Source organism: Aythya ferina (assembly GCF_964211825.1).
Source record: "Aythya ferina genome assembly, chromosome: 3".
Taxonomy (NCBI): domain Eukaryota; kingdom Metazoa; phylum Chordata; class Aves; order Anseriformes; family Anatidae; genus Aythya; species Aythya ferina.
In genome coordinates this window covers 85,166,219-85,449,344 of record NC_140298.1, presented here as the reverse complement: position 1 = coordinate 85,449,344, position 283,126 = coordinate 85,166,219, and the positions used below count along the sequence as shown (strand labels likewise).

General features: G+C 40.2%; 4 protein-coding genes and 1 long non-coding RNA gene across 7 annotated transcripts; 2 read left to right on the top strand and 3 right to left on the bottom strand.

The window, feature by feature from the left end:
* The first annotated feature begins 70,069 nt into the window (after positions 1–70,069).
* On the top strand, positions 70,070–81,335 carry IRAK1BP1 (interleukin 1 receptor associated kinase 1 binding protein 1). The gene is made up of 4 exons (XM_084514404.1): positions 70,070–70,356; positions 76,113–76,178; positions 79,867–79,997; positions 81,024–81,335. The coding sequence occupies exons 1-4, from the start codon at positions 70,108–70,110 to the stop codon at positions 81,292–81,294; spliced, it is 717 nt and encodes a 238-aa protein (XP_084370530.1). The 5' UTR covers positions 70,070–70,107; the 3' UTR covers positions 81,295–81,335.
* Positions 81,336–81,781: 446 nt separating this feature from the next.
* LOC311434299 (F-box only protein 21-like) lies at positions 81,782–90,726 on the bottom strand. Its single transcript, XM_084514405.1, has 7 exons — positions 90,610–90,726; positions 89,301–89,471; positions 88,066–88,155; positions 86,539–86,609; positions 85,609–85,772; positions 83,623–83,733; positions 81,782–82,008 (listed from the first exon to the last, which is right to left on the bottom strand). The coding sequence occupies exons 2-7, from the start codon at positions 89,426–89,428 to the stop codon at positions 81,913–81,915; spliced, it is 660 nt and encodes a 219-aa protein (XP_084370531.1). The 5' UTR covers positions 89,429–89,471; positions 90,610–90,726; the 3' UTR covers positions 81,782–81,912.
* A 9,208-nt stretch (positions 90,727–99,934) lies between these two features.
* PHIP (PHIP subunit of CUL4-Ring ligase complex) lies at positions 99,935–212,157 on the bottom strand. Its single transcript, XM_084514881.1, has 40 exons — positions 211,775–212,157; positions 211,604–211,662; positions 211,369–211,398; positions 211,157–211,216; positions 201,814–201,964; positions 201,613–201,711; positions 189,853–190,013; positions 178,097–178,318; positions 177,341–177,441; positions 171,974–172,044; positions 171,080–171,180; positions 170,942–170,982; positions 169,724–169,822; positions 167,505–167,658; positions 166,475–166,609; positions 151,213–151,341; positions 146,490–146,715; positions 143,358–143,495; positions 142,124–142,307; positions 141,039–141,162; positions 134,471–134,611; positions 133,913–133,989; positions 132,969–133,200; positions 130,833–130,952; positions 127,119–127,226; positions 126,529–126,653; positions 126,274–126,356; positions 121,796–121,907; positions 121,521–121,582; positions 120,035–120,190; positions 118,359–118,479; positions 115,780–115,905; positions 114,352–114,424; positions 113,930–113,980; positions 113,468–113,617; positions 111,719–111,871; positions 109,370–109,533; positions 108,606–108,886; positions 108,112–108,279; positions 99,935–106,241 (listed from the first exon to the last, which is right to left on the bottom strand). Exons 1-40 carry the CDS (start codon positions 211,818–211,820, stop codon positions 105,598–105,600), a joined length of 5,478 nt encoding a protein of 1,825 aa, XP_084371007.1. The 5' UTR covers positions 211,821–212,157; the 3' UTR covers positions 99,935–105,597.
* A 573-nt stretch (positions 212,158–212,730) lies between these two features.
* On the top strand, positions 212,731–215,400 carry LOC311434626. The gene is made up of 2 exons (XR_014691607.1): positions 212,731–213,102; positions 214,406–215,400. It is a non-coding gene; the product is annotated as an uncharacterized lncRNA (long non-coding RNA).
* A 12,918-nt stretch (positions 215,401–228,318) lies between these two features.
* On the bottom strand, positions 228,319–253,043 carry HMGN3 (high mobility group nucleosomal binding domain 3). Of its 3 annotated transcripts, none has more exons than XM_084514894.1 (6): positions 252,895–253,043; positions 239,097–239,147; positions 233,239–233,268; positions 232,572–232,619; positions 230,160–230,273; positions 228,319–230,042 (listed from the first exon to the last, which is right to left on the bottom strand). In XM_084514894.1, exons 1-6 carry the CDS (start codon positions 252,907–252,909, stop codon positions 229,911–229,913), a joined length of 390 nt encoding a protein of 129 aa, XP_084371020.1. In that variant the 5' UTR covers positions 252,910–253,043; the 3' UTR covers positions 228,319–229,910. The 3 variants fall into 3 exon arrangements, with proteins under 3 accessions (XP_084371020.1, XP_084371021.1, XP_084371022.1); XM_084514895.1 differs by having other exon boundaries at positions 228,319–229,644; positions 252,895–253,042; XM_084514896.1 differs by having other exon boundaries at positions 228,319–229,644; positions 230,201–230,273; positions 252,895–253,042.
* Positions 253,044–283,126: the final 30,083 nt, after the last annotated feature.

Sequence of the window (283,126 nt, the reverse complement as noted above, 5' to 3'; positions counted from 1 at the left end):
CTGGTTCCCACTTTACTTTCCTTGATGGAACACATCTATACTAGGAAATTAAATCAGTTATACATTTCCAAGACATTCTCCTGGTGCAGAATGCCTTGTTACCATTCTATAAAATTCTCTTTCCCTTGTCAGCAATGTAGCCCCAAACTACTTACTGAGACCCAAACTACTTACTGAGACCCAAACTACTTACTGAGAATGGCTCAGGACAGAGATTCCTACATGGAATTCCTAGGGCTGATTCAGGAGACCAATACTTGTCTCAGGCCAAACCCATCTGAAGGACCATTCTTGCAGCTCAAGAACAGAGACGATAGCAAAGCCATAGAAATATTGCTTGAAGATTACCTAGTTTGACTTCCTACTTGAAACAAGACCAATGACATCAGGTCTGTCATGTCTTTGGCGAGACACATTTTGAAAAGATCCAAGGATGGAGATTGGACAGCCTGTCTGAGCTACTTGTTCCAGGGCCACCCTATACTTCTGGTGAAGCCCTTTTTCTGACATTCCAACCTCAACTTCCAAACCATAACCTAATAAATATTACCACCTGCTGTATTGTCTGGAACTACCAAGAGTTTATTGGCAACTGAACCAAATTACCACCTGCTGCATTGTCTGGAACTACCAAGAGTTTACTGGCAACCGAACCACCTTACTGAACCTCACTTACCAATCTATTTATTGCAAGCAACCCTGAGTCTGGGCTGCAGAAGATGGATGGGGAAGAGATGGAACCATGACAGAAATAAACTGCACAAATTGGAGAAGTAAATGCTTCGAAAAGGAGTCCAAAACACCTCACTTCCAAAATCCTCCCTCTGAAAACACCACCTGGAAGACACTGTTGACTTGTAAATCCAAACCACAGTAACCTCTCAGGACTCCTTTAGGAAGCAAAGTGTTTGCACAAAAACTTTATACAGGAGAATGTGGAAAACATATATAGAGTCCACAACAGTTCTACCTCAAGGCATGGACATATGTTGTCTGAACTACACTGAACAAAAGAGGCACATAACTGGCTCCCCTAATCATGCTTTTTGGTCCTTAGGTTTGCACCACTTTCATCTGTGGAGCAGTGCTATACCTTCTCCTACAACAAAAGATCCCAGCCTGTTCTGGGATCTTTTTTCAGCTGGAATTCATGAGCATGACAGAGAAGGGGTGAAGCTGTCATGCACCCTGTAGAGATTCGACCAGAGATGCCCCTCAATCTATGCTATGTTCCTTCCCATAGCACACCTCCCAGCCCACTGACTTATTCCTTGTCTTTCTCTCATCCTTGGTGCAGGAGGTCTTATGTCAAGAAAAATAAAAAATTGTGAAAAACTGTGTCAGGCTCAGAGCCAAGATATAGAACAACTCCAGACCAAAATACAAGTTAGTGTTTAGAAAAAAATACCTCTTCTTATTTTCAGGGTGAGAAAAAAGATAGTCAGATTTCACCAGTTAGACAAAGCTTTTGTTCTAATCTCAGTGAGATAGAGTAAAGGTAAGTTTGGTTTTGTGTACAAAACTGCAGGCCTCAGTACTTGTCAGTGCTGTGATTGCACCAAAAGATGAGTAAGGTGTCCCTTTTTCCACCTGGCAGTGACGGCTCTGGTAGTTGTGACCATATTGTCAGAGACTGTCTCACCAGACTGGTGAAGCTGTGCATTTGATATTGTCTGGTGTGTTTGACTGACAGATTATGACTAAGACTGACATGCAAATCACTGGTGGCAAAACCATTGCAATATAGGGCATAGTTTTATGGCAATTAAGCATGATGTCAGTAGGACACTGACTGCTGTCAAGAACAGGATCAATGATCCCCAAGGAGTCAGGATGTGTGTGTTTTCCAGGTTTGCAGTGTGGATGGTGCTCCCGGTTATTTCATCAGTCACAGGCTTCATCATTAACCCTCTTAGCTCAGGGTTTTTTTCATGTGCATGAACTATTGCATCAAATTGACAAGATTAAAAGAAAAGAGGTAGGACAGAGCACGCAGTGAGCAGCTTGCAACACACGCTTCTGCATAGTGTGCCAGAATCACCAGAAGGAAAGAATAAATCACCATACTAGCTGTCAGGGAGGTTGCTTTGGTAGAATGGCTCCTTTCCCATTGCGCTGAGAAGTATCAAGTGCTGTGGGACACCTTCAGATCTGGGTCTTTATTTTGGCTTCAAGCCATTGCAGATTCTCCATCTTCAGGCACAGAAGTCTGGCATTCATGTGCACCTCTCCTACATCCCACACAACCTGTGTTGAAGACAGGCAGTCACAATCTTCAGAGCCCACTGGTACCAGTGCCACCACCACCTCTCCTAACTGAGACATTGCCAAGAAAACCCAAAACACCTTAATCTGCAGCACTCCCCTCCATGCTCATCCACCACACATCATTTCAAACACGATTTTGGCACCTTAGGACAGAGGAGGGGGAGAAAGAGACAAAAAAAATACAAAATAAAAATAAAAGAGAAGAAAATAAAGGGTCAGTAAACTGATTTTTTTACAAGTACTGTTGAAATGTGCTGTTACTGGTCTTTTCTGTGGGATGTGCACACTACAAAATATTAGCCACTACTGTCCAGCCTTAGGTAAACATGTCAAATTCACCATGAGTATACACTCACTTACTATACGAATGCACTTCAAATTTGTGTGTATCCCTCTAAATCTAGCTTAACCTGGATATTTCCAATATATATAATTATACAGAAAAAAAAAATGCTCACATGAGCTTAAATTTATTTAAGAAAACAACAATGACGCCTTGTATCTGCAGATTACCATTGGAGAGTTCTTGCTGAAAGCTTGTCCCATGCACCATTATCAAGCATCAGAAATAATGCCAAGTGATTTGCAGACTTAAACTCAATAGCACAATAGAATATTTCATTTTGATACTTTTTAAACACACTTCAAATACTTCAGGTCCATTGGAGACTCACAAATAATCTTTGACAAATACAGCGGAGAGATTATTAGAATTTTGTTGTTGTTATTGTTGTCTTATTTATTTATCTATTTTTTCCCAGTCCCCTGGGAATATGAAGAACAGACTGGCACCAGCTATTAACATTATTTTTTTTATCCCATTCTGCCTCGCCTCATCAATAAGCTTCTTGATTTCAACCTCCTGCTGCAAGCCTCAAATCTTGGAATAATCATATTCACCCCTAGAAAGCTGAACTCAGTAGACAAAATACTCACAGCCTTAGTCCACTCTAACCAGAAAGAAAGAAAAAAAAAATAAAAATCTATTAGTTTGGTTTCCTATCCTCTCATTCACTTATTTCTGGGAAATCTGTCCATCAAATTTCAGATGTTGCTCAGTGTTGTCTTCACTACAAGATGAGCAGCTTGACATGGGAGCTGTCATTTGTCTTTCATTTCTAGACTGTATTACAGATATTATATGATTACAGGAGATCAAGTGGGTGAAATCCTGTTTCATTTCCCTGGAGGCTGCAGATCATCCTTATGTAAGCTGTCACAGTTTTTAAGTGCTCCTCCTGCTGTTGGCTTTCTTCCTGTGCTTCAAATGGACCTTTTTAGTCCCTGGGATGAGCACACCCAGGGGTGCCTGGTGTGAGGGCACTGTGCTGGTATATCTCCTTCACAGCCAGACCATGACAGGGGAAGATTTTGTGTTGGATTCACCAGATTGAGATTTTACACATCTTGCAAAATGTTTCCAATGCTGCACAAAATCATTGGAATTCTGGTGCTCAGCAGGCTGTCAGCCAGCTTTATTAAACCCATTCAAAAAACACCTGTGACTAACAAATCTGGGCCAAGGGAAAACAAAAGCCAAACAGAAAAACAGACTTAGTAAACTCTTATGGGGAGGAGCAGTGTAAGGTGTGTTCATAAAGTCTTCCTGCCAGGAAGACAGAGAAAAATAAGCTTTGGGACCTGGTCCAGCTCATCACCTGGAATGCAGATATGAGCATTGCCCATGGCCACTCCTCAGCTCCTGGCCCTGCTGCCCAGCTCACTTTCTTCTTCCAATTACATGGTACAAGCCAGCCAGCAACTTAAATTGGGGTAGATGCAGGTAGCAGGCTGTCTCCCCACAATGTATTCGTGTACAACTGCACCTGGTAAAATGCACATGTCCCACAGCGAACAGCAAAGATATGTCCCTCTTTGGGGACAGTTCTCACATTGCTGTATCTGTCCTTGGCCTGACCAGCTCTAGCAGTGGGACATAGGATCACTTCTGTCTCTTGGTCTGGATGTAAGTCATAGCCACCTAATAATACCAACCCAGCTTGAACTAACCAAGAACAATTATATCAGTGCAAAAATGGAAACAAGGAAAGAAATAACAGCCTGCCACAAAACGGTAAGTTTGAACTTGGTCAAAGTCTATGAAACAGTTTGTACTGAAGTTATCTGAGTTTGTATCTGAAGATAGTGAAGAACCTTTCCCTAACCCCCAGCCTGACCCTCCCCTGTCCCAGCTCCATGCCGTTCCCTCGGGTCCTGTCGCTGTCCCCAGAGAGCAGAGCTCAGCGCCTGCCCCTCCGCTCCCCTCGTGAGGGAGCTGCAAGCTGCCATGAGGCCTCTCCTCAGCCTGCTCTGCTCTGGGCTGAACAAACCAAGGGACCTCGTCCATTCCTCATATCTCTTGCCCTCCAGACCCTTCACCGTCTTTGCAGCCCTCCTTTGGACATACTCTAATAGTTTTATGTCTTTCTTATGTTGTGGCTCCCAAAACTGTACTTAGTACTCAAAGTGAGACCGCACCAGTGCAGAGCAGAGTAGGACAATCACTTCCCTTGACTGGTTAGCAATGCTGTGACTGATGTACTTCAGTATATGGTTGGTCCTTTTGGCTGCCAGGGCACACCGCTGACTCATATTCAAGTTGTCTTTGACCAGAACCCCAGATCATTTTCCACAGGTGCTGCTTTCTAGCCTCTCATCCCCCCAGTCAGTATGCATATCCAGGGTTGCCACATCTCAGGTGCAGAATCTGGCACTTGCTCTTGTTAAACTTCATGTAGTTGGTTTTTGACCAGCCCTATAATTTGTCTGTCTAGACATTTCTCAGCATTCAAGGGAATCAACAATTCCTCCTAGTTTAGTGTTATCAGCAAAAGTAGTGCACCTTCAAGTCCTGCATTCAATTTACTTATGAAAATATTGAAGAGAATTGGTCCTAAAATGGAGTCCAACAGAACCCCACTAGTGACTGGCCACCAGCCTGATGTAACCACATTTACTATAACCCTTTGAGTCCTACCCATCAGCCAACTGTTCACCCATTGCATTATGTATTTATCTAGCTGTATGCTGGACACTTTATCCAGAAGGATACTGTGAGAAATAGTATCAAAAACTGTGCTGAAATCCAAAAAGATTACATTGACTGATTTCCCTTGGTCAGCTAGGTGGGTGACCTTGTCTTAAAAGCAAATTAAGTACCTTAGGCTTTCCCCTCATGAACCTGTGTTGGCTACAACCAATGACTGCATTGTCTTTCAAGTGTTCTTCAATAACTCACAGAATAATCTTCTCCATAATTTTACCAGGCACTGAAGTGGGACTGACAGACCTGTAATTACCAGGGCCTTCTTTCTTGCCCTTCTTGAAAATTGAGAAAACATTTGCCACTTTCAGTTGACTGTGATCTCTCCAGATTTCCAAGACCATTGAAAAATAATTGAGAGAGGTCTCATAATGACATCAGTCAGCTCTTTGAGTACCCTAGGATGACCTCACTGATTCTAAACTCTGGAGCTGTGTCTATATCCTTTTTTACTCTGATCCCTTTTTGAAGCTGTTGATACCACCTGCCTCCATAAACTACCATGGAAATGGCTTCCAGGTCATGGCCCCCCACATAAAGATGTCATTTCTTTTGTGTACTTTAAACTAGCTTCTCACCAGTTTCAGTGACTTCTACAAGTTTTTGTATTGAAGGAGAATACCAGTTCTACATGAACCTCAAACACCACCTCCATGATTTTGTAAATGTCAGGTATATGCCACATCAGCCCTATCCTCCTGAACTGCTATCCTCCGAAGTCCCAGCTACTCTCCAGTTGCTACACCCCTTAATCATTTCAGTTACTTCTCCCTGTACTTTTTTTAAGACTATTTTGTCCTTTTTGAGATGTAAACACAAATCTGCACACAGTATTGAAGATATAGGTGCTCTAAGATTTTGTATAGCTGCAAAATTATGGTTTTTAATTTTGCACCTAGTACCTGATGATACACAGTGCTTTGGAGTAAGACAGGAAGGATCTTTATCCTACTTGCAGACTTACAACCAGAAGCTTGAACAGGACTGCATGTCTTAATTACTCATTCTATAATATTTTCTGTGTATGTGTTTCATGATCTGGAAGCACAAAGGGTGCAGTGTCTGCAGTAGTATCTGCTTGTTGCCACTTTACAGGAAGCTATGCTGCTCATGAGTTTTGTAGGAGTTTCCGAACCTTCATGGTCATGAATTGAACAGTGAGCTGAACTTTTGAAACTAAGACCCTCCTCTTCTCCTGTGCTTTTACCATGTTTGTGGTCATTTAGACAAATATGCTTGACTCTGCAAATGAAGTGAGCTGAGAGATGTGGCTCAGAAGACCAGGTGGTAACTCAGCATGCCTCAATAACTCAGTCCCTTTGGCTTCAAATTTTTAGAGAGCTTGTCAATGACAGAGGAAAGAATTAGCCTCTTGCTATGCTTTCTTTGTAACCCACTGGTCACAGAAGCAATCACCTTTTGTATTTTTGTCTCTTATTTGCTCAGATTTCTTTGATCTAAACCAGGGACCTACTGGGTAAGTATTTCTGGCTGATGCCTTTGTAGTATTTGTCTGTTGCATAGGAAGGTAAATTCAAGAAAAATAAACGTACATCAAAAAAGATACAAGGGTTCATTTGTATGAACCCTATGCATGTATATGCAAATTTGAGGGGGTGCAAAATTCTGAAAATGTGGATATTAAGAATATGTTTTCTTGGCACTAAAAATATTTTTGTTTACTGTCTTAAAGAACACATGCCACTGAAAGTCACAGTAGCAATAAGAAACCTATGACCAACAAAGGATTGGCCTTAAAGGAAAATAAAGTTATTTCCAAGAAAAAGAAATTAAGGTAGGAATTGATAACAAAAAATTGAAGTTTTCTTTCCTTCAGATTTCACCTCAATTGGAGAATGAGGAATTAAAATCCATAACACACATTTCTATTCTGGCCTGTTATTTATTTTAATTTTTTTTTCAAAATTATTTAAGCAATGATGGCTTTCTGTTTGAGACTGCTGCTTTAGTGCTACACTAATTATCAAAAGTATATAGGCATTGAACATTCCCCTCCATCAATATTGATATTGAATTTATGTTTTAAAAAAAAAGATGCCAGTTTATACCACGTGTTTCATAAGCAAATGCATTGGCACTTGCTTCAGGATTCTTGTTTTACATTCTGTGGCTGAAGGGAAGGTATAAATAAATTAATCAGGTTATTACCTTGGCCCACGCTATGAATTACAACTCTGCACACAGAGAGCAGAACATCCGACACTTGCCCTCCTGACCTGCAGAACGGTGGAAGAACTGGCACAGAAACATGGGTATGCTTTCCAAGAGATTTGAAAGTCAGCCAGCCTGGCACATGCTTGAATCAAGGCAAGCTAAAATATTTTAGCATAGACCTATCAATGAAGGTCTTCACTCTCTCCTCTGAACATGATGCCTTAGGTGAGAACTGTCTCCAGCCTTTCAATCCATAGGAAACATAACTGACCATGACTACTGTTGTATAAATACAGAAAATACCACCTGATGTGCTTACAATGCTTTTGGTGAAAGCAAATTCAAGGGGTGATATTTGAGAAAATCGGGGTGCATCAGGCACAGCATTGCTAACCAGTCAAGGGAAGTGATTGTTCTACTCCACTCTGCACTGGTGAGGCTTCTCTTTGAGTACTGAGTACAGTTTTGAGTGCCACTAAGGACATAAAACTATTAGAGAATGTCCAAAGGAGGGCTGCAAAGACGGTGAAGGGTCTGGAGGGCAAGAGATATGAGGAGTGGACGAGGTCCCTTGGTTTGTTCAGTGCAAAGCAGAGCAGGCTGAGGAGAGGCCTCATGGCAGCTTGCAGCTCCCTCACGAGGGGAGCGGAGGGGCAGGCGCTGAGCTCTGCTCTCTGGGGACAGCGACAGGACCCAAGGGGACAGCATGGAGCTGGGACAGGGGAGGGTCAGACTGGGGGTTAGGGAAAGGTTCTGCACCCAGAGGGTGGTCAGGCACTGGGACAGGTCCCCAGGGCAGTGGTCACAGCACTTACCCTGTCAGAGTTCATGAAGCATTTGGACAAAGCTCTAAGAAATATGACCTGATTTTTGGGTGGTCCTGTGTGGGTTCGGAAGTTGGACTCAATAATCCTTGTGGGTCCCTTCCAACTCAGGATATTCTAAGATTCTACGTTTTTATGCATTGTCAAAGCATAATAAACACATTTGAATAGTGCAGTTGAACATAAGCCATTCAAAACAAGCCTGTCAAAATAGCCAAAGGCTTAGTATGTATTAATCACTTTTGGCATGCCAATACCCTTCTGACATCACTAGAGAAAATACAACAATACATCAAAATGATGGCAATAAAGATAAAATATGGAGAAGACCCAAGGAGGTGCAGAGAGGTCTTCTCATTGGTGCTTGGTCACTGGCCATCATGACAGGGGACTTAGCCATACAATCTCCTGCACCCCTATCCTTCTTACTTTTCTGGGTGAGTAGTGGAAGCAGTCGTAGCACAACAGGGCCTACGAGCACAACTCACTGCTTTCTTTGCTGATGGAAAGTTTGGTCCATGCAATGAAAGTATTTATTTGCAAAGAGGAAAACACAGCTGGAATCTAGAAGTATCTCATGACATCCAGCCCTGCAGAGGACTTGGGGGTAATGGTGGACAAAAAGCTTGACATGAGCAAGCAGTGCATGTTTCCAGCCCAGAAGGCCGACTGCATCCTGAGCTGCATCAAAAGAGCAGTGGCCATCAGGTTGAGGGAGGTGACTGTCCCCCTCTGCTCTGCCCTCATGAGGCCCCACCTGGAGTGCTGCATCCGGGCCTGGGGCCTCCAGCACAGGAAGGATGTGGGGCTGTTAGAGTGGGTCCAGAGGAGGTCCACAAAGTTGATCAAAGGACCGGAGCACTTCTCCTATGAGGAAAGACTGAGAGAGCTAAGGCTATTCAGCCTGGAGAAGAGAAGGCTCTAGGGAGATCTCACTGTGGCCTTTCAGTACCTAAAGAGGGTTTATAAAAAAGCTAGAGAGTGACTTATTACAAGGGCAGATAGCGACAGGACAAGGGGAAACAGTTTTAAGCTAAAAGAGATTTAGATTAGATGTTAGGAGGAAATTCATCAGTCAGAAGGTGGTAAGGCACTGGCACAGGTTGCCCAGAGAAGGTGTGGATGCCCTATCTCTGAAGGTGTTCAAGGCCAGGTTGGATAAGGCCCCAAGAAACATGATCTACTGGGTGACATCCCTGCCCATGGCAGTGGGGTTGGAAATAAATTATCTTTAAAGTCCCTTCCAACTCAAGCCATTCTATGGTTCTATGATTTACTATGTATTGCTTTTATGATATAGCACAATAGTTGTGCATAGCATTTTGATACATTAAGTGAATAGTTCTTGTCTTATAATTTTATGATGTAAAATGAAATATATGCGCATATAAATAAATACATGTATGAGTATACTTTTAAACACATAGATCCCAGTGCTGACAGCACAGAAATAAGGAAGTCAGTTTCTCACTTGCTTAAAAGAGCTGTCAGTTTTCAGCCTGTCCAGCGGGGGGGGAAAAAAAAAAAAAAAAAAAAAAAAAAAAAAAAAAAAAGTTGCAGTTAATGATGACAAACTGAAGTCTGGTGGCAAATACACCATCTGTAAAAACAGTCTTTGAATTCTCATGAATGAGTTGCTGAAGACAACCTTAGTCAATTAACAAGACATTCTTCAGCTGCCTAACAGATAGCTCAGCATGGTCACAGCTTGCCTTGGCCCTCATATTACAGCTCAGTTGTTTCCCAAGACAGTGCACATACAAACACACATTCCACCAGCTGCCTTCACTGGATGAATACAAATAGACAAAGATGCTGAAAAAGCTGGAGGAACTTGATCAGAAATTAATAGCTTAGGTCAGGTTACCTTCAAGTTTTCCTTTCAACACAAAATACAGAAAATTCCCTCACAAAAGAAATTTGCCTCTGATGGATGAAATGCACTCTGTGGGGTCTGATTCTGGACCAGTTGTCATGTGTTGCAGGTTTGGTTGATTATCTCCTAGCTGGACTCATCAAGCTACACTGAAGGATGCTCCAGTCCTGGATTTCTAGGTGTCCCTCTGAACCAGAAGTGCGATGGGCTTTTTCTCTCCCATTAGTTTGTTTTGTACATTCAGTTGGGTACCTGCACCCCCTTTGCCACCACAAAACAGGCAGACCAACAATCTGTATTTAATCTGTGATGGAAGCAACTGCAGTGGTTTATGTCCTCCTTCTAACATACAAGCAGTCTTCACAATGACAATATCCCATATTCCATGATGTGACTGTGAACCCATCTTAAAGTATTCCCAAGGGATCAGGTTCCTAAGACCTCTGCAAAGGGGCCTTCAACACTTCTCCCAAGAGTCTTTTCAGAGTTTCCAGGGCTTTGGCCCTGAGGTAGGACAACTCTGCTGCTGTCTACAAGCTAGTAAAGCAAAGGAGAGGTCAAACTAAAGTGGATTTGACCTTGATCAGCTGTTAGACTTTTCAACATCTCCAAGCTGTGCAGAAACTGAACAAGTTTTTCAGAAAAAGAATGTGGGTGCAAGATGTAATGAAGATGAATATTAAGCATTTCAGCTCTCTGCCCTTAGAATGGGAATATCACTTTCTCACCTCAGAGAGGTGCATGTTTAAGTTTCATACCCAACAAACTGGTATGTCTAGCAGGAAAGTTTCTCTTAAAACTAAGAATTCACAGGGAAAGAAGGTCATTGCATAAATAATTCAGTATCAAAATAAAGGAAAAAAAAAAAAAAAAAAAGAGAGAGAATAAAAATTAAAAACTCTGTTAAAGATTCTTCTCATCCTTCTCCTTGAAACCTGTAGAAAAAATAGCAATAAACAAGCTAAATCAAAATTCATTGCAGACCTGTTGAAGGCCACCACAAGGGAAGTCCTTGGAAAGTGCCAGAGAAAATTTAGGCTTCTTAAAAGAAGACATCATCTCTCATCTAGCCCACCATTAATTGGTCTTCCCTAGTGAGAACATGCCCAACAGTCATACATTCCATCATGAATGTAGTTTAAATGTTCATTTGTATTTTAGTGCTGGAAATGCCACAGAACCTTTTGGGAGTCTCTTTTAACCCATACTTGTGAACACTGCTATGATATAGTAATGCTCCAATGTTGTTCAGAACATAATAGTAATATTTCTAAAACAAAATATGGAGTGCGTACAGTTTTGACATCCATAATATGTGGCTATGGAAGGAGCAATATGCAAGATCCAAACTTCTGTCTACTGGGTTTTGAAGAGATATGAAGATTTTTGAAGAGAGAAGTGCGGGAAGGAGATGAAAGCAAACAGATATGTATTTTAGGCTTTAAAAGGACCCAAGTACATAGACAAATCAGCAAGGAGTTCTTCATTGTAGAGGAAAAAAAAGTGTAAGTTCTGTAATATTTCCTTAATATAAGTTTAAAAGAAAAAAATATATCCTCTGAAAGACTAGGGGAGTCCTCTGTCCTAACTTAAGGAGTTTGATTAATCACTTTAATCACACTTCTTGCACTTTTCTAATCAACTGCATAATGATTTCTATGCTTATGCATGAAAATGCCATATTTGTATTGCTTACAACAGCACAAGTAGCATGCTCAAAAAAATACAGGACTGACTTCACTTAATTGTTATCATAGGTAAGGCTTAGGCTAAGTCATTCTTTTAGGTACTTCCAGATGGTGATTCAGAGAAGGTGGGTGAGGCTCCAGCTCTGAATTACCTTCAGAGGATATTTCTTTCTCCACAACCACAGCAGAAGTTTGAAGAGACTGTTCTCATAAATCTGGTACCTAGGCATGACTCCTAATTTTGGTAGTTGTAAACGCTTTCAGTAGTTTCAGATGCTCTTCATATGTGCTTTCCTTAGGACTGTGGCCAATGTGCAGAATGCTCTGTTGCTTAATGACAGGAAGGAAACTACTGTTTGGCTCAGTAATTTGGATCCATTTGTGTCAACATTGCCCATCATCTCTCTTGCCACTCAGGAAAGTGGAATTCCAAAGAAATCAGACTTCATTAATTAAGCCAGAATATTTTTTTCAGAACTATTACTGGATTACATTCAATAGGAATTGCAAATCATCTGTTACATGTCAGAGGATCTTGCCAAAATATTTTCAAAAATAATCATTTCATGGTGCCTGACTAAGTAACACAATTTGAACATCCCTTTCCAAACACATGCTGTGCCTTTTTAGATACAACTTTTCAGCCAACTGTTTCTCTGTGACAATCTCCTCAACTCTTCCAAGAAACTTCTCTACATAAAAATATCCAACCTCTCTTCACTGGGTGCATGTGCTTATTGGGCACTTGTTATCTCTACAAATATACCTGCTTGACACAATGCAGTGCTGCATAGAGAAACTTAAACGAGCTCTGAAGAAATCAGAGAGGCATCCACATCTGCATTAGACTTCTCTCTACCTAAGACTAAAGCATCTAGCCTTGAAAGTGTCCTCATCTGCTCTGCACTAGGGCTGCCACTCTGGCTCTGGTTCCTAAAATAGATCATTCATTAAATTGTGCTGTCTGCATACCCCTTCGCCTCGGTTTTCAAAGCAGTGTTTTTTCCTCCTATGGAGACAAAATAAGTGGGAGCTATCAGAAGCCTGAAAAAAAAAAAAAAAAAAAAAAAAAAAAAAATTAGGCTGAGTTTTATTAGAGAAATTAGTGAACACAAAACAACAAATCCCATAGAAACAGCCTCAAGGCTGTCTTCATGCCCTTGGGTGGTGAAGGCTTCTTCCCTTTCCACATTTACAGACATGGATGAGGGAGCCAAGCAGTGATACAATACTTGGAGCTGTGCTACAAGAAAGAAATGTGACTGTGAGGCATAAATTAACACTAGAGTGAATAACTTTAAATTATATTGAGAAACACTCATTTTAGCATGGTGGAAGTTTAAGGTTGACATTTAGTTTAAACTAGTTGTCTAAACTCCCTCTTCCACGAGGCTAGGTGGGTTCCTTACAGGTAACTATCTAGGGGGATGGAGTTACACAAGATGGACACATGGAGGAAGACAGGCTCTGTAGAACTCCTCCCTTATTCTTCCCTGCTAAGGGCTGCCACATCTTTCAGATCTGTCATGCGGGTTTTCCTCTAAGACCCACGACAGAAAAAAATCTGCCTACAGGTTCTCTTCAGCACTGAGAAGCTTCTCACACAAAGTCACTTCTTATGAAAAATCCATTCAGTGAAGCGTCCTTCAGCCTTCTCTCAAGATGTGGACTGAACAAAGAGGGGGGTTATTATTACTATTTGCTTTTGCCTGTTTTCTATTCCCCTCTGTTAAAATTTTACAAGAAGGCCACTAATCAAATCTAAATTTAAATAAAAATCCTATTGCATTATCTTTTATTGTTGGTACTGTTGTTCTCATAATGCTGAATAATGTTAATGGTGTACTGGTGTGCAACCAAAGGATAAAGTGTAAAAAAAAAAAAAAAAATCTCATTGTGGCATTTCTTGTTTCATATTGAACTTAGGACAGATTTTGCTAGATCAAGTATGGTCTGGTCTATTTTATTGCAAAATAATTCACATTTTCTTTTTCATTTTCTGCAAAGGCTACAGATAAGCAATGATTTTATGCAGAATACTAAACAAACTACAGCCATATACATGTCTACATAGCCCACTCATTAATACATTCATGAGATGGAACACTTATGCATTCCAAACATTTTTGCAAGTAATTTATACATTTTGAACAGGGATGTTGCACTTTCAATGCAAGGTCTAATTCTAAGGAATGCTACCCCCATATCAGTGCAGTCAGCATATTGCCAGCCACTCCTACATCTTTGCTTTCATCCATTTCTACGTGCCTTTTGTCTTTGCATTTCATTGTACTAGCATTGAGATCAATCACAAGATTCCTGCTGGGAGTAGAGGGAGATGTCTAAATCCAGTATTTATGATATCTAAATCCAATATTTGTCACCATTCCTCTCTAATACCAGCTGCAAACCAGTGTCTGCTCTTCTAACTCATCAGTTTTAGATATTTAACTATTTAGGTCTTCTCACTATTTAAAACAAAGATAAAAATATGAACATGAAAAAAATTTCAAATAATGCTGACACCCTAGGGTGTATTAACACCCTAGAATTTTTGCACAGTTCGTTTTCTAATTTAATTTCATATATTCACAGTTGTGAATATACTTGTTTAGCTACACAGTCCCCACAGGACAAAAGGTTAATTTCTCTCTGGTTTTCACAAGAGCTGAGCAAACAAAGCTCACATTCACTGGATGTTTATGAGTTTTCAGAGTGCACAAAATGCACCAACTTACAAAAACACACCACCTGCAGCCATTCAGATAAGGAAAACCAACCTGAAGGTCTGCAGATTGTAGAAAGGTCTACCCCAGAACTTTCTTTTTGTGAAACAGTTCCTTCATTACTTACTGTGGTGACTCTTCTTGAGAAATACACTTTGATAGTTTTCACACTGGGAAGAAAAAAGTAAGTATATTTTTTCCCTTTAATAGCAGCTCACTAGCAAAAGGAAAGTAATTAAAATTATATCTATTCTCATATCATTTTTATTTTCTGAGAATGTGTAGTACATGTAAGATTGCTCATCTTAGTAAGTATACTTGTAAAAACACTTTAATTATGAATACTTGCCACTGGATATCATTTTTAATCCAGTTAAGATTGATGATGGATGACAGACCAGCAAAGTAAATACCATTTTAATCAAAACAATTGTTGTAACTGATCTCTGTTGTTTCACTACTGCCATACTTGACATGGAAAATGAAAATTATTTCTCTGATATTTTCACACCTGGAATTTCAAGACTGTCACTACTATGAAATAAACATAAATCTTTTCATTTGCTTTTTTTTATGTGCTTTTCTTTTTTTTTTGAATCAATGTTTATTCTTGTTGTAAAACAAATGCCATGGGAAATACAAAATTTCAAACTGTCTTTTCTGTTAGACTGGTAAATTAGCACACAATTCACTGATGTTTTAAGTTCCCATGTTACCACAGAGTTCAAGATACTTCTGAACAACACATAACATTTGCATACAGCCCTATCTTCCAGGTTCCTAAATTAGTCCCAGGATTACCACAGATTTCATTAGGTGTTTAGACCAGGATTGTTATTTCCAAACAAATGATAGAGAATGAATCAGCAGTGAAGATGGTCTGTAGATATGAATTTGATATAATCTGGAAGGCTGGAGGACTTTCCAGAATACTGGAAAATTGCTACAAAAAACAGTGTGCTTCCCTAGAAGTGACAACCTGATATGAGGGTTAAAAAGAGGACCACAACCCACAGGGAGTGTGTGGCTATGTGCATCACTGCCTTATCAACATCACCTTTATTGATTATAAATATTCAAAACTTATAAAGCAGACAAGTGTTAGAATTTGGCTTTTAAAAACAATAAGCGTTGGATTGTTTTTACTTACCTTCTAATTTGTCTTTGGAGAAAATTTGTGTTGTGCTTTTGAGTTTTTCCACTGCAACCAGTAAGACTAATAGCTGTTTATGGACTTTTTTCTTTCTGAAATAAGGGATTTATCTCCTGTAACCACTTGTTTCCAGGAATGAAGGCTTTGACTGAAAAAAATAACCACTGCACAACTTGAGATCTATTGTTCCCCATAAAGAGCTGGCAACTCCAAAACGCAGTGCAGCTTTCCAGAAATAAGAGGGAAATTGGAACTACATAGGGGTTTTATCAGATAATATAAAAGAAAACAAAAGTGTTATCATACTTGTTAGTAGGCACAGAAAAAACAGGAGCTGCTTGGTAACCAAGCACCTCCTGTACTTTAGGGCTGTTAGGAACCTGGGATTGTTTCCAGTGTTACCTTTAGTCACCTCCAGTGCTGGACCTAATACACACTGGCCCTCAGAAATCTGGGGACAATGATGAAGACAAAGAAAGATGGTATCTGTGAAGCAAGGGGGTATGTTAAGCTTTCATCTCTATGCCTAGGCAACTCAGAAAGGGTTGAACTAAAAACATATGGGGACAGCTCAGGACCTCCTGATGAAATGCACAGAATATCAGAGCTAGTAAAAAGACATTCAGTCTCTACACCACCAGGTAAGTGTCCATTCACCCTTGAAAATGAATAGGATAGGATAGGATAGGATAGGATAGGATAGGATAGGATGTCAAAATATAGCCTAATGGTCTTTTTAGCATACATAATTTCTGATAAATTTTACATAGTTTTCTTCTACAACCTAAATAGAAAATGGGTTTTAAGCTCTGAATGGGGGTGCTGCATGTGGTGAAGGTGTTGTGTGATTATTACCTTCCAGCAGCTCCATAGCACTGACTTTCACACGTCACCACCACTTGGGATGCCTAGGAAGAGGACAGTCACCTACCTATTACACTGTCTGGATGCATGGTAGAGCCTAATTCAGTTTGACTGCCACATCAAAATGCAGCTTGTGCTAGATGCTAATGACAGGCTTCTGCAATTCAATGCTTTCAACAACAATTTATTGTCTTGGATAGAATCTAGCAGGGCACAAGGCATTTTATTCATGAGAATATACTGTAATAAAGGAGAAATACCATCAAAATTCAACTGCTGTGTTCATGACGAATCTGAGGGGGCTTCCACCTATTTAAAATTTTATTACTTTTTTAGAACTCCCAGCAGCACTAGTGACTAAAATGTAGGAAAATGGCTCCTAGAGCACACCAAGGGGCAAGGACATTCAGGCAAGGTGACAAAGCAGGAAGAAAACCAAGAAGTCTGTTGCTCCTCCAAGCAGAGCAGCACTCACTCCCATCACAGGATTCAGCTCACAAGTACAGGTCTACTACTTGCCAGCCTTCTCCACTACCATGTATTTATGTCAGGGTTTTATTCTGTTCAGTAAACAGAACATATTTAAAGATGAAGCATACTGGATATATATACAGAACACTGCATAGCAGTGGTTTTTGCCAGCTAGATACAGGCTCAAACTGATCTCTGGTACCTGTAGGAGACTCACACACAGCTACTTGGCAGCAGCATAGCTCACTCCCACACTGCGGACACCCAAACTGGGACCAATGGCATGGCCAAGATGGCTTAAGCATCACTCCATAGACTGCAGAGAAACACATCCATGAATAATATGACAGAAGGGTGGCAATTGCTGAGGAAAAAGTGGAGAAAATAACAGTGGGCAGTCACTTCCTCAGCCCCCATAGCATCACTGTTTGCTGTTTACAAGTCAGCTCCTGCCATGGGCCTGTGCAGTGCAAAGTACCTGGAAAGAACAGGAGAGATGTGAAATCAACATAATGAAATGTGGACTTCTAATCCTTGTATCTCCATACTTGTAAAACAGCCTGCCTCAGTGAAATTCAAATAAAAGGAATGGCCTCTTCTTTAAGCTTTTAATAGCTTCTTTTATAAGAAAAGAATAATATTAAAAAGAAAGAGGTAACATGAAATTGTCTAAATGGAGATACAATTTTGTCTTGCCTGATACACGAGTTGAACACTAATGACATCTCAAGAGTCCCATCTTAATTCCAGTCAAGCCAAAATCATAATTAATTACTTCAGGAGGCTACTAAATGCCCACAGCACTGAAAAGTCTGTGGAAATCACTTCAGTGCTTCTGTGCCGTAAGTACAAAATCTCAAACATGTAAATGATTAACCAGGTCTTGTCAGTTTTCCATGGAGAGACCGGCTTCTCCCAACATTTCCTGCAGAGCCTCATTCTCCCAGTGTGCAAACACACACACACACTGTTTGCATGAAGGGGTTGCCACAGCGTTGATTTTATGAAGCAACATGCAACAAAACCCATTAGAGAATATTGGGAGAAGTTGTTGGAGCAGGGGGATCCACCCCAGCTCAAACCACTAGGGTTAGTGAGTTCTTGATGCACTTTTGGTGAAACCATCCACAATCAATTACTGAGGTATAAATAAGAGTGTGGGAAGCAACCCCCTTTAAATAAACCAATGATGCACCTGGAGCAAGGTCCTTTGGGGAAAACTGTTCCTTACTTTCCTATCCATGAGAGAGAACTGGCTCCTATATACTTAAATTCCTGTACAGTCCTGGGGACTTAAGAACCAGCTTTGATCACTTTTCTCACTGTGGCAGCTCTCTGGTTAAATAAGAGGCCTTTAAAGTAAAGAAGGTATAGTATGAAATACAGCTAACATCTCCCCTTTAAGGAAAATACTGTTTGACTAAGAGTTGCTAGTGAAAGTGATGAGATACATTCAGATAATTCAGAGATGCGTTCAGATTGCTCAGACATTAACTCATGTTTGCTGCAGCCGCAGGCTCAGGTAGAAGCCCTTAAGATTTAGGAGCATTGCTGAGTTTTTCAGAAACGCCATGTTAACATTTTCCACCAGCTCGCCTCCCAGAGTCTCACATTTTACAGCTGAGGCAGGAGAGCCTGCAGACCTATTGGGACCACTAGCAGTGCTGCCTGCTGCCCAGTCCTGTCCCCATGCTGGGGGTGGCACTGGCCCAGCCCCACGTTTCAGCTGCTCACCAGAGCGCTGCCTTGGGACTGCCTTTGGCACGGAACACTGCACAAACTGGGCTGACACGACTCTTCTCTTTTCCATCACACAGCTTCTGTCACGCATCAGTTGAAAGCAGCACGCAAAACAAAGATCAACTATTATGTAAAAGAAAGGGGAAAAAAAAAATCTTAGGGCTTAGATTTAAATCTTTAAGCAATTACCAGGAAATCAGACTGACTGTACAGGAGTACAGGAGAGATAACCTTAGAAGCATGATGCCTGTGTTCATTTCTTTGAGTTGCATTTTGTTCTAATAACCTGGTAAAACAAAGTATGAAATAGATTCTGGCAAATGAGCAGGTTATTTCATATTAAATTAACCAGTATTTAATAACTGCTTGTTTCAGATACTGTCTCCTTTTATAAGCAAGGTTTTTGAATGTTCAGAGTATATGTATTACCAACCCTCAAAAGGTTTCTTTTGTCATTTGACAGAAATTCAACCTGCATTGGAGCACGAGAGCAGGAAACCAACACAACAGAATTCCCTCCCAGAAGATATTTAAATTTTATGTAATAAGCAAGGCCTATGACAAAAGTACGTGTAATGTAATGTAATTGTGTCATTTCTCAAAGTTTTACATAATGATTTTCTGTTTCTAAATTGTACTTCATTACTAGGAGCAGGAGAAGGTAATTGTTCTCTGGGTGCTGCTGATAGCTCCTAAGGGTACAATCAATCCTGCTGAGACACATAATTCATGCACTGTTTGCTTCTGATACAGCTACATTTACGAAAGCAGTGCTGTGATTAGATTCCTCTGGAATAAATGTGCCTATAAATCCTTGTGTTGCGAGTATTTCTAAAAACTACATCCACTAAAGGACTTGGGCCACTAACATAAGGCTGAGACACAGCTAACAGGTCTCCAACCAAATCGTAATTCTATAAACAAACAAATAAATCTCATCTATTGCTTAACCCTGGGCACAGTTTCACTCACGCAGCACCTTCCTGTCTAAGTCCAGTCCACTGGTGCCTGAGGCACTGCTCCAGCTCCTGTTCAGCACGGACTATCTGAGCTTTTCCTACAGAAGGGAAAACAGTCAGGGCATTGAGCCCTCTTCTGCTAAGCTTTTGGAAAGATTGAATCTGATAGGTATTTAACACAGCACAAGCAGAATCGGATGTCTTCACAAAATGCAACTAGGGACACTCATAAAAAATAGTTGCCACTTTAGCTGTCAGCAGGTGATCAAGAAGGGAGATTGCTCTCTGAAATATCTCAAGCCAGAGGAGAACAGGGCTCTTAGCTACCATGGGCTAAACACTGCCCTACATTATAATCCAGGTACACATAGAAATTACACAAATAGAGCAGAGGGTCAGGTTCATCTCTCCAAAATAAGACATCTGCATTGGAGCTAGCTGGAGAAAGATCAGTGTTTTAGGGAATAATTCATCTTACTTAAGGAAAGTACCTAAAACTCATGATGTGTTTCACTCCTTAGGGTTGTGATTCCCATACCAACTGTAATGGGAGCCCCCAAAGCTAAATCAGATGTAAATGTATGCGCTGCAGGCTGCTAAAGTTAGCTGAAATCAGTCTTGCACTAAGCATATATTAATAATTTAACTAACCAGAAACACAGACAAAAGTGAGTCGATGCATTGTTTTAATATTATTTATGTTACCATTGGGCTGAGCAGAGAGCAGAAAGATTAAATACTGAAAAGGCATAAATCTTTCCTAACCATGGAGAAAGTCATATTTAAAAATATATATCCTTGTATCATATTGATTTCCATCAATTCCACATAGGCCATTAATATAAAGAAACCAAATTCTGAAGTCAATAATTTAAAATAAATAAAAATAAAAAATAAAAGAATGGGAGCCTTGATAAGCCTATAGGACTCCTATGGGACTCATAAGAGTTTCACATGAGGCTGTGTAGCCACTAAAGTTCAAATTGGGTTCCATGGACACAAATATAATCAAATTGTTTCAGTCATTTCTGAATCAGCTTTGAAAAAGATGTATTTTTTTTCATCTTCCAGTATAGTCAGATTCTCAGAGCTTTCCTCCCATTTGCAACCAGGCTGTATAGTGCTCAGGTAGGTACATCTGTGCTGAGTTGTTCTTTCCACCACTGCATGTTTCCAACATGCACATAATTTAAGAAAAGACCACCAATGTGAAGGCATATTTCCATTGTTTTTACACCATCTGGTAGCATGAAACCTCAGTGCAGAACTTATTGAGTCTTTATGGACAGTATTATATTGAAAACTTTTAATAATTCCCTCTATTAGCCAGACATCGTGTATGCAGGCCATCCACATGAAGACAGACTGAAGAATATGTGATTTTTGCCTGGTGCAGTGATCTGTTCATATCTTTACATTTGCAAAATTGATACCAAGATTTCCAAAATGATGACATAGGAATTTTTTATCCTTTAAAGCAAATCAGAACTACACACCCTGTGCATCACCTCTTGTTGACACTAGTCTCTAATTTTGAATATGTCCTCCCCACCCCATGAATCTTGCCAGTAAACCTTTCACTCTCTTTGGTACATAGTCTGACTTCCAGGACAGCATCACTGACTGTTTTCCGAGTGTTCAATTAGCTGGTACTTCAGACAGGCACATAAAGTAGTTTTCCTGCAAATGAGCCATTTAAGAAGAGCCAAAGATGATAACCATCAAATGTCATAGAAAAAAAAAAAAAAAAAAAAAAAAAAACACAGAGAGAAAGAGAGAGAGAGAGAGAGAGAGAAGACAAATAATAAAACCGAAGGAAAATGATCAGGAAATCCCCACTAGAAGAAACAAAGATAAACAATCCTTAACTGAAAGAAAGCAGGACTCAAAGACCAGCACTCACATTTCTTCGTTTTGAGCTCTGTTTTCTTCCTGAGCACACACCAGCTGTGGCATAGCTAATGTTGGCTGTGGTCATCTTTCATGGTCTAATTGTTGCCCACATTTGTAGCTGCATAGGGCACAACCCTGGGCCACAAAACAGCCTAACTTGGTGTAGGTGGAATAGAGCATGAAGTATATAGTATATATACAGTAAGGTACAAGGCATCTGAGCACATCTGGCCATTTCACAGAAAGATGGGTTGCTTTTGTGCAGCCTCCATCTTTCAATGCTATCACAGCCTTGAGGCACATCAAGACTTTTTCCCCTTCCTTTTTTTGATGTCTCACAGTTGCTTTAGCTCTAAATCAGACTCCTCCACACCCAGACGTGTGTCTCCCAGCTTCAATCATCAGTGGCACATTCTCAAAAAAACTACCCAGAGAGGAGGAGGGCTTAATGTATTTGATTCTCAGTTTGACAGGTTGGGCCCTCTCAAAGCTCTCAGCAGTCTGCAGCAGTGATGCTGACAACAAGAAGCCAGGAGCACAAATATATATTAAAAAACAGCACTGGGTAATCAAATACAGGTAATAAATTCCCTCACCCAGCAAACACGAAAAATTAAAAACCTCAGAGGTACACCTGTGAGCCCCTGGATCATATTCAGTAACCTACTGTTATCTTCCTTGCAAATTCAGACTTATGAAGGCTGATTGTGCTCATCCCAGTTAATACATTGCAACCCCAAGCAGGACTAAGGAGGACTCTGAAATTTAGCTTCTGAGATCTCAGATGGTAATTGTCAGTCCCATGTAGGAAAAGGAAGGATAATGCCTATCTCTGCCATCTGTCCAGTATCAGCAGTGCACAGCAGCTCCAATACAATACCAGATCCAGTTGGGCTCCTTAATATGAACAGGACCACAAAGACATAAAACTTTATTAACTTATCCCACCCCTCTGTATTGTGCAACTGTAGACCAGAAGGGAGCTGAGGGCTGAAATGGTTTAATGAGAGATGACCTGGACTGGAAGGAAACAGACTGGGCATCCTCTTGAGGTCCCTGACATCTCTATCTCCTGTGACTGCTCACTGGTTCAAGTAGTGTAGCTCCTATCTGTACACCTAACTTTAGGCTTCAACCTATTAAAGGAGCTAATTTAAAATAGACAAGAAAACATGTCCCAGACTTCCATTCATCTGGAGGATGTCTCCCTCTTTAAAAAGAAGATCTATTCACTTAGCACTTAAGCGACATTCCTAAGCCATGCTCAGGCACTACCTTCCTTAGAAAAGTTACAGTACTGATTATTTTCACTAGAAGTTTGTAATATTTATCATTTTTATTTATTATTTTTATTATTTTTTTTTATTATTTTTTTTTTAATGTCAAGACCCTTAGCAAAGGTAAATAGCTGCAAAATAAACCTTTAAAGAACTGCAGTTCAGCATACAATGGTTTCAGTTCAAGGGACGTTAAAGTTCCAGCCCCACCAGACCAGGCTGCCCAAAGCCCCATCCAACCTGGCCTGGCCAGGGATGGGACATCCACAGCCTCTCTGCGCAACCTGTGCCAGTGCCTCACCACTATCAGAGTAAAGGATTTCTTCCAAATATCTAATCTAAATCCACACTTTTTAAGTTTAAAGCCTTTACTCCTTGTTCTGTCACTACATGTCTTATAAAGTCCCTTCACAGCTTTCCTGTAGGTGTCCTTTACATACTGAAGGCCACTGTAAGGTCTGCCTGAAGGCTTCTCTTCTCCAAGCTGAACAACCCCAGCTCCCCCAACCTGTCTTCGTAGGAGAGGTGCTCCAGCCCTCTGGTCATCCTTATGGAGAATCACCTTCCTTGACCTGCTGGTCACACTTCCCTTTATGCAGCCCAGGATCCAGTTGGCTTTCTGAGCTGCAAGCACACATTACTAGCTCTTGTTGAGCTTCTCATTTACCATCATCCCCAAGTCCTTCTCATCAGGGCTGCTCTCAATCCATTCTCTGTCCAGCCTATGTTTGTTCTTGGGATTGCCCCAACCTATGTGCAAGAACTTACACTTGGTGCAGTTCTAGTAACTATTTGTTGTACGAGAAATTGGTTATAAAGGTATAATTTAGGGCTTCAAGGAAAATGTTAAAGCCAGGTATAAATTAACAACCTAATGCTGCTGTCACTGAAGTCTGTTAGAACATGACTGGATTCTAAATGACCACTGGAAGTTACCATTTCCCCACAGAAATTCAGTGAGTCAAGCATTATGCTAATTCTTCTCAGTTATTAAGGGCAGACATCCTTAATATCAATAGCTGCAAAATACTCCCACATATGGCAAGCTGTGTGAGTGTGCTTGGGGCATGATGGGGTGTGGGGTTGTATTTGAGCATGTAAGCATAGAAAGGTGCTTGGAGAAAGATTTCTTGTTGCTTATTATTTGTTATAAATAGCTTTATTACCCCAGGACCTAGAAACCCAATATCTCATAGAATCACAGAATGGTTTGGGTTGGAAGGGACCTTAAAGACCATCCAGTTCCACCCCCATGCCATGAGCAGGGACACCTCCCACCAGACCAGGCTGCCCAAAGCCCCATCCAGCCTGGCCTTGGACACCTCCAGGAATGGGGCATCCACAGCTTCTCTGGGCAACCTGTGCCAGTGCCTCACCACCACCGAGCAAAGAATTTCCTCCCAACATCTAATCTAAATTTCCCCTCTTTCATTTTAAAATCATTCCCCCTTGTCCTGTCATTATCTGCCCAAGAAAAAAGTGGCTCTCCGTGTTTCTCTGTGTGATGTACTCTACAAAGCTGTAAGGCTGCTCTAACCACCCACAGCCTCAGCAAAGAGGCAACGGAGCATTAAAGGCATATAAGAACCGATCAGACAGTATTGATTGGCCTGATAGACAACAACATCTGCATGCCAGCAGCCTCATCATCACTATGTCCTGGCAGAAATTACAGGCACAGAGAGCTATTTTAAGGTGCCATCCAAGAGGAGATAACAAAGCTGTTCTGTACTTGTTTTCAGAAGCTATTCTGCAGCACGTTGGCAACATGAGCTATATCGGTGCACTTTTGAAAACTGGTGAGCAGGCAGTCTTGACTTTCTGGGATGACTGAGTGCAGCGACCAACATCTTTAGTATGAATGAGAGATGCTAGCCTGGCTAATATGACTGATTATCTCTGCTTGCACATTTTAGTTACTGTGGATACCTTGTATGACACCATGTGAGGAAGAGACACCTCAGAAGCTTTGGTACCAGAACACAGATAACAACCTTAACACACCACTTCACCTTAGAGCTTGTAAGAAGGTGGTCATTTTAGGACAGACATGGTATCATCCTCCTTTGGCTATATTACTTAAATTTTCAATTCATAGCTTGTTGTGTTTGTTTGTTTGTTTTTTAAAAAAAAAAAAAAAAAACACTTCTTCTGTACAGCACTGGAGAGCCTTAGGTTCCTACTGTAAATTGGGGATAATAATTGTCTTTTTTCTGTCTCACTTATTTGAAGACAAGATCTGGGAGGCAGGCACTGCCTTTTAATATTCATGTGTGCAACAGCTGTACAATAGAGCCCAGATACGGGCAAGGGCCCCTAGAAATTCCTTCAGTACAAGTAGTAAAAGCAATAATAAGGTAATCCTACCTCTCAAAATATCTTCAACAAGTAGACATGGACTACAGTATTATCAGTCATGTCAGGAAGAACCTAATGGCAGTTTACCCACAAGACCTGTTCTTCTCAATCACTACTGGCACTCAGGGGCGCCTAATGGCATGTTAGAGGCAGAGCAACAAGAGAAGATCAATGTGACACAGAAAGAAAAAAACATAACCCAGTGGTGTGTGGAGAAAGCATTCAATCAAGCACAGGGGAAGCAGCTGCTTTGTCATCTGCAAGGCTCTGTAAAATACCACAATCTAAAAAGAATAAAAGAATTTTAAAAATAGCACTCCATTTTCCCTTCTTTAAAGATTTTTCACCCCCATCATTTTCTCTTCTGCAAAGTTCTTCTCACCATCAAAGCATTTTAGCTTTAATATTAAAGTGACATATCACTTTCTTTGTCTTTCTTTTTATTTTAGGGGGAGGAGGGGATTTGAATACTTTCTTTCATTGTTGGATTTATTTTCTTCAATCTAAAAATGGTTTTGAAATTCTAAGCAGGTTGAGAAGCTCTGGTAGAAATTCAACAGCTTTCTATTTATTTTATAATTTAAAAAAAAAAATCTATTATATAAACCTCTATCATACTGTGCAAAGGACATTAACAAACCCTTTGCAGCTCTTGCACTGAAAGTCTTTCTGCAGGTAAAGCAGGACAATGGACAAAAGGAAGCTCACCTACCAAGATCCCAAGTCTGGTTGTCGTACAAACACCTTCCTTCTGGCACAGACAGGCATCCTCACTTTGGCCATAAGATATTCTTCTGCCATTTGTCACTCTGAACCTGGGTGAGTGTGGCAGTGGAGGGTTACCACTGCCTCTTAAACAGGCTCTGGAAAAACACAGCAGGCCAGACTACTCTTGGGGCAAGTCATTTGGTAATCCTTCTACTGGGACTTGAGTGGAAACAGCTGTAGGTAGGTTCACTTTTAAGGGTAAATCACTGCTAAAGCACCATTCAAGACCTTACTCAGAGACCAAGGGATATTATACTGATGCAATGAGCAACACAAATGACTCAGAGATCAAACCATCCCCACTGGCAACTGTAAAATGAATGGCTTAACAAGCAAATGTTTTTATTAAAGGGAGAAAAACAAAAATGCCTCTAGCAGGCAGATAAACAGGGTAACAATAAGTAATCCTCAAAGCATAACTGTAATGTATAGCCTTTTCTTCTGCGGAGGGAACAGCTATGACAGCTGGATGCCTTTCCACTTTTCTGCCAACCTTCACTCACAGGGCAAGACTTTGCAGCCTTTCAATGGCAAATTTCAGTTGGGCAAGCTGGTTTTGGGAAGCCCTTGCCTCTGCCCCAGCTGCTGCCCTTTGCCTGGGGCTGGGAGAGAGAGGAGCTTTGTGGTTCCTGTCCCTCTGCCACCACTCTGCCTGACCCCTGTGGTCTCTCTGATGGGTTCAGCTCTGGTGCCCTGGAGGCTATGGGCACAAACTGGAGCACAGGAGGTTCCCTCTGAACATCAGGCAGCACTTCTGTGCTGTGTGGATGATGGAGCACTGGCACAGGTTGTCCAGAGAGGCCGTGGGGTCTCCCTCCTTGGAGACCTTCAAAAGCCACCTGGACATGGTCCTGGGCAACCTGCTCTGGGTGGCCCTGCTTGAACATGGCTGCCAGATATGCACATGACATGAACATATTTCAACATATCTGTGCCATTAGACGTGGCACAGATATACCCCTACATCTGGATGTGGGGAATTTGTGGGCCTATTTGGGCCCACCTCCCAGAGACATTAAGGGTGGCTTCTTGCATGAGTCACATACACAGCACTGAAATATTCGTGGGTTGTATAAGGGACCCAGCTGGAAATTGCCAGCTCAGGCCCCTGCTTCCTGACTAGCCCATACAGAAAGCAGACATCCCTCTGATGAGAGCAAAGGCACCCAGCAAACAGCCCTCAGGGCAAGATGACATGATGATGGCTTTCCCGTGTCTCCAGAAAAGCATCTTCTGCGTGGCAGGCAAAGAGGAAACACGCGGGGGAGAAGGCAGGAACCACATGTGGGAGTCCCCTAGCAGAAGTGAGAATAAACACTCGCAGCCAGATGCCCAAACACAGTCACGATGCTGGGACTGGAAAGGAAACAAGAAAACTCAATTAGTGTCATACTTTTTCTTTCCTTTATTTTTTCACAGGTCCAGGAGCTCCCAGGGGGGTGAGAGTGTAGCGTCCACAAAGCCTAGACAATATTGTGTTTTATCAAGGGCAGAATAAAAAAGAATCTAAGGATTCCCAGTTTCCAATGGGAAAATCATCCCTGTCTTTTATTGCAAGTACGACTCAATGAAGAATGCTGCTACCGATAAAACCTCACGCAAAGCTCTGAAAGAATAGTACACAGGATCCTTAAATACTAACATTATAGGGCTCGGTTTATGTCTTCACTGCAGAAAAATATAAGGCACATATTATATAAGGCAGGACTGGTAAATTCTGAACCAGCTCCTTTAACGGTGCAGAGATCTCAAGTGCAAATAGCGTCATTATCAATAAAAATAACTTTTCATTTACTGCAGTTTTTGTAAGAATGCCTATTCTGTTCACAGAAATCTGCTGTTGATTGAAAAAGCCAGCAGTTTTCAAAGTAGTGACAGAAATTACCTGCCTTTCTCTGTATGTTTGCTTTCTCCCCTATGATTTAGCTGCCTTGATAGCAAAACTGTTTTGACTAAATTACTGCAGCCTGCTTAGGCAGACAGTTATATCAATATAAAGGAGGTAATATATTTATAGGCAGTACCAACAAATATTCACATTGACATAATGGTTATATAGATTTAAATACATTTGTACTTCTCCCACGGTCACTTCACAGAGCTAAGGCTTCTGAATAAACAATAGCTATATTAACCATGCACAATAGTCAGTAAACTTTTATATCAGCTTGATTTGATTACTAAAGTTGAGACGAAAACTGTCCTCCAGGCTTCAATGCATGAAAGTCTAGAAACAGCCACAAAAAAAAATAAGGTAAGAAATGGTATTTTGCTGATGGAGTTATTTTAACTCTGGAGTTAGATAAATTTCTGACTGCACAAACTGACAAAATGACACATTCGGTGGTTCCACTTTGACTGCAACCACTACTGCGTTGCTTGATCCTGTCTTTCTTCTTTTAAAGATTTTGTTTCCAGTGAAACAAAAAAAAAAAAAAAAAAAAAAAAATATGTGGAGCCTGTCTTTCTGTTCTACCTTTGAGCAGCACTAGGACAGCAGGAGGTTAGCTCACAATAAAGTGAAATAACCGATAAGCAGATATATTGCAGCATAGCTTGCAATTATCAGTTGATAATGAAACTGTCAAGGGTTATCTAAGAGGAAAACACATCTGGCTATGCAGAGCATCCCAAGTAATCCATAACTTTTTGTTACCTTGTCACTAAACAGTCTAACAAGTATTCAATAACATATTAAACCGAGCTCGTAATAGAGGCTATGTGTCAAAACATCCTTCAAAAATTTACTAATGAAATTTTTATAACATAAAAAATTCTTGATAAATCAGGCCATTAATTTGGTCATATTTTCTTAAAATCAGGAGCAGTAGTTGTTTGAAGCCAAGGGCATGCAATAGCCGTTCCAGTCAAGATGAAAGGAGGAGCAGGGACAATTTGCCCATTTCAGAGAATGCTCTTTCTAATCACGATCAAAGCCTTCTTTGTAGTGCAGGTGAGAAATTTTTCAATTAATGGCTCCCACCTACCCAGTGGGAAACATTGACTTGCTAAAACTTTTTGTAGAAAAGACTTAGATTTAATAGATTTCCTCATAGTGAAAAGAAAAGAAAAGAAAAGAAAAGAAAAGAAAAGAAAAGAAAAGAAAAGAAAAGAAAAGAAAAGAAAAGAAAAGAAAAGAAAAGAAAAGAAAAGAAAAGAAAAGAAAAGAAAAGAAAAGAAAAGAAAAGAAAAAAAAAAAGGAAAAAAAAGAGGAAATGTAAGTTTTCAAATTGTTGTATGGTTTTATCTGGGAAAAAAAAAGTTACAATTTGTTTATTCAAGCTACTTTGTTTTGAAATTTCAACTAAAACACTGTATACTTTCACCGAAACTGTGTGATCTAAAGATTTTTAATCGTTAACATTACTGAGATTTTAATTTTGCATTGCCACAAAAGAAAACATTTTTTTAACTTGAATATTCTCCCGCTAGCTTCTCTATTATTTATTGGTTTGTGTTTTTGTATTGTTTAGTTTTGTTTTGTTTTCCCCTGAGAATTAGGAGATTTTTAAATAAATTGAATACTTTGATTCAATAGACACTGAAGTTGCAGCTGGAGACAACTGTCAATGCAATGTTTCAACATGCTTTCATCTTTTTTCTCCAAAACAAGTTGTCAGCAAAATAAATAAAATTTCAAAAGATAGTACAACTAGTCTATGTATTTTTTCTTAGCAGATTTAACCATGTTATTTATCTTTTAATCCTCTAATGTACTAACATACTTCCTGCTTCTTATCTCTGTTTTGATCTCTTCAGGTTTTCTACAGAAGCTTGGCTTCAAAAAATGCTGCCAACACATGAGAGAGGTCAAATATCTGAGTGCAGAAAAATGGGACACCCAGCTCATAAATAAATTTCCGTGCAGGAGAGGTCACTGTGCTACTCTTGCTGAACCATTTCCATGTGCACGGTATTGCAAACTTACCATGAATGTCTTTAGGTGTAAGAAAGTAGTTATTGTAGCATTTCAAAACCACAAAACTTTATGAAAATTGTAGATATTAAATGTTATTGGTTCTACTAAATCTGAGATCATGCAGGCTGAAAGTTTGTCTAGAGAGAACCAGAGAGATATGTCCCCTGTAACTCTGAGAGAGTACAGCTTTACTGCCACCTTTTTCCAAAGCACAAGCTAGGGCCCTTATTAAAGAAAGCACATAAATTCATAGCTTACTTCACTTACTCATAAAGGAATAAAACAAGTTTGACTCTTTAACACATTCTTCCATTTGGAAGAACACTGACAGGTTTAATCTGGGTTTTCCAGAAAGAAGATATCTGCTTTATCTCTTTTGGTGCAGCTCTCAGTACAAATAGACTTTAAATGAACAAAATCACTTCTTTTTATCTTCCAATGATGTCTTGGAAAAGATGTGATGGTAGAGGGTTATTTCATAGCTGAAAGAAAAATAAAATAAAAAAGAATGGGACCACTATTCCATAATCCATCAGAGTCTTTCTAACCACTACCTTCTTCTCTGGATTATGACTTCCAGTTCTACTGCCAATAAATTTCAGGAGGTTTATTGTGGTTGCAGCTGGGAACCTCAGCCCTATTATGGCTGGTTATCAGTCGCACAATGCATTTGATGCAACCTAATCCATGAGTAGTAATTTCACCATTGGTTGGAACCATTATAGTCTCTCTAATACAGAAACAAACATAAAAATAGTGAAAACAAAACCCTCATGTGTCAGAGTCCACATTATAGAAGTCACAATCAGAAGTTTTCTATGCAATAAGCATTATCAGCAAAAAGTAAATTAACCATAACTGAGAGTGCAATACCATCAAAAAGAAATGGTTCAAATAGAACAATGACACCCTAGGAGTAAAGAACAGTTTGTTGTTACACTCTTTTCTCTGAGAGAGAAACTAATTTCCTAGCTCCATGAGCAGCAGAGGTGATACAAGTTGGTTTCCTACAGCTCCGTATCTCCAGACTGTGTTCTCCTCTGGATTCTGTGATGTCTGACACAAGCACTTCACACCAGCCTCTCCTCTGCTGGGGCATGAGCCTTTCACCTCTTCCACTTGACCAACTATTTTCACTAAAGTTGTAGGGGGTTTTTGATATCTTTACCTTTCTGACAAGTCTGCATGAAATCAGCTCACATGTCCAAAAGTTTGGGGCCAGTACAGGCAGGACTCTGGGCAACTGATCAACAACCAGTCAGACAAAAGCAACATTTTTTCATAAGTTTTGTTTTATTGTTTCTGCCTGCCATCTTCCAACTCATGCTGCTTTTGATTTATCTGTGGGATGGGGAATAAATTATATATCAGAGAAAGGGGTGAAGGAGGTAAATCATCGGCTTTCCTAAAAATTACAGAGAAGAAGTGTGCCTGTAAAGGCAGTGAGCAAGAGAGATGCTTAACTTCTGTGTCACGGATGTGCCATGGGAGGATACTGAGAGGCAGATGGCTAGGGAACAGCAAAAACATGTTAAAGAGAAGCCTCTGGGAAGACTTTATAGTGGCCTTCTAGTACATATGGGGGGCCTACAGGTAGAGACTCAATCAGGGAGTGTAGCAATAGGACAAGGGAGAACAGTTTAAAACTAAAAGATGGTAGATTTATATCAGATATTAGGGAGACATTCTTCACAGTGAGGGTGATGGAACAGGTTGCCCAGAGAAGCTGCGGATGCCCCATTCCTGGAAGTGTTCAGGGCCAGGCTGGATGGGGCTTTGAGCAACCTGGTCTAGTGGAAGGTGTCCCTGCCCATGGCAGAGGGTTAGAACTGAAATATCTTTAAGGTCCCTTCCAACCCATGCTGTTCTGCAATTCCATGGTTCTAAGGGAAACTCTTGTTCCACACCTGAGAGTTGGAAGAGAGTTAAAGCCTCTTGACATCTACATCTAATGAGAAACCCATTCTTTAGTGAAGACAGTGATAATTTACTTTCCAACAGCATGGAAGCAAAACTCTGCATTGTCCACATCAGAAATGGTCTGAATCACATAGCTGAGAATGACAAAAGGAGTCACAGACACAATAAGTGCTCCTTATCCCCAAGCACTTCCATGACTCATCTGCTGGTACATTTCATGTCTAAATGATTCTCAGAAAACTTCTGAAGCTCCCTAAGGAAGAGAAAGTGAGAGAAAGAGAGAAAGAGAGAGAGAAAGAGAGAGATTGGCAATAACATTTGCCATTTTAATAGCATCTGACTTCTTTGAGATATTCCATGCAAGACAAGGGGAGCTGTCTACTTTCACTTACCAACAAATATGAGTGTAGAAAGGAGCAGTTTTTATAAACATGGTTTCCTTTTGGGTGATGGATTCTCCATATGGGATATAATAGTGATTGAATGCCACTGCTGCTTAAAGTGAAGGCAGGAGCACTGCCTGCCCAGGCTGTGGTAGCTCCAGAGCTACCAGTTTCTCTCTGTCTCCAGCACTGTGTATGACCTTGCTTCTTGCACTTGTCTCAAAGCAAAGGGGAAGATTGTGGAGCACTGTTGACTGACCCAAGTTCAGCTTGTGTTACTGTCTTACTGCTGGCCTCTACAAAATGAATGTCTTTATAGCATTTCATTATTTCATTAACAATTAAACTCAATCTCGCCTAGCTGTATGCTTGAATAAGATGTAAATCAGAGGACCACTCTAGTTAGAGATGGGCCAAAATTAGTGTCAAACTCTATGTCACATTAGGTTTCCAGGGCGTTGAATTTTGAGGCGTGAATCCAGATTGGTCTCACCAATACTTTGCAGCAGAAGATGAGCAATTTGTCCAAATATAGAAGCCCCATCTCCACTCAGACAGAAATACTGAATTCAGCCTCTCCTCCAGCAGGGGAGATGTAAGAAAAAGCCCCCACTTTCTGTGTGTGATTGCTGTGGAGATCAAAAAGGCACCCATAAATCTTTCTTTCAGCAGCCTGAACAAACATGGGTGAAGGTATCAAAGGCTAGACATGAGCCCAAATGGATCTCCTGGCTTTGCCCACAGAAAGGCATAAATGTGCCGTTGGTATCTGTGCCCTCAATGATAGGTAAACATCTACCTTGAAATGGGCTCAGCAAAAGCTGTGCAGATATTTACCTTTAAGAATCTAAGACCTAAAGCTGCAGAGATGAGTTCCTGTATTGTCCAACAGTGAAAACTAAATTGATTTGGACTCAGGATTTAAAATAAAATAAAATATAAACCCTAGTTAAGTTAAAGAAAAAAAAATAGCTGTTCCATCTGTTTCTAACTAAAATTTACTACCTTGACCTTAAAGTCAAAACTTCAACAAAGATTTGAAGATCGAGCTAAATTAACTTTTCTTTCTGAGATATAATCAAGAAAGAACTGTGGCATGTGATTCTTTGGAGCATACTTGTGTTCTGGAAGGTTTTTTACAGAGCTGAGAAATCAGGCTTAGCAACACAGTGCTTTCCATCTTAAAGTACTTCAAAGACTTTGCCCTGGACTATGGCTCTGTGAGCTGCTGCAGGACTTGCCTCTTCTCAATCCTCTGCTTGCCAGGACTGGCAGCACTGAACTCCCCAGCACATTCCCCAGCTGCAGCCTGCCCCAATGCAATCCTGAAAAGCATTCCCAGGGAACACTGAGCTGCGAAATTACATTGCACAGCCATGTATCAATTAAACACAATAGCCCTCATGAAAACACGAGGCAACTTCTGGAAGAGTGAGCCTCTTTGTGGTCTGCTGTATAGCAAACCTCTCAACCTTTAATTTCATCCTGCTCCCAGTGCTGTGGGGCTCTGAACTTCGTCAGAAAAGATGCTTGTTAATGACTCAGCTCTGGGAACCCTGACTGGTTTAAAGAAAATGTACTCTTTGAAAAAGATCTAATGGGAATCTTCTCTTTCAAATCATTCCTCAAGATCTCTCTCTGCTGTGACATCCATCAGCCAGACTACAATTGTAAGATGTGATAGCAGACAGGGGCAACCTGCATCCCCTATCAAACATGTTTTCAGACGATTCAGAAACACCACGCTGGGTGTATAGTTTATGTAATCTCCGTTATAGTTTATGTAATCTTGTCATATCGTTCTCATCTTTTTCCCTTCCTTGTTACTTCTTTCCATTTTAAACATATTTGTTGCATTTTTTATGAGCCCCTGCCCTCCTCTTGTGTTGGGGCAGCATGAGATGCTGGCCAGATTGCACGAATCCTGCAGCTGAAGCTCTGCACAGATAGGCGGTTGGATGCCTATGTGTACATACTTAAATGCACTTAAAAAACACAGATGAGTTTGTATATATGCATATAAGTGCATGCACACACCTATACACCCCTCCCCACATACCCTATTGGTTCCCAGAAAACCTACCTGGAGCTCCCTACAGCAGAGCTCCCAAACATGAAATGATTCACATTGCTGACATGCCATTTAAAAATCTTAAAAATCAAAAGTAAACAAGCCAAATTCTCTTAGGTACATTTTTAATATCTGATGAGAAGAACATTTGTTTTTAAGGAATATGAATTAATTCCCCTAAATATACATAGCTACTTCACTGGAGAAATGGAATATACTTAGCAGGATCAAATAAGAGACTAAATCTGCCAGAAGAACTCTCTTTAAGGAAAATGTTCAAACACATAAAACTTTTAATACTTTTTTTCCCTTGGAAGCCACACAAGATAAAAGCAAATGTGTCACCATTCTAAGTGAATTTTAAAAGGTGAAGAATCACTGCATGTTTTACTACCTCTATATACATTGTAGAATTACTTACAGCATGAAAGATGTTTGCCAATAAAATGGTAAGTAAAGCATGAGAAAATAAACTGAAAATGCTTTGGGGCTGTTACGACCAGGATTATTTATTGCAATGGATGACAGCCATCCCCCTTTGGAATCGGTTAGAGCTTCACCACCCTGACTTCACCCAGGTGGCTGCGCTGGGACACGGGGCTAGGTCTCAGTCTGATTACCTGGCATGAGTACTTTGACCAGTAACACTGGGACATGGAAAAAATAAATGCAAACAATGATGAAATGTCCTTTCATTCCCACATTAGGAACATAAATCTCCCAATAAGTTCACATGGTTGGGTACAGCTGGATTCTGGCCCTGTTTGTACTGGTGACTCCAGTAAAGTTGCTGGTGCATCTGAGAGCTGCTTTACCAATTACCCAGCAAGCTCCCAGTTCACTCACTGTGCCTTGAGCCTGTGGCAGACTACCAGCTTCTCTGTTTGGATGCCCAAATTCACATGCTACCAGCAACTTTTCCCTAGCACTGAGTAACAGTGGCTGAGTTTTGAGCTTTGGCCATGAAGAGAAAGGGCAGAGCAGCACGGCCCCTGGCCCGTTAAGACACCAGGCAGCAGTTTGATAGATTCCTGAAACTGGCTTTGAACACATTACAGTTTTTTCTCCCCATTTGAAAGCTCTGTAACACTTTCACATCTGACTGAACGCTACATCAGTGGCAAATTATTTAGCAAAAGCAGCAGAGTGGAGCTGAGAAGAGCACAGCCAGGAGATTTAGGAAGTCTTTGGAGTCACCTGCTCACAGGCCAGCCCATGCCAGAGCAGCCCTACCCAGCACTGTGCCCCTCTGTAGGACTTACAGCTGCATACCAGCAACCAGGATAAAAGCCAAAGCAGTGGTTTCATACCACATGGAAGTTTTCTTGACAAAGCTGAAGTCCCTAAACTCAGGGAAAAAGTGAGTTTCACGCTGTCCACATAGCACAAAGCTACCTCCTAGGGGGAGACCTCTGCAATGAACATTCCCAAATAATTTTTCCTTTATCAGGTTAACTAGGAACATTCTCAAAATTTACTACTATTACAGTCTATATAAGAGAATATCAAGGTCAGACATAGCCAATTTGTAAAGCTGAGTTATGCTAAGCTGAATACTATGCTATAAAATAGCATACTAAAGCCTTTGCCACTGGAAGGCCTCCAGATACCTTACTCGTTATGTGCCAGAACCAATCTGGTCAGGATCACTTATCACCTGTAAATCAAGCTAACAAATCTGATGTACACAGTAAAATGCCTTTTTTGTGTGTGTTAGAGGCTCTTACTTGTCACACAGACGGAGCAGCTGCTAAGAGGACTGCAGTAGCTGCTGTGGCTGAGATGCTGTCAGCTCCTGTTTCAAGCCATTTGATGTATTCTGAAAAATCAGCATCAAAAGTACTTACCAGAAATTATGTAGCAATATACTCACCAAAGGTAAATAAAAAAATATATATATACCTGTCAAAGATATAAAAGAAGTGGAACAGCTGCATGAAGTTGATGATTTTAAAATATACAAAAGCTATAGAAATTGGGTGTTAGGGAGTTAAAGTCTGTTTGGGGAGAAGCTTGCAATGCTGCACAGAGAAAGGTCAAAGCTCACCTCCTTCCATCTGTCTTTATTCTGGTTTTCTACTCGCTTCTTGGACTACATGATGTGTTTGTGGCTGAATCTTCTGGCTAAACTGCAGATTTTCTCTAAAAAGTGTCTTACTTCCTTGAGACAAATCCAAGCTGGCACCTTGGACTTCCTGAGCCAGAAGGCATCCAAACACCTGGGTCAGTCTCTGGTGACACAGATATGAGAAGATGCCCAGCCAAGTACTTGCCACTGATGCTGAACAGCAGAGCTGCAGACCAACTCCAGGTTTTTATGCACATGATGAATATTTTGCCTAATAGAAGATAAAGTATTTTGCTATCATATATCAGAAAAGCTCTTGAGCAGAATTTAAACAAGCTTATTAAAACAAAACTTGACAAGCTTCCAGAACAACATAAGCCAAGTGATATTCCAAAATACATCCTCAAGATCACTACGACCAACAGAAATTACTTCAAAATTACCTTATCTGTGCATTTAGGTCATAACTCCATTCAGACTGAATTAGCTGCCATCAAATACAACCACAGCATAGAATCGCCACCTTCATCTGATATTTGCTGTCTCCTAGAGTTTGGGGTTTTCTTTATTTAATAATTTACAGAAAGGAACAGATGTTAGTGTCCTTGTAACTAGCAGGCTTTCCATAAATTCTTAAGCCCATATTTCAACTTCAGCACTGCTTAGGTATTGCTTTTACTGCCAACAAAAAACAAATAAACTTTCCCTGTTCTGAGAATAAATTCACTCGATGGTGTAGCAGCTTCCACCTCTTTACACCATCAGGAAGAGAAAGAATCAGCTGCTGATGGTTAAAATAAAATAAAATAAGTAAAATAAAATAAAATAAAATAAAATAAAATAAAATAAAATAAAATAAAATAAAATAAAATAAAATAAAATAAAATAAAATAAAATAAAGTGCTCCTCGGTTAGAGGGGAATCTGAGGTGTACTAGGCAATCACATGTCACACAGATTCCCGAAAAATTCTCTCTCTGCTATCCTGCAGTAAAGCCTACGTCCCCAAAGTGCATCTGCCTGCCAAATGAGGAAGCCATAGGAAAAGGATTTCTTTTATCCCTGTTTAAATACTCATATGCAGCTAAATGTGTGCCACACTCTGCTACATGGACACACATTGCTGCAGAGGTGGTGAACAGCAAGAGGAGGCTGGGCAGGGCTCACCACAGTCCCTTGAGGTGGGACAGGAATGAACCTGGAGTGTCCTCTGCAAGTCCCTGGTGGCCACCGGACACTGCTCTGGCTACTCTTTGTGCGGCTTATTTATGTGAGGAAAGATAAAATCTATCAACTTCCAATAATGATTAAATAAATCTAAAGGAAAGGAAAGTTTCTATGCATCTTAAAATTGCTATAGTCTCATGAAGTTTAAAAAAAAAAAAAAAGTATACCATTTGGTGCAATGCAGAGTATTCCAAGGGCAAGAACTTTTGTTCTTCAGAATTATTTTTATAATGTCACCTCTGCCAGGAATGATTTAGGAGTTTCTAGATAAAGGAATGAATTTCATCAGAATCAGAGAGATCACCTCAAGACTCTCTTCCAATTCTTGATGAATAAAATCCCCAGCCCTTTCCAGCAGCTTACTGTTCCACTCAGAAGCAGGACTTTAAAGCAAGGGAAATTATTTCTGAGTCTCAGTCTAAAGAACATCCGAAAAAAAATTAAGAAAGGACACACGAGTGTACTGAATAGAGTCAAGCTTCTTGACTAAGTTTTAGATGCCTTTAAAAGTGAAATTCTCTTAAATCAAGTGTGTTCAATGTACCTCTCTGAACCGTTATTACTGCATGGCACCACCATGCCCGCTGCAAGTGGGAGCAAATATCCGCTCACATTTTCAGAAAGTGTCATAGCACTTCAGGTGTCTTGCAAGCAGGAATCCTCTCTATAAAACTGACACTTCTTTCAGTGCTAGACACAGCAGAGTATCAGCTAAAAACTTAAATAAGGCCAGCTCCAAAAGGATTTAAATATAAATCAACCTCACATCATAGAGGAGGTTCCTACTGAGTCTTGCTCACCAGGCCTTGCTCACCAGGCATTTCCTTCTCAGTATCAGTTAGTTCCTCTTAGTAAGGAACTAATAAATGGGCAAAGAAGAACTAGAAATGGGAAATCGTTTGCAATTTGCTCCTTCAGCCAACAGAAGCAGCTGATAAAAGGGCTCTTCCTCCATTATAACCCTTCTGCATAGCTCCAGTAAGGAGAAAGAACCCTAAACATTGCATGCTCCCAGCCACAAATCACCACAAAAAGCACTACGCTGGGGTGCCACCAATCCTGGCCACATGTTCAGGGAATACTGCTTAGATGAATGAAGAAATGGAGAAGCTTATATTGTAAGGGGATGCTACTACAAATTGGCTTACTCAGCCTAAGAAAAAGCAAAGATTCCACATCCTGAGACAGGGTGTGGTTGTGTTACAAATATATTAGGGAGAAAATAAAATAGAGAAGAACCTTCCCAGCTCACCGACAGTGTTGGCATATGAAAAAGTGGTTATGAAGAAATCAGATTTCTAGACATCTAGAGACTGAGGTTCTGGAACAGATTTCCAGAAATATATATATATTAAGAAAATCAAACAAACAAGCAAGCAAAACTTTTTACAAGGTAGAGCTGACTGTGTTTGCACAAGGGGATTACTTGGCACAGTTTCTCGCAAGGAAATGCACCTCTGTACTTTATCTGTTGCTCAATGCTACTAATAACCTATAATCAATTCTAGGGAATCAGAACACCGAAAGGCTGTTCAAGCAGAGCATTGGTCACATCAGCCTCTACGTCAAAACACAGTGCCAGCATAAAAAAATTTTTTGCACACTTCTGCCCCTATGCCTTCACTGCTGTAAGTTCTGAGTGGCAACTTTATGAGGTATGGTAGAGCATTATATGCAAACAGCACAACATACTTAGGAAAAGTGTATCTGAAATATTTAAAGATGAGGAAACACACAAAATGAAAGTTTTAAATGTTCATTTAAGGAAAAGAGCTATCTACAATGCACAGTATACTGAAAGGCAATGAATTGAATTAGTATTTACTGCTGTATTTCAAGAGCCTTTGATCATTTCTTCTTAGCATGTAATTTACATATTAATAAGGGAAGTGCCATTTGTTTGTCCATTGCATTATCACTGTCTGATAAGCAAGTGTCATTAATACATACAAATAAGAAGCTCCCACCTGTCTGCTAGGACTCACAGCCCGAAGTTCTTTACAGAGGAGTCACACCCAGCCTGTTTCACACTGTCATGAATCAGCTGCCTCATTAGTGGACACCTCTCCTTCCTGCACATCAAGTCAGCAGAGAAATGTCTTAATGCATGCTGGGTAATAGCACAAGAAGACTTGAGATTTTAATCTCAAGATCTAAATGCTGTTTTGCTGTGAGACCAAAATAGAGACGTGCCGGAATTGTACCCATGTGCCTCTTCAAGCTGCACCCTGTACTTGTGCTTCTTAAAAAGGAAGGAAGCTAAAACCCAACTTTTAGGGAAATCAAGGCTTGAGAAAAAAAAAAGGAAAAGAAAAAAAAATCCTGGACAGTGACTGAAGCAGAAGCTTTCGGTAAGCCACAGTTTCCTTCTGGTAGAAGATGTCCCAGCAGCCACCTGAGTCCTTTGGCGTTTGGTCACTCAGTCAATAGCAAAGAACATGGTTAATGCTATGTAGCCAACAGAACAGACATGAGCAGAAATATTTTAAGACATTTTGGTCAGACTGAAGGTCCATTTGTTCCTGTAGCCAATCTCTGGCAAAGGCTATTAGCAGATGTTACTGCCAGGGAACATGGCCCATAGAAAGCCCCATTGACCACAGACAATCTTCCCAGCAAGCAGGTGTCTGAGTCTGCTGTGTGCCAATTTGTTCTTCATGGCCTTTCTTCTCCAAATCCATCCCATCCGCTTAACACATTCCTACTTTTACATCTGACACTTCATATGGTAATGAGTTCCTAAGCTGTATTACAGGCTGTGCAGAAAAAGTATGTGTAATACAGATGTCTAATAGCACCATTACACTGCCCATACTGCAAGGGTTGTGAGATACAGGGAACAATCATCCCTGACTTGCCTTCTCCACATATATCTCAGTAGTCTCTTTCCCAGGCTAAAGGGCATAACTCATTTAATTTCTCCATATCCAAAAGCCGTTTCAGATTCCTGGTTAACCTTACCGTACTCTCTGTACCTTTTCAATCTCTACAATATCTTTTGAGATAAAAGAATCAGAAATGAATGCCTTATTCAACACCCTGAATATGTAAGCAGAGAGAAAATGATATTTTATCCATTCCTTTCCTTGTCACTTCTAGCATTCAATTTTCCTTCCATTTTCATTGATCATTACAATGATTCAGAAAAGTATGTATAATATCTTCAAATTGATATAGCTAATAAGAAAATTATAATTTTGTACATATAGTTGAGATTGGTTTTCCCATGTACATTACTTAGATTTTATGGTCACAAGGTTTCATCTGCCATTTTTATCTTAGAGTCAAATAGTATAAAGCAATGATATTAGAATGAAGGAAAAAAAGAGTGTCCTTTAAGGAATGAAGAACATCCTTCTAATGCTCTTTACAGTTGGTTTGAATTTTGGCTTCTCAAAAATATCTTGTTTGATCAAGCAGCAGTTGTCACCACATCACCCACCCCTTTTCTCAGCTCATTTATGAGTATACTAAACAGCACAGAGCTGGGACTAAGGACTTTCCGCTCTATTGTGAAAATGGAGACCATTTACTCTTACCCTGTGTCTCCCTTCATTTAACCAATTGTTAATCCATGACAGCTTAACCACATCCAGAACCTCTGGTAAAAGGTGTTGTTGAAAGGTGTTTGTTTGTTGTGTTGTTTTTTTGTTGTTTTTTGTTTGTTTGTTTGTTTGTTTTGTTTTGTTTTTTAAATTTGTAATTAACTGCATCACCCTACATATTCTTCAAAGAACTAGACCAGATTTGTGAGGAATGACTTCAACCTAAAAAATCTGTTTTCACTATTTCCCAATATGTTGTATTTCAAATCTCTACTAACTCTATCATTTGTTACAGCTTCTACTGATTTTTCTGGTACAAAAACCAGACTTACTGTTCTGTAGTTCCTTAAATTCTCTTTGCAACACTTTGTTAAAGAATTGGTGCCATTTCTCATCCATCCAAAAGGGGGAAAACAAAGAAAAAAATAAAAACACAATAGGTTGGAAGACACAATTAATTGTTCATCAAATTCAGCCCTGAATTCCAAAGAAAGTACTGTGCTCATGTTACCTGCTGCTGCCACTTTGATAGTACTCTTTCCACTGATTTTTCTAAAACCTCTTCTGGTGACATTTCATATTGAGAGTGTTCCCCAGACTCATCCCTGAAAAAGGAAGGTGTTACAGTAGGGCATCTTCCACAGTGGCCGTCATTGAAAATAATTTGCTTTAACTTTTGTTCCTTACTTTCACTGGGGTCCTACAATTGGTCCCTACAATTTCCTTCTGCTGTTTGAGATGTCAGTAGCTTCACCTAAAACCAGTTATTCTAGTCCATACTTCATTTTTCATTTTCTAATGCTGGTAGAAAAGTACTCACATTCATATGATTTTTTCCAATACATATGCATTTTATCTAGCTGCCTATTTCTGTGTCTCAATCTTAACCAGATTTTATTTTTTTTAGCGTTGATTGATAAAAACAGGGACCTTACATGTATTTGTCCACACATGCTGTTATGCAGCCTCATGTTTCATAGCATCCTGTATTTCTGTGTAAAATCACTTTATTCCAGAACATTTAACAACTCCAACGATGACAGAGAAAAGCACAAAGAATAAATTCAAGACAGCTAGCACTTTCACTCTTCTGTTCATTAGCTGTTCACCCCTAAGCACCACCACCATGACCCCTCCCCCCCCCCCCAAAAAAAAAAAAAAAATACTGTATTTAAATGAGAAGATTAGACTATGTTACTTAAGCACAGTCTTAAATGTGAAAGGAAGATATATATTTCTGCTCTGGGTTTATCATTAGTTTTTGAACATAAAGCAAATGTTCAATGTCATGTTTATACTACCACCTGCTGTAAGAGGCTCCAGGGAATTTGCACTCTGCTCATCTGAAGTGGTAAAAGTATTTGAGCTATCATTTGTACAGCAAGCCAGTAGTAGGGAATGAAAGCATGAAACCATCCTTTTAAAATCATGTGCAATACCTTGGCTGAAATCAACACCAGCACTTCAGTGCTCACACACAAAAAGGAAACACCAAGTTCTCTCTCTCTAATGTTGCTTTTTCTTTCAGAAGCTATCAAAATTGGATATTGCTTTCATGATGAAGCTGACAAACGATTTCTACTCACAATTCAGCATCCCCAAATATTTGTCAGCAGCTTTTCTTCTCATTACTTCTAAATAAGTATTTTCTAACAGCACTGTGTTGAGACCTATGAATCATAATGGCATTCTTATCCAGGGCAAAAAAATATGATGATGAGCTTTTTCAGATACATTTATGAGTATCAATCGAAAAACAGTTCTGCGGGTACAAGCTCTGGAGAGCACCTTTTTTAGTGATTTACCTCTGTATAGAATTCCCGAGCAGCTAAAATCTATGATCCTTTCTGTCTACTAACCTCAGCAGGACTACTTGTACAATTAAGGATTAATTGTTTCAGAGGGATTGCTTACAATGCAAGCAAACATAATGAACATGTAAGATGTTCTTATATTCACATGGTTTGGGCCAAATCATCAACTGATGTACTTAGCACAGCTCCAAAGAATTCAGTTAATTGATGCTGAAGGTCTGGTTCCTACTGTTTGTATGATTTAGAGGGAATGTGATAGAGAGAAATATATTTTTGTCCAAAAAATAAAGAAAAAAAAATGCCTACTAACATATGAGAATTTTATTCAGCAGACTAATAAGAGAAATAGGCTGGCAATGTATGATTTATTTCATTTTTCATTAAGATCTTTTTGAGGCTATTAAAGACACTGATAAATCACAGGTTAAATGTCAATCCTCTGCCCTTGCTGGGATTTAAAACTTTTTAAAAAATAAGAAGGTAGAGAATTTAAAAGTAGCTGTAGACTGGCAGCTTTATGTATGATGTATGTCATTAGTAAATAATCAGAAGATGATTTGCTGGAAGTCTCTTTGGGTGACAAAAATGTTGAGGTGCATCGAGTCTGAAGGGGCTTGAGGGATTAAAAAATGTACTTACATTATATGTGTAAGTGCATAAGGTAGTTACCATTTCTAATACAAAGGGACCCTGGAACACTCTGCTCTTAATAAGAGAGAACACTGTCCTCATCTGCCCAGAGTTTAATATACTGCATTTATCCTGGGCAGTGTTGTAACAGTATTTTCAATTCCCCTCATTTTGCTTTGTCTTTTCCCTTTTTCCAGAAAACAAAACAAAACAAAACAAAACAAAACAAAACAAAAACAAACAAACAAACAAAAACCATCCTTCTCTTTTAGTGATCCATCTCTTTTAGTCTACTAGTGATAAGACACTCCCGGAAAAAAAGTACCTGGCTGAATTTGGTTTCTTGTGCTTTAAATGGTTTTATAAGAGAGACAGGAAGTTCTGTCCTCACCTACTGCCTGGTGTTAAAAAGAGTTTTCCTAACACTGCTCCAGCTCCTAAGAAATAAATAGATAAATAAATAAAACTATTGCTCCAGTACAAATATGTCATCAGAGCTAACTCAAATCCAACAGAAGGACACCTGCAAGTCTTTGAGACTGTAGTTAAGTCTTGCCAGTGTCATTCAGCAGAGGACTCGGCACTACTGGCCATGACTCTAGTGAAGAGTCATGTGGCCTGGGACAGGGGCAATAAGCAAAGCTATGAGCTAAGTGCTTGCTTCAAATCAGCTCTTGTGTAGGTGCTGCCAGAAGGGAAAATGGATCATAGCACATGATAGTACTGAAATGCAGTGAAGAGAATGGTATTTCTTGTACCCAGCACACAAGGACACTTGAGCTTTCCCTTCCTTTCTTCCTTCCTCCCACCTTTCCACCTCTCTTCCCCTTCTTTCTCTGCTTCCTTCTGCTATAAAATCTCCACGGGATGGACCACAACCATTGTGCCTCTGTTCAGAGATACCCCGTGCAGCTGCCAAGGGTTGACCTGGGAGGAGCAGCTGCCTGTAAAGGAAACAATATCTCTTTTAGCAATTTTTCTCACCATTATCTCACATTTCTATGGGCACAGCAACTTCAGAGGTGAAGAAGTCTTGCATACCAGCATATATAATGAAAAAAAAAATATATATATTCTCCACTGACCTTGTTCTTCTACATCTGTGGGAGGTGTATGGAACATAACAGCAGCGTGTGGAAAAGTTCAATTCAGTCAGTCACGGCTTTCACACGGTAAATGCATTTTATTAACTATAAGCTTTCATTTTCTCTCGTGGGTTCACAGGAGCCTCATGTGACACTTATCTAAGGAGAAAACAGAACAGAACAATCTTTCAAGAAAAGAACACCATAAAGCTCACAATTAATTCAGCTCTAAAATATGCAGAACACAGGCCCAAAAGCCAATTTAAAATCTTCAACATAAGATCAAAAACTACTACAAAAGGATATAAGTATTTTTAAACAGGAATGTTCTCTTTAGGAGTCAAACTATTTCACAAGTTGACAACTTTCTGTGTTCAAACCCAGTAGCTTTCCTTTGAAGCAACATTTCACATTGAGATCTGATGGAATCATTCAACATTACAAAACAGGAAAGTATTATTAATTATTCTTATTATTTTGAAAGTTCCAAAACTACAGTCACAGTTAAAGGTCTCAAGATGTACACAGCCTAAAAATAAGAATTAAAATTAAAATTAAAAAGAAAAAATTGACTAGACCCTTTCGTATAGAGAGTATAGCTGACACATTAGAGAGCAAGTAGACAAAATACGTAGGAAAACAATGTAATGATCAAGAAAAAAAGATCCATGAATTTGCATCCTGTTTCACAGGGTCATATATAAAGAAATAGTAGGTCAACCAAGTATTTGTATAAGTTCCCTCTTCAACCAAAGTATGGTTGTATTCCTGCAGCGACATTTGGAACAGAAGAAATGTACTGTCAGACCCTGCCAAACACAGCCTCATCATCTGAAAACAGCATGAGACAGAGAAGGAAGTGAAAATCAGTCATCTACAAAACTCAAAGCACTGGCAAGTCTATCAGCCAGATGATTGAACCATATGTGTATAAACACGCAGTCAATGAGGGGCATTAGCAGAATAATATTCTTGTCATTTTAGTGTTACTAGCACACGGTAGGGGTATTAACTTAGCAAAACTTAAAACTGCAAACACATAGCAAACCTAAAGCCCAAGTTCTCCTTAAGATCAGACACGAAGTGGTGTTTAGACTTCCCATTAGACTGCTACACAGAAGTGGACTTCATGCAATTTTTTTATTGGATCTTTTTAATTTTGCACTCCATTTCTCGAGCACATGTGTACCTGCTGCAGAGCACTGTGAGTGCCACAGCCTCACAGGTGCACAGGTGGATGCTCTGCAGCCAGCTCACAATATCTGCTCTGCACAATGTGTGATCACATCACAGTGTTGTTGTTATCTCTACAGCATCAGTTAACAGCTTGCTGGAGCAAAATACACGCTTTGGTTTGTTCATGACATCATTTATCGTTTTATACCACTAAGAACTTATCTGGAGATGTCAAAGGTATGAAGTCATCTAGAGGCCCATAGTATTTATATATTAAACAAGGAAAGGTTCATACCCGTCAGCTAAAAGTATAAAGGAAAAGTCACTTTTTTGAGAGATTAAAAAAAAAAAAAATGAAAGCAATGGCTGTAAACTTTACTTTTGTCTCCAGCACCTCCTCCATTTGTTCACTATTAGAATAGCAAAATGATTTTTTTTCTAAGGTTGTTGCTGTTTAAGAAAAATGAAATGATCTGTGGCTATTTCCATGGCTCCTGAAGGGGAATTTACCTATGGGATCAGCTCACCAGGCATGAGACTGGAAATAAGGGTGCTGCAAAGGATGATATACCATGCTGTCAGGATGGTGTGATGCATTCACTGTTTAAAAGTAAGAATTTATTTGGCAACACTATTGCTTTGTGATTACGTGACACCGCATGGTACCAGGGAAGAGCAGAAATCAAAGGGAACAACATGAATAGAAGAACAGTGCAGCTAAAAGCTTCAGCAGAAACACTCTGAAAAAAAAAATAGGGGCAGAAAGGATATGGGAGAGACCTAAACACCATGCATCTCCACGAGTAACGGTTGCCAGAAAAATGGAAGGCTTGTCAAAGGATGGGCTTAATTCTGGAAATCTCTGGCTGTGAAGCAGTGGATGTGCTTTACAAGTTTGAAGTAATTTGGGCAGAGGAAGCTAAATCTGCAGCAGCAGCACATATTTTGAAGGAACTCTTTCTTCTATGCAAACGAAGAAAGGGCACCCAGAGGGTGTGCAAGCAGTTTTGCTCATTCCCCTGTCCAACAGAAGTACCTTAATGATGATCACAGACCCATTCACTTTTAGGAAACCTTAGAACAGAGGTAAATAGCAGATGTTTTCCTTCTACCCTCTCCCTTCTCCTCCCTTTCATGTGCATGTCATGGTGTTGTATCTCCCAGAGAAACCCTGGGGCTGGCACTGACACCCTAGGAGCAGAGCGTACAGAAAGCTACACAGCTGCTGCCAGTGCCACGTGTGGGTTAAAGGGATTTCTGTCACCACTGGGGCCAGATGGTTTAACATTCTTTGTGAACACTGTGCTTGCTTTCTTAAAAAGTATTAGGACTCTGTCATTAAATGCTCCCTGATTTGCACAGAATTAAACTCTATTGTGCTGTAATTTTTGCTTTGTTTTCTTGCATATTTTTTCAACTGTTGGCACGGTCCTTTGAGATTTGTCATCTGTGCCCTGAGCATTAAAGAACTCACTGGGCCACCACTTATCTTAATCTTTTTTTTGACAATTTTCATATAAAAAGTCCCTTGCATAATAGCAGGTTCAATACTGTTAAAAAAAAAAAATGTAACTAGCAATTTTTCACAGAGTCAGGCACATATGCAATATGCTTGCTAGATTACTTGCTCTGTCCTTGCCTGTACAGGACATATCCAAAAGAAGATTTTCCCCGTTGGGCACAGCTTGCATACATATGTAATTAGTTAATTTTCACACATGCATGATTACAGGAGGAAGACTGGACAGACATTTATGTTCACAGGACATCCTGCACAGCCGTAGGAACATCTCCTCCTTTGAGACCCCATTTGCACTTCAAAATCAATCATATTAAGGAACTCTGGGCATGATTCACAGGGAACCCAAACTCTGATTTATAGCAGACCTGGAGTGCAATTTGTCTCCTGCCACCTCAGCTGTCCACAAGCTCAGCACCTAGGGTAAGCAAGTCTTCTCCATCCCCTCCATACTCCAGGGAGTATCTTTGGATACAGGTAACTTTCTGATCAGTGATTCATCAGCATCTCCTTTTTTTTTTTAGGACAAGCTGAGTCATTTCCTGGATGTCTCTGCCCACTGATTAAGAGCCTAGATCACTTTCTCAGACTAAATAGCTAACTTCAAAGCAATTAATGTTAGGACAGATTAATCCTGCCCTCAGTTAAACAGCTGTTCTTCAGTTCAGGTGCTGTTCTCACATTGGGAAAGAAACTACAACTTAAATCTCAGGGAATCCTGGCAAAGTAACACTCCTCTGAGAGTCAAGAGTCCCAGTGTCACAGGTGTTATTCTCTATTCCAACACTATGTATGCTCTAGAGACCAATTAGGAAAAAAAAAAAAAAAAAAAAAAAAAAAGCAAGAATAGTGATAGGAGGGACACCTGCCTCCCAAACCATGTCTTTTATCACTACACAAGTGTCAGGTCCCTTTCCTCACTGTGTCCTAAGTTCCCACTCCCAGGTCCCCACTGGTCCAGCCTCAATGGGACAACTGCAGTCACTTAGAGCAGTTACTGGCCCAGCACCAAAGGCACTTTAATTTGCAAGAAGCCTTGAATCATTCTCCCACAGCCTGTCTGAGAGCTAAATTATTACATACAGAAAAAGCATCTCTGTTGCTCCCACAACAAGAACATGAAGGCTCATCACCTGAGTCCATGAAACAGATTTAGGCTGCAGATTCCACTCTCATCTAAGTATCAAGAGGACATGGAGGTAGTGAGACAGTTCTGCTTTCACAGGCAGGTTTCAATATATCTCTGTAGACTGTCTAATGTTAACACCAATCCTAGGTGCCAAAGATCCCTATTAGATTCAGAAAAACAGAAAATTCATACTTAATGCAAGCTTACAAATTATATATCAAAAATAGGTGCTTAACATTGGGACCAGTGCAGTGAAAGAGAATTTGGGTGCCTGGCCTGCTCCTGACTTGCTGAATACACTTTTCTTGGAGTCTGGAGGCACCTGGTGTGGAGATCACAGATAGGTATCAATGATGCCTTTTGCAGACCATAAGCAAAATATCCATGAAAGAAGCTCTAGCAACCACATTTTCTATCGATTAACTTTGGTATTTGGACAGAATATTCCGTTAAATGCATTATTGTGTAGGCAACCTCCTGACCTTTGGATCTTTAAATAGGAATATTTTTTGCCCATGCTGAAGAAAAAGCATAAACATCCAAACTGAGAATTATTTGCTCACTGCACGGCAATAGCTTCATACCATGTAAGTGAATTTGTTTGCTTTTTGTCTTACACAAAATCACTATTAGGAGAGGTGTTCAGAGGGTCTGTTGGCTGGAGGTCTATTGGCAGAGAAAATAATTTTGATATTTTGCCAACAGGCAAAGATTTAAAGGAGAGACTTACGGAAGAGTGATAATAAACCCTCCCAACTCCCAGGTGTTAGACACCTCATTGCAGTGCAATCTGAGGGAGACTAGGGCTGGAGGAGATGAAGGTATAAAATAACTTTTAGCATGAATAACACTTCTAAGAATCCTGCTTTACAAGTTGCAAGGTTTTCTTCCATCCTGTCTGGTAGGTAAGTCTACAACATAATTCAGCACGGTGGTACCCAAATTATTCACCTATTCTTTTTGCTGGAAACAGTGCAATCATATTATTGTGATCATATCCTAGCTATTCTGGTCCTCAACAAGAATGGGTCCCACACTGTCCCAGCTCTCCTGCTCTGGAAAATGAAGCTCTTCAACACTGTTTTGTGCCCTGAGCAACAACCCTTAGTGACACTGGAAGTACCTGCAGGCATAAGGGAAGAAGAAGCAACACATTCAAACAGAAGCTGCTAGCCCACCACAGACTCTCTTAAACTAAATAAAAAAAATAAATAAAAGGGCAGAGAACAAGAGGAACTATAAAAGTTGTACAGAGAGGGGGAAAACTTCCTTAGGTAGTGGGAAGGACAGAACAAGCCAGGAGTGTTTGCTGTAAACGACACATTCTCTTACCAACTTCTTGCTTGAACTTTCTCTTGCTCCTGGAAACTTGATCTAGCATCACTCTTATTAACCCAGCACACAATTCAAGAATGATCAGTAAAACAGACCAAACAAATAAATCTTTATTTAAAGATCTAAATTTTAAGATTTACAAATGAATAGTGTAAAGAAGCTGACATCAGGCACCTACATTGGTAACTAGAAATCCCCACAGGATGGCATTCCTGAACTAGAATCTACAAAAGGTAAAATATATTCACCAAATAAAAAGGGATGCTTTTCATATTTTGTACTCAGAGAATTAGAATTACATTTCAAAGGACTGAATGTGCTTCTAGCACAGGGCAACAGAATTTCTTTCACCTTCACTAAGTAAAACATGCATTTATGCTGAAATCTTTCATCTGTGAAGCCACTGCTGGAGTCACATAAAGCATTTGACTAAGTACACAAAAGCTCATGAGCCCTCCATTCAGTATTTGGGTGATTATGTTTGTTCACACAAACTGTATCTTACTTTTGTAAACAGCTAGAAAAATTATGTCGTTTTGGGGGAAGTTTATACATCAATATTCAGGTATCTTGTTTTGCAACTCTTACTTCCAGTTATTAATTAAGTCCCAGTGATCCTAAACTGAGCCAGCAGAGTTGGTCTTACATCTACCTACCCAGAACATCACACCTGCATAAATAGTGGCTCAGCATAAGAGAGGGTCTAAAAACCTGCATGGAATAAATTTATATATATAATAGATTTTTATTTTTTCACTGATGTATTAGTTTTTAATAATTTAGCTCATCTATAGAGACTAATGAACAGCATACTTAATTTTAGAATGGTAGCTGAGTTACTGTAGCTTACAACACCATTTGAAATCAGTTGTTTCATGCATTCACATTAATAATAAACTTTTCGACTCTGTTTTTCTCTGTACCAGAGTTATGTGTCAGGTCTATGTCTGAATCCCGTGTTTACAGTTGTGGTCCAAGTCCATGAAGACACAGACAAAAGACAGACAAGCACAGTTGTTCTCCTGCAAAGTCCTTAAATCTTGTCACTGAGAAGGACATGAACTACTGGATCTAGCTATATTAAAGGTAAGGTATGGAAAATGAACCCAGGAATGGGTACAACTTCTATACAAATAAATTTCCGTCTTCCTCTTTAAGCCTAAAGAGAAAAAGGTGCACATAGTTTGCAGAGTTAAAACTCTGAAATATGTTCTTCTTTCATAATATGTTTGTTCAGTATTTCTCAATCTCAGAAACCACAAGAATTTTGGGGAACAGCCCGGTCACTGAAGATCGTTAACACTTCCTCTAGCACTAGCCTCAAAACCAACATACGAGAGATAAAGAGGAAAAAGGTTTTTCTCTGACATTCTTGGTTTTGGCTAATATTTTTTCGGCACACAGATATGTTTATAAGCAACTAATAACTATGTTAATTTTATTCAGAAGTTTACTAATCCATTTAATTCTAAGGCCTTTGTGGCTTTGGTGGAATTAGTGCAGGGATTCAGAAAGGATAACAAAAGATTATTTTGATGAGTACCAGTCAACATATTTCTAAAGACAAGAAATCTAGTTATTCTTTAAGGAAAACCAAACAGATAAAGTGAAATTTACCTTCACAAATTTTAATAATAATGCATTCCCACAGGTGCTTAAAATTCCAGTTAACTAGAGAATTTCATTAAAAATAAAATATTTATATTTGACACATTTTTTTTACTTACAAGCATTTAATTTTATTAATAAGAATCTGGTAAAACACAGAATGGACTATTTTATTATTTTATATATTTCACTTTCACGTTTTGCTGACAGTTCACATTGACTTCAGTAAGAAGTATGTCTCTATAATCAGACTAGATGGCTTATTGTATTTTTCTGAAATACCTATACATGCAGAATCAAATATTAAAAATCTAATTACAATCAAATTAATATATCTATTAGTCACAGAGCTGACTTTTTTAATATGTAATATAGGTAGAATTCAACACTACTTGCTACCCAAAAAGTGACTTTAATTTATGTATTTGACTTAGAGATGAATCTGGCTCCATATATATTTAAACAACTGTCAACTTCAACCTACATAATGTCCTATAATTAATGTTCACAGTATTTCATGAGCAGATTGACTTTATTTGCAGTTACTTCTCTTTTCTAGCCTTAGTGTAACAAACTGTTCTCCCTCAGTGAAAACAAAACAAAACAAAACAAAACAAAACAGAAAAGAGGTTGAAAATCCGAAGTTTGTATCTCAAGTGATGATCACCTCCAAAACAGGTCATGTGCGTATTAACACAGATACTTCCATTTCTACTCATTTTTTAAGAATTTCTGATGATAATGAAAATGTAGAATTCTAATGAAGAGATGCAGTCCACCAGGAATAATATTTCTATTCAAATCAAATAATTTTATTTCAAAACCAAGTACAAAACCCTAAGCAAACTCAATATAGTCTAAATTTCCAATATGGACCTTATTAGTCCATATATATTTTGATATATATCATAGATGCTTAAATCTCATTGACCATCAGTGAGATTGAGGGCTCCGTAGGAAGATTTTGGTCCTTCAAAATGCATTTGAATGGAAAATGGAAAATCCCACTATGCAACCACATATATTTTTAGTAGGTAAATACCTTTAAGAATCCAGTCAGTAAAAAAAAAAAAAAAAAAAAAAAAAAAAAAAAAACTTATTTGAAAATATGAGAAGAATTACTGAGACCAACTCAGTAATCCAGCTGTCTGAACAAATTAGGTGCCAGAGTTTTCACAAAATATGCATATTCTTCTCAGCAAATGTTGGGCCAGATTTCTAAAGATATGCATTAAGTCCAAGTCAACATTGCCAGTCATTGATTTCAACAAGAATGTTACCTCGACACTTTCTTTAATCCTGCTTTAAGTGCAGCTGCTGGCATATAGGAAAAACATATCTGAATTTATGCTAATTTAATGTTAGAGGAGGTGGAAAGAATAATAGGAGATATCTAAACTATTTGGGAGTATATCAGGTGCAGTTCTCTTCTCACTCTAAATAATCTGACTAAGCAGGTTGTTCAGCTTGGATTATTATTGACTCAGAAAATCCAGATTTTTCAGAGAAATTATAATTTATTTCAGGTAAAATTATTAGATACCTGTTTCCTAGCTTATATTTTTATAAGCATAGTGTAGACCTATCAGAGTATCAGAAGGGTGCCCTTTCAATCCAGCAGACCTCTTTGTCTTAATGGCTTGGAGAAGGAAATGGGAGAGATCAAGAGAGAGCAGCAGCAACAGAAACCTCTACAGATTCTCTTGATAGGGATTTTCTAACTTTGTCATTTAAAAGTCAACTGCCTAAATGTCAGCTAATCCCCTGGGCTCCTTTCTATCCAAAGAGAAGGAGGCACCTCCAGAAAGCTATTCATCTCATCCTAAAGTAGATATCTACAACAGGTTCGGTGAATCACTCTCTTTTCATTTTTATCCTATGGCTATGAAGGGAATGTGACGAGTAAGTTTTAGATGCCTGAATCTTGTAAATTGAATCCTGCCCAAGTGGGTTTTTTTTCACTCCACTTTGAAAATTTGCTTTTGGATTTTCTTCACCTTTGTTGTATTACTGACTTTGGGTCTTGGGTCTGTTTATTGCCACTGCTGCTGAGCTGTATCATACCTGACCCAACCTCACTCACTGACCCAAACCAAAGCCCACTGGAAGATTCTCCTTGATATGAATGATATTTGGACCAGATTTTAAGGGAAAAGCAGTAGAAAGGCAAAAGCATTTACCAAGATTATTCCAGAACAGCAAGCAAGTCACTTTACTCCAATCTCTGAAGGAAAAGTTCTCCCTTGACACTGCCAATGCATCAGTTAGCCCACTTTGGTCCAGAAGGTCAGCAGTTTTTTGATCTTGTATCTTATGCTGTCACAGATAATTTGACAAATGAATCAAAACTGATCCATATGGCTGCTGTTCACTTCTGGCCAGTAGAAAGGTCAATGAGAGGTGTATCAAAAATTTGTATTACAAGAGTCTTTCTGAATTCCAAAATTCCCTCTGTTATAGAGCTAGTTAAAAGTTTAGAATCATAGAATCATAAAACCACAGAATGGTTTGGATTGGAAGGGACATTAAAGACCACCCAGTCCTAACCCCCTTGCCATGGGCAGGGACACCTCCCACCAGACCAGGTTGCCCAAAGCCCCATCCAGCCTGGCCTTGAACACCTCCAGGGATGGGGCTTCCACAGCTTCTCTACTTCTCTGGGCAACCTGTGCCAGGGCCTCACCACCTTCTGAGTGAGGAATTTATTCCAAATATCTAATCTAAACCTACCCTCTTTTAGTTTAAATCCATTCCCATTTCTCCTATCCCTACACTCCCTGACAAAGAGTCCCTCCCCAACCTTTCTGTAGGCCCTCCTTAGGTACTGGATGGCCGCTGTAACAGCTCTCCGGAGCCTTCTTTTCTCCAGGGTGAACAACTCCAGGTCTTTCAGTCTGTCTTTGTAGGAGAAGTGCTCCAGAACTTTGATCATTGTTGTGGCCCTCCTCTGGACTCAATATAAAAGATCCACAATCATTTTATTAGATTTTAACAATACTTAAAATATTGCTTTTTAAATGTGTCCTGCTTGTCACTGAGGCAAAATCACATGATTAACTGACTTTTTTCCACTTCTGAAAACAGGATCAGTTTATTTAGCACATGAACAGTCAACTATTTCTAGTATCATACACCAGTACCATGAGAAAGCAATTATAGCGGAGGTTGCATTCAGTGACACTGTATGAAAATCTCTCAATTTTTCTACCCTAAGATTAGTGGAAAAGATTTCTTACTGAAATCAAAAATAGTTTGTTCAGTGCATCAAAATAGCTTGTATTCTTCAGAATTGTGGGTAAGGGAAGCCAGAAAATAAAACAATCTGTTAAATGTGTTATCAACAAATAGAAGCTGTCAGTCATGGTACTGCACTGTACATTACAAAAATGAAAAAAAAAAAAAAAAGAACCCGGACTCAAAAGCATCCATTTATTCTGCATATATGAGAAAAACAAAGCTGTTATACAGATATTTTACTGATTTCCTTATAATAACAGAATTCTTCTTGAGAGAGCTGTTGATAGAACAAGGATCTAGAATCTGGAAACTTGTTTGCAAGTTATAATCAGAAGTGGTCCATACCTGATGAAGTGGAAGGGTAAAGATGAAGAAAAGCAACAGTTAAATTCTCAAAAACTCTGGAAGCATATCTGAGAGCTTCCAACTCTGAAGATTAAGGAGGAAAAAAAATAGGAATAGAAAGCACCATTGCATTTAAATTTGCAAACAATTACCGTATAAATAATAAGTCTGTTTAGAAAACTCAACCACAGTTGAAAATCATTTCTAAGCAGACTGGAGGAAAACAATTTGCATTTTTAGTTCAGGTGTGTCTGCCTACATATTTACTCATATCTATCTTCCTATATGAATCTATGTGAATTAAACACAGAAGTAAGAACTTCATTAAATGAAACTTAGATGGTTTTTACATAATTTAATCAAAACCTAAGGTTCTTTATCATTTTCTCATCAGAATGAATAGGATATAGGCGCAGTAAAATGTCCCATTATTGGAATTTCATTATTATGCAGTGCCATGCATTCACTATTATAATGTAAAATAACATAAATATTCAAATCTCTCTGTCCAATGTGGAAATTAACAGAAATATATATTTATATATATTAGCAAAAAGAAGGGAAAATAATAAGTTCCAGAGCTACTTTATCTATCTTTCTCACAAATGCAAAGTAAATGGATAATTTAAAGTCTCAAATCAGATTCCATTTTTCCTACTAGTACTATCTTAATGAACATTTGGAGTTTAAATCTAGTTAAATAATGACATCTTATGACATGTGACCTTTGATCTCCTACATACATAACTGTTATACTACTCATTTTTATTTTCAGTATGAAAGTTAATCATGACAGTGCAATATCCTCCACTCCATGCCATGTAGTTGAATTACAAAAGTTTTTTCATGGCTTTTGTTAATAGAGCAGTCCATGTCCTTAATAACAGCTTTGGTCATCCTAGGACAGTTCATCTAGCTTAAATTCCTGTTTCCACATGTGGCCAATAGAAATTGTTTAGAGAAAACACAAACATACAGGACTTGAATCAAGTGATTTCTCTGAGCTATATTTCCGAAGTAACTAGCTGAATTCCTGAGACTACATCTTCAGAAAGCCTTACTTAGACCTTGTCTGGAGAAAGAGGGAGAAGGAAAACAAGAATGAGAATAAACAACACAATGAATTTTCAGCAAGGGGAGCCCACAACAAAGTAGAAAGACTGAGGGTGAGCCTATGTTAGGGTGTCAATGCAGCCAAGGAGAGTGGTTTTGAAGAAAATCATTTGTCACCATTTTGTGTGGTTTGGTTCATACTGCAGAATGGTCTCTGACCATATTAACTGGATCCTTTTTGGATGAAAATAAATCTGATGGTGACCTCCAGGACTATAACCTCAGCCCCGAAAGAGTATGCAGTCTGTAGGACAACACTAGGCTTAGTCTCAAGCATGTAGGCATAGTGTAGACACTGAGTCCTCAGTAGCAACCATTCTGCTCTACAAATATAGCTAGTGTCTCTTACTACTTCTCTATGAATATGGAGCCAGAAAAGCTCCCAAATGGAACACAGTCTGGTAGAGCCAACCCTCAAAGGTGACAGGGTGACCAGAAAGGACTGTAAAAATTGTGCTACAACCCACAATACCTCTAAGTTGACTGAAACTATGCTTGGGAGCAAGGACCTGAGTTCAACATTGAATTGGGCAGGGGAAGATGTTTTTCGAAAAAGACATCCAAGAAAATGCCCATTTGACCTTCCCAGAAGCATCATTGTTAAAAAAAATGCAGAAATATATATCGATTGACTTTTGCTTTTTATTTCCAGAAATGTTAAAACCTTGACTGGGAGGAATTGGGCACATATGAAATACAGTGAAACAAATCTTACACTTCAAAGATGAAAATACTCATAGCTCATCGCAATCCATCTCCTGGCTTGGAGACCAAGGCCTTCAGGGAGCATGACAAATTTCCATCACCTTTTAAATGCCAATTTTGTGTTTTGACCTATGGCTTTGATAACTGATTAAAATTACGTATAACCATGTAATTCCCCAGTGATTACATTAGTGCAGATGCTGAAAAGAATAAGTTACTTGAGTAAAAACCTTCATGAACTTAAGCAAACATAAAAATTTCTTCCAAATCTACCTTTCCCTGATAAAATAGAGGTTAGAAAATACATCACTAGGTACTTTAGAGAAAAGATTACTGCTCGCTGTTGTTTTATGCAAATTTTACTTCATTTAATCTCATAAATCCCTTTTTGGTAAGTGATAAGTACATTTATAAAGCTCTTTCAGTTGCAAGGATGAAAAGCACTAGCTAAAAATGCTATCACCATTTTCACTGCAGAGGATTCAGAAGACGTGACTCTAGTAGTCTGAGAGGAGCATGAAATAGATAGTCTGAGGCTACAGAACATAGCTTTCAATACAAACATAAAGTCATGACTAAATTTCAACACAGATCTAACAGAATCATTGGCACTGAGAAATTACACACCTACATGTTGCAAGTTACCTGTATTTTCTCTCTCTTAGCAAGGTATAAACTGGAAAAATCCTACCAGACTCTGTTATTCAGAAATACAGCCCTCTTCTCCTAACTTTGGCTAACTTTTTGCCAAGAAGGGGTCTACACCCACGGTGAGCTGCTCCCTGAACTGGGGGTTGTCATGGACCACCTTAATAGCCCCTCAGTATTAACAGGGATAGTGGTTTTACCAGTCCACGTTGCCCATGCCCCTCTAGGCAGGCTATAAAGTTCCGTGTGCATTACTGGCATGATTGTTTTGACCTACTTCATTCCTACCAGCATATGATGGCATATTTAATGTACCTCTAAATTTGGAGTAATTTTCATGCAGCACAGATTAAAAAAATATATGAGCAGTAAACTTCAGGCACTTTCACACAGATGGCAATGCAGTGTGAAATGTTATTCCATTTTCCCACACTAAGATAAGAAAGTATAAATGTCAAGTAAACTGGAGGTTTTCCTTTGGGGAAAAAAAATGCAAAAAGTTAGAAACTAGTGCCTAGATGGTGCTCAGCATCCCCCATTTTGTCACTTGTTATACAATCATGTTTTCTGCAAGGCAGTAGTTGATTCACTGGAATGTGTCACTCTAAACCACTATATTTTGCAATCTCTTACTGCCATCTTATGCCATTTTTTGTCACTGCACAACCCATGGCTTACTAAAAATTGTTAAAGAAATGTTTTCTCACATATACCATTCTTTTCGTAAGCATGTGTCGTCCTATCAGCTCATTATCATCTGGATCTCCTTTCTGCACCCCCAATTCTGCAAGAAAATATTGAACACTGAATTCTCTTTGAAGTTGATGAGAACTGAGAGACCCCAGCACCTTTAAGGATTGTGTTCGAAAGGGTAATAATAAGCTCTCCCCTTCAAAACTGTTTCTTCAGTTGCTCATTGCTTTTCAAACATTTGGCTTGATTCTCATTTGCACTCCATGTTTCTCATTCCAGTACTGCACCGGGACTACAAAGTAAATGGAGACAGGCCTGTAGTCTTCCCTCTGTAAAGAGATGGCTATAAGTGGTGAAAACAGACACACAGTATGCATTGTTCATGTAAAAAAATATTTGGAAAGGTTGTCAATTTAAACAGCTTTAGATGCTAGAACAAAATGAGTGAAACACAAGCAAAATTAGTGGTCTATAATGTGATCTTTTAAAACAGTGGGTTAGTTTTCTTTGTCTAAAAACTCATTTAATGACTTGGGACCTCTGTGCATGTTCTTTTTCTTGAATTCCACATTAAAATTCCAGTTTATATGTAAAGGAACACTCCTGGTGTTTCTCCAGTAAAGCATGAAAAATTGTCTTTAAGTATTAAAGTCTGTTTTCTTGTTTTCTTGTCCCATCCACTCTAACAGATTTTCCACCAACCAAGCACTATCCCCAGCACTATCCATAAAAAACAATAGATTTTAGTTCTGTTTGAGACGTTGATGATTAGAGTTTAGTAAAAAATATATCTTGTGGCTGATGTATTAGAGCAAATAGATTCATTTCTCTCCCATTCTTTTCTCTCATTCGGTTGTGGTTTTGTTCTGGTTGCTGCACTGATGAAAATTAAAATAGAGCTCAGCTTCTCAATACAGCTAATGCAAACTAACCTTCTAATTCACAGCAAACCCTGCAATCACATTTTATGCCACATAAAGTCAATTTTCTTCAAATGCATCGACTTTAACCATTCCCAGCTATCGTATTCCCAAAGCACAATGTTGCAAGACGACTAACATTTGTATTGATTTTTCAATATGCACTAGAATAACTTCTTTTAAGCACACTTCAGTGATCACTCTAAATGACAATGCAATCAAATGAGAGCTGCAAAGTATTTCTTTGTTTGCTTCTCCCTAACACTGGAGCAACTTCTGTATCTCACTTAATAACACATTCACAGGAGAATCAACTAATGCATTAGGGACCTTGCCATCTAAAAGCAAAATTATATTCTTCTGTACTAAGATTCCTGAGAGATATTAATGTAAACTAGTTTTACTAAAAAAGGACAAATTGATGTCATGTTCTCCACTCTTAGACATCATTTGGCGCTTGTCACTACTCTTGCTCTGTGGCATACTCCATTGTGGGGAAATCTAAATAGCTCAAAGTCCCAGTTTTTGGCTGACTTACAAGGAGGAGCGCAGAATCTAACCCTGAAAACTCTCCATACATGCCAGATTGATGTAAACAGAATCATACGATTAATCTTGCAACTACCTGTTTTCATAAGTATTTGTATAACTCCCTATGTTGTGTATTTTTAAACATGAGACCTAATTTGCCATTTCAGGTACAAAAGAGGGACCCATTGAAAATGGATATTAGAGTCATTAGGTCATTAAAAATAACAGTTTCTTTCTTTCTTTCTTTCTTTCTTTCTTTCTTTCTTTTTCTTTCTTTCTTTCTTTCTTTCTTTCTTTCTTTCTTTCTTTCTTTCTTTCTTTCTTTTCTTTTCTTTTCTTTCTTTCTTTCTTTCTTTCTCTCTCTCTTTCTCTCTTTCTCTCTCTCCTTCTCTCTTTCTTTAATCTAAGCCTAGTTAAAGAAGTTGTGATCTTACTTCTACAAAAAGACAAAGAACAAAAATTAAGAAAGGTGGTGTGTTAACAAGGCCAACCTCTTTCTCATTGAACACTGGTCTATTGAAAACTGGGGGAAGACAGCAGATATGAGGCTCTGCTAATATTAAAAAGGGGAATAAAAGTCATTTCTTTAACAAAATGTAATATGATACAATGTTTTGTGCTGAGGGAATAGAGATTATTTAGAGAATAATTCAACTCCCAGTAAGGTCCATAGATGTTACAGCACCAAGACCTAAAATAAAGTAATTTGCCATTTTGACTTCAACAGCAGGCAAAAACATACTCTAAACCAAAGATGATGCATTTATAAATGCTGAAGGGTATTCTACACATCCCTAGGTTTATGTAGAGCAAAATGGCCATGGACACTCTATATTAAAAAAAAAAAAAAAATGTTTCTTAGTACAGAAAATAATCCTTCCATTGCACTTTTTAGAGTATAATTTCTTGTTTGGAAAAAAGGAAAAAGAAGAAAAAAAAATCAGAAAAAAAGAGAGAGAAAGAGAGAGAGAAAATATAAAAACAAGTGATGCACAACGCAATTGCATACCACCTGCTAACCAATGCCCAGCCCAGCCCTGAGCAGCAGCGGCTCCTCCAGCCAATCCCCCCAGGTTTATTGCTGAGCAGGACACCTCCTGGTGTGGGCCATCCCTTTGGCCAGCCTGGGCCTCCCAGCTCCCGGTGTACCCCCAGTCTCCTCACTGGCAGGGCAGCACAAGGAGCAGGAAGGGCCTTGGCTCTGTGTAAGCACTGCTCTGCAACAACTAAAACATCAGTGTGTTAGCAGCATTATTCTAATCTTAAATTCAAAATACAGCATCGTACCCACTACTGGGAAGAAAATTAACTGTATCCCAGCTGAAAACAGAAAACTAAGTAATCTACTTTTTGTGTTGAGTTATTGATTCCCAAATCACATTATACTACTACTACTATTTCAAACCCTAGAAGAATCTTCTCTGCTAACCAAAAACAAGATGAGGAGAGACAGTTCCCTCTACTCCATCTGTTGGCAGTTGCATGGTTTGAGGACAGGTCAGGAGGCTGCCTGATCGAGGTGCCCCAGTGGCATGTAACTGCTGTGACAAGCATTTCTACCTGGGAACAACCATACTGCTGCACCGAGAGTCTGCTCTGGGACTCAGGAAGCCTTAAGGCACCTTCTGACAGCACAAACACCACCTGTGTCATGTAGGGTGATACTTGGGGCAGCTGCTCAGGATGGGCGCTGTGGTCCCTTGCAAGGGCTTATAGCTTCAGGGAGAAGAGCTCTTGCCAGCAGGCACCTGACCTCCCCCTGTATTACAAAGCACACTGAGCTTCTGCCAGAGACATTGCTTCTAACGGCACAGATAATCAGTCAAGAAGAGGAATGTTTGTGCACAAAGTATTATCACTTTGCATGGTTTCACTGCAAACCCCATCATTGGGTACAGTCTGATGCTAGTCTAGGTCTTTGACATCAGGCTTAACTTTTCAGAAGGAACAGGGTTAGAGTTTGCAGGAAAACCTTTTCTGAGAAAGGACTTGAAGAGTGTTAAGACTGTAAACTTCATCCTCCAAGAAATTCCAGGAATGTGGAAGAAATCTATAAAAGGTAGAGGAGAATTCAGTGGATAGGAATTAGGCTGAAGGCCGCACCCAGAGACCCAGGTCAATGGCTCTGTGTTCAGGTGGAGGCCGGTGATGAGTGGTGTCCATCCAGAGTCTGTCCTGGGACAGGTGCTGTTTACCAGTGAAATGGACAGTGGGATCAGATGCACCCTCGGCAAGTTTGCAGGTGACACCAAGTTGAGTGGTGCAGTTGGCACAACAGAAGGAAGAGATGCCATCCAGAAGGATCTGGACAAGATTGAGAAGTGGGCCCATGTGAACCTAACGAGGTTCAACAAGGCCAAGTGCAAGGTGCTGCACCTGGGTCGGGGCAATCCCAGACATGAGGACAGGGTGGATGAAGAGAGCAGCTCTGCAGAGAGGGACTTGAGGCTTCTGGTGGACAAAAAGCTTGACATGAGCCAGCTGTGTGTGCTTACAGCCCAGGAGGTCAACTGCATCCTGGGCTGCATTAACAGAGGACTGGCCAGCAGGGCAAGGGTGGGGATTGTCCCCCTCTGCTCTACCCTTGTGAGGCCCCACCTGGAGTGCTGCATCCAGGTCTGGGGACACCAGCACAAGAAGGATGTGGGGCTGTTAGAGCGGGTCCAGAGGGCTACAAGGGTGATCAGGGGGCTGGAGCACCTCTCCTATGAATAAAGGCTGAGAGAGCTCGGGCTGTTTAGCCTGGAGAAGGCTCAGAGAAGACTTCATTACAACTTTTCAATACTTAAAGTGGGCTTGTAAAAAAGATGAAAAGCAATTTCTTTTTTTTTTTTTTTTTCTGGAAGACAATGACAGGACAAGGGGAAATGATTTTAAACTGAAAGAGGGGAGATTCAGATTAGATATATGGAAGAAGCTCTTTACTCAGAGGTTGGTGAGGCCCTGGCACAGGTTGTCCAGAGAAGCTGTGGATGCCCCATCGCTGGAGGTGTTCAAGGCCAGGCTGGATGGGGCTTTGGGCAGCCTGGTCTGGTGGAAGGTGTCCCTGCCCTTGGCAGGGGGGTGGAATCGGATGATCTTTAAGGTCCCTTCCAACCTATGCTGCTCTATGGTTCTACAGTTCTATTAAGGTGAAAACCAAATCAACTGGATTGAGTAGATGGAGTCAAAAGGCATAGGATATAGCCAAACCCCAAGGTCATCAATGGCAAGAATTTGAACCCTAATCACAGAAAATCTGAGGGGCAAAAAATGAAAGTTTGACAAAAAAAAATGGAGAGAAAATACTGTGCCATTATCTGTTTCTAAAGACAACTATCTTTCTAGTTTTCATTCCCCTGGGTACAAGAAAGCACCGACAGTCTCTTGCTGTCAGCTACCCTGGTCTGAATCTCCCACTCCTGCTGCTTCTCATCCAAACTCATGCATGCAAAATCTCAGCTAATTTCTGAATTGTCACACCCTCTCGTAGCTATTCTTACATCTCTCATTCCCACCTTCTGCAACTTACCCTTTTAACATGCGTAATTTAAAGAAAGTATCTGTTACAAGCTGAACATGCACCTTTACCATTCATTAGTATATTCATCATTTCAGATCAACAGGCATCATTGAAAATAATCTTAAATACGTAATTTACAAGACTCCTAACAACACCAAACACCAGTTACACATTGCTGCAAATATTTTTAAAAAATGAGGTGCCATGTATTAAAAAAATAATAAAAGGTCAATGACTAGCAGATTCACAGAGTAGCAGAGTTTTTGCCTTGTCCTCCTCCTACTATGCAATAGTGAGATCTCATTTGAGTTGACAGCTTGGAAATGAAAAACTAAGGAAAGGAAATTTTCAGTCAGTATATAGTCAAATTATGGATTTCCTTGCTGCAGGAGATTCCTGCTACAAATTATAGGGTCAAGTCTAATGGCTGCCTGGGTAATTTTCTGAAAGCTAACATTTGTTGCATTGCATACCTAATTAATCTTACGCTTCAACACATTAAATTGTAACATGCCCCACTGAAAAAGAAGCTGTTTTTTGTCATGGTGCTGTGAGACTAAGATAGGTTCAGTATAGTTAAATAAATAAACGACATGTAACGGAAGGATCGTTTTTTATTTTAATTATATATTTTTTTCTAATCCAAGGCTTAGATGGACAATTTTTAAGTATTGATTTCTACAACATCTATTTTCCATTGTGTAGTTTCCATTACATTAACAGAACCGTGAGTGAGCAGACAAATTCCAGGAACAGGACTGATAAAAGCTGTTTGGGGGAAAAAATACAGCCTTGGGCTGACACAGTTAAAGATTGTTGGTAAATCAGACCATAGACGTGAGCAAAGAAGTGTGTCTCAGAACTGAGCCTCAGAAGGAAGTCCACCTGGAATAAAAAACAAATAAACAAATATATATATATACATATATATGTGTATATGTATATGTATACACATATATATGTATATGTATACACATATATATATATATACACATATATATATACACATATATATATGTGTATACATATACATATACATATATAAATATATATACATACATATATTTATTTTTTTTGCATTTTGAAGCTGAGACACAGGTCAGCAATCAGTCATGAGGAAGGGAAGTCAAAGAGATGGTGCATCTGAAATTTAGAGACTGCTTGTAGAAAGAGGGAGACTGAATCTCTCAAAATCCGTGTCTCTTCCTTGCTGCTGATTATAATAAAGTGTTGAGTCAGTGCATTACTAGCATCGCCTGACAAAAAGGATGTAAGCATGAAATAGACAGTTAGGACAGCTAAGGCACTGGGAAGTGAAAAAAATCTCTACCATCAGAGGGGATTTTGAGAACCAGGTAACCAACAACAAAAAAAAAAAATCAATGACTGCTTGGAAAAGAAGAGACTTGCTAACTTTGAGCCTCCTCTAACTTGTATTTTCTATTCATCTAGGTGGCATACTATTTCATCTAATTTTGAAAACAATCAGAATAATTAATCAATGAATATCTGACAAAGAAGAGTAAGAGGCCCTCCATACCATGAAATCTTTCCATCAAGATTACAAAGTTTTCTAAAAGTTCAGCCAGCACACTTTAAAACTTCTGAAAGTTGTGTGACTTTTTATGGAGGTCAGGACATGGGGATATCTTTTGACCTTAAACTACTGCATTTTGTAATTCTCCCCTGTTGTATGGCTGCCTCCACAAAGCTCCTTTAAAGTGTTTCTGCTGAACATGTAATTGCTGGAAGTGCCAGGTTCCCAGTGGTCAAATTACAGAGTCATATTGCCTTGTTAAAAAGGAGCATTTGTGGGCAGTTAGCATTAAGTTGGCTAGCAGTGCTTATATTTAAGAAGTATACATGTGCATTCATTCACGGCTGTTCTGGATGCCTAAGAAAATATAAAATTATAGACTGGGGAAAATATGGATCATTTCCTCCATAAGTCATGAAAGTTCTAATGACATTTTAAGTAACAACAAACTGAGAGGAATATTAAACTTATTAAGCATGTATGTTTTAATTAACAGTTGCTTATAATATTTTAAACTACACTTTAATCTTCAGATCCTAGAAAATTAATATTTTTAAGTTACCAATTTATATAAATATTGCTTCTTTTGACGCATAATTTTTGGTGCAGATTTATTGCCCACAACAAATAATTCCAGCCCATTTCCTCACAAATGCAATGCTGAAGACCACTGCAAGGAGTCATTTCATTTAGCCTTTCTGTAACGTTCATATCCTTGAACAGAGCCTGACTTTCTTCTCTTTTAGGTGCTGCTGAATACAGAACACGAGACATTTCAGTGAGATCTGCCACAGAAACTAGATTTAAACCTCATTTCTACTACTCTTAATTTAACTTTCTCTCTGACAGCTCTCTGCATGAGTAATACTGATACATCCCATGATTTAGGGCTTCATTCAGTCATGACCAAAGACAACCACTGCCTTTTAATTGATTTCAGGAGCAACAGTATTAAGCTCTTTACAGTTTTACAGAAACCGTCAATAATGATGTTATGAGGGCTTTTTGTGTGGAGGGCTTTTGACTAGCAGGCTAAATCTATCAGCTCATTTCATCAATAGCTAGCTACTGCCAGAGAACAGAAAACAATTTTGTTGTTCCCATTATACACTAAATTTGACTTCAGAAAATAAAGAGATCTCCACCTTTATTAACAGGACTGATTTAAAGCTAGAAGTCAGATCACATCTGAGCCCAGCCTGAATCCGTGGTTTTGCAGGGGCTACCTCTAAAATCAGTTCACCTTGTCAAATCAGTATTTAGGTGGAAGACAAGGAGGAAAAGAAATGACTGGTGTCTTTTCTGAACCTGTGAGGTGTTGAGCTGTTTAAAGGAAGGTAAGAAATGTGATGAATTCATTCTTACTTTCCAGCAGTGCTATCTCTTCTCATGCTTACGCAACAAATTCTGTTCATAAGAATGGTGTCTTCCAGTTGGTGACATCTAGAGCAGAAACAAATGGACTTAACCCTTTATGACCAACCTCCCTTGTTGCAGAAATTATTAATATCCCTTGGGAATTCTGTAGGCAAGCTCAGGAAGCTGCGAAGACTGCAGGCATTTCTCTTTCTCAGTGGGTTGTTAAAGGCAAAACCTTGGTTTTGCTTTAAAGTTCTGACTGGTCTCATCAACTGTGAGCCCTATCAGGTTCCCTTCAAGGCTCAGTATGCCTGTCAGTGATTCCCATTGGGAAGGAAAAAAAAAAATCTTTTTCATGGCAATTTAAAAATTCTCCTGAGGACTCACATTTCCTTAGGTAGGAGGTTTCAAAGAAATCATCTAAGTTCTATATTGGTGCCAGCTTATCCAGTAAATTTTGATCTTGGAAATAAAATGCCAGCAGGGGCAGCGCTACCAATTTTGCTCTCACTTCCACGCATGGTATATGGTTTTGAAAAGGCTGACAGTGGATATATATTTGCCCTACAGAGTGATTTTCAAGGTCATGGAGACAGTGGGTGACTGACTTTGCAAATAAATATTGTAAGGAATAACTAAGTAATACACACATAGAGCTTCCGTTCATTAAAATGTTTTACAGCACAGTTAGTTTAACAAACTTAAACAAAACAAACAGTCTTTTTTTCTAACAAAAAATCAAATCCCATGCACAATTAAGCACCACCTCCATCTCTTCATAATCTGTAGTCAAATTTTCAATTTTTTAGTTGAACGGCAAGTTCGCAGAATGCTCTTCTCAATTATGTTAGCTTTTCCAACACTGCTTTTCCAGCTGTTTAATCCATCATTTTCAAAAGTGCTTCCTACTCAAATTATAAGTCAAAAAAAAAAAAGCTTGTTATCTGTAGATTTGGCTTTATCTTCCGGTTCTGAGTGACAGCTTTTCGGTATACTTAGACCAGTGCTTTGTGAAGCACCCCTAAAACGACTGCAAAGTAAATGTGCTATAGCCATCCCATTATCCTTAGTGTACATTGTTCTTATAGTGCATACTGACTACTCAGTATAGATTAATTTGCATCTAAGGTAATTTTGTAACTGGCCTTGGAAAAGGTCTTCTAGGATACATCCAATTAAGCTGTTCACTTATAATACCTTTTTGTGGCAGTTACACAAGAAACACGATGTTCCCAAAAAGTTAAACATCGTACAGCATTGAATTAGGAAGTGCATAACGCTTCCTAATAACACATAATTTCGTTGCACATCTGCATATATGTGTGTAACTACCATAACAGATTTTTTTTTTTGGCTGTTACAGACTGTCTTTCATAAAAAGGTAAATCAATTTTAATCAACAGTTAAATCAGAATAGTTTTAAACACACAAAAACAACCTGGAGAGTACATCGTTTGGCTTCATTACATTATCTTTAAAAGCTTTATTGATTATTTCTTAATGAGTGGCATTCAATATTTAGAATGTGTCTATTTATACTGGTACATTTACAAGCAAATTTTCTGCAAACATCTCAGCGAAACACAAAGCACTGCTTCAACAGAATAATTTCAAAAGCATTTTAAACTCCCTCTGTAATGAAATAATTTATTTCAGAGGAATATACATTTACCTCATCTGCACAGATGATGAATACCTAACAGGTATTTCGTCTGAAGCTTTGAGTGTTCAGCATGTCTAGAGGGAAAAACAGACTCAAGGGCAGAAGACTCCTAAAGTCATGAGGCATGCAAGAGTCATTGATACATCTTAAGGTAGAGGTGATATTAATGATGGGAAAGGCAGCTGGTACAGATTCTCTCTAATGACAGGACATGAAGCACATGCTGCATGAAGATCAATGAGGGAAAAAAGACAGGACTTCAATTCCCTTAATAGTTCTCTTTCCTGCCACCTCCAGTGAATTTGCATCTGATTTGTAAAATCAGGTCTTGATGTCTTTACATGTCATGTTTTTATCTAGAAGGAGGGTATAGCAATATTTATCTGTACCTTTTCAGGCAGATATTCGTACAGAGATTCTGAAGGCTGTGAGACCTTATATACAGTACTGTTTGATTTCAGCCTCTGTGCAAGATTCCAGATTTCAATTAACCAAAACAAATGTACCACAAATATACACAATAACAACACACTGGAGACCTCTCAAGAAATTGTCATACAAATGAGGTCAGACATACAGGCCAATGCTAGCTGGATACACATAAGAAATTTAGGGTTTCGATTATTAAAATAATTTGTTGAATTTGAGAATTTCAACAAATATCTTAATTTATAGAGAATGGAGACTGGAGAGTCTGCTCATCCCCTCCCACAGCCTGCTGGATTTTCCTAATGCAGCCCAGGATGCTGCTGGTCATCTTTGCTGCGAGGGCACACTGCTGGCTCATGTTCAACTTGGTGTCCACCAGTTCTTCCAGATCCTTTTCTGCAAAGCTGCCTTCCAGCCAGCCAGCCTTCTGACTGCATTGGTTATTCCTCCTTACAGGACTTGCCATTTGCCCTTGTGGAACTTGATGAGGTTCCTGTCAGTCCATTTCTCCAGCCTGTTCAGGTCCCTCTAGATGGCAGCACAGCCCTCTGGTGTACCAGCCCGTCCTCCCAGGTTTTTATCCCCAGAAAACTTGTGAAGGGTGCACAAGTGGAGGGTCCACCCCATCACCCATCTCATAAAGAGAACTGTATTGGTTTCAGGCTCTGGGGTACCCCACTAATGACTGGTCTCCAGCTGGATTTTGTGCTGCTGATCACAAGTCTCTGAGTGTGGCAGCTCAGCTAGTTTTCAGTTCATCTACAGTCCACATACCTAGTTTGAACTTCATTTTTTTTGTGAGGGTGCTATGGGAGAGAGTTTTGAAAATCCTGTTAAAGACACAATGAACACATCCACTGCTCTCACTTCATCCAGAGAGTGAGTCATTTCATAGTCACTTGGACAGGCTGGAGAACTGGGCTGAGAGAAATCTCACGAAGTTGAGCAAGGGGAAAAGCCAAATTCTGCATCTGGACAAGAATAACCTCATGCACCAGTGCATGCTGACAGCTGGCTAGCAAAGAAAGCCCAACAGCCTTGTGGGCTGCATTAGGAAGAACAGTGCCAGCAGGTCAAGGGAGGTGATCCTCCTCTGCTCAGTATTAGTGAGGCCACACCAGGGTTCAGCTCTGGGCTCCCCAGTACAAGAAAAGTGCGGAGTTAACTGAATCTAGACCAGCACAGGGTCACAAACACGATGAAGGGATGGAGCATCTTCCACATGAGGAGAGGCTGAGGGAGCTGGGACTGCTCAGCCTGGAGAAGGGGAGGCTCAGGGGAGATCTCATCAATGTCTGTAAATGCCTGAAGGGCAGGTGCAAAGTGGAAAGAGCCAGGCTCTTCTCAGTGCTACCCAGTGACAAGACAGGAGACAAACAGCACAAACTTAACCACAGGAGGTTCCCTCTGAGGACCTGGCAACACCATGAGTATAGTTAAATGTTAGCACAGCCCAGAGAGGCTGCAGGGTCTCTCTCCTTCAAAATATTGAAGGAGACCCAACCCAACCCAACTGGACACGGTCTTGGGCAACCAGCTCCAGCTGAGCCAGCTTGAGCAGTGAGTTGCACTAAATCTCAAGAGGTCCCTTCCAGCCTCAAGAGTCCTGTGGTTGCACTCTTGGATCAGGGATTGCATCCCTGCGCAGGACCTGCATCCCTGCGCCCTTCCAAAGCAAGGGGCAGCACTTGGCCAGCAGACATGAGCAGAGCCAACACGTGTGCTACAAGACCTCACTGCGGAGAAAGGGCTGGTGTGTGAGGTGTGAGGAAGGGCAGCACCAAGCTGGGGCTGCTTTGTGACCCTCCTGCCTGGCAAGGCGAGGGGGGTCGCGAGAGTCGCGACATGGCGGAGCCTCCTTCCCAGCGTGCAGCGCTGCAGCGGTTACCATGGAGCCGGGCGGGCTCCGCCGCCATGGCGCTGCCCGCGCCGCTCCCCGCCCGCAGCATGGAGCTCGCCCCGGCCTCGGTGCCGTCCCCGGTGGCGGCGGCGGCCGGCCGGGAGCTGCATGTGAGCGGCAGCGCGGAGCTGAGCGCCGGCCCCGACCGGGCCCGGGTGTCGGTGCGGCTGGGCAGCAGGAAGGGGGCGGCCGGGGCGGCGCGGAGCAGCGTGTCCCGCCGGCTGGAGTACATCGCGCACAGCGCCCGGCACCGCGGCGTGCCGGTGAGGGGCTGAGGGGGGGGCGGGCACGGCGCTGGGAAGGTGCCGTGGGGGTGGGTGTCCCCCCGGCAGTGCTGTCTTTGGGATTTTGTGAAGGGGTTCTGGAGGGTTCCGCACTCAGGGCTCTTAAAAATAAAACGTGGCAACGCAGGGCTGCCGTGGGGAGGTGGCTGGGTTTGGGCGCCTCAAAACAAAACGGAACAAACCAGATCTGTGGTGGGGTGAGTGGGTGGGTTTGGACTCCTAAAAAACGCAGCAAACTCTATCTTTGGTGGGATAAGTGGCTGGGTTTGAAAGTTTCTTACTCCCGAAGGCCCCCAGGAAGTCTGTGCCGTCTCCGTGCGTTCACAGATGAGCTGAGGAAAAGGGAGATGACAGTTTACTCCCAAATTATTCAGTATGGTAATAAAAGCATTGCAGATTTGTCACAAAAAAAAAAAAAAAAAAAAAAAAAAAAAAAAAAAAAAAACGATTTTGTGATAGTGCATGACGTTACAGTGAAATTCGGTATCTGTACATACGAAGTAAGAGTGGGTCGGGAAGAAGGAAGGCGATAGGAAAGACCCCCTAACCCCCCTGTTTCGGGAAGGGTCACGTTGTAGCCGTGGGTTTAGATGGCGAGGAGGCACCGAGGCTGCTGCGGGCCAGAGCTGTCACCCGTGTTTTTCCCTACACGTGGCTGTGGGGCGTCTGTCACATCACAGGATCCCTGCTCATACTGATGACAACCAGGAGGAGGATTCATTCACCATCAGAGTAACTTGCTCAGTCAGAAATGGTGCGTTTTTTGGGGGGGATACAGGCTGAGAGCCTTCAGTTTGCATCGTGAGTTGGTGGGAGCTTAGTCATGGATTTTCAGAGGAAGACAAGGCGACTTATCATTCATTCACGTTTATTAGTAGACAGAAACGATAAGCTTTGTACCCACCACTGTGATAAACTATTAGGTCACGGGGTATTTTCATCCTGGATGCAATTAAATAGCACTTCAAACTGCAGAAAGGTGAGAAAAGATAGCTGCAGCTGCCCACCCTACAAGGAACCTGAAGAACTGACTTTGGGTTTTGACATGAGCCTGGCTGAAATGGAATTGCGGGGAGCATTGGACTTCATGGCAGGTGACACACAAAAGGAGTAAACGGGCTGTTAAGTCAGTGAGTGTGCTTTTGAGGTGTTGTGCACACGCAGGCTGGAAAAAATAAGTGCAAAATGAAGTGTGATCAGGACAAGCATATTGATATTTGGGTATAGTCAGAGAGAAATGTAATGGGGACATGTAAACAGTGGTGTAACATAGGTAGAAAGTGGACTGCTTTTGTGCTGTGAGAGCAGAGCATTCAGTGGGCTGTTTGTAGTTTCTTTTATAATGAAATGAAACTCATAGTTTCTTTTATAATGAAATGAAGCTTTTAATAGTTTCACAGCCCTCTCTCGCTGTTCCAGACACAGCACATATTGGAGACTGGACGTGTTCTGTCTGCAGGCCGGAGAGGCTGTGAAATGCTGCTTAAGTTCTTGGCTTCTCAGTGTTAGCGATGTGTTAGCTCTGGGGAACAACAAGGTGGTGTGTTTTTTTTCCAGAGTAGTTCTCTATGGTGTAATTTTTAGTGCTTTTTTTCCATCCAATTGTAAACCACTAGTGCTGGAGCTTTCGTTTGCCCTCTGGCTTTTCTCCTGACTAACAGATCTCACTGCTGGCAGTTTGCTCCTAACTGCATTCCCTAACACCGCTTGTAGCTAATGCCTTTCTAGACCACTGTAAAATTCATCTCTCTTCGCAATCTCCATATGGTTCTAGTTCTTGCAAGGCTGTCTACGGCCCCTTTAGAAATCAGCAGGTTGGACCGTATATTTATTTTTTAATTAACCTGTAGGACCATTTCCTTAGCCGTTCATGCTGCTGCTGTAGGAAGCCTGTGGGATCAGGAGTGCGTAACCTCTGCAGCAGCAGGAGTTTGCATTAGCAGCTTGTCAGGATGCCGGGGGCTGCTCCTAATTTCCATATATATTTACACAGGTTTTTAATCAGAAGTAGTTGCACATAGTAGCATTTATTTATAGAGTGCTCTAAGTATCTACTGCTCTTAGAGCACAGAATCTGTACTTTCCCTGCAGCCCTCAAAGCAATCAATGGGGAAACCAATCTCTTACTGAGCCCAGCTGTTCAAAAGCAGCATTTTTTTTCTTCCTTCTCTAGAAGCAAACTGATTTATATTTACAGCTTGTTATTTATCCGGGGGGCGGTGTGGAGATGACATTTGTTTTCTTTAATCACTGTATCCAAAAATTGTCATTGGCCATCTTGTTTAAAAATAGCAGTGATTGTACAGGTTAGCTGAGGAATTAGAGAGGGGGTGTTACTTAAGGAGAAAAAACAGTTCACAAACTGTATCCAGCAGGCTCTGTCAGCACTGGGCTGTGTCCTTGGATATACATGCACTGTTCTCTGTATTTGGAACCTGTTACTCAGGAGTCACAGCTGTGGATGCGCATCCATGCAGTCAGTGGAAAAAAGGATTTGAAGCTTTGCTCACCCAGTTAAGTTTTTTTTTCCAATTTCAATGCATCCTTGATTAAGAAATGCAGAAAGACCTGCATAAGACATCACCTTCCACATAGTTTAAGACATATCTCTGAAGTATCCTGACATTTGCTGAGTACAAACTTGCCTTTTACCTTTCTTAAAATAACTGTCACCTATGCGCCTGTTATTTTTTGAGCAGACGTAAAGCACCAGAAACTGCCTCACCATAGGTGTCATTCTGTCTGTGTAATGCCAAGGGGAAGGCACAGCGTGAAGGGCTGAGAGGCTGGGGAACAGACCCACCACCCAGAGTGTGTGATGCGTGCTGACTGTCAGGGCTTCCCGTCCTGAAATGCTGGGGTAGCCTTGCAGAGACACTCTGATGGACAGGCTGTTACAGGCAGTCTCTCATACATCACATCTCTCATTAAATGGTTCTTTAATACTAAGAGAAAAAAAAATGTATATTCAGGTGGAAGAAGCCAGCTCTTTTGGTTATTTCAATATCTTTTGGGTATTATTTTTGAGTCTAGAGTTACATTAGATGCATATTTGCAAACATACAAGTAAATTTTAAGAGGCATTTCCAGGTGTCTCCAGAGTTTTAAGCAATAGCTACACATACCAGTATAGCTCACTACAACTGTGTGCTAGTGTGCATTTCCAATCTATGGACATTTTTGCTTATTGAGGCTGGTCTTGTAAGAAGGACTCGTAATTTTGTTAACTCAGTAGTTAGGAACAGAGCATGTAATTTTACCTTCAGATAGGTTTTTTCGCATACTGTACTGTTACATAGCTGTCTCCTTGAAGCGTGCTTTCGCTGAATATCTATTTAGGTTTTTTCCTGTTCTCTTCTGGGGAAATCAGTAGTCGTTCCTACAACAGTGACGGTGTGATGAGGGTGGACACAACAGTTCTGTGACGAAGCAAGTGTCCCGAAGTAGCAGAGAGGCAGGAGGAAGGGCTATATACGGACTTTGGTGTGTTGAAATGGGGCAAAACATAAGGTGAGGAACAGTTCTAGACTTGATACTCTAAGCTCAATGGGATGTTGCCTGTCCTCTCATTTTTTCACCTGCAACAGTGATAGTTTATATCACTGCTGGATCAGAAAATACACTATATAGGCAGCATACAGGTGTGATTTTGTTAAGAATCATTCAATGGCTTCTAGGGGTAATTATCATATAAAAATAATGTTATATTCATTTATTTTGTATCCTGTGTCTCTTGGCCCACAGATTTAGAAAATTGAGAAAACTATTCCAGAAGTCCAGGACACCTGACACACTGGAAGTGTAGTTTTTCTTAAGGCACAGTGAAAACTACTTTTTTCCTGTGGTTATTGCTGTCAAATGAACAGTTCCTGAGCCAAAATATAAACAGCAGGCATAAGCAGTACGGGGAAATAAAGCCTTTTGCTTTTGATGTAGTCAAAGCCCTGATTTCAATTTAAAATTCTGCCGTCACCTCCTTGTCTTCTCCGTGTCCTTGTCTGAAGATGGAACAGGCTCCTGAAAAGGAACAAAGCACCTGGCGGAAGATGCATCAGAAGAGGCCACATCATTATGACTTCAGCAATTAGGTCTTCCCTTTATCTTCAGGAACACATACAGCTACTGTCAAATCTTGGGGGGATACAAATTAGCAACGAGGGAAATTGCCTGGTGGATGGCACAAGGTGGTTTTTCACTCCCAACTGCATCGGTTTTGCAGTAGTGCCTAGAACCACATGATGGCACTGCCCTTAAATATACAGCAAGCAGGCGAAGCGCAAAAACAAACAGAAAAAGATGCAAACAAAAGGTTTAGAAGAAGACTGACTTGTTCGGAGGAAAAATAATATTTTTAAAGGGATTAAGGAATGGGGACGTGGGGAAAAAAATGCACCTTTTCTATAGTTACTCTCAAGTTTTATTACAGTATTGTTATTTCTGTGAATAGGGGTTTTATGTGTGATTATTCTTATAAGACATGTATATGTATCTCTAGGGGGAAAAAAAGAGAAAAAAAATCCTGATAATTATTATAAAAAGTGTGGTTTGCTCCATGTTTCTCTAACAAACCACAGCCAGCCATGCTTCCCAAGTACCTTGAACCTATGACTGTAAAAAGGGGAAATATGGCTTTTAGGGACTAACTCCCCGTGGTCCTTGCCTTTGCTAGGAGAGATTTTCCAAAAATAAGGATGTTTTCTTGTATTTGAGAATTATTTGTCAATCATAAAATTGAAAACTCAATTTTTATTTTTCAAAAAACCCAAAAGCTTCTTGTAGGCACTGTGCGATGATAATTATAGGTCTGATTTCCATGTGATATTTTAGAAGGAAAATGCTTCTCGTGATTAATGTCATTTCTAAAAAAATATGCATTCTACACAATAAACTTGAAGATTGGAGTCCTCTGTAGAAAATATTCTGACACAAAGCATCCTTTGAAATGTGTCAACACTGAAAGCAAATATTATGTTCCTATGCAAATACATTTAGTAAGTAAAACTTTTTTAGTAATTTGGAAGGCTTGGTATCCACTTCTCTACAGCTCATGACTAAAAAATGCAAACTCATACTTACAATTAAACTGTAAACTGTGCTTTCTGTTATGGTGTAGTAATTTTACAATAACCTGTTTATCCAAACTCTTTACCAAAGAGGGCAGTGGGTGAAAGAAATGTTAGGCTGCTAGCAAGCTGGCCAAATGTTCAGAGGTAGCCAGAGTTGTTCCGTATCTTACTTGTAAATCTTAAAGTTTCTGCTAGTGCTCTGTACAGACCTTACACTGAAAATATAGCTGGTATTAACGCAGAAGGGTCAGAGTGGAATAACCTCTTTTAAGGGTTTCCTTCCTGCTGAATAACTATTGATTAATCATCGTTTAAATCATGAAAACGACTGAAATGTCTTGGGTTTAGTACCGGGTGAATTGACAGCTACACACGGATACACAGAGCCTCTAGCTCGCAGTTGCTTTTAAGAACTAATTCTTCTCTTCAAGTGAATAGCAGCAAAATTGCCGTATAGAGCTACTGTATAATTTACTTTAAGTGATGTCAAGAAATCTTTAATATCCAGTCTTAACTGACGAGATTTGCATGGAAAATTCCAAACTTGTGTTGCTAAGTTATAAGCAATAAGCCAAAACAGTTTAACTTTTACAGAACACAGTGTACGTACATTTCCAACAGGCCCTTCATTTCTGTCTTTTAAGATTATATTCTTGTATTTTGTTTTAGGAAGAAAATATGACTGTAACAGAGGATTTTAGTAGACTAGAGAACACCTACCAAATGGAAGCAGAGGTATGTATTCAACCCAAGAAAACAAAAAATGTAGCAAGAACCAAGGAAAATTTGCAGACTCTTTCCTTGTAGCTAGACATTCTCTGCAGTAAAGGCAGCATAGTCCAAAGAAGCTACTGAAGGACTGCAATTTAAAGCAGAATTCAATTGCAGTCTTCAGTTGTGTGCAGAGCTTGTTTTCTGCTCCTATAGCATGGAAAGGATTATTTTCTTGTCAGATGAATGTGTGCTGTGACTCTATGATGCCGCAGGAGGGACTCTTTTGTTCTGGGACTCCAAGGTTGTCATCCTGTGGTGGTGTAAGCAAACCTATGGTTCTGCTCTCTCAACCCCTAGATGTCCCTGCCCTCTGCTTTTTTGAAAGAATTTGTATGTAGGTGATGAGGTAATAGGCAGCTTTGGAAAGCTGCTCCAATTAAAACTAATCTGGAAAAAAAATGATTATTTTTTCCATTATTTTAGCTCCGCGAACTGGAGACAGTGAAAGGCAGAGGACAAGAGTGGACGGGGAACAACCGTGGCATGGCAGCCCTAAGCTATATCTGCTTAAGCCACAGTTGAACAGCACCTGGACTTTGGTCTATCCTACATTACTCTGCCATCAGCTTGCTGCAAGTAAAGCAAAGCTAATTGTTTCCTAGGTAATTCACTTTGAATTCTGTAGGTTAAAAGTGCTGAGTGAAAGTTAAATGTTATTAGAATAATGCCATTACTTCAGAATCAGCTCAGGGGAGTTTATTTTTGCACATCTGTATTATAGCAAGAAGTAAATGCACTGAAAATATTCATTAAGGGAAATAGCATGTTTTCAATCAATGAATCTTTCCAGATTTAATCACTTCAGTCACTACCCAGCAACTTCAGTGATTCATATGAAGATTCCTATAAAAGTCTGCAGTAAAACTCTAGCAGTATTATAGAGTTACTGTTTACAGTCCCCTAAATCAGAGTTCAGCGTCTTTAATTTGCGTGTTTGTTTTAAGGTATATTGTCATCTAAATAACAGCGATAAATATACAAATAAATGAGAATTTGGAGAACAAAATTAGATTTTAAAATGAGTCCTCAGATACTTAAATGATATCATCAGTGTCGTCTGCTGAATGGCTTTAACTTCATAATTTAGACACCTACTATCATGAGAGCTTCAATTATCAAGTCTTTTAGATAAGCTGTACTTAATTAATACAACTATATGCAGTTGTTATTTAGGCTACAAACAAGCTTAGGCCTACAGCTTCAGCCTTATGCAGTAACTAATCCAATCGTCAGCCTGCTTCTGCCATCAATTTTTATACAACAAAGATTGTAAGTAAGTGGAAAGCAAATGACATGGGCCAACTTTACACCAGTGGGCAGTTTGGACCGGCTGTAATTGTCGTTCAGAAGTTCTGTTAGGTCAGAGGTTGGACTCGATGATCTTGAGGTCTCTTCCAACCTAGAAATTCTGTGATTCTGAACTTGAAATTCTGGCCGCAGTACAGTGGCTGTGGTCTGCTTAAGTAGCAGTCTGGTAGCGCTTCATGCAGAGGTTAGTTTCACCTTGACTCCCCCCTTACGTGAGCACTAGTTTTGTTAGTGCAGCTTCATAAACCGGTGAAGTTCATTGTATGGGACAACTTTAGCAATACAAATGAATTTTAAATTAACTTACACTGGCTTCTGTACTAAGGAGTTTGCCATTGCATTTGTGTTATGTATCAAATCACAGAGGTCCTGCATTATTTCATTCTGTACACTCTTTTTCCCATTTGTTTAACAGTTTTTAGAAGACTTAAGAAATTCCCAGACAAATAGCTATTTTAAGGTGTAATTAAGAATTCAAGGCGTACATTCAACTGTAAGAAGATAAATTCTAATTCATGCTTTAACAAAGGAAAATATGCAGAAGAATGAAGTTTTGTAGGGGATCACAAAGCTCTGTAGTATCTTAACCGTAACAGTTCATTTGTTGCATGATGATCTCATGGGATGATTAGTTTGTTCTTGTGCATATCTTAACACACTTGCCTTTTTGTAAAACACAACTTCTTGTCCTTTACAGCCTTATCCAAACCTTACAATGTGGCCATAACGGTTTTGCATTCCTCATATTATTTTTTTCACAGTTTTTAACCTTAATCATAATTTTATTGAAGACACTGAAATACTGCTTTGCATATTAATGCTCAGGTATCCTCTGAAAAAAAAAAAAAAAAAAAAAAAAGTGGAATTTATTTTATTGGATCTAGCTCTAAGTAATCTATGTGAAAACTGTGTTTGGGGGTGGGGGAAACAAAATTCACAAGTGTTACTCAGTTGTTTTCTGCACCGAGGACGCCTGATCCCATGCTTTTTTACCCATAAAGTTCCTGAATGCCCAGAGCTGCCCCAGTCTGAGCAGTTTCCCTCTTGCTTAAGCCCCACCATTATTTTGTTTGACCAGTCCTCTGTTTCATCCCCTTGAGGGAACTGATCTTATAAACACTGGCAGCCATCTGGCAGACGCTGTGATGGTCCTCACAGTGACAGCGTGCAGTCAGCTTTCCACAAAACACAATCAGGAGTTTTCTTGCAAAGCAGCACGAGAGGCTGTATGGGTTTTATATACGGCAAGGGCTCTCACTGAAGAAAGAAATCCAGGTTTAGTCTCATCTTTGGTCTTAGTTCAGATTGGCACCACACCTTCCAGAAAGTGATCCAGCTGCCGAGTTACAGGTGAGGGGTGTGTAATTCAGAGGAAGCAGTAACCCCTTGCAGCTTTATTTCTGTGCAAAAAGAAGTGAAAGAGTCCGGGACAGGAGATGGTGACCCCGGCTTGGTGATGTATGGCAAGGTGAAGATGAAGACTCTTAAAAAAGAGTTTGGGAACTGGGATTTCTGCTTCCTGAACACTCTAGCAGCTGGGCATGACTACTTGACTGCTTAAAAGGGTGCTGTGCCACAGAGAAGGGCTTGCTCCTGCCTGGAAAGCTGCCACCTGGCTGGTGCTTCCCTGCCAGGAAGGCTGTAGGGCTCTGGATCCTGGGCTGATAGTGATGCCTGCTTTGTTGGGAAAACACCCAAATTCCTGCTGTATCATCTGTGTGTAATGCTTCTTCATGCCAAAGGCACAGAAGGCTGCATGTTTAAATTGTTTTTCATCCTAGACTGAAGTGACCAGTTCTCTGCAGGCACTGGGGTGAATCTGTTCACCCAGCACAGGGCTTTGAACAAGTGGGATGGGACTGGGCTAGGCTTCTTTTGGTCTCGTAGGTCAGGTTTCTTGAACCTAATGCGTGGAATTAAAATGTAATTTTCCTTCCTGCCCGATGTTTTCCACATCATTTTGCTTGGGCTTTTGCATAATTAACATCTGGTAATCTAAGTTTAAATTTAAAAGGGAAGAGCTAAGATGCATCTGAGGATGTGTCACACACAGTACGCATTCGTTCTTCAAATTGTCTACATACCAGGAATGCCAGACTTCCTCACAAAGAGAATTTTCTTAATCCTCAATTTTAAACCATTTCATAAGCTTCTTTCTGTTGGAAAACAACTGATAGTTTGTAGGGCTATATAAAAGTGTCTGACTCAATAAATGTATTATATACAGGACTAGTGTGTTTGGTTAGTTTGTACAAATCTGTCTTTACATTGATTTAATTACAGGTGTAGGAGAAGAGTTTAAAAAAGAAATGTACTTGTCTGATGTCTGTGTTCATTCCAGGTCTCTATTATATTCAGTGATTTTGGAAAAATGCAGAATGTTTGCAATTTACTTACTGAAAAACTAGGGACTTCTGTTACCATCAGTCCACCTCATTTCTACCACACTCCAGAAGCCATAGACGCCCTTCGGTAAGTTTTCTCTTATGCCACAGATTTTACAGCCTCAGATACCATTTAATATGAATACATAATTTATACTGTTTGTAATGGGAGCAAATAGTTTCCTTCATACCTATTAAAATTTATGTTCAGATCTCAGCATTTGTTCTAAATATAACTTAGAAATTAATGCTGTTCAGCCTAGGAAGAGGCATCTTGTTCTTTCTGCAGTGCCCCTGTGCAGAAGCAGACTGTAATAAATATTTTCTCACTGATTTCCATTGGAAGTATAATCTGCTGTGAATATTAGGTCAACATAATTTGACTTTGGTTACATCAGCATGTGTAGATTTAATTTGAATTTATTCATGGAGGTACAAATGCGTTACCAGATGTTGGTAATTCTAAGTACCCTTGCCAATTCCCATTACTTTTAGCTACTGACATGCTCTGAAGTGAGCCATGGATGGCGCTTGCTCAGCATCAAAATATGCTACCTTGATGCTCGTGGTCTTAAAATTTTAGGTGTTTACCAACTATTTGATTTTTTGCATATCCTGCTGATGTTGGAGGGGGTGGGAGAACCAGCGGGAAGTTTAATCTTGGTTTGGGGTTTGCCCCTTTAAAGAAACATGCCTGGGCTAAGGAGGGAGCTCAGCTCACTGCAGGTAACATTTCTGGAGATGTCAGAAGTGGATCCCAAAGTGTCGACGCAGGAGTCTGGAAATGAGGCCAGTGAGTTCAAGGGGGTGCAGGTTTGAGCTGGACACCCAGATGTTTGGAGCAGGGCTTGGACGCTTGCTCTGCACCACACGCCACCAGTGCCTGCAGCAGACAGGTGTTTGAAATGCCCGATCACAGCTGATGAGGACGCTCACGATTTCTCCTCAGTTTCCCCTCAAACTTTCAATCTACCACCCAGAAGGTGGGTAAAGGTGATGCTCCTTACTCCATGCAGTTATAAGAACTGAAATACAGGGGAAAAAAAAATGTTTGGCTTGAATATTTATGCAAGTTGACCCTGCTTGTTGTTGTGCTGCATTCTCTGCCTCTCAGCCGTCAAGTGTGCGTCGCTGCTGTTGGAAACACGCGGCAGAAAGCCCAAGAAGTATGTCGGCTGCTTGGCCAGTCACTGGGAAAACCTTTATTAATAAGAGAAGAAGAAACAAAAGAATGGGGAGGCCACACAGACAGTCAGCAACCTAACACCCCAGATTCACTGACTCTGCAGGAAAGAATCCTGAATGCTACTGCTTATGCTTCTTGTAGAGTGTTTGCTGTGTTTGAGATAAAGGGAAAGGAAAACAGAAGAAAGAAGTTGCTCTAAAACCTTACAAATTTTCTTAATAAATTTTTATACTTTCTTCATTTTTTTGTTTTCCTTTATTGATTTTTATTCTTACGATAGCAAGTATGGTTAAGACAGGATATTAAGAACATTGTTTAAGTACTGAGCAAAAATAGAAAGTTTCTTAATTTGCCTATCCAGGTGCAAGAAATGACATTTAATAGTTTTATGTCACTCAAAACTCTTCCTTTGCACGGGTCATTTGAAAACAGCACAATGCATGCTTTTTATAAAGAGAATAGTCAAACTACTGCAGGAATACTTTACTGTAGCTCTCACTAGAAATATTTAAATTCCAGCTGGCCTTTACTTAGCTCTCGCCTCTAAAATTAAGATAATTAGTTCTGCAGATACAGTATTTAACTGTTTCATTTATTCTGCTCCCCACCCCCCAGCTCACTTAATGATGGTAAACTGAACATGCCATTTGTCCACTTCTAACGAAATGAATCCTTCAACATAAAACTTGCTTAGGAACATTTTATTTCATCATAGGAAAAAAATATACATTAGCTTTATCCTGGTGTCTGTTTGCTCAAGTTTAAAAAGGAACCATGTTGTCCAGATGCACATCATATGTACAAATAGCTGAACATTTCAGTCATGAGGATAGATTTTTTTCAACCACGGCTGCATAATGTATTTTGAGCCATCATATCCGCTGAAATAGGCCTTCATATCAGGGTGATGCACCTGAGAAAAATCACATTTCGAGTCAAATTAGCAGTGAATATAAACTGATACTTTAACGATTTAAGTTACTAGAGTTAACTTCTTGAAGACTCATGATTACTTTAAATGCATTTTGTACATAGATACACTTTCAGTGGGGTTTTCCACACTTTACTGTAGCTTATGGCATAAGAACAGTGGCTTTCTCAGACTGTCAGTGCCCTGTATGCATTGAACACGTCTCCTGAGATGTTACTGGCTAGATCTATACCAGGGTTGATGTTTTAACCTCAGCGCTGTTTCTTATTGAAGTAGTTTCCACTCCTTTGTTGCTGGTACAGCTTCTTGTTATTTTTTTCAGCTGGATCAGGTATCTAATCCAACTAAGCAGGCAGCAGGAACACTAAAGTAGTCAAGGAAATTGTGAAGACACCGAGTTGATGGGCTTCTGTATGACGGTGTCTAAATTGAAGATCCATCTCCACAAAGGGCAACCTGAGTTGTGAGCTTTGTTATGATCCAGAAAGCCTAAAGTGAGTAGGTTAGAACTGGGAACTGGTTAGAGCAAGGTGAAACATTTTGTCATCCTCAACTCTTTAGGAAATCAGTGTCTATTAGGCTGGAGGAAAGGCTGTGGGAAGGCAATCCGCAGACCTTTTTGGAAGTGAGGTGTAGGCATGACTCATCATCTGTAATTAATCTCACCTAGACAGTTTTCAACTCTCTAAATTTGTGAGCTTGTTACCATCAGTCGCCCTAACCGTCTGTGGGAAGAGTAAGCTTCCCCTGTGGGTCAATAAAGCCATCTGATAACTTAAAGGCTGGCTTTCACAAGGTAAATGTTTGTGGTGAGGTATTTGTGTCTCCCCGTGGACTGTAAAGGTCACCAAAGGTAGGCAACTGACTGACATAATAAAAGGTGCATTTTTTAGACATGAGTCCGAGGGCTCAGAACCCAATTTTAAATCCTTATGTCACGTATCTGGGCTAGCATATTTCCTACTCCTTTGTTCCGGCCCGTTAGCACATTTTATGTTACAGTCACTGGCTAGAGCAGAAACATTTTAAGGAAGGCTGTCTTCTGGATCAGAGCCTCTGACTAGTTGAAGAATCAGGTGCACCTTGTGTAAGCTAGAAATCAAAGGCAACCGAGACCATGATACACAAACCAGAATTTTAGGCAGTTTTTGCAGTTAAAGAAGGGAGACGTTATTCAGCAAAAGCTTTTTGAAACACGGATTTTTCAGAGTGGAATTGTGAAAGCAGTGTGTTTTGCTAGATCCAGTCGAAAGGGATGAAAGGAGTTGCCCAACTTTGATTGGTCAGTGAAATCCTAAAACAAAAGTCCATGTCTGCAACAGCCTGTATGTAACAGAAGCCAAAAATGCTAAAGGACTTAAAGACAAAGAAAAAATTAGGCAGTTGGATACTTTTAAGTAGACAGCACATGGTTTGAGTCATTTATCACCTTCTAAAAACATATATTTGAAAGTACAGCTATAGTTTGTGCGTCTGCTTCCTCTATTAGTTTCACTACCTTTGTAAAATAAATAGTATCCATTAAGCCAAAGGTCAGCCAACTTTTAAACACAGAGGATAACAAGCAAGTTGCAACGGAATAAAAATAAATACTACCTCTAATCCCATAATAATCGTTATCTCTTCCTCAGGAATGTAAGTGGTAGATTTGCCAAATCCATTTGCTTTGTTAATTAGAATTCGATAGTGAGGAGTATCTCTTACATCCTGTAAAAATAGAAGGAAAATAAATAGCCTTGAGAGGAGCTGATGACTAAAGATTACATTATATAATCAGTTAACTCTCACTAGACTTACAGGGCCTAAAACCTCTCAATGTATACATACAGCAGGTTTATTTTTATGATCTTGCCAACGCCAGTTTGGAAAAATAAGTATAAAACCATCAACAATGCAATATGTGACGTTCTTCTTCTCAAATCTTTTTTGATTTTAAGAGCCAAGATATTTATTAAGTGACCTTTTTGTTTGTATATCTTGCAAGAAATATGACTTAGACTATCCCTGCTTTTTGTATATAGGTCCCACAACAGTTTGTTCGTCCCCCTTCTACCTTCACAAGTGGTGACGCCAGAGAGAAAGGAGCAAATTCAGAGCATAACACCACCTCTTACAGCCTCAATCCCAGTCCTGGATAAAGCTAAGGCAACTTCCACATATATCTAAAAGTCCTCCCGCCAAGAAAGCAGTGTAGCTTATGATTATTTTTGTATTGCCTATAAACCCCAGTCACAGGCCAGGGTCCCACTGTGCTGACTGCTGCCCATAAATATTCCCATCAAAAGTAACCCACAATCTAAACACGAAAAAGTGATGGATGAATACGGGCAGATAAATGGAGTTTGTGCAGCCGTTAGTATTGATCAACGTGACAGGCAGTGGCCTCTGCTCAGCAATGTGCTGATGAACTGCAAGGCAGAGAAAGGCCGGGCTGAAAGCCTGGCTAATAACGCCGGGGGGGTTGTAATGACCAAGCTTAGCAGTTGCCTCTTAAAGGTCAGAGGACATTTTGCATAGCTGATGCACAAAACGTAGAAAAACAAAGGCAAGTTTAATTAAAAAAAATACACTTCAACCACAGTATCAATAGTGAACTTAAAACCATAAAGATGAACACAAGATCTTTTAATGTTTTCCCAATTATATAAGATACATAAAAGGATTGAGAACGCCTGATGGGGAATGCATAGGTGTGCAGTTGGTGACAATGCCACTGAGAGGAGAAAAAAAGAGGGGAAAAAGCAAGGCCGCAGGTGTTTTCGAAGCCAAAGATGAGTAGCAGATGGATGAAATTGCAGTCGGGAAGGGGCAAAATGCACCCAACAGTACTGAACGTCTGCTCCCAGCTGAACACGGATTCTCATCTACAGGCAGAGCTTCTCATTTTTTCTCATTTTCAGTCCTCTTTGGCTTACTGATTAGTGCCTTCCGGCCACTTAAGCAGCATGTCAGCGGCCAACCCACAGGGTATGTAGCACTGTATTAGCAGCCCAGCACTGTCAACAAAGATTTAGCATCTGATTTCCAAATGCAACAAGGACTTTGGCTAGAGAATTTCAAAAGCTCTAAGAATCCAAGCAAAAACACATTGTTAAGTAGATTTATATTCCAACTGTCCAGATGCCCCAAAACACAGCTTTCTCTCTCGGAAATTGATTAAACACAGAGGCTTACTTGCATTTCTTAGGTGCAGTGAAGATGTTACCAATTGTGCCTACGCTGGAAGATCAGATCAGATATTTAAAAGCTTTTCAATTTCAGTAATACACCATGAGAAATTTGTTCTGTTAAAGGTTGACACTGCTGCTTTAAATGCAACACTGTGTATTAAAAGTAATTTTAATTCGAGAGACATCCAGAACAACCCTGACCAGTAAAGTTTAACCAATCCAAGCTGCAAAACCAAAGCTCTCCTGTGACAACAGTGCAGAAGAAGCAGAGCTTTCTCTCAGCTGCACAGGTGATCGGTGTATTAAGTATTCCCTATTAGGCTAGCAGGAAGTCCATAGCAGTGTTAGAGGTTTTTTTAACAGCATTGTTGTGTGTATGTTTTGATAAAATAAGAGTTTAATACAGTCAAACCTGTTTTGCTGGAGGATATTTGTGTTGTAGCCATTCTTCTGGAGCTTTAGCTTTTACATCCCATCCAACAATGACTCCCGAGTAACCAAGTCTTTTGTGAACTATCACCTGGCCCACACTGAACTGGATGGACTCAGGCTTTGGGCTGCGAACCTGAGTTGATTCTAATTTAACAGAGAAAGAGACTTGTAAAGAAATGTTTTATCAAGCATTTTAAACATTTAAACAGACACTCACATTCTTCTGGTTTCTACCAGAAGAGAAGTGACAGTTAGATTAATAGGCAAAGTAAACAAGGAAACATGTACTTTGTTTCTTTTCCCCCCAGAATATCACTACAATTTTTGACAAACCAGCATCCACTAAGGAAGGTATTTTTCTACTTGTGTGCCTTTGATATCACGTATGGGTCTTAACAGAAAGCATAAACACGTGTATGTATTGGCAATTGCTGTTTAACTGCACCTCTATATTCAATATTTCACAGTGCTACACACAATAACTAATTTTGCCATATTTTTTTCCAGTTTGGGTCATGGAATTTTTCTATTCAGTCTGACTGCAGGGATTTTTTTTGTAGGAGCAGACTAATCAATGGTTTCTTTTTCCTTTTATGAAGTTGTTCTAAATCATTCATTTGAATCAAGTGAAAGCTATACCATTGTTGCTCCATACACCAGTACAAAACAGGCACACTCAGATCTGCTCCACGAAACAGACAGATACACATAGTGCATCACACTGATACCCTTACACAACACAGGGCGGGAAGACTTCAGATTTGATGTGTCCTGTTTTGCCTACTGAATACGATCAGACAGGAGGAAAAAGACTAACATTTGCAAGACAAGTGTAGAAATACCCTACAGAAAGACCTTAGAACGCAATACCACCAGCAAAACACAAAAAGGATTGCAAAGACTTTGATACCTGCAAAATAGGAATGGTTTTCTGCTTCAGTGTTGGCACTTTTAATTTTCTTTTCTCCGAAGTACCAGTTCCTAAAATGTAAAATTAATAACCCAGCATTCAAACACATTCTTTTGCAGGTGAGTTTTAGGATAATCAGCCTTCAGGTTATTACTTTAAGCCTTTGTCTGAATAGAGGAATAGTGCAAAGCCTTTGATGCAAAATTCTTCACAACTAGAAGCCCAAACAGAATGAGAGTTTTACATTAACCCCACTTCTAGGGAACATACAAGACAAAGAAGCTTGTTCCAACAGGAGAAAAGAGTATATATATAGCTTCTTTGGATATGTAGCTCCACAGCTGCATTATAATTTTATGTCAAGGAAAAGCCATTTACTTTATATAGGTGAGCTTGATACTATTCTGACTTCTGAGAGAGATTCTTCAGTCTCTTCTGTAAATTCTACTTTGAAATCTTTAAAGATTGGTTAACTGTAGTACGGACAAGGTGCTTGGCCATGAGTCCCAGCTTAAGGCTACAGTAAAAGTGTCTTCCTCTGCAGTAGGCTGAATTTCACCTGAATTTCACAGGTGGGGAACTCAGTGTTGTGGGTTTTTTTGGTGGTTTTGTTGTTGTTTTAGGATAACCAATTCTTTATAGTAATATAAGATATTCAGAAGATGTAAGCTGCTCCAACAATGCACAAATAATCAAAGGATCTTTTGGTGTTTAGAGGCTTTATCTCTACACATGCCTGAAGCTTCCTGCAAAGTTGCAAAGCAATTTGTGGTGAACCTGAGAAAAGCACAGTTTCTGTTGCCTTTTGTACATCCCCTAGGCTTTCCTGGGGGCAAAAGTAATTCTGAAATTTCCGCAGTTCAGAGGTACTCCTTGACACCCCTGGTCATTGAACATGAATCAATAATAAAGGACCTTTGAAGGTCCAGACAAGGTAAAACCTTTGGAGTATTTCTACTGCACAAGAATTAAATCTCACAAACAAGCCCTTTTAACCTCCCTGAACAAGTCATCTTAAAACTAACCGGGTACATATGCAAATGGATACAACCTTACTTCTTCCAGACCAACCCACTGTCATTTATCCAATAATCGCATTTTCCCTCCATCCTAAACCCACAGATTTCCCAACTACGTTTTCTACAACCACCGTATACAGCATAAGATATCCATCCCATGTTGTAGGATCTGATCCTGTAAACATATCACAGCTTATAATCAGTAACGTGGTTAATCCTACAGACAATCAGATTGCACAAGCAGATGAATTTAAAGTAGAGGATAACACATACAGAATTACTGCCAGGATTTATGTTTAGTTTCACATGGAGCTCCAATTGCATGTTTGTGTAGAATACAAACAAAAGCTTTTCTTAAACTGGTAGAAAGTCCCAAATCAGTCTCAAAAGGAAAATGAGAAGCATTTCCCCTTCGTTACTTATTTCACCCGTGCAGCATGCCTTCCTGTTTAAAAATAGACCGTGTTTGAAAGATAGGCTTAAATGCAGACAGAATGCAACATCCTACCTTGTCTTCAACAGCCACAGCTTTAACCGATCTGCCCACGCATCCGCACTCAGGTAGGACTTGGTAAAGCTGCTCCCACAGGCAATTAGCCTTCAGCAGTAAAAACAATCACCATGTCATTTGAAAACTTTCTATCGTGTTTTTTTAATATATACTTATTTTCCTTTTTTAATGTTTAAACTTTAAGGTTTCACTTCTGTAGCAAACAGGAAAAAGAAGTCAGTGGCCAGGAACAAGTTCTCCCTAAAGATTACTACTTAACACTGCAAATAAATGTCCTTTCAATCATCACTTGTACCAGTAAACCATACGTGAATTTTGGAAAATGCCATTTGCCATGACAAAGTTGCTTTTTTTTCCTGTAGTCAGACCACAGGAGTTGCCAAATTGCATCAGATTCTGCTGTTTCAACTGTTACTTGAGGATACTGAGCACAAAACATTTCAAAAGTTGTGCACATAATCAAAGGACTATTCAAAAACAGCAAAGCAAATTCTGCATAAATCTAAATGGTTAGTAGTTGACTCATGCCATGAAACCCTGAAAGTGTTTTAAATCTGGGTCCTCGCCCACAAAGACAAACTTTGTTCTTTTTTAATCCAGCTTAATCTTTTGCTCTCATTACTTCATGGATTTGAGTTCTACAGATGAACCACACAACGAAGGCACTACACAGACCATATTAAAACTCTAAGTCATACACAACTCTCTTTCCATGGTACATCTTCAAGATGCTAACATTTGCCAGTGGTTACCACTATTAAATCCTTGGACCTGATGCGCTGTTCTTCACTTTACATTTAGAACAGACACATGGGACCCTGTCAGTACATAAATTCCTAATTCATATACAATATAAGTGTCAGAAGGTAATGGAAAGTTTGAAATAGTCTTACTAATAAAACATTTAATTTCTCCCATTTTAAAGGGTTTTAATCAATAGTCACATATATTGGAATGTCCAAAAGCAGAAGAGGTTAAGACACAGCCATGCAGTCTCGCAGATTATACACAGATTTTTACGGGAAGAAAACAATGGTTGTTATTCAAATGCTGAAGGACCTCTTTAAACTACTAAATACAGTCACGTTAAGCCACAAAAATGTCTGAGGTATGATTTGAATGTTGTTTTCATGCAGGAATGGGCAACGCATTCCCACTCGCCAGGACAAAGTGTATTGGGGATGAGAATGAGAACTCTTATAGATGAATACAGTAGGGAAGGACAGACTTACAACCTTTCAGTTATCTGGATGCGCTGAGCGGAGTCTGTTCCATACCACTGGGATAGGAAATACTGTGCAGGAAGCGCGGACAGCAGCATGCAGAACTGCAGAGCCGCAGCTGCATTGATGTGAGGCATTCCGACAGGAAGCTTCTTCAAAGACTCTTCCCTGCTCTCTAATCTGAAAAAGAGGGAAAAAAAAAAAAAAAAAAGGCAAAATGCAGCAGCCAGCTTTGCTGGCTGTGTGTACTTAAAAGTTTCCTTCAGATTGCTTTTGTTGCTTCACAAGATAATATACAGGCTGTCCACACACATTGCAGTTACATCCAGAGCATTCCTAAATTAGGTCTCACTACATTTATAGAAACTAAAAAAAGACTAACATTGACTAATTCAGTGTATTAAACACGTCTGACACATCAGATTGATGGCCTCAGAAAAGTCTGCTTCGTTACAGTGAGTAATGCATATTACAGAATTACATATTACATATTACAGAACCGAGGGATTTTTCTTTCAGATCAGAAGCGTGCACGGCGTTGTACCTGGACAACAACTGTGTGCCACAGTCACATCGCTAGAGCAGGAACCCGACATCACCCTTCACTCCAGTGGCACCTGCCGCACCTTGCCAATGCAGGAAAATACTCGTGACTCTTCTCCCCTTGCCCACCAAACTAAGACAATTACCTTCAGACGAGGAGAGCATTTTCTGTCCTTTTGTATCTATGAAAGTTCTTCACATCAGAGCCCGGACTGCTCAGATCTGTGCCTCTTACACACGCATTCACAGACCGTACAGGCTTACTGCGACCTTCCAAACACCACCTACATCATGAGCCCTCTGCATCCTCTTTTATTCGCTTCCAGCAGAGGCGAATTGTATCTCCTGCTCCCTAGCAGAGCATTCAGCTTGCAAGCAAACACAAATTGTTCAAGTTGCTTCTAGCTTTTGCTATCAAACTTACTTCAGTTACAAAATAATGCAGGTTACTGTAACATACGCCGTACAGGTGCCTGGGGGAAGTTAGATTTATGAAAACTGCCTAGAAAACACAGTCAAGATCACAAAATTACGCTGAAGGACACCTAAGGAATACCATAAGGAATACAAAAACACACACACCACGACAGACAGCTAGCAGAAATCGCGTTTTTCTCCTCGACATTCCCTCCTTTAGAACCTATGGGGAAAATAACGAAGCCTGGCCCCGGGGCGGATCCTCGGGCAGCCGGCGGGGCGCTGCAGCAGGTGCCCCGCTCCCCCCCTTCCCTCCCGGCCACCCACTCCCGTGCCAGGCGGCTCCGTCCCCGCTCACCCGGCGGTGTCGGCGGAGCTCCCCGCTCCCCTCGGCGGTGCCGGTGCCGGTGTCGGTGCCGGTGCCGACCTCAGCCCGGTGAGGGGCCGATCCCGCAGCGGGGCGGGCCGCGGGGCTCCCCCTCAGCGGCGGCGGCGCCGCCCTCGCGGCAGGTGGCGGCCGTTGTGGCCGGCGGACATCTTGTGCGGCTGAGGGGAGGCAGCCCGCCGTCGCGCGTTAGGAAGCGATGTGCATCAGTAAAAATGGTCTTAAACGTTCTCAATTCGACAGATAGGCGTCTTGCTTTGAGCCCTACCATACGTAAAAGAAGCGCTGAAATCCCGCGCTTCGTGTTGGGCGGATTATGGTACTTTAAAGCGTGGAAAAGCTGTCCAGAGTCTCCCACAAAGCATCGTTTCCACAAAACACTGCTTCCACAAAACATTGGGGGGAATTTTGTGGGTTCTGACAGGGGAAGAAACCCAAAGGTACAGCCACCCTGTTCTGATGCTGGGCTGCAGGCTGAGGGGGTCTCCTCAGCTCCCAGCACCTCACGGAGTTGCTTGGGCCCCGATTCCTCCTTTAATAAAAACACAACAAGACCAACACCTCAGCAGACTGTATGCTCTTACCCTTTTTAAGAGGAAGATAAAGAAAGGACAAAAAAGTTCCATTCTATTTTTGCAGCTTAGTTTTAAATAAATATGCACTACTCCCCTGAGCATTCATTTAAATAGCTTTTTTTCCAGGAAAGAGAAAACAGCCGGTGTACCCTGCTATGAATAGAAGCCAGAAGAAAGTCCCCTAGTATGAGTTTTATGCAAAAAGCATCACGGTTTTAACATAAACTTTTAACACAGCACCACAGCGCGTCTCAGACCACCCTCCTGGTGGTTCAGAGAGCACTTCGTGGTGGTCCACGGGCTGGGCTTTGTGGCAGATGGATGAATGTGTAACGAAACAAAAGTCTGCGGCGCGGTTTCGACAGTGCGCGTGTCAGACTTCAAACACAGCCTCCCCCTGGGCCCAGGACGGCTGCACCGGGGTCGAAGCCTCTGAGCGAGTCTCTTCTTTGTCAGGGATTTCTTTGGTGCAAATTCAACAGCGGTCAAATTTGTTGATGACACCGAAATCAGAACGGGAGCCAACAGAGGAGGACAGACTCAAACTGCAAATGACCCCAGGGAGATTAGAGCAACAGGGAAGTTATAGACAATGGGAGAATTCGGCAGCAGCAAATGCGAAGTCTTACTGGGGAGAGGAAATAAATGTTCATCTCTTCTTGTTTGCTGAACACATCTCTATAACATGCAGTACCATGAAAAAAATAAAAAAGGTTATCGTGCCACACCTAGTTCAATAATGTACCTTATTTCTCATTGTATCTTCAGTGAGTAACATGAACTACCTCTTGCTTTCCTTTGTGTATAAAATCAGCAATGTGTATACTATAACTACCGGCCCAATACAAAATATGTTAGACAGCTAACTAGAGGTATTGTGCCTCTTCTGTAGATACAGGAAAGTCATATAGGGTCTCCCATGCTGTGCTGGACAGAGCAGAGGAGTGGCATCATCTTATAAATAGAGTGCATTGCTGGCTGGAACAGTTTGACTTGTTGCTTGGGCTGAAGTGAGTTTTCTTGGACTATGGATTTGAGCCTGGAGCCCATGAAAGATAATTTAGAAAAACAAACATAATGTCCAGAGGCTTACATTCAGCATCCTGGGGCATGCAGTCAAACAAGGATAATCCATCTTTCTAGTGCAGAAAGTGCTTTGAATTCCTGTGCCTTGGCTATGCAGGAAGCTGAGGAAAAACATGTCAGGATTTGGCCCTGCTTTTTTCTCTTCTCCCTTGCTTGATGTTCTTCCCTTCTTCCACAGCCCCAGGGTCTCCTCAGAGACCTTCCTTGCTGTGGGGTCTGCTTGCATTTGTCAACTCTAAATTCATACAAAGATGATGAGGGGTTGGCAAAAATTACAATAGCAATTTCAAGACAGCATTGTTGGAAAATAGATTATTTGGGAACTAAGCGTCAGCTGCAGGTTTTTGTTTGCTGATAGATTTAAGCCTATGCAACGTGGCAGGTCTGCCCAGGTAAAAACTCATCTGAGTAATGACCCAGATTAGAAATACTAATTTAACATAAGAAAAATGTTTTTAAAACATAATTAATTGAGTTGTTTCTTTATAGATAAAATATAGTGTAAATAGCTTCAGTTGGATAATTTAGCTATCATTCTTCCACCCAATTAAAATTTCATTATAGGGAGAACACAACATTAACTTTTCTGAAGGTACTTAGGAGTAACTTATCATGACTGTATTCCAGAGCATGGCCAACTCAACAAAAGAGAAAAAGTACATTTATTCCCCAACTTGCCACCGCAGTAACAAGAGTGAGTTTAGGACCTATGCAAATAGGAAAAAATAAAAAAGTATATTTCTTCTAGGAGCCCCACTTTCCTTCCAGCCCTTCCAGCATCTTTTTTTTTTTTTTTTTTTTTTTTTCTTGGAAAGCCTCTTTCTCCAAGTGGATGTTTGGTGCTCAGACTGCCATGAATAACTATTTTAGCATTTAAATGGGCAAGCTGGATGGGAAGGTAGCAACTCTTTGAGGAAGAAGTGATAGAGAGGTTGAGGTGATACTTTTCCTGTTACTTGAAGAGAGACAATTTCCTGCAGGACAGCACATTCCTCCCTGGTGGTAGAAAGGTTATCAGTGCAGTGGCAAAGTTTCTCTGTATAGCAATGACATGAAAAAGGTTTAAGTTATCAGCGAACTACCGAGGAAGTTATTCAAAAAGGAGTATTTTACAATCCTTCAGCATTTCTCAGCTCACACCACTGTTCTCCGCAGTGATCTGGGCAATGAGGGTCTGCCCAGCAGGTAAAGAGCAAGGCTTCTAATATAAATATATTGTTATATATATACTTACATGCTTTTTCTTTTAAGGAATAGGCGCATCACCTCATGTAATGGGCTGAATTGTGTTTTATTGTCTTCTGGTAAAAAAAAAAAAAAAAAAAAAAAAGCCTGTGACTTGTAAGCATCAGTGGGGTGTCAGGTGGTTGGAAAGCAATCTACATCCACACTTTTTGTGTGAATGGTACATAATGTGGTGAAGCAGCACTGAACTCTTTTTTTTTTTTCTTTCTCTTTCTCTCAGCATCAAGTCTTTATGTATTCTGAGCATATTTGCTGAGGATTTGCAGCTAAGGTCACTAAAGTCAACCCTTTTCTAGTCCTGGATTGGATATGTACCTTTTCAAAAATGAGAAGATACTTTCTCCCTCTCATTTTTTTATTTTTTTTTTCCAGCCTGGGAACAAAATGCATCCTGTACTGCCATGAAGAGCAGGTACTGTTTTGTAGGTTTCTTTTATGTAGACAATAGAAAGACTGGGGAAAACAAAATGAGAACAATTTGCCATGATAGCAAGCAGGTCAAAAAAAAAAATAGAATAAAAATCAACCAAATTTGTAACTGAGTGACAGCAATACCAGCCTTAGCGTTTTAAGGGCACTGGAAGCCAAACCACTATTGCATTTACAGTCCCTGTGGTCTCACTTCTCTGCTGACTGCAGTTTACCATTCTAATTGCTGGCCAAGATTTATAGATTTAACCATGATACTGACTGAGCAGCCTAACAATGTTCATTAAAGCAGAGCTAATGCTTTTTCTGATGGAAAGTCAAGTTCAGTGAAACTCAAACCTTTGAAAACCAGGAAAGAAATATCTAATGTACGTATTCTACACAGGCTTAGCCACAGTAGAAGAGTTTACTGAAAATGCTCTCCAGCTGCGGCAGGTAGCCAAAGAGCCAGGTTGGAGCAGGTGGACAGAGCTGCGGTTGCAACAGGAGATGAGCCTTGCTTGGAAAAAACACTCGTGTATTGGAGTAGGGGCGTTCACTCGGTGCCTCCACGTGGAGGTCCATGGGTTTCATGTCAGCGGTTCTGCTTGCTCTCCTTCCCAGCTAGCTGATGCCGTCTGGCTACTGCAGTCCTCTTACAAAGGGTTTTGTTGATGCTTTTTTGAGCATCGATCTCTTTTATGAACAAGAAGAGCTTTCCAAAGAGAGTCAGGGATCATTTTGTTGAACTTGTTTGCACTTGAGGTAGTGCTAAGCAAAGATGGAGCATGTTACCTAAATGCTCCTTACCCTCCTCTGCACTTTGCATTAGTAGAATGGAAATTGCTAACATGTGCCAGAACGTATGGCTAATGTAATTGCTAGGGGGCCTGGCACAACAAAGAAACACAAACCAGCATATAACCACCACAACAAAACCACAGATCCATGATCTTGGCAGTTTACTCAATCGTCATCACCACAGCAGGAGGCACAAGCCCGAGTTGTTCACCTTTTTTCATCCAGCTCTGTCCCTCCACCTGTCATTCTTTCCTTGTTGAGATAGCAAATACGTTTTTTTTTTAGCTGTCTGAAGCGCTGTTCTACTCAAGTGACTCTTGGTCACCCATCAACCTTAAGACAAAAATACTCCTGCATCCTTTCTCTCTGTTAGCTCAAACTTGAAACTCTCAGGGAGACTGGAAGTCTCTAGGTGGGATTCAAGCAACTTCTCAAACACGATGACATGTTCCAGAAATGCAAGGTAAATCAAATTGCAGGATGCTGCTGTTAGGAAGCAGGTTGTTGCCCAAGCACTTGAGCAGAGGTTTGTGGTGGGGGAACCAGAGACCTGCCACCCGTGCGCTCCGCTGTGACCCGGAGGCGTGCAGAGAGGAGGACCATCTACCTCGTCCTCCCTCGCTGGAGCAGGGTGAGGTTTCGGTACCAGTCTGACTCAAAGGACATCCGTGGTCTGAGCGACTGGGTTCCTGCACAGCATCGCAGTGGTTTCCCCTCTTACCAGGCAGCAGTTTCTGTCCAACTTTCCTACCACAGCTGGGCCACCACGCAGCCAAGCATGCAAGAGCCACCATGCAAGAGCCAGCGCCCGGACAAGCGCAGGCAGAGGCAGCCCAAGTGCCACTGCCCGGTCAGTGAAGCCGTCTGGGAAGGGAGACACTGCTCCCCAAACCACTTGTTTCATCCCAGAGAATCCAACACAAAATGGTTGGAGAGAGCTTTGAGCACCAGTTCTACCTTTCACTCAGCAGCAGCTGAGAGAAACACGTGAGGGCTGCCGTGGTTAAATGTTTTCTTTCCCTGGAGCCGTGGAGCAGCCTGTGCAGCACGGTGTGTATCAGAAGATCTTCCCAGCAACAAATGCCAGACATCCTTTTCCAAGCCCAGGGCTTTCACTGTCACCATCTCCACGAAGAACATTAAAGTTTGGTGCAGCTGGGTTTCACGCAGGTCCAACCTGACACATGTGCACAGGACGGCAGATGCCGCCATTTTGTGGCTCATTGAACAGGCTCCTCTCCTCTCCCCAAAATGGGGGCACGCCCTGGCAGGAGAGGGCAGAGTCAGCGGTCAGAGCTCCAGCAGCACGAGCAGGCTCGAACCATATCCTTGTTCATCCGTGGAAGGTGACAAAAGTGGAGATGGAAGGTCCCTACAAGCAAGGGCAGTCGCAGCCCCTGCCAAAGCAGGCTCTTCAAGTGGGCTTAAGAAACAATCGCAAGAAAGATTGTGCCCAACAGCACATTTGGGTTTCATTTAATTGGGTTCCTGGAAACAGTCATTGACTTGGGTCCAAGAAAGCAGAGTTATTTTTTTGATGTTTCAAACAGCTGTGGAGGGCAGGGAGAAAGACACAAGAGCTACCATCCACTTGGGGTGATCCCAGTCTGCGCTGGGGGAAGATCCCAGGTGTAGAAAGCTATTTCTTTGCAGAAATTTTCTTGCACACATAAGATCTCTGGGTTTCCACCATTCTTTTTCTACATGAAGAAGCAGGAACTTGCAGATCTACAACCATACCAAACGTCTCTCACTTGTTGAGATAGGCGGAGTTTCACAAAGCTGTGTGGAACAACAGCTTTTCATCTCCAAGATGTAGAGAGCTAGGGAGGTTGCTTTGTGTCCTGAGAAGTTCAAAACAGCCTCTTTGTTGAAGACTGGGTTCTCCATAAACCTGGTGCAATCTAATTACAGGCACAGAAACTGGAATTCTCCACCAACCTGTGAAGCCTGGGTGAGGGAGTTCCTCAGCAAACTGTACTTCTGCCATCCAGGTGCCCTTGAGTCTTCCCTGGCAGTAACAATCCTCTGAGAGAGGAAGAGGATGCTTAGCAAGGAGTCGGGGCACCAAAACAAGTGCAAAAATAAGGACCAAAGCTCACAAGAATTTATATACAAACTTAAGTTTTGTAAAAAAGCCAGACACTGCTGCACAGACTGAAGCATTTTCTTGGAACACTTCCAAAGAAGAAAACCATGGTTTGATAAATCAGCATGTAAGAAGAAAACCTTGTCCATAGGACAGTTTCTTAAGAGAAAGCTTATATGAATTTTCTAATTATTTTCTTAAATAATTGAACCTCTCATTTCCCTTACAGCTTTAGTTATCAGGAGACTTTAATATTAATGCACATTTTCCAACCTCAAACCCTTTACAACCATTAAACAGAATAAAAATTCCAAGTACTAGAGTTTTAATCCTTCCCTATGTACTTGTGCATGAGGAGTTATCTGATGCCCGTGAAGGACAGCAGTCGTACGTCAAGTGCTCCCTGATCTCCATGTTAAGGCTTTGGTTGGGTAAAATTATGCAGTGCAGTGAAAGTTGCTGGCACGATCGCAAGATAAAAAAACCACCTCTGAGTAATTTCGTTCTGTAAGTGTCATTAACATAAAACCTTGGCGAATGGGAAGTTTCTGACAGCTGTATTCCCATTTTTAGCCGTTCGTGGCAGCTTGCCCCAATCCCCTTCATAATAATGAGAATTCAGATTTTGAATTAGGGTTTATAATGTGGGGGAAAAAATAACCACACCAGATTCCCCTACTGTGAGATGTAAATCAAGTAATCCTTTCTAGAGTTTTAGCCATTTTCTGAACTAGCTTTACATTTAAAGTTACAGTCTTTCTTGTTTCAAACATCCTTGTTCAAACACAAAATCAGAGACCTGAAACAAATTGCATGTTAACAGATAAGGCTGCATGGCACCATGAATGCCAATATTTACTTTGAACCTGGTATCTTCAGGTTTCAAACATGCCTCTGCAGAAATGCGACGCTGATTGAATTGATTACCTGCCTCGGCTTTTGTTTCCTCTTTCTCTCCCTCTCTTTTTCATTGATGTACCTAAAAGATAAGTACATCAGATAGGACCAAGTTTGGGTAAAACCTCCCCATTTCTGAAAGGAGAAAAAGAAGCATGAAGGAAATTTGTACGCTTGTTATCAGATTAGAAACAGCACTCCAGAATTCTCCATCCCGTCTTCCCTTCAGCTAACACAAAGATTTCAAAGCACGAGAGAGGATTCATAAACCCTTACTACACTTCTGTCAAAATAAATTAAGCCTGTTGTGCGGAGATCTGGCATGCAAGGTTCCTCTGAGCTAGAAAAACAGCCTGAGTGTTGGGCTTTGAGCTTCCTGTCCACATTAGCAAAACCCATAAAAATTACATTCTGCGTGCTAATTTTATGAACAATGAGTCAACTATCAGCTATTTAAATTCCAGTCACCTTCTACATTGCTTGCGGTATTTAGTTTTCTGGCACTGGCTTTATTTCCACATATGCTTCAAATAGAAACATTAATCAATTTTTATAGCCGTTACACTTTGCTTATTTGTCTTTGGGAAAAAATGACAAACACACGCTTTTCTAAAGTGCATATTGATTGCCAGGGCAGGAAAAAGCAAGGGTTTTCATACAAGAACTTTTCGCTTTGGAAACAAAATGGCCACCTTCAAGGCTAGCGCTTGATTTCCTTCATGTAATGAGCATTACGATCCAACAGGAGTACATGGTTTTAATGAGGTAATGAAGCCTTAGTACTTGGGAAGTCAGCATACTCTAGCTGCCAGACTCCACCGTTTCGCAACGTGTGATAATCCTAAACAAAATCTTGATTTCTACTTGGAGTAACTACGGTAGCCTTTAAAAATTCATCTGTCAGACACATGAGGACAGAGAACTGGGATATCACGGTATTTTAAAGCTTCTGTACAAAGTTACGCAGAAAAAAGACCAAAAACTTCCTATAAAATTACCCCGTGTTCATCCCCTAGAAGAACCAACCAACCAAAGTCATTAACTACTCAGAGACATGAACGGTAACAACACTAAAACCAGGCCTAACGCTAAAATCCTGGACCCAGGGTGGCTTAGCTATGGAAAGCACACCACTACTTGAACGTAGTAATACTGGAGATGTGTATAAAATAGAAACACCACCTCCCGTACTCCATGTACACACAAAAGGGAAATAACATTGCATTTTCATAACTCGTTCTCTCAAAGCAGAGCATGCCAGTGACTACAACTCACACAGGTACTTGAGGGAACAGATTTTTTTCTAAACAATGCTAAAACAACTCTTCTTTTTGCCATAGACTCCGTCACAGCCAAGTCTGATATGCACAAGTCTTACAGGGTTCCCAGCACTACGCCACGACCATCTGGTCCCACTGCTCAGCAGCACACGTACCTGCAGCTGCTAGGCTAGAAAAGGTTTCTTCTACCACTGTCTTGGGATTTCAGGTAATGTATAAGGAGGGAAAAATTATCTGCTAAAGCAAGTAAAAGGTGACATTAAACATGACCTACACGGTGCAGCATTTGAGATACCAAACATTTCTTTTGTATACCTATTTATTATTTTGTATACCTATTTAGCGGAAACAATGCAGATATAAATGAACAAAACCCTGCTACTTTCAGACAACATCCTTTATGGAGCTTTCTGTGCACCACCCATTCGGGGCAGCCAGGCTGCAGCCCCGAACTCTGCGTGCAGGGAGGCAGGGGCCTTCTCTCTGCCTAGTTGGTTTAGCTTCTTCTAGAGCTGTCGAGAAGCAGATTTCCACCCATACTGGAGGTAGCTCTGGTACAAACAGCTGTCACCTGAGCAGGGATGGCTTCCTGCAGGATGAGGGCTACCCTGCTGCGCACGCGAAAATGAGCTAAGAGGGCTGGGCAACATCGTGTCTTCAGTGCCAGGTGCTACTGCCTTTATATTGCCTCCAGAGCTGTGTTTTTTCAGTAAAATAAACCCTGACAGAATAGCAAATTTTGATCTCTATCACAGATTTCTTTGGCTGCAATTCTGTCTCTTGCCACGTAATGCACTAGGCAATAGCAGATTCCACAAGGAATCAAAACAAGCTGATTTTAGGCTGTTTTGAAGAACACGTACAATTGTCCCCAAACACAGTAAGTCACTAGATAGAAACAAACACTGTTGGACAACTTAGAAAAACATGTTTTCTATTTATTTAAAAATAAGTTTGTAGTTACTACATTGCAGTGACAGTAATTCTTACACATACATTCTAGTTTGTATAAAAGGATTCAAAGTATTATGCATCAAAACTAACATAGAAAGTGTCCACATAACAGTAAAGAAATTTCCAATCCTTATGTACAAAAAGAAAGGGCACTGTTATCCTGGTGAGATACTTCAGGTTATAACATGATAATCCAGATTTCTGGAAGGAGGAGAAAAAAAAAAAAAACTCAATAAAGCTAAAGAATTATAGTTTTCAAAACTGTTACTCATTACATACAACAGATTTGTGTTTTACATAATTCTGTACAAAATAAGTGTAATTTTTTAATCTGAAAATGTGTCAGTTCCAAAATTAACCTTTCTAGGTCATTTCCTTAAGGTTGAGCTCCGTTCTATACATATTTAAGGATTATGACAGAATTTAATACACTCATGATCATTATCCAGTTGTCCGCCACAGTTCTGCAGTTTTAGTATGGTCCAAAAATGTAACTTCTGTATGGTCTCAGTCTATCAGCAAACCAACACACGCAGTTGTAAGCACAAAAATAGTACATGTACGTCATACAGGCATGGGCACACACTAGGTGCTTCTATTTCTTTCTCCTCCTAATTTTTATGACCTTGTTCTTTGTTCTTCCAGGGTGGAAATTGATAGCATAACACTACCTTCCCTCCCTAAAATGCATTACTTGCAGTATTTGAAGTGAATTTCCTGATGTATTTATCTGCATTAAAAAAAGGATCCAAATGCCTACTTGCCTTGCTATCTAACCCCTAAAAGCTAAATTTATTCACCTTTATTTTATTGCAGCATATAAGGTTTCTCTCTAGAATGCCCTGCGGCCATTACAGTTGGGGAGGGGGAGCGCTAATCTCATTTTTCTGCAATTTAAGATGCCTTTCAACCTAGCTTTCCTGGAGTGTTTCCTTCTCTAACACATTGCAAAATGACACGGCCAATTCCCACATTAAAATTAGCACAAATGCGAGAGCACCTAGGGGTTAGCTCCGGTTTAAAGGCTACCTGTTATTTCCCCCAGACGTCGTAGCAAGTGTACAAGCTGTGTTCCTGATTCAAAACCAGTTAAGTACAGACGCTGTCATTACCAGATTTGTTATTGGAAACACACTGTCAGCTTTGGCCAATTTTACAAAATGTAGTACAGTTTATTCTGCATATGAACAAGCACTTATTTACAATAATTTACAGCAGAAAACTAACAGCCCTTTTATCAGTTGAGTATCCAAGTCCCCTTGGAAACCAATCTGTTACAGGAACTTCAGGGAAAAAAAGAAGCTATGTAGTAATTAGTAAACAGAAAACGAGCTTTTGCTGTTTCTAGGTGAGGTCTGAAAGCCCTACCTTCTGCTTCACAGCATTGTTGCAGAGATGCATTAAAAGTCTTCATAATAAATACTCAACTGTGTTATAAAAAATGAAAAATAATGCGGACAAAATACACTACTTTAGTCAGATAAGGACTCAGGACACAATGCAATTATTGTGATACGGCTGTATCTTGATCGATCAGCAGTATGTTAAAAATACCTCAGCAAGATTTGTATGCTTCAAATTAAATGCAAAGGTCAATGAAAAGTGAGCTTGAAATCATCTAACCTCCAACCTACTATTAAAGTACAGGGTGAAAGGGTCTCCAGGTAAGCCTATTGCTTTTGTAGAACCAGCCAGCCATTTAACATGTGCCTCAATTCAAATTAACACGCTAAAGCATTTACTTGTGGTCCTTGGTCCAACAAAGGTGGGCAAAAGATTTATACCAAGGTGGTGCAAAGATTGTAACAAGCCTGATGTTACCGAATGGACAGACTGTTGCTTGTGTTGTATGCAATTTTTTTTCGTAAGGCAAAAGAATCGGAATTGGTACTTGAAAAATATTTGTACAGCAATACAGTGAATAACTTGTCTCTACACTACAATTTATTTTTTATCGATATTAATATGTCCTACGTGCTGCATCAGGGTCCTTTATCAATTAATAGTTTTACAAATATTAAGCCATAGTAATATTTAACTCAACCAACTCAATCTTACAAGTCTAACAACAAACTGATCACATGTACAACCTGGACACTGTACAAATAAACATATGTAAATATATATCACAGCAGTCTAATCACTGGAGGAAGACATTTCTCTGTAAGGTTTCGCTGTCATTGCGAGTGACAATGAACTCTAGTTCAATATTGACAATAATGATCAATATAGTGGTAAAATTTTAAGTTCATTTCCTGGATAACACATTAACAACAGAAACAAAACGGCTGAAGAGCTGTTAAATAGGCACAAGTACAATGATTTCTGTTAAACATTTAAAGCACACTGGTATCACAGAAACAGAAGTTACCTCCTCGTCTGTAGGTAGAGAACACGCTGCTATTAAGATACCACTCAGTGGTAAATACCAATTTTAACGTTTCCCAGTATACAGCAGATTATCAGAACAGTATCCTCACATTTATGGCAAATATAAATGAATTTAATGAATAAAACTGTGTTAGTCGCTGCCAGATCAGTAAGATCATTTGACGTTTGTATACGACTATGAACCTGTGCAATATTTACAATGGGTACGAGAAACAAGCACGTGAGATTTTGATACTCCATTTTGTGAATTAGCTGTTAGGTACCGGAGATGGCATTTCATAACATGCAGATAGCTACAGTTCTTAAATTATTTCAGAACACTGACCAATAGTTTATTGCTCACATTTAAAAACTTAAAACTTTGTAATCAAAAGCTCCTGTGTCCATACAGCATGTCACAACCTCAAATGATACATTTTTTCCCAACCGAAATGCACAGTCTGACGGTGACTAAAGTCTCATAAATAAAGCTTGCGATCTAGTGAAACGAAATTACAAAAATAAAACTTTTAAATAAATCTGGTATTAACTTCCAATTTTATTTTATTTCATTTTTAGTGTCGCTTTTATTAAAAACTATCTAAATGATGCACAATTTATTTTAAAAGGAAAGCCATTAATGTGTCTAATATGAATTAAAAAAATACTGGCTAAAGTCACCGGTATTACTGGGTGGGAAGCAGTAGCCACGTTCTGCAGGTAAGGCCTTCTAGTCTTGTAAAATTAAGGTGTATAATTTTCTACCTAGTGTTTAAGGGAACGCGTATTACTTCAGTTTCCAAAACGTACGTACAAGGTATTTCCGATATATAAATATATACATAAACATGCCGTATAAAACATTATTACAAAGGGAGTAAATACAGAAGTTGGATTTTAGATATAATCTATTTCATATATTACAACGCAGATAACATCAGGAAATTACACATTTTCAAATGATTGCCTTCATCAGTGAGAACTGACAAAATCAACAGGTAGAATCAATTAGCTTTGAATTATGAAGCTGTATTGCAACTGTATAACCATAGCTTTTTACCTTACCACATCATCAGTGATTCTAGTTTAATTGAATAAAGACACACTTGTTTAAAAAAAATAAATAAATACACCAACAAATGAAATGCAAACTGATCCCTGTTCCCCAAATTCACAACCAAAACAATTCAAAGAGGATCTGGAAAATATTTTAGACGTTTTTTGTAACAAAATCCATAGTGAACTACATAAAACTAAGTACGGTGGATACCAGTTTGCCATCCACAATAGCATATTTCTGTTCCTCTTGGTGCCAGATATCAGTGTTCTTTGCTCAAACATTTTTTTTTTTTTGTAACAGAAAATAAAGGGTGAAGAATTCAGTCCCAAATAAGTATACAGAATCTGTGCAAATTTAAGGTCTTAATTCTGTATGCCCTCCCAGATATTGCAGATGTTGTTTGTTAAGGAAAAAAAAAGGAAAAAAGAAAAAACAATCGTTGTAAAGTAAGGGTGTACAGAATTGAGGTTTCATTTCAGGTTTATTTCTTCAGCTAAGTTAGGGTCACACAAAAATCTGTAACACTACCCAAAGTTCCAAAATAATGTATAAGCAGAAAATTTTGGTTACATTTTTGTACCATACCAGATTTCAGAAAATATGATTACTTCCGTATTTTTTTTCTTAAAACTGGACAATATTTTTTTTGAAGTGATAGAAAATGGTATTAAAGTTTGTTTGTAAAGGTATAAAATAACTAAATGTACCATAAACAAATAAATAACTGCTTTTCTTTTCCATAGCAGTACATATAACAATACATTCCCCTAAGTCATATAGTTATCATTTACAATAGACAACTTAATTTTACTAAGGATGCAAGAAATAATAGAATACAAGGCACAATCATTAAATGGAATTTTTTCTTTAGGGTGAATATTGACTTATGTCAGCGTGATATACCATAAAAAGTGCAGAAAAACGCAATGTGCAATGAGACCACTGTATAAAACATGATTGCATAAAAAGTGATTTGGCCTTTTTAACCTTAATAATTGAAAATAACCAATCTTCCCCTTAAAATTAAACTATAAAGTATGACATTTTAAAATTTATTTTCAATTCTAGTGCTATCTAAAAAATCCTGAAAAAAATTTATTTACCTGGGAAATATTTTATAGGTGTTTATGTATATATTAATATATACACATACACTCTTCTTTGTAGGTCATTTTAGCCTTTTAAGCATGTCTAAAGTTGTAGAAACAACAATCAATCTGGATCAGAAAGTAAACATCATAATTCCATACCTGTCCTGTAAGTTCCTTGAATCCTTTAACCAATTATACATTTTGTCTAAAACATCTCTGTCAAAGGACCCCACCAGTGCATTATTTTCTACCAAAAGTACCAAAAAGGATACATTTCAGAACAATGTTAACAACGTACTATTTAAAACAATACACAGCTTTGATCACTGCAAATCGTATGCTGTACTGACACTCAAAAAGAAAAAAAAGGCTTTCCACTGCACTGATTCTCAGTCTTTGGCACAATAAACAGAGATTTAGTGATTGATACAAGAATCAAGGTCTGAAAAATTAGACATTAGTCAAACTTTTTCCAATGTGGATATATATATATTTGTGATTACATTTTTGCTATGTTTGGCAGAACTTGGATAAACCAACAGCCTGCTAGGCTTCTTTTGCAGTTGAATGTTCCGTCACTACTGAAATTAAGCATTTTCAGATTAGCAAAGTTTGGTATTCTTGTATTTGTATTTAATAGAAATGTAAGTAAATTTACTGCCACTTTTTGCCAAAATCTGCCTTCCTAAGCGACTTGACTTTACAATCAAAGTGTACCTTGCTTGGTCAAAAATAGACTTCTGTTTTCAGTTTGTGGCATTAAAAGTTCTGTCACCTTTTTTAATTACGTAGAGATACTACGCACTACTTGAGTAGAGTAGCTCTCGATTCTGTAAGTCAGTCAGAAATTGCTTCAATTATTCTCAACTATGAACAAAATGACTGTTGAAATGCATAACCTATTTGGAGGGCAATAAATAGCAAAAGTTTAAAATATATATTTCTTTCAAAGAATGTTCGTTCAGTTTATTTTTTGCTAAATTTTTCTCCCAACTCAGAACATATTCTTCTAACCCATAATAGCAGCAGGGAAGCAGAAGTCTGTTCTGCTGTTCCTTAACTGTACCTGCTTCATAGCATTCTGAAGTAAAACCCTTGGTAAAAGTTACCAACCGATTAAATTAGCTTTTGCTTTTTCAGTCAACTTTCGGACTCTGCCTCTGCTAGACGTTCCAAAAGTTAAGGAGGTGTCTTCAAACAATAGCTGCCTTTGCTCTTCCTCAGAGTCATCTTCATTGTAAAAGGCTGTCCTCCTACCCTGGTTTCTAGTTCTCATGTGAGGTTCAGAATCTTTAAGCTCCTCAGACCCTTCTTCCATAGGCTCATCTATCTTTTTCCTCCTGCTTCTTGTTTGCATTTTAACGTTTGCAGGAACTAAAAGGTCCGAGCCCGGCTGATGCGTCTTTATCTTTCTTTTTGGCTTTCTACCCCCACGGCCTTTTTTTTGTAACAAGTCTTCCTTCATATTATTTTCAGAAAGAGAATTGCAAGCAGTGGAAGCGGAGGCTTCTTCTGGTATATCCCTTGTGGTCTGGACTGTATTCTGCTCTGCAGCCTTCTGCTGTTCAATAAGTTGTAGCTTTTTTGGTTTTCTGCCTCTTTTCTTGTGCACCACTTCACAGCTACTGTTATTAGTCTCCACCTTCGGTTTCCGTCCAGGACCTCTCTTAACTGGAGGCTTTGAAGGCTGCCCTCCGTGTCCGTTTACCTGAACGCTTCCCGATGCCAAAGCGTTGTTCTTGCATTCCGCTGTAAGAAAAATCAGAGCATGGATCATGCAAAAGATTTGCACTTACATTCATTTTCACGCTGTCCTAACAAAACTCTTAGTAAAATATCTGAATGGATTCAAAGCAATTATATAATCAACCTGTCCAAACCCAAGAGACAGACACAAAGTAGAACTCAAGAGTTTCATCCTAGTACACAATGAGGATTAACTGTAGCTGGGCTAATAAGCTCAAGGTAGCTTGAGACAAAGGGGAAAAAACAAAAAGCCAGAACAGGGAACAGGTAAGTTTTTTTTTCTTGGCTGATGCAACACGTGTCCAAAAACTCATACTTGATATCTGCAACAGCAAAGTTTCTCAAGAAGCACTGCCATAAGGAGTAGCAACGCTTCACAGCAAGTCATCTCTGGATAAATGAGAAACCTTCTTTCAGCCCAAGGCAGCATCCTTTACAATGAATTCATTAGACCAGGGCTATTTCAAAAATAAGTGAGGGCAAGGGTAAAAATTACGAAGACTTCAAAAAAGAACGGATGCAATCTGCACAAAATTTCTTATATGATCAGACAAACATCAGAAGTTGTTTGCTTGGAGACTCATATGAGCTATGAGGTTTTCTTAGCCGAGTGTTACTGAACTTTCTCAGTGGGGCATGCCACAGGACCTCGTATGGAGGTGTTCTGGTAACACCGCCCTTGCCTAAATAAAATATGACTCATAGCCAGCATGGTGCTGCAACCATTTCTTTGATTGAGTGTCTATGCACACTGTGGTCCTGCTGTGATTAAGTGTGCCCCATAAGTCTACTAACAGCACAAGGCTCCACTTTCAGGAGTGGTCGTGCAGGAGAGAGGATCAGGTAAACCAAATCCATCTCTGTGACATTACCGATCCTCCGGTCACAGGATGGGTACGTATTCTGCCATGCCGTACAGTAACAACTGAGACCTTTGTGAGAAAGCTGGCAAGGAATGGACAGAGAATTTAACTGATCAGACCACGAGTTGCTTGTTCAGAAGCATGGAAGAGTAAGAAAGAAGAAATCCTCAGGGAGAAGAGGGCTACAGGTAGTAACAAGATTAATTAGGTGGGGCCCAATTTGCAGACTACCATTTCTCCATCTCCAGAAAATAAAAATACTCAGAGGATCTAGCTCTTCATAACAACTTTGTAACAGTTCAAAGCTCCTTCATAAGCAGGAGAGCTTTTATGTCTGGGAGATCTAATTTCAGTCTCCACAGAAACCTTGAGTTTGAACATATTCAGACATCAAAAGACCAAGCAAGTTCAGTCAGAAGATTACATGAAACTGAGTCCAATGAACCCATACAAATATGTTCAACAGAAAGAGCAAACACTACACAGTTCTATCTTGCTGTGACACAAAATGAAAGAAAAAATGCAGCTGGAACGCTCCCATATTTATGCTCATGGTTGTGGGGAGTGACATCACACAATGTTAATGAGCCAAATGTAACCTAAACAAACAAAGGCAGGTAAAACCCACAGGGTTTCAAGTGTGACCCTGCAAAAGTCTGCTTTGAGGTTTTAGAACTCATAAGCTAGTTGTAATACATTGAAAGTATTACCCTTGTAATAATTTAAAAGAAGGTAAAGATAATTTAACATATCAAAATTGGCTACACAACACTTATCACACCGTGCAAATCGTGTCGAGAATAGCCAAAACCATCAACTACTTGGCTAATTGTCAAAAAGGAAACTAACCATGACTGGTTAATAATTATTCCATTAGACTTTTTCTGCAAGATCATCACAGTACATATTAAATGCTCCACCCCCAAAATATCAAGTCTAAGGTGCCACTAGAACTACTACGTCAATACCAAGGTGTGTGTGGGGGTAAATATTACCAAAAAACTCCATACCTTGACCTTGTTGATTAACAGTGGAGGATTTTACTTTGCGTTTGATTTGCTTCTCTTTCTCAGGATTTTCTTTTGTGGAATTATTCCTAGTGTTATGACTGTTATCAGATTGGCTAGGGATTGGTAAAATATTCTGGTTCTTGGAATGTTTGGTTGAATTCTCCAGTACTAGAAGAAAAAAAGAAAATGTGCATTTTTAGAAGTACTTTATACCATGCCCAATCTTATCTGGCTAAAATGAAAATCACTCATGTTCTTCTACAAGCAAGCAACTTGAATCAGTGATCTGGAAGTGAAAGATTCCTGCATTAAATAACATAGCTTAACCTTTCTTCTGACAAACCTCAAGGCCGAGCAGCTTGAAAACAGCACCCAGTCTTATCTGAGACAAATACATTTGATTTTTAAAAAATGTGAAGTTTATATTTAAAAACATTGTTTGTGAAGGAGAAAGAAAAAAGAAAAGAAACGAACAACCCCCAAAATCAACTTACCTGACTTTCCTGTCCCTGCAGTAGTATTAGGTTTTGTAATTAAAGGCTTTATTGTTAAAGGCTTTGCCCCTGAAGAAGTAGATGGTTGCTCCGTAGCAGCTGCATCTGTTGTACCCCTATTGCTTCTAGTCCGCACAAGTGAAGAGGTTTCAGCTGCTTTTCCATTCATCTGAGGTGGGGCATGTCTCAGTGCTGTTGATCGTGCAGGTGCAGAAGATGACGAGGAGGCAGAAGTTTCTGCCTTCACTTGAGGTTTTATTAATCTCCTCTTCCTTTCAGGGCTGCAAAAGGAGCAACAATTTGAAACCTGGATGACCACTTTCATATGTTACAGGAATAAATAAAATTTAGTGCTAGTGTCTGAGACTGTGGAAGAAAAATGACCATCTCTGTATGAAGTAAGTTAAAAATATGACATTTTCTGTTGAAATTCATGCGGTTGTGAGCTTCTGAAAAGTGAATTTTCAGTGAAGGGCCATAAAAAATGCTATATTTATATGACAGAGCATGATGCCATCACTATCCTAATGGGGCTGAAGGCTGAGATTTCCTGTACACGGTTAGCAGTTATTTGAATGTTAAGCACTTACACTAGGACAGCTCTAGTTAAAGTTTAAAAATCTTCCACACCACAGGGACTTGCATTTCAAAGCTATACAGGGAATAGTAAAAGGAAGTATTAAAAAACCACCACGCTCAGTTCTGCTATTTAGGAATGTCAAACTTGCGCAGCATTTCATGAATACTGTAAAAAATGAATGTACCTGGATGCAACACTACTGGAAACTGAGCTGCTTCTACTTCTTTTTTTCCTTCGTTTCTTTATCGTATTTCTTTTATGAAAACGCAGGGCAGATTTATAATCCGATAAAATAGAACTTATGTGTTCTTCAAAGAAAGCGGAAAGGCGCAAACTCATGCTGTAGATCTAAAAAAAGAAATACCAGGAAATGAGAAAGTTTTCCAGTCTTCTAAAGCATCATCTATCATCTTACTTATTTACAGTTGAGCAATAGCTAGAAATGGATACTGGTTAATATGGAAAAGTTTTAAGGAAATTTACAGTTTCTCACAACAAATTTACACTAATCCATGCAAAGGTTTGCATTAAGTGTTTTCACGGTTGGAAAAAGTGTACTATGACTGAAGATCGTACACACAAGCAGAATGAAAAATCAGAAGTGACATGTTTCCAGCTGTCACTTTCCAACTGCCCTTCCAGAACGTGTTCCTTTCTAGTTCTGCGGAAACAGAGAGACCCTTACAGGAATTTACTTTGTCATACTGAGGGTTAAGAAATCCAATCTTCTGCATTATGCTGCACCCATATATCCTGTATTTGAACATCACTTTATTTCTCTTATGGATGAATTGATACTAGTGGTGGATACTAGTTGGTTGCAAAAACTACAATTGATGAATTAGAATTATGTAGAAACTTCTTTTCTTTTCTTTTTTTTTTTTTTTTTTTTTTTTTTTTCCCCCTCCAGCCTTGGATAGTTTACAGAAAGAACCAGTCAAATTCAGTTTAGATCACAACTAACTAATGGCACACAGTTGCTGTTAATTCTGGAAACAAAAACTCATAAATGAATTGAGTAGATAAATTAAGAAGGGAAACCACAGTCTTGGAACATGAAACACAAAGACAATATTGTAGCAGTAGCCTACCTAAAGACACAGGGAATTATCTGAGTGCCAGCCTAAACAGTCAAAGTGACAGAAACTGAATGCATTTCTGGAGAGGACAGCCAAGGAAGTTTTATAGGAAAATCTGTAAAAACTAGACAAAAACAATATGCCTGATGTGTCAAGAATAAAAAGCAGATAGGTTTAGGATTACTCTTCCAGAAAAGCATCAGTGATGTAAGGTAAGGTGCTAAAAATATCACTAAATGACAAGAATCAGAGTAAAAACATAACCATTCAACAACAATGTATTGCAAGCCTATGCATGGACGTACGTAGATTCTGAAATATTAAAATTCCTGACACCAGAACATTCCACTTATGCTTCTAAGTAAAAGAGAGAAGAGCTATAATCTAAACTAAAGAGCTAAAATTCTAAACCAGTCAAGTCAAGAGAAAAAAAAAAAAAAAAAATGTCATTTAAACCAAACTGGAGCTGAGACTATGGCCAACATTCTCCTATCTTGCTTTCAGGAGAGAAAGAAAAAACACACACACAAAAATCTAGATCTACCCCAAAATCCCCGCACTTTGATGTGATGACACTTTGATATGTGATGAAAGACAAGGGACTTGAGTGGAACAATTACTGTCTGAAAAGAGATCAATAACTGATCAGTGCCACCTACTTGCTAAGGCCACCTACGAAGACATTTTGTCCATGCCTTTTAAGACAATAAAGTCCTGATGATTAATTTGCTGTTTAAAACAGCCAGGCACAGAAGCTAGTGAGGATTTTAGTCTAACACCTAAACCGTATTAGGAGAAGAAAAGCTACCAAGTAGCTTTGGGCATGCCTAAGTAGCCTTGAACAAAAACTACATTTTGTACCTTTCACCTCTAACAGATACTGCACCTACGTGTCAATGTGAGAGAAAATATTAAGAACTTTACCACTGGCAGGGCATTTCAGTATCAGCTCAGCAACAATGGCTTTGTAGGCTCATGTTTTACATAAGATTTCTGAGAAATAGAACTGGGTAAGTGCCTCTTTACAGTATCACCACATAGTAGTGAACAGAGTAGAATATCATTATCACAACTCTGTGTGATATTTCGGTTTTAGGCAACTTTGAAAGTGGAAGAATTTGGGGGAATCTGCATGCACATTGGTAATCTGGTTTCTTCCCCAAAATATCAGTTACCTTCCCCATAATCACATTTCTACAGATCTTCTCTTTAGTGTGGCCCTCCCACTAGATCCACCTTGAAACACGCTTGCAGAATATCAGATTTCAGACATTTAAACAGCATGCACTCCTTTAAAATACAAAGTTGTAATACTTTCTCAGAAATATTCATGTCTGAAGATGAGAAAAACTTTTTTTTTTTTTAAGTAATAAATTACATTATCTGTTTTTCTGTCCTTTTTTTTTTTTCTTCCCAGCTATAAATATTCTTTCAGACAAAAAATGAAGTCTTACCCTTGATCTTTTACTTGGTGTATAGGCCTTGGAATTGCTGAAAATAAGCCTCACATCTTTACATAACTCCATTGGTGACTCATAGTTACCAGCTTCCAGTGTTTCTCTAACAGTAGCAAAATCCATAGGAGTGTCAATGATATCTCTATAATCCTGTTAAAAAACAGCAAAACAACCTATTACAATTTTTTTTTTAAGACTTATTTTCATTTGGAAGCATTTGATAAATCTATTAAAACCAAACAGTCCTCCTTGAAAATACATCTGGAAGACCAATGAAGACATGTGCTCCTTCCTACTCATACATAACTCAACTCCTCACAAACATACTCAAAAGGACCAAGTTTAGAAGTTAAATGACACAAGATTTAATTCATTTTGCAAAATGATTTCCGGATATATCGAGCTCAAAAATTTCTGGCTCCTAAGGGTTAAGTACTGACATACTCTCATGGAGATAATGGATATAAAAACATGACTACAAGCTCTCTGGATGGTTTAACAACTCAGTACTAAACCTAATACTGTTCTCACATACTAGCTTTAAAACGTGAAGTTAGAATGTTTGAACCTGATGACAGTCTTGGTGCATCTCTGCTGAAACCTGAGCAGTCTCCCAGATGGAGAGCTGACAATTTAAGAAAGTAACACTGAAATAATGAAAACTCCACAGGCTGAAATATGACCTTGTTCAAATCAACCACTGAAGTTTTTCTAGGCTAGAGAAGAAACAGGAGAATGTACACATAACAAGAAGCTCAAATACCCATATGACAAGAAGGTGGGGTAATCCACCAGAACACATGTAACCTATGCAAGTACCTCTTAATGTTAAAGAGGCACTAGGGAGCAGAGTGTTTCATGCCAAACCCTAGTAAGGTGTTCTCTATCAGATCATCTGAGGATCTGAATTGCAAAAGGTGGCTCCTTGTAGCTAGCCACAGCATGAAGTTTAGCTTACTTCAAAAAATTTGGTGCCCAATGGTTTGCCAGAGCATCAACACAGACCTACCATCAACTTCCAAAACATTAGCTTTTCTTTTTTCTAACTCAGACAAATAGTTGCCCCCAAGCTAATCACCTCAGAGTGGTATTTTAAAGAAAAAATTATGAAAACCTTTGCTTTGTTATTTAAGGTAAAACTAGTCTAGAAAAGAGATCCAAGGCAGCAAGACTTTTTGTTAAAATATTCTGTAGTTACATCTGAACTCCAGTGAAATCACCCAGGCAGAAAGTGAAATTGGAGAAACTCAGTTGTTATTACAGCTAATATAATAACAAAATATCACTACAGTGCTTCAGTCGGCACTTCTTCCCCAACAGCCCCGATGACTGTGATATGAAAATTACTCATATTTTCTACACGTCCAAAATGAAAACCAAAAATGTGCCATGACAACATTTGTCACAACAAGAAATCAAACATATTCCATTGATATATGACTATTTTTCACTCAGAAAAAGAAACAAGTGTCTCAATTGCAAATGCTGTTTACTCAACAACATAGTCATCCCTTAACATAAAACATTTTGCTACTACACTATTTAAGTGAGTAGAGAAGTACAATTTATTTTGAAACTACTTTAAAGAGACAATGAATATTATCATCAAGTGACAACCAAAAACTGACAGAATAGCTCTGTGAATAATGCTGCCTGAAGTTTCGATTAAGTGAGTTGAAAGAATGGTCACAATTAAAGAACTGACTGACTGTATTACAACCAGCTTTCCTGTCTGAGAACACTCACCGGATATTCAAGGAGATCCACCGGTTGTCGAAATGGTTCAGAGTCTTCACACTGAAAAATGAGATTCAACAGCTCCTGACACTGCTTCTTCCATGACTGAATGTCATACGACTGGGCTCTATTACGTAGTCGCCGCTTCGGCTGATGATCCTGAAATGACAGTATGGTCTGTTATTTATTAAATAAACTATCTGTTTTTACAAAATCAAAGGGAAAAGGTACCCTGCAGGATATAAATTCTAATTCATTAATTAGTAATGTGCAACAGCACGTACGGAAATGCTTTCACATTGCACAGCTCAGAAGAGTAACACTTCAATCACTCTAAGTTCAAAACTTTCCAAAAGGTGATTACACAATAATAAAACATTTTCAGTTTTATATCCATTTGTTTACAAATGCACTGTGAATTATTTACAGCACTATAAATCATTAAAAAAAAAAAAAGGAGTACAATTTTACCTTTCTTTTTCTAGTGGAAGTTCCTGGCATATTTGTATCTTTCTCTTCTTCCTTTGAGCAAGATAATGAGTCGCATAAAAAGGTTAAAAAAATATAAGCATATATGAGTAGGTGAGTTCTTTTATAATTCACTTTATAATTTGAGTCTTCACAATCCTATCCTTATCTCTTTAATGCAACCGTCAGTTTGAGAACCTCTCAGATGTCTAAAGAATTTCCAATAAACAGTTAATGCTCTCTGCAGTACAGGAGAAGAGGAGGCTGGATTTTTACCAGTAACCAAGTTAACATAAAGAAACATCCAGTTGTTTCAGTACTTTGTTACAGTGACTGAATACCGTCCTTTTACATCAAATGGGAAAGAGGCATCAGTCCCATTTCTCCAGTCTAGCAATGCGAGTGTCTAAGACACAACCACTTACCTCATCAGAGTCAGACAACACTTTCTTCTTCATTGAATTGTATAATGGAATGATGTCATAGCAACTCTGGTCTCTGTGCAAGAAGAAATACACACTAACATTTATTTTCCATCTTCACCTATGGAATCAACTGTATTTTGCATAGAGTAAGGAAAATATTTATGAACTCATTCCCCCAAAAAGCGATAGAGTGTTTAGTGCCAAAAGAATATTAAGAGGATGACAGTAGTAGGAAAAAATAAACAACAACAACAAAACCAAAAACCAATTTTGCTTCTAAGATACATAGTTAACTTTAGAGACTAACCCCTAGATAGTGAGAGATATCTAGATCTAATTTCACTCATTAAAACCATGGGGTTGTCCTTTGTTGGTCTAGGTAGTTAGAAACCTAACAAAATCTTTGCAAGCCTGGACTTTTTATGTATTACTAGTTCACTGAAATGAGTATACTAATTGGCATAAGCTATAGGCTGTTATTAAATAAGAATATCTACATGATGCATTAATTTTGGTAAGTCAATTAAAACCACACACTCAAAATTCCCAATCTGCTTAATTAATCAAAAAGATAAACTATGTTGGATAAAGATGTTAAAGAACAAAATTATTAACAGTGAAACCTTTCAGGTGCATATATGTTCCTAAAAGTGTATTTCACTAAAATTTTAATGTCTGAAACAATTAAGTATTTTTCACTGTTCAGCCAGTATCAGAAATCAATGGCATTAAAGATCTCAAAGATTTATGTACAGTTACATGTCTTAGATTTCCAAATACATAAGTCTAATGTTTTTAATGAGCACATTCAATGTTTTGCTCAACTAGTAACGTATCTTGCCATTTTTACAGAGTAGGAACAGCAGTGTTCGCTACCTACAAGCAAATCAAGACAACAGATGCAGTAGGCTCTTACAAACTTTACATCTGCTAATGTGTCATCTGAGAACTCTGAAATATTTCTCACAGATTCCATTTTTTATGGGCAGTAACAAAAAAAGAAAGTTTGAGATGAATATTTCTTTTGACTACAAAGCTTCCAATTTTAATTTTATCAACCACCATTTTCAGACTCATCCAGTTATAAATATTTTAGAATTAAATTCCCAGTTATATTAACACAGGCAGCATTAAAACTCAATACTAAAGCTCTTAACTTACCTGTAAATATTGTTCCATGAAGATACTAAGACACATTTTTTATTATTTAGCAAAAAGTCTATAAAATACACTTTTGAAATAAAATGCCAATCTATACTAGTCAATGTATTATAAAATTTCATCTGTTTTGCAATCTTGTCTACTCTTGTTTTGTAAACACAAACTTTCTTCTTTTCTGTCCCAACAGCAGACTTTAAAATTACTATTTCAAAAAGCCAAGTACCTTGGTAAGAGACAGAATAATAGTAGACCTATTAAGCAACTCACTTTATGAAGTGCAGCAGCAGATCTGTGACAAATTTGGCAGACTTGACAATAGGACTTCCAGGCTCATTAAATGTGCGAGTGTTATGTTCAATGTATCGGACTTCCCACATTAATGAAGAAAGTCGCCTGTGTATGAAAGAAGTGGAGAAGGGATGAGGAAAAGAAAGTATCAAAAAGATTACATTTCTGAAAATGTATCACAAAACAGGGGAAAAAGTATTCAATCATTCCTCTTTAAATCTTATTATCCCATTCATCACATTTTGACATTAAATCAGAAAATATACAGGCACAGACATACTGCCCTACATGACCAGCAGAAGGTAGCTTCCTCAGGCTCTTTTTATTAAAAAAAAATAAATTTATTAAATAAAAAGAAATTATTAAAAGTACAGATTTTTTTTCTGATAGGTAGACAAGACCAGCATTCCTCACATAGCTCTGATTTAATGACCTAACTACAGAATTGCCATAGCATTGTGAGAAACAATGCACATTCAAAGAAAAAATGAAAAAAATAAATCAATCTAAAAAAGATTTTCTATGTTCATACTGGCAAAACAAAACGAAAAGAAATGCCATACTTTAAATGCCGGGCTTTATAGACTGAAGTGGGAGATCATTTAACATATTTTAAGTAGCATAAACATTTAGATACCATTTTATCATTTTTATGGTCAAATGTTTAGTTCTATATGATGCCAGAAATGACAGGGAATCTTTTTTTTTTTTTTTTTTTTTTTTTTCTCCTGGTGTGCATTGTGTTTTTGTTTAAAAACAAAAACCATACAGGCAGCTACTTAAGACAACTCAAGTAATCTGAACAGTCCCCCCTACATAAGTTAAAGAAAAAAAAACAAAACACTAGAAAGCACAATACAAGGCAACTTGTACCTAACCATGCCTTGGCAATCCTAAAAACTAGTAAAAAGTGATTTACTGAAGAAGGTATGATAGTGACCAAAAATTGCTAATACTTTGTGATAAGTATTTTTGTGATAATTTGTGATAATACTTTTGTGTGATAAGAGGGGGGGGAAAAAAAAAAAAGAAAAAAAAGAGCTTGCCAGCTCTGACTGCAACACATTAGAGAAGTCCAAGATGAATTATATCTTACCACACAATTAGCATGGAACAAGATGTATGTGAATGATAACATGTAATATCCAGGTTTAATTTTGAAAATGAAAAGTGATTTTAATTTAGAATGCTATTTTCAGTTAGTACACTTGAAGTGCTACAAATAAACATTGAAATTTGGCTGAAAACATTATCCACTTGTATCCTACAAATGAAGTATTAGAGGGAAACTAATTTCCAAACCAGAAAGATTCCAAGATCCAAAGGAAACAGAAATATTTTAAAGGAGCATGCTCCTACACAGATAACATTTATTGCAAATAACATACAGCAATTGCAATTGTATTTTAGGAAAAGATCAAAAGTGTATCAAAAAGTTAAAACTTATTTTAAAACCATTTAAAATTTCAAGGCCAATTATTTAAGCAGCTATTTTCCATCTAATGTTTTATGCAAGTTTAAACAACAAACAAAAAAAGTCTATTAGGACTAAAACACTTTACATACGTGTGGTGGTTTTACCATGCTGGGCAGCTAAACACCACAACTGTTCTCTCACTCCCCCTCCTTAGATGTGGAGGGGAAGAAGTAAAGCAAAGAACAACTCACGGGTTGAGATAAGGATAATTTAATTAAAGGGAAATAATAATAATAATTAAAGAAAGATTATTATGAACTAAACAATTTAACTAAAGGGAAATAAAAAGGGAAAGGGGAAAAGGGAGTGGTAAAAGGGAAAGCGAAAAAAAAGGGAGGGAAACAAATAAAACAAATGAAGGCTATGTGGAAGTGCAGAGGAAAGAAATTACTCTCTACTTCCCACAAATGAGCGATGATTGACCACGTCCTTGAAGCAGGGCCTCAACGCACGTAGCCGGTGTTCGGGAGGAGGACCGACGTTTTCCCAACGAGAGCCCACCCCTCCTCTCTTCTTCCTGTTTCCACCTTTTATTGCTGAGTGTGACATCACATGGTATGGAATATCCCTTTGGTTGGTTTAGGTCAGCTGCCCTAGTGATGTTTCTCTTCTCACTTTTTGCCCACCCCCTAGGAGGGTTAGAGAGAGGCCCGATGCTGTGCTCGCACTGCTCAGCAGCAGACACAACACTGGTGTGATACCACTGCTGTTCCAGCTACAAGTGCAGAGCACAGCACTGTATGGGCTGCTGCAGGGAAAGTTAACATCCCAGCCAGATGGTTTCTCTTATTTAAAAAAAAAAAAAAAAAAGCCTTAAAAAGTGCACTGTTTTGCAATTTGCATCTGACATGGAGCGATTTGCATAATCAGGAATTTACACCACATAATTCTAAAATACATTTAGGAGAAGAGACATTCAATCCTTTTTAACACACCTTATAAGATAGAAACCTAGGTGAAGGATTAGACAAACAGAAAGAGCACACCTGTACCCATTTCCAAGTCAGGTATTATGAGATGAACAGCTACCAAAACCACAGTTGGCAGTATTTCACAGCAGTACCTGACACTTGAATCTAACCTGTAAAATCTGCTTTCCAGTCTTTGTTTAATGGTACTGAGGTCCGTGGGATATGCCACAACAGTGCAATACATTGGGTAAGCTTGAAGATCCACAGGTGCCACAAACGCAGATGCAATATCTAGACAGAAGTGAAAAGGAGTCAAAGTTATTATGTACCACAGAACAGTCCTTTTGGAGTCTCAAGAATTCCACCCCCCGCAGCACATGATTTTTTTCATGCTTGAAATGCAGGGCACTTTCCCAAAACCAACAACAATAACCGCTGTAGATATTCTGAATGTTATTTTGTGATATAAAAGTGCTTGCTGACGTGTATGCTGCAAGTACAGTCGCTGTAGTAAGTACCCATCCTGTTGTGCATGAAGCGCCACGCTCTTCAGAGACATGGCGAGTGCATGCAAAATATACGTGTTTGAAAAGTCAAATTAAATGTATAAATTATACATTACGAAGATATGCAATTCAGCATTATTATTTACAAGACAGGCTCATTTCATTTGGTTTTATACTGCCACTCTTCCAATTTCAAACAAGGCAATTCATTAAATTCTCACCATAAATGTCATCGTAGTATTTCAATCTCATTAAGATATGAGGAAAAATCACTCTCAAAATACAGTCTCCTGTCCCCTCCAAATAGCAAAGACGCCATCTCATACCAATCCACCACAATGCCAGAAGATTGCTGAGCAAGCTAAGTCTATGCACCTAAACATTTTTTTTCCTCCTGTGCTTAGAAGCATCATGCACGCTTAAACATGTCATTTTAACATTTTACACCTCAAGGGAAAATGCGTTAGTAGAAAAGCATCAAAAGCCTTTAAAAGTCTTCCTTGATTGTCTTTAAAAACAGAAAAATTGTTGATGCTAAACAGACTGCTCTTCTAAAAGCTGTTTACTTCCTCTTATGAATGTTCTAGCAACTGCTGCATTGGACCAGTATGTACCACATATGCTATAGTCAAATCCTAAACTAAGCAGTATGCCATACAATGTAACACAAAATGTAAAACTGTTACTCTTAGATGAGACAGTGAAAACAACCAAAGCTTCATTTTCTCATTTTTTTAATGTCATTCTGTAAATTTGGATGGGTTCACTATGTAGGTATTTTGTTTCTTTTGGAAGCAATAGGAAGCTTCTTACTAAGTGTGTCATGAAAGAAGTCATAATGTGGGATATTTAGATATTAGAAGTATTTCAATAATTTTCTGGGATTTGTGAAACCTGTCACTTTGAGTAATTCAAAATCATAAAAGTAATAATCTGTGACAACCTATATATATGTAATTTATGATTGCTGTTACCCAAGAACCAAGACTGGCAGCTTATCACAGAACATACAAGAGATTTGTGATTCAGCCTGTACTTCACAATGTCAAAATCAAGTAGTTGTTTTTATCAAGACCCAAACCCCTAGTGTATGTCAAATTATCTACCAAAAAAATATAGTTATCTTTGAAATTAAAGAGAAAGTGTAGGCTTTTATGTGTACTTACTATATGAAACATTTAAAATGTACTATGAGAAAGTTTTATTCCAGTTAATCAGGAAATTAAAGGTGTATTTTTTCACGACATAACAGTTACTGATATTGGTAATTTCAGAAGTATACGTGAGCATAGTCTGTAAAACATAACACAAAAATGTTTTCTATAATATTCAGAATTTACCCAGAGTCATGAGCTGGTTTATCCCTGCAATAATTCTGTCACACTCCTCGTCTCGTGTCCTGGAGCCCCATTCTCCATCCAGAGGTTTGTACAGCAGTGTTCTACGCTCATCATCTGTTAAAGGAACACTAGTTCCTAGTTCTTCTGGAAATACAGCTAGAACGTAACACGAAAACTAAATAAAATACAAATCTTTGTATCTGGTGAAATACATAGTCCATGTAACTAAGAAAAATCAATTCAAATATACATAACATCTTTCTACTAACCAAGAAAAATGCATAGTTCCTGATTTGCTCAAAAACATTTTTGACGCATTGAGAATCCCTTCTACTGTTGTATGTAAGATTTAAATCTTTATGATGCAATTTGGTGTACAAGTCCTCCATTAAACAAGATTTACTTTCTTCCAAATAGCTAACTGTAGAATTTATTTTAGAACCAACTAAGGTAATCCTTTATCATAACTGAAGTTCACGTTGCTTGTTTTTCTTAAAACCCTAAATTCTTGGTAATGTAACTAGGATTTGCGGTTGATGATTTTCAGATGGAATTTAAGATAATGGCTTTGATGTTAGACTGGTTTATTAACCAGTCTCCATTTAGTGGTTCTACACTGCCAGTTTTGTGAGGTCAAATGCTAAAAGCAGAGCTACTGAGCAAGCAAACTGAAACACCATCACCCTGGCATTCTTCAGGGCCTTCTGACTTTGACTAAATTCATAATGTAACAGAATGATGCACAGTGCTCCTCTAACTTTCTCTTTCTCTCTCTCTCTTTTTTTTTTTTTTTAAAGGAAGTGTAACAAAAATCAGTATTTATGGACACAGCAACAAATTCAGGTTCAGGTTCAGTTGTTTGCCTGTTCCAGTTACTTACTTTAGTCATGTTATCACACTAGCTTCTGTATTTGACTTGTAAGAGGTACTCATTAAAAGAAAGGTTGAAATGGAACAAAAACTTGAAATGTGCACAGCTTAAAAGAATAAAAAATATTTATGGTTTCTTGTACTCTGTACAATGCCTAACTGCAACAATTTCTGAACCAGACAGGCAGCAAATCCTACTATTATCAAACTCTCTCACTGGTGCATCTTGAGTCTTCAATGCATTGATTACCTGCCGGCAGGCTAACAGCTTGCAGAACAGTCAGCTTCCTTACAGCTGACATGGGCACAAGTCTATCTTCAAACCTGTCTAACTGTACAAGAAGTTAATTGCAACTGTATGCCATCTATTTTGAGGTCTTGTACCATTAGTGGCTAAATCTAACATATGTTTTGTTTGTCTAAGTATGGTTGTATGTCTTTCCTAAAGGAAAGATCAGTTTATTTATGTTAATACATATTTATTTTAATAATTCACAATGTTATTTAGATGCAACTGGTTGGTGGTACTCCACTCCTTAACTGGTGAAATCACACAACATTTTTTTACTTCTTCATAAAAACTCTTAAAGCAAATTAAATTATGAATGTACCATACCATTACTTGGTATCAGCTCCATGTCCCAAGGACTCATCTTCTCGGTATCCCCATTGTCCCAGCTTAAAAATAACCACATTTAAATTATCTACTAATACAGCTTAAACAAAGTAATTATTTAATATCTGTAGCATAACTTATTTATTTATTACAGAATATTAAAATAAACTGGTACAGTGAGATGCTTGATTGAATTTAATAAAAGGAAGTTGCTCAGTCAGTACTTCAAATGAAATATCTAATTAAAATAAAAGATTTTAGATAAGTTTGCTAACCAGACATTGTAGCACTGAAACAAGCTGTCAGGATAATCGGGCTGAAGAGGTTCCTGGCTTTCAATTGTTCCAAACCACCAAGCATCATCTATTACTGATCTGAAACGATCACCTAGGTAAGAACACAAAATAATTTCATCAATACAAGCTCCTTCCTTCCTCCTCCTCTGAAAAGCAGTTTTCAGATACATTCAGCTAGATCTTGAATACAGAAACCCCTTTAAACATTTGCAGCATCAACAGACAAATATGAATCATATTATTTAAAATAATAATAATAATAAATTCTGAATGCTGCCTTTAAACCTAAATGAAACAGTTAATAATTAGCATAGACAGAAGCAATTGATGATTTGCAAATATATCCACGTAACTTTTATATATGAATTTATTTCTTAATTTCATATAAAGGTGAAACATGCAAATGCTGTATCTTTAAAACTACAATCTACTTGCATTAAATACTACACACTATTTTAAAATAACTGCGCACTGACACCCCTGTACAGGGAATACATTTACATGCTGCTGAGCTCATCCTCCTTGGTTTCTGGTGTTCTTCAGCTGTGTGTATAAACAACTTCCAAACACAACTTAGACAATTATTCCCTTTACTAATGCAGGCAATATGACTGATACAAGAATCACATTTATTAATGCTTCTTCAAAAGGTTAGCAAAGTCACTTAGGATGATTTGAAATGGTTTTACTACTGCAAAGCATTCGTATAGCTGAGCAAAAAGGTCAGAAGTGTTATTAAAAAAAAAAGAGACATCCGAATATGTTACACACATCACCATAATTTCTAATATTTTCTGTAAAACGGGCTACAAAATTTAGAAACAATTTTTTTTAGTGAAACACTCAGTTAACTCAATCCAAGAACAAATGGAATTTAAATCTGAGATTCCAAGAACAGCATTTTTTTTTTTTTGGTTTCATGGGATTTGAAGACTATACATGTAGATACTTTATCACCTTCTGTAGGGTTTTTTTTCCCCAGTATTTCCACAAAAAAGGAAAAAACCCACAACATTCTGCTCAAGTGCTTGCTGAAGTTGTCTGAATTATTAACAACTATGTATATTCCCAAAATGTTCTCAAAATGTGTACTGATTATTTTTTTTTTAGTTTAATGGATTAGTTCCATTTATGTAATTCTAGGACAAATACAAAACTTCCACTAAGTCCTAGTTGTGCCAAATGCAATAGAACCAAGTCATTCATACCACAGATATCTTAAAAGCAAGATCAGAAATTTAAACAAGGGCTGATGATCTATTTTAAAGGAATAAATTAGTCCACAGAGCTCTTAAAGATCAGTCTCCCAAGCAGTTTTACAAAGAAATGTGAGTAGGCACAATTGTGAGTGCCTTTCCAGTGCTAAGCAGTTCAAAACCACTTAAAGGACTGCATACACCGGCGGTCAACTTTGGATTTCTCAAAAGCCAGAGCATTCCAGTGCTAAATAAGAATGCTAAAATAAGTGCATGTGAATGAAAACACTCACAGAACAGTCTCCTCAATCACCATCTCTCCAGTGACCTCTGTCATTTTATCCGTGGGATACTAGAAAGCCATCTATGTAGATATTAGATGGAAACTTCTAAGTAATGGAGGGATTTAGCATAATTTTCCAAAACTGAGTATCACCAGATGATATTAGCTTGGTGGAGATATAAAACATATGTTGAACTTAAAGTAGCTGATACATAAGAGACATGCATCACCTATCTTATATGTACACCTACCTTATATGTATAGCAAAAGCTCAAGGAATCCTATCAGAATAGGTTTTAGCCCAGATATTTGTATTCTAGTTGAACTATAAGACAATGATATGCAATAAATAGAATCTAAGTAGAAATAAGAACCCAAAACTCCTCAACCTTTAGAAGAATGCTCTTTTTAAAAGGATTCATACATTTAAAACACAGGGTCCCTTAGTATTAGAAACTATAAATGCTGCAGGTAAGTAAATATTCTTCCTCTTACCACCACCACCAAAAGTCTACCACAAAAACAAAACAAAACAAAAAACACAAAAAGCCCACCACCACCAAGGATCGTTAAGAGATCAATGTTTTAATGACTTAAAGTGGAGCCAGAAAATGTAATATTCAGCAACTCTCTAAAGAATAGCTCTAAAAATATTGATTTGCAGGCTAAGTGGCAGAAATCATAAAGGAATAAGAAATGATAATGACAGTGGTCCTGAGAAAACAAACCAGAACTGCATGGAACATTTATATATCGTATTCCACAGTGCAACAAAACAGGGCAGGGTTTGTTCCAAGTAAATAAGCATACACTAGTAAAGTATCAACAGTGTCAAGTAGAGACAAGGGTAGTGTTTCAGAAGATTCCTGGAAGAGCTGTAACAATTTTATCAGTGTTTTTGCTATCTCTGCTTTACCATTTCATACTGTCTCACAAAAGGAGACTATTTTACTGCTACTCTTACCACCCAGAAGAGGAACTGAACAATGAACACAGTTGTCAGAGTTACAACCTCTGTATTAGTGTTGACCTGAAACTCAAGTTATTTGCACTGAAAGCTTGATAAATGCTTCTGGTGCTTACAAAAATACTTTCTACACTTCAAGTTTCTGGAAATATACTTGACAGCCTAGGAAGGAGATGCTACCTGTGCTCATAACCTTGAGCCCTTGTTAGAAGGGCTAACAATTTAAGTTTCCTCCACTACTCCTGAATTTCTGTTAGGACAACTGACTTCTGGCTAGGCTGTTCACATATGAGGTATGGCACTCATTATTTTACTGCTGCCATAAACTTGTGGGAAAACATTTACATTGTGGCAGAGGAGAAGACCACAGATCCATACCTGTCAAGAAACAGCAAAGCATGGTGACATCTTTGTAGGTGTTAACCAAGCCTGACAATTAAGGGATCTTTCAGCTGTAATGATCTTTAAAGAGGAAATTGAGGGACATTTTCCTACTGATTCGGAAGCCTAAAATTTTTACTATATTCCCTATAGATCTGAAGGCTAGCTGTTCTTTTTGACAAGTTCATGTAAAGTACTAATAGGGCATTATGTAATTTATATATTGTCAATGCATACACACACTAAGCAAGGATGTCATGATGTGCAAAGGACAGGATATCAATTCATCTTTTCTGGCAGAAAAATCAGGTAAGAATCAATAAGAAAGAGCATCTAACATCCATCTGTGCCACTTCTTCAGGCTACTTAGTCACAATGAACTTAGGAGAGGACATCAAAAAGGAAATAATGCATATAGATGAAGGGATGCAGTGTATTTGCAGAAATATGTATTATACCAGTTCGTTCTGAACAGGCAATCAGATGTACCATCATGTTGTTACAATAAAATCCTCCACTCTTTTATATGATGCTTTGCCTGAAGCAGTAAAAAGTGCCACCAAGTCAGCTGCGTATATGCTAGTCACAGCTCATGAGTAGGAGAGCCGAAGGAATTGAATGTGTACATCAATCATTGCTAGTTTACAGAAGATGTGTTTAACACTGAGAATTTGAGAATTGGTTTAAAAAAAAAAAAAAAAAAAAAAAAAGTAGGCTATCAATATTTCACTTTCGGGAGCTTGTCACTACAAAATATACTGAGATACTAGAGAGGACTTAAAAGGTGGCTGTAATTCTACAAACATGGTATCAAAAACAGATTACTCTCTTAGGGGAACAGAACTCATGTTGAACTCTGAAGAATCAGTAATACTTGCTCAATCTTTTAAGTTTCAGCGACAATCTAAGGATGTTCTTAGGAATAAGAACATGAATTTCACGACCTCCTGAAAAAAACACACTTTAGAGAATCATTTTGCTGTACCGCACGTTTTTCTCCTCCTAGTTAGATTTCATTGTTAAAAGGTGATCTTTGCTACTGCACAGAAAAGATGACTAGGAAGCTGATCTGACTGGAGGACTTGCCTGTTATTAACATTCTCCAGTATACAATGCTTTACTCAAACAAGTCAAAAATAGATGGGAAAGGCATTTTCTTTGTGCAATCTAGAGAATATAAATATTAAATGCCTGATAAAGTGTTTCTGTATTTCCAGAAATAAGCAGGCCTGAAAAAACCTGGGGAAAAAAACTCTAGTAACAATGTAGTTTTAAGAGAGCTTTCAATCACAGATAGGATAAAGTAAATTATTAGTTTCCCATAAACACCTGAACATTATAATAAACACTGTATTTCTAAAAATTTATTCTTCATTCCTCCCTGCAAACACACAAGTGAGATTTATTTTTCTTTTACAAAACACATTTTATGTTTTGTTTACTTGCCTGTAGCTTCCGTCAAGGACAAAGCGGGACTCCACATCCAAATATGGCCAGAACTTTTCCTCCATTTCCATCATAGTATTAAGGATTTATTTACCATAACCTACTTTGTAATAACTTATCATGAAACCAGGGAGACATGTAAACACAAACCATTAAAAAGCCCAAACAAACTCACACAACTCACCTATATTCCATCGTCTATGTTTTGCATCATCAAACTGCTGCCTCAGAACTAGGAAATCTATGACATCTGGCATGTCATGGTACCTAATGACAACAGAACACAAAGCTAATAAGCAATACAATAGCAAGAGCAGGAAGTAAAGCATAATTCAACATTCTGAATTCAAAACTTCAAAAGCAAAAGTTCCAGTCATGACGTTGACTTTCAAAATAACCCAAAATTACAGAAAAGTAATTTGAATATACTAGTGCTTACTTCATGGTGAACGATCCTCCAGTTAGTTTACCCGTATCCGGGTCAAGAAAAGCTAGTTTAAGACAGCAGAGAGTAGGCAATCCCACTTCATACTTAATCCCAACTATCTTCATCAACTCTTGCTCCTGGAATCAACAAAATATTACATACCATCACGGAAGTTACGATGACTAGCAACTTTCTGAAACGTGAAAATATAGGTATACTGAAAATACCAGATTTTTGCCAAAACATGTCAAAATCAAATACTAGAAATTTAGTCTTTCAAACCAAGGTATTACTTTGTATTGTAACTTGTTTCAAAAATATGCTGCTATGAGATGTAACCAAATTAAAAATAAAATCGGCATAAACTGACCAAGCATGATTTTAGCATAACTTGCTAAAATGTTTCAAAGAAAAAGTACAGTTTAAGATCTTATTTCATTTGACAGTTAGGTTAACTTTTTCCCCTTCCATCTATCTAAAATATTAAGAGCACAGTATCAGAAATAATCTGCATTAAGAATCTTCATTAAGTTTGTTTTGTTAAGTTTCCAAACTTTTTTTTTACATTAAGATGCCGAACAAAAATGAAAAAGAAATCATACCCGTAATTCCATTTTATGCCATGGTTGTTTTTTGGGATTAATACTATATATTTTGTTCTTCTTAGCCATTACAACATATGCTTCATGACCTTGTCGGAAATAGTAGACCTAGGAATGAAATGGGATAGTTATCATAGAAGTTATGAAGACTTTTATAAGTAAAAATGCTAGTGAATTGCTGCCATGTAATGCATGTATTCTCTCTTTTACCATTTTTATCTTTGCTGTCTGTTTTTCCTGCATAAGTCACAGGTTCTCAAATAAAATTAAGTAGACAGTCAAAGCAGGTATCATAGAAACTTTCCCCTTTTACAGAAAAAAGTGGGGAAGGATACCATTTTCAATACGAGCAAAATATCCTAAAATGCAAAAACAGTGAAACGAACCAGTGAAACATGTGAAACCGGAACATCAATAGCAAAACCAAAACCAGCTATTAGTCATCACACTACAGCACAATTCAATGGCAGTAACATAAATCCCACTAATCCACCTGCTCACCACTGTAAGACAGCCCTAAGATGACAATCAACCATCCCTAAAATTGAGTTAATTGCATCTTTTTTGAACAAGATATATATTCTAAAAGGAAAATTCAACTACTGGCTATTCTACTGGTAAGATCTCGGTGTTCATTTCCATACCACCAAACAGCCTAACAAAGATGAGAACAAACCAAAAATAGACATTTCAAGTGCTTATGACAAATTTTTTCAAATCTATCCATTACAAACTTCCACAATTCAGGCATCTAGACTCTTCTTTGTTTTACAATGATCCTGATACCGCTTGGATGAGTGCTTTTGTTAAAAACCGCTATTGCAATAAAGAAGTAAGCCAAAAATCTTAAACTTACATTCAAGGAATGTTTGTGAAATGCAAAACTGAGCTTCTTCAAACTAACTAGAACAAAGATCTTATAAAGAGGTATCTGCTAAACATAGTGCACACCAAATAAAAATCCTCTAAAAAGGTCCGAAACCATAAACATGAGATTTCTACCAAGTAGGATGAAAGAAGAATAGCTTAAATGCAAAGGCCTAAAACAACAACAAAAAAAGAAGAGTAAACAGCCCTCTATAAGTTTTAAAATACATTTATAAAGACAAACACTAATATCTGTATTTCTACATGCTTCACAAAAATGTTCTATCATAAAATACTATAAAGAGTATCTGCCAAGTTTCTACATTAACTGTTACTGACTTTTCTTACTTTCATATAGCTTTTTTTTTTTTTTTTTTCTTTTAAATAGAGGACTCTTAAGCTTTACTTCACAACACAAACTCCTTATAACCTTGCTTTTCACGGTATTTGAAATGCATAATACCCAGAAAGCAAAAAAAGAGCACAGCAGCTACAGAAGGCATAGAAGTCAATGCACTGTCAGAACCTAAATGGCAGGAAGAGGAACTGAGGCTTCTAGGAGACTCCTCTAAAATAATACCAAGTTAAATTACACTTTCAACATTATGATAATTGTTTCCTACACCTTAATGGGTTGTTAAATAACAACAACAAAATCAGCTGAGTGGCTCAGGCTACAAATAGTTCCTTCTACATTTACTGTTTCTGCTAAACCTACAATAATGTATCGTTTACAAAAGCAGAATATTTTCCTTTGAAAACTGCTCCACGCACTGTGCCTTCCATCAAAACAACAACTCCGAAAGATGTCTGTGGAAAAAAAATACTTCATGCTCTTTTCCAGGAAATTGTATTTTTAATCTTGATCAAGATTTTGCTTCTGGATATTATTGGCAGTACCCAGACACAAATGTTCTTTATCGCGTTAAAAACAGAATATTACAAAGACCATGTACTGTACTTGGGTAATCAGCCAGGCAAAACTAGAGTCCCGTGTCTTTTGTATGTTTCCCCTATTCCTCAAGACACATGACAAAGGTCTTTAAATATTCAAAAAGGGCAAAGGGATGGTATGTGCTATTCTTATATACTCGGTATGCCTAAATATAGCACTACTATTGTTTCTTACTTGTTTGCACAGCTGTTAAGAGAACAAATTTGAAAACTCTCTCCTTCCAAATCTTACGAAATATATCAAACATCCCACCAAAACATTCCAAGCCCACGGGAGACTACTTCTCTCATCATATTTCTCTAATTAAACCTCTCTTTTATTTCTGTGGATCTCAAAAGTAACTTTCTAGTGAAAAGAGGCTATTCATCATCTTAAAGCAAATCCGTGAAAAGCAAACGACAGAGAGCATTTTAGACTAAGCAGCTTGATTACTAATGTATCCTCTATTGATGCAACTACTCTTGCTTTCTAGATGCAGCATACGAAATTTCCTGTTCACCAATATGAAGAATTTTTCAGCAAAAGAATGTAGCCTACTTAAATATTCCTAGTACAGAGTGCATAAGCTATTCAGCAGCTGCCAAACCAAACACCGGAGTTTATCTTACTAAACTGGGGTATCATGCCAAAGTCTCCTGGGTAATGTGGTACAGATAAATCCCTGGCTGCTTCACCGTATCCAGATGCTATCAGGCACCAAATATATTTGTTTAGATTTGATCTTTTGAGCAGCACAGTCTCCAAAACATGTTTATTTTCCTTGCTCACTAGTGATAACTTGCTTAGTTATGCTGCAAACTGGATCAGTGAGGTTGTCCACTAAAAACAAAAGCAAAACTTCTTGTACATGCAGCCACTGCTCTCCATTCAGTTTCTAAGGTGATACCAACAAATGGCTGCAGCTCAGGAGCAAATTAACCAACTTTGTCACCAAGTCAAGTACTTCTCCAACTATGTTCTAAAGATCTGAGCTATACAAGAACTCTGTTTAGTACCTCTGAAACATGTTGCTCCCTGAAGAGCCAACAGACTACACATTACAGCATAAGCCAGCTATTTCCTCTTATTTTAACCTGGGGGAATTTAGGAAACATGCACAGACTCTGGTGTTCAGTATTACTTTCTATTTGATACTTATTCATGAAATTCACTGTACTGTTCACATTTCACATATTCCAAAGTAGAAATTGGTGCGTGTCTATTTGCTATGGTATTCCGAGACATCTGAACCATGTTTACAACATGTTTTTAGTTTAGTTCATGTAAAATGGATATATACAAAATTATTCTTGTGGTTTTCTGACTTAAGAGACTAGTAGAAGTTATCTGGCATCAGCAATGTACGTGAAAAGGAACAGCATCAGAGCTTGTCTTCAGATTAAATTAAGTTTTTAAAAAACACCACCACCACCTTTTTCTTCCTCTCTTTTCTTTATAAAAAGGTTTAATTCCCAGTTTTTACTTCAAGTCCCAAAATGAAGTTCTCCAAACAATACTTGAATTCCTATTTGATTTCGTACGTATTCTTCGGGGTGCAAGATGCTCTACCACAAAGGCCTAGTCGTACTAGATAAAGCATCTCAGACAGCTTGTATAAGCGTGCCGTAAGTCACACACTGAATATAGTTCAAGAAGGAATGTTACTGTAACAGCACGGAAGAAAAAGGTCAAAGCAACATTGTGTGCAGAACATTTTTTAAGTATGGGAGAGACTATTGGAAGCAAATGCAAATTTTAGCCTGATCAAAGAATGTTTTGAAGAAAATCCAAAATATTCCAATAATAAATGGTATTAAATCTCTGGAAAAAAATGCAAAGATGAAGACAAAAAAAAAAAAAAAAGACAAAAACAAGCCAAAAGAAGGAAGAACACAGAGGAAAAACTACAATACCTCATCCCCCATCTGCGGTACAAATGGGCATCGGCGAGGAACAGTGTCTGTAATCCATGCTGAAGGCAGCCATTCTTCCAGTGTCAAACCATTTTCTGCCAGAACTCCTACGGCCAGCCTCTAAAGAAAATGCACACAGAAGATTAATATGAGAAAAAAATAACATTTGGGGCATTCCTATGTTTAGGAAGTGCTTTTTCAAAAATTGACTGCCATTCCTTTAATATATTTAAAGTAAAAAGGAACTTACTGTCAGTGTGAAAATAAATCTTAATTACAGCTTACAGTAACAATCTAAAGAACTAAGTTTTTTTTTTTTTTAAATAACAACCTTGTGCATTTACAGCTCATTCCCAGAAAACTAAAACTGAAATACATCATTCTTTTTAACCAGTTAGACAAAATATTGAAACACTACAGCAAATATTGTTAAATATGATCTAAAAAACTGCACGCACGCCTTCACTTTTAACCTTTTTGTATTCAGAAGCCATAATCACAAATTTGTATTTAGTAATACAAATTTAGATTCAGTAAGCAGAGAACAGTTTCTACAGTTATCTTTCCCATTCCTTCTCCTTATTAAAGGTATGTTTCAAACCTCCATCCCTCAAAGATAACAGGCAGCAAACAATCAAGCACCTCAGGAGGACTGGAAACTATTTTTGATCAGACTTGATCTAACTAGTGAGATAATATGTCTTAGGCTGAAAAAAAAGTCTAACTAGTGAGATAATCACATGGTTGCCTTGGCCCACAAGACACTGCAACTATACAGTTCCCTCCCATTAAGGAACTCTGTAAAATGGGGAGAAATAGATTAATGAGTGTACAGAGAGGTAAAGCATGTGAAAATGACCTGGATTAGGTAAATAAAAGTTTCTGCACAACCATCCAAGCGAGGTTGCTTTAGAATTCTTAACAGAACCTTGTATGTGTACAGAAAGCTACGTGGCCACTGACAGAAGACCACGCATGCCCAGAGTGCAAATAATGATAGTCCAGATTTCATTCCTGGGCACAAATTAAAACGTGGTTTCACCAGAATGGGGCCTACTTTGAGAGCACCACTGGAATTTATCACAGGACAAAGCATAAACACAATTAAAAACAACAACAGCAAAATCAAAACAGAACTGTTCCAGTGTAATAAATCACTGATAAAGAAACGTGTTATGGATTTTCAGGTTCAAACAGGGCTGTCTTATGAAAAAATGATGTAATATGTCAGAGCTAATACCATCTAGCTCATTGGTGAATTATGGGAAGGAGAAAATAAACAATCTTTTAACAAATTCCTCTGTTGCTATAATTTCACACATTAATCAGCAGTTTACAACCTTCATGAAGCCAAGCCTGAACTCAGGCAACCATAGTTAATAATCACATTCAATAAGAAAGAGACTAATCCCTGTGAATTTGTCTAGTAATTTCTGAAACTCTGCTAAATCCCTTACTAATCAGCTGCATAACCCGATTCCATACTCAGGTTTAGTTTTAGGTTTGGTTTTGGGGGGTAGGAGCAGAATGAGGAAAGGATCTTTTTTGAGTTTCATGCCTGTCATTGGAGGTTTCACTGCAACAAAATAAGGACGGAAATCATTCTGTATATATTTGTTTCTCAACAAGGCTTATAAAAGCTTTTATATCTCATCTCCCCAAACTCTCTCCCTGCCAGAGTAAGCATGTTTGAGTCTGCCCTACCACTGAAAAAAAGACCTGTACTCTATGCAAATATCACACATAATGGAATTGAAAAAAAAAAAAAAAAAAAAAGACATGATTGTTCAGTCTTAAAAAGAAGTTGGAATAAAGTGAGGAGACTGTCAAGTACAACTGAAAAAAAAAAAAAACAGGGACATGTTACACCAATACTTGGTATATCCCTATAAAAGGAATTTCTGGTCTGAGGTAGCATGGCTTTAAGGACATAAAAATGTCTTGCAAGTGAAATGCCTTATATTTAGAAAGCACATAATTAGAAGAATCTAAAATTTGACTTACAAGAGTCAGTAAAAACTAGTAAAAGACAAGTTTTCAAATTACACAATAATAAGCTACATACGTAACTGAATCATCTAACTTTGTCTAAGACAGTAAGAGTAAACATCCTTCAACATACGAAGTGCATCTAACCTTTTGTTTTCTCTCTTTGGGTTTCCTCTTCTTTGGTGATGTTGATGGTCCATCTTTCTCCTCACTGCCTTTCTTCCTTTCCTTTTTAATTTGCTTCTTTTGTTTTTCAGGTCCTTCTTCATCTTCTGAACTGCTTTCTGCTTTCTTTGTTTTAAGTTTAGGTATTTTCTTTGGTGGTTGCAGATTGATTCCTGCATCTGCTGTCCAGTCAGAATAATCACTGGAGTAGTCACTACGTATGACATGCAAAAGATATAAAGATATTAAAAAGCAGAAGATGAAAAGCTATTCAGAGAACATAAGTTTATATAATATGATCCAATCCAAGATTAGAGTTAACAGTCTAGGTAACTATAATTTGTTTAAAAACGTTTCCTAAAAACCTATATTCTAACTACAAATTAAATGGTAGTAAAACAAAAGCCTTGAAATCAATCAATCAATCTTGTAAGAAGCATCTTTTAGTATAACTAATGAACCTTAAATTCACTTGGTCAGTTCAAGATGATACATTTTAAAGCCTGGATATTGTTCTCATGACTTTTGGCTTTGAAGAACTTTGAAAAAATACTAGCAAAAAATATCTGCTCAGGAAGAAACAAAGAATGGGTTGAAACTACTTCAATCTTTGCTTTAATTTCAAACCAAGGGCCAGCAGAGGCAGTCACAAGAATGTACTATTGCAGGCCTGAAACATGCCTGCAAAGAAAACCATCCTGCAAAACTAATGGGAAATAATTCTGCTGCTGGCAAACAAGGGTGAAACATTTCCTGAATTTTAGAAAATCAATAATACAGATGAAAATGAAATCCTGAAAGTTTTAAGTTCCTTGTTGTCTTCTAAATGTACATGTTTTAGTTACTACTTAATTAATTGTTTACCAAGAAGACAAGAATATTTAACATTTATAAGCAGGACTTTGTAAGGTTATATTGTCACTTACCTAGAACTGCCATCACTATGCCATGCTCTTTCATCATCTTCTGATGTTCCACCACTGGCGACAACTGCTTCTCCTTCCTAAAAAAGTGTGGGGAGGAGAAGGAACGGGTAGGGAGAGGGAAAGACAATGCGTTTTCTTCAGAATTCAGAAATGATTCTAGGCTTTACATATCTTATAAACACAGCATTAGAAAAGTTTTACGTTGTTAAAAGACGTTTTAATGTGCAGATATTCACTTTAACAGACTAAATGAAAAAAATAAAGTATCTATACCTGGAGACATGCACAATGGAGAGCCACATTTTTTAACATATAGCCAGTGGAAACATAAGTGCTTCTCAATCTCCATTTAAAAAGGCTAGCTTACCTTTGGAAAAATTATTTCCAAATGTTTTTAATGTAGTACTTCTCCATCTTTTCAATTACTATCAAATAGAAATTGGGACAAACCTCAAATACTCATTTTAAGTTTAAATACTCTCAGTTTAATTAGCTGAAGCAGAAGCTTAACAAATAGAAAAGGAATTTATAAGACTGCTTTATGACTAAGGATCTTACATCTGAGGAACTGTGTCCATTTTCTAACTCTTCAGGAGGCCGTGCAGTTTCTTCTAATGCGTATCTTGTACGGTAATTGTGCTGGTTAGCTTGCTGTTTTTTTGAGTCACTAGTGTCTAGTAAATGATCATGAGAATGGTTCTGTGAAGACATGAAAATCAAAACAGATCATTTGTGAGCATACTATTTTACTAATACATAGAATTTTATTTAGCAGTAGTACTGGAGGAAGCAACTTTTGCAGTAGCAAAAGGATGCAAGTTTCAACATCAGAAAATTCAAAACAAGTCACAAGTCCACAACTAAAGCTGGTGAATAAAACACATGCATGAATACCTGAATATAAGCAACAAGTAGTTCAGTATATTCTGGACAAATTAAATTTTCTTCCCAAATATGAATAACAAATTTGTATCTTGAATCATTAATACTCATCATTCTCAACACGGTACATAGAGAGTTAACCAATAGGCTGCTAAGAGTTTGTAACAGCTCAAAATTACACTAATGAAAATGCCCAGCAGAAAGGGGACTCCTACAGAGAGCTCTAGCATGTGTCATATTGCATCTGAAGGGTCAGATCTGTTAGAAGAGAGAGACCATACATTAATGCATCCCTTGGTTACAGTCACCCCTGTATAACAAGAAATGGCCTTTAAATGGTAAGATGATCACAGAACAGTTCAAATGAATGCAAGTCAGTCGTAAAGAATCTGAGTTCTTATGAAGCTTAGAATATGTAATGTGAACACTTGCTCTTAATACATAAATGTAATGCTGTATTAGTCCCCCACCCTTATAAAAATTTAAGCATGATGATCTCAATTTCTGTTGTGTTTTTTTTTGGTATGCGTACTTGAACTTCGAACTTGGTCAGTCCCAGTGAAATAGCTTCTGTACTCTTCTGATGCTACACAAGGTGGTATGCTTCCCCAGTGCTCTAATTCTTCCAGAAGGGAAATCTCAGATATCTATTATTAAGTGTTAATATGGTTGAAAAAACAACACCAGAGATGAAGCAAGAAGAACTGGAACAGACCACAGAAAGGCGCTGATATTATCTGAGCATTCTAGTAGGATAAGTTGCTTGTACCTACTCCTCTTACATTTTTTCTTCTGGAGCAGTGAGATCTATTCTGTCCTAAATGATGAAAGTTGCTTTTCGTAATGTTAAATTTTCCCTCCAAGAACAAAAACTACTTTCTGTTGAAAACTGTAGTAAAGCTTGGTTAATAAGCTGTATCTAAGATTTGGTTTTCCTTAGCTGAATGCAGAAGACTGATAGTTAGAGCTCTTCTCCCACCATCCATGTTGAAAGACACACGCCTTTTTGAGGAATGAGTGCCCCTGTTCACCTCGGTAGATCTGTGCAATTACATTACTGGTTTCACCAAAGTGCATAGGACCAACACACATTGCCCTGTGCTCTCATAAGTGAGCTCTGAATTTCCTTTGTTCTGTCCAGTGAAAACTGGGGAAGTCACCAGCGTCTTCTTCCTGAGAAGCTGACAGTGCAGCTACTGGAAGACACTTCTATCAGGATTGCTCAAGTAATCAGTATTTCAAGATTGCCCAGACTTTTGAAACCTGGGGCATTCCTTCTGGATTCAAACTGGCAGCACATTGCAGATCTCCTCAAGCTGCTTTGACCTTACTCAGAACAGCTTTAAGGCAGCCCTAAGACCAGCTGCTGAGCCCACCACACGGTATGCTCTGCCCCCCGGCCTTCTGGGGCTGCTCACTTCTTGTCAAGCTCTCAAGATTGATTGCTGAAGCAGACAGGACAAAAAAAGCCAACATTACAACAACTTGCTTCTGCTACTTCCATAGAATAGTTGCTGGGAATCACTGCCTTTTTATAAAGCCCATCCAGCTCCTAGCATCATGAAATGCTGTGTGATGAAGCACAGGCAACACAAACGGGATCGCATAAACCCAATGAAACCAACCAGTCCAGTACTGCTTATAAGAGCAAGGATGCATTTTGCAGAAGCTGCATTACAACTACACTATTTTTTGTCTTCTTTCTAGAAATAAAGCTCCTAAAGATGTACACCCACACTTCTATTCATTATGTTTCTCAAATGGTTATTATAAATACAGCTTTACCCTACTTACACTGGAACTATGGATTCCCTGAAAAACTGAGGTGCTTTGCACAGCTGTTTGATTTTGGAAAGATTTCTTCTCTTTTGGCAGTTCAGAGGTTGACAAAAAGTAAGTAAATCACTCCTGCATGGAAGTGCCTATCAAAGCAAGTAACATCACTGCATACATATTGCATTGTGGCAATGCCAAAGCGTAACAGACTGCTTTGGGAAAGATACAGTATCAAAACAAGAATTTTAAAAAAATTGTTATCCATGACACAATCGCTGAAAGGTTGAGGTTGGAAGGCACCTTTGGAGCTGATCTTGTGCAGTGGCCCTGCTCAAGCAGGAAAGGGACCAAAAGGTATACATCTTTCGCATCTTGCCAAAAAACGTAACTTAACATCACTCCTACTCAACACAGCTTTGCCAAAACATGATTAGAAGCTGTAGGTCAGGCAAATTCTCATTTATTCAGTGGTTGTTGAGTGGCAGTAGGATAGAGTATGAAGGTCTGACTGGAAAGAGGAGGTATGATAAGCTTTTCTGGCAAAATGGGATCCATCACCAAACTCTGCAACAATGACTGAGGAAACACAACTGATAGGTTTCTTTTTTCAGTATATACCCTGAAGAAAGAGCTTGAAATTGCACTCTTAACTCTAATGGGAAGTTTGAAAATAAAGCCAAGATTACCTATGATTTGAGGCTCAATCATCACTGTCTCTGTATACTTTGATGAAGTCATACATGCTGACAAGTACCTTGTACCATATCCAAGGCTTCCATTCAATATTAGAGCACATCTATAGATACATTAGAAATTACAGCTGCTGTCAGAACAGTTTTTCTGTGAAATACAAGTAATGGTATTCCCTCTATTTGAAAGGGACAGATACGAATGTGTCATCTGGACGGAGCTGAGGGACTTAACACCATTTATGAAGGATCATTTGATACCCTGGAAACTCACTGGTATCTGAACAACTTCCACATTAGAGCACTGAATTCTTCTGTCCTTAAAACCCTTGAGTCTACCAGGAAGCACAGTTTTGCTGTGATTTTATACACGGTTACAGTAATTTTGAGAAGCTAAAGCTAGAAAAAAATCGTAGCATTTCTTCACCAGCAGGATCTCCTCTCTGAGAATTGTTCCTCTTTCCTCAACCTTTACTAGCAAGTCAAATCGCAGCAATCACAAGTGTGTGTCTGGTAACAGAACCTCAACATCAATAGATGCTCGTAGCCTCTTTGAGACAAAGAAATTAAATTCTGGTGTTTTTTTGGGGGTCTGTATATGATTTTCCCAACATTATGATTGAAACATTATGATGAAAAACATCAGTTTGCCAAATAGTCTACATAATTGCTTTAAGTACTGACTAGACAGGCTATTTAAATGCTTCTACCTAACCAGAACCAGTTCTCTGGAACTTAAATTTGTCCATAGTGAATGTCCATTCTTATTTTTCTGGAGAGAGATGTTTTCTTTACTGAAGTTGTCAATATAAAACTTTACCCAATCTTAACATTCTTCACTGAGTTCTCCCCTGGATGACAAATAAAATACCCCCAAGCTGTTAGTGCATAAAGCAGTTTTTATTTCACAGAACTCCAGAACGAGTGAGGTTGGCAGGGCCCTCTGGAGGCCATTGGCAACTGGGTTGGGACAATCCCAAGCACAAATCTAGGCTGGGTGGAGAACGGATTGAGAACAGTCCTGAGGAGAAGAACCTGGGGGTGCTGGTTCACGAGAAGCTCAACATGAGCTGGCAATGGGTGCTTGCAGCCCAGAAAGCCAACCTTATCCTGGGCTGCATCAAAGGTAGCGTGGCCAGCAGGGTGATTCTCCCCCTCTGCTCTCATGAGACCCCACCTGAGTGCATCCGGGGCCCCCAGCACAAAAAGGACAGCAAAGAATTAGAATGAGTCCAGAGGAGGGCCATGAGGATGATCAAGGGGCTGGAGCACCTCTCCTATGAAGGCAGGCTGAGAGCTGGGGTTGTCAGCCTGGAGAACAGAAGGCTTCAGGGAGACCTTACAGCAGCCTTCCGGTACCTAAAGGGGGCCTACAGAAAGGCTGAGGGACTCTTTGTCAGGGAGTGTAGGGATAGGAGAAATGGGAATGGATTTAAACTAAAAGAGGGTAGGTTTAGATTAGATATTCGGAATAAATTCTTCACTTTGAGGGTGTTGAGGCCCTTGCACAGGTTGCCCAGAGAAGCTGTGGATGCCCCATCCCTGGAGGTGTCCAAGGCCAGGCTGGATGGGGCTTTGGGCAACCTGGTCTGGTGGGAGGTGTCCCTGTCCATGGCAGGGGGGTTGGAACAGGATGGTCTTTAAGGTCCCTTCCAACCCAAACCATTCTGTGATTCTATAATATCATTTGATACCTACTCATTTCCAAATCTCTTCAGGACCTATCTCAAGGGACTTTAATTATCAGTAAGCTTCTCACCAATCCAAGTCCTCTGAAAAGAGGACTTTAAGAAAGAATAAACAAATGAAGAGTATGAGTTTTCTCTTCAGTGATGCTATTGCATATCCTCATGGTTTAAGAAGGATTTATTTAAACATCTTTAAATAGTTACTGAATTCACTAACACTTACTCTATGGAAAACTTATTCACACACTCAAGTGCAGAGACCTTGACTGTTTGCAATTTCCTCAGAACAAAGGTGGGAAGCCACTGAAGGATTTGTTGCCAAGTTATCTTAACCTTACGTTCAGGGCATAGAATCCAGATCAGAGATCTTTCAGATCTGAGATAAACAAAGGGCACGCTCTTCTCTGGGTCGACATAAGAAAATGAAGAAAGTTTTTCCTATGCTAGCTTCCACTCTGTAGGATTTTAAGGGTACAAATATCCACAAACTATGGGAACCCAAAGAGTTCAGTGCTGCCTTTAAATTTAGGATACTAAAAAAAAAAAAATAAAAAAATATCTGAGTAAAGTTCTTTAAAAGAACATCCACATTAAGTTTGTTTTCTTTGTTTCAAAGATGTAATAAAAGCAATTGCTGAAACTGAAATGCTGAACCAACTAGTCTACTCTGCTATTTTTATGTCCCGGTGATATTTTAGGAGAACTATAACCCAATGAGAAATTTAAGGGCAAGCTGGTAGGAATTCACAGAGCAGGAAGGATTTTTTGATCGAGCTGTAGCTAGAGAAAAGGGAAAACTCTTGAGCAATGCAATTGTTTAAATACACTGAAGAAAGACTGTAATTCAACTCTAAAATACATCCCTTCAATTCAACAAAAAACTTTCTTAAAATCTGAATTTGTGAGGGCCATCGTCTATTATTCCTGAGAGAAAGAAAGAGTTACCACATTTATGGTATCCTGGTAACCCACCCATTGGCTCTGCCACGGCCACGTCCGAAACAATAAAGGACAAAGAGCTTCACACTTCTGTGTACAAGAACTGGCAGATAAATAAAACAAGCTATATTTATTTAAATAAAAAATATATATATTTAAAATAATTCAAATCTAGGACACTTGTTTTTAATTTTAAAAATTAAAAATATCTTAATTTTTTTCACCTTGAACCCCGTCATTTTTACTTTTCAATAGACAACATGCAGGCATTCTTGGAGGCACAAATTTTACTCAGGTTCTAATTAAGGGTTGAAAAGTCTCATCTTGAGTAAGTGTACTACAAAAGCCAAAGCACAGGTTGTTCTCCTTTCAAGTTGTTTAACATTTACTTCTTAAATTACACAATCTGGCTTGTTGTTTGGCTAGAAATGCACAGATATGCATGTGATGCATAGATAAAAAAAAATGTTTTAATAAACAAGACATAAAAAGATTTTTGTAAATATGGAATATACATCCTTCATATTTTCTTACCAGTATAATGTTGTAAGATTATTTTTTCATAGGTTATATGAAAACATCAAGTCAGTTATGATGACAGCTTCATTTTTAGTACAATGCATTCCCTTCTATCTATTTCATCTATCCTGTTTTCCTCTTTTCTGAAAAACGCACTCCAGATCCAGCAAAAAACATGACATAGAAAATCCCATAAAAGTTTGCATTATGATTATTAGGGTACCACGAGAGAAAATACCTACATCTTTATTTGTAATGCAAAAAGTATTTAAACAAATTAAAGAACTACAACTTAAGTTTTAACTGAACCTTTCCACAGAACAGTATGTCGAACAGCAGACAACAGCATTAGGATGTAGTGATCAACAGTGACAGCCAGCCTACAGCAAAACATGTTCCCAAAGCTAGATTTACAGGGCCCCCACTTCAGGGGCTTCTAAGAGCAATCCCAATTTATTTAGAACATAGTGAAACATCAGTATAAGCATGTGTCCTCAATCTGGAGAGGTAAACAAATTCCTATATCCGTTTTTCAAATTTAAAACTGAGAAGAGTAATATAAATTCATGTGGCCTAAGAAATGCAATTTATTTTTATGCTTCTTACTGTGATATAGTACAAGTGACTATTTACCTTAGGGAAAGTAGGTATTTTGTTCTCTCTCTGAATGTGACTCATTACATGTTTTCTTTTCTCTTCTGATCGATACACCCTTACTTCTTCTTCTCCCTTTGCTGTTCTCCATTCTTCCTGCCTACTGAAAATAGAAAATTAAGATGTTAACTTTAAAGCAAAAACACTAGCACTGACAGAATCTCTTCCAAATCACAGAATAAATGTTCAATAGTTATGACGTGCTTTGAACAGTAGTTTCTTTCTTTAGAGACAGAATTTGGCTTCAAATACCCTTTCTGAACAAAGAAAGATTTCAAGTGGCAAGGATTGAATACATGGTTGTGTTCTGTTCGAAGGACATCTGACTTAACTATTCCCAAAGCCATGACTCTAAATTCGAAAGCAATTTTCTTGAGAAATATTCACAGAGTATCTAAAACGTATAATTGAAAAGTACTCTTTCCTGTTGATGTACAAGATACCAATTTCTAAATATAAAGAAAATCTGCATGTTTATACACCAGCACTGTGTCTTAGGACAGTAACTGTCCTCTCTTAAAAAGATTTCCAAAATTTTAAGCATTCACAAAAACCCTTGGTTATCTAAGGATTCCAATCTTGTTTCAAAAAGCTAGAGCAGTCTGAGTATAACCAGTAGGGTTTTTTTGACTTATTGATATAAGTACTCATCACAAGCCAATGTTACTGAACAAAATAAGGTTATTTCAGGTTTGAAAAACCAAAATTCATCTCTGACACTTAACACCGTGTGTCAGTGTTCCAGTTTAAAATGTCAGGAACACATGCAGTTAAAACATACCATAATCTTATGTCACAAGTCCAAAAACATTTAGGCAATTAGATTTCACTGCATATACAAGTTAAATTATTCTGTAATTTATTAAATGGTTATTTTTTATTCACATGACTTGTGTAAATCGAAGGTTTTACAAGTGACATGCAAACAGGTTTTAGAAGAATTATGAGACCAGAGAACAGGTAAATACCACACAAATAATGCTGTGACAATGTTACTTTCAAAACCATTCAATTTAACAAAATTCAACAAAATAAAATTCACTGCAAACTGGGCCTATGTTTACCTGGCCACACCAGAAGATAGTTCAGGCACTACAACCCTTCGACTCCAAGCGACAAGGTCCCGCTCAGTGGCTATTTCACTTCTTGGTGCATTACTGTGCATCTGACGCACACCTTCAATTTGTCCACTACGTCTTAATCCTATATTTGGGGGTGAATGAACTTCAGAGGTAGAACTTACAGATCCTAAAATGTCAAGAAGTGATAGCTGTACTCAAATGGAAATTTTATGGGCAACAATTAAAAAGAAAAACTCAAAAGAAAAAAGAATTAAGTATTTAATTTGACTTAACATATTAGTTCAGAAGAAGGCAAATATTAAATTAACTATTTCAGCATTTCCTGTAACTTCCAAAATGTGCACATTGAAATATGTATAGGGCTGCAGTACTCCATTAAAAAAATATATATATATTACAAATATATATAGAGAGAGAGATAAAAGGAGCAGATGCATCAACACTCAAGTGAAGCAAATATCTCATTGGTTCACTGCTGTTTAAAAATTCTTTTGAAAACATTTACAAAAAGCTGACCAGTGCTAATGCACTCTGGACCCATTTTATAGAACTGTGGGCTATCTCACTCTATTCACATACTCCTCAAACTATCTTCTATCTTCAAAAAAAAAACCAAAGCCACAACATTGAGAAGTATTAGAAACAACCAACCAACCAACCAGCCACAACAACAAAACATCCAAGTTCCTTCAAACATCTACAATTATAGCAAAGATTTCGGCATTTTTCCACACTTTTCACACACATATTATTCTTACATACTTGGATGTATTGCCAACCATGCTTTTATTTTTTTGAAAGCTTTGGAGACTACCCTGTAATCTACTGCAAGACAAGAAAACATGGAATAGCTGTACTGAGAAACATGTCGATCTTTCCCTTTTCCTCCCTATTTTCTTATTTGAGACAATTCATGTTTCCCTCCAACAGATGGCCAACTCCAGATTAAGCAGCAGAGAGGTTAATTCTAAGGCAACACAGTTACTACAAGTTCCTTGAGCAAGCATACGATAGGAAGATAAATTTGTAATGTTAATAATTCTGAGATTTTACAGAAGAAAAAATCATAGATGGGAAAGCTGAATGATTTTCTGTCATCCTCTACCTATTTTCTAGTAGTTGAACAAAGTCATGCACAGTAATATATGATTTACATTTTCCAATTGTCAGCTGGTTCTACTGAAAAAACAGAACACCCTCTCCTTACGTGATTTACCTCTGCTTATCCGGCTGGTACTACTAGTTCCTGCCTCCCCAGAACGTCTCTGATCCTGCTCTTGCTGAAGTCTTTGAATCATGCTATCCAACGGACTAACTTCTTGATTTGCTTGTTGACTAAGAACTTGATTCAATCCTGTAAAATAAAATGCACAATAACACGAAAATGTTGAAGAACTTTCTATCACAAACTGCTCACTTATTTTTGCTTGCCAATTTGCAAGTAGAATATATAATCACACGCTCAAGTACTGGCTAAAGCATATTTTAAACATCTTTTTTGTGTGTTTGTTCTGGTTTATAAAACAGGACAATTTTTCTTGATATCAAGAGTGTTAAGTTTCCTGGAGCAGGGTGAAGGTGATCACACACAACCGCTGATAAAGGCTTAAAATTTGACCAAGTGCGAACAAGATACAGAAGCTTAATACAACTGTTGTCAACTCAGTCAATGTAAATTGTCCAAACGTGTTCTTTGCCTACCTCAAGTGCACCATAAAACACTTCAGTAAAAATTTATATGAAAGAACTTCACCAAGAAGGTCGAACTGAATTGGAACAGTATTATCTATAGTAGAGAACTGCAAGCAGTCAGAATGCTTGACTGAGTTCCACGGGGGCAGAATGATGACACAGGTAAGTAACAGTGATTTTCTTTGGTACATAGAACAATCCAGGAAACCTCCTTAGGGCAAGTCTCTCGAGTAAAATACTGGAAATAGTTCTAAAAGAAGGGATTACAAGTTGACAATACTGTTTCTGTGCAGCAAACTAAAAAGATAGCATGTAAGCATAAGCAATGCAAAACCTCTTCTTATACTCACAAAAATTTGACTTATGGGAGAAAAAGGCAAGGGTTACAGTACTGATTTGAAAATAAAGTCAGATACCTTATTACAAAATATATGGTGGGGTGGAGCGGAAGGAAACTCTTGTCGATAGAAGCAGAACTTCCAAAAACTTTGTAATGAAGAAGCAGAACTTCCAAAAACTTTGTAATGAGGGATGACAATGTTCAAAGAAACGTGCTACAGAAATAATTTTCCCAGCATCATTCCAAAGAGATATAGTAAAAACTTGGTAAGATCAAGAACAACATATTACAGCAATTGTGCTATGAAACAAACACCTTTGATTATGGCTAGAAGGAAGCAGCCATTTCTTAAAAGATGATGTTATGCACAAAGAACATAAACATTTAAGATAGTGCTCCCAGAGTTTCAAAAGTTAATTTAGTTGAAGTCAACTGCCCTAAGCAGCAGAACCTTGAAATCAACGAATGAGCTCTGGCATAACCACAGCTGGATGTTTTCTGACTTGTATAGTAAGGCAATCAGATTTATTTGGTGATCTTATGAGCAGACATATTGTCTCATGAAAATAATGGGAAATACTACAAATAACTCAAGAATGATCATAAAGAAACAATTACCTAAACAAAAGGCATGTTTTTAAGTATCTAGCTTCTGAAATGTTGCCTCCACAAATAACTGTATAAAAAAATCAAATCAAATAGTAAAAACATTGGTGTAAACTTTGATTTTTTCCAATAAATTTGGTTTAAAAGAGCTTCAGGTAACATCTAAGGAGTAAATCAAGCAAGATTATCTGAATTCCCCCTACTGTTCTAGGCCCCTACAGATAACTTCTTGACAAGACATAAATTGCCAGTGCTCATAGTGAGATCCATCAAATTCCAAAATAAAGTTTCAGAAAGCAAGAAGCTTCCTTAGTGGAGGGAAATATACGAAATACATCAGCACAGTTTAGCTCTGTGTAGGACTGCATATACTGTTGCTAAACTGTAAAGATGTAGACAAACACCCTCTGTCTCTCCGTCTCTCTGTCAGCCCTGATGATGGCTTCCTGCTTTTAAACAAAATGCTGTGGACATCATCTGGCATTCATGTGTCACCATTAAATTTAATACTGTTGGGTCTGGGTACATGGTCTGACTTGTTTCAAGATATTATATTGGAGAACATGTCCAGAACGTTTTCAAATTTGGAGGACTGAAGAATGAAGAATGTCATGACTCCATGCTGCAACTGTAGCAATAAGGTAAAATCATTTCTTGGAACTCTAATTTTGCTTCAGGCACTAGCTAAGAAGTTAGGAGAGAAAACATGGCATATGTTCACCAGAAAGGCTTTTTTCCTTCTTAGAAATGCTTCTCAGGTAGCCTTTCTTTCTGTAACTTTGGAGGACATGTTGAAATGCTCCTTAATATTGATTATGTAAGTAAATATTCAGTGACTTGTCATCCTCAGGTCTACTAATGAGGACAAATATCTCTTCTGGGAACAACACTGACAGTTAACTTTCCTGGAACATCTGACATACCACAGATTTCAGTATACATAAGCCACTATTTACAGGTGCACAAAGCTTTCCAGTGTTTTCAAGGATATCCAAATATTAAACAATGCTTATCTTGAAAATATTTACAGCTACTGTCACCAGTCGCTGTTTGCTCATTCATACTAATATTGAACTAGTAACACGTGATAAGTAGGCATTGTTTTTTATATCTCCACTCACGTGGGCCGTATTTAAGCAGTTTCTAATAGCCACTGGCCCATGGTATGCATGTTCCTCACACATAGTACACATGGAGAATATGACTTCAGAGGAATGTCCTAGATTTTGCATTCTCATCAAGCCTTGAGAGCTCTCCAACCAAACCAAAGCTTATGTTGAAGGACTGTCTTCATCTACAGAGGAAGAAAATTTTGCATATTTCAGGTGTCCTCTTGTTTTTCTCTTCTTGTAGGTATATTGTAGGTATAATCCAACTGATCTGTGGAAGATCAGTCTATTCCCTAGGCTTTTTGAAGTAGGAAGTCTTACCCAAAGAGATCAATTGAAAGCTCGCTCAACCTCATCTACTGCTTCAATAATGAAATAAGCTCCGAGCTAACTTATGTTGTAGCATCAGCTAGGACTGACTTGGTGGATGACAATGCTGTAAGTAAAATAGTCTATCACAAGCAATCAGTGTCAAGCTTGTCAATGTTATGTGAATGACTAGTCCCAATAATGAAGAAAAAGAACAGAGGGAGAGGGAGAATGCAGAGCACCTGTAGGCAACTGCATAGGCTACGGTGTACCGAACTGAAGTTTTCCATACCTGAAGATGTCACTCCCATCTGAGGAATAAGTTGCTCCTCCCTGCAGTTCTCACGACCTGGAACTAGCCTTTGATACCTTGCAGGATGAGGGTTGCCGTCCACATCAACCAAAAACGGGGGAGGCATAAGGTGTGGAGCCTGCTGTGTCTGTTCATCCAGGACGAAGTTGTTGGCGTCGCGGATAAGGGGCCGATAATCACTATGAAAGAACATCTGATCTGCTATCTGTAAACAAAGTCATTTTGTAATTTTTTTAAGAACCTATTAAAAAATACACAGAAGATAACTGCCAAAAGTATTTTTAACAATGTTATTGATGGTCACTTTTGCATAAACAAGGTTACAAACTGATCTGTTCATCTCACTTTCAAGGGGAAAAGTTAATTATTTTTTTTTCCCCCAGTATGCACTTTCTATATTCTCACAAGGAGAATAACCCCCAGGTTTGAGGGTAGGGAGCATTTAAAGAGCAGAGGAAGGGAGCCATATATAACTACTTGTAGACATTTGGCAGAACATAGCATGGATGTATTAAATAGGTTACACATATTGATGCATATACATCTGATAATGAAAAATGTGTCACAGACTTATGAGCTACGGTGTAGGAAGAAGAGAAAAAGGGAAATATTTATCACATTGCGTGACTGCCAAATATTCTAACACCAGAAGCCAAACATGTATATTCTTATTATAAAGCTAGATATGTGAAAAAGTCCCCATAGAAAAAATAAAGCTGAACTAAAGTTGAATTCTTCAAGCTCAAAATTATTTAGTTTCAGTCCACCTGCTTGCAATTCATTCTAGGTGGCTTTCCATTGACAGACTGAGGAATTCTTTTGTCCAAACTGCGTGTAAAAAGACCTATGGCACTATCCCTTGCTGGCACACACATCTCAACATTGTGCAATCAGAAAGACTGAACCACAAGGAGAAAAGAGAAAGAGAACAGAAGACAAACTGCAACATGTACTACACATCCCAACGCTACTTACTGGCAAGCAAAACCCCTTGGCAGCTCATATACTCAGTTTAACTTTAAACAAGTAAAAATAAAGCCATGAAATCATCATTCGCTCAAAATTAGATTTCCAGTGCAGAATAAACACAATTGAACAAACAACCCAAGGCACAGAGATGTCCAAAAAAAAGAAAATCTTGTCTTTGATGTTAAGAGACAGGTATTTTAGCACAGTCAGAAGAATGCCTCGGTTCTAGCCGAACATCCTGCCTTGTCTGAAGCTGGTCTGCTCTATCACAACCAATTCGTAACACAATTTCCTGTAACTTGATATGTGGAAATCAGTCTGGCAGAGGTTATAACATTTAAATCATGCTCAGAGGTCTGGACTCTCAATGACATTACGTTTGCTTGTCCAGGATGTGAGAAGACCAGGGAAGAATGACGTCCACAGACATGTCAGTTACAAAATCAGAAGGTGCCTACATGCACCGACATGATGTGAATTAAAATAAATAAAGTCGTAAGAATCTTTGGATCTGGACACCACACAAATTCAAAAAAAGTTCCACCAGGAGGAGAATTGGGAAGATGCATGGTAAGATGCAGTAGCAAAAAATTTACTTCAGGGTTACCCTTACAAAGTGCATGTGCACAAAGCGACGTCTTACTGCAATGGGAAGCCCTGAGTGGAAGAAGTACTGCTGCCAGATTCTCGGTTAACAAAGAGAATAAACAATAATTTTTTTATTCTGTGAGATAAGAATGGCATTTCATGGAGAACCCAGGCTCAGACCAAATGTCAGGTAGAACTCCACAAGGTCCCTGCTGGAATCTCAGGAATGAACTCATCCTCAGGCTACTCCAGGTCCACAGAAAAATCGGAAGAATTACATGATTTAGAGAATCTTAAATACCTATATTCAGTTGCTCACACGTTAAGCAGACAATTAGAAGTACTAACAAACAACTGTGTTTCTTGATATACTATCAGAGACCAAATCCACAACAAAATGAAGATAAACCACCTACACGAATGTGTAAGCACACCTACACAAATGCAAAGAGATTTTCCCCGCTACTGCACCAATGCACCACACAGGAGCAGGGGAACTGTGGTTTGTGTAGCTTACAGGTACTAAAGCCTTAGAAGGCTCAGAGATGCAGTCTAATGTAATATTTAAAATCAACATAATGGTTCATATCTTTAGGTCAGTTATGCATTTTTTGGACAAGTTTCCATCTACGCACAGACTTCTGAAGTGCATGTGACCTGCTGACAGTGAGCTCAACTTATGCCTGATGATCTTCACCCAGCCAGAAATCTCCGTTAAGACTGGCTCACATACAGTTCCCTTAATTGGGTCAAATACTGCAGGAGCTCAAAGCGAACAACAAGCGTAGTCCTTTTCTGACTCACAAAGAATTACTCCACAAAAACATGTACCATCAAAAAAGAGGAAAAAAAACAACAACAACAACAAAAAAACACAAAACAAAACACCATCACCTCAACAACATCACAGCCAAGATCATACAAGAAGAGGGGGGAAAAAAGGGAAGGAGAAGCCTCAACAGAGGTTCCTATCAACTATAAGCCAGATACGATTTGAACCCAACATGAAAAAATGTTTATGGGGAAAAACAAGAGCCTGCTCTCTCACCAAACTAATGTCATCTCAACTAGAATCATTGGTCTGAGCACATTTCACAAATGCAAGAGTACAGGATTGGTTACTGTACTCCTTTCTCTTGTAAACATCATTCCCCAAGATGCATGGAAACCACTTTAAAGCCAAAAAAACACACATCCTACCAGAGTGTATTCTTCCAAGTTGTCTGGAAACAAATGAACGAGGAGCTGAGGGTGGGACATCAGAAAATAGAGTAACAAATCTCCAGCACCTACCCACCTGTAGTTACCTTTTCTACCAGGCAGGTCAGACAAAAATGAAAGACGAGATGGAATCAGACAAGGAAGAGGTCTCTAGCTTCTAAGCTGAGATTTAAGACCGAGAGGTAAATCCTGTTTGTTCCTATTTTTTTCTATGGTCAAAACAGGATTGGTACAGTAGTAACTGGAGAAAATCATTGTAAATCATCCAATAACTGAAAAAAATAATCCTTTTTTTTTTTCCTTTCTTTCTTTCTTTTTTTTTTTTTTTTCCTAAAGAGTGCAGATAAAATCCCAAGAGAACAAAGGGTCTGTTGTGTTCAAGAAGTGAAAAGCAACTGGTTTTCTTCAAACAGGTCTAATCCCTCCCAAGGAAAGTTTTCAGATGGCTACATAAAGAAGAATCCTGGTCCATCAGAGCAAAGATAAACTGGCTCTTAGTTTCAATTTCCAGCATTTATGAGTTGCAGAGGACTATGCACTTCCAAAATGAGAAAAAGAAACAAATGATTGGAGAGAAAAAGAAACCTCAAACAATCCATGGATATAGTGAGAAAACGTTTTCTATCACAACAGGTTTTAAAGCTTAGAAGAGTAAGAGCACTGAAAGATGGAAGGACCTTGAAAGTGATCTAATAGCGCCGTTTTTCCTTGCTTGTGGTATCTTTGCTCCTGTTCATTGTCTTTGGAATGAAAGGGAAAACACTCAGGTGGATTAACTGTAGTAATAGTTGAGGGATAGCAACAGCAGCCAAGTACTTCAAGTTATAGTTGAGAAATATGACAAAAAAAAAAATCCTAGTATAAAATGCTGCTGTAATTGGCATCAAAACAAGAGCTGGAACACTACAGAAAGAAATGCAGTGGTTTACATGACGAAGATTAAAACTGCTTTTGCTCTCCCTCCTTCAGGCCCCTCTGCACTGATTTTTGCCACAGTGATTTCAAGGCCTGTCTGAGTCAAAAGATCCACAAGCAGGAGGAGGCAAGATCCAGAAGCCAGCACTTCATCAACAACCTTCAAGTACCAGATAGGAAAATGCAGGTATGAAAATCCTAGAGCAGGTATGTCTGCGTAAGTCTTAGAAGGCGAGGAGAGACACATCACCTCTTTCCTGGGTGGTAAAATAAGTAAGGACCTTGTAAGCACTGCAAACTGTGTAACTGGTACAGTTCAAAGAGCATGCTCATCAACAGGGGGGAAAAAACAAACCAAACCCAAACACTACAAATCTTTACCATCATGACAGTCTGTGACAAGACACCCACATTCAGAATAGACCATGTTGACAATGACATAAGAATAAGAGGTAATATTTTAACTACACAGCAACAGCAGAACTCTGCTGTGTAAGCATACATGACAGCAGAAATACATTAGCAGACATAAAATTTTTAACTAGAACATACAGAGCATGTACTGTAAATAACTGCCACTCAGGCTATGCAGCGTTTAAAAGAGGTATCAGCAATTAGTCTTATTGCACTTCCCTCCATTTTTTGTCTTAGTTAGGAACCAGCATATTGTTTAAAGCAAAATATTTAACTATTTTGAGTTCCAGTGCTGTTTACTCATCATCCAGGTGGACCCATTAGCAGACATTTGCAACCACCTCATCTCACTTAAGAGAGGAGACAGCGACTGCATGATTTTTATTTTATTTTTTAATTTCCCGTGCAAAATAGCATGTTTCTGTAGCTTAAAACAAGAGAGAGTGAAAGCAAACTCAGTGCCAACAACAGGAATTTGAAACATCCCATATTCATGGCTGAAAAATGTGTTGAGATACAGGCTTTTAAAGCACTAAAGGAGAGATTGCACAAATGCATTCAAAACAGACAAACATTTTGATATCTTGTACTGTACCTTGTCATATTTGCTACTGGAACCAAAGCCAAAAATCAGAAGGTGACCGTGAGAATCGGTACATGCAAAATGCTGTCCATCAGGAGAGCACTTGCAGTCAAAAACTGCACCGTGTCCTTGTCCTTCAATCTGAAATACATCAATATACAAAATAATTAAGTTATCAGAAATAAATTGTTTTCATTTACGATTCTCAAAACTGTTGTGCTGATGTTGAACTTTATATAAAATCTGCAAGACAGGATAGTGCTAGATGGAAGTTACTTTAAAACATAGTTTACTTTTTTTTAAACTATTCGCTTTTCATTGAATTTTGTAATAATGCTCATGAAAGATGCCAAATTGATAGTAGTAGAAACTGACAGACTTTATCCACAAAGCAGGCACAGTATAGGAAGTGAAAATAAAAGCTTCCCCTTGAATGTCCTGCTAATAAACCTAACCAGAGAGCTGGGTCCAGTTCAGGGCTTTAGTCGCTACACCCTTTCAATCCTCTGCCTTTCTGCTAAGCTAGCCCGTTAAGGTTGGCTGTCGTGGTGTTTCAGGACACCTGCCCCCTACAAAACGCGCTGACATAGACAACCCACATTACACAACTTAGCAGCTGCCTGTGCCTGGAGTTCCTACCCCTAATTTATTGGAGTGGGGGGAGGTTTGGATTTGTGTAAAAACTCCGCTTTTCATAGGAGAACTGCAAAGATTTTAAAAAAGGAATTTTTACCTGATACTCATTTTCTGTTTTCCAGTTCCATTAAGCCAGAACAAAGGGGTTTTTGTTTTTCCCTGCAACCTGTCAATCAAGCAGAGGTGACCAATCACCACTCTGAATTTTCACGTCTCCAGCACCTCTTCAGAAAGCCCCTTTCTATTCTCCCCAGTAAAGCACTTTTGCATTTTCTTTAAAGCAGAACCAAAAAGAAAAATAAAAAAATAATAATAAAAAAGCTTTCCCTAACCGTGGCAGGCCCGTATACTGCCGGAAAAAATGACGGTGTTCAGCCCGCACGCGGTAGCACTGTGCACTTCTGCAGCACCTTCCAGAGGCCATCATCCAAAAGTTCCTGAACTAAAGCCTCAAAAATCCCCCGAGGCAGGTACTGTCCTCGCTATCTTACAGCCTGAGACTAAGGCAAGAAGTCCAAGCCTTTTGGCCCCGGTCTTAGAGCACATCCACACCCACACCCCTGCACGCACCCCCGCTGGTAAAGGCTGCTACACCTCCTAGCACTGCTTTCCATTACGGGACAGAGGTCGTTCCCACTGCAGGTATCCTCCATAAAGGTTTCTGGATTAGGGAAAAAGGAACATAAAACCATTCCGAGTTTTATGTTCTCTTTTGCCCATTACTCCAGAAGGAATGGATTCGTAATTGAAACACCCTACAGGAAAAGATGGGAAGTAAAAGCGTCACTCACTCGGAGCTCTGGTAACATCACAACAGCTAAGAATGCAGAATTTATTTAGGCTAAGCATGCTACAACAACCAAGGCAAAGCTACAACTCTGTGGTGTGTTTTGAGTGCAGAAAGCTCATCTTATTAAAGGGAGACGGTGTAGGGAGGCAGGTCAAAGGGGAAGGAACTTCAGCCCAAGACTAAGCTTTACAGATGTACAGTAAAAACCTGGAAAAGGAGCATTTACATAGAGATTTCCAATACCCTTCCCTTCCCCCACCAAAAGAAACATAAAAGCATCGAGCTTCCTAACATTAAAGTTCTTCATAAACAGAATTTCAGGGTCCCCTCCGAGCCTGCAATGTGAAGACTTGCTTTACAAGGAAAACAAGTCATGCCACGTGAAGAACTATTTGCTAACCACGGTGAAGGGAAAAATTAAAAATAGAAGAAAAAGATGACAGATCTTTTTAATCTTTCCCCGCAAGAAATGTCTCAGATAGACCATTTTTTAAGAAACTCCTAGACATCAGACTGAAGTGTTGGATGACATTTATTTCTGATGTAAAGGAAAACAGAGTGATCTACTATTCAGTAATTAGTACAGTGTAAATAATTTTACTCTAGATATGGCCAGAATCTGGTGTAAAACATGCTTTTGGAAAGGACAAATCTTTTAGTACAGTCCCTCAAGGCTGGCGTATAACTGCTTTGAAATAAAGACCCTTGGTACTATTATAACAAAAATCACTGTTAGAGATAAGCTTCCAAGACATAATTGCTATTAAAATTAAAGGGCAAAGACTGCCGGAGTGTGATATCCAGCAGATGTTTTTAAAAACAAAAATAATTTGGATTAACAAGTGATGCTTCACGAAGGAATTTCTTCAATAATAACACAGGAGCTGGTCATTTGGAACAGAAATTAAACGTTAACTTGCAAAAGAGGAAGTTGAAATAAATCAATGAAACTAACTTTGGCAAACTAGATGAGGGTCTTGAGCAAAAATGAAGCTTTCCCCATCCTATCCCTTTTAAATCAAAGATGCAAGAACTCTCTGAAGACTACATCCTGAAGAAGACGAACTGTTTATTCTGTTTGGAACCTTTTCCAGCTGAATGAGAGGAAATCAGTGCTAAAGGGAAGAGGCTGCCCATCAGAACAACAACAAAAATAAAAAGTTAATTCAGAGCTGTCCCTACAAAGTAAGGACTGCCCAAAAGCGAGCATGTTAAGACACTGCTGTTAGCAAAGCTGGTAGCACGGACTCCTCAGCCACAAGCAGGAAAGAACTCATGATGCTATACAATAAGGACTAAAGTCACAAAGAGAGGAATGTTGATTAAGGGAAAGAAAAAGGGTAGCTCTTCTTTTCCTCTCAGTTTTGAGGGATTTGAAGTTCCTGAACCAAGGAGAACAGAGTTGTGAAACTACTATACAAAACAATATTTTAGATCCTTGAAAATAATTTGCCGTATGAAAACAGAAAAGTATTATCTACAGAGAGAGAGAGACTGGAGCAATAACAAGCCTTTTTGAGTTGTTATCAGTAGGTGGTATGAAAAACTTAGAAACTAGTTTTTAAGGAGAGTAGGAAACAGCACGTGGGGTAGCAGTGGGAGGGAGTAAAATGCAGAATGAATCAAGGAGTAGCAGCCAAACTCAGCAGAACTCCTTCAGTAAATTAACTGATTTTTTTATAGCAAGAAAATACAATTCATTCAACCTAGCTAGATTTCACAGCCATCACAAGGCACTGAAAACTTTGTGTTCAAGTGGCACAGACCGTGTCTAGTAGGAGAACTGCACAGTAGGCAGGCTTTCTGAGGAAAGAATAACAGTCACTGGTTTTGAGAAGATATAAAGAGATAAAAGAATGTGATTACTGAAGTTCCTTAAGCCAGGTCTTTCTATTAGTGATAATGGAAAAAATAAGAGTTTGCTGATGAGTTCTTTGCTCTTTTTGAGCATTGGCAAATTGTCTGCTAAAACCAGATGTGGGACACAGCACAAATGGTATCAGCTGAAGCAATCAGAAGCCAACAGGACAAAATTCAGTAGACCACAAATGTAGTAAGATTATTAGCAATAACTTAATGGACTGACTGGCAGAAATAAAAATGGAACTGGGTCTATGCACCTCTATTTATGTACTATGCATCTCTATCACACCTTCCAACACAAGTCATCAGCAGTGTTTAGAAAAGTCAGTGAACTAAGTCTTTTCTAGCCTGAAGTAGACACTTTTTCTTCCTTCACATGAAGAGACTGAGGCCATTAGTTGGAACAGAGAGAGAAAGATCACTGTGTATTTCATCGCAATGCATCACACACAATGCGACAACAAAAAGAGAACTATAATCCGAAAGCGCACCAGAAGTATATCCAGACAAGGAAGAAAAAGCACACACACAGCTAGACGAGTAGACAAGATAAGAAAGAGCTCTTCCAAAGCAACACAAAAAAATCTTTGCTTCCCACATTCAATAGAAGTAAATCCTAGCTGCAACAGCTGCAGAAGAATGTTTTCACTCAGCACGAGCAGGGAAAACCTGAGAGCTCAGCCTCTTAACACGGACACTTAGCAAAAAGGACCGCTCCGAATGCATGTACAAAGAGACCTCTAGCAGGAAGAGAGCGTGTCAACTCAAATGTATGTTAACATGTGAAAATTAATTACGAACAACACTCAAACTTGAAAACTAAAATTTAGCTTCTACCAGTCAGAACGCTGGTACGCTAGAGCAACTTTCTAAAAATAGAAGAAAAAAAAGACAACTAATTATTATTAAAACAAATAATCTCTTTTATAATTGCTGAAAGTGCATAATAGCTGCTTGAACTGAATCAGTCTCCAGCTATTTTGAAGTCTCTTGCATATTTAGGTTCTCTTCTGCTTTAAGGAGCAATCTCTGATCACAGCATGCTCCCGTGATAAGCCAAAAAACATCTACAGATTTCATACGAAGTCAGAAGAGATTGCTGCAGCATTGGATGACTGGAAAACAACATTTAATTTTTATTAAGCCAGATTAAAAAAAAACAAAAATTGAAAGGGCTTCTATACTGCTTCCAGAACTCTAACAAAGGATCAAACAGTAGGAACAGGATAGGAAGTAATTAAACTGAGAGTGAAAAATGTTTCGATCTTCCTAGCATCCCATCCCAATCCGTTATCTATTCTATTCAGGAATACCGTTTGTCTTCAGATGAACGTACCCATGACAAGATCTGAGAGATTGGCCTAAGGGTGCCTGAAGTTATATAAAGCTCTGCAAAATACTTACAATTTCTTTTTTCTTAAGGAAATGGTTGTTCATAAACATTCTGCAAACTCGGAACTGGCTTTTACTGGGACTAATAAGCCATGATGATGGCTTTACTCTTCAGGATCCTTCTTTGCTCTTACATACTATTCAAAGGCAGAACCTTTCAAAAACATTTCTGTAGGACTACAACTGACCAATTCAAAAATACTTCAGCTAAAATCTTATTTGAAGCTATTCTATATTTCAGATGCGGTCACTACAAAACCTGATCTAAAAATACAGTCCCATATAATCCCAGCAAAACAGGACCTCTCTTCAGACTTTATGAAGGCCACAACACAGAAAATATCTGGTCTTTAAAGTTCTGGTACTGCTGGAGATTACACCAGGCTGTCCCTATGAGCAAGTGGTACGCCTTTTCAGACATTAATGCAAAAAAATCCCCTCACATGTGGGAAACAACCAAGCTACAGAGCACACTGCTGAGCTGCCCAGGATGGAATCTGATCTTCCACGTTGTTCTTCTGCATTTTTTTTGGTATGCCATTTAGGCTAAAGTTCAAGTAGGCTGAAAAAATCAATTAGCTGTCAACAGCTCCTAGGTAGGCAATCCAAGTTTACTAATTAGTGAAAAGGAAACAATGTTGTAACTGATATGATAACACCGGAGCTTATCAGGTTGCACTGAAAGTGAACGCAGGGTTACAAAATACTGAATCACATTGCAGAGATCAGTGAAAGAACACGCTTTCTTTTGTAAGATGAAACTGTCCGCTGCATTTTCAAAATAATGACCAGACCTCGGAAGACAGGATAGGAAAAACACCATGTTAAAAAGACATAAGGAAGCACGGCATAGGAATTGCCTGGTAAAAAGAGGTTGGAACTAGATGATCCTTGGAAGTCCCTTCCAACCCAAACCATTCCTCGATTCTGTAAATCTCTCAGGTAACCACACAAAACTAAAAACAAAGGACAGAGTCAACAACCCGCTCTCTGAAGAAGCAGGAGCACACAGAAAAATCTGAATCACAACTTGGTAGCCTCTGCTTGATTGACAATTTGCAGGAAGAAACCCTTTTCACCTGAAACAGTTGATGCTATAACACTAACACAGTAAAACAAAATAAGGATTAAATTGTACCAAAATACTTAAACCATCTTTGGGGGTGGTTGGGGAGTCTGGCCAAATTCACAAAAGCTTAACGACACCTCCATTATCGAATGCATTACTACCGTCACCTCCACAGTGGTTCCCAAGGTTTCTCACTGATTTATGTAAAAACACAAGAGGTATAAGAAAGGGTACAGAGACTGCAGAGAGGGGAAAAAAATATCACAAATATCACTGCATCAAGTAGTGCAGCAGACTCTCCTTTCACTTTAAGGAGTGTCAAAATTACACTCTCAACAGTTTCCACTGTAAAAAAAATAATAAATAATAAATAAATCGAAATTCTTATGGGATGCTTGAACTTGTGCTTTACTTGGACAAGTTTTGCATATGACAATTTTAGTCACTGTTTACACTAACAGCTTCTAATAGATTTACAATACAACCAGAGATCAAGGCTAAGAAAGGGTTTCTATTGAAAATTCTGAAAAGATAACAGTGTGTGTAGCAAGACTGGGGAGAATGTAAAAGCTTGAAGAAAGAGCCATGCGATATGACTACCAAATATCTTCCAGAAGAAGATATTTCTTCCACTTGGAAAGAAATGCATGGAACCAGGAAGAGTACCAGACAACTCTGCATTCATTAGATACAAGCTCGCTGCAGATGTGGAAACAAAACCTCAGACATCAGCTTCAGCAATCTTGTCCTTAATTCTTCATGTCTGCCTCGTCTGAACTTTTATGTTTTAAATATAAAGCATTTGTCTACACTGACTGGCATATAAAAATTAACCAATGCCTGGCTACGACAAGGCATATTTTCACAACCATAACTTCATACAGTGAATGCACAGCAAAGCTATTACAAGTGTATCCACCTGCTTCAAGCTGTCTCACCGGGTGCGTGCCAGTACACACTTCCAATTTCAAAGACAAGCTTAACTGTTTAAATACAGCTAGTGTTCAATACATATCACTACATTTACTGATTCTGTGCCTGCATTTCTACAAGAGTAACTTGGTTTGTTACAATGCCATCTGAAATAACAGCAGCACTTTAAAGCTACGCCGTTATTATCATCATTTAACCAAAAGAGGGGGGCTTTACAAGGCAGATTAACATCTGCTTGCTGATCCGACTTCCCCAAATGTTTTTAAAGGCAATCAAATGAAATTAAGTAATTTCCAAGAACACTTTCAAAGCAAGCATGTCAAATACAATTTTTAGTTTCCTCAGCCCAAGGCTTCTCAAGGAAGAAGCAACTTGAGAAAGAAAACTGAGGTCTAAAGAGAGGCACATTTTTTGTTTACTGTCTATAAAATAAAGGCTTGTATCTAAACTTTAAGACTGGTCAGGAAACCAAGGGACCTAGAAATAAGTTTGTAAATATTCACAAACAAATTCTAATTGGAGCTATTGCAGTAAAGCAATAAGCAAATAAAGTATCAAGGAGCAGTCCAGTGTCTTCACAAGACCTTTCCAACACAATTAACTTTTCCAGTGCTATTAGGAATTTAGTTATTCTCTAACCTTCTAAATGTGAAAAGTTGCTGGATTCTTGAATTCTTAACTGCAGGCACATCTACTGAAGCAAAACTTTTGTTCTTCACATCTCCTACTTCAGCAACACCCAGACATAATCAATACAGCTTTCCAAAAAATGCATATAAAGTTTCAGTTCTGTAACATCTTAGCTTTGTGTACCTGATGTCAGTATAAAGACATTAAAAATTAAATTTAACCGATTATTAATTTCAAAGTAACAATATATAGTCCTTTTCTCAAAAACAAAAAAATGCTGAGAAAGGCATTATGTACATTTGGCTGAAGAATATATAAAAATGCATTTGCATTTTCTCCCTTTTCAGAGTATTTCCACTTTAATTTGTAGGGAAAAATGTGTAAGTTGGTCATGCTAAGGAACAGGTTTTTGTCAGGCTAAAAAAAACTTGTCCAGCTTTCTCAGAGATACAGATCTGCATTTTTTTTTTTATTACATGTATTATTATTATTGATCAGTTTCAGAGAACAGATACTGTCCCATCAAAACTGGCTAGGAAACGCAGACCAAGCTTCTGGTCAGCTTGGTAAGATAGTGTAAAATACTCAATGCTTTGTGAAAGAAGTCATAACCCACATAAATCAATAGTTACAAAATTCACAGTTTCATTAGTGGTTTTACACCACTACAAGCCCCCATTCCCAATTTTTTTGGTGGGATGTGGGGAGGGATGGGAATAATCAACTTCTGCAATAACTTCCAAACCTCCAACCAAGTATATAAGCATAAGATCAACCTGTAAGTTCTTTAGCTCCAGTGACAGAAGCACTTTAATGCTTGTATGCAATGTATGTTCAGCAACGGTGTGCATCTAAGTAGTTCGTAACTTTTTTCTATACCGGGAACCTGTACGTGGGGAACAAGTTGCTGTTCCTCACTAACATACCTGTTAAGGGGAAAGTTTATATTTAAGCTTTGATGTGGCACTATATTGCAAAGTCAGAGTAATTTATTTTCCTGAAAGGGTTCTCAACTATTTACGTAAGGTTCCAGTAGTATGTCCTTTAATCTCTGAACCCCGAGGATGAAAGCTTTGTCCCCATTTTTCTTTTAGCTGTCAATTAAAAAATAAGAACAGTAGAGGAAATAAAACTTTTATGTTTATGCAGTTAAATCCAGACTTTGGCCTAAAATCTCAAGCAAATTACTTCTGGGCTGACATTTTGAATGAGTAAGACAAAAATCACATACTACTAAATTGGCATTGTAACTGCAGCTGCAAAAACTTAAACTTGTTAGCAAATTGACACTTTTCAATTCAGCTTAACACTGTACTTGTTCTAATGCATTGCTTTTAACACAGATGGAAGAAACCACACTCACCACACTAGCCAGACCTTTGAATAAGCTTTTTAACACTTTGTAAAGTAAACACGAAAGTATAAGTCCTTACTTTGTTTAAAAAATGTGTTTATATTTAACGTCTAAGTTTCATAATCTGTTGCTAATTAATAAGCATACTGAAAAGAACACATGCAAGTGATAAAATTCCTAGTTCTGGATACAATCATTGTTTGCATAAAATACAAGTAACGTTTTACATGAAAGTTTGGGATTATTCATCATGAACTTCCTACAGAAAAGTACCTAGAAGGAATGCAAGCAGCTAAAATTCTGGTACAGAAGCTGAAAATGACAACTTATTTTTCCCCAGAACAGATGAACACCTAAGGAGCCTCATCCTCCCTTACAGCAACTACAGCTATCAAATATCTTGTTGTCAGTCTAGGTCTCAATGAAAAAGCATGTTCTATGCTTAGGACCAGAGTTTTTCAAAAGTGGTAAAGAACTGCAAGCATACCCTATACTTTCTCCGGCACTGATGCAAGAGGCAGGTCAGCCTCCAGACGATTTTGAAGTTATTTCTGCTGGTTTCCATCAAGCAGGATGGAGGGCCTAAGACTGACTAACACCCATTCAAGCAATAGCAGACAGTGCTGTAACAAATCATCCACTCTTTAAGTACCAATCTGGTTTCCAGGGGAAGCAACATTTACTCAGTGACACAGGGAACAATCATGTTTCTTGAGAGATTAAGGTTTTTCGTTTACAAATGTGACAGCCAGCCTCTTCTGAAATAGCAACTAAAGGTGCAGGAGATGGAGAACCAGTTCAGTGAGGATTTTTTCCTCTTCCTCCTCAAAAAGAATCAGAAGGTTGCTTCAAATCACTAGTTTACAGAGCTCGGGTTGTAGTGTATTTCTGAATGCTCCTGGCATTCTGTGTGCTCTGATGAAATGCGCTTTTGCATTTAGAAAAAAAGACACATCAGCAAATTTGTGACAGCTGGACATAGTGTGACCTTTAAGTGTCAAAGGCTAAGGTGGCTTAGCCTTTCAACAAGTTGGATAAAGCCACAAAGGTAGGAGGATTTTGAAGTATTCGCATCTGTCAATTTAATACAAGACCGTAAAAACATTCTTTCTGTATCAGTATTTCAAAGCATTCTTCAGAATATGATGAAAGGACTAAGGCCACCTTTGCACTGAATTCAAAGAGGCTTCCAGAAACACTATCCACCCAGAACGTGTTGTGAAAAGCACTGTAATCCACAGCAGTGCTCAGAAAGACTGGCTTAAAGCTAAGGTAACAACAAGAATTGGCCCATATGAAGTCTTCACAAGCATTAGGAGGAAAACTTGAAGCATTCCAAGCAGAAGACTGACCCTGACAGGTATTCAGGAGGCTCTGATGCATACAAATAATGTGAGATGTAAGGAAGCCTACTAATGGCTTTAGCAAAGCCTTACTTTTCAAAGATTAACTTGCTATGGCAGCCAATCCAGCAAGACAGAAAAGCAACACCTAGTCACAGTAAGATCTTTGGGCTGGTTGGTTTTGTTTGGATTTATTTTGGAAGTCTCTCTATCAGCTGAACCATTTTTTTTATTTATAGGCATCTGTATTCCTACTTGATTTATTTCTACTTTATACAATGTGCGTTTAAAAAAACAAAACAAACAACACCATAAAGGTTAGTCAGCAAGACTTTATCAACTAATATATGAGCTTACAATAATTGCAGGGCCTGCTTACCATATCTGCTTTAATCTGGTATCAGATTCAAGCAAAGCAATTACATTTGAAGATGCACTACAAAAAAAATCATATGCTCTACAGTAGCAAGGATTATAAAAATCCCTGTCCTTCCCCAGTCTCTCATTCCTGATACTGCACTACAGTCACCATACTTTCAGCAGCATACTTGCAAGTAACGGCAGTCACCATATGTTCCTACAACTGTTCATTAAGCTATGCTGTAAACCAAATTATAAAAAATAAACATAAAAACACAACAATTACAGGCCTTTCAATACATATCCTGAAAACTTTCAGGAAAGATTTTTTTCAAAAACATACTTCTGCAGGGCAGCCCGTTCATGGGACAAGAACATTAGTGTTACTGCAGGAGAAACCTGCTCTCTACGGCTCCATACAGAATGCCTGCTGCAAGTTTGAACCAGCAGATCTTGCTTGGCCTTGTCACTTTTCCTTAAAGGCAAGTCCATAAGGGAGACCACAGAAGTCAAAGAAAAATCCAGGGCAGTACTATTATACCATAAAGCTATTTGGGGTCAGACTCAAAGAACACCATCACTTACGTCCAATTGCAACACCCACAAAAAAACAATTACCAACCCCAAAACTTTTGCATATGCTTAGTGTAATTAGGCACCTCCTTTCTGACCTGGAAGAGTCTCAAGTCCCTGTGTAGTTTTCTCCTCCCCTCAAACATTCTCAGAACTGAGAAACTTCATCTTAAGGCCTACAGGAATCACGAGCGTGAGGCCAAGCTGCAGCATACACCATCTGAGTGACAACCCTGGCATTCCTAATAAACCAATAGTATTAAGTCTAATTTAAAAGCAACTTAGTGAGAACACCTGCAAGACAACAGGTATTATGACAACTGAGTGCTGAACAGCTTTTACCTATAGCCTAACAGAGCCCTAATCCTGCAAATTCGAGCTTGTCCAAAGTTTGAATCGAAAGGCTTCCATTTACCTAGAACAGGATTTCTAGATGCAGGAACACGAGCTTAGCAGCAGTGCCTGAACTGACACGCTGCAGATTGAAGATTCATGCCTCTCCGCTGCAGCACAACTTCAGAAGTCAGTCAGGGAAATAGTCCAGTGTAGAAATATATCGCTGAGGCACCTGCTGGGTAAGCGGCAGGTGTTGAACCGTACCTTGCCACCTGAGCAGACAACAGAATTTAAGTCTTTTATTTCCCAGCTGAACTGCTTAACTAAAAAAAGCCAAGTACAACTGCCACCATTCTTCCTGTGCCCTCATTTGAGGAGAGCAAGGCATTTCCTCTGCTCTTGGGAAGGTGCCTTACCACACCAGGGATCCAGACGCCACACTGCGGCTTTGAATACAAAGTGGCATTTCAAATACCTCTCTACACACTCTACCACCAAGTAGCTCTTGCTAGACAGCTCACCACCTGGTATATTTTTCCTCCATTGTCCGCTAAGACATCCAAATCTACCACACAGCTCAGGGAAGCAAGGATGTGGAGGAATATTGCATTCAGCTGTGGGGATTAAGAACCTCACTCCTCAGGAGCTGAGGCGCTAAAACAGTCAAGTCCTTCAGTGAATCTAGGCCCTGGGTAACGAGCTACAGCGTAAACATTTACTAGGCCTGTCTTGTCCTTCTGGAACAAAACCACTGGTGCTGTGAAACATGTAAGCTCTAAAAGTTGGCTGTAGAAACCATTATTATCCCAACTTTATTATCCTGGGTTTCTTAGTAAGTCTGCTCAATGCTTCCCTCTACATGGGAACTACAATCAGTGAAATTGCCCTGGTATTACAACATCAAAACCACACCCTCAGCAGTTCCTTGGAGAAATGAGTGACAAAAACACATCTTACATTAGCAGATGTATTAAGTCAAAAACAGCAAGTATATTATACAGGCTACAAATAACAATAAACACCTGTATTTGCACATGCCATTTACAGCCCTCCCAGAACTTATTTGCTACGTGTCAAAAACTGTCTAAAAAGCTTTATAGACCTCTTGATTTTAATATCTCTATGACTACTTTCACTCTTTGGGTAGGGAACATTTTTCTTCAGTCTAGCTGACTCAAGTTGCTAAGTTAAGCCAGACCTGAATGCCCATGAACTATGACACCAAGTTATAAAAGAAAGACCTATATAAATTCTATCACCACAGTGAAAACTACATGTGAAAATGTCGAACATTGAAATTATATACATACTTACTGAGAAAACCCACGTGTCAGTCACTTATGAGACTGAGTTTACTATTAATTATAAAGACCAAAATCTGGCAAAGAGACCAAAGGTGTTTCAAGTTCAACCATGACTGTGCTAACTTATTTAACAGCAAATCTTAAGTTAAAAACAAATAAAAACAAAAAACAAAACCCTCAGAGAGAATGTTCTGCAGGACCACTACCACTCAGTCTCCTAGTGGCACCTACCTGTAACACATCAAGGCATAAAAACTTCGATTCCCTCATCTAAGTTCAATACAGAACAAGAAATGCATTTGGCTACTGAGGCTTTGCAATTTCACATTCATTGACCAGATAAAAGGAATTAAGTCTCTGTAACTCAACTGATGAGTTGAGTTTTAAGTGCGACAGCATTCGCATCACTCAGATTTTGATTTTGATGCTGACAGTGAAGAATTCAAACTTGGGAGAACGTAAAAATACCCAACTCTACTTTAGGGATTTGCCACAGTGCTTTAGATGCAACAGCTCTCCACCTAGGATGGGAATACCTGACTGGACTAATTATCACTAAGTTAACAATCCTCTTTTTTCTAATTCAATCAACACTTCCAAGGTCTGCACAGAACTTTTGTTACAACAAAATTGTTCAGTACTAGTTCTGTACTACAGACACTGTTTTGTTGGGTGGTGATGAGAGGTTTTTGATGAGAGGTTTTTGAATGCTACATCAGGTCTCTCCTGTCATTCAACTACCAGGTTTGGTTCTTCCAGATGATGTTCCCCATCTGATCCAACAAAACCCAATCTGTAAAAACTTTCCCATCCCCTGAATACCCTATTTTTCAGGAGTATGAGATGACAAACTGAACAAGTCAATGAAAGTTGCAGCAGTTATCAAAATACTTTAATAGTGGCTAATCTAATGACGTTTCCAGTTGATATGCCAGTTAGGACATTGGGAAAAGACTGGAAGCTCTGCTTATTCATGCACTCCCTTAGTAAACCAGAACTCTTAACACCTGCAGCTCTGCAGAAGTAACTGTGCAATACAGAGCCTCATGCTCCAGAAGCATCTTCCCCACAATTGTCTAAAAACCCTCCAATTTCCATCCATGTCTTTTGAAGCATCAGCCACAGAAGACTGGTGAAATATGCAGACACTGTAGAGAGATGCCTCTCCTGGATATCTGGCTCATAGATCTTATTCATTTGTTTGAGTCAAACTGATTGCCAGATTTACAACTCCCCTCACCTTGCTCAGCAGGCAGACTTCTCACATTCATTTCTAGCATGAAGCAAACACTATTAGCTGCTGGGAGCTTCTGATTATCTACACATTTCTCTACAATTCCCAAGATCTTCAAATGTAATTTTTACTCTTTTTTGGCGTTTGTGCCTCTTAGCACCTTGAAACAAGTACTTCTATTTTTCAGGGTGTTGCCTAAAGTCTCAGGCACCTGTAATTTAGATTCTGACATCTCTTGACTGGACTTGTCTTACAAGCAGCAGATGGACTCAGCCTCCTATGACTTTAAACTCCACAAAAACTATCACACATCCACTACAAGCAGTAGTGGAAGAGCAACGTAACTGTGCATTGAGGACATACACCTCAACTGGTAACACGGAATAGCACTGAGGAAACAAAGATCTATACTCTTAACTCCAAACATATTGACTGGGATCCTTCATAAGTTCAGTTACAGAAAACAATGCAGAAGGAACAATACTGAATCCAGGTCATTGCTGTAGGAGTCTAGGCCGCTCTCCTTCCCATAAAGCTTAGCAAAATTTCTTCCTTATGAACTGTCCAGTATAGTGAACATGTCAAAAATTTCTCTGGGTTCAGAGTGACCCTCCTGGCTTGTGCTGTCTGTTTGTTTTTAATTTTATTTTTTCAGTGTATCTATGGCAGGTGTCTTCTTCAGATATCTTCTTTATTCTAGTTTCCAAGACCACTATTTCACTACAGCTGAGAGCTGCATGAAGCTCATTTGCCTACTCTCAGCATTCTTAATGATCCTCCATATTCTACAAAGACTTTTGAAATTTTCTCCAGTAGGCAAAGTCTGAATTGCAAACACATAATTACCTTTTTGAATTAAAAGATACGTACAAAGACCTACTAAATATCAAGAAACAAAAAGAAATACCTGTCTCATCCATCTTCCAGAAGAACTAGTTTATTGCAGAACAGACCAAATTTGAAACCTGCATGTGGAGGAGGAACTCTACACAGAAAGGCTGACAGTATTCAGTCAGGGCCAAGGCAGCATACAACAACATTGTATGAGATCAGGTGACTCCTGAAGAGCTTTAGCCAGATTAAGAATTAGTAATGCAAAAAATAAACTGGTTTTCATCTTGGTTTCCCAGGCAGGAAACAGAGCACTAAAGGAGGGTCTCTGTCACCCTGTCTCTTATGCATGATCTCTGACAATGTAACCTAGCACTCCAACTTCACATGGATGAAGCATATAGAAAGATGACTATGAAATACAGCCAAAGAAACAACTTTTTACATTTTACAGATTTGATATTTGCCCCATTAAACTGAATAGGAATTTCTCTTGACTTCACTGGATGCAGGACCTCGCCCTATATTACAAATGCATGCTTCAAGATGGCCTACATTAGAAAGTACTAAAAGCAAAAAGTTTAGAAAGGTTGCCTTGGCGTATCTGCATAAAGCACAATAATTACCATGTTGAAGTAAGACCGGATTTTGACCCCTCTTGCCAAATCCCAAACTATGACATTTCCATCATGTCCAGCAGAGAAGAGAACTCTTGGATCAAACGGATGAGGTTCAAGTACAAACACTTCATCTTCATGGCCCTGAAATTAAGGATACAGCAAGAAGAACAAGCGAATTATCTCAAATACTTAGGCAGGAATTCAAAATGATAACACTGACAACTGCAATGTTCACGTGTGAAAGTGTCCAGCACATAACAACTACTTAGACTATATATTTTTTTCAATCTGCATTATACTCTTCTCTATCCAGTTGCAATTTTAGGTTCATAATAAGTATGTCAAGTATGACAACTTTGTAACAAGTTTGTCCCACAACTTTCATCATTTCATTTGATGTTTTTGATCTTAATGCTGGGCATATTTCTATTTGTTTAGGCATGTTAGCAGTTAAAAATTTAATTTAGAGCCATGAAATAATTAAGTACAACTAAGAGAACTGCATCTCCAGAATTAACACTAATTTTAAGCTTTACTTGAAATATTTCCATTCCTAGGTACCTACACCTAACTATTTTTACAACTAAAAAAAAAAAAGTATCAGACATTAGTAAAAACTAATGTTTGATTCATTCTCTCTAAAAGACTGCTTTTCAGTACCCATAAAATGATGAGGTTGCAGTAACAAGGCTCTGTGTTTAAACAGGGCAACTTTATCCATTAACTGTATTTCAAACATTTGTCACGCTAAAAAAGTCAAAAGTAACAACTGTTTCCTTCTCTCCTTCCAAGATAGCATTTTAGGAAAGAAAAAAAGTCCAAAATTAGTTTCAGACATCTCAAACAATAATGGTGATTTGCACTTCAAAGCTTTATTTTCTAGAAAGCAGCTGAGAAATACCTCAATTACATTTCAATTATCTAAATACATTAATTAAGGTGGCTTTCAGGTAGAAAAAATGTTTAAGGAAGAATTTTGATGACATATATATAAATTCTGCATTCCAGATTGATAAATGAAGGTGGAGCACCTTACCATGAGAATATGAATGAGTTGGCCAGTGAAAGAATTCCAGACTTTCAGTGTCATGTTATTGACTGCAGTTATAACAGAGTTGTCATGGCGGTCCCATGCCACCATGGTCACTTTCAGTTTTGTGATTTTGTCTTCAACTCCTTGTGGATTTTGTCTAAAATAAAAGAGCAAAAAGAGCTTCAAAGCAATTCTAGCTTGCTAAAAACATTCTTATGTCCATAACAACTGATACTACTTCTGTATTTTACTTTATTATTACGATAAACAGCATTATTTCTTCAAGAACCTGGAGAAATAAAAGACATTTTCCAATTTTTTAACATATACAATCAGAAAAGCACTACAGATTCTTAAACAATGACTATAGAGTGCTCTCAATATTTCAAAGACTATGTTGATCCGTTTTTTTCCAAGAAAATGCTCTATGATACATAATCTAACCCAATTAAGATTAAAATCCATAGTATCTGTTGCGTTATGTGAAGAACGGAAATCCAGCCTCGTCAATCAGCGAACAGTAATTTGGCCTGTAGAATACCTGTATTAAGCAGTTATAAGTACAGAAATAAGTATTCTCATGCTTTTACATTAATTAAAATTCTCAGGCCATATTCAGTACTGTATCATTACCCTTACACCATTTTACTATCAGTAATAATTATGCTTAATCTTGACTGTATTTTATTTTTATCCCTATAAAAATGAAACACTAGCTACCTGTAATATAATCTATTGGAATACCCCCAAAATTACTTTTTTTTGGCCATGTGTTTTAAAAATGTATTGCCCTTGAATTCTCTTCTATTCTTCTGTAAAAACATCAACTAAGTCTAACAATAACATAGTATCACCAACAAAGTGGACAAAAATATAGGATCTTCCATATGTATGCACTGTAATATGTTATATATCTATATGCACTGTACAGCTCAAAAGTATAAGATGTAGTTGTAGACAGATTACTTTCTAGACCATTGCAGTGGTCTAGAGGAGGCTGAATCCTTTCTTTTTTCTCTTTCTTTTCTGCTATCAGAAAAGAAATCTTGAATTCTTTCTTTTCTCTAAGTGCACCAATTTCATTTTCTTTCATAAATAGTACTTATGAAGAAAAGATCAAATTTGGAACTGTCCTTTACACAGCAATCAAAAGGGAATAAACAGAATTCAGGTACAGGTGCTTAACTGAAACAAGCAGTTCAGTTTCTCAAATAAGTTCATCATTTGTGACAACAGTTTAAAAACAAGCCATTGCTTTTTCTCCAGGATCAGTTAAAATGATGATTTTTTACAGGCCACATTTTCAAGAAAAAGTAGCTCAGTCTTTGTTTTCAGGGTGCCAATGCACTATAGATTGTCATCCAACAGCTTTATATTCATGTTTTGTTGCACTTGCTTAGAACAAGATACTTTCTGAACCAAACTTCCAACTAAACTATATAGCTTATTTAGTCCTCTCTTCCATGCCTCTCTTGATCTGTCAGATGTCTTTCCATAGGCTTACTCCTTATGTCTTTTTTTTTTTTTTTTGTATTAAATATCCTTCTTTAAACTAGTCAACATGATCAGTGAAGGGAAAAGGTGTACTCATTAAACCATTATAAAACTTTCTAATGACCATCTGTTGGAAAACATTTCCTCCATGCCAAAATAAGAAGGTCTAAACCACAATCCCTATGAAGTTTTTCTCCATCTTCAAGCCTTTTTCATTATTTGGTCTGGTGTACGTAAGTTTTCTATACCTACACAAAGCCTTGCAAATTCTCAGATTATTGAGAACCCATTACATAGCAAGTGACTTATTTGCTCTGGCATGTGGTATAAAAGAGCCCAAAACTCCTTCTCTGGGTACACAGATTTCACAATAACTTTTAAATATTACCAGAATGCAAGAAATCTCAGTAAAAGATCTAATCTGGTTTTCCTGATCCAGAAACAAACACCTACATAAAAAGCATAAATTTGACCTTTAACGTGGTTTGTATATCTTTTACTCCTTTACTCAAACCAAAGAACTAGTGGAGCTACTATCTGGACAAACTAGTTTCCACAGCTGAATATATAGTCAAATATTTGCTTTCATTGGACTTCAAGAGCTAGACAAGCATATTGTAGATTTAATCCATAATCATTTGTGTTTTTTTCTTTAAAAAGTCAGCCAGCAAACAATATCAATGGACTTCAAGTATCTATCTGATAGCAGAATATTCTATATTACTTACCCTGCTGGGCGAGTAGCCATATCCAACAAAATGCTTTTCCACTCCCTTCGTTTAAATTGCCAGATTCGTGCTGTTCCATCACGGCTTCCACTCACAAATCTAACAAAAGGGAAAAAGAGTTACACTGAGATCAACGGCAGGTCTGTACAGAAAAGACCCTTGTAAAAAGGGATAGAAACTAGAGAATTCAGAATTCTAAAAATTAAGTTGACGTATAAGGAGTGCAAACAATGTCAGAATGCTGTACTACTGGCCTGAGGTGAAAAAACACTTCGTGTACCAGTAAAAATGTAAGGGTTTGCAAAAAGTGAAATCTGCTTCTCTAATATGAGCCCCTTCCAAACCAGCTGTATTTTGATCCATGGTGCACCTGGCTTAGTTATCACAGTGCTCTGCCATGGGGACACAGCAGCCCAACGAGCATTCTAACTAACAGCCTGCCCCTATCACTCCACGTAAAGCTACTAATGGGATTTAAGACCTAAAAATTGCTGAAGTGCAAGGAGAGCTGCAAGCTGACGTAGAGACTTGATTTAAAACAAACTAAATCTATTCCTCATTAGTTGTGTAACAAGGATCTCTGAATAGTTGCAAACAAGCTTGAGCTTCTCCCTCAACTTCTTCTTCCCCCTTTTTTTTGGAGTACAGGGTCAGAAGGAGGAAAAAGAGGTGGATGGAACACAATTAAGCCTGGTTTGCAACTAACTGTATTGCAATAAAAGTGTATGTTAGAACATCATTTAAATGAAATGTCAGAAATTTCATAATAAATAGAACTATTTTCTTTAGCATCCTTCACATCCAACATCTAGAACTTCAGTAGAGTATTAAAAAAGCCAAACAAAATGTAACTGTGTTTTGTTTAACAGGTTTCTCTTTATCCAGCAGTCACTTAACTGAGAAGAGGTTTAAACATTTAAACATATCTAAACGTATAGTTATTTTACTTATGAATACATATACACATTTAATAAAAAAGTTAAAGTATTTCTATACTCCTTAATTTTGGCAAATTCAGAATATTTTAATCATTCATTGCATTGAAGACAATGGTAAAACTGAAGAGGGAGTAAAAACAACTAGTGAGAATACAATGATTATAGATAACTATTGCATGAACCTCAAAACAGAAAGCAATTTTTTAGAAACTGATATTTACAAATCTCCACAAGGTCAAAAAAAAAAAAAAAGGTATGAAGAAATAAATTGTTTGCTTACCTGCTACTACTATTAGAGAACTGAATGCTGTCAACTTTGTCCTATATAAAAAATAAAAATAAAAAAATCAAAAGCAATTCTAAATTATCCAAATCTTCCTTTTAATCAAATACATGTGTAATTTAATAAAGTATTTACAGTATGAAACTCCAACTCTGATATCTTCTCTGGCTGACCTGATCCAAAGAAATAAACCCTAATGATGTGATCTGTACTTCCAGTGGCCAAAAACATTCCACCTGAGAAAAGCAAACACAGATAAGTCGTCAGAAAAACGGGCAATCTAATGTTATTACAGTACTTTCAAATATCTGTAACATTAAATATTTAAAGTTATTCCCTTAAATTTACAGCTGTATCTCATTTCATTTGTGTCTGTAACTGACCTTTAAGTAAAAACAACAAGGTTGAGAAACTCAGAGTTGAACTGGAGTTGAATTAGCTCACATTTGTTGTCAGACAAATGTGTATCCAGAGACGTACCTGAAAATTAGCTAACTGAAGTAATTTGTTTGTGACTAAGCTCTTAGTGGGGCTCAATCTTAAAGAAAACTGAATGGAAACAGAGCCCTAGTACGTTCTGAAAATACTATTCTGTCAGTTTGGTATTGTATCTAATTGTTTGTGTTGTGTTCTTTACCAACTGTCAACTCTAAGTATGAATGAAATTCAGAGTGTGAGAACCTGTTAATTAGCACCTTCTTAATAAAACCTCTATAATCCTATCTCAGATAAAGCTAACTTTCAGAATCACTCTGAGGAAAAATGTCACGTTTTAAAGGAACTGCAGACACAAGAGACTTATTTTATGTTCAATTGTTTTCAATAATTTCCATATCACCAAGAGTTAACGCACAGATTATGAATATTAATCATTAATTGGTGTTTTTTTCCAATAACCATTTTAACTCAATTCCATCTTTTTAAGAAGAAATATGCTACAGTAACGGCATTATAATTCATTTTACTCTCTAAATGATTTCTTACATTGAGACAAAGATATATACGTGTATATATAAAATAGTCTTTTACCAGCACTAAAAGAAGAACAGATCATTTGGACTCCAGGCCGAGGGCGTTCCGTAAATTTTGTTGGCCTTGGACTAAAAATAAAGAAATAGTTAAATAATTTCCTAATACAGTTTCAAAAAACAAGTCAGTATGTTAGAAATAAAGCACAGAAGGACAAAATTAAATATGACGGAACAGATGGCTGCCCATCTACAAACAATTTACTGCGACTATGCTTCATGATCTGATCTTTAGGAAACTAAGACATACAGACAGACCAAACAATCTATGTATAAAGGAGAGCTGTATTGCGAATTTAAATCCCATGTCTCTCTCCCCTCAAATATGGCTATACAAAACACTTTCATTTAAGTCACCTGTAAAGCAGATGAGAAGACACCAGAGCCAGGTACCCAGGAGGTTGTTTTAAACCACTGTGTGTATCAGAGCTCTGGTTTTCTCCTGCAAAACATGGCTGCTTTGACTACAAGAGAGAAACTGAGGTTGGTGCTCTTTGTAGAAAAGGATACAAAAGAAATTTAAATAAATTTGAAGTATTTCACAGCATTAGAATACACCCGTTTCTTCAGAAAGCATGTATTGTTTGTTGGTTTCCAATAGCCCCCACAGAAAATTAGGACTATGGCTAGAAGTTTTAAAGAAAATTTTCTTTATGCACTCTGCTTCCATTTAGGCAGTTCAGTACCTGATGTGGAAGCAGAACTAAAGCTTCACGATTTGGCACTTTAAGAGTGTGTGTGTGTAAAAAACAAACCAAGGATCTAGTCCTTCAATCATTACTTCAGTTCTGCTCACGTACTGCAGCAACCCCAGCTCAGTAGGTGGTCTTGCATAGTATACCATCTGCAATCCTTAGTCCTCAAAGAATAAACTTACTAGAGAACAGCAGCATTACACCCACAAGTGTCATCGCTAAAGATCTGTTTTAACATAAAAGAATGCATATTCATGACATCCAATTTTTTCACTTTTAGAAGCAAAATGGCTTTTTTTTTTTTTTCAGCTGCAGGCAGATGAGTAAGAGACCTTTCTCCACCTATCAGCTATTGCTATCTCAAAGAAAGTAGTAAGCATGACACCTTACTGGTGCCTATATACAAAACAACATAAAAAACACACTGGCAATAGCAGTTAAGAAATCTTTCTCCGAATTGTCCATTCAATACAGGTTGTTTCTGTCAATCTTCCTTCAGGACTTTTCAGATAGCTCCTTGCAAAGACTTTCACTGGGGGATGTTACAAGGTACACTAAACAACACAGTGCTATTACACAAAACAGTTCAAACCCTTCTTAACTGAGATACTAACTTAAAAAGAACTATCAGATGATTCGATATGCAGCTTACATAATACGGAGCAAGTGTAAATAGATAAATAGGCTGCTGTTTTCTTCCACTGTGGTTTGTGAACTCTGCCTTTGGAGTTAGGACAGCTGCAAAACAGAGCAAGTATGCACTTATGTTCTAGTTTGGATAATCATGTTAAATTCTCCAACTTATGTCTCTCTAATGTGTGTTATTTAAGGCATTAGGAGACAAGATTATGGCATTCTTTTACACTACAACAGACCATGATCTTTACAAGATAAACTGGACAATCAGTAACGTGGGGAAGTAAGGAAGGTGGCTGAAGGACAATTTCTTGAAACATACAGAAACCAAGTTAATCGTTGTGCTTTAACAAGCATTCTCAACCCAATCGTGTAAGTGGCTGGAACATACTAAGACACCTTCACAAACATTTCACAGAGAGGTCCAGCAAGGCCCTGGTAAACCATTTTCCTCCCAAGATGAGAGGCTACAGTCAGACCAGAGCCTGCACAGACAAAAAAGCAATGCACACCGTGTGCCTCAACTAAGGGAAACATTCACCCATGGAAACATCTCTCAAGTTCACCTTCAAAATGCTGTCCTAGTGCAGGAATGGCTGCATAACCCAAACCCTACAGAGTAACCTCACTCTGGACATGCAGTGGCTTAAGTAAGATTTCTCCAGGAAAAACATGTGCAAGGCAAGCCCTCCGACTCGAGTCTTGGCTTAAAAGCCAACAAACATGGACTGGCACACCTGAATCCTAATGCACGAGAAGCCCCTTCAACGTAAAGTGCCTTATGCATAAGAAAGCAGATGTGAAGTATGCTACCACCCCAAAGACATAAGGAATTAACGTCTTCTTGTCCAGAAGAGGAATGTCAAAATCATCAGCATGTTTTATTCCTTTTTTTTTTCCTCTTTTTAAAATTATGGGAAGAAAATTAAGAGCAGCTAAAAAGCAGTATAAGTTGTTCCTCTACCCAAATCTGCGAGACAGCTCTGCTGCCTTGTTGGCGTGGTCTGCCAACAACAGACTAACACTGGAAGCTTGCGATTCAAATAGGTGGCAGAAGAAATAACAAGAAAACTCAGCATCTTTCTCAGCACAAATACATATGCAAATACTTTTAGTGCAACTGATTTAGCTTTTGCACAGTGACCAGTTGTAAAAATTCTCCCTCAGACCTGAGGCAAATTATCCATCAGTTCCTGATGACCCAAGGATGATTTTCTCTCTTCTCCACACTGTCAACTGAAACAGCATGCAACCCTTGTGTTTTCTGCCCTGATCCAGAATAGTAACAGCGCCTAAATGTGAGGGAAGGTCTTGATTACCTTATTTCTAAATTATTTTTCCACCTGCTTTGGACCTTTCCTTTGTCTTCTTTATCTACAGGAACAACAGCCCTACTGTTCCTCTACTTAGAAACCAAATCAACCTGACTGGATTGTTGCAGCTTTTGGGCATACACGATAACTGCCTGGTCAGAAAGCTCTTCACTGAAAGCACAGGAGCACACAGGAGGCTCTAGCATTTGAATTTTCTTCACTATCATCGTCACAGAAGCATATAGTAAGAGTTGATCCCTCTCTTCTGAACAACACCGAGAATTTTGTGGTCAGTCTTGCCATGCCTGTGTTTCACCCTGTGGCACAAAATCTACTGTAAAGTCTCCTTCTGCAGTTTATTAAAACAGAGCCAAGCATCTCCCATCTGGGCCATTATGTGTAAAACAAATACTTAACAGGCCTCAATTAATGAGGTTATCCAAAAACTGGGAGACCAGCATGGGAAGCCTCTAATTTCAGAGATACTATTAATACTGCAACAGATCTGCTGGCAAATATGAACACAAGGTTTTCTGCAATCCAAGAGTGAAACAAATAAACATTTGCAGAGGGAAAAAAAAAAATGGAAAGACATAACTGGGATAGGACACTTAGAAAAAAAAAATAATAAAATTACAATGGGTCTTATGAATAAGACTGACAGGAATCTCTCTTTCCTTTGATGCTATATTGCTACCACTCATTTTCCCCCAGCACATCACTGAGTGGATGTGGAGGGAATCTGCCCCATTTCTACAGTTCTGGAAGCAGATCCAGATCTAGAGGTGTGAGGAAGAACAATCACCTCACTTAAAACCACACCAATCCACACCCATTACTGAGACCCTGTGCCCATACGACGCGGCCTCCTTGTGAAAAATTAGGCTGGATTCTCAGTTTCACAGTGTCACTTCATAGGATTTACTGGAGTGGGGAATCACAGTTAGAAAAGGTTACAGTTTAGCAAATTAAGTAAAACTTCCTGTAACTAACAAGCTTAAGAAGAGCTACATTAAGACTTTTATGAATGTCCAACTAATTCAATATCTTAAGTGACATCAATTACGTTTCCGTCCCAACAGACATGCCTGTTTCTTATTTAGACTTACCATATGCTTTGGCTTTGATGAGAAAGCATTGATTACTTCAAATACGTAACAGCTCTACTAAATTAGAACAAAGATCTAAGAGCAGTATCCTGCTTCCAAGTGTAGCCAAAACTGAATGTGTAAGAGCAGAAAAAGTATACCTTTCACCATCTTCATACAAGTTTTCAGTGTGCATAATATTCTGTGGCAAGGAGTTTCACGGCTTAGCTGCATGTTTTGGTAAGAACCACCTGCTCCTGACTTGGAATTGGCAGCTCTCACTTGATACCCTCTAGCACAGGAAGAGCCAACAAGCAACTGGTCATTGTACAACCTCCTCAAGGCACTCCTAACTATACAGGTCTCATCTTCACGCACTCTTCTTCCAGACTGAAGCGACATAGGGTTGCTCTGTCTTAAACTCGACATGTAAATTACTCCAGAACAGAAGTTGAGCATGGTACAAACTCCAGTCTCAAAGCTTACTCTGCCCTGTTGTTACACAACATGAGTCACTGGCACGGCTTGGGGCACCAGGCTCCTTCCTTTCCATTCTGCAAGGGACACCTCAACTCATCTGTTTTCTCTGTGCCACTGCACTGCGACTATTTACACGTGAAAGCATTACTGACAAAAAAACCACTTTCTTCTTTTAATATTTGCCAGTGCATCTCACTTAAATTTTGCATTCTACATTTACATTTCACCATGGGTAGGAAATAGCTGAGAATCCTCTGCAACAACTGATACCAGCTTGCTCACTTCCCAAGTTTTACCTCAAGGCAACTTCCATCCAACTCCATGATTCATCTCCCAGCTCGTGCAGTATAACCCATTTAAGTCTCATTAATTCCACTATTCTCTCATTAGGAAAAGGGAAGAGATCTCTTCCTCAAAACTGAATTATCAGTGATTATTAAAAGGTCTATTTCCAATTTTAGGTTCCAGATATTTCACAATTAAGAAGGAGCAAAAAGCACTTGAAAGCCATTGAAGAAGTTATCTTTAATAAAAAACTAACTCCATTTGAGGGTCCTGGCAACATTTTTCATATCTTATACTTTGAAAACAGAAGCTTCAGACTCAACTTCATCCACTGATACACAACTGCCCATGAGTACTCCTTCCTACCATGCAACAGTAAAGAGCAACTAAGAAAGGATTTAGAGATGAGAAAAGAACAAACCAAAAATAATCCCATCCTGATTTCTTGCTAGAATATTACCTTCTCCCACCAAAATTTGGATTTTCGAATATCAGTTGCAATCATCTTGTAGCACAATTTGTCAACACCATTTTCATTTCATGTGGGATTGAGAGATAAGAATAGAACAAAAAAAGCCAACTTTGACATCACGTTACAAAAATTTCACCTTTCTTTTTTTTTTTTTGACCTGGTTAATAGTTAGAGAAAAGAATGGGTATATATTGATTTGTTTCCCTGAACAAAAAAACTCGGTGGTTGCTTATGTTATCAACTTAGTCCTTAAAAGACAAGTAAGTTACAGGTACCCACAGAAACAGATCATATCCAACAATTGCAGACAGCAAACCAACCAGTGACAAGTTTTTTCTCCAAGGTTAGTAGGTCATTCTTGATTACAAAGTAATAACAAGAAATAAAATAGCAACTAACTTTATTTTAAGGGTGCCAGCATCCCACAGCCAAAAGCATATTGTTCCATCTGCCCCGGTTGAAGATAAGTATCGCTTTGAGCCACTGCATAGTGGAGAGAACTGGGAGGGGAAACGGGGGAAGAAAAAAGAGAAGGTCTGTTAATCCGTCCCAGACATGCTAAGAAGTTCCTCAAGTCATTGGCTTCTCATTTAAACAAGACATAAAATAAAATAAAATTGAAAAAAAAAAAAAAGTATCAAACCATACTGAAGAAAAAAAAAAGAACACAATAAACTGCAATAAATAGCACAATAACACAATGCTTCTCAGAGTAACTTTCTATCTTCAGAACAACCTGTCTGGGTTACTTGCCAAAGCACTTTGGGTTCTCCCCCCCACAACCCAAACTGTGCAATAGCATGCAACTCTAAACAGAAACAAAGCAAACCATACTCAACACTGACTTTAGTTTTAGTCAACGTACCCGTAAATCAGAATCATGGTGTGCAAAGAAACCTTATTTCACAACAGAACTGTCCCCATGCATCACACAATTTTTGTTTTGAACAAGCACTATGCCTGGCATTTTTCAAGGGTCAGATATTGTGACAATAAACCTGCCATTTTGCAGTGCGCACCATGAAAATTCCTTCTCCCTTCACAGCGTAGTTGCCAAATACGCATTTTCATTGTATTGAACATTCCCAAGTGGTTTCTTTTCCAGACAAGTGGTGCGTGTTATTGCTTAGGTGACTTTGCAAAGCAAACACCTACCTGCAATGACGTTATAGACGCGCTGTGGCCCTGCAGAACTGCTAAGGGTGCACAAGTTCGAAGGCACCAAACTCTGATCATTTTATCACAGCTCCCAGCAGCTATCATGGTGTTTTCGTAGTTCACTGCCATATCAGATATTTCAGCTGCATGCCCTCTCAGGGTAGCCAGCAACCTCCCATCATCTGTTGCCCAGATTTTTACAAGGCAATCATCTGATCCCTGGAAGTAAGTAGAAATAAATCATTTCAATCGTACCATTGGTTGTCTCAGTGTTACAGTTCACAAAGACAAAGAACTGAACAACACGATTAGCAGCACACAGGATTATTTTTTTTCATTCTTTTACTGCCTTCTAACTGCTTTTGAATAGTTTTCCACTCTGCAGTCAAAACACAACACTAGATCACATTAATTCTCAACAGCAGATACAAATCATGCATTCGTGACACAAACAACAGATCTCATAGCAAGGTGGATTTAACCTCCTCAGCAAGACACGACACTTCTTTTCAAAACTCCAGCACAAACTGAAGAAGGAAACAGTTGCAGTACACTGAATGCAAATGGATATTAAACGTGAAAATGAATTATGAATTGCTACCGTGTTTTTCATTTAGCATGATACCAATTTCACAGACACTGACTGAACAGTGACACCGTTCCAGAATGACTGATTCACACCACCTGTGAGCTTTGAAGGCAGCCACTCCTGTATAGGTTTTGGTTATTTGTTCAGGTTCAGAACAAATACGAAGATGGGCGTTGGGTTTAGCACCCAGAGCACCAATCTACTAATGGCCACGCACAGATGCTGCAGCAAGTTATAACATGTCATACAATTTCACCTGGGTTTTAGTTCTTCTGCCTACCAACAGCGCATCTGTGCAAGTTTATCTCGCCTGCCTGCTGGTTTTTATTTTGTTTGTTCGTTTTTTGAAGAAGTGGGAAGGCAGGGCAATACTGTTGTCTGCGTTTCTAAGAAAGGTATCCAAAGCACAGAGAACAGCCACCAAGTTTTCAAATGGGAGAAGGCAGGGAACAGCGTCCTTGCAGTTACCTAAGAATGACACCTCCATTTGCGTTTGTACCAACAGCCAGCAAACCAGCCAACTTCCTCGGGGTTGCTTTTTGTTTAGTGAGCAAGAAGTTGTTTCTGACTCAGAGTTATTCACAATAGTTTCTCTCTTCCTACATTGTTTACATCAATGTAGACAAGACAACGTATCTCTTTACACACAGGGATACAACAATAGCCACCGTTTTCCAAAGAGTAAAAAGAAAGCTGACTGTATTTAAGCATACTGAGAGGGGGCATTTTTCTATAGGGATACTCTTTACAGAAGGTCTTTTTTCTCCGACTTCTCTCCAAAGCAAAAAGGTTGCTTTGGACCATTAGTGGCATGTTAATCCTGCAGAATGCTTTGCAGGGAACTCCAGACATGTGAAATCAAGATAACTTAAACATTGACTGCATTTCTGGACTGTCTTAATAGGTAATTTTGATTTACCATCTGCCATGCCTCTACTTTTCCCCAGATGGGCATGACTTTCTTACGGGAATGACATTTCTTTCTTCCCAGCTCTTCAGCAGGCGCACCCATGAACGCAGAGATGTGGGCAGGACAACTCCTCCCGTACCTCTGCCCTACTTGTTTTTGGTATACACTTAGTTTGTGCTAATTGCCTCTTGTCCTGTCACAACCCCCTCATGAGAGGAGTCTGGCTCCCATTTCTTTTTGAGCAGGATGAGAGAGATGAAGACTCTCTCACATCACATCTTCACACATGCAGATAAGATCCCTGCAAGCCTTCTCTTCACAAGGCTAAGAAATCACAGCTCTCTCAGCTTCTCCTTCTATGTCAGATGCTCCAATGTCTCCACCATCCTCTCAGCCCTTCCCTGGACTCTCTCCAGCATGTCCATGCCCTTCTTGTGCTGCAGAACCCAGAACCAGACCAAACAGTCCAGACATCATCCGGGCTGAGTGCCCTCAGGGGCACATTGCTGGCCTATATCCAACTTCTTCTCTCTCAGCATTCCCAGGATCTTTCCATCAATGCCGCTTTCCAGCTCATCAGGCCCCAGCACCTGCACAGGGTTATTCCTCCCCAGGGGCAGCACTTGGCATTACCCTTGGTGAAACTTCACAAAGTTCCTGCTAGACTGTTTCTCCAGCACCTGAGGTCCCTCTGAACGTGCACCGCTAGTGACTGGTCTCCTGCCACACTTCACATCACCGATAATGACCCTTCAAACCAGGCAGTTCAGGCCATTTTTGGTCAATCTCACTGTCAACTTACCAAGCCTGTACTTCACCTGTTTGTCAGTAAGGATGTCATGACAGTGCTGAAAGCCTTGCTCTAGTCAGGACAAGCAATATCCACACTACTGGCCTTCATCCACCAACTTAAGTTGTTTCATTATAGTAGGTAGCAAGCCCACCTTTTCCCTGTTCTTTTTGCTGCTGATATACTGAAGAAGCCCTTCTTGCTGCTCTTCACATCTGTTCTGGTTTCAGCTGATATAGGGTTAATTTTCTTCCTAGTAGCTGGCATGGTAAACATGTGTTGGATTTAGGAGAAAAATAATGCTGATAACTCACTGATGTTTTAGTTGTGGCAGAGCAGTCAAGGCCTTTCCTGCTCCTGGTGCTGCCCTGCCCGTGAGGAGGCTGGGGGTGCACCAGGGGCTGGGAGGGGACACGGCCAGGGCAGGGGGCCCAGGCTGGCCAAAGGGATGGCCCACACCTGGTGGTGTTGTGCTCAGCAATAAAACAGGAGGGGCTGGTGAGAGGAGAGCTGCCACTGCCTGGGGATGGGCTGGGCATCGGTCAGTGAGTGGTGAGCAATTGTGTTGCGCATCATTTGTTTTGTATATGCTTTTTTATTACTATTATTATTTTCCCTTCCTTTTCTGTCCTATTAAACTGTCTCTCCCTCGACCCACAAGTTTTGACCTTTTCCCAGTTCCCACCAGGGGGGAGCGAGCAGACAGCTGTGTGGTGCCTAGCTGCCTGCTGGGTTAAACCACGACAGCATCCCTTGCCAGATTCAACTCCTGTCTGTCTTCGGCTTTCCTACCTCCACTGCTCAGTGATCAGAGAGCAGCTCTGTATTCCTCTCAACCCACCTGTCCCTGCTACTGCCTATTGCACCCTTCCTTTTTATGTTTAGATTTTGTCAGGAGCTCCTCGCTCAGCTATGCAGGCCTCCTGCCACCTCTGCTTGTCCTCCTGCACATCAGGACAGGAATGATCCTCAAAAATCAACAAGCTCTCCTGGACCCCTTCTCTCCAGGACCATAACCATGGGACTCCTCCAAGTATGTCCCTGAACAGGACCAAACCTGCTCTTCTGAAGCCCAGGGTTGTGAGCCTGCTTTTTGCCTTGTTCTCTTCTTTGTAGAATCACAAACTCCATCATCTGATGGTCACTTCTGTCACGACTGCCCCCGGCCTTCACATCCCCGAGCAGTTCTTGTTTGTATGATCAGAGCCAGCAGCAGCAGCCCCCCCACCTCACGGGGTTGCTTTGATGGCTATCTCCATTCTACCATAAATAAAATCTCGGGGCTTCAAAATAATTGCAAACAACTCTAAATGCTCCCTCTCCACCAGAAAGGAATCCTGCACTTGTGTTTTCCTGCTCAAGCTACACAGATTCAGCTTGGGACCAAGACCTCTCCTATTCATCAGGTAACAAAAAGAAACTCATCCTCTCATAAAGCATGCTACTCTCTGTTTTCAAACTATGCCAGCAACAACCCATTGCTCCTGGCTCTCTGTGCTCTCCCCACCTCTCTTTCCTGGCTTGTGATAAGTCTTTTATTTCTCCTTTGCCAGAGTGCGACAGATATGAAGGGATGAAGTTTACTGCTTGACTTTGATAACTTAACCTCTCTTCACATGTTTCAATAGTGAAAATATGATCTCATCTGCAAGGAAGCAATTGTTCCTGTGGTAACTAAAGATCACTGAATGCTTTGGGTTGGAGGGGGCCTTAAAACCATCCAGTTCCACCCCCCTGCCATGGGCAGGGACACCTCCCACCAGACCGGGTTGCCCAAAGCCCCATCCAGCCTGGCCTTGAACACCCCCAGGGATGGGGCATCCACAGCTGCTCTGGGCAACCTGTGCCATCACCATCCCTGAGTAAAGTATTCCTTAGGCCTAATTCTAAATCTACCCTCTTTTAGTTTAAAACCACTACTCTTTGTTAAAGTCATTACTCCTTGATCACGCAGATGACAAGATTTATAGTAATACCTAAGTTGTAAAATGACCTTATATATTGTCCTTAAGAGATTCATGCTTCCTGTACTTTCCCTAGTAACCCAAATAACAGTATGAATGAAGCTGCTGGAAACCTGACAAAACCGTATCACTCTCAATAATTTGATGCGGTGACAGTTTTGGCCCCATACTGCTCCCAAAGTAAGTGAGAAAGCACCGTAATTCATCCTCAGGATTTGGGCATTTTATCCTTTAGCAACAAGTATTTGGCTGACAGTCACTGCAGCTTCAGAGATACTGAAAACCACCACACTCCATAAAAAGCTGAATGCACAGAGTTTTCTTGTAGTTGGCTTTCCTCCCAATCTCCAAGGATACCCTATGGCATTCCAGACCACAGGAAGGAGATGTGCAAAGGGCACGTTCACGTCGCTGTTAGAACAGGTATGAGATCTCAGCTGCTAATTTCTGCCACCTTCACAAGGTAGTCTTTAGGAATTCCCAGCCAGAGTCCAAGATGTACAAATGTAATCTTACTTCTGAATCTCTGCCCTCCATAACAAAGAATTACTAAGACCCACGTGGAAATCATGCCAGTTATTGCTCAGTACTACCAACAGTGAAAAGAGGTGCAAACTCCAACGCAAAGACAGAGGAACACAACCACAAGCGAGAGCCCAGATTTCTAAAAGCACAGTCTGTATACCCACTGACTACTCACCATTCTTTCCACCTTCCTCAGAAAGAGGATGGTATACAGAAACATGTTTCTGATAACTGCTACCTTAATCTAAAAACAATTGCCCCCTGGTTCACGGGAAGAGTCTTATGCAATGAGATGCTGCTTTCCGAGATGGCTTTTCTAAAGACACAAGAGGGAAACTCTAGGAACAAGGAACGTGCAGTAGTGAATCCTATGCAAGGGAAACATCAATATCACATTAATCCCCTCCTCCCAAATGCTGGGGTTCATCTCACTGGGTCTTTTAGGAGAAAACTGTTGGCTTAGACAAGGAAGCAGACCAAAGGCTCTACAGCCGAGGCAGAGAACAAGGCCAGACACAAGATCTGGGATGGATGTCTCCATCCCCCCTCTGCCTGCATACTGTACACCATAACAACCTGTGTTCAATTCCTTCTTGAAGCTTGGTAACTTAGAAGAGTTTACCTCTCAGAAAGCCACACATTGTGGATTAAAAGTATTCTTGAGATAGTTCGACATTACCAAAACCCTTAATAACGTTGTTCTAGTAAGAAGCTACTCTGTTTATCCCTTTATTGCTACACTGAGTTCAGCTCAAATACCTGTATGGAAAAAAAGTAAATCACTTTCAGGAAGTTTTCAGTTTATAGATGGAATTTGGGATCCCCTGTAAGGTGCTCAGAACTTCTACAAGGAGGAAGAAGACTCAGGTGTCTCTTAATTTCATTTGTAGTTGTTTAACTGCATTTACAGTCGTGAGCATTTAACGCTTTTGAAAAGGCTCCAGATTTCACTCATCCTGAATACCTTGATTCAGGCTAATTTCATTTATCACCTGATTTATTCCCTTTAAGTTGCTGAGAATGCTAAAGAGAATGAAAAAATAAAGAAAAAAAAAAAAAAACAAGCTCTGTAATTCACATTTTCAAATCAATTCAAATGAACAAGTTAACAGGGGATTACAACAGAACTAGCAAACTTGCTGTTTAAAGCTTTATAAGCAGAGTTAAGAGAAAAAAGGGCACCATTTTTGCTTTAAGCTCTGCCTGTTAAGCTTTAAGCAGATTGTTTTAATCCCTTTGTTTCTTTAAAACAAACATATAAGCAGTCTATAAAGCAAATAGGTGATTTTTTTCCCAATACTAAACTAATGAGGTTCTGTAACTGTTCCTGTTTTCCTTGATTCAAGGTTGCACTTCTGTAGCTAAAATTTAAAAAGTTTCACACTCTCCTCCGTCAAGCTCAATCATTTATTTAACATTCCCATGCCTCCAGAAGTTAGAGTCATTAATGCACCAATATCTTCGTTTTAAATGTTCTTCAAACATTTACATTGTTCTTTTCAATTACTGATTAGTGAAAGTCTTGCAAATGACAAGAGCACTTAACACAGATAGTGAAACATACTTTTGCCACTTATTTTATTTCAAGTAGTTTTCTCTGCTAGCCCCCTGGGTCTGCGAATGTTTAACTAAAATTTGGCCAAAAAACGTTACCTACTTAATGCACGGATGATCTGAAATGCGTTACGAGCTCACCCTGTTCTACTGCTTTCACTGTGTAAGATCTCAAGAATGAACAAGTTTGCATATTCTTGAGGGAAGCGCAGTCACCACCAAAAAAATCAACGGAGGAGACATAAAGGGCTGGGGTGTGTGTGTGTGTGTGAAACTCATGGTGACAAATAATGCCCTCACCCCTTGAAACAGAGACCTGAGAGTGTAAGAAGGGAACAGGGAACGGGGAACCTAGAATTTCTACAGTGCTCTAGGAGGGTGAAGATGAAAATCGTTCACATGTGGATTGATCTCTTACACAAAGCAATAAATGTATGAGAACAGAGCCAAGCCATTAACATTAATTACTTGCATCACAGTCTAGAAGCCTCAAACCACTACCCCATTTTTCTTCGAGCTGCACAAACAGTACTCTCTGCAGCACTGTATATATTATATAAAACATGCTTCTGCAATTTTCACGTTGTAAGGATCAACATTATGAATCAGCTACTCACTTACAGCTTGCAGCCATTCTACTGGATGAACAGATTGTTCAAAGCAAATAAGTAAATAAATGAAAGACACCCAATAAACTAAACCTCGTATTACAAGACCCCTAAAAAGCTGCTTGCAGAATGTAATTGATGGAGAGCAATCTGTGCATAGATAACTTAAAGATGTAAAAGAGTCAGCAACAAAGGAAAAAAAAAAAAAAAAGCAGCTAGTTCTAGGATCTGCTGACAGCTGGAGACCTCAGAAGTCGATTTAACCACATTGAACTAAGGAAAGCTTGAACTAAGCAAAGACTTGGCTTCTCCCTATATATAGTATAGCCTATATAGTTATAGGCTGGCTACAGAGGCATGTGTTGTACCTCTCCATTACAGAGGAAAATTAAACTGTCTCAGCAAGGAAGAAAGCAAGAAAAATGTCTAAAGTAGTAAATTCTGTAGCATCTTGGCCAAACAGTAATATTAGATCTGAAATAACTCCGTGAAATTCTGCCTGATCTGAATGGGACAATTCACAACTCTTCAAATACTGCTGCAGTTCTACCAGCGAGGGCATTGGCTTACTCTGCAGTTCACATTTCCAAGGTTTTGTCTGCAACTACTACACATCGTGCACCTATTAAAAGCATTTGTCAAAAGTGAGTGCTAGAACAAGTTCAGCACCAGCAGAAAAGCGATGACAGCCTTACCAAGGTATGGAGCAAAGCTGGTTCATCGCTCTCCTACCATTCCACAAACTTGTGGGCTGCAGTGGGCTGCCAAAATCCAAACAAATCAGCCTGTGTAAAGTTTCCAACCACGGGTTATTACACACCCTTGTTTATTATTCCCTAGAAAGAGTATCTCGGAGGCAACAGGGAGATAAAGGTGGCGGAAAAGAAGATGGCAACTTTCTGACTACAAGGAAGGACGAAGTAGTACAAGAACCAGACGAAGAAATGCCTGTCCCTACTACCATGCGTGGGTTCTGCAAGTCATGCTTTTCGAAAGATCCAAAACACAAGTCTCAGAAATAATTAGGTTTTCTTCACTGGCAGCTGGTAGTTCTTTCAGTTGTGTCTTTGCAAGGAAAGAGGTTGTCTTCATTGCGGTTAATTTAAAAATAGAAATTACCAAGACATCTCAGTTTGTATATTAGGAATATTTTTGTATATTCAGGGAAAAAAAAAAAACAAAAACAGCTTAGAGGCTGATCTTCAGAAATCTCTTGTGAAATCTTTAGAAGAATGTAAATAGAACCAGTCACTGCATGACCTACTAGCTAGTAGGAAAACTGCATAATGTCCTGTTTTCACTGCCTCCAGGCAAACTAAGAGCACCTTCTTCCTAGCAAAGATAACATCTCTCAGAACAGCGTGACTTGAAAATGTGCTGAGATCACTTCTTTCTTTTAATTTGAAGCAGCACATAAACAGAACCTGAATTTAGAGGCTTTCAATCCTTCAGAGGTCAGAAGGAAAATAGTTATGATGCATCTTCTACATCCAATTATAAATCTAAACCAAGCTCTTTTATCTAGCTAATGTCACACTAAATGCTCTAGGTTAGAGTAAAACCAGAGCAAAAATGATCCCCTATTGATACATATAAATTTATATGCTGGTAGCAGACATCTAGAATGAAGTCTGCCTTCCTTCTGATTAGAAATTCCCAGTTCTACTGACTACACTGGAGACTGAAGAAACAGCATTGGTCTAGACTGAAAAGAAGACTTGTCCCCATTTTGTCATAAAGATTAAAATGAAATTAAAAGAAGACAGTTCATCACCGATTATCCATTGACTACACCACACTATCAACTTCAACTTGTATTTCACTGAATGCAGAATAAAACGCTTTGGTTTTCCATTTGTCACCAACCGCTTAAACATCTACACAACACCCACAGGCCTTACCTGACAATGCTGAGGTAAGAAGTTCTGCCCCAGCCCCCCAGATGAAAATTCACCAGCTACAAGTACCTTCTACAGACAGTTTATTCGACACTGGATTGAAATAATCATGATGTGAACTTGTGACCTTTTTCAGGCAATTTTACTGGCAATTATACCAGGACATCAGTTTATCTCTCAGCAAAGGACTGCCAGCAAAGCTCTAGGGTTGCAGAAGCGATATTGCTCCCCTCTATTTTATTCCAGGTTCTTCCACTTTTATTTTGGAAATAAATTGTTGTTACGGTCCAGAGAATTGTCCCTCTGTAGCCACTGTTAAGTCACACTGCAGAGCACAAGGGAATGTGCAACTCTACTCTTCCCTACAGGTGCACTCAGGGGAAGTTTAGTAAATTCATAGAATTGCAGAATGGATTGGGGTGGAAGGGACCTTAAAGACCATCTAATTCCAACCACCCTGCCATAGGCAGGGACACTTCCCACCAGACATCCCTCAAAGCCAACAGATTTTAGGAACATGGGATTCAGAAAAAATGAAGAATCACAAGACTTAACAAGGACTTTCATGCACTTCTCCTGGTGCTTCCTTGAAGAAGTTTTTATTTAGAGGTGAACAGGATGAGCGTAGGGGATTTTTATACTCGCACACAAAATCCCTAACCCATTCTACCTTGTCACGTATAAAATAAGCCCATGACATCGGAGAGACCCTTCTCCTGACAGGTTAATCACGCACAAACTAGAGGAGATGGTAAGAATTTAATGCCTATGACTGTTGAGGGACTTAGCTTGTCAATGAAAGCTAAAGAAATATGAAGAAAATCTCTACTGTGAACAAGTGAACAAATAAAGAGAAGCCTGTTCATGACTCTCGAAGCGCCCCAGTCCCTACAACCACACATCCTTCCACGCCAGGAAGTAAAACATATGTGGGCGAAAGGGCAAGTTATATTTGTGGCTGTGCTGAAAGCATTTGAACAGTTAGGACTGCAAGACGTAGCGTAGAACCGAAATGTACTTTCATCTGCATTGTCGGAGTTCACTGTCACGAGCTTCGAAGGGACACAATCAAGCTCCTGAATCCACAAAGGCATCAGAAGTATCCAGTACTTGTGGGAAGGCAATAAATGCAGCTCAAGTGGCCCACACTGACACGGGGTATGCATTTATATGGTCCTTTGCTTCATTAAAATTGACTATTGCTAAGGTATCCAAATTATACTGGCACCCATCTGTTTTCATAATTCCCATTTATTTGGGAAAAATGCACTTTCAGTACTGATTTCAGACACCCTCCTTGTTTTTTAAACAAACAGAACAAAACCCAAAACAAACAAAAAAAAAAGGCAAAAAAAAAAAGACACCAAAACAACACAATGAAAATAGCTACAAAAACTGAGAATATTGGCACTAAAAACAGTTTCTGGTATCTCACGGATTACAATTCCTTGTGAACCAACATCTGTTGAAATGCACTACGCTAGGCTTCTGGTTTCCACGAGCATGCCATACAAATATTAAGTACATCACCAGACTGTTAACTGTCATGCTTTAAATTTTTTAAAAAATACAGAAAAAAAAGTCAAAACATTTTTTAATTACATATTGATTGTCCTCCCTGACTTCTAAAATTTTGTGGTGGTTGTCCATTCTTTTGCTATGTATCTTCCCAGAGAATACAAGTCTACTCATGGTAATTTTACTGGAATTTACTTGTTTTCTGACTAAAATGCATGGATCAGCAGTCACCGTCACATTTAGCTGTGGTGGTTTTACCCAGCTGGGCAGCTGAGCTCCAACACAACTGCTCCCTCACTCCCCCTCCCCAGGGAAGAGGGGGAGAAAAAAACAGACTCAGCACATGGAGATTAATGTAATTTATTTGCTACCTCTAGCAGACTAGAGCAGTGAGAAACTAAAAACAAACTAAAGCCACCCTCTTCCACCTCCTTTCCCAGAGCAGTGCAGGGGAATGGGCTGCGGTCAGTCCCTTACACTCTGTCCCCAGTGCTCCTTCATGGTCTCTCCCTGCCCCTGCTCCCCGTGGGGTCCCTCCCATGGATGCCGTCCTTCCCCAGTTGAGCCTGTGGGGGCTGCCCGCAGGCAGCAGCTCCTCAAGCACTGCTCCCACACGGCTCCGTCCCACGGGGTCCATCCATCCCCCAGGAGCAAACTGCTCCAGCACGGGTCCCCCACGGGCAGCAGCTCCCCCCAGACCCCTGCTCCTGCATGGGCTCCTCTCCACGGGCTGCTGCTCCGGCCCGGGGCCTGCTCCTGTGGGGGCTCTCCATGGGCCACAGCCTCCTCCAGGCCACATCCACCTGCTCCACCGGGGGCTCCTCCACCCATGGGGGGGCTGCAACGTGGAGATCTGCTCCATGTGGGACCCATGGGCTGCAGGGGGACAGCCTGCTCCACCAGGGGCCTCTCCACAGGCTGCAGGGGAACTGCTGCTGCCTGCCTGCAGCACCGCCTGCCCCACTTCTGCAACGACCCTGTGGTCTGCAGGGCTGCTTCCCTCTCATTTTCTCACTCCTGTCTCTCCCAGCTGCTGTCACACAACAGCTTTTTTCCCTTTCTTCAATCTGCTCTCCCGTAGGCCCACCTAGCATCGCTTCCTGGCTTGGCTCTAGCCAGAGGCAGGTCCCTTTGGAGCCTGCTGGGTTCTTCTCATAGAAACCACCTCTGCAGCCCCCCGCTACCAAAACCTTGCCATGCACACCCAATATATTAGTATGCTAAAACTATTTTAACATGCAAACCAGCATGGTCATTAAAAAGCATCCAAGAGTAACAGCAGTAAAGCATTCATCTGCTCTTAATATGCAACATCAGTACATGTAGGTTTCGGGAACAGTTAAATGACATGCTAACTGCACTTCGAAAAAATCATACAATAGAAAATTTGTACTTACAGTAAATATTCTCCTGCCAGTCCGATCAAAAGTTACACAGTATACAGAAGATAAGTGTCCTAAAATTCGTTTATGCATCTTCATATGTTGATAGACTGCAGTTGGAACAAGGCGTTCAAGTCTGTATTTTCCATTTAGTTTTCTCGAAAACAAGGTATCCACTACCAAATGAGAAGAAAGAAAATAAACAACATTTATATTGTGTTCATAAACTACAACACTGTCGTGAAAGAAGTGAAAGTTCATTTCAGCATTGGACCACACCTCATATGAACACTTTACTACAGTCATTCTCTCATTTTACAAAACTTAATAAGGGAAAATGTAATACAAAAGTAGCCTCTGATACATACATGCAAAAAAGTAGTAAAGTGCAAGGCAGAACACAAAGGTATTATACATCAAACTTCCATTTCTAAGTGCCTAAATGTATGCTTCTTGCTTCATACCTAGTGTGAGAAATTCAGGAGGACCAAGACAGCTTCCATGGAGGAGTAAACCACCTCGAATTTAAGATACATACAAGCTTCCCCACAGCTATTAACTGCACACCAGAAAACATTCAAGTCCTCTCCAGGGCAACCTGTTTTTAGACACCTGCATAATCAAACATTTATCCACCCTCTGCAAGATAAAATCAGTTCTTGTTTTGAAGAATACTACTGCCTGCTATGGCCAAAAAAAAAAAAAAATACAACCAAACAAAACCAGATACAAATTTAGCAAACCCTGATTTTGATTAACGGAACTTTGTTTAAAGGGTTTAGGATTTTTTTACCCAAGTTTAAAAGCTAAAAAAGTCCAGGAGCAAGAATTTACTTTGTTCTAACAAAATGGAAAGAAAATGAAGGTCAGAGTTATTAATTTTAAACTGCTACTCATGCAATGATAAAGCAGCAAAGTGTAGCGCTTGCATGCATGGATACACATTAGTCAGACAGTTCCCCATATTGTTATTAGAGCTAAGAAACGGTGGCAATATATTTTATATTCCACAGAATTATGATAAAATTTGCAAATATATCCTGCTTCTGAATACGTGAAAAGTAAAATAATAATAAATGCCCAGCAATATCCACAGCACTACACATGGAAAACAAAATTCACCACTGTCAAGACAAGTAGTTGCTACTCTCATCACTCCCCTGGTTAGGAGTTCTTTACACATCATTTCACCACAGTACTGCGTGTGCTAGTGAACTAACGGGGACAGGGTGCAGGGTTGGAAGTGCATGACACTCTCGCTAGCATCAGCTGTGAAGAGCTACAAGCCTCTTGCACCGCACGGTTTTGGCCCAGGCCAACTAGACAGTGGTTCATGAGTCAGCACAGGTCAAACTTCATTCATTATGCAAACTGGATAGCAGCTACTCTGCACGGGAGCAAAAGCACTTAGTGGTATGGACAACTGCCAAGCCCACTGGCTTCAGGCCATGAGAACAGCCCTGAAACATTTCAGCTCCTGCATATGTAGCCCAGGGATTCAAGGAAGTCTTCCCAGTTCAAGACGCTTTGTGAAGGAGCAGGATCCTTAGCTGTGGGGTGAGGCACTGACTCGCTGGGCTGCTACTGCCTTAAGGCTCTGCAATATCTTCACCCTCCCCCTACACAAGAAAAAGATGCAGCTGCAGTTGCTTTATGACAAAGCTTTTCCTTGCCAACAGACAGTCTACTTTAGAACAGCAGGAAACCCAGATTAGTTCAGTCACAAGATAAATCGTTTCTGCTTCTGACACATCATCCCATGGTAAAAAGAAAAAATAAAACACACACCAACCACACACAATAAAACAGAGTAAGAAAAAGTATTTGCCACAACAATAAAGTGATCTTACACAATCTCAACCTATTCAGTAGTTACCTTTTTGTTTGCTCTTAATGTAAGTAGGTTGCTTGGAAATCAGCTTCTAGCACATTATATAAAAATGAATCCATAGCTCTCATAAAAGTAAAAAGCTAAACTAAAAGTTAATTGCTGAGATGTTCTGTCAGTAAGTTTAGAAGTAAGCAGCCTCTTTAGGAGAAAGCAACCAATAACTTCATATAAGCATTTTACTTTTAATATACAGACAAATTTTGACCTTTTTTTTTTTTAATTTAATAGATTTAATAGATTTTTAGATTAATTTAATAGATTTAACATAGCCTAAGCCAGTATTTCTGCTGATATTCTTGTTGATGTCAAGTGGTGATGGGCAAATTGCTACTGGTTCACGTATCTCTGGGGAACTCAAGCATCCCTTGTTTAGCAACAAGCAGCCTACTGCACACAACAGAAGCAACACAGCAACAGGGGAAATGAGAAAACTGGGAGCTTACTCACTGGCTTTGAACAAAATTTAGATTAAAACTACATAAAAATCCCATTACCCTTTAAAAATAAATTTAAGGGTTTTAAAAATTGGCTTTATAAGGCAAAAAGTATCATTACGAACCTATGGACGATGGGGAAGAGAATTTTTAACCAAGATCATGCTTTTAGAAAAAAAAAAAAACAAACCATGACAACTTCCCATAGGTTTGGACACTGTCCATTAAAATACTATTTTTCAGAAGACTCCTCCAACATTTTTTTTTAAACTAAATGCTCACATCCATCATTGTTCTTCAATACAGCCTCCCATTTAACTCTAATTATATTTAATCTCATTCTCTTAGCCAAGGGATCCAGCTTGATTTCTGAGGCGTTCCCATGTTTTATTCCAACATTTACAACTCCAGCACAGACCTTGTTAGCAAAGGAAGTACTCTTTTTTTTTTTTTTTTTTTTTTTTCCTTTTAGAGTACGGGTAAAAATTAAAAAATAGCTGCATCTTGTGCATCAAAACAATAAAACTGATTTTTTCTGGTGTGAACCAAGCTGAGAAAGACTACCAATTGCTAATAATAATACGTTTGTATTAATTATAAGTCTTAGGTTTCATCATGATAGATACCCAGATCTGGCCTCAATACCTTTCAGGCCTTCTGTGGTCTTTAAGCTATTTTAGCTTGATTTTAACTGTATTTGGGGGGGGGGGGGAGGGGGAGGAAGTGATTTTAGGAACTCCTGTACAGCGGTTACTCCTGCAACTCTCTTGTTTAATCCCTATGAGCAGTTCTGAGTCTTTGCTTAGGTTCTGCCTGGCCTCACACAATGGGGTCAGCATAAGCAAAGGTGTTGGTTCAATCACAGGAAGAGTGATAAGGTTTAAGTAGTTAAACAGCTGCCACAAACAGTACCTAACAAGCAAGGAAAGTAGGACACAAACTTTATCCAAGGCTGGTTAGAGAGCACTGGTTGGGCCCTACAGCGAGTCAACCAAGAAAAGAAAGAAGGGTTGGATGCAAGAAAGAACAAAGCCACACAACAGATTGCTCGTTCCTTATTAGGATGTCCCCGTGAACTGGACACTGCATGGAAAAAGCTACAACCCAATGCCTGAGCAGCTAAGGGAATTAAAATTATCTTATCTTTGCGTCTGTCCACTACTCATGCACAAGATTTTGTTTTAAAAAGGAGGAGAAAAAAAACAAACACAGATGTTATCAGTTGTGTGCATGACACGGAACAACGCTCCACTACTTAGTCCCAGTTGACATTTTGGTTCTCATATATCAATTCTTCATATTTAGTAGTGAAGCTAGCTGATCAGTAGAATTCAACACCTAAAAAAGTGAGGTGCTCTGCAGATGTCTGAGCATGTAAGAAAACTTCTCCACAAAAAAACAAACAAAAATTTTTAAGTTGCTATCAGTTGTTTACCAGTTGCTTCCAAACAAAGCAAATCGCTCATCGCTTTCAGGTAACTGGGCTCGTCTTCACCCAACATGACCAGCCTTAAAGACCGACTCTTGACCTTGTCACAGAATCACAGAGGTTGGAAGCGACGTCTGGAGCTCAGCTGCCCAACCTCCCTGATCAAGCAGGTTCACCTTGGGTAGGTTGCCCATGACTGTGTCCTGTTGGGCTTTGAGTATCACCAAGGGTGGAGACTTCACCACCTCTCTGGACACCCCGGGCCAATGTTTTGACTACCCACAGTAAAAAGGTACTTTCCAATGTTTCAGTGGAAATTCCTGTACTTTGGTTTGTTTCCATTGCTTCTTGTCCTATCAGGAGGCACCAATGAGAAGAGCCTGGCTCCATCTTCATCACAACCTGCCAGTTAGGTATTTATACCCCTTCCTGAGATCTCCTTAAGCTTCCTCTTCAAGGCTAGTAAATCCCAGCCCTCTTGGCTTCTCTTTGTATGATAGACACCTCAAGCTTTTCAACATCGTCTTTTGCTAGATTCATTCCACTGTGTCCATGACTTTCTTGTTCTGAGGAGCCCAGAGCTGGACCCAGCACTGCAGGTGGGGTCTCAGCTGTGCTGACTAGAGGGAAAACACCCTCAGCCTAACAGCAACGCCCTACCTCCAACAGCACAAGATGCTACTTCTTTTTGTTGTGCAAGGGTACACTGGGGACTCATGTCTGACATGTTGAGCACCAGGATGCCCTGCTCATTAAGCCCCTGTTGTCTAATTGTGCACAGAGACCTTCCTTCCCACGGACTTCTGCACTTCTCTTTGTGGAACCTCTGTGAGCAGAGCCCAGCAGCTGCCCCATGTAAGATCAGAGCCAGCTCCAGACGGCTCCACAGGTACCCACCACTGGCCAGAGCCAAGCCAAGGAGCAATGCTGGGTGGGCTTCTGGGAGAGGAGACTGAAGGAAGGGGAAAAAAATCTGCTGTGTGACAACTCCATCCCAGTGGAGCAGGTGGATGTGGCCTGGAGGAGGCTGCGGCCCATGGAGAGCCCCCGCAGGAGCAGGCCCCAGGCCAGAGCTGCAGCCCGTGGAGAGGAGCCCACGCAGGAGCAGGGGTCTGGGGGGAGCTGCTGCCCGTGGGGGACCCGTGCTGGAGCAGTTTGCTCCTGGGGGATGGATGGACCCCGTGGGACGGAGCCGTGTGGGAGCAGTGCTTGAAGAGCTGCTGCCTGTGGGCAGCCCCCACAGGATCAGTTCGGGAAGGACGGCATCCATGGGAGGGACCCCATGGGAAGCAGGGGCAGGGAGGGACCGTGAGACAGCATCAGGGACTGGCTGCAGCCCCCATTCCCCCCATTCCCCTGTGCGACTTGGGGGGAGGAGGTGAAAGAGGGCAGGTGGGGGTAGGTGTTTTTGGTTTGCTTTTAGTTTCTCCCTGCTCTAACCTGCTTCTGATAGGCAATAACTTGAAACCACTTATATTAATGTCCTTCTGCTGAGTCTGGTTTTGTCCATGACAATAATTGTTGAGTCATCTCCCTGTCCTTATCTCAACCCTTGAGCCCTTCTCATCATATTTTCTCCCCCTTTTTCCTTTGAGGAGGGAGAGAGAGACAGCAGTTGTGGTGGAGCTCGGCTGCCCAGCAGAGAGAAACCCCCACATCCTGCTCATGCGTTTCTCCAGCCTGTTAAGGGCCCTCTGAATGGCAGCACGGTCCCTCTGATGTGTCAGCCACCACCCCTAGTTGTGCACTGCCTGCACGCTTGGTGTGCCATCATCCAAGTCACTACTGAAGATGTTAAACAGTGCCGGCCCTAGTGTTAGCCCCTGTGCGCACCATCAGTAAACCCTTTTGCCAATCAATCCTTTGAGCCAAACATTTCTGCCTGTATCAAATCCCAGAAGGGCTGGGGCTGGCAGGGCCCTCTGGAGCCCACCTGCTCCAACCCCCTGGTTTAAGCCGGCCCACACAGAGCAGGCTGGCTCCTCTCTGCACCCACTCTTCAGGTATTTATACGCAGTGATGAGATCCCCCTGAGCCTCCTCTTCTCCAGGCTGAGCAGCCCCAGGTCTCTGATCCTGACCCCACTCAGCAGAAGGCCCTGCTCCTCCTCCGGACGATGCTACACCTGGAGAAGCCCTTTGTGTGCTCCTTCATGCCCTTCCCCAGATTCAATGCCAGAAGAGCTCTGACTTTGATTACTGCAGAGCCGCAGAACACTACAAGTCCACTCCAACCTCAGCAAGTCACCGGGTCCAGCATCCCCTTTGGAGGCAAGGTCAACTACAAGTTACTACGGCCCTTTACTAGATTAAAAAAAAAAAAAAAAAAAAAAGTGTGTGTGGGAAGTTGCAGATGAACGCAGTGAGAAACATGGGATTCTGTACCCATCAAGGCCAACACTTAAATACATTTATTTATTTTTAAAGGTCACTTAGAAACATAAACCAAACAGACTTGGGCTCTTCAGACAACTTAGTAAAATGGAAATTTTTAAAATCTCACTTCTACTGTTATGATTCACTGCTACTAACAATGTTAATCTGAAAACCACATCTCTGAGTCAAGATCACCTTAATTTTTTGCTTTCCCTCAGAACAATTTAAAATTTAACATACATAAAGCTGCTGAATGTAAAATGGTAGGAGTTCTCAATAGAGCTTGTGAAAGATTGTATCAGGCTTTCTCCCACTCAAAAGGCACGCGGCAGGCACCAACCTGAATGCCTTCAAAGTTTTAGAATGTCTCTAACTCCGCACCCAAAATAGCACAGGCAGTTCAGAGAAATACAGCAATCTGTGAGAGATAAATTTTGGTGTCTGAAAGACGGTGCAGTATTAGCTGTGCTGACCTTTTTTTCCCTTGGCTTTTTTCCCCTTTTTTTTTTTTTTTTTTATCCAAGCGACCAGCTTCATCACCGTATTTACACGGTCTTATCCTTGAATGTGAAATATGCCTTTAAAGACAGAGGAGAGTAACATGCTTTACCTTACATTAAAAAAAAAAAAAAAAAAAACACATACAGAAGTCTTTATGGTTTATTTTTCATTTTCTTCCCTTCTGGAGTTCTGTTTAATTAAAGTTCTAGTCTGAAGAACAGCAGCCACCTTTGTTCCCCTTCCATTCACACAGAAATGGAAGCAGGTTCAAAGCAGATCTTGAAGGACACTTGAGAAACACATTTTATTCACAACTCTTAGCCATAACGAAATGAGTTGCATAGCTTGAGAGCCTGGGCACACCTCTAGTGAATACCAAGGCATTTACAGTTGTTTAAAACAAGACTGCCAGACTCCTCCTGTCGCTGTCTAAGCTAATAACATTAAATGTGTCACGCACTCAGGTTTTCTTCCCTCCTCCACCCCTTCTGTCAAGATGTCCAGGATCAAAAAAGCAGCTTGAACTGACTTTTACCTTCCCACCATTTCTCTGTTTGACTTCCAAACCCTACGCAGTACTCCCCGTCTTCTGGCTTATAGGCCATGATCACCACCCATCTGACGTGAGATAAAGATAGCAACTGATTGAGCCAGAACTTGTCTCAGGGCAGGGTAAAGGCATGCTGGCTTCTCACTGGAGCATATCTGAGTGTATGTCAGGTCTATGTACACCCAAAACTTTGCAAATAAAATTCACCTGCTCAGTGAAAGTAGGTGACCAAACCCTTACCAATTTAGAGAAATGAGAGGCAAGACGCTTGCAAGGGTAGCACGCAACGACAAACGAAAGCTGTGCAATCCCTAGCATTTCCAAACTCTTCCCTATCTTCAGCACAATCTTGTTTACACCCAGCATATTACTTATTTGTTACATATCTCACTCAACATATTAGGACTTCTATAACATTTCTTTTTGCATAAAAAGAAGGCATTTATTTTAGTATAATTCACTTTATACTTGAATAAACACAGGTAACAACGTTAGTTTACACAGATAATTTAAATGTATTGCATCGCTAATATTCAAAACCTAAAGCTGGTCTTTTGGGTTAGTTTATTTTGGTTTTGTTTGTTTGTTTTTATGGTAACAGGAGCAATTTATGCAAAGTACTCTTACGTTAGCTTTTAGGCCTAAAGTATTTACTAAATTTCTAAAAACAAACATCTACACCACTAGCAGAACATCATGTCCTGTTTACAGCCAAAACAGCAGGAGCATTTAATAAAGAAACTGTGAGAAAAACAGAAAATCTCTCAGAACTTTTATCGAGGAGGACTATTCAGCAAGACAATGAAATAGTATTTCTCAAAGGCAGATATATTCATCAATCAAGAAAAACATTCTTCATTATCAGGGAACGAGCAGCCAGTCTCATTCAGCTCTTCACACATGAATGACCAGCTTCCCAAGAGCTTTGAACTCACGGCTTTAAGCTTTGGTTCTGTGCTTTTTCAGCAGTTCCTGAAAATTACTGAAAGAGTTCCATTTCTGTTCCTGCAGGGATCTTTAACAATACAAAAGAACATATGACATAGCTCTTTGTGTTCTTAATTAACTATCTTAGTGCTTATGTCGCACAAACAATATCGACTGGAAAAACATTATTTATTACCCAAGTTTTGTTTCTCTTTATCATATTCTACAAATGCTTTATAGTTCTCTGCCGAAGCACGTATTTGTACAGATGTATTTTAACTGCGTATAGAAGTTACTTAGAAGGCAGCTGGCACAATGTGCATGAAATTTTTAAACTAAAGAGTATCCTTGCAGCATCGTAATTACATCAGTCCATCAAACTAGGAAACGTGCAAATATGCTTAGAAAGACGTAAACGAAGGATAAAGCTTGCACAACACTGAAATGCTTCTTCCCATTCCTCAACCATTTGCGGGCTCTCCATGTGAAATACATACAGCCCTGAGAACATGAGTTTCCAAATGTTTTGTAGCACAAATATGTAAAATACAGCTCTCCTAGTGGAGAAGGGGTTAGCTATGTAAGAAAATGGAATCTAGTATCTAATGTTATTTATAAAAGTGTCATTCCAGTTCCCAGTTTCATTCAAAGGCTCAGACTAGAACAGGATAAACCAAACACAAATGCTTTAACGCACAGGTCTGAACCAGACATCCAAAAAATCCAAATACACTTCACAGTTGAAAACACGCAGTTACCAGCACTTATCTCAACGTTCAGAAAAGGAAATTATTGGTCATGAAAAATGTGGTATGTTGAAATAACTATAATTTTGCAAATATTCAGAGCTCTGCGAAAGGTTCAATAAAAATAACATTTACTTAGGAAGCCGTACGTGTTCTTCCTATAAATAGCCTGAAAGTTATTTCTCCTAACAGTTAACTTCTCTACCGTGGCAACTACAAGTTTCTTTGCTATCTAGCTGACAGAAACTTCATGCACTGGTCTTTTCTGCTTAAAAAAAAAAAAAAAAAAAATGTACCGTGGATTAAGCCAAAGTACAAAGCAGAACAGTCTGCTTCTTCTGCTGCTCTGATTTCAAATATGTTTTAAAACACATTGCCAAGTATTGAAAAAGTTAAGACAACCACAACTAAGGAAATCTAAGCCATCAGACAGCTCTGTCCTCCAGACACCTTGCAGATAAGGCTGCTTATCCAGCCCAAGATTTTCTAAGTTCACAATGTTCACAACTGCGTACAGCCACTCAGAAAGGGAAATACTCGGCCACAAGCACTTCTTCCTCCACATCTGGAGCACAACATAGAAACTATTCTTTAAGTGAATACCAAAAATAACATCTGTAAACTAAAATCTACTGAATGCAAGTAGGTACTACAGGAGGGTTTTGGTGAACAGCCTCAGGATAATACACGCACTACCTGAGGAAGCTCTGAGAAGCCAGTAACGCCATGTCCTCTCCCTATATCCCAAGCACCTACAAAAGTATCATGGGAAGTATGCAACTTGTGCCTTAAAAGAAAAGAGCCACTAGAACACCAAATACTTTGCCATCTGACCAAGTCAAAGTTGGCAGCGCTCGACTTCAAAGCTTCTTAGCTGTAGCGTGCTTCTGCTTCAGCTTAAGGCTGAACCGTAATCCTCTGGATAAAGCGTGGAGGTTTCACTTGGAGATTCTTAGAACACCAGGAATAATCTGGAGAGCCCAAATTTAGCATTCTCAGTTTTATTTTATTTATATATAAATAAGTTTTTTTTTTTAAATATCCCAATTTATGGAAACCTTACAGGCTACCAATATTCCTCAAAAGGAGTTCAGACTTCAAAAAACCCGTAATGGCAAGATATCCCATTTAAAATACCTCTGTTCTGTACAGCACCCAGCTGTCTATTTGTCCATTGCTACTTAGTAGCTCACCCAACCTATCTTCAATTCTCTCTTTTTTACCATGGCCTTCACAGCAGCCTGTCTTTTATCAGAGATACACTGCACCATAGAAGCACAAAACTGAAGACTGCTTAAGCAAGGAACTGTTTGATGTGATCCAGAAACCTGCTGCTGCACCGTGACTTACTCCTCAAGGCGTCTCAACTTGTTCTCATCTCCAGTAGTTTCCCAGGTTCTTAAACCTCCAATGTGTTAAAAAGAGCCCCTATGCCCAATAAGGAATTCTGGATTGCATATTTATGTCCTTGATTTGTGATTTAAAAAAAATAAATTAATTAAAAATGTCAGTATATCATTGCTGTTGCTCATGAAATGTAGAGAAAGCTTCTGGGAATTTTTTTTCCTCCTCTTACAGCCACATGGTGTTTATACTTTACAGTGACTAAACAGGTGCTTAAATAGCTTTCAGGAAAGGAGGTGTAAATTAGCTTGAGGCCTACCTTTGACTAACCACTGTCCTGTCTCTTCAGAAGCAATTAGATGCTTGATGTACTCTGAAGACTTGTAAGAATTTTTGAATATGATTTTCTGAATATTCATGCACATATGTACGGATGAAAAATCAGGCCACCCCCTGACTAAACTATGGAGAAATACTAGTATTAATATACATCATATTTTCAGATTTTCTTCCTACAAATAGTTTTAACAAAGAATAGATTATAGATCAAAATAACAGCTTAAAAAGATACTAAGTGTTTCTTTGATCACTCATCCTAAGAAGTAAGAAGAATGGCATCCTGTGCTAGCTGTTCACTAGATTTCATCAAACTTGACTTACACAGGAGACAAGAATAGGGGTGTAAGCTAAGGGTAAACAAGTCCTTAATCACTGAAAACTACAACACACCCTTGCAAAGGTGCAAAGAGCTGCCTCTGAAATGGAGGCAAAATGATCAGGGGCTGAGCCAACGTGAACGAGCTGATTAAAAACTGGGTATCTACCCTCCTTCCAACCTCATCCAACACTGCACTTGGCATCTGGCCTTAACCTCCCCCTAGGTAGCAGCAGAAAAAGATTGAAAGACAAGTGATTTTGCCCAGTTTTCCTATCCACAGCAAAAGGAAAAGGATGCTCTTTAAACAATCTCCTAAAACACCACATCTCCATCCTCTTAGCAACTGAGAACAAGAAAACGCATCTTCTTGTTAAAAGGTTGAAAGCTAACAGAATATATTTTAGTGACAAAGATATGAGAGCTTAAAAATAGCAACTAGATATATATATTAATTATATATGTATATATAAGGTATACACACGCTAGCCTCCAGTTTCTCAGCAAGACAGACAGCACATGCTTCATGATGTAACACAGCAAACTAAAGCAGAGCTACAAAATTACTGCAGAGACCAAAGAGCAGAGAGAATCACTTCTACAGGACACTTAAATTTTTCCAAAGAAAACCATCACCAGTCTCTGAGACTTATTCTGTCCAACAATGGGTGCAGACAATGTCATTCTGGTTTTAACTAACTTCAGAGCAGAACTGGTGCATGAGTTTACAGTATCTTTTTCCCCCCCAAAGTGGCAAACATGCCAGTTATGGCATCTTAATAAAAAGTAATATTTAACAGAAGACATATGACACAAACAGCCAAACAAACAGAACTACTACCACCGAGCTCTCATCATTACTATAATCAATTACCCTGGGAGCCAGGTAGTGCAAGGGCAATGCTGTAATAAATTTGGCTTACCTATGCTCGGTGGACTGCCATAGTTTACAGGTGACTCTGGAGGCCTCCCACAGTGTAATGCAGCAAGAGCAGATCCCTTCCATACAACGTGCTTGCAACCTGTTTTAGAAGAATTACACAACAGATGTTTTTCCTTGCACAAAATCGCAGAAGAGGCATGAAATATACCGAATTCTCAGAACTCTCACACATGTTTCATACTTTTGTTTGTACGAAGCAAAGACTGTCTGCCAGCTCCTAATAGCGTCTGCACTCCAGGGACACTTTGGGGAATTTCTTGCTCTAGAAGTGGTCCTAGTCGATGACATATTTGAAGCAAGTGATCAGGTGCCAAATGTCTGTAATATTTCACCTATTATATGAAAGAGTAAACAAAACATTTGATGAGAAAGAGTCATATTTTGGACAAATTACCACCCTTTTTTTCCCCAGATCATTACACGAATCCTAAAGAAAATTATAGTATATGAAAGATAAAAACATAATGACCTTTAAGTACAATAACTCATTCCAGCTGGTCCCAATTAATTTCTTCTATTCAGAGCACGCTACTTGTACAGAGAACCGTTGCTATCTACTAAGAGTTTAAAGCACAGTTGGTCAAAGACTAATAAGCTGCTTTGTAACAGTGAAAAATGTAAAGAACATTCAATATTACATTTAATTATCTGTCTGGTCGATTTCAATTACTGTAACAGAAGAATGAGACAAGGATTCTAAGGACAGCAATATTTACAGAGTTACTGGAAGATTCACGTATACTAAGCAAGTACCAGGGCTTTGTAAAGGACAGACACCTGACACAGAAGCACCCTGCCACAACTCGCCTAAGTTTACAAGACCTTGTTGAAGGACCACAACTGGATTTTCTTTAAACCTCTTTCTGTCACTGCTCAGTTTCCAGCTGCAGGGTACCAAAGCTCGCTCCTATTACCCACAGCAGACCTTCTCACCACATGATTATAACAACGTCAAACCACTCTTAACAGCAGCCCAGACAAAAACAGCCCATTCTCTTGAACTACCATAATTACAGATCAAAAGATCACCTTGTACAACATCATCTTATATGTCTTTACATAAAAGCTTTGAAACATATATGGCAACAGTAAAACAAAGCTTTGTGTTAATGGGATTTTAAGAAGTATTTTTTTAAAACGCATAAGTTATTGCCAGTTTAAAACATAGCAAATAATATTTAAAAACAAGACGACTAAGAGGGAGAATAGAAACTCAATCTTCTTATGTCCTAGTACAACAGTGACGTGTAGTATCTTAAACCCTGATCCAGCCCAAAATGTTTTCACAGGTTTACTTTTACTTTGCAGAAAACAAAAGCATTGCAGCAAAAGCTTGTGACGGTTTGCTGCTCTGCAACTACAAAAGGCCGTGACTGACATTTTAGGCAAACTGATGCTTCTGTACTACAGCCAATTAATGGGAATACACCTCATTCTTCACCAGACGTGTTCCTCCCTTGCTGACACGCTGTGACCGCTTCTTGTATTCCAACAGTCTGCTGATGTAAAGGCTGCTGGCGTCTGAAACGGGCTCTGGAAAAGCCCTGCTTACACTGGGAATTCCCACCAGCCCAGCCTTCCAGTGAAGGAGGAAAAGTTTTCTCTTCTGGTACTCTTCTATGAATCACATTTCATTTGCAGAAGGTCTTGCAAGCTGCTGAATTTGATTGACTACCCCAAAGTCAAATGACTTTGAAAATTCACATAAGTTTTAAAAAAAATAAAGGCTTATTTTTTAAAAAACATTAGAAATTATTTAAGTAACACTGAAAAGCTGCAGTTGATTATACAGATTAGTTCATTCGGGTAAATTTAATGACATCAGAGAGGCTCTCGTAAATGAGAGAAAAAAAATAATCTCACTGAACTGAGAACTTGTGATTCTGATTCATTTTTCTTATCAGTAACACGCAAATGAAATTTGCTTCTCTTTGGAGAAGGAGGAATCACAGTCAAAACACACGCTTGAGCGCCCTAAAATATTAGAATAGCTGCAAGTAGTGACAAAGCTACGTACGGTTCCCACCATCAACAGCCCAGATCTATTTCCTTGGCTTTTATTCTCCTCTGCTCCTATGAAAAGGAGCACAAAAACTTAACGAATACAGCCCTTTGTAGGGATCTATCTGCATCCAGACTTCACAACTCTGGAATCTGAACTTACCTCTCAAAGGCTAACAACTAGGTTTTGTTGTTGCTGCTGTTCGAACAGCAGCACTGAGCTACCTATGCAACATGGTTGTCATTTTATCCTGCTCAACACATTTATTTTTTTTTAAGCATCCTCACAAGTGCACAAAATCTAAAGCAAATGAAGCAAATCAGCTTTGACACATTCCCAAACTACAGCTAGCCCGCATCTTGAGTCATCCATCTCATGATTTGTCAGAAGCCATGTGTTCATTTTTTTGTGGTGTAGCAGAAACAAGGTAGGCTCAATTCTTCCTGCAGTTTGTGAAGCAAATGATTTGAAAAAGGGGGAATCTATCTGTATTATTCTTAATATTTGTAGTAGGTACGAGCATCTTAAGGCATACCTTTTATCCACACCACAGTCTCTTCTTGTCCCTTTGTGAGAACACAGCCGTTCGTGCCACGTTACGCAGCAGTACCGTGATACTTCTGAACAGCATTTTTCTGAGTAATCATTGTTTGCTACTAAGCCCAGCTCGTTAACAAACTGATTCAACACTACCAAGCGAGCTGTATGCTAAACAAAAATAAAATCGAACGAGTGGCACAGGCCATTTAAACGCTTGGCAGTTCCAGGAAGTTTATAAAACAAATTCCAGGAACCATGTATAAGAAAGTACCATTGGTGATGTAAGACAAAAGCACATGGAGGAAATTAAAAAGTAAAATAAGGCTTATTTCTCTGTAAAAATCTGCTAAGGTAAAAGCCTCTTATTTCATTTTAAGTTTCATTTAGACCTGCTCCTTCCCTTTTTCTCCTATAGAAAAAAAGAGTAAATGAGGGAACTTAAAAAAAAAATTTGTTAAAAACACACTATTAAGTAAGTTTTCTCAGGGCACTTTCTTCTCCTTAAGAAAAAAAAAAAATCTCAACACTATTCATTTGTGTATGTGACTACAAGCATTAAAGTAGAAGTCACAAATGAAAAAAGTATTTAAACAAATTTATGTTAGTTCTACAATTCCTCTCTTTTTGACAAACTATAAAAAAGCTAAAACCAACATAAAATATACCTACTGCCCTCTTAAAAATTAAGTACTTCCAAGTCAGATTTAAGTGACAAAAAAAAAAAAAAAGAAATAAAATTACTCTTTAAAAGGATACTTTACAAGCTTTGTCCAAAATAGAAGAGCTTGTGACAAGCCAATAGAATGATGGAAATTTGTTTTGATCCCAAAAGGAGAAAGTGGAAGGAAAAAAAAAACACATGACAGATGTACAAGTATTTAAAATTCATACAGCTCTAAATGAAAAGCAGACTGGACTCTACACACACGAATTTTAAAATTTTGTGCCAAAATTGTGATGTCAAGCAGTAAATAAACACAGTTGTTTTTTTTTTCCTGCCAGCCCCACCTAGATGAAATTCTAGCTGGTTTCTGTCCTCCTCCCATTAGGCTGTCTGCACCATCTAACTGCCCTGCTCCTCCGGCAGGAACGCAGAAGACAGGCTTTTGTGAGGAAAAGGACGAGCTAACTCACCTCTAGTTTAAAACACACAGAAAACAAGTTAGCAATATTTCTTAAACATTACTATAATAAGAATCAGAACCACTAGAAAGCACAAAAATTTCAAACGTTCAGCATGAATAATATTTCCTAGACAATACGAAGCTGCATTACCCTCAAGCTCACCCTTCATCTCCTACCCCCAGCTTTACTTATCCCAGATGAACTGCACGAGAATACACTAAACACAGCTAGACAGCTATTTGGACTAACATTCAAAACATTATTACCTTGGAAATAGACATAAGTGCTTATATGTTCATTCTGCATGACTCTGCAGAATAATTCAGCGTCACAATCACAATGAATGAATCAACAGAACCATAATTTAACCTAGACTCCTTAGTTAAATTTGCAATGCATAATTCAGTTACACACAGACTCTTTTAGACACCGAGTAAAATATAACCCTCTTCTGGAGCCTCCTCCAAGCACTATGCATACTGAAACGTTCTCCAAGGCGTTGCTGGTTTCCCCCCCATGCTACCAGTTCGCAGGCTTTGCTGCGACTCTAACAGCACACACGGACATTTAACAGGACCTAAGCCAGTCAGCTACTTTTATTTCAAGAGAAGGGAGCTCAACCTTCCTAAAACCAGCAGCCAAGCCAGCTTTAACTACTGCGCTGTACAATTTATTACCCAAAACAAGCTCCAAATTGAGTTACAGTAATTGTTGTACTATATCAGGCCATCCATCAAATTGAGAACCCTGTACCGCTAGCTACTGCCTTAGTGCCTTAAAATTAGGGATTGCAATAACATGCAATTACTTTTCTCTGAATCATTTTGATGCGGGGGGATGGAACAACAGAGGTGAGAGTTGGAGAATTAGCGATTTTCCCAGAAACATTTATTTCTGGTGTACCTTCAACAACGCATGATCTAAAAGCACAGGGATCTCTGGCCAGTGCTCCCTACAGAATGCCCTTTATTTTAACATGAAATAGACCCGCATGAAAAAACAGCTGTCCTAAGAATACCTGATCTGTTTTTCAACTACTTAATACTTTTAGTAGGCAAGACCAGAGCAGATAAATTCCTCCAAAGCTTGGTATAAACGAGCTGCTGCAAGCTTGCTACTTACCACGTGGTAAGTTACGAACAAGTGGAGTAGCACTTTCGGCCTCGTGGACCAAAAGGTTCAACGCTACGTACAACTGTCAGCACAGATGTACCTGTGTGTCTGTACTAGACTCATTCCAAACCTCTTTGTGTTTTTTTCTTCTTCTTCTTTAAGAGAAGGTGCACCTTAGAAAATTAACAGTCCTCTTTAGTCCATCTTTCACCACCTTAGTCTCAGCCTGAAAGAACAAGTGTAAAGCAGCTCACTGATACACACTGGTTTGCTCCTGAGGTAACGAAAGGGAACTGGTTCTTTGCGCAATTAATCATTAAAATATAATGGTGTCAACAGAGAGGCTGTAACACCATCTCAACTACCAGCTGTGGGAGCAATCTGTAGGACAGAAACACTGGTGTTGTAGAACTAAAAAGCAGTTACTTAACTTTACATATGTCCAACAGCAACGCTGATAATAAGAACAAAACCACTGCTCAGGATCCCAACCATTGCACAGGTTTTCATACCACCATATCTAAGACTTTCAGACCACCTTCCCAAACACCACACAGACTTTCCTCAAAATACTGTAAATAAGGACTAGATGAGGTAGCTCTTTGATTTAAGTCTCATTTTTCTTCCTTATTCCATCAAATACCTTTTCAGCACAAGACTTCCTGAAGAAACAAGCCACTGACTATTTGGTTACTTATTAAGAAAGAGAATTATTAAACAGTAACCACAGCACTGCCTAGAAGCCCTTTCTGTGTTAGAAAGTATAAGAACAATGAAACACAGTGACAGCACGCGGTGTCGATGTCCCGGTCCCCTGACACTTGGTTACACAAAGGTGCACGAAGTTACAAAGAACAAAGTTTGGAATGGCCTAAATATACAGCCCTTCATTTTCACTCCAAACCACATTTAATAATTCGGGGCAGGGGAAGAGGAGGTGACAAATGTCAGCAAGATAGGAACAAACAATCTCTGAGAACAACAAAGCGTGTTGCGCTGCCTGCTAAATCCGCTGCGCTATCATCCTGTTCCATGGGGATTCTCTGCCTTCCCCCTCCTCAAGCACCACCAACAGAAATAAAATCCAGCAGAGAAAATCACAGACACCTGAATATTTCAGATAAGTTAACATAATAGTTCTGAGTGTATACCCTGTGGTGCTTGTACCCTAGAAGACCTAAAACATCCCTGTGATAGCTTTGAATGGCTACAGTGAATCTGAAGTCACCTTCAGCCAGCCAAAATCCAGCTTGCCCCGAAAAGTAACATCCCCAGCAGATCCCCCAGGCCCTCCGACCATCTCCCTCCTGACGCTGTGAGGCCCACGTGGTGCTGAGCGCGCGGAGCCAGCTGAATCATCTGAAAATCATCGCTGTGCTGCTCATTTCTCAGACAGTTCAGCTCCCTTATCTGACTGCCTGCACACTTGGATGAGCACACAAAGGATGCAGCGGGACTGGATGGCTTTCAGCAACAGCACACAATTAGATCAGCTACACCCACAGCGAAACTGCAACATGAAAAAACAATTACCCCGGAGTCAAATGATGCACCAGAGCTTGTTTGTGTGTCCGGGCCCTAATAAACATGTTTTAAAGCCTATCAGCAATTCAGAAGGCTCCCTCAACTCTGCTCAAGTGAGCTATTAACCCTCTCAAGAGCCCTCAATTTTCATCCCCCATCAAGAGAAACCCTCTGCCTCTCAAGAAGAAAAGAAAAACAGCAGTTCAATAAGTTTTCACAGCTGATACATGAAAATAAAAACATCCTGAGACCTGAGGAGTCTGGGCGCCCTTGGTACTTAGGCTGTATGGAATGCACCAGGGATGCAATTCGCAGAAAGTCTTTGGCCCTAGCGCACAGGTGTAGGGCTGGCAGCAGAAACACTGACTTGGCACTCTGGAATAAGAGACCTCAGCCTCAGAGCAAGAATCAAGTAGTTTATGCTCCAAATAGTGACTACAGAAAAAAAAATATATATATATATATATATATTTATATACATATATAGAAATACTAGAGTTCAAGGCACTGAAGAAAACAAACCACAGCAGAGCATTTCTGAACTCATGCATTTCCCTGTGGCATTACAAGCCTGCACAGCGTGGTGTTAGCTCATAAGAAAATGAAATGTTTGTTTTCACTGGCCAAAAGAGAAAAATTTAAGTAATTTACGAGATGAAAACTGCATCCAATTTAAGATTATTTGCACAAATTAAGCCACAGAAATAAAATATATTAAGACTACATGTTTTGGTTTAATATTTGAAAGTTAACTCTTATAATAAATAAATGTTTTCAAAAAGAGGACAAAACCAGGAACAATGTCTCTTGAAAAGATATGCTCCACTAGATCCACATAATTACATCCATAATAAATGGCATGGGTTTGCAAATAATAGAACAGAAGCTTGGGGTTAAATCCCATCAGCTGTTGCACAGCGCCTTTCCTCCCTTCCAGAGTAAAAGTCGGGCTCCTAAAGTTACACTGATCAGTACTTTTGATTCTTAGCTTTTCTCAGCCCTTTCTGTGAAGTTTAGTGAAAGTTCAAGGCATTCAAGTCAGAGGAACGGTGCCAGCGCATGACAAAACATGCCCTCTGCAGAAAGAAAAGTCAGCATCTTAAAGGCAGAAAAAAAAGATATAGATACATTATTGCTATGTTATCACTAGAGGAATTAAAGAACATGGGGCTAAATCAACATCAACTTCTAGCTTCGCAGCGAAAGATTCCTGAGTTGGAGTTAAATGAGTTTTTGTTTAATGAGCACAAGACATTGTGAAAAACACTTCTTTTGTATGAAACAACCTTCACCTTGCAAATGCACTTCTGTGCCAGTTTTCACAAGCCTAAAACGTCAAGTGATACTAAGTTCACACATCTTTGACAACCAAAGCCAGAGCAAACATCCAGGAAGGAGAGAAGTACCAAAGTAACCAACTGCTTTTTCTCTCCTCCCCCAGTTTCCAGGTAGGGGCAAAGTGGAGAAGGACACACAAATGTTTACCGCCAGCCTAAGAAAGCTTTGTTAAGAAAAGCAGGAAAAGAGAAGGGACCCAATTACCACCGTATGGATCCAATTACCACGAGCACATGGATTCGGAATCAAGTCCAAATTACGAGATGTACACCTCATGTCATTACGTACCTATTCTAAGTTATAGTATCCATCTGCATTACAACAAAGAAGGGTCTGAATGAACTTGTCATTAGAGCTTCTTAGCTTAACCTTTAAGATTTCTTCTTCTCACTTTCTGTCTTGACATCCTCTTTTATACTGGCTACGTAAAAGAACCCCAAACCCACCATACACTGAGACTGCACCTCCACCTCTTTAAAGGATAAAACACGATAAGGGAGCGACTTGTGCCAAGTTTTACCACTCAGCTTGTGACCGGTGCTTGAAATGGAAAACATGGCCTTCAACAACCACATGCATTTACAATGCCTCGGCGAATTCACCTCTTGGTTCAGGAAAAAAAGAAATACAGTAAACAAATTGTTCCAACCCAAAGAAAAGTCCATAATTCACATTGTCGTGTTCACCTATGCATGTTCAAAACAACCTTCACGTGACCTGGTGTTTACTGGCTGCATTATGGATGGGAGCTGTTCCCTCTCCTTTTGCATAAGCTCAAAAGTTCTCCACAAGTCTAAATCTCAGTTGTGGAGGCCAGAACCACTACAAACAGCCCGAAAGGAAACCTTGCTTTGACGAACACTACAAGCAGGGCTCATTCTTCGCCTGAAACATTATTCAGAAATTCAGAGACTGAATTATACAACAGTGCACCTGTAACGAAAACAACAGGGGCAACAAGTTGCTAACAGTTGCTCAACTCAGACATCTTGATTGCTGTCCTCTCAACTACTATAGTTCACAGGATAACAGGAAATATATGTATGTTGGTGCTAGCAGAGACAGGCCTGAACTACAGTAGGGGAATTAGTACCTTTTCTACCTTTTCTATCACAGATTACCTTTTCTATCACAGATCCCCACCTGAGATGCAAAGCACACACAGGGCGATAAAAGATAAAAAGGAAAGCAACGAAAAAAAAAAGGAAAAAAAGGCAAGAAAAGGCAGCAAACCTGGGCTGTGCGCCTGGCCGCTCCGGCTCTCCTGGTGCACACCGAGCAGCAAGCCCCGCGGGGCTCCTCGGGAGCGAGCCGGGGACGCCTCAAGCTGCAGCTCCCAAGCCGGGGGAGCGACGGCGAGGCCGTGCGTGTGCACAGCGGCGTGCAAAAAGCGCGCCCGGGTGCGTGTGCACGGGCGGGCAGCGGGCGCGCCCCCGCCTCCCGCCATCCCGCCGGCCCCGCCCACCCCGCGGAGGCCCCGCCCCCTCGAGGCGCGAAGCCCCGCCCCCCCCCCGCGGCCCGGCCGTGACGTCCGCAGCGCCTCCGCGGCTCGCGCAGTGCGGGCGCGGCCCCGCGCCCCGCCGGGCGGAGGGGGCTGCGCGCCTCCGCCTGAGGGGAGGGGGGGGGGGGGACACAACAAACAACACGAAGGGAAGGGCCCGGTTAAACATAAATAAATAAATAAATAAATAAAATAATAATAATAAAGCCCTGAAGTTTGTGTGTGTGTGTGTTTTTTTTTTTAAAGTCGTCTTTTTTTTTTTTTTTTTTTTTTTTTTTGCGGGAAATTCAATTTTTCGGGCTGCTGAAGGGAGAGAGGAGAGGAGGGGATGGGAAAAGGCAAAGGGAGGAGCCGGAGCCGGGCCGGCGGCCGCTGCCTTACCAGGTTCTGGTAGCTGCGCGGGTGCTCCTTGCCCGTCCAGTCCGTGCGCTTGGGCAGCAGCTGCAGGAGGGGGGGACACAAACGGGGGGGGGCAGAGCCGTGAGCACCCCCCCGCCGCCCCCAAACAGCGGGCAGGGGGCGAGGGGAGGGAGGGAGGGGAAGGGAAGGGAAAGGGGGGTGAGGCCGCGGGCGGGGCGAGCGGCGCCGCTTACCTCTTTCTCCGCCACTTCTCGGATCAGGACCTGCGGCGACAACAAAAGGGGGACGGGGACAATAAAATCGATAAATTGGGGGAAGCAGGGAGGGGAAGGGAAGGGAGGGCCCTCGGCTGGGGCCCGGCCCGGCCGCCCCTTCTCTTCCCTTCCCTTCCCATCCCATCCCTTCCATCCCATCCCATCCCACCCCTTGCCGTCCCCGGCAGGCCCCGGCGGCGCCATCCGCCCCTACCTGAGCCGCTTGCTGGCAGGGTCCGTCCTCCAGAAAGCGGGCGATGAGGAAGTAGAGCTCTGCGGGGACAGCGGGGAGAGGCGCTGAGGGCTGCGGAGCCCCCCTCGCCCCTTGATTTTTCCCCCTTCTCCCCCCTCCCTCCTTTCCCCGTTTCCCCCCCTCAGCGCTCACCCGCTCGCAGCTCCGCCGTGTGCCTGCTGCCGCCGTCCCCGGACATGGCGAGGCGAGGACCGGAGCGGCGGGAGGAGGAGGAGGAGGAGGGAGAGGGGGGTGGGCGGGGGGGAGGAGGAGGAGGAGGAGGAGGAGGAAGGGGGGGGGGTCGGGCCGCGCTCCCGCGGCAGCGCCGGGGCCCAGCGGCCGGCCGGCGGCTGTCAGCGGAGCGGGACGAGGCCGGGCTCCACCATTCGAGCCCCGGGCGGGCAGCGGCGGCGGCGGGAGGAGGAGGAGGAGGAGGAGGAAACAACAACTCGCGGCCGCCCGCGCCGCCAGCAGCCAGCCAGCCAGCCGCACGCGCGATCCCTCCGCCCGGAGAAAGAGTCCCTCCTCCTCCTCCTCCTCCTCCTCCTCCTCCTCCTCCTCCCTCCGCGCCCCCCGCCTCAGCCCCGCCGGCCCCTGGCGCCGCGCCGCCCCTCCCCCGAGCCCCCGGCCCCCGTGAAGAAGATGGAGGAGGAGGAGGAGGAGGGAGGAGGAGGAAGGAAGAGTGGGGGGGGTGTCGCTCCTCCTGCCCTCGCAGGCTGAGGGGAGAGGAAGGAGGGAGGGCGCCGCGTGCTGTGTGTGTGAGTGTGTAAATGAGCGTGTAAATGTGTGTGTGTGTGTGAGTGTGCTCGGGCAGAAGATGGCGGGGCGGGAGGGCCGCTGGGTGTCGGAGCGGCGCTTTTCTCTGCGCCGGCAGCGAGGGAGGGAGGGAGGGAGGGAGGGAGAGGGCGGCCGGAGCGCGGAGGGATACGGAGGGAGCGGGAGGAGGAGGAGGAGGAGGAGGAGGAGGAGGAGGGGCCGCCGAGGCTGGAGGCTGCCGAGCCGCGGTGGCGCAGCCACGGGAAGCGAGCGAAGCCAAAATGCCCCCGGGGAGCACGGCCCCGCTGGGGAGGCGGGCTGAAGGCCGGCCCTCCTCCTCCTCCTCCTCCTCCTCTTCCTCCCTCCCCCCTGCCTCAGGCAGCGCCCCCCCCCCCCGAAGGGGAGGGAGGGGGGGGCTCCGGTGCCCCCCGGCGCCCGCGCATAAGTCAGGCGTGTTGGTTTTAGGACAAAAAAAAGAGAATAAACATTAAAAAACCCAAAAACAACAACAAAAAGAGCACCCCCCCACCCTCCCAGCCTCGTGTGTGGGCGCCGGGTTCCTGCCACGGGGGCGCCTGTAGGTTGAGTTCATCCTCCTCAGCTCGTCCTCATCCTCCTCCTTCCTCATCTTCATCCTCCTCTTCATCCTCATCTTCCTCCTCCTCCTCAGGGCGCTGCTCGCTGTCCTCGCCTCGCCCGGGAGCGGAGCTGCCGGACCAGCGGAGGTAACGCGGGGCTGGCCCCGGGGGGGGCCCAAAACGCGGCCCCCGGGCGTGCTGAGGGCCCCTCGGGGCCGGGAAGGGGGAAACAAAGCGCAGCCCGATGGTGGTTAGGTGAAAATGGGGGAAAATCTGTAAAAATAGGGGGTGAGGAGCGCGGCGGGCCGCCCGCCTCATGGCTCGCCGCGAGCCCGGGCGCTCTCGGGTCGAGCCGCGGCCTTGCGAGGAGGAGCGGCTTTCGGGGCAAAAAGCGGCGATTTTAGCAAAAAAACGTGTCCGGCTTTCACACACGGGGCTGGTAGGGAGGGTAACCGGCCGGGCCAGGAGTGCCTGAGGTGGCACGGGAACCAGGCAGGAATACAGCGGGCGCAACGAGCCCTCGGGCCTCCCCGCTGTAATTTGGGGCCAAATCGGTTTTAATCCGTGTTTTCCGGGCCCGGGAGCTCGGCCCCAGAGCCCGCAGCTTTGTGCTGGGCACCCAGCTGGCCGCAGCCGCCCTCTGCCTCCCTGCACAGGGAGAGGAGCTAAAACCTCGCCGCTTTCCCTCGCTTCTTCCCGGTCACCTCACAAAGAGGGATTAACAACTGGGTTCATACAGCAGGAGCCCAGCTCCCCTGCCTTTTGGCGTACAATCATCAAATACCCTAAAAAAAAAAAAAAAAAGAACCCAAACCTTAAAATCCTAATCTAGCACGGTCTATAACCGTGAGGGTAGAAGCGCTCCCCGGTGCAGATGTCCCTGAAGCAGCAACACCCTACGTGCTATGCCCGATCGGTTCATCTGTAGCTTCCCTCGCTTTTAAATTACAAAATGTCTGGGTGTCTCCCTTTCCCCGGTTTTTGCAACAATAACCATGCTCTGCCTCGGCTTCACTGCAGACAAACACTTGAAATAAGTGAAATGGCAACGAAGTCATTTACTGCCTAATAAAGATTAAAAAAAAATAAAGCGACTGGAGTCTCTTTCTTAGCTATGTAAAATATGTATCGTAATACCTCGTAGGTGGTTCTCACAACAAAGGACTACACGAATAATGTGATTAACATTTTAATTTCCCCTGGTGTTTACATATAAGAATGTATACTTAAATATGACATCACTAAACCTATAAACCAAGGAATTGAGAATTTTTAACGGTCGACGAGTCTGAAAGTAGAGGAAAACTACCCTGAATATATTGAACTTCCCCGTTCCTTTGGCAGCTTGTAACTTTTCCTGATGCAGATTAAAATACAGCCCACAGAATCAAAATGTTCGTGTGTTTTGAGACTAAAATAAGGATTGTGTCTTTCATTTGATTTTTTTTAGAGCACCTAGCAAAATGGAATCCCACTCCCCGACTCAAGCCCGACCACAGCAGTGCTACAAATACTAATTAATGAGCAGCTTTTACAAACATACATTCCTCTTCTCCGTACAGATAAAATCTGATTTTGTTGATGTTGTTTATATGTGGCTTAACACGGAAGTCACAATGGCCACAAGAGAAGATGCAGCGTTATTATTGTTTGGTGATGCATGTTAGAGTTTTAACAATTCCTGCAGCAGTAATAAATATTCCGTTAATTTTTTTCAGAGATTAACAGGGCGTTTGTTTTTGTTTTTGTTTTGTTTTTTTCCCCTGATGCAATTCAATTGAGGATGTTTTTGTTACCATACACTAGTGGAGAAAAACACCCTCATCTCTGAATTTTTACAATCTTGAGTGTAGGACTTTCAAATAATTCCCTTCCTTTTGAGTGATCTTGTCACCTTACATTATCCTTAAGTAAAAATACATCTCTTCTACTCTGTCACTGAAATTTAATGTTTTTTAAGAGATGTTTTCACTCTGTAAAAATTGGCATAAAAAAAAAAAAAAAAAAGTGGAATTACTTTCCTTCTTCAGATATAACAATTGTTAGAACAAAAAGGAAAATATCAGATTTTTTTTTTTAAATCTGATAATTTGATTGTTTTAACATCTGATATTATTACACATTCTTTTTGCTGATGTTAAATGTTCCATTATATTTTTGTGGCTTTCCAATTTGAATATACATACATGTTCACTAAAATAATTTTTTAAAATAATAAAATTTACTAGATTTTGCTTTTAATAAAGCTGAAAACTTAGTTATGGACTGATGCAAAGACTTTTTAAAATTTTTCCTAGCTATGTTGGCTTTTTTTTTTTTCCTTCTTTTTTTTTTTTTTTTTCCAGAACGTGTTTGGCACTAAAAGTATCCAAATATAGATATGTTCGGGAAAATGCTCTTGGATTACTGCTTATGTTTGGTAAATAAAAAATGTAGTATCTCTGATTTCTTCTCAATTTGTGTGTCTTGGTAAGTTTTTTTGTTTGTTTTTAATTTGTATTCTTCCTTCGTTATACTTTATATCAGTTATCAGTGTAGTTTAGCTATCTTGCAGCCAGAAAGTGCGTTACATGTTGGCTGCAGTTTGATATGAAAATGCTTTCTGTTTCTCATGAAATCTGGTCTTTTCTTTACAGACAAAGGAAAGTATTTATGGCTTGTAAATTGCCAAGCCGGACAATGTAGCTAAATACTTGAATCACAATATTGGGGGAGTGGGGGTAGGTTGTGTGAGCAACATAAGGCATTCACTAAGCTTTCTTGGTTAATTTTTTTTTTTTATTTTTCCCCCCTCAAATGGGAATTATCACCACCAGTTGCTCGTCTTTTTGTGACTGTTGGTTCTTACTCTTGAAACCAACCATTAATTTGTCAAGGGTGAGAAGAGTGATGTTATTATGCAGCCAGCCAAGTTGTTTGTGGTTTTTTTATTTTTTATTTTTTACTGTTGTTGTTATTTTGTATAATACATACCCGCATAAGGAACCAAACGTGTCAAAATACAATACTACCCCAAGTAAATTCCTTCTGCAGCTTTAAACAATAACCTACAATTTAGCTAAATAGCTTCACACCAAAATGGTCTTAAACACCCACTTGCTTATGCTTCATGCCTAAAAGATCCTTTCTGCACTCTACATTGGTAACCTAGAGGAACATTCAACTGGAAAGCTCCTTACGGATGGTGTAGCCAACATGCATTCACCCTGGTCCCGATCCTAAATACTGAAGTGTATGCTTCCATTCTTGACCTTTATTTCCTTTCTCTAGCGCACCACTACCACTGAACATGGATGTCTTCCCGCTCAACCCAAAATACGCCATTTCACCTTTTGCTTTCTTTTCCATGATGGTGAACAGTAGCGTGGCATTAGAGATCTCTATTACCCAAATTAACACCATCATTGACAAATTATTGTTTTATAAAAGCACACAAATCGATTCACCCCTAACAAACGTATTTTTAAGTGTTCTTCTCTTCTGCAGGTAGAAAAGTCCTGTCACTTATGAAAACATCTCTCATTTTTGTATAAAAATTAATAATAAACCTTGAATGTCCCAACAAGAATCTGAAACCAGATCTATGCCTCATTTATATTTTGAGCGGAAAATGAGTCTGGTTGAAAGTCATCCTCTAGTCTGCTGTTATCCAAATACACGTAGGCTGCACTAACTACAAGATCCTTTCAGTTTCACTATTAAATATGTGAATGAACATGAAAAATTCCCCTTATAAACAGAAACTAAGAATTAGACCTATGTTAACTCCTACTGAATAAAAGACTTCTACTGGTTTGTTTCTTTTCTTTTAAGTAATTTAATTTTTGCCCCTGTATGTTGTAAATGAACTTTGATTACAGTAACCGAATCAGTTTGACAGTACAGCTTTCTATGCTGACTATGTTTCCTAATTATCCAGAGAATTTTAAGAAAAAAAAGATTAAACTGCTGTACTTAACTGTGCGCTGTTAGGCTGTTCTTCACAGAGAATTTGGGGTATTTGCCACGTTTGGTTCCACGTCCATTTTGATGCCTTTCAGGTTTTCTCACGATTCTAGACCTTGTTTTTGTTTGCTTCTTAAGCAGGACTTAGGAAAATAAAAATAACATGCAGGGTCTATTTTAGAGGAAGGGTAGTGCAAAATGTATATAGGAGCAGGAAAACAACATTTACTATGTTGCTTTCTGTACCGGCAGGCATTTTCTGATGTCATTACTTCTACAAAACTTTCAAAACTTTGTTGTTACTATTCTTTCTAGTAAGGTACTCCAGTACACCAAGGCACTTTCCACTGAGCAGAAGAGTTAAGATGTATCAATGGTTTGCTTCACTGGTTTCATTTTAGAGTTGTAAACCTCAGAGGGCTTATTTTAAGCCTAAGTGACTTTTGTTTAATGTTCACAAATTGTAAAGTGTATTCAGACACATTTTAATAGTGTCTGTAAATGACTGTTTATCTTCCTGTTTCTCCAAATGAAAATCTAGATTTCCGTTCAACCAAATTTCAGGGCCATTCACGATTAGGGGGTTGGATCTGATGTTTTAAATTATTGTAGTAGTCTTGTAGAAGCATTACAACTTTTTAAAATGCAGATGAGGGGTTATCTGTCTGAATCTTCAGTGTGAGGCTGGTAGCAGTAGATTTGGTATAGGCTTGGAATTCCCCTGAAGTTCATGCAGCGGACTACTACAATTTACATCAAAGTAATAACTTGAGAAATGCTGTCATACTTTTATCTGAGATATAGTCTGATATAATTACAGGAAATGCTGAAGGGAACATATTTCAGCGTTTACAGATACTCACTGTATGCAGTTTAGATAAAACCAGGAGAAAGATCAGAGATCTACCCAGAGAAGAGAAGAAGAACATTGTAGGTAAAATTTCACGATGATATGTTCAAAATAATCCATCAGAAGAAATAATGGAAGTCAGTTATGCTCCTTATGGGCTCCTCAAGAAATAAAAGCAAGCAAGCTAAATTCAATACCTAGCTTCAACTTTAAAAAAGACCATTCTAGTTATGTACTCACCATCAAGAATGTGTTTTTTTTTTCTAGAACTCTTAATATGAAAACAGTGAAAAAATCCAATGATCCATCTTATGTTGGAAGATCATGCTGAGTCTTCCACCTTATCTCAAAAGAATTAGAATTCAGAGATACATGATGAAAATAGGTAAGACCAAGAAAAAATATTATTTTAAGGATAGAATTAAAGACAAAGGAAATGGAATAAAGTATTTGAAGAAGAAGAAAAAAAATGGCACATAAAATATCTGTTTCAGAGAAGATAAAGAAGGATCTTCAGTAAACCGTAGGACGTAGTGCAAGAACTGAAGTCATTGAAAGGTTTCAGATTAAAAATGATGTTTTCCCCCCATCACAAAATATAGCCATCTTGGCTTCGTTTTGCCTCAGAACCACCAAGGCAAAGCTTTCAGCAGTCTTCAGAAGAAAGAACTGACACTTCTGTGGGCAATCCAGCAAAAGAACAAGTGCAGAATGGAAGGATCATTAGGCTGATCCGCTACCGCACTGCCCTGTTGCGAGCCTTAAGACAATGCCTCGTTTCTCCTACATGTTTCCTTCAAATGTGGTTTGATTTCGCTTAGAGCTGTCATGTATTTTTATTTCTATGTAGCAGAAATATCTGCTTTCCCCAAAACAGCAATGATGCAATGCAAGGAGTACCAATATTTGCACTTACAGTAAAGATTTTAGTGCTGTTAGCATCGAACCATTTGGCTGACAGTGCCTCCCTTGCATAGCATATGTGATTTGTCAATCACCCATGAAATACACATCACTGAGGTTCTGATCTCCATTTACTGTTCAGTCTTCTGAGAAAATCCTGGGCTACAGATCCAGATTTCTTAATATTTTGTTTTCCTCTCTAGCATCCAACTGATGCCTTGAAATGATTACTTTTAATTTTTCAGTTTGCCTAGATAATCTGCAAAAGGGTTTTGGTGTGCCAGGTAGGCATGGTTTAGTAACAGATATAAACTGTGTAAGATAGCTGCTGCTGTAAAATCATTGCTTCCATCTCTTGATTTTACCGATATATAAGTACAAGAGACAGGAATTACGATTACCCTTGCTTACAACACGATGCTGATTTTTTGTTTGCTTCCTTGTTTTAAACCCAATAAAAATGAAAGATGGAGATCGGCACATGGGCTTCCCTTTTTTCCAGGTAAGGACCTATCACAAAACTAAAAGATTGTGCTCATTCTAGCTCAACTAATCTTGAGTTTTTCCATGTAAAGTGGAGAGGCTCATTAAGTGCAGGCCAAGAAGAAACCTCTTTCAAAGGTGTCTGCCCGGATGGCTGGCTCGTTCTCTCTGGAGGTACAAAGTGCTTGCAGTGTTTGCTTCCCGGAGGAAGAATTGGAACTGAACTTGGATTTCCTGAGCATCCAAGCGGGTGAAAACTACAACACTGCTGGATAAAAGGCAGGGCTACCATTGTGGTTGGGAGCTAGGGTGGTAAATGGGCTCTAGAAACGTTTAACAAGGGGGGCTTGCAAGCAAGGCAAGCAGAAGATGCCTGGATCCTGAGTGGGAACAGGCAGCGTTGGGGACCCTCAGAATTCTACAGATATCCAGAAACTCCTACTGTTGGAAAATTAAGCATCTACAATTTTTATCTCCAAATTATTTCGTAGTTAACTGCTGTACATGCTCTCACCCAGCTTTGGGTTAGCTTATCACAGCTACCCCGCTAGGGTAGGTGTTCCTGAAGCAAGATCTAGAACACGAGCATGCCGCTCGTTTTTGCATGGGCGCATTCTGTTAAAGCTCAGGCTTCCGAGATCAAATAAAACAGAAGGAATTGAACTTGATCTTTCAGCATCAAGTTTCACTAGTACTAATTGCCTCTCAGCAGGCCCTTGTAAGCAAAGCACTGAATAACACTAAAACTCAATCAACTCGCATAAAGAAACGAGATGTTTCACGATGACTAGATCGAGCATTTAAAGAAACGCCCAGGTATTTGTCTTTAACACAGTTCCGATTTGGGAGTTCATTACTCTGGCCATAATAAAAATACATTTACTTAGTCCGTGCATAAGGTTTTGGTATATATGTTTGAAAGCGCTTTTGAGGAGAAATGACTGCACATTTAACCTTCCACCTAAATACAGCTGAAGTCTGAACCACCGAGTTAAAACACCAGGAATGCTAACCCAGCATCTCAGCGTTTGAGGAGTTGGGACCCTCCAAAATCCTTACCTTATTTTTATACTGGGTTTCTTTTTGTTTGCATGCCAGGTATGCTCGGTCTTATAAAACAGCTGGATCATGTTTTAAGCTTTATCTGCTAGACATTTATAAGAAATGAAAGCTGTGGTTTTTACAGCTTATTTTCCTCTAGATCTGAGCAACAAGGTAAAACACTGAATTCCTGCAAGCTGAGAAATAAAAATAGAAAAGATAAATTCTCCTATGTAATCTGATACAATTCATAAAAATCAGTAGGGTTTGAGAAGAACAAGCTGCAGGAGGAATTACTTGAAATCTAAGTAACACTGAAAATAACATACTGACATTTTAAAGGAGGGATCACCTGGATCCTGTTGATCAAAATTTCATCAGAACTTGATCTTTACGTCTCAGATTAAACCTTACATTTCAACACATGGTTAAAATTCAGAGAACTCTGGAAAATTTGTTTTGCACAAAACAGAAAAGAGAGTTGCCTAATAAACTACCAAAAATATTTCCTGGCGAGCCTGCCAGCTGGCAGTTTCTGAGTTTTGGTTTCGCTGTGTTTGAGGGATGAACAAGGAACACAGAGACAGAGAGCAGCTGATGAATCAGCAGAAGTCAGGGGGAAGACACCTGCGCTGTAACAAACTCCTGAACAGGATGTAAAACTATTTTAAAAATGGGAAAAAATAGGGATTTTTTTTTTTTTTTTTTTAAAGGGCATTCCCTTAGAATGCTGAAAACAAACAGTGTCAGCTTTCCAGCCTTCAGGTAAATGCCTGACTTGAAGAATTGATTTATGCCAAAGTTCAGAGTCAGAAACTTAACATCACAGAGGCTCTCACTGAAGTTCCAGGATTGATGTTCCTGGTCACTGAAAGTTAAACATTACTGTCAGTTCTTAAAACCCAGCAGAATATATGCCTTTTTCCTCAGACTCCGGATAACAGTTACTGACAATTTTAACAGTATAGGCAGCTGGGTTTGAGTGCACAGACCTGAGTACCGGTGATGTTTAAAAGTTGTTACTTAAATTCATTTTCAAAGTATACATTCTTAAAAACAAACAAAAACAGGAAGAGGTATTCATGCACCTAATCCTATTTAAAATCACCAAGCAAACAAAACAAAACAAAACAAAAAAAAACACACATTGAAACCCCACAACACAACTCTTAAATTCTAATAACGGGGCAATGCCTCAGCTCTGTTTATCTCAGTTAAAGCCCTCGTGTTGGAAAGAAAACTAACCAAATCAGAAGTCCTAACCCCTCTTTCTTTCATTTGGATCTTTAAATCAAAACCAAATACTACCCAAGTGAAATAAGAAAATTCTTCAGCCCTTTATGGTAGACCACTCTCTGCATCCGAGACCTTCTCAGACCAAGTATTCTCTGGTCATTTAATGCTGGGTGTTTCTGACAGCACAGGCCTCTCTGCAGGAGGTCAGGTCATGGCATAGTTACACAAAATACCACTTTGAATTCCAGCGTGCAGAAGGTAAGGAGTACTTGTTGCTATATTTCTCAGCTCTGAATGTTACCAGTGCTAGTAAACTGGCTTGCACTGGTGCTCACACCCTTCCTGAGGCTGACTGCTTTGCCCTGGCCAGACTCATTTTATTAAACTCTTGACAATGCGGATGCAGCTGTCCTGCTCGGGTGGTTAAAATTTGGGCTGAGCTAAACCTTGAACCATGCCAAGGGTTGCTTGGGAGAAAGCTGGTTGGCCTGGACCCAATGCAGGGGCTGTGCTGACACTTCAACAGGGTAAGCAGCTGGGTTCGAGTGTCTAGCCCTGGCACCCTTTGCTTTGCTAGCTTCATGACACTGTGACAAACACAGCGCCAATGACTGCCATTGGGCTTCGCTTCTTAAAAAATAAATAATCAGATTTTAGTATGTAAACTGTACGTGACTGTAGCATGTAAAATATGGAATGTGTCCAATACGAATGGCCTTTGTTCAGAAGTTTGAGGCTGAGCTAAATCCTACCCAGTTTCTAACAAAACCCTAATACATCTCGGAACATTTTTGCACAACGTCTGAATTATTCAATCCTTCCTTTTGTCCAGCAAATAATGACAAAGCTATGAAATGCTTTTTTGTTGTCGTTTTTGTTTTAAATACAGTGACCACTTGAATTTTGTGCTTTTTTTTTTTTTTTCCTTTGATCAGCCCATGATTTAGTAAAAATAGCTAAGTTCTTATACATATCATACCATACGGTAACGTATGTGGCATATGATACAAATCAAAATACTGCTGTATCATTTGGTCTGGGTCTGTAAATGTTGATGAGAATTTGGGTGCAGGGACCTCAAGCTTACAGAACACTGATATTAGAGAGCCCATCGTAGCTTGCATTTTCCTGGTTCTTATGGCTGATGAAAACTTCAGACGCAGGGCAGCTGAGATTCAAATAATTGTCTGTAGAAGCTTCTCAGGACTACAGGAAAGATCACTGAAGGAAGAGTTGATGTGGAAAACAGAAACCTGGAAAATAGAAAGTGTAAAGCTGCTGAGAAGTTGGGAGAAAACAATTTAACGTTAGATGGAGGTAAACATAAATTAGCGGCCATCAGGGAGATTCACGGTGTGCCTCAAACTTCCACGCGGTTCTGAACTGCTGACTCCCTCTGGTTAGAGGCAGCAAGCAGCTGGTTGCAGTCCTTTGCAGTGAGTCTATTTAAAGTGCTTGAGGCACATTGCAAAGGAGATGATGCTGCGGTGATCAAACACTCGGCCAGGCCGTACGAGGAACAGGAAGGCTAGTTAGCGCATGAAGAGCACTGAAAAGAATCCTTAAATGGGATTTGGGCTGAGGGCTTCTTGCTGCCTTGTGTTATCTGGCCTTCTGAGCAGGAAAAAATCCACCCAGTTTTGAAAGCCATAACAGATAACAGAGCCCTTCGTGGCCCAACAATAACTTAGAAAGTATCAGACTGCTACACATGAGGATGCATTGTTGCAAGGAGCTATATGGTATCAAATGCACCATTGTCTAATTGCTTTATGAAATAAAGGGGACAGGCAGTATCTTCCATGTTTGCTGATATAAAACGAGGCTCTTGTTTTTAGTGACAAATCGAGTCAGCCACTGGATCTTCTGTAAATGCAGGACTTGTACTGCAGGCTGCTCTATACGTATTGCTTCATGTGCTCCAGGGCCTATAAGCCAAAAGCACCAGCCCGTCCTGAAAAGGCAAACCAGGTCACACAGGACTCCCTGCTGGCTGCTGCGTTCACCAGGTGAGGAGCATGATCACTGTTTCCACTCAACACGCCCAGCATCTCAAAAATTAGTCAGACACCCCTGAGAACATGTGAGTTGGACAGGGGCTTAACAGAGCCAAAAAAAAGGTAAAGAAAGGTCTCCCAACATCAGTTACTTATGACTCGTGTGGCAGCAATTCTCCTTAAATTCTTGCAGTTTCATCACTGAGGGTGACATCTACTTGGAAATACGGTTTCATTTTACCTGGCCTTTGGGATGCTTTTACAAACGTATATACAACTGCTGCTGTAACTGGAGCTTGCAGCTCCTAAATTTCATACGGTTCCCACAGTCCTAGTGCCAGCTCTACTGCCAGAGAGGTGACTGCTCCCACACCCCGGAGGATTCCCTGCTACTGGCTTTGGGAGGCCGAGTTCACTGCGACCTGTCACCACGAACGCTGTGCTTGGCTCGAGGCTCACGTGCTAGCAGGGACAACTAACAAAGGAAAATCGTGTCCCTGAGCAGGGAGCTGCTAATGATCAGGGTAATGAGGTCCTAGAGCAGCACTCCAAATGGAGCCAGCTGGGGAGAGAGAGTAGGGAGACCACGACATTTAAAAACTGAATAAATTTATAAAACTCTGAAATATGGCATGGAAGACTTCAGTAACAGGTTCCAGACTCAGAATTACCCCATAGGTCGAAACCTGCACATCCTAGTTCCCTTGGCTGGCAAAGCAGGCAAAGCTTCCTGAAAGGCTCTGGAAGCTCATCACCGAGCAGTTATCCTCGAGGTGGGAATTTGGCACCGATGCACAAATGATAGTTAATTGCAATGAAGTACACGGCAGCTTGATTTCTCTATTGCCCTCAAGGAAATAAATACAGTTACAAGATTTACCAGAAATATATCCCAGAGGGGAGGAAAAAAATGAAGTAGACTCGGTAACTGAATTGTTGATACAAGGCTTAAGGGGGAAACAGACTTTGGCGATGCTCATGGCTTGCTTGCATGTGCAGAGAATTTTGCAGGGTTTTGCTCTTGTACCTACCCCTAGAAAAATCAGTTTCCCTTGTGTTGCACGAGGTCTCTTCCTCCACCCCTACCTGCCCAGGTTACAGGGTTGAGACTTTTTCCATCTCTTACCTTTTTCTCCTTTCCCTGGCTTGCCTTCCACAGACTAAGGCTGCTTTTGGAGTATTCACACATCTTCTTTTCCACGTGCTGCTGTGCGGGAGCTTTCTTCCAGCCTCGTCCTGGGACATCCCCCGGCTGCCTCCTGTTGCCACAGCAGCAGCACTCCTCCCTCTGGGGCCAAATAGGCAGCCGGCTTCGGAGTGACTGTAAGCAATCACAAAAATATCTCCAGACCCACGGCTTCTCTCTTCTTGTCAGTTCCTGTAGCTGCAACTGACGTATTTACATCTGTTCCTTAATCTGGAGTGGCAATCAATCCCTTCATCTTATTGTAAGAGCTCGGGTCTTCTGCCATTACAGAATGTTATCAGAAATTAGAAGGGGGTTGGTTTGTTTTTAAGACATTAGATCATTGCCAGATTTTATTCTGATGCTATTAAGAGCTTAGAACGGCCTTCCAGCTGCCCTAGATAAGGCAAAAGTTCTTGTCCTAAAACCTTTACTTTGTGAGGAAATACAGTAGCATTTTATGCTGATTTTGAGGATGGACTGAAGACTCTGACAAGGTCATTGCTTCCAGCCTCTGCGTTGTCTCCAAGTTCTATCACTTGGCATTAAATCGTTCGTTATTAGAGGCAGGCTCGTAATCAGGCAGCACGGTACCTGAAACCTCCCAATATAAGTTCGTTTTTATAACCCCCAAGTCTGAAATTTGTTTCTGAACGGGAGTCAAAGCAGTGATAAAACAATTCCTACAAGTTACGCTACGCCAGTGCTGAAATTAAGCACAGTGGGCCCATGCACTCAATTCCTTGTTTAAGCAGGAATTTAAATTACTAGCCTTATCCCCCTAAAAGGTATTAAACCACTCTTTTCTATTCACATTTAGGGGGGAAAAACGACTAATTAGTATCAATAGACAGATTTGCAATGTAGTGTTAGTGAAGTCATTCTACACAAGAACGTATTATCGCTCTCTTTGAAGGTGCTGACAAGAAAACAGCATTTTGCTACACTCGTCAGTCTCTGCTTCTTACATACACACCACTTTGTTGCTAATACTATGGTTCATCACAAAGGGAGTAGTATGTCAAAACAATTTATTTCTCGTTCTGTCCATTTTCTGTAGAAAAGCTATAATTATTTTGATTTATTGTAAATCCAGAATTGGTTATTACAGAAGGCAATCGGTGGGTCGTAATCTAGGTAAATAGCAGCTTTGCAGTGAGTTCAAAGTTTGTGATTAAAGCAAAAAGTCTGTTTATTACAGAGAACAGCAGTAGAAAATTCTTGCCTTTACAACAATCATTGCACCGAACATTTGAATGGTGCTGCTGACCATCCCGTTTGTGGTAATTTAACCAGCGGTAGGAGTATTGCTCTAGTTTTCCTACAGATAAAGAACCATAATCCTTAAATTAGGAGGATGACAGAGTTCTGGCTACTGAACTTGTTTACAGACAGTCTCCGCTATCTTTTTACACTTTGATTCAAATGTATGAGTTTACTGACTCATTTAATATAAATTAAGATAGTGGGCCAAGGTGTTGCTTAAAATCAGATACCAATCAGCTGCCCAGCAGCGTTCCACGCGCAATGACCCAAGTGAAAATACAGATCCCATGAGGGTTCCAGGTCAAAAGCAATTTATTCAGGGGAGCCACACACTCCTTCACATTGCAGATTATTTTCTTTTCTCATTTGACACCATCTTATCTTTATAGCATACAGAATGGTCACTTGTTTCTCAGTTGTATTATCTCCTTCGGGTTACATAAATTTCTATATAATTGTATTAGAAATGTAATTAATACTGTGGCTGTTGAGGTTTAATATCATGATGCACGCTTCAGTATAGTAAGAGTGGTTTAATTTCAAACCGTGCTCTCCCTTCCCACTCTTCCTTGACTCTCCTTAAGAAAGTGCACCAAAAAAACCCAAACCACATATTATTTTCCTATTCCACTAAAGCTTTAGCTCTTACATACGTGTATTTTGCTGTTTGTTCTAATAAGGGAACTGAGACATCCTTTAAGTTCCCTAATCAACTAATTTTCTTGCTATTCTTTCTCCCTTTGCCTACTTTTTTCTATTTTTTTTTTAATGAACAAACCAAATAACTTCCAAAGTGGGCAAAACATAGCAGAACAACTTACCTTTCACTGTTGTTTAGCATAAGCATTCCTTTTCCATTAGCACCCCCATAAAGACTTATGTCTCATCTGCAGTTCTCCATTTGGAAAAAGCTGCATTTGCCATTTCAAGAGTCAAAATATCAAGAGCATCCTTTGGCTGACATATACAATTAGCTCAAGTTCACTCAAGGACATGGAAAAAGCAGAAAGTAACGACCAAGAAAAATCATATAAAGGTGGGCCTTTGACTACAAAAGAGTGACATTTTCAGATCATTCACTGAGTCTTGTTTCTCATGGGCCTGCCTTCTCTAAACTTGAGAACAGTCCATCCTTCCCAATAAATACATACATAAAATTGTTGTATGTACCCTGAGCTACCCATCCATTACTTCCCAGGAAGGCCAAATACTCACAGATTCTTCCAAATCTTGTGTACAAGCGTGAAGCAACCAATCATTAAATACTGATGATGCAAGTTTCTTCAAGGCTAAGATGCAGCATCTGGCCCTTTCATGAAACACTTCAAAACTAAAATGCTTACATACTTCCTGAAGGTGCTCTGAGGATCGCCAGCTGCCCACAAAAACACCCTAGCCACATATGTTTGAAGATGCTTTCAAAAAAAAAAAAAAAAAAAAAAAAGTGTTTTACAACTTGATACAGTGCTTTGAAAATTTTTCTGCATCTCTGAGAACTTGACAAATAAATGAAAAAAATGCAGAGCATCACATTTACAAAGCACTTCTGAAAAATTAGAAATATTAATTGAATCAGCAGGATAGTGTGCTTCATTAAACTTCATCTAAGTGGATTTTCTATTGTTAAATGCTTCCAGCAGAACTCTAGCACTGAACTGAATCTACTAATCTGGTCAAGCTGACACGAATTTTGTGCCAGAATTGTTACATGTTGAATATCGTCCAATTAATTTAAGGACCAACTTCTGTCTGACAGAGATTTAGTCAAAGAAGCTCCCCTAAAAGAAGCCTGTCCAGATGTGTCAGTGTCTTATGATGTTACATCACTGCTGTGAAGGGTCATTTCAACAACTCCACCTGGCTAGGTAAGATTAAGCAACTAATCCCTTAGTTCTCCACAAAAACTGGACTGAGTATAACGTCACAAAACCAATCCCCAGGAATGATAAACCCATAAATTGGCAAATGCTTGTAAAAAGCACCTTGATGATTATGTGAAAAAGTTCAGATGAAACTTCCCAAGACCATAGTGTTTAAGTTAACAGACTTTTCAACGGGGACGATCAGAAAGCAAATGAGAAGTACCGTGCAGGATTACTCAGTACATATCAGTGAAAAAAGATACTGACTTTCCTTCTGATTAGGCTACAAATTTTACTACAGCCCTCTACCTTCCTTATTTCCATTTTTTTTCCAAAACTAAGACCACAATGCAGCAAACAGACTCCTTTTATTTGGCGTTAGCAAGCCTAGCACAAGAGCAGCAGCAGTGCTTATCTCGATACCAATCTTAACTACTACTCTAGCTAGCATATAGCAATGGTATTTGTTTTTGTATTCAGTCTTAGCTTGTAACTTTTTAAAAATGATAGACAGGCTTAGGTTTTTTGTATGTTTGTTTGTTTTAAAAAAAGGCAACTGGAGATTTCTTCCCAAAGAATAAATAGAACACTAGGTCAAGCAACAGTCATTCATTTATTGACTTAAACAAGCAAGAAGTATCCTCAGACATAATGGCCACCACTTGAGCAATACAAATCAATACTACTGAAGAACAGGGAACATCTTTTTCTCTCACCCCTCCCATCCCAGAAGTAACAATAGAAATACCAGGGCCCCTAGAGAAAAGAGAAGGAGAAAAATTATAAAAGGCGCTTATAATGAGCTGCAGAGTTGAAACATGGATACTAAAAAATCATTAGCTACTCCACCACATCACCACAATCACCTCAAAAATAACTTTCATTGTTCCATTTCTACCAGGTAACAAATATATAGCGCTGTTTAACAGCGATTTCAATGTATTAACAACTGTCCTCAGCTGAAGCAGAACAGCAATTACTTGTTTATATTAAATTTGAGACTGCAGGTAGAAAGAAGTGTTGCCAGAGAATATGATGCAAGTCTTCTCTAGTTAATGAAAAGGGAGCAGGGGGAGAAACAAAGCTGATTTTAGCAGTTACTGCATGTCTGTAGCAATCGAGCAATTCATTCTCTGTTGATACTTCATTACAGACACGATATCCTGATAAGAGTACGTCAGCTCTACTCACCCTATGACAGAGTATCTGAAGAATGTACCTATAAAGTCGCTTAGGTTGCGGGCCACTGAAAATCCCAACCTGCTACTCCTGTGCGGGTATTTTTTTTTTCATCAGACACCATCAAAAAAGAAAATCCAAACAGACTGCATGCAAAACTATCGTTGCTATATCATTTCGTCTTCCTTGTAACAGCTGAAAATATGAGTAAGGCATTCCTCAGATTTAGAGAAAACATTAGGAGGCTGTAGTTTTGCAGGCAAGGAGACCTTTTATTTTAATCCATTAAAAGAACCCAAAATAGTCAGCAGGTGGCCACATCTATCCATGTTTCATTAAAATCACATAAACCCTAAGTACAAAAGCACCACTGATTATTGCTCTAGAAAAACTGCATGAAAAATTCAAATACGCACAGTAAAAACATCACCATATGCACAAGACTTAATTTCTTAAAGCAAGTGTATGGAATGCTGATCCAATTTTACACATACCTTGCAATATTAAGTTGATATTTATATTACTTGGCAACAATGGGAATTTCTAAAAGCACTGTTATGAGAAGGGAAATGTTCATATACAGTTTAATATGTCAACTATCATAGTCCTAAAAAAATTAGCATTTACAAAATACTTGATAAAAATATCTTTTAAAAGTTGTCCAAGAGGTACATAAAATCAACCCAAAATTTTCATGATATTTCATTCCTTCTTGTCACCTACAGATTCAGTTTTCTGAGCCTGTGGAGAAGAAAGAAAAATTAATTACTATAGTAAATTGCTGTTACATATGTATGAATACCCACCCTACTCTTACTCCTTCGATTTCTTATTTTTAAACAGCTCAATTTCAACCCTATGTCGATATTACATTCACACAAACAAAACAGGTACACTCACACGCTTCTCTTAATTCATTGGTCCCAGCTTTTCAAAAGCAATACAAGCCTTACCTGTCAGCTTCCATTGTTCATACTGAAAAGCACCACACCACTACCTGTTTCTATTCACTGCACACATGCAGAATGCTCTACCGTACCCTTAACTTTCACTGTTTCAATCTGCCCTTTTACTGACAGTGTGCTGGGTGGGGCACCTCTGGATGTTGAAACACTAACAGTTGAGCGAGAGATGCGAATCTGCAATAACATTATGGGCAATAAAAAGAAACATTATGAACATGCTATCAATGTCTGAAAGGCTGAATAATTAAAAAAGCACTGATTCAATCAGCAGGAGGTATGTGTGGAAAGTACCTCTTCAGCTTTATTTTCACCATTTTCAGATGGTGTAGTACCTTCCTTTGCAGCTTCTTGCTTTTCATCCTTCTTCCCTTTAGCACCTTTGTTGGCCTTTGTTCCAGGTTCCTTCTGACAGAAGATTAAAAACATGGGCACAGATGTTGCATGAATAGCCACAACTCTACATCTTTATCAAAAATCCTTCATATGAAGTACGAAGCAAATTCTAGCAAGCTGCTTGTGCTGGACTCAAACAGAAAACCAGCTAAACACCACCTGAAAAATTTATACCCAAAGTTAACCAGACTCCCTAAATTTCTAGAAAATTTACTTCTTTGTTGTTTCTCTTAATTCACTGGGATACAACAAAACCCTCGAACTATTTTGGTTGCACTGATTAAAAGCCAGAGGTATCTAAAATATCTGTATGAACAAATCCAATTATAATATATGGAAAGCTTATTTAGCCAAGCACAAACACCGCACTGCTTGTGCAGCAGCACTACAGTTTTGATTAACATGAAATAATAAATTAGATTAACAAAATTAAGCACTTTTGTTGGCTGTCCTTTTGTTGGTTTGGTAACATCTGTGATGTTCATTTCATGTCAATGAAAGAACCAACCAACACATGAGAAAGGCAAACTGATAAAATTCCATCTGCAGCAACACAAAGCAGAGAATTTATCAAAAGGAACTATCCTAACATCTACAGTTTCATTTGGAGATATGCTCTTGAACAATTCCTATGTTGAACCTACTTTTTGTTTTATTCCTTGCTTTCTGTATGTATTTATATTTGTGATCTCAGAGCAGTAGAAACATAGGATAAAGATAAAAACATAAGTAATGGGATAAAAATGTAAATCATGTTTGGCAGAGTATTTTTTTTCATTGGCAGCTAAAATAGTTCTGATAAACCCTGGGAATATCTTCCATGGCATCATTCGCTCCAAATTCTCCATGCAAAATGGCAACAGAAGCTGGGAGCAGGGATATTAAGGTCAGTTTCCCTTTGCATTGGAACATTTGCAGCCTTTCCAGAGAGGTCCCCATAAAGCATCGGGGCAAGGAGGAAGGGATGTCATTAATCCCAGCTACAGGAGAGCCTGAATTACTCCTTTCACTCTTGAGCTTCGATGTTACACAGCAGCTGCAATGCCCGAGATGCTTACTGGTGGTGTGTATCATCTTAACTCTTCAGCTACAAATGAATGAACTGAGGACTTAGTAAATCCGTACTTTGCAAGCTTTGAACAATAAAAGGGATGCTGAAGCTGTATTATCTTTAGTTGTTTATTAGCGGGGTCACAGCACACATTTGCTGCTTTTTGTTTTGGAGACCAAGATTAATATACTCCTTAAAATGTGATCTGGTCAGAACTTGAAAAAACAGACTACTGTACTAAAAAAAAAAAATAATAAAAAAAAAAAATACTTAGAGTTATGTTGAAAAGGAGTCCAGTTGCCTGAAATAAGCCTTGGATGTCAATGCAGCTTCACCTGACTCATTGCACCATGTTCATTTCGTAACACACACTGGAAGATACAGAACCTACCACATTCCCTTCCTTTCCCAGTGGCTCTTTTTAAGAGAGAAGCAGGACAGACTCAGCAAGGCATTGTTAGTATTTTAAGTTGCTAAGTTATATATAATGTGTTCAAAGCCATAGCTTTACTTTCACACACGGACTTCATATTCTGATACTTGCCCAGCTGAGATCCCAATACAAGGACTTGAAAAATGTAAGCGTGAGGAGTGCTGGACTGAGTTTCCAGCAGTATGTTTTTTTCTGATAAAGCAATTGTTCTTATTTAGCATTCCCCTTGGGCGCAAATAGATCTACAGTTTCTGAAGTACATGATTCACATGCTGAAATCCTGGAAAGGTATTTCAGACTCTAATAAGATTTTAATTTGACTGTAACTGACCTAGAAAACCCAAACCATTCAATTTAAATATATTTAATTTCACCTTTAATTATAATTGTGCATTCTCAGCAATTGCCAGGCTTCAAGAAGAGATAAGAGTATCTCACTATGAAATGAAGTACTGCCCCTCTAGACAACGAAACAGGATGGCATGCAGTAATCTCAAATCCTATTGTAGAAACCAAACCTGTAAATTTCAGGAAAGGTGTAGGAAAGGTGAAGAATGTTTTTGAAGTAGAAATTAACTACAAACTAACATAGTCTGCATATCAAACAGGCAAGACGTTTTGTTTGGGCCAGTAATGAGGCCAGGAAGGGGTGGAACAGAAAGAAAAGAATGATCTAATTTGTTTTTTCTTTGAGGGGAGAACTGGGAGGAGGGCAGGGGAGCTGATGCCTCTCACAAATACTCAGCGAATTCAACTGTTTGCAGTGCAAAAAGGGAGTGTACTTGCTTATTATTGGCTACAAGGATGGCAGCTGAAGTATATTTACCTTAGTGGTTTTCCTTGGCTTGGGTTCAGGTTTTGGTGGAGCAGGTTTCTAAAAAGACATTTTCAGTTGCATGATGTATTAAACACGTTACCAGAAGCCAGTAACCCAAGCTCCACGCAGCTTCCCCCCCCCCTTCCCTTACTTCCCACTCGTTACCGTGCACCTCGAAAAAGGCTGAAAAACCTTAGTGCACCTCCTCACCGTACACACACCTATTTTCTTTAGCTCACTCTAGGAGCTGAAAGCAGATCAAGGGTCATTTCAAGAGACAAACATGGAGATCAGAAGTAACTATTAAAAAAGGCCTATCAGATGTGCTCTAACAGAGAAGAGCAACTAAACCCAAGTACTAGTAGTGGCAGCGAATGAAGCCCTCAAAGGACAGCCTTTTCTCTTTCACAGACAAGTTGCACTTCCACAACTACCAGCCTGCAAAAGGACACTGAGTCAATACCGAATGTAGCACACGGCATTGCACTGAGGTGGGGAAATGCATCTTCTATCAGACTAACTTCCCAAACCCAAAAAAATGCAATTATCTTTAGCTGTAGAGTTCTTAAATACCTCTCAGCAAGAATTAAAATTGAATCAAGCAAAATGTAACAAACCTGATGGGGCTGAGAAAGCACTAGAAAAGTATACACCAAGGGCTGTCACAGATACTTACAGCTGACAATCTTGCTGATCGTCTCGTGGGCTACAGAAAAGGAAGAAAGGAGAAGACATTTTTATAGGCAAACAGCAAGCAGCATTCAAAGCAACGCAGTATCAGTCATGATGACAGCATAAAACACGCCCCTGCCGAAATACCCATCTATTGCCAAACACAATTCAGGGTGTCCTCATCTTGGAGGACCCAAATTTTAAAAGGACAAAGTGATGCGTAATTCCTGACAAATTTTCCTCTAAATCTACTCTCAATATGGTGAAATACTATTTTCCCCCTATTTTACAAGTACTACTGAGGCTGTTGCTGCACTCTGAAAGGTTCACAAATACATTACGTGTGCCTACCTGTGCAGAGGACACTGAATCTTTCTCAAAAATACTTGAATTTCGTAAATACTTAGAATGATGTTTCTGTAATTTATTAGATGTTATTTGTAATAGCCAGTAAGAAAGACTATCTGATACACAGCAGAATAAAGATAACGTCCTTCCCTAGAGGATATCGGAGCCCTAAAATTTCAAAAAGAAAAAAAAAAAAAAGAGGGGTGCCCTCACTTCCACATCACCCCCCGCACTCAATCCAGGAGTGCATATGACGAGGCATACAAAGGCAGCTGCAGAATCACAGGGAAAATGAATTCTATTTAAACATAATTCTAAAAAGGACAGAAGAACGTCAAATATTGTGCTTTTCTTCCTTCATCACCTCCCTTATTAATCTTTATTTCATTCTGTTCTTTCTTATAAGTTTACCACTGAAGATGAGTTAAGTCTTCAAAGCATCTGTAAGCTCACTGGTTTGCTAACAATATTTTCTGAAATCATTAAAACAGATGAACCCACGATCCAGTTACACAGCATGGTTAGCAAACACGCTTAAAGTTTGGCCTGTATCATAAAACTGGAATCGCACTTGTAATCAAAATAAAGAGACAGCTCAACTGCAACAAATATCCTGTGTAACACAGCTGAAACAGTGAATCAAAAACACCTTTTTAATTATGCATTAAGCATTTAAGTTGAGATGAAAAACCACGGCTCCACATATCTCTTGCAACAGAAAAAAAGCTGTTGTTTATGTCTGAAGAATGCAGGAGTTTGTATTCAATGGAGCCGTTTAACCACCCTTTGTGGAAAGCAGTAGTGAAAACTTCAGATCTGGGTTCAGCAAAACAGAAGTCTTAGCAAAAAACCACCTAGTGATATTTTCAGCTATTAAACATTTATGCATCTTTTACAAAAAAACAAAAACAAAAACATAAACCTCTCTTTTCTTATAAACAAGTCTGTTTCACAACTGATGATTTCTATCCCTCAACGTTTGGGCATCAAAATGTTGTGTCAGCATTTGCGTTTCAAAAGACACTGTGCTTTTCTACACAAATGATAACCTCCCCCACGTTCCCCACCTGTGCCAGCTCCATCACTGGTTTCATGTATGTTCTGCATTGCTATGAGGAACTCAGCACAAGCCGTCCAGCTCCTTTAAAGATGCCTGAATGCCCGACTGGTACATCACTTTAATGCTCATGCAGAGTTTGTATGTATGCTGTGTTATCTGCCTATAAGGAGGTAATCAGAGTCAAGTCAAAGGCCAGATTTTAATATCATTTGGGAACTTTTTTCCCCATTCAAACAGCTGTACTAAGACAGGAACAATGCTTACCCAGCTGTCTGTTTGACACTGGTCCACCAGCAAACACCCTTGGAAAGAGCCTATGCAATGGAGCAGACAGAGCAACCAACACTTTGCACTTTCCTACTGCTCCAGCTTCTGGCAATCTACATGTGCAAACTTTCCAACCTGGATGTTACATATACACCACACGTTTAAAAGCCCCCAAGGGACATTTTTTCCATAAACTTGTCTCAGAAGCCAGTGAACTCATTGGTGCTTTCAGTTTCCATAACATCCCGCAGCAATGAGTTCCATAATGGGGTTATAATGCTGTGTGGAAAAGAAAAAGTAGAGTCTCCACTCTTTGTGGCCTTTCCTCTAAACTTGCTTGGCTTCTTACTTGCACTATATCCCTCTGGTTCTCAGGTTACTAACTGCCTTTCTCTGTGCACCTGACGATTTTATCCCCTCTTATATGAGGAGTCCAGAATCCCAGACCATCCGCTGGAACCCACTGAAAAGCTGCTCCACACCCTCTGTATGTGCCGCTGTACTTCGTGTGCTTTTCTTTCTATCCTTCTTAAGGAAGAGCCAGGAGAACTTCATTTTGTAGTTTGCATCTGGGTGCCCAACAAAGTAATCTTGTGATACGCTGATGTTTCCCACTCTGTCCTCCGGTATTTGTCCCACATTCTGTTTACTTCGTGATGAGAACCGCTGTTGTCTAACAACTGCTCGCAGTGATTCCATAATCGCTCTCCTGATTACCAGCTGATTTGGTGCCAATCACTGCCATCTTCTCCTTGCCACGTGAATTAATTCACATCTCTCCATACCGAGTTACCACCACTTACATTTTATCACCTAGTTATCAGTGACATTACATCCTTCTCAGTCTCACTTCTAAATTTTTCTGATCATGTTTTATAAAGTTTGTCATTTCTCCACTACTCCCTCTCCTACATTATTTAATGAATATATTCAGCAACACAAGCTTAAGCACAAATCTTAACACTCCACTGATAATTCTCCTCCAGTATGAAAATTAGCTATTGTGAATAGCTATATTATGAAATATAGCTATAGCTATATGTCCTACTTTCTTCTCATACCTTTATTTGTTATCAGTTGTTTGGAATACCTTCCTTTTAATCCATGCAAGCTTCGTTTCTTGAAGAAACGGGTTGGGGATCCTTATCCAAAATGTTCTTTACATGTAAGCAGGCTGTAGCAATCAGTATGCCAGCATTTATGCACCTGTTGCCTTTTACAAACAACTCAGCTGTGTGAAGTATAACCTCTTTGCAAAATTGGTGTTGGCTCCCTCATTATGCTATATAAATTATTATACATTTGTCTACATGCAGGCATTGTAGCGTTAATTTTTCTTTATATTATTTTACTAGTTTTCCAAGTCAGACTTACAGCCTTCATTTTCCAGAATCCCTTATCTAAAGTCTTGGGAGCATTTCATTACCTTCAGTTGCCCTGGTACCGGGGCCAAGCAGTAAAAGTTACGTCCCACACATAAAAGTTTGGCAATTTCACATTTGGGTGCTGGTGAATACAGCCAGGCTGCCTAGATCTCATTCTGACTCAATTCAAGAACATCCTCCAGATACTGCACCCATGGGAAGTGACCCCACTGTGAGCACCTCGGTAGGAATTACCCACAGCAGGGGTTTCGTTACTGTACTTCAGCTTCACATTTGGCTTGCTGGAGGGTTTGCTCCTTCCCTCATTATTTTCCGTCTTTATAGAAACACCTTTAAAAATGATAAATTTCCTTTAATTTGCTGTTAAGCCATTCTGACTGGGAGGGCTTTTGAAGAATAGCATGCTCTTCTGCGAGCCTCTAGCATGGTGTATCACATAGCCTCTCTGCCACCTGCAACCATTAAACCTTTTAGCTGCTCCTTTTAATAGGCTATCATTTTTAAGAAAATTCCCTTTCTTGATATCAAAACTTACCATCGTGGAGTTTATTTGGACTTACATTCCTGCAAGGATGACGAACCTGAATATATTATAGCCACAACTACAGATTAGTTCTCTGCTAACTGTCTTTTTAACTAACTCTTACAATACTACTGAAGAGCATCAAGGACTTATTATCCTTTTATTGGCCCTTTGATTTGTTCCTCCAGGAAGCAAGCACTTACAGTTTTAACTTGGTTTTTGCCTTTGTAGTGCCATCCTGTGCCTCTTACCAAATCTCTGAAGGGTAAGTGAGATCTCCATTAACACTATTGCTGTCCTCAGAACCTCTCTGATGTCCCTTAACATCCCATTGACACTTTTATTATTGTGGCCAAACGATAGCGGGCCCAGTTTCTACACTATATACACCCCATTAACGCAGGGCTTGGCAACCCCCAAAGGACTCAGCTGTAGTTACTGATTTCTCTATTAATCTAGAGAAATATTAAAGACAAGTGAGGCATGTAACAATTCCATCCCATCTCTAATGCCATGTAGTTCTCCAACCTGGATATTTTGGGCCCCAACAAGTTTCCATTACCTACTGATGCCCTCATTTAAAACTAGCGGGTCCAAGTTGCCCAGATTTCGATGGGCAGTTCTTACTATGCAAGTTTGTTGCCTGCTCTCACAGGGGTGACTTAAGCAGAGCTTTATTTCTCAATACTGCTCTTTGACTTTTCAGATGTCAACCTCTATGGCTTCTGTGCCATCTCCCTCCCCATCCCACTGCCCAGGAGCACTGACTTCACCCTACGTACTCTCTAACTATTTTAAACAGCACATCTGAAGGAGACTGACAAGTTCTTCAGACCTCCTCAATGCCATCCGTATGGGTCTGTTTTGGTTCAGATTGAAGCCACCCTTTCTGCACACATGCCACCCATTCCAAGAGCTCCCACAGTTTCTAAACTAATTCTTTCAACTATGCTCCTCACTCACCCACTGAGAGCTACAGGTATGTCTATTGAGAAGGTATTCTTTTTTTCCTCCCCTCCTGTAGCATCATCAGCCACTATTATCTTGACTGAAGACTACTCTAAGAGCACTCGCATTTCAGAGCAAGCAGGCTCTCTCTAGAGAACCTGTATATTTCTGTAAGCTTCTTGGTCCTCCTTTATGTAAGCAATCAGCTCTCAAACTTTTAGGGGAAGGAACCTTACATTTCTGTCCCTTGAAGAAGTAATATTTAAACTGGGACAGAGAAAACCATTAATTCAGAGCAAAAAAGATTATATTTTTACGATGATTTAGTCAGCCTTTTCATATTTTGTGAAAGAGAAACTAATTGGTCTTGGAGAAAATTTCATAGGAAGATACTGAGATACCAAAACCCATTCTTCTCAGACTTCCTTCCCAGTTATTATTTTTTTTTAAGGAGCTCATTATAATCGCTCCTATTGTTTGAATATTTTGACATTTTCTTCGCATCTTTTTTTCTGCTGGATTGACCAGCAACCAACTTCTCAAGGCAGAAAATGTGAAACTTCATTTGACTTCTTCCCAAGGATTTACAAGAAGAGCAATTAAGGTTTAGCTCATTTGAATCTTCACCCGTCGGGTCCTGATTTAACTTCGTCTGCTTCAAAAGATGACAATCTAAGAAAACAAATCCCCTTATTATCTTAGCCCCTCCTTTTAAAAAAAAAAAAAAAATCACGTTAAGGCCTGTGACAGACGAACTCCAGCAAACCTCGCTGTAGTGGTCAAGCCACCACCTGCTGCTTCCTTGCCTTTTCTGTCTGAAGTTGCTGTGCCCTTAAAGCGAATTCAGACAAAGAAAACACACAAATGTGTCAGCTGCTCCAGGTCAGAGCCTGGTATCTGAATTCAAGACACCCTTCCATCAGGCACTTCAGCTAAGAATAGCTTTGATGGAGCGTGGCTGAGGTGCGTGTATTAACCCTCTTCTGCCAACTCACTAGAGACAGCAACACAAATCAAGGCAGTGACACCCCCCGCTGCTGCATTACCAGAGCTTATCTATAAAAGCCCTAAATGGTTCTGAAATGTATTCTGTGTATCGGTTAAGTCCTATGAGACCTCAGTGCACCAAAACAAACTATGCCCAAAAAAGCTACAAACGTGGATCGCTGCTGGTTTCAAGCAAACTGTCTTTACTCGCACTGAAAACACCTCACCAGAAGTGGCAGAGCGATTCGTAGCCTTCTGATACGCAAGACCACAGATCTCCAGTTAAAGAAATACATGCCAAAATGAATTAAAAGAAAAAAAAAATAAAAAGGAAATATACTTGCCTCTTGTTTAGTTACTTTTGCTGCATCCTTGCCTTCAGCACCCTCTGGAGACTAAAAGAAAATATTAAGTCAGTGCTTTTATTACAGACTTAAAAGCATCCAAGCAACAGCAAACAAAATTATGGTGAAGACGTTTCTTTCTGTACATTGCAGCAACTTCAGGAAGCCTGGTACGGGCACCATCGTACCAAAGCCATTCTCGATTTTCCAAGCAGAACACCAGGACTGATCATCCCCAGGTACACGTGTACCACACAGCGTCCCCCAGTGATCCCCGCAGCCAATTAACCAAAGCACCTGCAGGCTCCCCTGGGAGCTTCACCTAATCAGCAGCTGGCAGCGCAACAGTATGAACTGGAAGCCTGAGGTTTGCTCTTCTCGGGCTTCTGAAATCCCCAAGAAACTTCACATGTTTCTTCCCAAACAGGAACTTCACTGGTAATGAGATGAGGCGAACCAAAAAAGCCCAGCATTACTGAAATGAGTGATTTCTTTATCTGATTTGCTCCTTTTGTGCCTCAGGCTCACTCAGCTGGAAGTTTGAACAGTATTTTCCCCTCATCTCCTCTCCACCATCAAAACAGCAAAAATCGGTAAAACACCAAGACTTCTGCAGGAAAGCCAGGGACAAACATCTTTCTTTGTAAGAACAAAGCCTCAACCTGGCCACTGTTGTCTGCCAGAGGTACCAAAGAAACATTAGTTAAACCGCTGCTAGAAATCCAGCTTCTGCTCTTCATTTACAGCCCAAGATGCATTACTTTACATTTTGCAAATGACAAGGTTTCCACCTAGATGCAAGCAATTCATGGAAAGCCAGCACATGACAGCAGCTGGAGAACTACGAGAAAGGAATGGGTTTAAAAAGGGCATTTAACAGGCAATTTGGTAGCCCTTCTGCTTTTCAGTCAGTAAAGGAGCAGGCTAGGTACCTTCTCCTTTCTCCTCCCAATTCCCCCCTTACACACACATGGTTTTGACACAATTCCTTGGAGTTACGCAGGTTGGAGCAGAGAAAAGGACGGGCGGGTTGGCAGCAGCTGCCCACTGCCTTCTCCTGTCCCTGGGCACTAATGTATTTACAGAAAGACACTCTGCAACTCCCCACTCGAAAATAAAATGTGGCTTTGTTACTCGGTGCTCTCCAGCCAGAAGCGAGGCATGCCACAAGAGCAGCTGGGTTAAAAAAAGCCGAGGAGCGACCGTCTGAGCAGCTAGCAAACAGCAGGAAGTTGAGCAGCACCGAGCGGGGTAGAGCAACTCAGAATAGCAACAGTCAGGCATCCAAAATGGAGCCTGGCTGCTCCCCCAGCTCCTGCAGCCTCGCCGGCCTCCCGCAGGACTGCTTCAGGTTTGCATTCCTAAAAGCCTCTCGGCTTGGTTATGAAAGAGGTGCCACGGCTCGCTGGTGTGATGCTGGGAGCATGAAGAGCCGTAAGCAAAACGCAAACGAGCAGCTCCACGAGCAGCCACCAGCAGCCTTGCTCCTACAACTTCCCTCTTCGGCGCACAACATGGTGCGAGATTCCTCACAGCCTTCCCGGCGCTCATCAAGTCCTAACATCTGTTTCTCCTGTCTGAATTTTCTCAAGTCTTCACAAACTTGCGCTGCACCCTTTCTGCTATGGGGAACTCAAATAGCATCCTTCCTGCGCTGGGCACCTATTTATATATGAAACCTGTGAGAGAATGTCTCATCTTCTCCTCACGGGGGCCAAGAGGCTTGAGATTTATAGGGGCAGGGACAGAAAGGCGGCATGATTCATTTCCTTTGGAAGCCAGGCTGAAAAACTCCCCGTAAACTGAATGAAACCGATTCACACCCCACAATCAGGCTGTTTTACACCGTTTCACTTTTAGGAGCTTTGAAACAGGGCTAAATCCTCACCAGCCAGCACTGTCACATGCTAGTAGTCTTGCAGTAATCGCCCGGGAGCAAACTCTCATCCCACAACATCGTATAGTTAAGGCACAGCAATTTACCCCATTATCTCCAGCACCACCGAAAGACACGTCCACCTTCCTGACAGATGGGGCAGGGTGTTTTTAGATGTCAGTATTATTGCTTGACGACAGATTTTAAAAACGGCTCATGAGGCTAACCACAGAAAAAAGAAAAGTGAAGTTATATTAAAATACCCTTAACGCAGCCACAACCGCTGTACAGCGCTACGACACGTTACGTAACAGCCTGATTAAGCTAGCTAATTAGCCCAAAATTCCTTCTGAGGAAAATCCAAGAGCGATCCTGAAGGCCGAGAGCTTTCCTCCACGGAGGGAGGTGCACAGGAGCCACCCGGGAGGCGCGGGCAAGCAGCGCGGGGTTGCACCAGGCTCCCATTTCCACGCTGGCGCCGGTGCCTCCCCGCTGCGCTCGCCCTCCCAGGGCCTCGCCTCCCCAGGAGGCTGGCAGAGCCACGGGGGGGGGCCGTGTCGCCACTGAGGTAATCGATCCGGCTGAAAAATAGCCTGCTGCTTCAACGAGTACATAAATATTATAAATACAGATACAGATTATAAGTATGGAGCCCCCCCCAGCCCGCTCCAGTGAGCTCGTTTGGCTGCGCAGCTGCACAAACAATTGAGGCAGGGCAATGGGCAACAGCCAAGTGGCACGGGCAGTTGCGAGCAGCCCGGGATCCATAGGCTGGCAGACCCCAAAAAGTTGTCAGATAGGGCTACAACGTAATTGCTAAAGGAGGAACAGAAGCCTGTTTTCCCCTCTGTGAGCCCTGCTCGGGCATTCCAGCCTGACGTGGATCTTCGTGCTAGTTTCCACAGCGCTTTCTCCTCTCCCTTGGGATCAGAGATTCGGATGTGAACAGATCTGAGCCAAGCGCAGCTCCCAAACCACTTGGCATGCCACAGGCAGTGGCAGCCTGCACTCGTATCTGGGAGTCACGGGGCTTTTACATAGAAACCACCAAAACCTTCAGCTCCGTGTCCCAGCTCTTGCCCTTTCTGCTGGTGCCAAACCACCAAAGGAACCCTGGTTTTGTCCTCTTGGCACGTGGCTCACCGTGTTTCACCCCGGGCACATTAAAACGTGCCCTGGTTACCGTGCCTTGCCCTGCAAACTGCCCAGGGAGGGAACCATCCACACGGTGAATTTGGTGAAGCAAAATCAAGACCACAGCTGGCGCTGAACAGCAGAGAAGGGCACAGCACAGCCTCGGTGATTCCCCAGCCGCAGCCCCTCGCACGCCCACGTTACGCGCATAAAGCAGCCTCTGTAGGCCTGCTGCATCTGACTCTGCGTGGATGCCTACGAGACGAGGCAGATAATAAAAGAAACAACCGATAAGGCCCAGATAATGGTGAATTATTTTTTTCCACTCGCAGAGGTACAGAGAAGGCACGGCAAAGGAGCTGACTGGCTAACTATAAATATGCTTTTGACATTTAATCTAACGGCAAGTTTTAGGTTCAGATGACCACACATTGTGTCATGCCTCCATCTGCACTATGTAGTGGCAATACAATTGGAGACGAAGCTGCAGCTAAGCTTCACGAGCTCTGTCAGATCTGCACAACTTTTATACCACCAGGTTAACCTGCAAGGCTGTGTGCGAGATTCCCCGTGCCTAGCAGCAATCAGTTGGATTTTGTGGTGGGGTTGGTTTGGGATTTTTTTGGCCTTCTCTTCCTTAAGCTACAACTTAGAAAATGGTTTTGTAAAGATTGGGAAAAATATATATATATATTAATAAATTACTGGGAGTATTCAGAAGAAAAAAAAGGTAAAGGAATATTGAAATTGAACTTATTTACACACACAAAGTTCTTGCATTTCACCAGCTGTGAAGTATGCACAAGAACTGGTGTTTCCACACACCACCACAATACGGTGGTGCCTGCAATGCCAACACCATTACAGAACTGTTGAGTTGAAAAGAGAAAACTAGATAACTGTTTTAAGAAAACATGTAAAAGAACAAACTGACCAATTTCCTTTGTTGTTGTTCTAAAGGCTGCTTACCTGGTGGAGACGCTTTTTCTCCTTTTTAATTCTCTTATTGAAATCCTGCAACATAAGCAGGATTTAATGGGGGACACAGTAACCTGTGGTAGTGAAGTTATTGTTGTTCATTTGAGAGATCCAAAGGTGCGTGTTTGAACCTGCAGTGACCAGCTTCAGGATAAACACTTCATACATAACTGAGTGGGTTGCACTATCGTAAAGGAGAGCACACTAAAGGCACGAAAAGTGAGAATGCAAGAACGTGAGAAGTAACAGTTGGCACAGAAGGTGGCTTATAAAATGCAACAGATCATTCATTCCGGGAAGGATCCTGTTACTAGCTGACAATACCTCAGCTCTGGTGGGACAGAAATTAGTCCTTTCATACCCTTGCATAAAGCAGGTACCAATTTCATAGTAATTACCAGCTTAAGGAGTTCGAAAGGCAGAAAGCCTTCACCATCCTACCACATGAGCACTCTCTGTAGTGTTTCCTCCCTTCTTTGCAAGCTGTTTTGCTCAGCCACACCTCAATGCACTGCCTGCGATGGGATTTGCCTGTGGATACTTTCCTGGCTCGCTGTTCTAGCTGTGATTTCCATGACGTAATGCTTTGGTCATTCCCTCCAACAACTTTTTTCACCAACCAAAACATGATAAAAGCTTGCAACAAAACCACCGTAGAAAAAAAATAAAAGACATCATATCGAGCCCTAAGCCTTTTATTATTTTTTTTTTTTTGGGGGGGTGGGGGGTGATACTGCAATGTTTTCCTAAAATTTCCACTCCCCTTACTTCCCTGTGAACAGAGCTCTGCTATAGCCTAAATTTAATTCAATGAATTGTTTCCCCATACATGCAAGACCTTCTAATTATTTCTGTCTTCACAGCAGCTCTGAATTTCGTGCCATTTCATAAATGTAATTAAAATGCTGTTTGCTTCTTGTTTTAGATTAACAGAGACTCTGCGGGTTGACTAATTTAACACCAACCACCTCCTGCACCATCCTTCTAGCCATTGTTTCCTCCTTCAGCTCCTCCAGGATCTTATCATTAACCTTTGTTTATAGCTGGTTCTTTGATCTGCTCGCAGCTGATACAACTATGCTCATTGCCAAGGAAATCTGAATGAACTCTGCAAGCGGAATTAAATCACCCTATTAAATGCTTTAAGAAATCAGGTATTCTTCCTACTGCACTCCTTCATTTCTTCTTTTCTACAACAAGCCTGACCCTGGTTTAAAAAAAATAAAATGCCATTAATGTCAAAAACGGGTAATTCTGCCAGAACCATGAAGTACAGAATAAATCTGTTTAGTGGTTTCATTTTGTAAATACTTATCCAGACTGACATGTCTTGCACTCTTCCAAAACTCTTAGATTTTATATATATATAAAATATTTTTTTCAGTTTTTGCTTTTTAAAATGAGAGTTCCACTATGTAGATTCGACTTCGGAGGTGGGGGTATATTTATACATTATTTATATAATCTATATCTGCACACATATATATGTGCATACAAACATATGTAGATATAAGTTATTCATATGCATAATCTGTGCAAACTTTGTATGTGTGTATATACTTACATATATAAATAAAATCTTGATTCTGTACAGGGGGAGGCTGGGAGCTGCACGTTCCTAAAGCTTGTCAAGAAATATTTATAAAGCTCTAAAACATGCGTGACACAGAAACTCCCTCCTGCTCCAGACACCAAATTGGCGAATTACATTTTGCTACTTGTGTTAAATCAAACACTTATTCCTTACTTTAAAAAAAAAAAGTTTAAATACTTATTCTTTAAATCTATATAATATTTAATCTTTTCTGTTAAGAAGCATTACAACATTACAACGAAATACTATACAAGACATCATTTTTAGAATATTAATGTCTTTATTTGTGTCTACTACGAGCAGAATATTTAATTTTCTAATCCTTTGGGGGAGAATGTTGTTGGATCATGAAGTTCTGAAAACACAAACCGTACTTAAAAGTTTAAATATAAGGAAGGCCATTAATATCCCCTGGTATTAATGTGCTAGTAGGAAAAAAATGAGTGAAAAAACAGTTCCTGATCAAAATCTCTGTTCTTCATTAGAAATTCAAGCCAAACAGAATAAAGATGCATTGCATTTTCAAAGAATATGTGAGAAAATAAGAATACAGGCTGCCTGGATATAATCAAAATCACTAGGCTCAGAAAACAAAACAAGCACATTTTATTAAATTCCTTAACTTTCAAACAGTTAAATTCTGCGAGCTTTATTCTTTTCCAGAGCAGACAGGCGAGACAGAAAACAATTTAGGCCTGGGGTATTTCTAGATATCCCAAACCTGCCAGAAAAAGTACTTTTTCTTCATTGTAGATAGAGGCCTTGCTGCTCCCACTGAATGGGAATGGCAATGATTGACCAATATAATTTAAACCACACTGAAATTTGATGGCACACTTTGCAAGTCTCACAACTGGCTTGGCTTCTTGTTTTTACACCATTTACTTGAAGGGTTATATGACTAGGACAACGGACTGAAAAAAAACAGGGACAAGACATTCCAAATTTGTCTTCCCTCAAGTCAGGTTTGGTAATGGGCCATTTTCTACCTGTAACAGAGCGAAGGAGTTTTCAGAGGTAGCAGCTCAGATCTTAAAAACAGCAGTGTAACTTAAAACAGTTATTCCTTATTCCTTCCTTATTCAAATAATTCGCTGTGTTTTAAAAAATGCCCAGCAGCCACGGGAGCAGTGAGCAGAGCTCATCTATCTGAAGTCATCCAGCCTCCCCTGAACTCCAGACCCGAGAATTCAGCTTGGTAGTGTGTAAATTCCTGTCTCAATATTTGCTTAGCAACTTTACTGCCACCATAAAATAAAAAGGCAGATTCAAAGAATATGATGGATGATATTCAACCACTAATAATAATATTTCTCCGGCCTTTCAAAGCTGGTGCCAGTTCTGCAAGTGGGATGGAGCTGATTGACTCATGCAAGTCTACACGCACAGCTGGAGCTTTTAAAACCTTAAAGGCCAGGTTTTGAAATCACCCGTGTCTAAATGGAACTGATCAGGCCTGCAAAGGAAAACAGCACCAAATACTTCTGGAAAAATATGTAAGAAATTTTAAAAAAAGATTAATTTATGCAACTATTTTTAATAGCATAACTGATTCTCAAAAATAGCCACCTCTGACAAAGAGATATACCATGAATGACAGAAGAAAGGTGTATAATTCCTCTCCTCCCACAGGATGTAACTGTGATAAAAACAAGAGAAATGCAGAGAAGAGCCTTTGTTGGTTTTGTTGGGACTGAGAGGTGCCACAGAGCATCAGGCACCTCGGAGCTGACAGCAGCAGGGCCCCAAGTAAGGCACACATGGTGCCATGCCCCTGACCCACCAGCCCCTTTTGTCCCAGGAATGTTTCCAACTGGGGTTGACAAGAGCATCGCCCTACTACAGAAAGGAGAGCTCCACAGACAACCTAAATACATTTCAAAAGAAGATAAACCAAGGGGCTAAGGCTGAGAGGAGGAGGCAGGTGGGATACGAAAGGATGCGGCAGTGACAAAGGATGTTCCCACTATGAACAGCACCAACACCTCTCCTTAACTCTGCCTGAGAGGAACAGAAGAGCGCAGAAGTAAACGTCAGCAGCCACTCGACTTCCAGCCATGGGAGCACCCTCTGCTGCTGCTAACTCAGCACTAGGACAACAGAGAAATCTGGGTGGGAAGAGCTGACATACCTACACAGTCCCAGCGAGGCTGGTGTTGATGGGAACGCGCACGATCTTTCTGTGCAGACAGATCCGAACACTCCTGGGGAATTGCCTTCTATATTTGCAGCTTCCACTGTTACCAAGCACACCCACTCTTTACTACAGGAAGACAGGAGCGGTATCTCCGAGCTACAGGAGTAATTAATTGAAAATTGGTCACCAAGGGACACCGAGGGAAGAAAATAACCAAACAAGCCCAGCGCATCTTTTTCCATAGCAGTTCCGGGATACGACCTGACCGCCGAGTTGTTCTGAGGAGCAATGCCTAATGAATTAAGGAACACCCCTCTACGTACCCTAATGTAGGGGCTCGGGGACAGCCAGAGGAAGGCTGGCTGTGGCTGTGCTCTGCTGAGCGCCTGGCTGGCAGCAGCAGCCACGGTGCTGGGGAGAGTTCTGCACATCCCCGCCAGACAGCCAGCTTCCTCTTCGTGCCAGCCTCTGGGAAGTCACAGCAGCAGCATGGCCCGCCTCAAAACTACCTCAAATGTGCACGATGGCCCACAGTTTAAATCCAGGTAAGGAGACGAACGGGTGTCTGGAACTGCTTCTTCGGTCTGGATACAGCCACCCAAAAAGTCTGTCAAACTGCAGCCCGACCCGTGAAGTCCCGCAGCGCCAGTTTTGCTGATGGTAAAACTGAAACAGGAGGACCTTACTTCTGAATGCTGCCAGTTGCTCATTCCCAGCCCTACTCCCTCCTAAGGGGTTATCACACATTCGTTGCACCATCATGTAGCACCTCGAAACTAAAATGATCCAAGGAAAAAAAAGAATTTAAGGGCACGTTCACATCTGTTCAGTAAGCAAGCTCTAAGAGGATCACAGCCTGCAACTTAAGTCCAGTGCCCGAAAACACCTTTTTGGCTAACGGACCATGGGAGAAATCACCATTTTACCTGAGCTTGGTTTACAAAGAGAGATGCTAACTTCCAACAAGAGCTGTGATCTGGTTAGCTTACACCCTGCACTAAAGGCACACTTGCACCGAGTAAAATTCAACTTCATACAACTTCTCTGAAACAAGGATACGTCTTGGTACACAGCAGTTCTACCTACTGCTTGGGTATAAAACAGCAGAGAAACTAAAAGTTTTTCTAGTAAGATAAAGGAAAAGCAGCACTAAACTGCATGGCATATACCAGCTACATCCAGATACATACACAGGACTTCTTTATTTTTTATTAAAAAAAAAAAAAAAACACAACTTAATGCTGATAATTCTAGAATGCAAAATAATACCAACATCCTGGCCAGATCACACAATAACAACAACCCCACTGGCTTGTTGAACTACCATCAAGCTTATTTTTGATTTCCCTTACAAGCATCACTAGGTACTTCCCTAAAATCCATGTGCTCAACAAGATGACTTGCATCTGCTTAGTTTTGGCATAGAAGGTGATGGGTTATAAAGTAGACTGTGTCACTGGCTGCACCTCATCAGACAACATGCTTCAACGCACGGAACAGCATTACAAATGGCTTTTAATTCAGGGAAAAAACAAGAACGTTGAGGGTGCCCATTCATTAATTCCAGTTGTACTTCAGTGTGGTCAAAGAAGAAAATTCCTATACGTTGTAACCAATTGTTATTAAATGGGTCAGATTTTTACAGAATTGCATAAAGCAATCAGAAGCATTTTAGATCTATAAAAACTCGGTCGATGAGTTTATAATCACCATAATTCTAAAAAAAAAAAAAAAAAACAAACAGTCATAGCTAAAATTACATTAATAGCTCTTTTAAGCTTTTTAATATAAACCACGGACAAATATATGTTGCATGTATTTAACAGCCCTGTAATATTATTTATGGCAATGTGGCACAGCAGCATTATTCAAGAATGGCTTTTCAGTGCCAGTCAACACTGCTACACTGCACTACATCTAAATGTACCATATGCAGATAAAACCATGATCCTTCCTGCTTGTTTTTTATATGAAAAATGTAGGTTCTTCGAGTCGGTCAAGGCCAATCAGCAATTTTGTTTTGCTTTAAATACATCAGGGTTTGAAATCATCAGTGGTTACAAATTTATTACTAGCGCTACAATCTCTAAAATTGAAAAGCCATAACAAAACAGCCTTTTCCCAAGTATTACAAGAATCCTGCAGTCTTAGCACGCTCTGGCACCTCTGTTCTGTTTGCCTTGGTTGAATCTAAGTGTGTCCCTGACCGCACAGCAAACGTTGTGCCTGTGCCTGCAAAGGGTGCCCAAGGCAGAAGCCCACCCAAGGACTCTGCTGGCACGTTAGGCAGGAGGTTTTTTTGTAATTGGGGTACCTCAGCGACACGGATCCAAAGAGGCTTTTTCTGATGTTGTTTATCCTGATTTCCAGCAGTTACTGGACGACCTAAGATTGATCCAAGGCAAAAAATGGAGCAGAAACTACCTTTGCAGAGCTCTGACTTCTTAGTCCCCATGCAGCAGAGGGAGAAAGGAGGAAGTGGTCAACACAAAACACAGGGGGAATTTGGGGAGAGAACGGGAGGGGGTAGCAGACAAGACATTAAGGATCTGCTGCTGACTCCCTTTGCCCTTGTAATGTGTAACCAACCTCCCGATCATGACACAGACCAGAGAATTCCCCCATCCCATGCCCTGCTGTGTTTGAGGATGAACCCAAAAGTGCCTCTGCTACAGACCAGCAGCTTCCAAGCCCAACACGGGGCACTTTGACCATCAAGGTGCGAGTCCCAGGGGCATTGCTGGAGCTTCTGCCTTGTCAACTCTGTTTTGAAGTTCCTTGGCACAGTCTGATGCACGCCTGGAGTATGAATACCTGGAAAGCGACAGGAATTAGAGCCCTACAGCCCTTGAGTGTACTTCTCACTGCTGCACTACGAACACAAGCTCGCCTACTGCTTTTGCCACAAGACCTACACCTCCCCCTGCACACCGAGCAGTGACAGCAGGATCAGAGCCCCAGCAAACCAAGCTGTCATCTGCAGGACCCTTGGCTTCATTAGCTAATTGGCGTTAATCACAAGTTGCTCCCACACTTCAGAGAACTGGTTACTATTTGAAAGTTCCTCAGTTTCTGTGTGCTTACCGTAAGGCAGGACGACAAATTTGGAGAAGTAACAACTGCACCACTCAGAGCTCATTAAGAAACCATCACTTCAGACATCTTAAACTGAGAATCCAAGGTGAGGGGACCATTCCAACACTTTCTCCCTTTATTTCTGTGCCCCGTTTCCCTACCAGCAGGGCAGGAACACATTCCTCTTTGAATACCCACAACATCACAGAAACAGAAATTCAAACATGATGAAGTATTTCACAAAGAGCACAGAGGTTAGGTCCAGAGGAAAAAACACCGGCGAAATCTAACAGCTCTAGTCCAGTACATGTGAGAACCTGCATTTAAACCCAAGGATTAGAAGACACATTGAGTAGACACCTGGTTGGCAAAAGAAGTAGGAAAGTAAGAGTCCTGCAGAAAAAATGATTGCTGGATCATGTAACTAAGAGCATTACAATGGGCCAAGCCCAAAGCATGGCACCTTCTCACTTCTACTGAAGCAGCAGCATTCCAACCCAAATATTCAGAAGTTTTCGGTTTCTACAGACTAGCTGGGCATATTTACTGACTTTAGAGAAAAGGACTTTGCATATCGGAACAGGAACCTGCCCCAGATGTTCCCCACTACGTTTTCACAGCTTCTGCAGTACAGTCGATGCTAACATCCTTGACTACAAGGGAGCAAATAGTTTACAGAAGCAGCAAATTAGATCACAGCGTTTTTATTTGCTCTGAAGCCACAGCAACATTCAAAGATGTTATCCAAAACAAGGCATCAGAAGAAAAAGTTGGAACTAGCCCTCCCACCTGATCCAGCTCTAAATGTTTTCAAAACAGCCTGTGAAGCGTAGGTCGTGTTGCTTGGGGCCGGATTAGAGACCAAGTCGCATCATCCTGGAGCGTGGCCCCAGCTCTGCACGGGATGGGTCCCGCCTGGCCTGGTCACACCCCTGAGGTGGTGCACGCGCTGCTGAGAGGTGTGAGCACTGCTCACCTCCGTGACGATGACACCAGAGCCTGCGCACGTGGGTGGGTGGGTGGGTGTGTGTGACCACACGGCGGCTCTCCTCGCCACCAGGCACAGGACGGCTCCTCGTTCTTCCATGCCTAATGCAGAGATGTTTTTACCGGGGCGGTTTCAAGGTCAAGGAGTTTTCCAATATGACCCAAGAGCTAATTCCAGTTCGACAGGCAACAGAACAAGGGGAAACACCCCCGACCGTGCCAAGGCATTCGCTGCTATCGATACCTCAACAAGCCTTCTGGTTCATCCCACACTGGCACACCTTGTGAAAGGCCACGCTCACGCCACAACATGTTATTACAACAGGCAAAGCGCGCAGAAATCTGACAGGAAGAGTCCAGAGTTCAACCTCCTTTTGTTGTAGTGCAGCACTCAACACCGTCTGAACACACGGTAAGCTCTCCAGTCTCCCCACAAACCTCAACCTGCTAGCGATACACCAAGCCCTGACGCCACGGCCCTGCAGAGGACAGGCAGCCCAGTGCAGTCACTCACCACATCCACCAACAGCGCCGTGCCAGACACTCAGCCACTCGCTGAAGTTTACGTAGAGATGCAAACTTTGTTCAGAGACGGACAGAAGAGCAGAAGAAAAAAAAAAAAAAAAAAAGACCAGCCAGTTGAGGTAACCAAGGCATACGCAAAAGCAGGCGTGAGCAGCAGCAAGCCCTTTCTGCGATATTATTTATTTACTTATCCACAAAACTATGAAGTTTTCTCATTTTGTTTTTTGGGGTTTATCACCCAATCAACGTTCTGGTATCGGCAGTTTTTTTTCCAAGCTAAAAATTTTGTTTTGAGAGCAGAATTTGTGATTAGCTGATGGCTCTCTGTCCAGGTGGGAGCTGACTGATGAAACTGCTCAGCTGCTGCTGTACCACTGACTTCTCACTCCGTGGATGTTACTCTGGAAGAAAACTGACCACTGCGGAACACTTCAGCAATTCCACTTTTCTCAAAAGTGTTGTTCAAACGCTTCCTGGACCCAGAGCTTCCCAAAACTGGTATTTTATGCACAATCTTAAAATGCAAACGCTCGCCTGTGCGGTACGAAGTAAATCACAATTTACCGAGTAAGCTTTGTCTCCATCGCTTTGACAACACGCGTAAATTTTTTTTAATAGTCTTCTAAAAACAAGCCATGCTCTCATGGACCTACTATCCAAAGATAAAGTTTCTCTTGACAAACACTTCGCCACGGGCAGCAAAAAAACCTCCACGAGCGACTTCAACCCTGCTCCCCGCTCGGAAGGGCAGCCTGACACATTCCCACCGACCTAGTGCAGAAGGGCAAAGGACCCGGGGCGGGAGGGCTGCCAGGTCCCCAGAGTCGCCCCAAGACCTCCAATTGTCACCTCCTCCCCCGTGGCAGGCACTGGGGGCCGTGGGGAAGGGACAGAGGAAGGAAAAGCGCTGGGGGCTGGCTGCCACCGAGGCGAGGCATGCCAAGGGAGGCCACCAGCCCCACACGGCTGGCTGGGAGCGAGCTCTGTCTGCTTGCTGGGGCTCGGGGTGCTCCAGCAGCACGCTATGTCTCTCAGCAGCAGCACAGCACAGGGCTGGGGGGCACCTCCATCCCCCCACCTGTGGCTGGGCAGCACCAGGGGAGGCCGCGGGTCACCTTATTTTAGGGGCCAGGCCCCCAGATCCCAAAACCAGCATGGGGGGGGGAGGCAAATCCCGCAGCACCACGGCGCCGGCAGCCCCCCAGCCGCGGCCCCTCGGCTCGGGAGGCCGGGGGGGGGCCGGCAGCGGGTACATACGGGTCTGCGGGTCGGCTCTAACATGGCTCGCCGCCTCCTCCTCCTCCTCCTCCTCCTCCTCTTCCTCCTTCCCCACACACCCGGACCCCGCGGCCGGGCCCCCCCCCACACCCCCCTCACCCCTCAGCCTCATCCCAGGCCCGGAGCTGCCCCCGCCGCCCCCTTCCACCCCCCAGCCCCCAACCGCCGCCGGGAGAGGAGCGGGGCGGGCCGGGGAGGCCGGCGGGGCCGTTACCTTTCTCTTCGGCATGCTGCCCGCCGGCGCTGAGGCGACCCAAGCGGCGAGCGCGGCTCCGCCCGGCGCTGAGGGCTCTGCCCGCGGCTCTGCCCGCTGCCCGCCGCCCCCGGCGGACCCCCCACCGGCGGGGGGCGGGCGGAACGGGGCAGCCCCGCCCGCTGATTGGCTGCGCCGCTCCCGCCCCGGCGGGAGCGGGCGAATCAGGGGCGGCCCGCGCGGGTCAGAGGCCGGCGGGGCGGGAGCGGCAGCGCGCGCGGGGACCGTTGGGGACGCGGCCCTGAGGGGAGCTCCCCCCCTCCACCCCCCGCCCCTCACCCACAGGGAGGTCCCCTCAGGGTGATGGCCGCGGCGTGGCTCGGCCCCGTTTAATTGCCCTTCGCTTTCTCCTTCCCCCGGTTGCGGCTTCTCTTCCTCCCTTGAAACCCGCCGCAGCCCCGTCCCCGTCGTAGCCGCTCTCCCCTTTCAGCCCCCGGGCTGATTTCCAGTGTGGGTCCCCCCCCCAGCTCCTCCAGGGCTGTGGGGGCGCCTCACGGTCCCCGTTCAACCGCCAGCGACGCCACACAGCGAGGGGAACAACACAGCCACAGCACAGGCTGCACGGTCAGCCAAGTTAGGCTGCCAACAAGCACTTCTCAAAATACAATTTTAATAAAGAATATAATTTTAATGCAAAAATAAAGAGAAGTCCCATGAGCTGGATACCACACGATCCCCCGAGCACCTGCTGGAGCAGCAGGACCGAGCCCCCTGTGCAGAGCTCGGTCACCCACAGGGATGTGGCAGCCAGAGGCCTTGGGCTCTTACCTGAGGGGACTGAAGCCCGTACCTCTTGTTCTGCTATAGTGTTATTTTGACAACAAGCTAGAGGATCTCAGAACTAGGAAGGATTAGATTCTCCTGCTGATGTTGTTGGAACAGCTTTGTATTGATTTGCTGGGCCAGAAAGCCTGTTGCTCCCTGTGAAGCGTGTACACCACCAAGCTATAGTCACCGCTGCCTGGTTCATACTGCCTTCGTACATTTAAGTACCTGATGGGAGCAACATAGTTCCATGTAGAAGGACTGAACAGCACACACTTCATCAGGAGGTAACTATGTGAGACAAGGATTGAGTCCAGTCTTACGCGGTGTAACATCTAAATATTAATTAACACAGGAAGGAAATGAGTCAGGATGGCTCCATAGCTTAACCTTTCCCTGCTCCTTTTCTCACCTAATCTCCAGGATTTGTCCCGTGCATCTTTAGTTATTTGTGGATGATGGTATCAATCCCTACAGCTTCCATTCAGGAAGAGAAACCAGAGCTAGGCCTCCATTAATCCAGATGAAAATTGAGAGAACTGCATGCAACCGTAGTAATGAGCATAACTGTAATATTTTCTCCTGTGCCACACACACACAAAAAAAATCTGTATTAAGCACACATCTAATTCCGTACCATTCCAAAACTTTGGATGAACAAATTAAAAATTCTGGCCACCTCGCCGACTGCCTTCCTCCTCATTTAGTTCTTGGTTGATCTTGTCCTGCTGCTTTTAGACTCACTGGATAATTCAGGTTGGAAGAGACCTCAGGAGGTCACCGAGTACAACCCTCTGCTCAGCTAGACCCAGTAGCTGAGGGCCTCATCAAGTTTTGAAGAAGATAAAATTTCTCTCAGCAACCCACACCGGGTCTTCACATCTTTCCCTGCTTACCCATAAGTTCAATTCTAAAACCATTCCACCTCCATTCCACAGCCACTCACTCCCGTTTCTTTAAACTTTTCAGCTAGCAGAAAGGTGTAGAAGCCTGGGAAAAGGAAGAAAGTCCAGTAGACTTGAGGGGGTAATTTTTTTCTGGCTTTGGAGGAAAAGGAGAAGCAATCCTGTTGACATCATTGTTATAATTAGCTAAAACTAATGAGCAATGTGAAGAAAATGTGAAATTTTAGCTGCAATAAATGAAAGAACTAGGAGCTGACAAGTTATTTGCAGATGGTTTTCTTCCTCCATTGAACCAAGCTCAGGTCCGATGGAAACATTGCAATTTGGGATAAAATCACTCAGGAAATACGCTGCTCTGTAGAACAGTCTGGAAGAGAAAAAAAACGTTAATATGTAGGTTTTCAATTGAATCCCAAACCCTTCCAGTAGGGAGAATGCTCTCTTTCAGCATGTAATGAAAAATTCTGTACTATAGATGTAGGCCGTAGTAGAAAAGCCACATTTTTTGTCATCACAGAAATTAGTTTATAGCTTATTTTAACTTCACAGCTATTACTATTTAGTAACAACTACTTAGGAAGTGCACAGATCAAAGTAACATAGCCTTATATCACCTTTCTTGTCCAAGGGATGACATTTGTGATTCAGAACCACTCAGATACCTCAGGTTGATAGTTTCAAGGTTATCATGGTCTGTACCCTATAACTGAGTGTGTGGCTATAGGCCAATGGTGGAGTTATCAAGGTAAGGGGATACAGATACAGAAAGTAACAAATCAACACACTTATAGACCAACAGTTTCAAACATAGGTCCCCCAAAGTCAGGTAATTATTGTCTTTTCTTATCACAATTTTTCCTTTTAAGTAGCAATTCTGAAGTTAGAGAAATTTCTAACTTCAGCACCGGATATTAATAATCTGTGACAGCTACCTTTGTAAAAAGGCCAAGCAGTTCAATCAGTGTGAAGGAATTCCCATACACTGTATAAATTTTTGTAAATTAGCTTCAGAACAGCATTATGGTTTACCTCTGAATAAGAAAAATGTTCAAGCACTCCAAATTCACCACACTGCTAGCATGATGGCTTCCAAGCTATCAAGCTTTTGGAACACAGAATCATAGAGCATTTTGTGGTTTTCAGCAAAGCTCCTTCTACTGTTGTTTCAGGGACACCTCTACCACCTTCATCAACTACAACCACATTTTAAACCTCTCCTTTAGTATAAAAAGGCAACTTTCATTCAAGCATGCTTTGCACAAATGCTGCAAGGAAAAGTAAAAAATAGACACACTTCATAGCTAGCTACTACAGAACAGAAGGCAAGTCTAATTTTTCTATCATAGCAATCCATAAAAGTGCAATGAGTTCCTCATATGTATGACATAGACCCCCCCTTCTGGGATCAGTTTGGTGCATTTGGATCATGACGGTATATTAGGAAGGCAGTTGAATTTGGAAGTCAATTAATTATCATTTTCTGCCATAAATTTCTCCTGATTATTTGCAGAAGTAGAGCAACTGATATACACAGTCTCCATAGAAGTCAACAGGAACCACACCAATAAAGCTTGGAGCAGGATCTGGCTAATACTGTACACCCCAGAAAACTTGGACCATTTCGGACACTTCATGTTATGACCAGACTATGAGTTGTTTAACATTTAAGGTCACAGAATCTCACAATGATTGAGGTAGGAAGGAGCCTCTGGAGATCGTTTGGTCCAACTCTCTGTTAAAAGCAGGGTCAGCTAGAACAGGATGGTAAGAGCTGTGTCCCATCAGGTTTTGGATATCTTTGAGGATAGAGACTCCGTAGTCTCCGTGGGTAACCTGTTGCAGAATTTAATCACCCTCACAGAAAACCTTCTCTAACACCAAGACGGGCATTTCATTGTAGTTCGGTTTCTGCCGACTGCCTCTTGTCCTGTCACTGGGCACCACTGAAAAGGATCTGGCTCCAGCTTCTCAACAGCATCCCATCGAGTATTTACAGGCATGGATAAGGTCTTCCTGAGACTTCTCTTCTCCAGGCTGAACAGTCCCAGCTTTCTTAACCTCTTCTATAATGCTCCAATTCATTCATCATCTCTGTGTCCCTTTCCTGGACTTACTCCTGTATATCTTGTACTGGGGAGCCCGGTACTGGACACGGTACTCCGGGTTCCCCTAACTAGGGCAGAGCAGTGAAAAATCAGCTCCTGTCATCCCATCATCTAGGTCATAAATTATGTTAAATAGTAGTTGCTCCAGCCTTGCCCCTGGGGTACACAACTACTGACCGGCCTCCAGAAGAACTTCATGCTGCTAATCACACCTCTGTGCTCACACCCTGACAGGTCTGGACCAGCCAGTTTTCTGTCCGTATCACTATTTAGCCTGTACTTCAGCAGTTTGTCAATAATGATGGCATGGGAGAGTGCTGCATCTCTAATCTCAGCACAAACATCCACATTCTCCACACCAGTCACTTTATCATAGAAGAATATAAGGATTTGATGATTTTTCCTTCATGAATCTATCCTGACTACTCCCAATTACCTTTCTGTTCTTAATATACTTGTAAACATTTCCAGGATTATTTTCTCCATCACTTTCCTAGGGATCAAGACACAGCTGACCTCGAACGCAGGTGTGACATTTGCTCTCCTCCGGTCCTCAGGAATCTCTCCCAGTCATCGTGGCCTTTCAAATACAGCCCAGGGTGGCCTCACAATGACACTGGCCAGTGCCCTTCACCACAGTGAAGTACTCCTAGCTCCAGGCTTTCCCTCTGATCTCAAGGGCTTAGTATTCCTGAATTTCTGACTTATTTGAAGAAGCCCTTCTTATTGCTCCTCTGTCCCTTGCCAGATTCAGCTTGTCTTCAGCTTTCTTAACCCCATCCCTCAGTGGTCAGAGAGTGGCTCTGTGCTCCTCCCAAGCCATCTGTCCCTGCTTCCACCTCTTGGACCCTTCCATGTTATGTGTGAGTTCTGTCAGGAGCTCCTTGCTGACCCGTGCAGGCCTTCAGCCCTGTTTGCTCATCTTCCTTTGGTTCCAGAGAATAAAGAATAAATGAAATCATGGAAAAGAAGGAAACTTTTAGATAATTCTTGAGGGATTGTAAAACAATTACCTTTGTTCAGATGGGTGAGAGAAGTCCTGTCAGATACCTCCAACAACATTCACTGTGACTTATAAACCAAATAAAAACTGGTTTTTTTGTTTGTTTGTTTGTTTTGTTTTGTTTTTTGTTTTTTAAATAAAAAGTTGAGGAGAATCAGGACTCCATGACAATCAGACCTGTTAAGCCTTGGTGCAGGAGTACAGTAGAAACACTCACTCCGGAGAGCCAACTGCATATTAAAACAAAATGAGAACCACACCATGCAGTTATCCAGCCCACTGTCAAAGTAAAGCAACCACCTGCCATTCTAGCCATCTTACTATGTTACGTAAAACCATGAGGCAATTTGTGACCTATTTGTACAACCACACTGTTTTGCATGACTTGCTAACGCAAGAGCGAAGGCCTTCACCTGTCTTAGGCTCAGCACCACCTCTATTCATGTTGCCTTCTAAACACAGACACCGAGCTGCCACAACTTGCAATATTCCTAAAGTGTTCTCACTCTGCCTTGTCTCAGCATCTTACCTTCTAATCTCCTTGTGTGGAAAAGCTAGACCAAGAAAGATACCGCCTTTTGAGATAAAACAGTAAATCTTGAATTAACCTGCACAGCCAGGGTAAGAGCCTTTCTGATCTCCATTAGAAGGGAATTTCAGAGATTTGTATCATCTTAAATCTTCTCCTGTCTCATTCCGCTTTGCAATAGCCCTGTCCTCAGGACCTTTAACTTTATGCCAGCCTGTTCTAAAAGCATCTACAAGCACATAACTGTAAGAATACACTGATAGTATTTCCAGTGTGATGGTGCTATTTACTTTCTGAATGCAAGAGATTTACCTTGAATATGCTAATATTTCCACTAATTGTTCACAAATTTATTCCTAGCACATCTAAGCTCTCTAGAATGAAGTAGTTGATAAATGAGAACCAAGAAACACCCTACAGCACTTTCCACGCTGCGGTATACATCAAGCATGCAAAAGCAGACCTGGCCCCTCTTCGTAGGGCTTCAGCAAAGGTCTCACATGTTGCTCCACCTAACTCTGAGCCAGGTGAAGCTAGAGACTCCTCTCAGGTATATACCTCTCCTCAGTGTACCAATTTTTATGGCCACTACTATCAAAATGATTGGGTTAGAAACACATCTATTTAGAGGTATTTAATTAACCCAAACCCTTTTATAGGACTGAGAGCAGCCACACATGCAGTGTGGGGTTTGGGAGCACATTAATCTCCAGCTAGCGAGGTAGGGCAGTAGTCTGTAGCTGGGGGCAACAAACACTGCTTAGCTGCTGCTGGAACAGCCTGAGCAGTTGTGCTGCAGATTTGTCCTGCCTTCTAGCCTTTAGGCAGTTAACTGTGGTGATGCCTCTTCTTAGCTGCAGCTTTGCTAGGTTAAAGGGCCTCCCTACCACTTCCAGCCTCCTGTCCATAAAAATCTAAAAGCTGCTGCCCCCAGTTCTGTTGGCCCAAGCTCTCAAACAGTCATTCTCTTTCAGTTCAGGCAAACCAAAGTGGACCTGAAAAGATGGGTCATTAAAAGTGAGCAGGCCTGGCTAAATGATAGCTCCTCTATTAACATACAGTAAGGAAAAAAAAATAAAAAAAAAATCTAATGACCTATTTCTCTTCAAAGCATTAAGCCCAGCTGCTCTCAATAATCAGTAAGAATTTATCTGTAAGGAATACTATAAGCAAAAGGTAGGTTTGTTGTTTGGTTGTGGTTTTCTTTGGTGTAGGCACCATATACAATTCTTAGTTGAAGATATGGGGAGCCCGTTCTGACTAATGGCAAAATGCTGCTGCAACATAAAAACAATAAAATTTCTAAGCTTGTCATCTAGTGAAACTCTGAACAGCAAAAGCAAATGTTCTGTTGAGATTCTGGACCAGCTAAGCAAAAGAAACACATCCGTACCCCCCTATTACTAGCTCCTCACGATCTCTGCACAGAGTTTCTCTGCAATTATTTCATCTGCCTCAAACTGGAAGGGTAAGGACCATGCAGGAGACCATGAACAGGAGCTGCAGTGGTCTTTACTCTGAGGCTGCATCCATTGCTAGGTGAGAGTCAGATGCTAGGCATGAATCAATCTGTTACCTTACACCAGGGATAGGGAGGTTAGTTTATTAGCTATTTCGAAGCTAGAAAGAAGTGTAAATGTTAATTCTTTCCCTCTTCCTTGCATATGTTTTTCTGGGCTAACTGTACTTGTTCCTTTTTGTGTTTATTTTATGATAAATACGTCAATAAATAATTGAGCTGACAAGAGGAAAAAAGCAATGCAATGGAAATCTTGTCAAGTAAGGCCTTTAAACAGTCAGTATAATTTAAATGGGAAATCTTAAATTAACTGTTGGATAATGTAGCAAGTAAATATATTAACCAGCCACAGAGTCATAAAATTATATTTGTTGATATATCAAAGTCTACTCACAGTAATCAAAAAAAAAGATGAGGAAGTGTTATTGAAATTCGTGAAATAAAGACAGCAAATTGTTTTATGGAGTTTATAAATTATGCCTTCTAAACATATTGTTTTATGGAGTTTATAAATTATGGCTTCTAAACACTTCCTTGAAAAAAAAAAAAAACAAAAAAAAAAACAAAAAAACACATTTTCGGGCTGCCATTTTAGAATCATTGTTGACAAACACGTTTTGTTCTCAATAAGACTTAACCACTCAGGAGATTAAGAGGCCTTAATGCTCAAAGAATGCTGCAGGTCAGCAGCGCATGGTGGAATCCTTATCGGAACAGCACTTGGTCCTACGCAGTAAATAGGATATAGTCACTGAACAACAACAACAACAAAAAAGTATTTGTTGGTGAAATTTTGTCACTTAAAATATACATATATAAATATATATATATATATGGATACGGATACAGGCAGGGTGTTTATGGTATGCTCTAGTAAGATTCTAGTAAGATTTCATTTCTCCTACGAGTTAGTTCCTAACACCCTAAAATAAGTAAAGCCAAACAAAACTAAAACAAGTGTCACCGCTCTCCAAACCCATGAAACTTCATATCATGCATCCTCTTCAAATGGAAGAGACATCATTGGTGGGTTTTCCCAAATACTTGCCCTCAGCCAGCTGCTGCCACTGAAACCCATGAAACTATTCTCTTTGGTAGAAGAAAAGTTAGGCCCAAGCTGACTTTGGGCCTAGTTCTGCTTCTGCAAATCCTTTCCCTGTCAACTGTGAAGAAGAAAAACATTTGAAAATAAATACTTAAAATGTTTACAAGTGTTCATGACTAACTCTGTAAAAGCCCTCTCTCACAAACAGAACAAAAAAGAAACCACTTTTCCTGAAAATTCATATCGCTGCTTCTGGTTCCCAGGTGATAAGCGATTAGCTGTTGTAGGCATTGTTATTTTAGGGGAACCAAACAGATCCCATAGCTGTTAATTTAAGCACTTGGAATTTAAACCCTGGAGAAGTTTAGTGAGAAGAGGGTTAGCTGGAGTTGACTAAAGATCTCTGTTTTGGTTTTGTTTAACAAACAGGAATCTGTAGCTGAGGCCATACCTGATATGGCCTTTACTGATGTAGCAGTGATAAAGTCAATGCATTCTAGCAGAAAACTTCAGAGGTGTATAACATATATTGAACCATCCTCACACTTTTTGTAACATAATTTTAAAAAAATTATTATTTTCTTTTACTTTTTTTCCCCTGTGTGGTGATGATGTCAAAGGCTTAAGAGATGTTTTTGGCACGCAGTCACCCCCATGAGGATCAGCTTTATATGTACAGCTAGCGTGTCCCCTGGGCTTAATTTTCTTGATCCTCACTGCCAGCAGAAGTTGTGATGATAATGCTGTGAACCCTCAGAAAACAATCTTCAGCAAAGACATTAAATTATTAAAATAAGTTGGTAAGCTGAGCCTAGACATGCTATTAACAGTATTTCTTCTTACCACCTGTGAGCAGAAATCAAAGCTGCTGAAGCACAGTGTGCTAATGTACTCTCAAAGCACTTCTGCATTGTACTCCGTACTGTTAAACTGCCCCAGTGCTTTACTACAGCATTCTCTTCCGCAGGTTCTCTGTATGCCAGAGACATGTCTTTGGAGGGGAGGAGAAGGGAGGTTGCTTTGCTCTACTGGGTGTCATTTGTGTTAAAAATTCTTCCTTTAATTAAGAAGTTAACTCGATTTCATATTCATATTTATAACTATATATATGCAAAATCTATAAATAGGCATGGAGCACTATACAATAGGAAATATAATATGATATATTATCTTATTGTAATCTGTTACATTATATTTTGCATATTACAACTTGCAATTAAATATATTCAAAATGTATTAAATATACAAAATATATTTTTGTGTATGTAATAAGGCATACATTAAAAATGACATTGCTGATTTAAGATTTCTCTGGCTTCTTTGCTGGTAGTTTGTCTTGGCCATTAAAATGGAAACAAATGAGGTCACAGCCTCAGGCCCACTTCTTCAGCTTCATACATCTGCTGTTCATTTACTTATTTGTTTCCCTTCAGATACCTTATCTAAAACCTAAGTATGTAGCTAGGTTATGAGAGAAATTTTCTAGCATTGCTGTTACTTTGTAAAGTAGACGCAGTACCTCTGCCTGGATCCAGCGTGCCTGAAGGGTGCTGTAATGCACAGCCTGTACTTGATGCTCCAGCACAAAGTGACCAGCTTTGGTTGGCTCTGTTTGGTAGCCCTCTGTAACATCCTTCATGATGTTATGTTCATTATGATAGGCAGGCCCTACACCACTGGCTGAAAACATTGCCAAGTCTGACCGTCATGCTGTGAGACACAGAGAAAAGACGTCTGGAGAATGAAATCCTATCCGTACTGAAACTAAGAAAAACCCAAGCCAGCAAACGAACAAAAAACCTTCCATTGAATTAGGGTCAAAATTTCAAAATACAAGACACGCGATGATTGTCCTGCTGCCTTTGGAGCAGATTGTTGCGGTGCGGAGTTCAGGCACATTTATAGGACATACTGAGACATGAAAAGATCTGGGGTGGCTGCCCTTGAAATGGGCATGAAATGTCCTCAGGATGACCACGATGCAACCTCTGTAGCTCAGAAACCATTATTTCTCTTGAGACCTCGCATCTGCATCTAAAAGTGAAGCTCACGGTATTGAAAGTTGCAATCTTTTTGATGCCACACAGAATTTATGAACTTTCTGTACAGCGTCATCTCAGCTCCCTGCTCCCTCTGTGGTCAGAGGAAGGTGGCACTAAGATCTAGCCAATGCTGATGGTAATTCCAGCTCTGCTCTGGGGCTTAGGCTTTCAACATTATTAGAGGGCCCTCTCCTCTCCTCAGGCCATGTGGCAGCAATGTCCTTTTAAGAATAGAAGCAGATCTACAGACTTGAGAACAGGGGTCTTTTGGCTAGCATTTCGGGACATCTGCAGCCTGTTGGAGCTGCAACTGCCAGTAATTTATCAGCACCAAAGGAATGAAAAGTCTTTGAGTTCCACCCAGTGGAGAGGAGGATGTGATCCTACACTTAGCTGTAGGGCCTCTACCCAGGAGGGGGGAGATCCAGTTTTTCAGTTTTTGCTCCAAGAACTGTTCATGAATTTTCTTCACTGACTGTTTCTTGTAAAATGCAGAAACTGTCCAAGAAGAGCTCTGAACCCAGATGTTTCTCTAAGGCCAACCCAGCTTCCTGACTATATTTCCTCTTTCTTTTCAGGCAGCTGGAGGAACACCATGGCTTTGGTACTACTGCTGGTGCAGATGTGAGATAGATGCTGAGATGCTTCATATACACCTACAGAAGATAACTGAGAGATTTATAGTGATATGTTCAGAATGAATAGACTTCTTCACATTGTCATTTTGGACTTGGACACCTCTTATCTGTGTTTTGAGCCTGAAATCACTGTTCTCTCTCTCCCTCTTTTTTTTTTTTTTCTTCCATGTGCATATCAATATTTGATTAGATTTTTATGAAGTGTCCCACTGCAAGTCTAAGACCTAATATACATATATATATATGTATTATATGTGTGTGTGTGTATGTATATATTATTACTTTTTTGAGGAGATACAGCTTGCTTATTCTGCCCGTTTCTGGATTTTAATTCTATTTCTTCTTCTGGTCTCTTCTGGATATAACTGCACAGTTGTGAGCCTTCACTCCGGATGGGCATGAGTCAGCTCCAAACCATAAACAGCGTAGCCATGGTTAGTAAGCCTGAGCTACTAAGCCTTTGCTGATAGCGTGGGCACAACAAGTTGTGTCGGCTTGGAGTACAACCAAAGCAAGCTCACATCTGCTTAAAAAACAACAACAACAATGACAACAAAAGTAAATATCATAACCTCTTCGTTCGCTTTTTGCTCTTCCCCCTGCCTTTCTCCTTCCCTCTCCCTTTCTCTTTCTCTCTCTGCCACCCATGCGCCCCCAGAGGAGCACTCACAGAAACCCCACCTATCTCAGCCCTCCACCCAGATAGTTCAGATTCCTGAGTGGGATCTCACAGGGCACACGTTTGTTTAGAGTGGTAACAAGTGGCTGTATTTTGGTATAAAGCCACTTGCACGGTTCCTTACAATTAATTTGAACAAAGAGCAGTTATGTTCATTGTTTCAACAAGGTTTAACTCAGCCTATTTTTTTTCCTACTACAGCTGATTGGAACCAGAAAAGGGTAATGTGGATTATGAGGTGGAAAAAGCTTCAAGTTCCACATTTTTGTTTTGTTTTTCTTTGTTTTTATATCATGCATATGTCAAGAAACAGTTTGCTCTTTCCCTAAATTTTCTCTTCATCCGTCTTTTCTTTCACTATCTAGGTATTAATTATGTTGTACATCATCCTCTGCCATTTTGCTGGCAGGAGCAGCAGGCTATCACAAGTCAGTGGAAACTCAGTGTTCATTAAGGTTAGACTGTGTATTTCCTGGGTATCTCCTTTGTCCTTTTTTTTTTTTTCCCCTCCCTAAGATGATCACTTGCAAGAGTGAGACCAACACTTCATTTCACAGCAGGAAGCCCTCCATGTTAGACAGCAAGCCTACATAAGCTGCATCTTGGCTGTTATCTTCTTGATGCTAGGGATTTAGTGTTTCCAAGATTTGGGGATTTTTACTAGTAGGTTTTGAAAAACATCAACAATCTTAGTCACTGACACACTTGCAGAAGGACTGCATTCTCAAAGCAATGCTTTCTGACAGAACAACCAGGGAAAATGCTGAGAAGGAAAAGGATCACCACAGAACACATCTTTTTCTCTTTTTTAAAAGGTATAATTCTTACGGAAGATTGCTGATAGGTGAACATTAGAGCTGCTCTCTCTTCTAGCTTGAAAGCTTGTTTCTCAGGGACAGCTCTCTTTTGATAAATTAAAGAAAACCGAGTTTCATGGGATCCCATTGCCCCCATTTCTCTTTCTCCACAGGAGAAACTGGTATCAGAGGAAGGAAGCTTACTTAATCCTCTGAATCCTTTCTCTGTGTGTGTGTGTGATATTTTTCTCTTAGTGACAAAACCCAAACATACCAGGTACAGACCCCAGCGTTTTCTTTTCTCATATTCTCTACATTTCAAGCAAATATCAGGAAACTAGATGAATGTGGTTCTTCCTTGATCACTTTTCTGCTACCTGTTGGTTGTCACAGGCTCTACAGCTTCATCTACACGCTGTATAACTTGGTTAAACATGGGAGAAATATTTATATTGGTGTTCTAGTTGGAAGACACTTACATAGCTCCTACTATTATGGCATCCTCATGAGGTATAATATACATATCTTCCATAAATCTGTTGCAGTAGGATTTGCCCTGGTATTCCTGTTTTACAGAGAGGAAACAGACAAAGAATGTGTAAATGACTTGCCCAACACTACATATATACAAGGTCACACAAAATCACGTTTGTTCCCTGACAGAACAAGGCTTGGTTTGTTTCATACGCCAAAACAGTGCCTTAATTTGTTTAACAAGACCAAAATAGTGCCTTAACCCTTTCATCTCTAGATTAGCACCTTATTACGGTGGAATTAAGTATCATATGGTACCTAAAACAAGTACAGATTTCTCATGTCTGCCAAGTATATATAGAAACTTCACAGTATTTGGGCTAAATGGGACAGTCAAGGATAGCAGATGGAGTGCAGAGCTCCTCACTGTCAAAACAGGTTTGGGGCTTGGAAAGGTTACTCAGAAAAACCATCAAGTCCCACCTGATCTTCCCTGCTAGAGAAGGTGAGAATTCCATTCCTGTGCTTCCTACCAGTTAATTTCCCATTCCAGCTCAACATCCTAAACCTTCACAGTCTGCACTCCAGGGCTGTGCTAGTGGTAATGGGGAGAGGAGGGAGAATCCAATTAATTATGTCCTACCTCGCATTCAGCTTTCAGAAAGCAATTATTAGACAAAACATGGTTGAGGCCCTTATTTGATTTAGGGGACTTGTGTGTCTTGGCATTCATCATGATTTACTGATGTTGATAAATTGCTCTTCCCTGTCATGGCTCTAAATAGATATATCAGGTTTGTCCCAGGCTCCTTGCTGAGCCTTGATCTAAATGATCTTTCATCTAGGAGTATGGAGCAGTTGTTCTTTTATCTGGAACTGTGATATGGAGGTCAGAAGTAATGAAACTGGCATTTGTCTAATTACAAATTCCATTATTGTTTTCCATTTCTATTATTTTCAAGCAGCTGGGGGTAGATCCACGTGAGTCTGCTTTAGTAAAGCTCTCTTGAACTAGCATAGTAAGATAAATTAAAAGTAGTGTGAGCCAAGTTTCTCTTAAGATATCTTTACATGCAATATCTAAGCAAGCCCAAGCTGCAGTCTGCAGACGTGCTGTTGCTAATGAATGGGGCAGTCTGCATGTAACTGCTTGGAGTACACAATCAACAGACTGTACTAAGTTTGCTTTAGTTAAATTTCAAGATAATTGATGGGGTGCCCAGAGCCCTGGAGGACTTCTGTATTTCAAACCAAAAGAAAACCACATAAAGAGAAAATAAAACCATAAAATCCTGTCTTTGTCCCTCCTCTCTGCCTCCCATGGTACTAACCAGGAGCCGTGTCAAGTACTGAAACTTGTTTTTTAAGACTAGTTCTTGAGATCGTAGCCGCAATGGACAGGATTCTGCTTCTCCTCACACAAGACAGTTTCTTTTTCCTCCTAAATTCTAATTTCTCATGAGTCACTGTGTTACTTGACAGCTGAATTTAGTGTATCTGACTGTCAAGTTCCCTAGCTGCTAATGTTCAAAGATCACTTACTGACAAATACCGTGTAACATCCATAGCAGAATCGCTGCACTTTCATGTTAAATAATTTCTGAGTGTTTTTTTGTTTTTGTTTTTGTTTTTGTTTTTGTTTTTGTTTTTGTTTTGTTAATGCCAGGTAGTTCAGGCTAGATGTTTTTTTTTTTTTTTTTTTTTTTTTTTTGATATAACCAAATGTAAAATCTAACCTGTTCTGACCAGCTCCGTCCCTTGTTAATGTTTAAATATGTGCCACTTTTACACCAAAAGCTGCAGTAAGGGACATTTATGAACTGCCAAATTCCAGAGAATGGCCTCATACAACTGTGCTTGTAGCCCAACTGTCTTCTTTATCAGGAGGGTTTTAAAGGCTCAGAGCAATCATCAGTTTGTTCTTATTGATGAAAAAAAAGGGCTGGTTTTCCACAAATAGTACTTGCTATTCATTGTTTCTATCTAACAGTTTCAGAAGTTTGCTGTCTGACCAGTAAGTGGACCAGATGTGAGGAATTATCCATCACAGATGAAAAACAGAGAACAGTTGCACTTTTCATACTGTAGAAAAATCCAGACAGTTTTGGAAAAAAAAATAAGAAATTAAAAAAAAAAAAATCAGTATGCATTTGAAAATTGCAAATGTAAATATGTCTACAAATGGTGCTGAAATAGTCACAGGGACAAGAAGAGCTTAAACTGATGAGATGTGATTATGTGGCAGATGCCATGACTGCACAGCTCTGTAGTCTCTGAGCAACTTTCCCGAGGCAGAACTTGGTGTCGCTGAAATGGCAGCGGGCCTTTCCTCCTGTATCACTGCATGCCACCTTCTCGGGGAAATTCAGCTCCACCCCACCAGATTATGGCCTCAGCTAGGCCTGTGGAAATAAGGTAATATTCTGGTGCCGAGCGTCCGTATATCACCTTAAACTTTCTTATGTCAAAATGTCAGAATGTACTAGATACTTTTATAGTGCTCAGCTTCGGTACTATTGTTCTTTTATATGTTAAACTGAAGATATAACATATCATAAAGTCATCTAGATGTCAAGGTATTTCATTATTATTTGATAGCCAGCACAGTTTGCTCTGCTCTCCTGTAGTTTTACAGTAAAAGTTGATATATTTCTTTATAAAGCACTTATTCCTTTACATCTCTGATTACCGTAATACAGACCGTATGTTCAAAGAAAAGTTGTGTTGGGCCTAGCAATTTAAATAAACAAACAAAAATAAATACCTAATTGAATTATTTGTTGTTAGAGTAATATTTTCAATAGCATTTTTTTTTGTATGGACAATTAGAGGAAAAAGCATTCCTAGCTCAAAGGAAGAGGTGATATATTTCTAATCTTTTGTTGACTGCTTAACTAAGAATATAGGAAAGCAAGGTTAATCAGAAAAAATGCACTGTGAAGAAAGGAAATGTTTGCTTTTTTATGGCCACACAAATTTAAGTGAACCATACAGCTTTAGACAAATATATGTTTGTTGGCACATCATTTTGCAGTGCGTGATGACTGAGTAGTTATCCTTAGTAGATAACCTTGTATGAACAGACACCAGCTTATGTGCACCATCTCGTGTAGAGGACTCCAGAAACTGTAGTATTCCATACAAAACCTAACATATAATTTAAGGCAGGTATTCACACACTTTTTGAGCTTTTTGAACTATCATTGTCTTTTGCACTTAATATACAAACCTATTGAGGGATAATACTATTCACTACCAAGTGAATCTCACTGCAGTTAATTAACAGTGAACTAAAAATCTAAGTAACATAGATTATCTTGACTAAGAGCATGCAGCATGTACCCCACCAAAGGTTCACTAATCCAATACCCTGTCTCCAGCAGAGGTAGCACAGGGAATCCACAACCTCAGTAGAATTGGGACAGGTGCAAGTTGCAGTAGTTCATTTCAGAAACCACTAATTAAAGCCCTGCTGGAGTTTGATTCATCTCTTTTAGCAGCAGATATTTACAGTGTAGATGCCTACATCCAAGCTAACTGTCTAGCCTCCCTATCAAAATTAGTCACTCAACTAGAATTATTCATTTCTGATTTGCAGCCTTAAAATGTCTGTTTCTTTTCAGGGTCTGGAGGAGGAACCTGCAGTGACTATCTCAGACATAGACATTTACATGACTCCTTCCACAGGACCTTTGTGCTGGCCTACCTTACGTTCAAAGACACTCAGATGTCTATATATGCAGATAGGACAGGAAAGCCAGCGGCACTGCATTCATCTTATCTGCAAACAAATGCCAGGGAGATGCCTCAGGTAAGACAATTTCATTCGAACTCATTCATCTGGACTTACAAACCACAGCCAAAGCTAACAGAGCTCCTACTGTTTTAGACAGAGAATTCACCAAGGAGCTCATTGATGTCTGGCAGAGAATGGTGATGAAATAGAAGGATTAACAAAAGTGATCTGTACCAACAGTGAGGATTTCAAAATGATAAACTTTGATAAGCTGGGAAGACTATGCAGTGAAATGCAATGGACTGAAGGGCTTAGGGAAGGGAACACTTGAGCTGGAATTTTCTGAAATCAAAAAAGTGCAAAAAATAGTACAGAGTTTCCATCCAGAACTGTTAAGAAAAGGTTGAGAAGGAAGATGGACAATTAACCATCCCAGAAGGATATTAGAAATAAGTAGACACATTTAGGGAAAGAGAACAAGGGACTGAAGAATTTCTTGGAGGGCAAGAAGAGTAGAGCTCAAAAAAAAAAAAGGGGGGGGGGAGATAAAGGAGGAGAAGAAAAGGGGGGGCATCTTGAGTAGTACAGCTGAGCTTATCTTATTTTATTTTATTTTATTTTATTTTATTTTATTTTATTTTATTTTATTTTATTTTATTTTATTTTATTTTATTTTATTTTATTTTATTTTATTTTATTTTATTTTATTTTATTTTATTTCCAGTATGTCCAGGATAAATGGAACAGTATTTATTCTGTGTTTGCCAAAGGTATATTATACCATAACAAAATGATTTTTTTTAAGACAAAATTATTTTCTCCACGCTATCTTTCCCTAGAAATACAATACCTTTAATACGCTTGGACTTTGCTTATTTACTTTCTATACCACATACGGGATCATCAGTTTAAGAAGAGGATGCGTATAGGAACTGAAAAGAGGATAGTTAGAAGGCAGATGATAGGAGTTTATGCTAAAAAGACAGTCATAATGCTAGAGGGAAGTATGCAGCAGAATTCCTCCAGGAGCAGCTTTGGTCTGTCTTGATCTCTAATTTAATATTTTCATGTAGTATATATTGCCATGGGAAAATGTGTGTCTCCTAATGAAAACTGATGATGATGCAAAGTTGAGAGGCAGCATCAACATACAAAAGATTTGAATATTGAGGGTATAAAAGAGGATCAGAAGGCATAAAGGAGGATCGGAGAAGCATTTGAGGATGAAGTTACATTTAACAATGCCAAGCACAAAGCAACAGACTTTGGAACAAAGAACAGGAGCCTCTGCCATTACATAGGTTGTCATCAGATGACCACAGGAGGACTACATGGTGCCAAGATGACATGATTGTGAAAGAGGCAAATGTGATTCCAGAATGTGTCTGAATCTGCCCCTAGACTCTCGTTTGAATGGGTCACCGTTCTCTGGTTTGGTTCTGGTGATCATTTGTCCCAGGGACTGTTACCACACAAAGATAACTTGTAGCTGTCGAGTGCCGTTTGCCTTCACACTCCTCCAACGCTAGCCCAGAAGGCTTAAGGCATCCTTAAACTCCACCATGCTGATGCCAGGCCCCGTAGTAAGCAATGCATTCTTTACCATCATACTATAACACAGTTATTATTATGCCCTAGACACACAGGGTCCCTGCACGGTCCCCAGGGAGACCCAAGCCAAGTACTGTGCAGAGTGTGTAGGAAGGTGAGTGCTCGAGGAGGTTTCATTCTGAACAACGTAGATGCTGGCTTCTCACCCCACTGGGTCTGAAGGACATCTGGGAGGATGTCTTCAGAGACGGACAGACACAAACTGCCTGTGGACATCCAGGAGCAGCATCCACTACCTTGCTGCAGGCTAGACAGCTTTTCTGGCTGTCACTGGAACACACAAATTCCTTTCTTGATCTCTGTGACGCCAGCTTTCAAACCAGCTCTTGTAGCTACCATGATTCATTTTTCCTTTGATTATTCTAGGAAAGCTGGACAGCAGTTAAAATACTGACTTTATGATTCATTGCCCCTGAGGAATGTCTTGCAATTAGCCAGTTACTTTGATATCATCCTTACCTCAAAAGAAGGAGAAATAAAGTGCAAATAACTGTATTAATTCCAAATGTAAAACAGAAATGGAAAAAAAAAAAAAAAAAAAAAAAAAAAAAAAAAAAGAAGAAAGGAAAAAAGAAACTGCTTAATCTGCTGGCACCAAGATCAAAATCTAAAAATAAAAAATAAAAAACCTCTCTCCTCTACAGTCAGTGTTTTGTAGACACTCTGGTACCTCTACTCTGGTAAACCGCAGTGACCTTTAACACTAGACCCCGTGGAATACAATAGGATCTAGAAGAGAGTCAGTGCAGAGTGATCGTGGCTGATTTCTCTAGAGCCCTAAGCAGTGGGGACCTGAGCTGCCCTCTGGCCTCAGGGTCAGGAACTGGCTCCTCACCACCCTTAGCAGCACAGATGGACCCCTCTCTTCACCGATGCTGCCTCCTGGTCTGCCCCACTGTGGAAACCTCCTCCTAGTGTAACGTCCTAACCCCTACAGCCTGAGCTTCTATTTTATATCAACCTGTAAATGGGTGAATGCACCTCTTACAAACAGGTAAATGAGATTAGTATATCACTTTCATTACAGATTCTCAACTGGCACAAGAAAAGATGATAATCTACCACCTTGGATGAACATGAGTTTGAGGTTCTCCTTTTTTTTTAATGAAAGGAGACCAAAAGCTTTAGCTTGGGTAGCTTAGCAAAATGAGAACTGAGGTGAACAGAACTGCAGGATAATGCAGGTTGAAAGGGACCTCTGGAGGTCATTTGTTTGAAAGTCCTCAAAGGCAGAGCTAAATTCAAAGGTAGGTTAGGTTGCTCAGGTTTTTGCCCAGTGAAATTTAGATTATTTTAGGCACTGAGATTCCAGAGCCTCTCTGGCCAACCTGGTTCAGTGCCTGGTCATCCTCCTGGGATTTTTTATTTCTTCTTGAATCTGTTTGGAATTTCTTTGCAGCAATTTGTGTGTGTTGCCTCTCAGCATTTTTTTCTGACCACTCTGAAGACTCTGACTCTATTATCTTCTCTATAAGTCCCTGATAGTCACCTAGACCTTTCCTGGCTTAATGAACCCACATCTCTCAGTCTGTCCTCATACATCCCATGCTCCAGCTCCCTGACCATCCTCGTGGCCCTTGGCTAGGCTCAGTGCTGTGTGTCAATGCCTTTTTTTTAAGTCAGAGGCCTAAAAGCAGGCACAGTATCTCAGATGATGTTTTGCAAATGCCAAAGAGAGAGGAAGAGCCATTTCCTTTGACCTAGTTGTGACACTCTTGAAGTTTATCTTTCTCTGTAAGTTTTTGAGGATAGCGAACACAAGGAAAGAGAAAATCTGCTTAAGTAAAAGGCAGAAGAATAAATGATTCTAAACTGGTCGTGAATAAATGAGTTATAGAAGTTAGAAGAGGCATCTGATAGGGAGAGTCCTACTTAGAACCAGACGTCTGGTAGGAATAGTGAGGTAAGAAACTTAACTAGTTTTACAGTTAAGTATGATGGATGTATAAAGCAAAGCAAATGATGTGATTTATTCTTTCAGCATTGGACGCTGAATTTGGAGATACAGGAGGTCCCCTTCTCTCCTCTGTTCAGATTTCTTTAGAATTGTGTTTATTTATTTATTTATTTATTTATTTATTTATTTATTTATTTATTTTTGGCTAGGGTGAAATTTTCCAATCCTATTTCTACTAGTTCGTGTTCACAGTGACCAGTGGTCCAGTGTCCTGTGGTGACACTGTGAGCAGGAGTGGTGTGAAAATTTAGGGAAGCCTTGTGAAATCATTATTTGGAACAAGAATCAGATATTTTAGCTGCAATTGATTCTAACCAAACACTTGTAAAAGTCCCTCAAATTGTGGCATTTAAAGATCCTTTTTTTTTTTTTTTTTTTTTTTTTTTTTTTCCAGTTTCTAAGACTCTTGGGTGCATTCAGGTCACACTTTCAAGAATTTTCTGTACAAACACAATTATAAGAAACGTACATAAAAAAGGGAAAGGGAAGGGAAGGGAAGGGAAGGGAAGGGAAGGGAAGGGAAGGGAAGGGAAGGGAAGGGAAGGGAAGGGAAGGGAAGGGAAGGGAAGGGAAGGGAAGGGAAGGGAAGGGAAGGGAAGGGAAGGGAAGGGAAGGGAAGGGAAGGGAAGGGAAGGGAAGGGAAGGGAAGGGAAGGGAAGGGAAGGGAAGGGAAGGGAAGGGAAGGGAAGGGAAGGGAAGGGAAGGGAAGGGAATTCTCCAAAACTGCAGCAGTGCTAACTGTGTTCTCTTGACTTTAGTGACCAGATCACAGACACTTTACTATTGTTTACAAATAATTTATTTTTGGACTAACAGCATCAGTGCTAATGGTTTTGGGTTAGCAGATATAATCACGTCTCCCCTCCATGCCTAAGCTAATCAGCTGGAAATGACCCTTGGTGGGCAGGTTCTCTGAGGTGATCAGAGTAATGGACCCCTGTGCCTGAAATCAGCAGCACAGATTTCAGGAGCATTTTTCATGCATATAATATTCTACTCAAATGGATCAGAGTGTACAGTTAGGACACATGATTTTTAGGGACTCAGACATTGTCAGGAGGGAAAAGGCATTTCTCTTTTCAAACAAAAAGAATTCTGCTGGCAAGTTCTGAATAGAGCCCATTAAACCACCATGTTTACATCTGTTAATGACTTTCCTGCTTCTTTTGACTCCCACAGTGAATTCTTTTCTTCCCAGAGAAAAAATGGACAATATTATTTTCCAGTGGATACTTGCTTTACAACGGGAAGAGAAAGATTAATCACACAACAGAACCTCATTATGTGAACACCTGATTTCCAAACTTCTCCCTCTAATGAACTACCAATATCTTCCACTTTTGTATTGATTTGCAATTAGCTGCAAGTCCTTGCTGTCACCCAGCTGATTCAGACAACCAGGTTTTCATTAGAAGGCAGGTGCACAGCAGAGATGCTCAGGCAGTCTATAATGCCGTTCTTTGCAGAGCCACGCTAACAAAAGAAGCATGAACTTGCACTTCCAGTGTTATATCACTGTTATACTGTGTGTACTCTCATGTTATATTGCATTAACTGATTCGGGAAAGTTAAAGAAAAAAAAATCACAACCTATGAACAGAGTTGTTATCAAATAAATATTTAGAGTTATTTGGAAAGACAAGATGAACTCCCAAAATACAATTATATTTTCATAGCTTGTTTAGCTTAAAGAGTAATTTGGGTTCAGTGGGATCTTGATTTATTCCTGAATTGTTTGTTCGTCATTTGATATTAGATTGCCTAATGATACATAATTGTCTGCTCTTTCCAAAATGTGAGGTTACAGTTCAGTATGTACTGAGTGAAAAGGCTCTGTCAGGTGCATGTTCTCTTGTCACCAGCAAAAAAAAAAAAAAAAAAAAAGAGAGAAGTTATCAACACAGCTAATCATGCCAGGCAGTAAGACGTGAATTGTCTTAGTGGAATCACAGAATGGTTTGGGTTGGGCAGGACATTAAAGACCACCCAGTTCCAACCCCCCTGCCATGCATGGGCAGGGACACCTTCCACCAGATCAGGTTGCCCAAAGCCCCATCCAGCCTGGCCTTGAACACCTCCAGGGATGGGGCATCCACAGCTTCTCTGGGCAGCCTGTGCCAGTGCCTCACTACCTTCATTGTGAAGAATGTCTAATCTATATCTCCCCTCTCTCAGTTTAAAGCCATCACCCCTTGCCCTATCACTCCATTCCCTCACAAAGAGTCCAGCTTTCTCCCCAGCTTTCCTGCAGCCCCCTTTAGGCACTGGCAGGCCGCTGTAAGGTCTCCCCAGAGCCTTCTCTTCTCCAGGCTGAACTGCCCCAGTCATCTCAGACTGTCCGTGTAGGAGAGGTGCTCCAGCTTTATGATATTTTCTGTTTTGTGACCCTTCCCTGTGTTCTTGGAGGCAATGCCTTTTTCCAGCAACTGTACCTGCATTTCAAAGTACAATTATTCTTCTACTCACTGTTTCCGTTCAAGTTCCAGTTGCAGGCTGCTTGCTCGTCACTGTTTTGTATTCTTGACTTCTTGTCTTACCAAATTTCTAAGATGAGGCAGGAAATAGAAACACAGCATTTGAATTCATCAATGACTGAAGCAAGCTACTAGACACTCATTAATTATAATAATTAAGGAAACCGTTAAGGAAACACTTTAAAGACTCTTGTCTTTTTAAATAGTGTACTACAGACCCACTGGCAAATATAGGCAGATTGTTGGAGAGGCCCCTGTCCTCTCTTCTCCATGTGCATGCATTTCAGCTGTAAACCTAGCTCAGGCTCCATCCAGATTTTCACTCACTTAAACTGTTCTTTATTTATTTTACAGAGAACTAACCAAAAACAAACAAACAAACAAACAAACAAACAAACAAAAAAAAACAAAAAAAAAAAACAGGAGCTGTATTCCTGATTTGCTGAGGAGCCCCAGCCACCCAGGCATGCCCTGGACATCACACACCCCTCTCTGCAGCACCGCTGAGGTTTGGGAAGCATTTCGGAGTGATGGAGGATGTTCACCCACCCATTTTCAAAATGCTTTTGGGAATAATGTGCTCCATTTCACAGGGCTTTCCTGCTGAATGAAGCTTGAAGGAAATAATGTCGGCTCATGCTCTTTGTCTTTGTTAGCAATCCTGTGCTTTCGCTTATCATTAGCTGTGTACAAAGCTCGATACCGAGGATGACTATATGCTGATTTTCCAGACTGACAAGCAGAAAATTGGCCAAATATATATTACTAAGCACGTGTGAGACAGTGCTAAGCACTAGTAGTTTAAAAGATTGTAAAGATAAAGTGGCACATCCATCTTCAAGCGATGGACTTCTGAAAGATGATCTGTTGCTGAGGAGGCTGACTAGCACTCATCGTCCCCCTTAACGAAGCAACACTGCAACACTGCACCGTCGTGCCTAGCTGACAGCCCCGGCAGGCAGAGCACGGGTGGGGAAAAAGTCTCACAGCCATAGGCAAAGTCCAGCCTCTGCCTGCCCCTGGCACCCCTCCAGCAGCACCAGATCTCTCTGTGTTTCCATTGTGCCTGGGAGGAGAGGAAAGGAGGTGGTAATGGAGTGGGAAATGGGACAAAATAGAGGGTGGAAGGCTTAAGATCTTCAGTCCTTCCCTTTCCAGAGGCTACAGATACTGCAGACATTGGGACTAGGGAAATTCGCTGGCCAACACGTTGATAGCCAGACCTAAAGGCACAGGGCTAGGTGCACTGCTGGCATGACCCATTTTTATGGTCACACCTAGACAGCCAGCAGCAACAGAAGAACCTGTGAGGGATGTCCCAAGCTTGCAAAGTACTTGCACGAGATATAAAGTCAGCAGCAGTTTTCAGGATACACCTCACACCATGTTGTAAGCATTGCCTGTTGAAGACCAGGAGCCGGAATACAGCTTGGGAATGTGCCTGTGGGGATCATCCCTGCTCTCATTAGGCTGAGGAGACAAGTCTCTGTGCTTGATGTCTTAACAAGCAGCCACAAAGGATTATATTTACAAATGCTGCAAAGAGGAGCTACAGCCGAGTCCTTGTCAGTCCCAACATGGAGAATGTCCTTCCTGAATGCTTCCCTTGGCCACAAGAAAACTGAGTTAATATCACACTTTAACACTACCCAGCTTGCTTAGAAGGTTGCTTTGAAACAGTTCTGATTTACAGCAAGTAATCATCTAGCTAATTAATATTTTTTTGATTGAAGAGAATGAGCATAATCTATTTATGGCAACTTCAGAAAGTGTGACCAGTTGTTACACTACAGCCAAGCAGGATGACCTGGCTAATTGCAGCTCTGACAGCCTGGTGTCAGTCCTGGGCAAATTAATGGAATGACTGATGCAGGACTTGATTAATCAATCTAAAAGAGGGGAGTGTAATTAATAACAGCTAAAAGGGGTTTGCTGAAAATAGATTGAATTGTACTATGTTGATTTTTTTAAGATGAGGTTACATGTTTAAAGATAATAGAATAAATAAATAAATAAATGACAACACAACATTTTTACTGAGAAATTGTGGAGAATGGAGGTCCATATAACATTGATGGATGAAGGACAAACTGTTTAACTGATGGTGTCCAAAGACAGTTCAAAATGTGGAATCAAATCTAACCTGGTGCTTGCAATGGGTGCCGCGGGGTTCAGCTGGGAGCCCTGGCTTGCAGCCAGGTTCTGGTTCAAACGATGCTCAAAGATCACACAAAAAGGTGTGAAAGCAGCAAATACAAAGTGACTAAAGTAGACAGACATGGGCTGCTCTTCACAAGGGTTGAGCATGCCCTTCAGGATGGCCTGAGGGGAACTGTACATCTGTGGGACAAAGCGAGCAGGCCAGGCTTGAGGATGGGTGAATCTCTCCTGTCAGACAGTGGCTGGGACCAGGAGTGGTGGAGGGGAGGTGGCAAAGACCTGGCGATGAAATCTGACTGCAGCCACTGGGCCACAGTAGCACTTGGTGTATGCTGGAGGGAGAGCTGGGCAGTGGGACTGAGCCATGGCGTGATGGCAGCTGGAATATACATCATCTCCATCTCCTGTTCTCAGACCCACAGAATCACAAAGGTTGGAAAAGACTTACAAGATGGTCCAACCATCCTCCTACCACCAATGTCACCCACTAAGCCACGTCCCTAAGCACCACACACAACCTTTCCTTAAACACCCCCAGGGACGGTGACTCCACCACCTCCCTGGGCAACCTGTCCCAATGCCTGACTGCTCTTTCTGAGAAGAAATGTCTCCTCATTTCCAACCTAAACCTCCCCAGCATAACTTGAGACCATTCCCTCTAGTCCTGTCACTAGTTATCTGTGAGCAGAGGCCGACCCCCAGCTCCTGACACCTTCCTTTCAGGCAGTTGTAGAGAGCAATGAAGTCTCTCCTGAGCCTCCTCTTCCCCAGACCAAACACCCCCAGCTCCCTCAGCCACTCCTCACAGGACTTGTGCTCCAGGCCCTTCACCAGCTTCGTAGCCCTCCACTTGTCAAGAAACAGTTTGCAACATGCTCCCCCACTGTGGGATATATCTCATTTACCCTTCTCAGTCCCACCAGTGCTGCAGTCTTTCTGGAGAAACATGGCACAGGTTTCCAGGAGAGGCAGGGTGACATATCTGCTAGAGGAGGCTGTCCCTCCATGGAGAGGAGGTGAAATCCAGAAACTGGCTTGGACTCAGCCCAGAGGGCTGAAATTGAATACCACGAATCCCGCCTGCTAACCAGCATTTCAGAGAGACCACAGATCCTTTTGAGTGTGAATGGTGATCAGACTAGCCACCACTGAAGCTGATTAAACTTTCTTCCCAGGAAAGATAAAACGACAAGACTTGCTAAAAAGGCTTGAAGTGGTTGTCTCTGTTCCACCCAGCTGCCTGTGATCCTTCAGACCAAAAGAACCGACAATAATGGAGCTGATGCACTTTGTGCCACAAACACCTGACACGAAGGGCAATACAACGGGCTACAGAAGCTAGGATTCTGCAGCTTATTTTTGAGGGCTTGAGGGAGTTCAGCAGCAGAAACAGGTAAATTAGAACATTTTTAGAAATGCCTTACAGCCGTTTTGAATCAAGAAGCAGAACATTTGGGCAGCATTCAGCGCAACAAATGGTGGTTATCATGAAAGCTGCATTTGGAAAAGACGAATTGCTGATACAACACAAAAAACTGTCTCATCTTGTTTATTGTTCTAACTGGCTAACTCTCAGCTAAATGTCAGGAAATGATTGATCTTTCATCACAGATGCGTTGTGAGCTTCACTTTATTGCATTGCGAGCAATTTTACAGCGGGGTACAGTTATTATCATTCACCAACTTAAACAGCAAATATTTCTGATGACATAAATTAGCTCTATGGTACGACTATTGCTTTTCCTCAGGTATACTGCAGATGCCTAGACCTTATAGTAAAAACCATCTTTCTTGCACTCTGGGTGAAATCCTGCCTCACTGAATCAATACTTTCTCTTCAGTGGAGGTGCCTTTTCATCCACTCTCTTCAGCATTTCTGAATAATTACGCCAAGCCCAGCAGTAATATTTGCACGTACTTACAAGGTGGGACCTATGTGTTAGAGAAGCTGGAGGTTTCTCACAAGTGAATATTTGTATGGCATGCTCAGGGTTGTCAAAAAGCTAGTGTTGGAATGCTTTTAAAACCATTTTAGCAGGAGTAGCTTGGTCTCATAAGAACACTTCCCAATGTAATGAGAGGACATTTGGAATATTTAATTCCATTCCTTTCTGCTGAATATTCATTACCTTCAGAAGAAAGGTTCATAACTTCAGATTACTGCCATAATGTTATGACACCCATACCCTAGAATGACTGATAAAATGGTAAACTATAGCATACATGTAGTGACAAATATTGTGCAATCCTACTCATTTTTGCCTCAAACTTGACTGAGTTAATTCAGCCTCCGTGCAGAGACTATACTACAAATATACTGGTAAATGTTAAGTGTCATATATCTCGGTGATGTCTTTGGAGCCAGCCTCCCACCATTCAGGGATCAGAAAAGTAATGGCTAACTTCAGAAGAATACAAACAGAGTAATTCGGTACATTGACCCACTTGTCCCACAAAGTGAAGCTGCAAGCAAATTGATTAGAGGGTGTAGTGATAAAAGTGATTGTCGGTGATACAAAATAACTACGGCAATCTCAAATCAAACCAGATGCGTACAGCTGAAAGCCCCCACCTCTCAGTGAGCAGAATGATGCTTTTTGGAAGGCCTTGAGATTCCTTTAGGAAAATTGTGTGTACATGAATAAAATTATCCTACACCGCCTTCCTCAGACACGAGACGCAGCACTGAAGGGGACAGAGGATGGCAAAGACAAGCTTTTGTTTGTTAAGGGGATAGCAAGATGCAGAGATAACAGGCCATGCAGCAGCAGCTAGGTTTGTAAATATTCCATAAATAATCATATCAGTTTGTTGTCCTACACTCAGCTTAAAGGATGCTGAAGCATCTTAAATGTACAGGGGCAATGCTGTTAAAAAATTGTAAATGAGTCTGAATAGGTTGTTCCTACAAATACCAGGAATGTCAATGCCACTTATGTGTAATAAAGCATATTACCAGCAATCATTCAGAGACGTGTATCATTTCGTAGCTCGGGAAAAGGTGAGCTTTTTTCCTTCAAAATAAAACAGCAATGCGTACGTATAAAACACAATGTACAAGTATTTTCCGTATTTAGCCCAGCTGGCAAAGAAATTAGTATGGGAGGTTCACTTACACCGTGCACCTCCACGAAAATAGCTGATTGATAGAAACTTTTTGGTAGCACGGAAGTTAACTTCCTACAACCGTTCCTCCATACTCCCATTCCTTAATGTAATTCACCACATTTAATGTAATTAATTTGGAAAGAAGGAAGAACAATTTTCCCAAAGGAATTTGCTGACTGACAGCTGCTTTACATAATCAGTGCAGACACAGCGGTGGTGGAGCATACTCCAGCTATTACCTCCTAATGGACATTTATTTTGCTCTCCTACTGTTTTCCGCAGCAAGATAGCTAGGGAGATTCAATTTGAATTCCTTCCCCTGTAAAATTAATTCTTTAGCTAAGCACGTGTGCTGCTTTGGGGCAATAATGAGCACCCAGTGCCTGGTCAGTCTGCAGCTCACCAAGGGATTCCCCAGAAATATCAGCACCACAAAGTGTCTATCCCTTCCAAAAATCTGACTTCCCAATGAGAAAATTGTAGTATTTTAGATACTGTTAGGTTTGTGTGATTGTGAAGTAATGAAAATGCAAGGATAGCAATTGTGTAAGATGTACTGGAGCATTTCTCCTATGAGAAGAGGCTGAGGAAGCTGAGACTGTTCAGCCTGGAGAAAAGGAGGCTCAGGGGGGACCTCGCCAATGTGCATAAATGCCTGAAGGACGGGTGCAGAGAGGATGGAGCCAGGCTCTTTGCAGTGGTGCCCAGTGCCAGGACAAGAGGCAATGGGCACAGACTGAAACACAGGAGGCTCACTCCAGACATCAGGAAGCACTTCTGTGCAGGTGATGGAAAACTCACACAGGTTTCCCAGATTGGTGCTGGAGTCTCCATCCTTGGAGACCTTCAAAAATCACCTGGGCATGGTCCTGGGTAGGCTGCTCTGGGTGTCCCTGCTTGGGCAGGGGTTGGGGCAGGTGGGCTCCAGAGGGCCCTGCCAACCTCAGCCCTTCTGGGATTCTGCGAAAATGATTTGTGATTGCTTGATGTGGGCAACTATACCCATATTAGAACTATTAAAGCATTGGAGCCTATTTGGCTGAACACATGAAGTGAAATGGAAAAGCATTATAAAGAAAAAGCAAATCATTATTTGATACTTTTTTACAGTAAAGAGTTCTGAAGGAGGAGTGGGGAGTAGCAAATATGTAATAAATCCAGTATTTGATTCCTCCTGAATAATGTTTCCTTTATTTGTGGGAGGAAAATAATCACGTCTTTCACTCCTGGCTCATTAAATACACAGGTGGGTTGTGAAATGTCTCTCTAATTTTCCATTTTCATTCCACAAATGAAAAATTCTGCTTTTTTCTAATCTAATTTTGTAGAGAACCATAAACATGGTAGGAGTGCCCTTCCTTTCCTCTCCCTCCCATTCCCCCATGTTCAACAGTAGGTAGTGCTCCCAGGGTAAAAATGTGCAATGTCTAATATGCAAATTAAAGATTGTTTTTCTGAGGAAGGAGAGATCCTTTGGGTTTTTAATGTGGTAACCAAAGAGTATTTAAAGAAGAAAATCTCTGAAGAGATAATGCCTGGTACTAACTGATTTTTAAATTCTGTGCAACTACATGATCGTTCAAAAAATATAGAAAATACACATTTTTTCAGTCTTTTTTTTTTTTTTCCCTGCAAATATTCATCCAACAAATAGTTCATTTAACTCATACCCTGATTGTGGAATTACAATAGATGTGCTTTATTGCCCAGATTTCACTCATATTTGCTGAGAATGTAAGTAGCAATTCCAAATTACTTATAAGGTCTCTTCAGTTGTTAAATGTGTTTAATCTGCTTTATTAGAAACTATGCTCTTTATATATTCTTTCAAAATTAGATCCTAGATTTGTAGCACATGCCAGGGGGTTCTTAAAAGGCCTAAAATCTTTCCAAAGCTGTAAATAACAATATAAGCTAACATTTTCTGTTGGGTTTCTTTGCGCTATTCATACAATATCTGTTTGCTTTTCAGTTTCGTGCTACAGATACAGTCTCACACATTCTTTATACGCCGAGAGAGGTCGCATGAGGGACATAACTGAGTGCACTCAAATTCCATCCACAAAGTCATTAGCAGAGCATCATACAAATGCTTAATGAAATATAGAACTAAAGTGGCAACTGCAGTTGAACACAAACCACGAAAATCAAGCATTCCAGGTAGCTTTCAAAGAGGAGGGTGTAGGGTTTTTCTTAGACTTTCTTTGCCTGTTTACATTTCTGTAGGATTTCTGCAATATTTGCATAATATATTATTTGTTTATACACAATCTGACAACTCTGGCAATTTGCAAACAGTATATTTTGTTAATTATAGTAGGTGCATTGCCTATTTATGTATTTGAGCAGCTTGAGCTAAATTGAGGGAATAAAACCAATGAGGCAGGAAAGTCCAATTAAAAGTACATTAATCAAATGCCCCCCAAATGCCTTTCCTTTCTAACACATATTGTTGCACTTTATGTAGAGTACCTGTTTGATGTCAATCGTCCTTCTGCATCTGATGCTGTATCTTACTCAATGTGCAGTAATAAATGTAATTGCCAAGTGCCTGGTCTTGGATGCTTCATTTCATATTTTATAGATTTTATAGTTCATTTAAATTTTAAACCATTCTTCTTTTTAAGATTAATTACAGCCCAGAAA

Excerpts from the sequence above, each read along its gene's own strand:
- IRAK1BP1 (XM_084514404.1), top strand. The coding sequence starts at position 70,108 with ATGGCGCTGCCCGCGCCGCTCCCCGCCCGCAGCATGGAGCTCGCCCCG. Across the intron at positions 70,357-76,112 it reads CCCGGCACCGCGGCGTGCCG|GAAGAAAATATGACTGTAAC; the intron begins GTGAGGGGCTGA and ends ATTTTGTTTTAG. Across the intron at positions 79,998-81,023 it reads GAAGCCATAGACGCCCTTCG|CCGTCAAGTGTGCGTCGCTG; the intron begins GTAAGTTTTCTC and ends TCTGCCTCTCAG.
- PHIP (XM_084514881.1), bottom strand. The coding sequence starts at position 211,820 with ATGTCCGGGGACGGCGGCAGCAGGCACACGGCGGAGCTGCGAGCGG. Across the intron at positions 111,872-113,467 it reads TGGATCTCCTTGAATATCCG|GATTATAGAGATATCATTGA; the intron begins GTGAGTGTTCTC and ends GTTTTTTAACAG. Across the intron at positions 108,280-108,605 it reads TGCAGGGACAGGAAAGTCAG|TACTGGAGAATTCAACCAAA; the intron begins GTAAGTTGATTT and ends TTTTTCTTCTAG.
- HMGN3 (XM_084514894.1), bottom strand. Across the intron at positions 233,269-239,096 it reads CAAAAGTAACTAAACAAGAG|CCCACGAGACGATCAGCAAG; the intron begins GCAAGTATATTT and ends CCTTTTCTGTAG. Across the intron at positions 232,620-233,238 it reads GATCAGCAAGATTGTCAGCT|AAACCTGCTCCACCAAAACC; the intron begins GTAAGTATCTGT and ends ATGTCTTTTTAG.
- LOC311434299 (XM_084514405.1), bottom strand. The coding sequence starts at position 89,428 with ATGCCTCACATCAATGCAGCTGCGGCTCTGCAGTTCTGCATGCTGCTG. Across the intron at positions 85,773-86,538 it reads AAACCATTCCTATTTTGCAG|AATCAACTCAGGTTCGCAGC; the intron begins GTATCAAAGTCT and ends CTGTTAAATTAG. Across the intron at positions 83,734-85,608 it reads AATATCCTCCAGCAAAACAG|GATGTAAGAGATACTCCTCA; the intron begins GTTTGACTGTAT and ends CTATTTTTACAG.